This window comes from Lethenteron reissneri, chromosome 33 (assembly GCF_015708825.2).
Source record: "Lethenteron reissneri isolate LAM-NWPU_2019-01 chromosome 33, ASM1570882v1, whole genome shotgun sequence".
In the NCBI taxonomy this organism is placed as follows: domain Eukaryota; kingdom Metazoa; phylum Chordata; class Hyperoartia; order Petromyzontiformes; family Petromyzontidae; genus Lethenteron; species Lethenteron reissneri.
In genome coordinates, this window is record NC_083811.1 from 9,346,735 (window position 1) to 9,628,464 (window position 281,730).

Genomic DNA, 281,730 nt, shown 5'->3' on the forward strand with positions numbered 1-281,730 from the left:
TTGTTACAACCTATACGGAATTACTTTTGTTACACGGTAGCAATATCCACTGGTAATACCACATGCAATAACAGTAACACCTAAGCATCTTCCAGCCAGTCATTTGATTTATTTAGACCTCGTGACCAAGCTCTTCCATGAATAATGTTGTGTGTGTGCTTGATCCGTTGTGCCCAGGCAAGGAGGACAAGGGGAACTGTCTCTGCCACATCTGTCCCAAGATAGGCAATAGCCCCAAGCCCAGACCTCACGCTGACACTCTCGTCTTGGTGGCCAGAACCCAGACGAAGCCACCACAGCTTTTGCCGGTAAGCCCAGGCACAGACATTCCCACAACCACCGCACACGCTGGATCACACTCTTGCCCAAACGCTTGTACATCTACATACCGCTACCCACAACAGTGCAGTATATTGTAATAAGGCCATTCACAGAATTATCCAGAATGTGCCTGATTCCATCGGATGTCAGACAGATAAACAGGGTTGAGGTCAGATGGTGCAGGGTGAGCGCGTGCAGTAAACAAGTGTTTAAAGTTAATAAAAGTAAAATAAAAATAAAATAAAAATCAGGACGTTTCGGAGGCAACACAAGCTTCCGTCTTCAGATGGAACCGTCACAGCACGATACAGCTATAAAGTGGAACCGTCACAGCACGATACAGCTATCGTGCTGTGACGGTTCCACCTGAAGACGGAAGCTTGTGTTGCCTCCGAAACGTCGTGATTTTTATTTTTATTTTACTTTTATTAATTTAAAATTTTTACCTACGTGACTTTACCGAAAAAACCTAAGAACATGAATCCTTGCAGTCACGAAAGCTTTAAATCGAGAATTAAGTGTTTAAAGGCTGTTGTGGGTCAACGTTGTGGGAAGCAGAGGGCTTTGCAGTACAATCCATTATTGTACTGTATTTTGCTCCCATGTTTGAGCTCTCCGGCTGCACCAACCTGCACAGACCAGCGTGGTGAAGTATGATCAAATAACGCCCAAGATCCACCCTGTGTCGGAAGACCCTCATCCAGCGGTGAAATGTACATTGTGATGGGGGAGGGGTTATTCCACACTTGGGCACTATGTGAGACTAAAGCATACAATAAACTATTATTGTCGATGTTATGATAGAATTTTTAATATTGTGGGCTTATCACAAGTTGGCCTGATAAACAACGAGGGAGTCCTTTATTTGTGTGTGTTTACAAATGCATATGTGCGCGCAGTCAATCTCGGTGTAATGTAATTCCTGGCTTCGATGTACCGCACACAAATCATGCTTCTACTTCTAGAAATGGTAATGAGCACATCCGTAATGCTGTCTATCACATTGCGTACGCATTTTGCAACATACAGACTTGGCATCAGACGGTTGTATGGGTGGCAGCCAACTCAAAACATCAAAGGTGCAAGTGTGTGTTTTTTTTATCCACAAATATTATTTTCATTTGACTACTAAAAGCATCACTGCAGTGTGACATATTTTATTAATTAAGAAATTATGTTTATACACTGCATGTTTATCGTTGTGGGGGCGTTTTCACGCCTCTTCTGTTCATAATGTATTGTTAACCAATGCCCCCTGTCCATGTCCGTGAACTTAACTGAAAAATACGAAACTCAAAGAGATTCTTGTTGGATTGACTACGAGGCGACATTTATCTCCTGTTTGCAATCCTAAGCCAGATTTGGAAATTCCACATTCATTTGGTGGCAGTGAGTCTCTCCATACTGTTCACTTCCCTACAGAGTGGCACGATACTTATTTTATTGACTCCAGACAGACGAAGGGCTTAGTTGACCTCCGACTGGAATTTGAATGCTCTTACTTCTGATTGCAAACAGCACGCTTTATCCATGCGTGATTCTGCTGGACATATTGCACAAGCCAGGGCTGTAATCCTCCCTCTTACCAGTGGAATGATTGTGGTGTTCTGTAGTGCTATGAAAAATGCAATTAAGTGATGTAATACTGTGTGCATTGTGATTAATTTAGATAAATAATGTTCATTTAATGGGATATTTTTCAAAACAGCTGTACTGCATTGTTAATTTAAATGTTAGGTTTTTAAAGTGGTGTAGGGAAAAGATGCTGTCGGGTTTTTCAAATGCTATGTTTAAGTAAAAAAAGGCCTCCTCGTCCTGCAGGTAGTATTATTGTTTTACGTTTTACAAGGACGACTTTACACTACAGTACTGTATTACATATCGGTGTTTGTACATCAAGCTATGCCTTGCTGATGATTCATAACAGCATACATAATTTCCATTGACAAATATTGACATTGACGACAATATCATATTCTTGGTTCTTTCGGGAAAGTCACGAAAGCTTTAAATAAAAAAAATTGACGACAATATTATCCATCCTTTGAAATGAATACATGCTTCAATCTTGTACTGAGCTTAACATTCCATTGGGAGTACTGCATTGCGCAGCACTGTATTCATAAAACCATGATCAGCTGGCCTGTTTCAAACGCAGTGCATGTGGATAACTGTATATTCCATTTTGACGTGCTAAAGTACAGCTCCAACAGTCGTGAGCAGCGTGGCTCATTCAGGCCAGATTTATGCCGTCCATTAAAAGTCTGCATGATTGGCCTGAGCAGTTTTCAGATGATCGGTGCTGCCTTGAGGTGCCGGGCGCGTAAATCTGCTCGTGCCTTCACTGCTCGCATAAACATATGATTGTTTGTGAATAATGAAATACAAAGCCATGTGCGAGTCTATATGTATGGGGATTCTGTGCGTTTCGGTTTTATTTTGTATGTGCATACTTAACCTCGGAGTTGCAGTTTATTGCGGAGGTGGGGGTGGAGGGGAATGAATTGCATCGCTTTCAGTGTGTTGTGAAAATGTATTCATAGGAAACGGGCAAATTTAGCATGATTCTGTTGTGTCTACTGTGTTTATCACAGCATCATACAAATGTTTATTCGTGTGAATATAGTACGAGGTATACTATGATGAAATTGACACTAAAAGGGCGAATTGATATACCCAGTAAGGGATGGTGTGTGTGTTTGACCATCTTTCCTTTATGTCAGTACTGAGCCAGGCACTTAAATCAACTGGCAGACAAGCAAAAAATCTACAGTAACCCATAATATCTTCCCAACATATGCAGTACTGTAATGGAAAGCTAATGACATTGCAGGTAGCGGAGCCGTGGCACAGTGGTGAGCACACTGCCCAGTGAACTCGAGTTTGATTTCAGGGCATGGCTAACGTCAATGGCGAGGTGATTTCTAAACCAGTCCTGAGGTTCTCGCTTAACTAACTCGCACTGTGAGATATTGCCAAACAACCCCCATGACCTCATCTTCTTGGTTCTTTCGGTAAAGTCACGTAGAAGGGAAATAATAAAATAATAAAAATAAAACATAATAAAATACAATTCTCACGACGTTTCGGCCACAACGCAAGCAGTCGTCCTCAGGTGAAGAACAGGTCTGTCGGGAAGACAGCGTCTGAATATTATGCCCGTGTATTATGCAGGATTCTTTTGTCAAGGCGCTCTTCCCCCTCCAACCCAGCTTAAATATACGCTCCAAGCCTGGGGTGTTTCATTCAGACGCTGTCTTCCCGACAGACCTGTTCTTCACCTGAAGACGGCTGCTTGCGTTGTGGCCGAAACGTCGTGAGAATTATTTTATTATGTTTTATTTTTATTATTTTATTATTTCCCTTCTACGTGACTTTACCGAAAGAACCAAGAAGATGAATCCCTGCAGTCACGAAAGCTTTAAATCGAAATTTAACCCCCATGACTAACATGGTATGAGGAGGCCCTCATCCAGCAGTGGGTTGAAAAAGGGCAAAGCATATTAGATTGGAGCATTAGGTTCTTGTAGGCTTTTATAGGTTGCCCTTTAATAATTATTAACAAAGACATGTTGAATGTGCACCGTCGTAATGTGGTTGTGAATATGATATATGCATCGGATTATTTTATTTGTTATGTAATAAAAAAAATTCCGCTGCGATTTATTTAAATTTTTAGGGCATTTACATTCCACATTCCAGTATTGTGCAGAGAAGCGTGAAATTTGGGATTAACCAAAGTTTGCCCCAATTGTATAAGCTGCCAAAGCCCATTGTGCAAACTAGTAAACGTGTTTGTGTTGCTTGTGCATAGAAGAAATCCGATTTATTCGAGTCTCATGTTTTCTGCTCATTCATTGGTAGGGCATATTTGTTGTGCTTCATTGACAAATCTCAAATCAATGACATGCCCTGCATACTTAACGGTGGGCCCAACTTCATTATCACAAATATAATAGCTCTTGGAAAGTTCTTGGAAAGGAGAAAATGGGAGCATGATTATCGCTCCTGATGGTCAGAACGTCTTAGCTCCGGAATCAAGGATAATGATTGTGTTGTTGAATATGACTGCGTTATTTAACGTCTGAGGCGTGAATAATTTTAACCACTGAACGTAATTGTTTAAATCTGCCTGCGCCACAGACTAAATGTAGCACATGTTGTACATACATCTAGTAAAACCAAACCCAGAGGCTGTGTAAGCATGTCATGATTTTGTGCGGAGATTATATTGCATACGTTTATGCACATTTATGCCGACATCCTCTTCGGCTAAAAATAACTTCCCCAATATCTGGAGAAAATAAAATAATGTCGTTAAGCAGCTTTTGTCTTAGCATACATTTTGGCTTAATTACGCTATGCTGATTAATTATCAGCATACAGATGAATTTAACGAAAACATTTTCCATACCGGTGTTGTGTGAGATCTCGACACGTATATTATGTGCAAATAAATACATGAAACAATACCAAATGACGGTCAAGTCTACTCAATGCAAGACGCTCTGAGCCTTCTGCATGAACCTGGCCACCCGAGTTCGATTCCCGCTCACGGCCCACCAACACCAAGTGACGATTATCAGAACCGGTCCTGGGACCTCTTCCTCCCCTAGGTCGACTGGGCCTCAAATGAGCACCCGGTGCGATCCGTGGGAAACATCGCCACTGGGGGAGACAAAGGCGGCCGGCTGTGGTGCTGTCCTCCCCCACCCACCTCCCCCCTCTACTCCGTGTGCCGTTCCAGCCTTCACAGGTGCTGCTCACGAACAGCACTTGCCCCAAGTCTGCCGCAGGCTACACGGGCACGGGGGACACCTTTGTCTTTGTGAGCACGCCACTTGTTCATGCAGCTCAAGCAGCGGTGAGAGCCATCACGGTCAGCGCGCCGCGTTCTTCCCGCAGCAGCAGCGTTTGTTTGTCTGCGTTGGGGCTTTATGAGATCTTGGGCCCCCAATGGCACGGTTTTGACATTTGAGTCGAACAGCGGCTTCATTTCACCGGGAGGTTTCAAATAAAAGGGGGTGATTCCAGCGACGGGGAGACGGCAGAGAGAGAGAGCGACGGGAGAGAGCGACGAATCTTCCCAAAGGCGAGCGAGGTATTGCTGCGATGCCGGCCTCCTTAATTTGTAAATGTGGTTTAAAAAAAAAACCCAAATCCATTTTTTTGTGTTGTGCTGCTGCTGCTGTTGTTGTATTCCTTCCCTTTTTTGTGGGTTGTGTTCACCCACAATGGTTGTTGGGGTGTGGCTTGTGTGTGCAGTCTGGTATTTGTGTATTTGTGTGTGTGTATAAATGCGTACGCTGCCCTAACGCTGTTTAATTGTTATCGCGTTCATCGGTGCATTTTCTGCAATGCACGTTAACCCTTGCAGGTATTTTTTTGGAGTGTGTATTTATTATACAAACGTGTATTTGTTGTTTTGCGGTCTACATTAAGCGTGTCGATTTTTCGACATCTGCATACATTTTTGTGACGTAATAATGCCTATTGATCTCAGGCCATTTGTTGTGTCTGTGTATATATATTCAACGTACGGTCACTGTGTGTGTGTATATACTGTGCATGCACAACATGCTTTATATGCACCCCTTGTCATGTACTGTATAACACACAAGATTGCATTATGTCACAGAACGAATTGCATGCAAACGCGTGTACAGTCATTCCCGATGAAGACGTATCAAGGTCACACGCGGCACAGAATGCGCGAATAATTCAGGTCTCTTTCTGCCTTTTTGACGTCTGTAACAGTTTTGATTCTTTCGCCGTTCTCCACCCAATGTGTGGGGTGGGAGTGCATTGTTGCCAATCGCCCTTGTCACCTGCAAAGGGCCCTTGGTTTAAACGTTGCGCGTTCTTTCTCTATGTGTGTGTGTGCGTGCGTTTTCCATTCACCCGGGGGGTGGTGGGAGCTGAACAACGTGGCGAGGTTGTGGATGTGCACGCTGCTGTGCACACAAACCACCGGGTAGCGAGCGATCTGACCGGTCTTGAGATGAGCGGTGTTGTGCGTGAACAACAACAACATCAACAACATCGTCGGCAACAACATTCCTGGACTGTCAAGTAGTGGGAAATTCGATTTTTGAGAATTCATTTTGCAGCTGGCCAGAAGAGCGAGCCCGGTGTTTGTGTTTGCGTGATGCGTTTTGTCGCTTTTTGGTTTATATGTCTTCTAATTGTACACAGACAAAGATTCCCCCCCCCCCCCTGTATAGCCTTAACAGACTGTTGGGGCAAGTGCTGTTAGCGAGCAGCACCGAATGAAGGCCAGGAACAGCACAGGAAGGGTAGTGGGTGGCCTGCATCACGCCCAGCCACCCCAGTGGCGATGTTGACACGCCACGCCAGATACTCATTTGAGGTTGAGTCGACTTAGGGGAGGCCCAAGACCGGTTCAGATAATCGTCACTGGTGTCGACCACGGGCAGGAATTGGAACTCGGGTCTCCGGGTTCGTAGCGCAACACACTATCCCTTACGCTACCGCACCCCATGTACAAAGACACACAAACGAAAAGATCAAGACAACGTGGCCGGATTGCCACGTTCAGACTGTTTAGGTTAGCCTTGTTATTGAGCATCTAATAGGGCCGGTTCAAGAAATTAGAGTATCAGCCCTGTCTGCCTTTGTCTCCAGCAGTGTTAGGCACACACGTGTCTGTGTTTTGCTTAGAACTGCAATCACGTCCATTTGTGTTAACCTCCGAGTTCTTGACTTTTCGACATAACAGATGGACTGTGGATAGTGGAGGGAGTATACGAACACTATGAATTTACTGTGCTGCCTTCCTCCGCACTCACATTTATGACCATTCAAGACGTAATAATTGGTCTACTTTACCGTGACAGCCACCCTTTGAAACCAATGAATTGTGCCACTTACAAACTACACGCGCATGTGTTTATTGTGGTTATTAAATCAACGTGGCTTTACACGAATCTGCTTAAACGGGCAAGATTTTGATGTGGCTATCAACAAAGAAAGGATTTTAATCCCTTGTAATTTAACAACTCCGGTTTAGCAAAATACTGGAGTTGCTCGTGCTGACTGTCTCGGTCCATTGCCCAATATCCGGCGTTGCCTGTCAAGTTCATGAGATTTGCAATGAGCTGTAACGTCATTCATTCAATTAACCTTATGACCCCGCCTCGTGTGCTACCGCTGCTACAATTCTTGGATATTTATTGACATTGCTTGGTTAGGAGGCGTTGCCGGACGACATATCTGGCTTACCCCGACGTAAAATGTTGCGAGGGTTTCTGAACAATCTCGCGTAATAAGTTATGCTTGGAATTAGAAACAAGTATACTCGTCGATTGAACGAAGCAGGAAACTTAGGATTGGTAAGGTTAGATTCTCAAGACTGTGAGTTCAATTTCAGGTCAGGGTTGATGCACCGCGATATCAGTCTAGGATGGGTACGATTAGAGCAGCAGCCAGCAGAGATGATTGCCGTCCGTTGGCAAGTTGCAAAAATCGTCCATCTGCGATTTGTGTCAACCTGGTTTTCAACTAGAGTCCAAAACAACATTGAAGAGTTGAGATCTGTTTTGAAATGCACCCTCTCGAAACTTCCGTTGGTAGTAATAAAAAAAACATACACATGGATATCGCGATGGGTTTGTATATTGAAATGTATTATATTCAGTCTGTGGCTCCTGACATTTGTGGCACACAGATGTTATTGCATAACACCGATGCTTATAAATGAACAGCTATGTTTATAGAACGTATAGCTTCACATTATCTACCTAACAAAAAATACTTGCATTAACATACTGACGTCATACTGCTTTAAGTACAGATGGGGAGCCTTCATATACATTTTTTTTAAACCAAGCTTCCACACTTGCATCTAATTACCGTGTGATGCAACCTAAATGGCACTCCGTTATAGCCGTGTTCGTTTCTTGTGGTAAGTGCGCTAAATCCAAGGACATAAAGTCGATCGGCTGTAGCAGCAACCTTTGAGATGCAGAACACTGCCCTTCAAATCGTCAAGGATTGCCTAGGTAAAACATTTTTACATCGATAATATTTCATAAATGTTTCACTACCGGTATTCCTTTGGCTCTGCAGTTGCGTATCACTGAAATTGCGGTCGCGACAATGAGCTGCTCACGTGGGCCTCTATTGTGAGGTCGGCACGGCTAAATATGTATCTTTGGTCAGAGATGTTTGGGACAGATATCTCCAAAGGCACCAGTTGAATGTTTTGCCTCTCTCTATAGGTCGGCACACTTGATGTTTTTACCTTTCATATTTACTGCTGAGATTTCGCTATTTACTTCCCCACCCCATACCCTCTCTGCTCAGTGGGTGCTGACCTTTCGAGCAGTCTATATGCGTTTGGGAATCGGAAAAGAGTCCCAGAGTTATTTGAAAATGCACGCAAATAATTGCATGACATTCAGATTAAATGTGAGTCTTTAATGATTCACCCAAGTACGTCCTGTACAGGAATGCAGGGGAAGGGTGTTGTTTGGCCTTGTTAGACTCATTTGGATGTCTGCAATTTGCAGCCTGATCACCAGAGGTCAGCAGACATCAATTTGACACTTTTATTTGCCTTGGTACTGTACATTGTCTGATGTGCAGACACCCTTCCCCTGCATTCCTGTACAGGACGGACTTGGGTGAATCATTAAAGACTCACATTGAATCTGAATGTCATGCAATTATTTGCGTGCATTTTCAAATAACTCTGGGACTTTTTCCCGATTCCCAAACGCATATAGACTGCTCGAAAGGTCAGCACCCACTGAGCAGAGAGGGGGTGGGGTGGGGAAGTAAATAGCGAAATCTCAGCAGGAAATATGAAAGGTAAAAACATCAAGTGTGCCGACATATAGAGAGAGGCAAAACATTCAAATGGTGCATTTGGAGATATCTGTCCCAAACATCTCTGACCAAAGATACATATTTAGCCGTGCGACCTCACAATAGAGGCTCACGTGAGTAGCTCATTGTCGACCGCAATTTCAGTGATACGCACTGCAGAGCTAAAGGAATACCGGTAGTGAAACATTTATGAAATATGATCGATGTAAAAATGTTTCAATATACTGCTGGATGAAGGTTCCCCATGGCACGCGCCATGTCACTTGTGGGAATTGTTTGACTTTACAATGCTGCTCAGTGCTTGTTGTTGAAGGGGTGGGTTTTCCTGGACCGTCACTGATGTTAGCTGTTGCTGGCATTCGAACCCAGATTGCTGAGTTCATGGCTCAGTGTGCTAACCGCTATGCCAGTGCGCCATCCAAGGGTACGTTGCTTGGGTAAAATTGTTTAACAAGGGAACTCATTCACCAATCTGTAACCTGTATAAACAGGTGACAGGGCAGTGTGATTTGAGATTTTTTTGAGTGAAGCATTTTTTGTTAAAGGATGAGTGATACTCTAGAAGCTATCATAACGTATTGCTCACACCACTACTGGCAGAAAGGCCTCCACTACAGGAAGCTCAAGAGAGCCTCTTTAGAGCATTTTCAGCCTCCTCTTCCACGATGGTCAGACATCGAAGAAGAGTTGGGAGTACCTGCGCTTTACCACACTGCACGTGACCTGCTATTTGCCCAACTGTGCTGTACTCATTTAGACGTTGTTGTCTGATTTTCTTGCCTTTTCTATACTTTGCACACCTATTGTGTTTTTTTGTATTGTTGTAACTTTCTGACCCGCCCCTTACTGGGCATCTGTGAAAGAGAGTTTTTAAGCTCATCGGATTCCTCCGGTATAAATACAGATTCTGCTTATGGCTGCAGCAGGGTGGAAAAACGTGCGCTTTGTCGGTAAGAGCCTCGTGAAATAATGAGCGGATGCGAATACAGCGTTTTGCTAAAGTATTAAAAACCAAAACAGGGTTTTTGTTTATTTTCGTATGACAGGCACAGGATGGTGATTTTAAGTTGTGATCGTCGTTTATACAATCTCGCCATAGATGTAATCAAACATTTTAAAAATAATTTCTTACAATATTAACTTGTAACAAAAAAAAGTAGCATTTGAATCCCCTTAGCAGATTAGTAGGTGCAGGTGCCAATTAAATCAAATGGCAATCCTCACACAGGGTGAACACGTTTTCCTGTGGAGCAAGTTGAGGCGTTGGGCTGGTACACTGACTGTCATCCGACTCGCCTCGGGTTGGTTTTTAATCGGCCAAATAAGGCGAGCCACTGGCAGTGACGCACCTACTTGGCCTCCGTGACGTTTGCACAAGAAGTTATTTTTCCAAAAGTAATCGATGGCGACTTCACAAGCCTTTTTAAGTCTTCCAAAAATTACGTAACGTAGTGTAACTTTTTTTTAGTTGCGTTTTGGGAGAAAATGCTACGTGTAGTGTTTTCTCTCCTAAATTTGCGCTCGCTCCTTTGAGTCGCCTTGTTTATTTATTTGTAAATACATTATTTTTAAAAAATAAGTGTGCAGTCGAATGTTTGTAATTAGACATCGTTTGCATTGGCACACGGTAAGTAACACGTGCAGTGTGTGTCGATCATTTTTCACCTGCTCTGCCTCGTGGTTGAAAACAATAATGTTTGAGTCTTTTTTTTACTTTTTCCAAATCTTATGTTGTTTGTGCTGTCGCCTTGGTGTCGTGAGATTAAGAATTAATTCGAGACGCTCGTAAAGCAGTGCATTGCCCCTGTGTTAGAGAACGGCCCGTGGAAGGAGATAATGCAGAACCGCTTATGAAATCCCCGAAAGTAACCACCTATCCTTTGTGTTGAACAGTCCTTTAAACCCACTCTTCTATAGGAATTGTTCGTCGGATGTTCGGTAAATCAATATTTGTAATTTTCAGAACTATAAATTGGCCACATTAACAGAGAAAGCAAAGTTAATGTGGTGAGGTTGTTTGCGTAGTCATATGAAACTGGGCTGGAATCACATGTCTGTATTGACTCAGCCCTGCAGGATTGTTCGTCAAATACTTTCTCAGTGCTTGGCTGGCAATCCTTTCAATGCTAAACTTGTATTATTATACATATTCCAGATTTAATATGGTCCCTTTTTTAAATGAACTGATCATTGAAATGCAGTGTGCTGTTAAGAGTCTGGTGCTTTTCTTCTACTGTTTTTTGTTGTTTTGTTTTAAATATTTCCGTTCTTATCGTACCGCTTCGTGGACTTGGAGGACTTCAAATGTTATTGAATTCTCAACATGTTGCAGATAACACTTGGCCAAGAATGCCTTCATAACCTTGACTTGATAAGCCATTCAGTGACACTCAAGACGGATGCAGCCTTATCGCCCCCACGTGATTTCTCATCTCCGTGCTAGCAGAAGCATTACGGTTGGCGTGATAGAAAGCACCAAATGAAATGCTTCAGGACAACTGCTCATTTCAGCGGTCGTTTACTTAGTTTAAGGTTACTGGGTCACCCTGCTGGCATCTCAGCAGGGGTTGCACCAAGCCAATAAGCCACTGTAATGCTCGAAAAGAAAAGCAAAACAAATATTTAGTCATTGTGATTGTGTTTTTTTAAATAGCTAAAAAATAGCCGCAAGGAGTGGTCATCTTTTGAGAACCACAATATAGAAAAGCATCAACTTATTTGAAACATTTCCATATTCAGGTAGTTATCCAACGACACTTAAAATATAAAACAATGAAAGAAATAATAATCTCTTGTTAGTCTATTATGCTTTTCACATGGTCTATTTTTCCCCCTCTGTTCTACTAAAATAATAGGTGGAAGTAAAAAAAAGAGAAATACTGTCCAAATAACTATTTGATCAATTCTGGAATTCAATCAATGATTAATGTTTACTTTCTTCCAGTGCCTTGTGTGATGAATTCTTGGCATCCCGTTGTTGCGTTCTACCCCAGAGATGGTCTGGTCTGGGACTCTATTCGCTTGTTGAGCCCCAGGATGCCGTTTTGAAAAACGAAGCCCTCCCCGCTCGCTTTCGCAGCCAATGGGACCCAGAGCAGTGATGTCACCTGGCAGGCGAGCTGGGTCCGGCCCTCTCTTGGAAGAGACCAATTTTGGCAGGGACACGGGTGGGAGAGGGGAGGTGTCCGGTGTTCTCTTACAATGACGTGGTGCCAGCATCAACAGCAGCTGCAGGCAGCTTCTGTCTGCCCCCCTCCACACTGCTCTCGCATCTAAATAATTCACGGTGCATCACTTTTGCGTTCCCCCACCCCTCCCGTAGCCATGGGGAAAACCAATGTACGCTCTAAAACGGACACCAAAACGCACGCAGCTTCTCGCCAACACCAAAAAAAAACTACGCGGCGAGTTGCTTCGAGCGTGTAGGACGTGTTTTGTTTTTGTAGCCGCAGCGTTAAAGATTTGAGGGTGTGTGTGCGTGAGAGTTACACACACACTGTGTGTGCGTTAGAGTTACACACACACTGGGTGTGCGTGAGAGTTACACATACACTGGGTGTGCGTGAGAGTTGCACACACACTGGGTGTGCGTTAGAGTTACACACACACTGCGGGGCGAAGTTGTGTGTGGTGTGTTTTGTTGGTGAGCGCGTTTGCTTCCAAGTGGGGGGTAGGAGGTAGTAGCCCCCCCCCCCCCACGTGGTAGCCCCCCCTCCCACGTGGTACCCCCCCAACCCCTCGTGGTACCCCCCTCCCCCCTCGTGGTACCCCCCTCCCCCCTCGTGGTACCCCCCCTCCCCCCTCGTGGTACCCCCCCCCCACGTGTCACCCCCCCCCCCCCCCCACGTGTCACCCCCCCCCTTCCCTCTCCATTCCCCCCTCCCTGTAACCCCCCCCTCCCACGTGGTGCCCCCCCCCCCCCTCGTGGTACCCCCCCCCCCACGTGTCACCCCCCCCTCCCTCTCCATACCCCCCTCCCTGTAACCCCCCCTCCCACGTGGTTCCCCCCTCCCCCTAACGGACAGACGTGGGGGGGGGGAGTGGGCGTCACCAACCCCCCCACCCCCCACCACCACCCAGCGGACGGCGTCGTGAGATCCTCTCTCATTCAGTGCTGAGCGGTGGTGGTTGTCGGGTCGAGCGAGAGAGCGAGAGAGCGAGCGAGCGATGACTGCCCAAGGTTAAGAGGAGGAGGTGGGGGGCAGCCGCGCCTTGAGCACAACGACAACACGGGACGCGCCTGTACCGGGTAGGAGACGACGGCGACGACGACAAACTCTTGTTTCAAACGGGGAGCGGCTGTTACAAATTCAAATTCCATAACCCACTACTCCCTCCTCCAGCCCGGCACGCCTCTCACCACCACCACCCACCATCACCACCCACCACCACCACCGCCGTCTTCTTCTTCTTCTCGAGTTCGCTTCGTGAGTTGTCAAACTCTCTCCGTTGTTGGGAGAAGCGAGCGCCACGGGGAGTTTGTTCACTCGGGCTACCGGCGGCGGTGCGTCCCAACACGTGGAGGAGGAGGTGGTGGTGAAGGTGAAGGAGGTGGTGGAGGAGGAGGTGGTGGTGAAGGTGAAGGAGGTGGTGGAGGAGGAGGTGGTGGTGAAGTGGAGGAGGTGGTGGTGAGGAGGTGGTGGTGAAGGAGGTGGTGGAGGTGGTGGTGAAGGAGGTGGTGGTGAAGGAGGTGGTGGTGGAGGTGGTGAAGGTGGAGGTGGTGGTGAAGGTGAAGGAGGTGGTGGTGAAGGTGAAGGAGGTGGTGGTGAAGGAGGAGGTGGTGGAGGAGGAGGTGGTGGTGAAGGAGGAGGAGGTGGTGAAGGTGGTGGTGGTGGAGGTGGAGGGGTCCCCGCTTCTTCTCCTGCGGAGTTGCCTGTGAACGAGGTGAAGAGCCACTCTCTCCCCCCCCCCCCCCCCCAGTGCTTCTCTCGTGCCCAGGTGGGTTGGGGTGCTGCCGGCTTGGGGAGTTCACCTGCGGCGTGTGCGGCTACGGCACGGGGGGTGTGGTGTTCCTCGATGATGTTTCCAATGATTCGTGTGAGTGTGAGTGAGTGATTTATTCACTTAGCAGTGGGTCCGTGCACGGTGCTGTGTGGGCTGTGATGACCCCGGTGACCTGGGGTTCGTTCCTGCCCGTGATGGTGTACATTGTCACCAGTCGTTAGTGGCCCAAGTTGTCACCTTGCTTGGACTTTACCAAGTTGTTGGTCTGATCATCATCATCATCAGCCACTTGCTGAAGGTCTCAACCCCAAGCGCTTGACATCACTCAGTCTTACGATGTCACCTGGTTTCATTGCTCCATCTCCATGGTTGAACATCTTGTCGGGCACGTTCACTCATTTGGCTGTCACTGCCTTTGTTAGTCTTGAACCTTCCTTGCTCAAAGTCTTTTCATGTGATGTGTGTTCCCCTGTTGAACTTCTTTCGCATCGTACGTAGCCAACCGTGCTAACATTCCACATGATGTCTCTAATGTGTGTGTGTGTGCATCGATCTTTATCAGTAATCCCAATCACGCACCACTCCACGCTTTTATATTGTGTTCCATCTTATTTCGTCAATTATCCAGCCCTTTGATCCACAATGTCACAGCAGGTAATCGACTGTATACTCAATTAAACACATTCTTCTTTAGCCAACATTGGTACGTTGCTTTTCATGATTCGCATCTTCTCTCTATTGTGTCTGTGTGGTAATGAGCACTGGTATTAGGGAAACAAAACATTAGATGCTGGCTTCGTTAACCCTCCCCCTTCGTGTGTCTCACACACTGGCCTGAGTTGATGTTCACTGAAATAGACTTCCCTGGCTGTGTGTGGGGTTAAATGAGATGCTATTGTTTCACCGTTTGATAGCGAGTTTAACTTGGGCTGTGCTATTTGGATGACCTTTTTTCCTGTTTTGGAACCGTAGAAATTGTGAATGTTTCTCAGATGCGTGGGTTAATGCAAGGTAAAACAACTTCGGTTACATGAAGTGTTGTCAAAATGTCTCTTGTGCCTTGTAACTAACATTACATTGGTGGTGGCGTGCTATAGGATGAGTGTTCCCCCCCCCCCCCATGTTATCTCTGTCCTGCATACATGGGACGATTAGTTGTAAGCATCCATTGTTATCAGCGCCGTTAATAGATCATCCCAGTCCAATAGTCCGTTTTGACATTTTAAAGAATGTTCTACCCGACGATTTCTTTGTCTCGCTTGTTGACAAATTCATATTATGGGGATCGAGTACACAGTAATAAAGTCGTCGTAGAGTCAATGAAAGTGCACTTTCGAAGGTGCCCTTAGTGCCATTTTTATGCAAAGGAACTTCGTGACGTGCAGTATTCGTGTAAAGATTGACGTCGTTATGCGGTCAGTGGTTATGGACAGGTTTCGGCAACCAAAATAACAAGAAGAGCCATTAAAATATCGGTAAAAAAATGTCTCAAAGTCGCAATGCACGTGAATACGAGATTGGTGGTCCTTCATACAATAACGCCACGAAGCGGTGCTTAAAGAGCCACATGCGGCTCGACTCCTCGTTATGGCCAAACTTTGCTCTTCCATTGCAGAAGAAAATTTTAAAATACCCATTACCCCTTGAAGATAATCTCTAACAACACACGACAGCCATAATACCATGGTAACATCATGAGTGTGTGAGACCAAGCTCTCTGTAACAGTCTAGAATCGGGAGTGGGTGTGTTTATTTGGAGGGGGAAGACAGGCAGCAGTGGCGGTGGCATGTGTTGGGTGAGTGAGTGAGTGGTTTGTGGGATGGCCTGGTAAGTGGTGGTGTCTGCTCTTTGCCTGGCTCTTGTGAGCCGCGCAGGCAGTGAACATATGTGGCTTGAAGGCCCCCTCTGGCAGACGGAATGTTTACTTCTATCGCAGTGGGGCAGGCAGTCGTCGCACTTAATGCCTAAAAATAGCCGGGTAATTGCACGGGAGCAAAACTGTGCCCAGTGTCCACCGGGCAGTGGCTTTTGTTGATGCTGACGAGTGGCGATTTTGTTTTAATGTAACGGGCAGTTTGCACCCCAGTGTGACCGGTGGGTGCTTACACAGCTCGCTCTCTGCTTAGGGTGGGTTGTTCCACATACGTTACGCTTGTGTATGGGTGTGTTTATATACGTAATGAATTTTCCATGTCAAATAAATATATGTACTTAGGCGCCTATCCAAACATACAGTTACATACATAAGAGTCGGTCAACGTTGTGCGAGTGTGATGTTCAAAGTATACACCAACTCGTCACTTGATTGTTTGTATTTCAATGTGGACTTATAAACAATCGTTAAACTTCAAATCTTATAAATAATCCTATTGTCAGGTCGTTTTTTTTTCTCTCGTACTGTGGTCATTCGCAGACTTTTTCTGCAATCTTGTGTGTGTGTAACTATGGTGAGCATTGCAGCAGTGTTTTTGTGTTGCACCATGAACCCGGCAACCAAAGTGTGATTCTGAGCCACACATAACACGAGACAAGTGGTATCTGAACTGGCCTTGGACCAATACCCATAGAGGTGCTGTTCTAATCTTAATGCGTGGTCACTAACATCACTTCCTCCCAAAGGTCTCGAAAGCCATAGGGATACTGTACTATATATGGACGACGGTAACACCATTTATCAAACACAGCAGTGAGCTGGGGTCGTTTAGGCATCATAACAACTTGCTGCTGTGTGAGAATATATAACATTGCAAATTATGATTTGGTTCTTTCGGTAAAGTCACGTAGAAAGAAATTAAAATAAATAATAGAAGACGACGTTTCGCTTGCAACACAAGCAATCGTCATCAGGTAGAACTAAGTTTGAGAGAGAGACAAAACACAGACAGAGACACACAGACAGACACACAAGCAGAGAGAGACAACACAGACACACATACAACATAGACACACAGAGACTATGTTGTGTGTGTCTCTCTCTGTGTCTCTGTGTTGTCTCTCTCTGCTTGTGTGTCTGTCTGTGTGTCTCCGTGTCTGTGTTTTGTCTCTCTCTCAAATTTAGTTATACCTGATGACGATTGCTTGTGTTGCAATCGAAACGTCGTATTCTATTATTTATTTTCTTTCTACGTGACTTTACCGAAAGAGCCAAAGAGTAATTCCTGCAGTCACGAAAGCTTCAAATTAAAATCAAGTTTGATTGCAAATTATGTTTAGGTTACATTTTGTGATTCCAGTACGGTGTATGGTTCCGTGTGCCATGCTCTAACTCTACCATGACACTACATATGTACATGTCAAGCCATTTTTGTCAATTCACTGCTGAATGAGGGCCTCCCTCCCCATGCCGTGCGGGTTCCACAGGTTGTTTGACGATACTTCATGGCGGTCAATGCGGGTTGTTGAAAAATAAATCGCACTTCCGATTAGCACGGTTTGGTACGTAGGGTGCGAAAGAAGTTCAGCATACCTACATAGATATAAAGTACAACAATGGGTTTTATATTTCTGCACTTGCGCTGCTGCTCACAGTGTAGCCGGCATGTGTCAGCTGTTTTTGGTGATCTCTCTCACTATTCGCATCTGCGTTAATCCATGTGTGGGCCCGGCATGGTCGAGGGAATGGGACCGTGCATGCTGGGTCAGCGGAGAAAGAAGGGCACGATAGGGGTGAGTGCACTCGCTTCCCATGTGGGGATATCGGGTAGTCTTCTTTCTTTTAAAAATAGCCATGCGGCAGCACAGTGCGTCTGTCGCAATTGTCACATGCCCTTGGTGCCGGTTTGAGATAAGATGGTAGCTTTGCATGCATGGAACAATGCCTGACGTCTCGGCGCTGTTGTCAATCTAGGGGCACTTGCGGTTGCAGACACTGCAATCAACAGAGATTGCCTGGCGTTTTAATTCTTGCCTCGTCGTGCACGAGCGAGATGGATTGTTCCATCACGTGACACTGAGGGTTGGTTGATGGCATAGGGGGGGAGCCCTTCATTCAGCAGTGGATAGCTATTGGCTGATGTTCTCTAAAATGACTACTAGTGCTCTCAAGAGTAATAGTTTAACACCCCGGTCCTTCCTTAGTTCAGGAACATAGTTAAATTAAATAATATATTTTAGTTTTCCTCTAGTGGCTGCAGGGCTCACATGAATATTTTGCATTTTACATATACCTATGGAAAGCTTCCAAGGTATACAAGCGCGAATCGACACATCTAGAGTGCATTAAGAGAATCGATTATTGACGGTCTGTCAGCCATAGCACAGTGATGCATGTGTCAGAGGTGATTGCAAAACATTGTTTACATCGAGTATACTGAATAGTCTGGAGGGAGGTTCCAAGGTCCAATCTGTTTTGAGACGCGAATGACGCTAGTTATTGCCTAACATTTGTTGTTGCGTAGAGTGCAAATATACAACAGATTGTATGATATGTATGACAGATGTAGGATTTTAGCCATGAACTTCATCAAACTCCTCCATGAGTCGGTATCCGCCAATTTAATGAGCATCAGTTAGTGCTCATCACGGATGTTGGAGGATAGCATTTGTCGCTGATAAAGTGGTACTTATTTTGCTGCCACCAAAAAGATGATGGCCTGAGTTAACCTCTTATTTACATTTGAATTTCACAACCCGCTGATGTAAAAGATGGGCACCATCACTGCACCACCAGGCTATCTATCAGTCAATCTGTGAATATATAATTTAATAAATACGGTACTGCACTGTAATTGTAGAATCGAAGGTTTGCTTTGAAATTAAGCTACTGTATATGCATTGGATGAATGGCCACCATGCACGCACAGACAGGTTCTTATAGGCTTGCAGGACTGTGTTGTGTGTAACGGAGGGCAGTGCAACAAAATCCATCTCCGATTCGCATGGTTTGTTACGTACGGTGCAAAATAAGTTCAACATTCATACATACATAACATTCTCCCATGCCTATGTTCCATGCCTTCTCCAACCCGCAATGACCAGCGTGGAGAAGTATGGTCAAACACCACCAAAGAACATGCACGGTTTTTGGGGTGGTGCTCATCCAACAGTAGACTAACAAAATAATTGTTTGTGTAGATGCATTGATATTCGCTATGGTATTTATCGCGATCAAGTGTGAATTCATTAAGCTTGGAACAGCTGCTTGTATAAATGGGCATTTTAAGCGAGCGACTTGCCTCTGGTGCCCAGACGCTGCTTAATTTTGATTGCTTTTAAATGACAAACAAGGCACACACACACCCTGCTGCTTAGCGCCTGTTATTTTCACGGGCACGTTTTCAAGGGTCACCTCCCTGCACAACCCACATTCCAGGGCAGGTTTGCAATTGCGTTCTTTGGTCCCCCCCCCCGCTTTACAGGTCGAAGGAGTGCCGTGTTGGCACCTCCTGTGAGTTCTCTGACGTAGGTACGAGTACCTCAAGCCTCTGGTTGTTAGGCTGATTTTTTTTACCACATTTAGAGTTGCTAGAGAGAAGTACATCCCTAAAGGTTGGAGGGAAGGAAAGTGCACACGTAATGCTATACATGCGGTGGTTTGTGGACTGCGTTTTTTGTCTTTCGAGTTACAAGAGTTGGAGCATTTTGGCCTTCTTGAGTAGTTCATGGTAGCAGCTCTCTCCTCTGGTGTGTTTTCACATTGTGCCGCTTGCTGTATTCAGCATCACGTCTGACATTTCGGTCCAAACCACACTGGAGATCGATACAGCACAACCGTGAAAATCTGCAGTAGCTCTGGTTTGAATTGTGTTCGGAACATTTTTGAACAACGCAACCTCCACACATTGTGAGATGGAGGGGAGGGGGGCATTTTTGTCCTCCATTGAGTATGAGTATTATTCATTGTCATTAACAGAAATGCATCGGCAATTTTTTTCTTCTTCTAGTTGTTATCTCCAAATACGAGGCAAATTGTGGAACAATAGTCGCTGTCCATTACATACTGAATACATGGATGTCTGTACAGTATATATATTTTGAACACTTCGTGACGTACATGTCTTGAGTTTAGGCCATTGGATGAAACCCCTAAACTGATGAGTGCCTGGTAAGAGCCGGCAATCTGACCAGTCTCCTGTGCATTGTAAATGTGTGCTAAAAAAAAACTGGCGCTCATGTGTGGAGCTATGATGATTCACCATCCTTAGAATTTCCTGCTGCACTTATTCAAACTGCAACCCCCCCCCCCCAAAATGAGCTTAAAATAAATACCCTGTGATATACATTGCAGGTGGGACATGTGGGACGGTAGACGAGGCTTGGAGTGTTCCGTGTTTGAACCGAAGGGCAAACTTTAGATGTAAAACACATGTCTCTGTCGCCCCCCCATTGCTCCCTCTACCTAGCCACTGCTTCCAGCCTCCTCCCCTCACTTGTCCTCGCAAAACTATGAGGTCATAATACATCATTACCAATGCAAAAACAGCAGACCTATACATTTTATATTGATGTATGTTGAACTTCTTTCGCATCGTTCTGAGCCAACCGTGCAAATTGTAGATGCGATGGAAGTGAGATTTTATTGGCCCTAGACTTGAGATTCGTCATACAGAACCTAACTTGTTGCACTTCTTTGTAAAGAAATACCCTTTGTCATTAGGGATTACATAAATCCATTTCTTTGAGATGTGAGAGATTTTGCCTAAGAAATTCTACTTTTTGCCTGAACAGCTCTGCTAACCTTTTTCATTCCCCTCAACCAAGCTCAACCCCTCCTGGCTTCCATAAAAAAACCCAAGCATGCATCCACATTCCACATTCCGATTTAGAAATATTTAATCTCTGCCACACAAATGCCAAGAATGAAGTCAACTGTAATATCCACCAGGCTGCAGCGCCGCCGTTGTATTTCTGAGACTCCTGTTACACAGTCCCACAGGTTGATTTAAGGGCTTGTAACATTAAGACTCAAAGAACACGTTCCTGTGTTCACATTGTGAGCCTGTCTGGAATTTTGTTTGGACCATTTCAGGTCATGACTGCCAGGGCAAGCCTTTGTGATGGCATGTTTTGTCATGCCTGCCGGGGTCTACACACAGCGAGCTGGCACCCATGTGAATTCATCAGCGATTGCAGTTTTCTGCAATTGTCTGCTGATAAATAGTTTTGTAAATAGTAATGTGTGGCATAGCCTTTAAGGCCCTTTGCTGGCCACAACCAATGCAGGACCAGGGCAACACTCTTACGAACACCGCTTATTTGAGTCCACATGGTTTACAAGGCGGATGGCGATAGTGGAGCCAGAGGCATGGGAAGGGCTCACTATGGCTTGCTTTGGGTCAGAGTGACCTTAATCTGGATTTTTAAAAGTAAATCAGCTTGAGGCGACTGGCTCTCACGCCACTACGCACAGAGAACCCTCTCCTCTTTAACGCTGTCTGGTTATCAATTTGTCACTGGTCAGACAGAGTATACGTGGCAGGGGAAACCCACACTTTATCCCACCCGACTTGTTGTGGTCGCATTCCTATGAGGAGTGAACAGGCAAAAAAAGCTGGATTAAGAACTTTCCCCAGCCTCTGTGCACCCTTGAAAATTTAAAACCCGAGACCTATTGAAAGTGAAAGCATGCACAGTAAATTGTACACTTTACATACACCGTACGTGTTATTCTATAGTACTGTAACGTAGGCATAGGGTTATGCCGCCGTCAATCGATTGACGACCCCCATGATACACGCATCAAATTGTCTAAAACCCGATGTTTACAGTTTGTGGAGATTATAGGAGTTTCAGCACTCTCCACATCTCCCACAGATATTCGGAGTAGTGGTTCATAGGGCCATGGATAGGACTAATTCTACTGTGTGTAATGTACGCAGCATTGATCGTGAATATGCCTAGGCACCTTTTTACCCAGGGAATTTCCACCCAATAGCCTTTTGGCTATGGTGGCAATTGCTATTGCACATTGGTCATAGGATATTTTATGTTGATCGGTCAGCGGACAGGATGTGCTTCCTGAAAAAGAATGGTATGCTCGATTTGTAAAGCACTCATTTATTTTATGGATCTGTTGATTCAGTATTGTATGGTGTGTGTATGTATGCAGGGATTGCTATGAGATTTGATGCACTTGTTTAAGTTCTAACGTCGTTTATTTATAGGGTGAGGGTGGGGGGACTTGCAATTATGAATACAAATATAGTTACAGCATTTGCTCATTTTATCTTTCGATCCATTCATCTCATTTTCAGGAATGTTTCGTTTCTTAAGGGAGGCAATCCTTATTTATGGTTTGGCACTCCACGTTTCACCAAGATAATGTCCTGCGCCTTGGAAGACCCCATGGGATCTTGAATGTCTCCAAAAAGCGGAAGAAAAACAACTCCCATCACGCATATATATTTTTTCGAGAGCTGTTAAGCCACGTCATTTGAGTTGGCAAGTTTGTAGTGCACATGCTGTGCTGATATAACTATGGTACCTTTGTCCACCATTTGTAAATGTGAGTAATTTTTATGGACTCTATAAGAAAACAAACCTGGAGTACAGTATGGAGGTTTTGAGTGTTTTTTAGTGTTTAGTTATAGCTCTGGAATATTTACATGTTCTCCCTGAGCCAGAGCACCATCAGATTATTTCTTCCGACCTCTCACGCGGGCTATTGTAGACTGAATGCTGCGAATATGAAGTGGAATGGAAAAGGCAAGGCCAAAGTAGCTGGGATGAGACCTCCGGATTTGTTTTAGAGCGCGAGTAGACTCAATCGGCGGTCTCTTTTTGTTTGACTTCTTGCTAGACATTTTCACATCCTAGAACATAAAAAGTAGGACGAATGACTGAGTGACTGTTAAATGGATTGAGATTTTCACGTAAAATTTAGTGGCATTGCAATGCACCCAAAAATGCTTGCAGAGACGACACGAAGAACGGGAGTAAAAATAAGCCAGAGCAAGTCTATAAGATTCAGAAGGAAAGAGTGGTTGGACAAAAAATCAGAAGAAGATACAAAAAAATAGAGAAGTAATTGATGTATGTAAAAAAATCAATGACCTATTTTCCAACAATTAAAGACTAACCGCTGCTGACATAGTGTGGTATCTATGCCAATAGTGGTTGTTTTATGGTGTTCATCTCGAGGTTGATGCATGTTCTAACACCAGATGCTTGAAGAAGGTTTTCTTCGTCCCTTGCTCTGCTAGCCCACAGTTTGAGTTTCCGTCCCTCTGAAGTGTGCGCCTACGGTCGGTGGGGGAGTTTTAAGCACTGCCCGGTTTTATTATCACAGAGAGACGGCTGGCCAGGGGTTCATGTGACCCTTGGGATGTTGACGTTGTTACCCTCCCAGACCCATCGCTAATGTTCATTACGCTATAAAATAAATACTAAGTGACGTGTGTATGCTTACTTGCGTGTGTGTTATCGATATGAGTTACATTTGCTTTCCTCGAATTAGGAAATCTCAGAGGATGATGCTGTTCGCAGATGTTTCAGCTTTGTTCGTGTTTGTAAGCGAGTGTTACACTCACACATACAGGCATGGGGAGGCAGAGAGGGTTTGAGGCAGGAAAGACTTTGCATTGTGTCGTGCAATGGTTCCCAGACCTGTGGTCCGTGCAACCAATGGTGGTCCACAAGGCGGTAGGTCTGTGGAAGTCTTGTGGACACTCCAGTTTGGAGTAGTTTTAAGTTTGAAATATTTCGTAAGTGCATGGTGCAGCGCATTTTTCTTGTTTTTGACATCGTTCCACCGAATTAGACTATCTGAGAAGCACTGGTGAAGTGAATTGTACCTGCAGTTGTTAACCAGCATTGTTTCAATCGATGAAGCAATCCTGACTGAATGTCAAAACCACTCCAGACGTTTGCTCGTGCCAACTTTGCTGATAAGATGCACTCCGAAAATGCCATGTGGCTGTGTAAAGTAAAACATATATATTTAATGTGGAGAGACAGTGGGAAGGAGGCTTCACTTATTTTGTTATCTGCACTTGGGTTGTCCCCCCCCACCCCCCCAATTTGATGTTGACAACTAACCGTGGCCTTCCGTCATGCGGCACAAATTGCCCATGCACAGTGGCCATCGTGAGTGTGCAGCCTTGAATGCCTCTCGCACACACACACCGCAAATCTGCTGGCATTGTCCTGCACAATCCCCGAGGTCACGTGACGGGACTCAGCACACGTGCACGCTGGTGTTTTCTTTTCTCCTCTCACCCTTCTGTTTGCGGGGTGAATCTCATTGTTCACCGCTGGAGAGAGAGCTGCCTTTGCCCTCGGTGCCGGCACGCGCAGGCACGTGCGTGTGTGTGTACAGCCATTTTTGTCAATCCACTGCTGGATGAGTGTCTTTCCCCACACCGTGTGGATTACGCTGGATTAGTTCAGGTCGGTGAAGACTTGGAGCATGGACGTTGGAGCACGGTGCAGTACCGTACAACAATGGATTTTGTCGCACTGCCCCCCGCTGATGACAGAGCCCTGCAGTGGCCTATATATCAGTTGTGTGCTTGCTAGTTGTTCATCCAAGCACTTTCTACGCTTCCCATGATTAGCACTTGGAGATAATGACGAGATCGTGTGTATTTTGGGTGATATGATTATGCGCTCATGCGCATGTTGGTAAAAAATTATTCATGTACCAAACAACAATGTAATTCTGCTGAGATTTAGTTTACGGCTTTTTTTCATGGCAGTGTCGTTTTTTACGTTTATTTAAATTCCCTGGCTGTTTGCTGACGCAGCCATGCGTGTGTCACGCACAATAAAAAACAAAACGCAACCACCGAAATTAAATCTCTTGTCACATAGTTGGAAGCTTCTAAGCAGAAAAAATGTACCAGTTCCACTATTGCTGCATTTCCTAACTCTGCCTTCTCATTGAATTGACTGATGATGAATGAGAACATTTTTTTTTACCTTTAGACTACCTAGCTTCTAGCTGTGACCTTTTTCAGAGTTATTTGCTATTTGATGCCCTTTTCACCGGGTGCTGTTGTGATGGGTGGAGGAGAGGCTCCTTATAAGGAGATCTCTGGCTGCCCAGGAGCGAGCTTGGCCTGGCGGTGAAACTGAAATCCTTCCTGTCACTCATGATCTCAAGGTGGTTATGAATGTTTGTATGCGTTTGTAAAGTCAGATTCAAAATGTTTTCTCCGGATTAGCAGTTAATTCGTCTTTCTGTAATTTACTAAAATTAACCACACCTTAATATTTAAATTTGGATTAAACTTATATATTTATAAGTATTTAGCAAAATTTATTTAATTAATGTGTGCATTGCATTAGCAAAATAAATAAATCCGAATGTAATCATGTCTATTTTGGTTGCTATGTGTTGTCTTTGTGACATAATAAGGTTTACATTTCCATGGCAGTGGCCTGTGTACAGTAGCTTGTATTGCTGCTCAGGTATTTAATGGGCAAACCCATGTGACTGGGAGCTGTTTTCAATTAATAAAGATGGCATTTGCGTGAAGCATTTAGAGAGCAGTTTCCATGGAACACACTAAATAATACATTCAATTAATGAGCAGTTGTCCTTTCCCAGAACCAAAAGCACCTACAGTGTGCCCCAGAGGTGACCATGTGCTTACAGAAGCGATTATAACCACATATATATTTGAGCATTTTTAAAACATCCTTACTCTGATGTGAGGAATATAGTGCAATTCAGGTTAATATAGTCGTTTTAAGTTAGAAAAAAAATAATTTGACTGGATGAGTGTCACTGTTAACTGTTCATTAATGAAACCTAATGGCACTTGTTTAAACATTTATATTTTGCATCGGATTAAAACACATGGAAAGGTGTGCCATCGAATGTAAGATATTTTTATTTATTTCTGTCAAACAATTTGGTGAACGTCGTCTTTTGGCGAAGCATTAAAAATAATTTAATGGGGCAGCCAAGGACAATGCCTGCATTATTTTGGTGCCTGCATAAAATAGTTTTGGCTTTCCGAGAGAGCACCCTGCACAAAGAGTTACGTTCTACCCTTATTTTTACCTTAATCTCTTTTTAGAATAATTTATTTTGGTGGGCGAGCTGTGGACCAGGCATCCCTGAGATGTCTGAAAATCCTTGGATTCCCGCTGCCCCAGCCTGCTGAGATACATGTGTATCCCTGTAAAATATTTCATGCCGGACTGCTATATTTCTGCAGGCTTCCTTTGACCCAAGCGGTGGGATGAAAGTCATAATCGAATCGGAGGCTAATGACGCACAGGTGGCTTCTGCCGCCCCCAAAAATATAAAAAGCACATTTATACCATTGAACCTCATTTGCCAGAAAAAAATATGATAATTGTTTTTTACCCTTTTATCTGGCAACAAAACTGACACCTTTTTTACAAGGAGTCATGCTTGCATAGACCACAATACCTGCAGTCATAATGCAAACAAAAAACATAACTCTGATAATGTGCACTGTCCTTGAAGTTGATTGGTCCACACCTGAGACAGCTTTTCTTAGAGCCTAGTCTCACATGGTGTTGGACCAGATGATGCAAAAGGCGTCATCTGTCTTGGGTGTGGACCAATCAACTTCAAGGACAGTGCACATTATCAGAGTTATGTTTTTTGTTTGCATTATGACTGCAGGTATTGTGGTCTATGCAAGCATGACTCCTTGTAAAAAAGGTGTCAGTTTTGTTGCCAGATAGAAGGGTAAAAAACCAATTATCAAACACATTTGTGTCGGTTGGGGGGATGGATCGTCAAGCGCGTTGGAGTGCAACAACCTCTTGCTGTCCCGCAGACCTTGTTTTAAAATGGGGAGATCGTGCCTTGGGCGTGCCATGGCTGCCTGTCCTGTCTGGCCAGAAAGGTTTTTCTCAGAATCCGTACTTGCTTCAAAGAATGCAGAAATATTAATGTATTTGTCAGTGTGCTTTGCAAGTGGTATGTTATGGACTGGCATGGCTGCAGGGTTGTTCTTGGAAGTTGGCATGCATAGCTCGGAGTCTGAGTTACTAACTTAATCCACGAGTCATGAGACCTTTACAAAATATGATTTTTTATAACATATGGACCAATTGTGATTTCCTGTTAAGCAATGCCTTTGAAGTTATTGTTCCAAGTTTAAATGTGTTATTTGTTTAGTGCCTCAACCACCAAAATAAACATCTGTGTTGGAATTGTGACCAGACTTCTTATAAATATGGACTCAACTTTTCACCTTTGCTAAAAACGGATCGGTCCCAAGTTCAATATTATACATGTGGCCTTAATGTTGCCCTTCCTAGTCTGGGTATTTAATATGGTGCATTCCATTTCAGGTGGGGGTGCTGCAGGACTTGACTCAAAAGTTATGGCCAGTTTGGGACCCTTTCGGAAACTGCAATACAGTACCCTGTGTAATCATCACCTAGTGGCTTTGGTTAATAAGTTTACACGTTATCGCAATGTGGTAACAATTTCCTGTAAGGCTACCAAACTTGGGCATGACCAAAAGCAGTGGCTTTATGGCTTCAAATGATAATCCGTAGACGTTATCAGAAGTACAACACCTTAAACTACCAAACTTGGGTAAAAACTGAGCAATCACTATGCGGCGCATGTTAATGTGTTTGCGTCTTTTACGTTTACAATATGACTTGGTTCTGTAGAGTTTGCCAAACTTGGGCAGCACTGAAGTGTCTCAATATTGGGGGTTTTGATTGCCTAAATGCTAATTGGCCGATATAACTGGCACGAGTCCAGTCGTTTAGCCATCTGCATTTATTCCGTTCTGCTCTGCACATCGATCTGCTTGGTTCTCCAGCTGTCGGACACTTTGCCAACAACAGCTGGGAGTATTCACGGGGAGATCTCTTCCGTTGTTATCCAGGTATTGCTCTGTGCATTGCGACAACTTTTAATGTACTAGAAAAAAAGGCCAGTACAGAGGTGTTGAACTTTGAAAATATTCCAGAAGTGTTTTTATATAACAGCTGACTAAGAAAACTACAAGAGCCCATGAGTTTTGAATTGGTCATCGTGAGATGTATTCTATTCTAAATTAAATACACAAAAGCTCTGTTGGTTATTTACTGAGGTGGTCTTCTAATTATCGGCTGCCTGCGAAATTGCAGGCTGTGTGGCACGGGTTGCGAGTGTGGGTTGAAAGTGGACTTCAGCTCTTTTGTTTAAGCGATTTTAAAGGATGCGATTTTATAACCGAGTGCTTTAAGATTGTTAAAATGAGGGTATTGTTTGGGTATTTATTGGATTCACTTGCTTTGTTAAACTGATCGTAAAGTAAACATTTTAATTCTGAGTACCGCGTGCGTGCATATTATGACGCGGAAAAAATTCTGTCTAGACAAAACTACGCTGAGTAAAGCAGGTCGGTACGTGTGTGAGTGCCAAATGTAAATGAGGTAAGCTGGGACACGTGTCGACATGTGCGGTGGTTCAAGGTGTCTTTGCGGACGGGACGTCGAAATGGCAGCAACGCGTTGCTAGGTTTACCGCGTGAACTTGCCTTGAGCCCAGAGGTCGCAAACGGGTTTTGATTCCTTACCCGTACCCGGCCGCACCAGGGTCGCAAATAGGGTACCCGTACCCGTACCCGGCCGGGTACGGGTACCCGTTCCCTACCCGTACCCTACCCGAAATGAGTGACAAACAGTTACTCACCAGTGACTCACGGCCTACCCGTACCCGTACCCGGCCGCACCAGAGTCGCAAACGGCTACCCGTACCCGGCCGGGTATGGGTAGCCGTGTATCGGGTAGGGTACGGGTATCGGGTACCCGGTTGCGACCTCTGCTTGAGCCGATTTACCCAGGTACAGGCACACTCTGGAAATTAAACAATCTCTCGCCCATCGTTGGCGGAGTGCGGTAGCGTGCTCGTAAATGTTCACGTGATATTTTTGGTTGCCACCGAACTCCAAGGCTGGGGGGGGGGGGGGGCCGGGCAACGAAGGCCGAATTAAATAAAAACAGCTCACAGAGTTATAATTATCAGACACGCGGGTGGTGGTGATTGACGCGAGGGTGCTGGCTCTTTGAGGGTTCTCGCCGAGGTGTGATGTGGAAGTTTAGGCGCAAACGATACTCTCTGCAAGGCTGCGTATACGTTGATTTCAGGCGCTTTCACTTTACAGTCGGTTCAGAGCTTTCTATCTCTTCCAACTATATTTATTTATGCGTTTAATCGTGGCATCAAAGATGTTTCTGAACATCATAGTTTTATTCAAGTTCTGTGTTTGGGGAAAAAAAAAATTCGTATCATTGTCATGCACACATTTGCTCAGCCTTGTCTACAATTGTAAAAAGAAAATGTTTTCTTATTTTGGCATTCGTATCCGTTTTGTGGGCTTCTGCGCATGATTCTGTGTGCATCCATGATGGGTATGCTGAATGCGTACAGACATGCGTTTCCCTCCCGCTGCTCTGGTGACTATAGCTTCCCCATGTGTCCCTTAAGCATTATTGGTTATTAAGTCTGGACCCGTCCTCAGGGATGGACTAAAACAACTGAGAAAGATCCCCCGTGAGCCTACAGAGGCTGTTGGAGCAAGTGGTGTTTGCGAACACCTAATGAAGGCTGCACGGCGTATGAGGCGGTGATACGCGCAGCATGGCGATCGGCCCCTTTTTGTTTCCTCAGTGCTGATATTTACACACTGCACCAGGTACTCATTTAAGGTTGAGTTCATCTAGGGCAAGCCCAGGACCTATTCAGATATTCACAATTCAGCGTTGGCCATGAGCGGGAATCGTACTTGGGTCGGCGGGTTCGTAGCATCGTGTATTATGTATGTATGTTGAACTTGTTTTGCACTGTACGTAGCCAACCACGCTGATCGGAGGTGCGTTAACCGCAAGGCTACCACTCCCCACGTTCATCTTCAGGGACACGCACGCACCCCGCCTCTCCACTGGCAGCCACGTCCTTGCGGCGGGAACTAACCGGACGCTCGCTCCTTTTGCAGGACCGATGCTCGGGGACCCAAGCAGCCAGCCCTGGACGAGGTGATGGTTCCACCGCTCCCGTCGGCATAGCGACGCCGCAGCGGGGGTGCGGGGAGGCAGCGCTCGCGCGTCCCGGCCACACAATGGGGGACGTCGCCGGCGAGAAGAACAGCGGAGCGTGCGCGCTCTTCGACCGCTTCGTGCAGGCGGGCACCTGCAAGGGCACGCTGCGCGCCTACCAGGACCTGTGCGAGCTCGTGGACCTCAAGCCCAGTGACTTCAGGACCTTCTACCCCAAGCTCAAGTCAAAGCTCAATTACTGGAAGGCCAAGGGCCTGTGGAGCAAGATCGACAAGCGGGCCGCGCACAAGGACTACAAGAAGGGCAAGCAGTGCAGCAATGTGAAGGTACGCAGAGGGGGGGGGGTTAGATTATGCCCACGTTGGGTGATTGATTTGACATTTGCACCGCGCTCCGCGTGGCTTTCACCTTCCGTGTATTTTTTTTGAACATTTATTTTGTGCGTCTGGTAACAGTGTGTACATTTCTGTGTAGAGCTTGGTGCCCACATTTTTTGGTGGCTACATCGATTTTATACGCCCACTGTGGCGGTTCTCGACATTGTAAATGACAGTTTAGAGTGATTGTATTACTTGCATAGTGGATACATTAATCAAAGGCGAGAAGTCTACAAAACGCACGGCAAACGTTAGCCCCACTGCCCACTCTATCAATGCGGAGTTGATCTAGGGGATAAACCTGAGGCCCTGAGAGAAAACGTGGGGAGAAAACTGCCCCACATGTGACAACCTCACCCTATTGTGTCCAGCTTGTTAGTGTTTCCTTGGAGAATGTGCCTGCAACACCGGTGCATGGCAGCCGATCTGTAACTTAAGACTCGTTTTTTTGAAGGACGGCAAGTTATTATTCAAGCCACACTTTGGTTCATGTAGGTTAAACCCACTGGGTGTAGGCTACAGTACATATCAATGAATGTGAGCTTTTTTTCATTCCAAATTTCACTTCTCATTTAATAAAAAAGATTAGCCTTTTGCCATTTTGTTTCTCCACCCATGTTATTACATTTGTGCTATTGGCACAAGACAGTATCTATTCGGAGTTGAACATCACATTGTGTTCGAGATAGTCCATGGAAAGTGATATTGTATAACTACTTCTGAGATCCTTTTAGGGACCTCATATCGACACTAGGGCCACAGCGCCTTTCCCAGTACCCTGCGGTCCTGATTGGACTCTTCAGCCACCAAAGGTCGCAAAGTGCAACAAACACGACTTCCCCGAGCAGTCCTCGTGGAATACGATGCGACAGTCAACATAAAAAATGTACAGATGATGCCTCGCAAGTCAAGCCGAAGTTATTACATGTCGGTTTAGTTTTATTTTCTATCTTGATACGGTGACTAAGCTGTGACCAATAACTAGCTTGAGCTGAGAACACGGTTTCAGCAGGGGTGGCTGAAACCCAGGTTAGAACCTGCATTGTTACATTTTCTTGTTGATTTTATTCATTTTGTTATCCAGAGGATGACTAGTTAAAAAATGTGAAACCGATTATATATTTTTTCTACATGCTGTGCAAATTAGCAGCATAACTGTGTTGGCATGCAGCCCGAGGTGATATGAAGGTTTGCTTGCATATGACGTACAGCGCTCTGAGACATGAAAGCATAATTTTGGCTTCAATCCTCTTGTATCATGTGACCACAGATACGTGTGAAGCAATGTCTCATGCAGTGATGTATAAGCATTGCTTTGCAAACTGCACAAGTAAAACACCTCCTACGACAACTAACTGCGATTAATTGATGTGACAATAATCTTAAATTGTCCTACAATCGTGTACAGGATCCTGCGAATAATACTTCCAAGTTGTGCTTAATAAGGGGAAGATTTAGTGGTGTGCTATTATTTATACACCCGCATGACTAACTGTGTGTATGGATATTTTCAATATTATATAACAATTTCTTGATGTGTCAACCTAAGTTTGTTTTAACCATTACATGTATACTCTGGTTCTTTCAGGTAAAGTCACGTGGGTGAAATAAAAAAATAGAAATAACTAAATTAAATCATTACATGTAGGCTAGAGTTTGAGATGCAGATGTTCTTTTATAACCGTACAAATTGGCTCATATCTCCCATTAGACATGAAGTTAATGAAGATAATAAAAAGTAGCACTACTCAATGATTCTTCTTGGTTCTTTCGGTAAAGTCACGTAGAATGGAAATAATAAAAATTAAACATAATAAAATAATTCTCACAACGTTTCGGCCACAACGCAAGCAGCCGTCCTCAGGTGAAGACCAGGTCTGTCGGGGAGACAGCGTCTGACGCTGTCTCCCCGACTTTACCGAAAGAACCAAGAAGATGAATCCCTGCAGTCACGAAAGCTTTAAATCGAAATTTACTCAATGATTTTTACCCATTTTAAACATTCTCAGAATATTCTTCCTCCTGGACAATTTCTCACCAATGAAAATGATTGGCAAGAGAAGGGACGAGTTCACTTGATTTGTGCAGTTTTTTATGTGTTTTTGTTTCTCTAATGTCCCAGCCAATTTTGGTTAATGTAGCTTTAATTTATGACATACAACGTACTTTAAAGTAGACGACATCATCTATCTATTTGCAGCACCTGGCATTTATAAAAATAGTGAGCAGTGGACGGCACCAAAGAGCCGAGCGGAACTCGCACACATGGCTCGCTTCAAAGTATATTTATTTATATCCTCAGTGTTTTAAGCCTCCTCCCCCTAGATCTAATTAAGCGGATTGGAAATGCTGAGAGATTCATCGGCGCAGCCAACAGGGACGCGCGTAGTCAGCAGCTTAAAGCGTTACTTGGAAGACCAGAGGTGTTAATGGGAATTCTTCCCTTCAGCACTTCTGCCCCTATTTCCCAGCTTGTAAGCGTGAAATATCAAAGGTCCAGTGGTGACAGATGTTGGCAGAAGGTGACACGGCTAAATTAGTGACGGCTATTCTCGGCGTTGCCGAAAAGAGAAGAGGTAGTTTGACCTGACTTGCCCGGTCAACCCAGGAAGAGGTTCCTTCCCTGGGTCATAGCTGAATAGAGCCAGGCACTCTGGCCAGAATGATTTCCATAAAATAAATGTTAATGAGAAAATAACACCCGGTATGTTGTGAACGGGTGGAGATACTCTATTCTGTTTTTCATGAAGAAGCATTCTGTAATTTAAACGACTAATGTTACGGCCATTAGAGTTACAATTACTGGAGCAAATCGATGCCAAAAATACATGTGTAATGTAATTTACAATAATAGGGAGATATGTGACAGTGTAACAACTGCAATATACCAATTTAGCAAATGTATCTGTAATTGGGAGAGATTAACAGGTCAATAGATTTTGAGATATTTTATCAGAGTGGTTCCACACCTGTTGTTGAATGAAAGTGTTCAAACAAAAACAAATTTTAATTGCCAACACCAAACCATAATAATGAATACAAAATCGTGAATGTAACGCTATTTAAAGGGGGACAGTTCTCAATTTACAATGCGGCCGCTGCAATTCTGCACCGCGCCCGCGCTTGCGCGTCTGCTGCTCTTGCACGGGCCGTGGAAGTGTTCCAAACGTGACCGGCTCCCCCCCCCACCCCCCCTGCTGATGGGAGCTGTCACCCCAATTATTTATAGAAATGCCGTGGAATCTGTAATGACCACTGCGATTGGGAGGGGCTGGTCGGATTACGTGAAGTTGGATAATCGCCCGTAAACACAGCAGCCCATTAGTCCAGATGCTCATGGGGACCCCCCCCCCCCACTTACATCCACCTAGTTGACACGAGGAGCGTTTCAAAACACTCTTCACGACGACGCGATATCGCTGTAATTGTGGCGTTATTTGGACATTCACGCGGCGGTAACTCTGACTCGGCATGGGAGCGTGGTGCTGTAATTTGTGTTTGGCCGAAATGACACACAAGGGAGGGGGGGGCAGTGTGCGTGAGAGTGTGGCCGCTGCGGAGACGGAGCGATTGAAATCGCCTCTCGTACCGGTGTTCGGTGGATTGTTACTGTACAGGACGGCGAGGCATACAGAGGGCATAATCGGATTGATCATAGCTGATGAAATGCCGCTTGGCAAGGTTAATGCTTAATAGTCATTCTTCTGGAATGTCATGCGCGTGTGTGTGCGTGTGCTAAGTTTCAAGTTTGGTTTTCACGAACTGACACGTGATTTCGATGTCGGTCAAGCTGAATGATCGACACAGGTGTTCGCTGCAACAGAAAGGCTGACAGTTTAGCAACCAGAGGTGGTGTGCGTTTGCTGCTGTTCTATCGGATGCGTTCTTACATGTTGAAGATTGGCTTTTAGGTGCGCTCAGCTTCACCACTCTACTGCAGATATTGGCGTTTCCTTTAAAGAGCTGAATGCTTAATTGGTAAAGCATATCTCATGTGAGTCTGATTCGAGTTGTTAAGCAGGCGGCTAATTTACAGTTTAGCCTCAGGGGGTTACATTGACTGTTAATGTAAAAAATACGTGTAGATTGCTGGGTGCATGTGGCAAATGTAACCTTCATTGCAGATGTGACATTTGATTCACAGGAATGTCAAGTCACGTAATCCTCCCACTGCATGTTTGGAAATGCAACAGTTTTAATTCGACCAAAAAATGGGAGCATATACTCGCTTGCAATACTGTAAATTTGATCGTTAACCATAAGTCACTCAAATGTGTTCATTTTGAGAGGTTCCTTTCAGAAAATCTGTAAATAATATTATTTGATGGGTCTTTTAGTTTGATGTTTATTAAGTTTAGAAACCCAATAACGTTTGAACAAATAATACGTTGATAAACATGCGTGTTTTTGCATTGTTATCCTACCCATAAGCTATATGCCGCGAAACACTTCCACAAGACCGATGTTCTAGGTGAACATTTTACAGATTTAGGATGAATTTGTGTCTGCTGGAGACAACTTCCTGTTACTTAATTTAACTGCGGATCAGAGGAGGAATCTGCTGTGCCTCTCCTTTAATGTGTGTCCTTGCATGCCCGCAATAGGTTGACTTTTTAGCACCTGCTCTGACCCCTTCTGAGTGCGGAGGCGTTTATGCTCAGATTAACATGGATAAGAGGATGGATTTGCCAGACAAACTCCACTTATCGGCGGCAGAGAAAAAAAAACCCACTGGAATTTTTTTTTTCATGGCTTGGTTTGTGGCCACAAATTACAGGAATATCAGATCACAGATGAGATTCCATTTAAGGTAATCCCTTTACAAACATAATGTAATTCTTGAGTGTTGCTCTTGAGCAAGGGTGGTGTCTGTACCCAGCCCAGGGTCCCGCTGCTATGTGAAGGCGGGTTTACCATCCACGTGCACAATTAGACACCATTTTGCCTCCACTGAGAACTTCGTTCCAGTGAAATTTGTCCAAGTCGAGGTCTAACTTCACGAGGCTGCTGTTTTGTCCGGCGAACATGCTGAAATTCACAGATGTCACAGCCTAGTACACTTTGTGTTTTCCCTGATGATATTTCACTCTCATGGCTGCTAACTAGAACCTATTGGGTGAAAACATTCCATTAAACATTTCTTTAGCCGTTTGTTTACTGTCGATGCCATTAAACTACATTGTGCCCTGGGACGTAGAGGGATGAGTCGCTCTCAAATAAATATATATACTTCTCTGTATACCACTTGTGAAACACCATACCACTTGTGTTTTGGGCCCCACTCACCTCTTTCGAGATGATATCGTATTTTTAACAACAGCACAGTGAACGGCAGGATTACACACGCACCACTTGCGCACGGCTTGCGCTGTTTTAAACACTCAACAGTGTATCGGCAGCATCTCCCGTGATGCTGCCGGTAATGGGCACAAACAACGCTTGAATGAAGGCGTTTGCGGTTCCACGCCTTGAGGAGGGGGGGGGGGCGCCCTTTGAAACGTGGCCCAGCACGAGGCAGCACCACTCCTTGGTGCCCTTTTGAACGGCGCGTGCTCACCGCCCAGCCGTCAAGCGACTGGCCCTCCACCACCGGACAGGCAGAGAACCTATTGATTTTGGACAAGCTAGCATCTGAAGAATAAGATGCCAGGAGTCGCTAATGGTAACACGAGCTGTGCGGCCGCGATGAAAGCCACACTGGATGCTGCACCGGGCGAGTTTTAGGACCCTTCTATTGATTTTTCTGACGGCCACTCAGGGCGTCGCAGGGCATTTACGTATAATTGACATTGTGCTCATGGCAAGGATCACGTCATTTTGCGCAGATAATGTTGCACCTGCCAAAAGTTTATTAGATTCATCATTGGCTGAACACATCTTAATACATAGATGGACTGTAGAGCTTGGGTGATTGGTGGTGCTGGCTCACCGACCCGGCTGTCTCCTTGCTTTGTCTATGAGTTCTCAGGGAGATTGAGATGCAATTTGCATGATCCGACGCTATTTAAAATACAAATATAATTTATAGATGACGTCACATGAAGCGAGTTACCAAATGATCGGTTTGCGTTGGAACAAGAGGAATGGTAGATGGAGTTAGCCCGAGGCGAACTTGAATGATTGACTTTCTGGTTAAGCACTCTAATACTGTACCCATTGACTTATCGGGCTGTGGAGCACTCGGGTAGCGATGCCTCGTTTCATCGAGTAACACCGGTTATTACCCTCTCGATGCGTGGAATCGAATCGTGCACGTGAGAATCAGTTATTTATAATTCATGCGTTTTATGTTGTGGGTTCACGTGACCGCAGATGCTGCTCGGGACACTGCATGCACCACAATATTAGAAACAAAAAAAAAATCGATTGTTGAATCGAATCCTGAGCCTAAAATCATGGCAGTTCATGAATTCACAAGAGGGTGAAATGGTACATGTCTGGTGTATAGTAAAATTATAATTAAAAGCACAAGGTCTCTACACTTCTTGCATTGGTGAAGAACTCGTGCTGTAGATGTCCGCATTGTAATTTCGAGTAATTACAAGTCCACACAGCTCGGGGAAACCCATGTTCAGGCAAATCTATGAAGGGACTTTGTTATATTACCGGCCTGCACGCTTGCTTACCTACGTGTTCGCAAGGCCGCCCAGTTGGCAGCGTTAACCGTTTATACGAACGGGGGTGGGGAGGGGGTGGGGAGGGGGTGGGGAGGGGGTGGGGAGGGGGTGGGGCGTGTTTGATTTCTCGAAAGTTGTTGCTTGTTTTTTTTAGGTTTCATAATGTGGCTTTGTTGCGGTATTCTTTTGCTAGGAAACATCTGAGCCACAGTCGGAGTGTATGGATATTACTGGATGCCGGGGAGGAAGTCTGTGGCTTTCCCAGGGTGACAGTTTTCAATAACAAACGACGAATGGCCATTGGTGCTTTCTAGCATCCAGGCTGCCAAGATATATCAGCAGCGCTGCTTTTGTTATTTTGGGCAGTGGTATGTGTAAACGTTGTATGAAAAATAAGGCCGTATTGAGGCCCGATTGCCAGGTTAGGATGCACGTTAATAGGCAAACATTTGTGAGGGCCTTTACATTTTAAGACGCCACCAGCTGAGCTGCTGCTTTAACCAACGATATGATATGTTATGTAAACATTCTGCGTAATTCTCCTGATTCTTGCAGCCATCTAATGAAATACACCACCACTGGGAAGTACTGATTTTGACAATGGAATTCTGATTCTATGGCTTATTTAAGTAATGTAAAATTGATGCCCATCTCATAAGTAATACAATTATTAATTGCACCATATTAAGTTGAGGGTCCCATTATAATGTGTGCCGTGATTGGATATTATTTTTTTGCTTGAGAAACGTTTTTTGATAGCCCTTCCCATGACCCACTTTTACATTTTTCGCCAGATCGTCTTATTTTCATATCCTCCAGCACTTTCTTGATTTAATCACGTTGTTGATGACAATAGACCCTTTCAGAATGGTGACCCAGAATGCTTTGTGCATTTTGGCTCAATCCCTGCCGTTTTATGGGCCACCGTCACAAAAAAAGCTCTTGTCGGCTGTCTCGGCACGACGTTTTCGTCCAAATCAAGGCCACCCCATGTCGAGGAGGAGGAGACCATGCCCGATGTGTTTGTGGACTGGGGGGGGGGGGGGGGGGCACATAGACGCTGGCCGCCATCTTGCGTTCTTTGGCTAATTGATGGTGGGACGCTGGCACGTCGATGCTCCGCGTTGGCCCCAGGACACGACGGTGTCGTTGTTGGCGAGCTCCCCAGGGTGGATGGCTTTCTGTCTCCACAGGCGTCTCCTGGACTCGGTGGCACCAACTATATTTTGTCATGTGAACGTTGAAATGCCTTGAGCCTTGGCTTAAACGTTTGGTTTCGCACGTTTTGTTTACTCGTGCAATATTATTGATGCTTAATATTTAAAAAAAATTATTGTTAGCTTATGTCGTTGGCTGTTACAAGCTTTGTCTAAACAAAATCATGTACTTTGGATTTATATTGCGTCTCCTATCACAGTAGTTATACAATGGGGCAGATCTTTTTAAATCCCCCCGCCCCTCTCCCCCCACCACGTCTGTCCACCCATCAGTGTAAATGGTTACACCACAACTAGTCGATCGGCAGGCTGCGTGCGGTGGGGTAAAGTGTGGGTACTCGCACCTCTTATTCTAATACGCGGGTTTAACGACACTTTTTATTTACGTGATCTAAACAAAAAAAACTGTATTATGGATGATATTGGTCGCGAAAACCTTCGTGTTAAACTGAGTGTTTTTGAACGTGGGAAACAAAAAACGGAGAGTGCTTGGAGAAAACCCACACATACCCAAGGGATAACATCAGGGACAAACACCACGCAAATCTGTGTATAACCTTCTTGCTTTCCTGCCTCCTACAGACAGTTGACTGCCTCTTTTGGGATGGGTGTCATTTTCACACTATCTCAGCAGGAGTCACCAACCCCAACTACAAATCGCTCGACTATCGGCTTTCACCACCACACCAGGCAACCTTTACATCGATATATTCGTCACATATCTTCCCATGTGTTTTTTGTACATTTTAAGTGCTCATTCAATATGCTTCCATGTCACGATGTTCAAAACTGTATTGCTTTGAGCAGTGAAACTCGAGAGAGTAAAAGTGGATAATTTTTATTCTTAGGTTTTTTCGGTAGAGTCACGTAAAAAAACCTAAGAATATGAATCCTTGCAGTCACGAAAGCTTCAAATATAGAATCAAGTGGATAATTTTGATGAACCCACGCATTTACAGTTGGGGAACGCCTGAGTTGTAAGCAGGAAGGCATTCCTCATTAATGCACGGTCGTATGTCAACACTAATCGAAAAATGTGTTTTTTTTCTTGCGTAGCCGGGTGAAGCATTGGACTAAGCTTTGGCTGACTACTTTCCACTGGAGACGGTGTATAAATACTGATTGCTGACAATAAAGCATCGCCCTGGTCTCGTTTACTCATTGAGCAGTATTTACAGGCACTGCTTTTTTGTGTGGGTGGTGTGTGTGTGTGTATGCGGGGCATTGAGGACCGGCTGCCAAACCTTAATTCTCATGCTACGATGAGCCCTTTGTCTACTGGGTGCACTGCTCCCTCGTTCGGCTTAATCCCGGTTCTCATCACCACATCAGTGGGACGCTCACAACATTATTAATCACAGCAGTGCTGATTTTCATATTAATAGCAGACATAAAACCAATTTTTATTTCGCTGTTTTTTAATATTTTAATAAATGCTGCATTCATTTTTTACCGTAGTTACATTATTACGCCAAAGGTTTTTGTGATTGAAATAGAGGTCATCGTGTGTGCAATATAGTTTTCATAATTAAACAATACCATGGTTCGACTGAAACCATCATTTTCAGCCACTGAAAGGATTGTGTTTTTTTACCACAATTATAATCTGATATGAATCAACCAAATTCAGATTTATTTTTTAGGGTAACGTAATTATTCTACCCACAGTACTTTGCAAAACCCCTATATGGTGGCTGCTGCCTGGAAATTCTTTGTTAGGCAGCATTATGAAATTGTATATTAAATTTCGATTGGAAATTTAATTTTCCATTCCATTGTGCGCATGTTCCAGCAAAACCCCACATCCATTTGCTTCAGCAACATCTAATAATCTGTAGTTTGTGGACGTGATTGCCTGGACTGATTGATTTTACATGGTACAGTTGGAATAGTGCTTTCCGCCTACCTTTGACACCGCTAACTTTTTCCACATCTCCTCTTACGGAGCTTTACCCGAGAGCCGAGACTTCTCTTTTACGACGCATCAATTGAATACGGTGTAATCACCAATGGCGCTGAAGTAATAGTTGGCGCTTAAAAAAACGCTGCCTTCATACTCGCTCATTTTTTGCGCACTCGTGATTTTATTCGGCAGCGCTACGTGAATTGTTACGTTTTCCTAAAAGTACTGTACTAGGTAATTGCTTATTTATTTTACTTACAAAATTTATGGGGGACTTTAGCAGGTATCATTGGAGGCTGCTGTTTCCTGTTAAACCCATCTCTGGCAAGGTTCCATCGGTCTGACCGCCGAGATAGTCTCTGGAAAACAGACGTCATGTCCTACCATGGCCAAGTTGGCGCCAGGCTTGCGTGGCACGCCATGCCGCAAGCAACATCTGCTGACCTTTTCCTCCCCTGGATACAGGTCTACTTGAAAAAGAAAAAAAATATGAAAGCAGTGTAAAATAAAATAATAATACCCACACCTAAAAAACCCCTCCATCTCTTCGGTGTCCGGTTGGCCGATTGGTGCAAAAATTTAGCCCATATTTTATTGAACAACACATGGTGTAAACATAGCTTTATTTTCCCTTCATTCGCCGTTACAGTAGCTGAGGCTTGCAGATGAAAGCGGCACTTTTGCATCGTTCACGCTATTTAGGTACTGTAGATGCATTCATTTTTTTGCCAATTGCGGGTTTTTTTTCACGGCGAATAGCTCCATTAAGTTAATTGAATGTCATTAGAGGAATGCACTGGATGTTTACGCATGGCAAATTATGCCCGATTGCAGCTGTGCTGAATGGTGGACGCCATATTTGTTCTCCTTTTACAGTGAAGCTCTTACCCTTGCCATATTACCCTCGACTCCTGTTAGCTCAGATCACAGGAAACCCCAGTCATCTGGGTGTTTTCATTTCACAGATAAGACTTTTTTTTAGGCGAAGCATGCTTGAGCCTGGATTCTGCTGGGACGGATGATCACTATGCTCCCTAAGACGTGATAGGTTGCTTGCAGGCCTGCTACCAAGTGATCAGCAGAGGATCGGAGCAGCAAAATAAATAGTCGTACCGTACTTCTATACCCTAATGCTCCCCGCTTTTATCAATCCGCACTGACCAGCAAGTGCGAAGGATGGTCCCATTACCCCCCGCGACCCGTTTGACATTGGATTGACAATAGTACACACGCAAGAGGTGTTGCACGACAAATACTTTTATCTTGAGAGCAGTTGTATTACGGAGAAGGCGAGTGACCTGGAAATAGCGGAAAATGAATCCTTTCACTGCATCTCGTGGGGTCTGCGGCCACCTGGAAACACTCGGATCCTTCCGTGTTGCCTTGGAATCGAAAGCCTGCTTCGTGTCCTCAATTTTACCAGGCGCCTTTTCTGTTGACCTTGTGTGCGTGTGTGTTTTTCTCTCTCTCATCCACCGGCACACAGATGTCTATTTTTCTGAATGCTTATTTAAGAAGTATGAATAATATTTATCGAAAACCAAAGTGCAGTGCAGTCATTTCGGTTATTTCTTGTTTATTGTTTTTGAATATAACCGTGACACTAGTAACTGTAGTTTTTTTTTTAAGTCTGGGGCTGTATGTAATGCTGTTCGTGTACAGATTAAACCACAGGAGGGGAATGAATTTTGTTGAAAGAATTATTTTAGTGTGGGATTGAATCGTAATATAAATAAGTACTGTATTGCTCCGACAGCTATAACGTCAAGATAATTACTTCTGCCTTTTAGTTTGCAATGTTGCATATCACGTGCAACTTAACACTCCATGATTAATATATGTTTTGATTTTCCATCATGAATTTTACGAAGTAAATTAGATATTTTTTAAATAAATATATTTCTTCAGAAGCCATGTGATAAGTGCATTCAATTGCGTAAGAGTCAATGTTTTTCCAATTTGTATATTTTATCTAAGTGCATCAACCACTAGAGGTGCAAATGTTCACTGCAATGTTAGAAAAAAAATATTGAGTTTAATTGTGACGGTAAAATAATTCAATAACCGGGTGGATGAAGCAATCCATTTATGTATGAACTTCTTTCGCAGCATTCTTAGCCATGTGTCCTACGTTGTTCACTTTTCGATATCGAGTGTAAACGTTTGTGTGCACAAGGAAATGATGAATTCTAAATGACCTCAAGTTGACAAGGAAAGAACTGGCACGCACATTCAAAAAAATATTTCTACCCCCGGACATATTTCTCACAAAATTGTGCAAAATTCCCTTTAGGAATATTGAATTTTTGTTTTTCTCACAACCGTGGAGATATATGGTATATAATGAAATACACCATGTAATAAATATTTTCCCGCCGTTCGTTAATAGTGTGTTTGATAAAGAAGGGGGGAGGGGGTGTTGTTGTGGGGGAAGAGGGCGGGGAGTATCACTGGGTCAGATACCACTTGACATTGTTAGTCATGTACGGGACGCTAACTTGATTTGCTTGTTTTCAAAGTGCAGTGCGCTAACCACTCCGCCACCCCCTTTGAATAAATCGTGCATGTTTTTGCGTGCAACGGAGTGATCAAGCCCTTGCATCTACATCGATAGACTATGCACACCAAGTGTAGAGAAACATACTGTTTCCATAATGCACAAAGTGAGCATCTAAACACAGCCTGCATTTAACATCTCAGATATCTTTGTGACATTGGACCAATATTGGGCAACGTAGAATGAGCCACGCCGAGATGCCAGTGGTGTACATCTGTAATGCATGGTAAATAAAATACACTGCCTATTAATCTGACGTCAAGGGTAATATATAATCCCATAAGGTCGAGGTCATGTGGATTGATGACTGTGCGTGCTGTTGCCCCTTGTCACCCTCCCCTACCCGTAGTGTCTGATAATCGGCGCTGGGCCTTGTGGCCTGCGCTCGGCCATCGAGCTGGCCTTGCTGGGGGCCAAGGTGGTGGTCGTTGAGAAGCGAGATGCCTTCTCCCGCAACAACGTGCTGCATCTGTGGCCCTACACCATCCACGACCTCAAGGCTCTCGGCGCCAAGAAGTTCCACGGCAAATTTTGCGCCGGTGCCATCGATCACATCAGTAAGTGGCACACTGCGTGCGACCCAACACGCTACTTTTAACTCCACGTGATTATAGGAAGGTTGTAACCTTGGCAGGCTTCTCAGGATTTATCTGAGTTTGTTCTCACTTAAACGCCCAAACCTGCTGGGCTGTGATATGTGCGGGTTTATAACAGCACCTCAAATGGCTTCCTGACTGTGCAGCTCTGTGAGTGCTGTCCTGTCAAATGTGTGTTTTCTGAGCACTCCGGTTTCCTCCTACACGTTAAAATAATTCCTTAAAAGGCAATGACTGAACACCGATGTAAGACCCTCTGGTAAAACATTAATTTTGTCCCTATGGGACTCTCTCGGAAAAATAAATTACATCATTGTGGCATTACGGTATTTAAATTAGTGCCCCTGCTCACTAGATTGTCCGCCTGATTTTTTTGTGAAACTGATGACCATTGGAGACTACGAACCCGATGAAAAATAAATGACATTATTGTGGCATTACGGTATTTAAATTAGTGGCCCTGCTCACGAGATTGTCTGATGACCATTCGAGACGACTAACCCGATGATTCTAGTGTCTCATGTCTGTCTATAAATGCCTTGAATATCAAAATGCTGTTTAACTGACAATTATCATTCATAATGATTCCTTAAGGCAGGAGTCAAGTATGATGGTGATGGCCCATCGGCTAGTCTGCAGTGCTGAGGTTTGCCTGGTTTACTGTTATTGAAGGCACAGTGGAAGCGTAGTGCACTTTTATAATTGTCTGCAAAACCATACTCGTTTTCCCCTGGAGGCCAGTGTGCAAAGGAACAAATGTCAAGGGAGTATCGAGCGATTGTGTTAAATATGCTCCTCCAAGCCTCCTTAGAGAGCCTCTCGGTCTGAAATGCAACAAATCTTTGCCAGCGCAAATGTTTACTGTCTTTCTGTTACCACATTATAATATTAATTCCGATTTATAATGCGCATTACATTTTCGATCACAATGCACAATGCATGGAAAGCAGGAAACAAAACCGGAACCAGGGTAATCGACCAAACTAAAGAGGGAAGGCCACTTTAAAGATATGGGTTTTCAAAGCAGACTTAAATATATCTCCCGTCTGATTTCCTGATTTCAAGTGGCAAGGCGTTCCATAGCTTGGGTGCCATGCTAACAAAAGCCCGATCACCAAAAGAGCATCAGCTAGACCTGGGAGTGCTTAGCAGTTAGAGATGGGAAGATCTTAAGGACCTTGATGGAATTTATAAATGTATTACTTTATGCACGTAATGGGATATTACGCAGTTTTTTCCCACTCCCGTGCATTTTACAGTAATTTATGATGGTGAAACAATAATTTGTCTCGCGATTCGTAATCATTACAACCCATTCACTGTGCACGCATTTCGTCATGTCATATGTTGGTAGCTAAGCAGTGATGAGCCTGGCAACTATGGATGGGAGGCTGCCTGAGAATATCCAGGTATTGTAGGCTTAGGCTGCAAGGTAGCTGAAAGATGGTACGACGGCAATTAATCCTTGAATCTATCCTTAGAGGGATTTTGAGTATTTTCCCTTTGTATGAGTTGTTTCCAGGGCCTCGGGCTTCCACCCACACACAAAACTCGCATTAATGGAACTGTCCATAAATCCCAAGGCAGAGATCTTCGTGAAAGTTCTGGGAAATCAGTGCGACCTATCTGGGTAAATAAAGGGCATTGTTGTTATAGTTATAAACAATAACCCCACTGCCTTGCGCTCAAGAAAGTGTGCACACTGAGTATTTGATGTCAGTTTGGCCCATGTTAATTCTACACTCTGATGCCAACTGCCACATGGCAGCCTGTCATGTCCTCGGCAACCTTCGCCCAAATCTCTCAGCAACTGTAATTAAGACATGGTGATTACTTGATAATCAGAATGAGTTAGTATAGGCCATCAATCAGTTGCGTGCTTTTCTTTATTTTCTTTTCAATCACTTTCATATTGGCACATGACTGAGGTGTGTATTTGTGCCTGGTGTGAAAAACAACTCTGGAGTATAGGGTCATGTGGCTGTTTGTGACAAAAGCTCGCGTCTACTGCAATAATTTTTGTAGCACTGCCAGCTGGAGGACCGCGTTTATTCAATTACATTGTTGTGTTTTCACCCGCAAATGTATGATTTGCCACTAGGCAAATTCCAAAATGATGCCAAGATTCATGTGCAATGATAGTGCGACAGATAATGTTTCTCCGCAAGTACAAAAAAAATAGCCTCGCACAGAATCCCTTCATTTTTCACGCCAAGTTTTCTGCAGGAATTTGTGACACGGATGTCTGTGCTTGCGCTGCAAATTTCTGAGGCATCTTGGGACATTGGTCGGGTGATAGCGAAGCGTAGAAATGAGCTTTCAGCATTCCACCAGCTGCGGCTGACTGCCATGGTCACAAGTCCAAGGGATGACTGTAAATTATGTCTATGCGGTGGTGTTTGAACCGATTTGTATATAAAGTTGGACATTTGCAACCAATGAATGGGCCGAGTGTGCAGCCGTTGTTGTTGAGCTCTGCTGCGGAGCGATTGTTACTGAAGGGAGAAGTATTCGTCGGTCTTCTTGGGAAACGCGTGCTGATTTGTGTTGCGCTGCATTTTAACCTCCTTGGCGGAGCGACCGTTGAGCAGGAACAGTGGTGCACTGTCGTGCAGCCAAAACGGCGCACTGGAAATTCAGAAGTTGCATACACGCACGGCTCGCAAATCTGCCTTCGCCTCTGCCGAGACGAACCAGAATGCGCTAATTTACAAACTCATATATTCTTTGAGCTCCATGTGAAATTCGCATTGGTATTGAAAACTATCCATACCAAGCCTTGCTGCACATTTGAGTTAATCGCATAAGATTTTCTTTCACTCCACTGCGATGGTGCATTGAGGTGCAAGTGTCTGTTTATTCATCTTGCTATTTCATATTTACATTAGGCCTGTAATGATTGAACCCGCCCTTTATGATCTATTGTGAGGAATGTAGAGGCATCTTGTGGCAATAGGGATAACATTAACCCATCACATACAACCATTACAAATTGAAAATACAACATCCTTCCACACTCTATTTGCAGCATGTATCGTGAGCGTAATAATTAAATTACAATCACGTAATTTGTGCAACATTACACAATTGGTATTGGCATTATTTACTTGTTTTCGTAAAGACTTGCTAAATATGGTCATTGATGTATAGAAGTAACCACGGTTCGGATAATATTCTCCAAATAAAGGACACTGGTCGTCTGACGCATGAATGCTTGCAAACTGACGAGGGCAAATCCATTTCCCAGAGGGCAGAGATCGTGAGGCAAAGGGCAGGGCATGGCACAAGACCCGCGGACCTGTGGCAGAGACAGCAGCTTCTCTCACAAAGCCCAGTTGTTGAACTCTTAAAGACCGTGCACTGATGATGAAAGTTTATTGTGAATTCATCAGCATTATCTTCATAGCCGTCAATGTGACTTCATTCGACGCAGGAGGTGTACCACGACTACGTTTTATTTTGAGCCTGCTCATGCCACCTCTTGAAGAAATTAAAGGATCGATGAATAGGGCCACCCAATGCCCAGAATGCACGAATTTTATTACTTTACTGATGATGACTTGCAGAACATTTTGTGTACTATTGTAACAGACCATTGGCCGGACCAAGTAAATGTGCTTCATGGCTACGTTTAGTCATCGGTTTATTTAAGTTGTATTGCAAACTTGGCCACTTGGACTCTGTGTCCATGTGGCATTTATTGCAACCAAGCTCGTGGTGATATCATAGTTACTTCATTGTGAAATTGTGACTCTTAGGGCGTGATGCGTGGGTGGTTAAATCAAATGACCCTTATACTGAAGTGTAAGTATGTGTCAGATACATACTTGGGGTTGTGATTGGGAATACTTTGTCGAAATGATGGTGTAGGTGCTGGCGGTGCCATGAATTGCAAAACAGGGCCCTGTTTGCGCACAAATATGATTGTGAAGGTTGATTAATCCCTCGCAAATACATTAACGAATTATGGTCAATTTGACATCAGCTGATCTTGTTACATCTTCTGTTCACTATGAGATCTCTTTGTCAGTTTAGTACCAGTTTAAAAGGGTAAAAACCTACTACTATATATTGCCACTGGTAAAAGAGATATCATAGTGTAAATGCTTACCCCGAGCTCTCAATACTCTGATATTGCACTGTGTTTGAGTTGTACGCCTTCTGGTGTCATCTGGTCCAACACCAATGGGGACTAGGCTCTAAATAAAGCTGTCTCGGGTGTGGACCAATCAACTTCAAGGACAGTGCATATTATTATCATTATCAGAGTTGCTTCTTTTTGTTTGCTTTTTTGACTACTTGTGTTGTGGTTATTGCAAACATGATGCCTTGAATAAAGGTGTCAGTTTTGTACCAGTTTAAAAGGGTAAAAACCTACTACTACATCTTCTGTTCTTATTGACGCTTTTGCTTGGCACCAAGATCAGTTTATCATGAATGTTATCCAGCTTGGGAACAGCTGACCAACGTAAAATTACAAATGGGAGTGTTGATCAACAAGTTTCCCTGACACTGATCTTACTGCCTACTCTTGTTCCGCATTATAACAAGACTCACTCTTCGTCGTTTATGGTGGCACCAAACATTAATGATCTCAGGTCGTCTCAATAATGTGCAACAAAATTGATGAGACATAAACCACCTTTCGAATGCGATACATGGTATACATGGAAAAGGGTCAGATCTCGTAATTTGTTATCTTATCAGGAGATGGAACACAACCGCATCAAGACAGCATGAGATAGTTTCATTCGCAAAGGTGGTCCTGGCATCAATTGTACGCTTGATATTAAAATCATACAGGTGAAACAAATACATAAATAACACAAATCTAAACAACAACAAAACTTAAAAACTAAGGTGAAATAGCACCAAAAATTTGAAATAAATAACAATCGTAATCAACTATTTATCTGTGAGATGTGTTAAAAGGTGCTCGGAAGGTTTTGTGTGTTTCTGTAACTCGTGTTGACCGTATTGTGCTGCGTGCATGTTGCTTGTCTTGTTGTGCTGATCAGGCATCCGCCAGCTGCAGCTCATCCTGCTGAAAGTTTCCCTCCTCCTGGGTGTGGAAATTCACGTCAATGTGGAGTTCAAGGGCATTATGGAGCCACCTGAGGACCAGGAGAATGATCGTACGCCTGCCTTTACCAACCGTTCACGCACACACACACACATCAGCCAGCTTAGCCCGATTCGGACAGATTTTTGACAATCCCTATTCGCCAGAATCTGTTTTGTTTTCAACTGTGGTGAATGAGGTCTTGCAGCAGTAGTCCAGTGGTTAGTGTCTTGAAGAAGAAGCTAATAGCTTCACGGGCCTTCTTTATCTGGTAAAATAAAAATTGGGTTTATTTGTGATTTGATTACCTTTCCAATGCTTTGCAATCCTATAATGTTGTTGTATTGTTTGTTGTTGTAACTGTGATCTTCCCCCTACTGGACATCTTTTAAAAAGAGCTGGAACAGCTCATCGGATTCCTTCAGTCTAAATAAAGATTCTGATTCTGATTCATGCCCAGCTGACATCGGTAGCAAGTGATACCATCACCAGTCCAGCCGTGCCCTGCCACGCAACCCCACACCCCCTCCCTCCCTTCACCAAGCCGCAATAAAAAGCTTGGTGCATAGTGTGGGGAGGCTTTCAACCATTGAGTAATGGAATGACATCACACCTGGTTGGTTTTGCTTCTAGAAACGTTTACTCTTGATGTGGATGCATAGCTGGCGCACACACATTACGGATTCTTTTGCTGCACCTGACCTAATACCCCCCCGCCGCCAACTGCCTTGCAGGGATCGGATGGAGGGCAGAGATTGTTCCCAACACACATCCCGTCGCTGAGTACGAGTTTGACGTCATCATCGGGGCTGACGGACATCGCAATACGTTGCAAGGTGGGAACACTCAAATGTTACAATTCCGCTTGTGAGACCAGTTTTGTAAGAGCCGACTATGACTGGTAATAATGAGGTTGGCAATTCGACGCACTCGGCCACTCTTGTCTATCCAGAGCTGACATTTACAATACATCATCTGGCAGACAATTTTTAGGTTGAGCTCACTTAGGTGATGCTCTAATAAAGCATAGATAACAATTGCCTCTATTGTGTACAGCCAAGAAGGGCATCCAGGCATTTTGGTCTTGCAGCAGCTGCTCTTCCATCATTTTGTACACAAACATGCAAACACCTGGCATCCTTTGATTCTGCGGTCGCCCTTTGATTTTGCATTGGCCGTCCTCGTTAAGTTTTGGAATCCAATGCGGTTTTGCAGGTTCATCTCAGTTGTCGATGCCTCAGACTGTGCCCTGTCCTTGCCTTGACGTGACGCTCTGTTTCGGCGCAGGCTTCCGGAGGAAGGAGTTCCGGGGGAAGCTGGCAATCGCCATCACGGCAAACTTCATCAACCGCAACACGACAGCCGAGGCGAAGGTAGAGGAGCTCAGTGGCGTCGCCTTCATCTTCAACCAGAAGTTCTTCACTGACCTCAGGGCCTCCAAGGGTACGTCTGTCCCATGGAGTCTAGCGCCAGCAGACTGGCGTGGAATAGAACTCCCCGAGGGGGCCTGCTGATTGATGTGTGTTCATCTGTATGTATGTATGTTTAACTTATTTTGCACTGTACGTAGCCAACCGTGCTAATAGGAGGTTTGGGGTAAGGACAACTAGCAAAATACCAAGGGCAGTTCTAAAGAAATGGGTTTTCAACCTAGATTTAAAAGTGCATAGCTCCAGTGGCTTCGTAATATCGGAAGAGCATTCTTAGACGGCTGCAGAAGTGCATCTGAAAGCGTGCGATGGAGTGACCATCTTTGTTTGATTTTGAGCCAAAATCCACTGCAAGGATGACCGGAATTCACATGAATTCCGGTCATCCTTGCACCACTAGGTAAGGTTTCACACAGCAGGCAGCTTGGCCTGCATCTTGTGTTTTATTTTGGCTCCCTGGCTCGCGAATGTGCGTCTGAACACCTGGCCAATATCACTGGTCTGGAAATGTACATGGAAAGGGATTTGAGGGTTTGGCCTGTAAAGGTAATGACATTGTAAATTTATGAGATGCATCGTTGTTAGAATACATAGCTTGGTGTCATATAAAATGGGGGTGTATGTTATTAATTAATTACGTATTGGAATTGGAGGGTTTAATTAACTGTTCTTTCATAAAGCCGGGATAATCTTTAATTATAATCTTTAAATAGTTTGTAAAAATGTAAGTAAATAAATCGTCGGAGTTTTATTTGTTGTTACGGAGAACTTTCTAAATCTCGGTTATTTTTGGTTGCATGCACATTATGAGAAATGCGATAATCTTTAGCTTCAGATGGGAAATAGAGTGGGTCTTGGAGTCTTGTGAATCCCTGCAGAGCTGAACAGTGACAGTGAAATAATGGATTTATTTTAATGTTTGCTGGCAGAAGTGGCGGAAAGCCACGGGAGGGAGGGTAAAGTTGCGGCTTTTGGAGAAGCTGGGTCTGCACACATCTTCACAATGACCCAAATTCCTCGATTGACATTTGGGCCCCTTGGAGACGACATGGCAGATTCTTGCCATAAACATCAGAGGAGCTTCTTAAAATCCAAACAGATCCCGTAATTCTTTCGGTTATTGCGAACTGCATGTATGCAGCATTTGGTTGACATTAACTCAAAACCACAAACGTCAGGGATTCTATATTGAGCCCATTCATTCTCGCTTTCTGCATTTCAGATTTATGCGTTCCATGTGTTAACGTGCGGTAGCGATGCAGCATTTTCCCTACGTTGTTGGCAGCGACGTATCCATCTTTGAGCTTTTTCTCCCCGTTGTACAGTTAGGTGGTGGTCTCTGAATTAAACATTGGCATAACATTTTGCGGTGGATCCATGCGAACTTTGTCCTCGCGCACGTGATCGCTAAGCGATTCGTCATGCAATCCACTGGCCACATCTCGGCAACGAGAATTGTGCACCCGCGCACCGTTTACTCGGTGGTTGTTGACCGAGGTCTAGTTTCCTCACGTTGCTCTCTCCCCCTCTGTCTGCTTGACGCTGTGCGATGAGCTCGATTAATGAGGCAGTGCTGACGGCCGATGGCGGCTGGCTTGTCGTCTGTCACTACCTCGCGCTTATTTTTAACGCTGGAGAGAGATGTTGAGCGGAATGTCCGTGACTTTCGGAATTCGCCAAGGGCTGAGCCCCACCAGCGATTGCCACTTTTTGATTGATTTGCCCGTTCTGGTAACCAAGGCTGATGTTCCGTGACAATGGGCATTATGGTCTTAACCTTTGGCGGCTCACTCTTCTTTTGTATGTGATACAGCTCATGCTGAATAGGGTTTGTGTGATAACCCTTTATTCCACTTGTGCATGTAACTACAACTATATTAAATCCTGACTTAAAGCTTTCATGACTGCAGGAAATCGTATTCTTTGGGTCTTTCGGTAAAGTCAAGTAGATAGGTTCTTCCTGAAGATGAGCGCTTGTGTTGCGATCGATACGTCGTAGTTTCTATCTTGATTTGAAGCTTTCGTGACTGCAGGAATCCATACTCTTTGGTTCTTTCGGTAAAGTCACGTAGGTAGAAATGAAATAAAATAAATCGCGACGTTTCGATTGCATCAGAAGCAACCATCATCAGGTAAGAATGAAAGATAAAACACAGACACGGAAACAACATAGGCAGACACACGTGCAGAGAGAGACAAAGAGGAAGCAGCGTGGAATTCCGGACCACAGTGGCCGGAGGAGAGACACTGGTTTAGAGCAAGAAATCAAACTTTAAGAAAGCACACGTAGTAAAATTAAGAAGTGTAATGCAATGCAACACAGAGGGTCTGTTAACACACAGTTAACGCATCGCCTGGTTGATTAACGTTCTTCCAAAGATTGCAAAATTAGAAGTTAAGTGTGGAACATGTGTGTCTGCCTATGTTGTTTCCGTGTCTGTGTTTTATCATTCGTTCTTACCTGCTGATGGTTGCTTGTTGCAATCGAAACTTCGTATTCTATTATTATTATTAGATTTTATTTTCTACATGACTTTACCGAAAGAACCAAAGAGTAATTCCTGCAGTCACGAAAGCTTCAAATCTAATTTTTATATGAATACAGGGCCGGGGATGTTTTAATATTAATAAGCAAATGCCCGAGGTAATAAAGCTTTTTTGGTGGACGAAAAAAATGTGGTAATGAAAAAGAACAACATTCTTTGCCTTGATTGAAATACGAGAGAACCTGTTTTGATCCAGACGCTATATATTTTATTCCTTTAAACAAGGTATGGGAGGTATGCTCTTGTGCTGTGGACATTTTCACCTCTTGAAACCGGTACAGTAGTTTCATCATGCAGCTTGGCATAGATACTCTCATTTGTCCCAGACCAATAACATTTGATTTCATTAAAGCCAGAGTATTTATGGGCAGCAGCCATAGCTGGGAGATATCAACATTTATTTATGATGTATTCTGATTTTACTGCTGACCATTATTTAAGGTTGCTGAGGTCAGCATTTTTATGGTGATGCTGCTTACTTGCTTGGGCAATTCTTAATGTGTATTCCCCTTGCCTTATTTATACGCCCACACCGGTAGCCATTATTTATTTAATTAATAATGCAACTGCCACACAATACATTTTCGCGTAATGGAACCTCAACACAAACCGGCTGGCGAACATGTGGATTTAAGGGCGACTGCGTTGGTCCAGGCTGCCCCCAGGGGAGGTGTAGTACGGGGGAGGCGGTGGGTCGTGCTCGCAGATCTTGGCTTGCTTCGACGTGGAACGAGGACACGTGGGGTCCCGCCTGTCCACTTTTGGCCCCGCAGAGTCAGCGGTGGTCGTTGCACAAATTGACTCGACATCTCTCGGGGGCGAGCTCATGCCGTGCCCGTGCGCACAGCTGTGGGAGTTGGCGAGCTAATTTACGAGATGTTGTATTTTTACTTGTAGGAACCTCCTGGTTACACCAGCCCACATGGGATTATTGTGTCCGTCCGTTGTGCATCCAAAAATGGGAGGGTGGGGCTGGGTGGAGAGTGGAGGGTGGGGAGGGGCTGGGTGGGGAGGGTGGGGAGGGGCTGGGTGGGGGGTGGGAGGGGTGGGGCTGAGTTGTGAGGGGCTGATCACCCCGTGGTGCCCTTAGAAAACTCAACGTTTAACCTACTCACGCCAGATTGTGCCCACCCTCACAGTCGGCCATATTTGCGGAATACACCACGCCTGCCCATTAACCGAGCAACACAACGTTCCTACCAGCTCCCTCCGCAGGAATGTGTTTTCAGAGTGCACCATCGTGGTAGTCGGGTGTGGCTCCCGCGTGCGTGCAGTAGGAACTTGACTTGCGTGTTACGTTGGGAGTTGTGCCATTGCAGCGACGGCGTGTTTGAAGGCGTGTCGAGTAAACGTGTGACATCAACGAGGTTGTTTCAAATAACAAAATGTTGCGCTGCCTGTCAGATGTGCTGGGCACCCAGGGGGGATGGGGGATGCAACTCTAAACAGGATGGCTCGTTTCTCCCACTTTGCATGCCACATGAGTCCTCTCAGTTGCTCAGCTTCCTTGCATGTTTTCTTTTTTCCCATCGAAAGATAAAAACGGTTGTTCTCAAAGCTGTGTCTACTAAAACCATCAATCACAAAACAAGATCTATCCATTACTGGATGAAGGCCTCCCCAAGTCATCACCATCTCTCACTGTCTTGCAATGTCACAGATTTCAGTAGTTTTCATAATACTGAAAAACTGAAAATACATAATTTTTCAATTCTCGGCTTTTAACTTTGTCTGACATCTATTTATTTGTATTTGCGTGATCTTGCCCTTCCAGGTATTGACTTGGAGAACATTGTGTACTATAAGGATGACACGCACTACTTTGTCATGACGGCCAAGAAGCAGAGCCTCCTGGAGAAGGGAGTCATCTTACAGGTGGGGTCTCCTCCTCCTCCCTCTTGAAAGATTCCAGAAGCGGGTCTGTAAATTCATAATAAAGGTTTTTGGGTTAGATTAAATGCGTCTGTTAAGTTATCATCCGAGGCCATTCCTTGCCATAGTGTGAGGCTCTCCTTGTGCAAGGGCTTCCATCATCGTTATCTTTTGTTCCGACTCCATTAGTAATGGAATTGCAACAGAGTTTTAATACAGTCGGCAATTGTAATCAATTTATAACGCATATCAAAGGCTGCCTGATGTCTTGCGCTCCACTGTTGAATGTAGGGCCCTCTGCAATGGCACGATTCTCGGTTGCAGGACATCGTCTCCTAACTAAACTATTTCAAAGCTTTTTTTTATTTTACCATGTACGGCCCACTGAGCTATATAGCTCTTTTTCAGAAGCGATTTAGCCACAGATGATAGCTCAACGAAGTGGCTTATGTGGAAATGCATAGCAGCCAAATACTCTAAAGGCATGTTTATTCTACATGTGGAGGGAAAAACTAGAGGACTCGGAGAAAAATCCACGTGACCACGGGAAGAGAGAACACGCAAACTCCAGATATACAGGCGTCAGGGTCGGGCTCGAACCCACGACCTCCTGTATATCAAGCGGGGTAGTTTATATCTCGCCACCGTGGCACCTCCAAAGGGCTGTGGCCCATGCCTTCTGCGCGGAAAGCCAAAGCCCCAAAGCTCCCTGCTGGCTGAGATGCATCTTGCTCTGCTGGGCTTGAGGCTTTCTCTAACCCAGGCATATAGGCGACAAGGTGTGGTGGACAAGACTGTTGTTTTATAAATGTTTGTGATTTATGTCGAGCGCTCCGAAGCCCAAAACCGCATAAGCCAGCTGCTAATATCACTTACTTGCTGACCCGCCCATACTGGACACCCGTGAAAAAGAGCTTCATAGCTCATCGGATTCCTGAAGTGTAAATAAAGATTTTGATTCTATTCACAGTGAATTCTCCTATTTGTGTTAATGTATATGGCACTGTTGGCAGATCCTATCATCCTTGGCTATCAGCAAAAATTATTGCAGATATCCACGCACTTACCCGCAGATAAATACATGCGTTAGCATCGATCGATCCACTGTTGGATGAAAACCTCCCAAGGCTGTGTGGATTTTTTATTTGACTTATCACTCACCACTCTGGTTTGTGTAGATTTGTGCAGATCAGGAATGTATACATAGGAGCATAGAAGTACAGTACAACAAGTTTATTTTGATGCACTCTCCTTTCCTATCCACAATGTAGCCATCCAAGCGCTATCCAGGCTCAATTCTGCTTAGCTTGCGAGATCCGATGGACCTGGGCGCAGAGCCTCCTGGATAAGGCAGATTTGGCCTTGGGCATGAATCAGATCTTGTGTAAAATAAAAAAAACAATTCCAAGCGTGAGGACAGAGACGTCCAACAGAAGAGGAGCCGCCCGAGTCCCTGACGTGTGCCCTCTGGGTGTGTGTCGGCGTCCGCTGCAGGACTACCCCGACACGGAGATGCTGCTTTCCCGTGAGAACGTCGACCAGGAGGCACTGCAGGAGTACGCGCGCGGCGCCGCCGACTTCTCCACCAACCACCAGCTGCCCTCGCTCGACTTTGCCATCAACCACTACGGGCAGCCCGATGTCGCCATGTTCGACTTCACGTGCATGTACGCGTCGGAGAACGCGGCCCTCGTGCGCGAGCGTCACGGCCACCGGCTGCTCGTCGCCCTCGTCGGTGACAGCCTGCTGGAGGTGAGACGCTCGGCTATGCGGCACATGGCACTTTGTGGCACAGGACGGTTCCTCCGTAAGAAGATCATGATTATGATGATGTTGTTACGAGGTTATTTATAAACCTGCTTGGATAAGCCCCATTATTCAATTCACACCAAGGGAACATCGCATGCAACAGATTTCATTTTTTACACATTGCAGGAATAAGCCGAATTAAGTGAAACATTTTTTGGTGGTGTTCATTCAGACGCTGTCTTTCCGACAGCCCTGTTCTTCACCTGGGGACGGCTGCTTGCGTTGTGACCGAAACGTCGTGAGAATTGTATTTTATTATGTTTTATTTTCATTATTTTATTATTTCTCTTCTACAAGAAGAAGATTAAGTGACATTGTTTTTTTATTTGAGCAGCCATGTTGAGTCGGCCGAGACAATCCGCTTACTACATCAATATTACTTTGTGGGAACTCAAAAGTGGTTCTCCGAATATTTGAATGGAATCACTGCTATCATAGGAATTCTCACCACCTGATGAAGATTGTAAACGAGTTGAGCGCCGCCCCACACATTTAATTGCAGTGCAGTACAATGTATTTATGTGGCGGCTAAATGCGACCACATTTCAGATTGCTAAACATACATAGTGGGCTAATTTATTTTACAGAGAGACGGAGGCAGTCAATCATAGGTAGAGGGAAAGGGGAGGGTTTTGAGCCTGGACTTGGACAAGGGCAGGGAGTTGATGGATGACTGTGGAAGGGAAGGGAGTTCCAGAATGAGGGCACCGAAGTAGAGTGAGTAACCTCCCACACAGAGTGGTTGTGTTACACAAATTCTTCATGAGTTTTCTGCATTTAGTGTGGATTTCACCACTGTGCTTGCTCTATATCCGATGATTGTGTTGCATGGCTGTAATTCAACCATGTCCCTCCTGTGTGGTTGTGCTGCCAGCCTTTCTGGCCGATGGGCACAGGCTGTGCCCGAGGGTTTCTTGCTGCATTCGATTCCGCCTGGATGATCCGAAGTTGGGCCCAGGGCACCCCACCACTGGAGGTTTTAGCTGAAAGGTACGAAGATGCCTCGAACTCCGTGTTCGCGCACGTTTTTATGTTTTCTCCACATTTGTAACGATTTGGATGTACCTTGCCTGTACGTTGTAAATGTTACCGTTATTGTTTTTAAAAGATGTCTTTGTTTATCCCCGTGCAGAGAAAGTATTTATCGACTCTTGCCTCAAACAACGCCTGAGAACATAAACAAGAACTTCAGCCAGTACAGCATCGATCCCACCACGCGCTACCCCAACGTCAACCTGAACTTCCTGCGAGCCAGCCAGGTAAACGCATTGCAATGTTCTACTTAACATGTGCGGCGCTTTAAACATTAAATATAGAACACTGGATGTGAAACCAGTCTACTGAATGTGTTTTCCTCTGTTAAGCGTTACACACGACGAGTCGCGTGGGAAATGCGTGTTAACACGCATTTATTTTTGCACACGGCGCATTGAATATATGTACAGTTGGCGTGATAAAGACTTGTTTAAACAGGTCCGATTTTCTAATTCAAAATCCGTGAAGTGCAATGCAATATTAGTGATCCTCATAGCCCATGTGCAGTGTGGAACGCTCATTTAGAATGAACGAGCTTTGCTTTGGTTCCACATCCCATGAGCTGGTGGCACGTGATGTGGGCAGCGTGGACAATCGTTATGAGCCCAATACAAGCCATGTGTCGGGTTATCAAGCCGTTCCTGTTTCAAAGCCAAAAGTGTTTTTCATCAATACCTCCCAAGTTGTGGCGCTCAATGTGTATACACTGTCGACTTCGTATGTTCTCGTTCACACTTTACATGTCTTTGTTTTGTACAGGATCTTGAGGTGCATATTGTATCTATATTGTATGTAAGCCCCGTCTATTACTGCATCATATATCATACCTCTAACCAAATCACCTGGAATGCAGCCCAATATTTTCAGGTATCAGATGGTAAGAACGGTTGAGGCTAGATAGATCGTGGATGGGCTATCACCGTGCATAACAGGCATTATAGGTTGTTGTGGGGCTGCATTGTTCTCTTGACAGAAGAGGACAATGCAGCCAATACATTTTTGTTCTGTGCTTCTATGCTCCCACTTCTATACTTCTCACCTTCACCAACCTACATTAACTAGAGTGGTGAAGTATGGTCAAAGTATCCCTACTACCCGCATGGTGCGAGGAAACCGTCATCCAATCATGAATTGCTTCTGTTTGTGTTGGGTATTGATGCTTGTTAATGCAGCCTTGTTGAAGGGAATAAACCTCAAGTGCGATGGGATTGTGTTTTAGTTAAAAAAAAGTGCTTTAAATCACATTCCAGTTGTCAGAATATAATCCGCGGGGATTACCGTTCTGGGCAGGAAGTTTTGCTTTAAAAGGCCACACCGAGTGAAACAGAAGTGAGGGTTTGTGTTAAGAGACCGTTGGCTTCCTCCCCCAGGTGCGGCACCTGTACGACACGGGCGAGGCGCGGGAGACCGCTATGGACGTGGAAAGTTCGCTGGGGGCCGATTCTCGGCTCACGAGGCACGGTGAGCGAGCGGTCGAGCAAGACAACAGTTCCCTCCGGATGCTGCTGTTCTCCATTGTCAAGCAAGAGTTTTGTCGAACGCTCATTTAGAGTGAACGAGCTTTGCTTGTGTTCCACATCGCATGAGCTGGTAGTACGTGACGGAATATTGGGCCGTTTCCGTTTGAAAAATAAAAGTGTTTTTCATCAATAGCAGCCAAAGTGTGGTGCTCGATGTGTGTATTTCCCCTGCCAAGGGAAATCTATCGACTGAAATATATGCTCTGAACTGAATTTTTGAAGCAAGAATTATATTTCTTCGAATGTTGTATTTCTTCGAATGTTGTGTCAAAGATAATCGAGTCAAACTCTGTAGAAGTGCCTCTGCACTGGTTGCTAAGTTAGCAATCTGACTCACGGAGGTGGCTGTATCTCCGAGTGAAATATTTAATTTATATTTAAGCTTCATCTGCTAAGACACAATAGAATAGCTAAACTAAGGCACTACGATAAGGACGCCTTCTGGTCCAACACCGTTTGAGACGAGGCTCAAAAGAAAGTTGTCTCTGGTGTGGACCAATCAGTTTCAAGGACAATGCATATATTATCAGAGTGTTTTTTTTTGCATTCGGACCACAAGCATTGTGGTTAATGCAGACATGATTTCTTGTAAAGGGGGTTTCAGTTTGGTGTTTTAACATCTTAACACCTGTTTTTGTTACCAAAAAAAACGAGGAAACCCCTATTATCAGTACATTAATTGGCTGACCTGATAATATTAGGGGGGTGGAATTGCGTCCGTCACATCACCATTTAATAACTAAGAGCGTTTGACTCAATCGATGACTGCTTTAGTCAACAAGACCAAGAGTGACTGCATGGCCCGTTGGTCCACGTTGATTGTTCCCTGCAGACTCGATCGTGCGCTCCAGCAAGCTGCTGAACTGGTGCCAGCGGCAGACCGAGGGCTACCGCAGCGTGCGCGTCGTCGACTTCACCGGCTCGTGGAAGAGTGGCCTGGCCCTCTGCGCCATCATCCACCGCTACCGGCCCGACCTCATGTGAGGCCTCATCCGGGCACTGCACCGATGAACATCGGTCAAATTTTATCGTATTTCCATATATATGTTGTCTATATATGAGTGTTTTTTGACTGCAAGTATTGTGGTTAATGCAGACATGAATCCTTGTAAAAAGGTTTCAGTTTTGTTGCCAGAAAAAAGGGGAAAAAACCCTATTATTATGATTTGTTATTTGTTACCCAGAATGCTCTCACCTCAGCATTGGTGATGTTGTGTATTGATCGTTTTATACAGCAGATGTGACCATTAAATACGAGAGTAAGATGAGGAATATGAAGATGAGGAATATGAAATCGACATATATATTAGAAAACACTGTCCATAGAGGTGGTTGGTTTAGGGCTCTGAGCACTGAGCCGCATCCTGTGAAATGGAGGGTTCCAATTCTGTCCGCTACGCCACGATGAAGCCAGTTTCTCATGTATATTGAGTTTGTTGGTCTCAGTCCTCTAATGATTTCATAAAAAACATTGTGTTAAACTTAGGGTTTCCATTTCGATAACAAATAAATTGAAAAAAAGTAACTTAACCCAAAGTAACATGAAGACATCTTGGCAGCAGTTTTGTGATTTCTGATTCCACGAGCCATTCTGTAACACACAGGTTGGTGCACTGCTCACGAGCATTCCAAATGAATACGTTGACTCACGGCGCGAATTTGAGAACACAGTCGAAGTAAAGTTTGGGGGAAAAGATCGAACAAACAAATATCATCCACGAATCGGGAAACGGGATGTCACGGACATTGTATTTCATCCTTCGCAGTGACTTAAGAAAAACCCTTGGCACAAACCGTGGAGTGGCCGTGTGAAGGCATCGCGTGCTCTGTTCGTCCGCAGTGACTTTGACTCCCTGGATGAACGCAACGTCGCTGGGAACAACCAGCTGGCTTTCGACGTGGCGGAGCGCGAGTTCGGCATCTCCCCCATCATCACGGGGCAGGAGGTGGCGGGTGTGGCCGACCCTGACAAGCTCAGCATGGTCATGTACCTCTCGCAGTTCTACGAGATGTTCCGTGACACGCTACCCCCCGCTGGTGCGTGGTACAGTCCAACGCATCCCTGTCTCAATATGGAGTGGCGCTCTCCCTCCTAAGTGTCCCTACAGCAGCATCTGTGTGTGCATGTGAATACGCTTTTTTAATTCTTCTTTGAGCATATGGCCAGTTCTAGATATGAAGCTTTCGTGACTGCAAGGATCCATACTCGGTAAAGTCACGTAGGTTAAAAAAAGAGAAAACAAATAAATTAAATCATGACGTTTCGAAGGCAACACAAGCCTCCGTCTTCAGGTGGCACCATCATAGCAAAAATCACTGTATCAAGTGACGAGACCTCTAAGAGACACGAGATTATCTACTGGTTAAGGGGAGGGGGGAGGAGCCAAGATGGGCCGTGGGGGGGGTTATGGGCTGGTGATGAGGCACGTAGACCTGTGCTGCAGTTACGGCTACGCCTGGAGCTGCAGCTGAGGCTTTGTGATGTAGATGGCAGAAGTAGATAAGGTTGAAGTTTGTGAGCCATGTGATGGCTTGGGGAGTAGCGCGACTAACGCTGTCCAGTCCATCGAAGAGTGGCCGTAGAACGCAGTTGTTCGCGGTGTGGTCCGTTGTTTTGTTTTGGAGGCGGCAGTCTCTGCACTGTGGGTCATCTTTAATTGTTTAGTTAACAAGGAGCCAAATATCCTTCAGGTTCATTGGTAAGTGGTAGTGAAATATAATTGAAAGTGTTAATATTGTGCTAGAATAGTAAATAATATATGGCGTACTGTTGGATGTGGTTTAAAAGCGCATACAGGAAATGTGATTGGGGCCTGTTTGTTACCTCATTTCTGCTCATGCAGGCCTATTTACATATCAATTGATTCTCTAATTTGGCATTGTTTTTATGGCACCACATAGCCAAATGCTGTCTCCAACTACATGTTGGGAGTAATGATCCTCTTGCAGCTCCTCTGAAGTCGGGTCATTGTCTGAAAAATTGTCTCTTACACATTTTCACTTGTGTCAGAATGTTTGCCAATGACTGGTTTTAAACAGTTTTCATCCCATTAGAATAACATGGTTTTAGTGAAGTAGTAAAAATTTGTAGTAGAGAAATTAAATCACATTCATACCACTCTACTCCAAGGCACATTACTGTACGAATATCCTTTACAAATATTGTAAACTATACTCAGCTAGTCATAACAATATACCCAGGCACGAGTCAACCACTGCCAAGCACAAACACTTTCTTTAAACAGGGCTCGCGTCCAGATGTCCTTGCAAAAATAAAAGTTTTAAGGCTTGAACTAAAACTAAACGAGAGTGGTGCTCGACCAAAATCGCGATGGAGATTGCTCTTTAACGGCAGGGCGAGAATGATGTAAGCCCCAGCGCCGGCTGGATAACGATTAAACGCAGACGACCGTGATCGACACGTGTCTGTGACATTGTTACCATGTGACCCCCTCACTCCCGCACACATCCAGAGTACAACAAGCTCATGGGTGAGGATGACAGGTCGGCGGCACTGCTCTCCACCAAGTCTCCCATCTCCTTCCTGAGCAAGCTGGGCCAGACAATCTCCCGCAAGCGCACGCCACGGGTAACTCGCCAGCCGCCCCCCCCCCCCCCCCCCTCTCTTGTGTACCCCCGCGGCCCCCCGCTGGCGTGTGAGAGAGAGAGAGAGATCCCGCTCGGGCACGCCCGGGGATCTGAGAGCACCTGTTAAAGAATCCAGGTAATGAGAGCGAGTGAAGGCTGCCCGTGAAAGTTGTGTGCCCTGCCAGCACATTCAAGGGGTGGAGTAGTGGTGGCTTTCATTCGGATTGCCCATAAGGCAAATTACAGACGGCTTTGTCGGAAGCTCGAGGAAGTGCAGTGGCACAAGGCATTTAATAGCGGTTAACGAGGGTTTACAGTAGGTGGCAGGTAGGATTATGTATGTAATTTGACCGATATCTATTATGTTGTAGTTTTTGTATCAATTCTAATGTTGGAACAAAAGGGACGCAACTGAAAAACACAACTGAATGTGTATATGGGGAAAAAGTATTGAAAGTGGCCATTTGGCTCAATTTTTTTATTAACACACTGCTTGTGCAGATTAAAAAAATGTTTGATTTTGCTTGACATTGAACGGTAAAGTCATGAGCACGTCCAAAGTTCATGGAAGTACATTTTCTGAAATAAATTTGGACCAAATTGCTTGCATGGCATGTGGGAGATTCGTAAAGAGAAACCATCGCAGGCACTTCTGCTAACCACCGAGCTTGCGTTTACTCAAGAGGTCAGAAATTAACCTGCATCGCAAACAACGCTTGTGACGTGTTTCACAGGACAAGAAGGAGAAGGAGGTTGATGGGCTCGGCAAACGACGCAGAACGGGACAAAAGGCGTCCGATGAGGTGTGTCAAAGATAACGAGTGTGTCAAGGATGGTGGAAAAATGTACTGCGCTTTGGTTGAACAGTTATCGCGATGGATGTTTATAAGAGAGAGATGGCTTACAAGATGTTGGATATATATGTCGACATTGAATCATGACCATTTTGGTTGGATAATTAATTTCCGTTGTGTGCCTGGTTTTGAAAGCCATGCATATAGAATGAATAGTCTGAATGTCTTTACGTCATTAAATTTGTTCAATGACTTGGCAAATTACAATACATCTAATAAGTGTTTGAATTAACAATCTTCAAAGGATTAGAACATGCGCGAGGACATGGGAGGGGAAAGTCTGTGTGATGTTAGGTTTAGTCAAAGGTTGAGGAATAAAGGGATGTCTGGCGTTTGCACTTAAGAGGGGTGAGGGCATTGGCAGTGCAGAGGCCCAGGGGAAGGGAGTTCCAGGCAGCACAGGCAGCACAGACAGGAACAACCACGTGAAAACACTGAAAAACAATCGGTCACGAGTGCAAAAACTGTTGATAGCAGCTGTGGAGCTTTGAACCAATCTCAGCTGGCACAGGAGTACCGACTGCAATCTAGCACACTAGCAGGCAGGGTGGAGTCATTCGTTCTGTTTTATCCGCGCTTGCCAAGTGCGTGACTCCCCGTGGTTGGCGCGAACTCTCACAGGAGGAGATGCAGGCCAGGCGGGAGGACCGTTGGGGGGTTGGCAACGGAGAGAGACGTGCCGACGCGGTGTCCGGAAATCAGAACAAAGTCAAGTCCATGGCCAACCAGCTCCTGGCCAAGTTTGAGGAGAATGCTCCACTGCAGTCAAACCTCAAGCGACAGGTGGGTGAGACATCGGACGAGAGTCGGTCACGTGCGCAAGAGAGGACCTTGCAGGTCCGCAAGATTCTATCTTGGATGTGATTTTGTGCGAGGCCAATGTGGCCCCGCCTGTGAGCACAGCTCTAGCATGTTCATTTCCACAACACCCCCCACCCCCCCCCCCCCCAGGTCGCATGTTGTTGTCTCTCCATGTCTCGCATTCATACTTCAGTGAATGGTTTTAGATGTTCCACTTTAAAGCATGGAATGGCTTGGTATTTTTGATGGATCACTGTTCTGCCACTAGGTTGTGGCTTATTTAGTTGTATGCGACATTCAGATGATGATAAGAAGGTGGCTGATTTTAATAATTCTGTATTTGTTTACTTGAGGCATTTGTGGGGGGGAGGGGGGGAATCCACAATTGTTTTGATAGACCGACAACGCATTTAAATCTACATATTCACACACACTTGTGCCGCTTTTTTCCTGAAATCCACCCTGGGTTGTCACAGCACTGTGAGGCTTGGCAGATTAAGTAAATGGCAGCCAATAACATAGCTCTAAGCAAGTGCTGCATGCCCTAAGCCTGTGCTTCATAAGCATGCACCATGGACATATTCTCAGTGGTCGCTTGGCTGAAAGATGATCTACGGCAACTATGAGGAACGTGTGTCGCCTTTCAGTTGTATCGGAGCGATGTTTTTGTTTGACGTCCCATGTCCCTGCCGCATTGCTCTGTCGTTTGCTCGTGCCCTTTACGGTTCTGTTGCCCTGACTGTTCCTCTGGGAAGGGGACGTGCTTCTCTGCTGCTGCTACTCTGCGCTTTAATCTCCCTGGCCCGTCCTCCCTTCCTCTGCTGGTCTCTGGACTAGAGCATAATGCTGCCCTACATGGAGCGCGTAGCTCCGCCTCCTTCCACTCGGCGCAAGGAGCTATCTCGGGCAAACTCTCTGCCTGTGTGCCATCAGGTAAGGTGATTTTGATCAAACGGCCTGAAATAAAATCATTGGTTCATTCATTAACTCATTATCCATGAATGGGCTCCCCTTGGCAGTCTTGTTAGTGACTTTGTTTCTCTTTACCTTACACTTCTCTTGTGCCTTTCCAATCTTGCCATTAGTGAGGAGGCCTTTGCTGTGATGTTGAATGCTCATGAAGTCACCCCCCCCCCATCTTTTCCCATCCACCGCCTGGCCAGTTGCATGCTCATTGTCAATGTCCACATTGAATAAATACATTTGTAGTTTATTACATGAAAACAAAAAACGTGCCAACAATGTGTGTTTGCTCAAAAAGAACACTGGGATTTGTTTATCTTTAGAATTAGAAAAGTCGTGTTTTTTTGTTAGTCATGATACGATTTGCAGGAGTTTCACAATATTGGCGCTGGATTCAGTCAGCAGAGTTCTACAAGTTTGCTCGGATATAAAACAGTTTTGCCAAGAATGTTTTAACAGAACAAAATAAAAACAATAAGTTTTATGGTGCTGTGTAATGTCAATCTCATGTTGTTTAGCAATTAATGTGTGTTGAGAAGTGTTACGAGCAAAAGCTCTGGGTCTGCTGCATTCGGACCGTGTGATTGTTCACGCGGTTCTGGAGCTGTGTATTTGGAATACGGAGACATTTTGCCCTGGATGGCAACTTGGTGTTGAGTCGCGCTCGCGTGCGTGCGTGCCAATACGGGGCACCACTCACACTTGTCTCTCTCACCGCTCTCTTGCGATGTGAAGGGCATCTATGCCCGGGCTCCTCGCGTTTGTCCCAAGAAAATCATCATGCTGGGCACCTCCCCCGCCGCCACTCCTCCCGAGGCTCGGAGCCAGGTTCTGCCTGTCCAAGCATGAGTTTTGGTTCTACCCTAACGTGCTGTGGTATTAACAGAGACGTCTGCTGTCCTCTGCGTGTGTGCACGTGTGTTTGTTGAATAACATTTTTTAAATTTGTTTTGCCAAAGTTATTCCGATAGTCCCATCATCATGTCTTGAGACAAAGTGTAGTTTCGGAGTGTACACCAAGCTGTGTGTTGTTACCCTGTGTTGAAGAATGGCTTGTGGAAGGTGATATTACTGAACTACTTCTGAGATCGATTCAAGTGATGTCCTATTCGCACTGAGGGTGCTGCCCTTTCAACTTGCATGTTGCAGAGATGCTTTTCGAATGGTTGTCAAACTAAATTGTTATCAATTCTTCAAACTAGAATTTTTGCCACAATTTGCGAAAACTAATTTTTGTATAATTATTTGGGTCGTCATTGGTGATTGGCCGAAACCATTAACTTACTACACTCGAGCACCTAGTTTTGTAATGGGTAACTGCCTGTATTCAAAAAACCAGCACCTGCTCATTGCTATAATTCCTGGGCTACCCAGCCAACTCTATGTGCTCCTGTTTTGAAGAACTACCAGTGTAAAATAGTACCCCGAAATACCAGTGAACCCAGGCAAAAATAAATGTACAATGTAACTGGTATTGGACAAACATTCCAATGTTCAACAGTCGCTTGCAAATTATTCATCTAGGATTACACAGAGTAACACCGTCCCCTTCTGCAAAAACGTAGCAGGACCCTAAATAAAGCATCTTGAGACTCGGCAAGACTTGCGTAGAGAAACGAACATAATTAATTGCTCGGCAGTGCAGCCAGTATTTCCATTTGCCTGTGTTCGAGCTATATACATATCATGTCGACTGTATCAGGTGGCCTTTATGGCAATTGGCCGGCACACCTGGAACCACTATACATGACGATTCTTGTATGTCAGGTTGTCTACAACAGGTGCCCAGTAAGACCAGTAGTCTGCGTCACAGTTTACCTTGACACCTGACATTTGTGCCAGGTGAGCTGATGTACAGGTGCTCGATACACAATGCGTTCTGCCATTATCAGCTTGCAGTGAAACATCACAAGGACATAATAGTTCTGGAAATCATGTTCCTTCTCCTGCAAATCTCACATGTCTGTAATTGAATCCAGGGGAGTTTGCCAGGACAAAGAGCAATACATTCCGTGACTAATCAGGCACATGTCTGTTCCGACATGATCATCAAAAATGTGTCAGTGGCAACTGTGGAATGCTTTGTTCTTTCAAGTGGAAATTATTCGTTTTGGAAATCACTCAAAGACAAGCCGACTTTCTTGGGCTAGACGAGTTAGTTTTTAGGCAGAAGCCTGCTTGTATTAACAACACCAATTTAAGGAAGAGACTGGACAAATTCAAATTTCAGTTTTCTACTCATGAATAATCATTCGTGTCCGTCTTTAGAAGGCCGTATGGTTCCCTTGTGTGCCTGCAGCGGTGGTGTTGTTTACTGTCCCTGCTGTGCGTGAAGACCCCACAGTAACCAGTGTGACTAACAGCTGGCACTCATGTCTTATTGTTTTAAAATGTTTCTTTTTGTTCGTATCCCCTTTTGGTGACTGATAATAATTTATTATTTTTATCACTTAAAAAAAAGCGTTTTTGTGTCGGTTAAATATTGACGCTTGCAATCGTAATGTGTTTATTGTTGGAGTTGTGCACATGGTGTGTGCGTCTGCTGCACGGCTGCATGTGAATGCGCTGCTTTGAGATCCTACTTTGAGTATCGCCGTGACACTGCGTGAGATTACTGCCAACCTCTGCGTCCCGTTCCCACAAGTTCAGTTAAAGAACAGAGATGAGCGTTGTCTGACCTGTGAGCGTGATTTGGTGTTGAAGTTGTCCAAGTTGTGAATGTGCAGAGATTGTGACTTTCCCTGTCTCTTATGTATAGAGGAATAAGTAAGTGGGGCACCATCTTCCTCTCTACACATTAAACAGATTTTTCATAATATTGGCCTATTGACTTTCCAGACAGTATAATTAAGAAACTCTGCACCAGTTTCCGCCTTTTGAGTATCATCGGCACGGCCAAGGTTGTTTAAACACATGCTGCTGTGTTACCTGATGTTAATGGGAAGAGTGCTCCATCTTTAATCCATAATGCTCCACAACAATACAAAATGAGTTTGTACCTGATCTTTAGTAAATGCATGGTCATAGTCGTGTTGAGCTGTAAGTGTGCACATTAGTGTGTGTTCACAAACCTTTGCTGGGCCCGTGTGAATGATACATTTTAAATGAATTCCACAATACTGCTTTTTAAGAGCCTTGTCCTTATTTACTTTTGGTCTGTGTTTAGAAACTGAGTAAATACTTTCTCAGAAAGTGGGAAAAGGACTTCAAAAGGAGTGAGAAGACAAGGCCGGTAAATGCGTTGTTTGTGACCCGAGTTACATAATTGTGAATTCTTCAGCATTGAGATCACTTTCAGGGAATGTGTAACAGCATGCGGTTTTATTTATGCCGATGTAATGTCTTTGTGTCCATCGGGACGTCGTGAGGCTACTAATCCGTCATGCAGTATCTCTACTAATGTTAGGAGGCTAGTCTGAATTGAACATATGATTATACTTAGTGCTACTCATCTGCACTTTGTGCTGTGTGCAGGACACTGCATGTTATACACACACATGCTTGAACAAGCGCAATGTGTCGCTGTGTGTGTGTGTAGATGTACTTATAAGTATTCTGTACCTAATATATATTTTATAGTCTTATGTGTAAATTCGTCATGTTTACCTGATGGAATGCACTTCAAAACATTGTTTCCAACCTTGAAAATAGGTATTACATGAACAATTTACGTACAGTATTTAGATATTAAATTAACGCAAAGTGAAGGATACCAATGCCTGGTTGTATTTCCAGTAATTTGAAAATGTACTGGAATGTGGTCCTCACATGAATGCGAAACATTACAAAATTGGTACAGTAATAATTATACACCCCATTTAGTTACAAACACATGTAGTTTTGTGTGTTTTTCTATGGATGAGTCATCTTAGGATGCTTCCATTTTTGGATGCATTCTGTGGAGTTCATCGGCACCGTCAGTTTGTTCCAACGCCCAGGAAAAGCTGATCCAGAAATTTGAACTCACTGGCATGCCACATTTTGTCCTCTTCAATAGATAATGTATTAAAATATATCTTCATAATTCATGGTGACCAATGCTTAAATCACGGGGAGAGTGTGGCCATTCCGATTTTCCAAACATGCATTTCTCCCCGCATTACTCCTTAAAATCCCTTTGCTTCCTATAGTTCTTTGTCCTCAAATAAATGTGGCATTTTGCTTGAATCAAAGTTGATCAGTTTTCCACGGGTCCCCACACTCATCCGCCGCCCTGACCCCTTTGCTCGTTGCGTCGACCCGCCAGCACGAGCAGCTGCCTGCCGTGATTAGCCCTTACGATCAGCTGCCTGCCGAGCAGCAGCCCAGCATCAGCGAGCGCGCATCTCACCTGGCCGCCCTCTTCCAGGGGCAGTCGGACAAGTCGCAGGTGACCCGGCATGCGTGTGAAGGAAGTGTGCCGCACTGCCCCGCGCGTGGCTCCCGCCGCCAGGCAAAGTGTTCATCCCCTTCCCTTGCCGTCTCTCGCAGGAAGTGGTTAAGTCACTGAAAGGGGCAACTCAAGATCATCTTTATTTGCAGAGTACATGTACATTTATTACAAACCTCTTGTCGATCATCTGCTGGATGATGGCTTGCCGTTGCCGTGCGTTGAGGGATATTTGACCCTACTTCACCATGCTGGTCAGTGCGGGTTGGTGAAGGTGGGTAGTGGAGATGTGGCATCATAGATGTAGAGAACAATATACAGTATTTTGTATACTGCCATCTACTACCCACCATACAATATATACTGGACTGAAATAAAAGTAATCAACTAATGCCATTCCTGGATGCTTTGGTAGCAGGCCCTAATTGATACTTTGCATGCAAGTGGGGATGGCTGCGTAGCCTGCTAGGTACTCACTCGCCACTCGGTTTGCGTAAAGCCGAGGATTCGATTCTGACAGCGGCTTGGTTATTTCTCCAACAAATTGCAAAAGCAAATTTTGGGCTATCCAGGCCGACCCTGACATCGAAGGTTCCCTGACACGAGCATGCAAGACATTGTTTCTGGTGCCGTAGTTTCTTTGTCACTCTCGTAACCCCCTGTCGTTCTTGTAAAAGAGATGATGAATGTCATTCGTGGTTGTCACTGGGATAAATACAATTTGTTGAATTCCTATTGACACCAATTTTGGAAATAAAAAAATGCAGACAATTGAACAACGTTTTCAGATCAGAGTTGCCTTTTCACCAAACGTAGTGCACTGCACCCTCTGAGAGACTCCAATAACTCGCTTGTCCTTGCAGTAACAGTACTGGCTCCATCACATCGTGACTGTTTTGAAGTTGTTGTGGAACTTACTTAGTCATACATGCGTAACAGTCGTCTGCACATTTAACAGTAATTTGTGTCATGTTAGATGTCCTAAGGTAAATAATCACAGTAACATTTTGAGACATTTTGTGTTCAACACTTGTATATCTTTTTAATTTGGTTGTCGGTGGGTTGGATTATGTTTACGGGTATTTTAATAACGGATCACAAGTGACTTAGAATGAATTTGATGCGTCGTTGAATGGCTCCGAAAGCAAACGAACGTATGGGGGCGTTTGTTATTTGTTTTCTTGATGAACAGAAACGTTTCTCTCCCAATGAGAGCACGGTCGCCACTGCCGCCACCCGCAGACAGGTAGCAGTCATATTGGAAGTGCTTGCTTGGGTGTTCCGTGTTTGTTCAGGATTAATGGAATGGCCAAACTACGCGAGGAGCTCTGTAGTGATGCATTCGCCAAGTCTTCGACTTTTTCTTGACACTTTACTTTAAAGAACGTGGTATTTTCTGATTCTGCCTCGTCTGATGTCACTCAATGGAAATTGTCATTTTTGTGGATTTTTTTTTTTATTTTAGACCAATTTATTTAAAAAAATTGGTCCTGTTTCTGTTATTTATAATGTCATCTTGATATAATAGTGTATTACTCTGTTTTTGTTTAATTTAATCTCCTGAATAAATAAGTAGACAATTGCCTCAGTTAACCTTTTTCTAGTGTTACCCTGAACGTAAGTCTTGAATAGTTTGTGTCAGACACAACTGGCGTGGGCAGGGCAGACTCCTTCAGCGTGCCGCGCCGTGTACAACGTTGAGTTTCGGGTCGAGCCTTGCGGTGCTTCACATCTGCACGGTGGAGTCTTGGCTTGCAAGGGAGTGAACTGGGTTGAACTGCACCTGGCCAAGCCGAACGTGCGCACGTGAGGTTTTGCATGATGCTCAAAAATAGCAGTGGCTATTATCCTGAAAGCAACATTATCTCTGGTTTGTGTCATATTTCATTCTTTAATTTACCAAGTACTGTATGTACCGACTGTGATGTCGAGATCTCACGAGCAATTTTTACAAGCATTTGGGACTCCCAGCAAGCATTGACCATTTCTCAAATGATTTCACAGAACCGCTTATGGAGTCACTGCTGTAGGCCTCTTGCCCATACCGATTGGTGCACCTTCCCACATTCCCCGCATAGTGTACAGTAATGGAACTGATTTTTGTTCTAATTCTAAGAACTGAAAAAAGCCCAAAAAAAACTCATGAAACCTGATGATTTTAGTTTTTGCTCATTCATTAGTGACTGAGGTTAAACACATGAGAAACCAGTTTAACCATAGACGGATGAAACCCGGGTTCGATCCCAGCGCCCCAGTGTTACCGGCTCTGACGTAGTATTGTACCCCCTTGAGCCACCTGGCCACCTCCATTGTTCAGTGTTTTTGTTATTTTCTAGCCTTCCAGTCATTGTTTTAACTTTAGTTTTCCTCTTCCCTGGTAGATTTGTAATGGGGGGGGGGGGGGGGTAGGGGTGTTTCGTGAGATTCTGGAACAAAAAAAGCTCCCCATAATAGGTGGTGAATATTTGACACCTATGCTCAAGGTAGCAGCCTCTGTTGAATCGCTGATAGGCATGGGGCGAGCCTGACCTCGTAGTATTTTACAATGGCAATGAAACCATTCAGCGTGCTTTGCTCCATAAATTCCTCGGCTCATTTGCAATGTGACCTACATGCATCTGTCATAAGTCGGTGTGGTATGTACTCCGTAGGTTTTGATGGTTTGCCGTGCTGCGTGCATATACTTGGCAAGACGACACAAAAGCAATTTGACAATATCAGTCGGCCTGAAAATAATATTGAGGCATGTTCTTGTGAAAATAAATACCATGTCAGGCCACCTATCATGCAGCCAAATTTAATTTATTTTTGTGACCATGCTCATTAGTGTTTTGTGTGTATTTGTTACTTACTAATTCCCTTGGACTGCACTGAGTCTTCATTAATATCTAACCAGCATCAAGTCTGTTCCCATCACTGAATACGATATGCTTGTATTATCACATATTTCTGGTTGTGTGTAATGTCTGTGAGTTAAAAAAATATTTATTTTAAAGTTTCTGATCTTGTATCTATTTATATTTTGTCGTGTTTATCTTTGATTCAAGCATCAATAATTCTTTGTTCAGTCTGCACACCCTTTACGCTTTCCTATTGTTTGCATTGTATTTTTTCCTTTGCCTTGTTTTATCCCACTCTGCTCTGTGATGTTTTTCCCTTTTCCTGCCCCCCCCCCCCCCTTTCCTCCTGATGAACATCCTCCACCTTGGCTTTTCTTCCTTTTGGGGCTGGCGTTCGGCGAGGCCAGTCGTACATTCGGATGTACTCGACGGGCGTTAGCGAGAGGGCGGCACAGCTTGTTAGCCAGATGCAGCCCGCTGGGCCCAGGCCCCTCCTAGACAAAAGGGAGCTGAAGCACTTGGTAAGAATTGCCAGCAAAGGACGGCTGAATTGAGCTCGATTCCTCACTGCCGGCATTCCACACCACGCACGCATGCACCGGTGTGTCGGATGCCTGCATGCGCTTTGCATTGTGTGTACCGTATATCCTACTGTGGTTTTGAGCAGGCAAAGCCTCGCCACAAACTTTGACTCACGCCTAATTTATTAAAGGGTGCCCAGGAAACTTTTATGAGTGTGACACTTGGCAGGAATTTTTATTTTATTTTTTATTATTGTCTTTCAGTAATGCAATTTATCACGGCGGTGTAAAGTGCGTCTGACAGAAAGAGGCACTTTGTGAAATGTCACGCGACTCTGCTTAGGACTTGTTTGGGCTGTGTCAGCCTGATGTTACCTGGCATGATCACCAATGTCCTTCGTGAAGGTTTGTCATGCCACATTCACTTGTACCCAAACAGTGATGAAATTTACCTTTTTTTTCAAAAATAAGTTGAAATTTCATTTTTTACACAATACAACTTGTAAAACGGCACATTTAATCTCAACTCTCGGGGTTAGTATGTGGAAAATGTAACCTTCTTTTGCCAGCTTTGGTGGTGTATATCTGCAAAAACATTGGCAGAATTGGTCACAGATATTCAGCGTAATTTACGTTGTTTCCATGCAGGACAACAACAACAAGCGTAATATTTTATTTTATTTGTTTAAATTTAACCGCAGCATTACGTTATACTTCATTAAGCAAACACTGGAGTGATTACAGAGAGTGGCGACACGGAGTCCCGAGTGGATGCGGCCACAACCACTGCTGCTCTTCGGAAATGAACGTAATTCTTCCCACATGGCGGTTGGTTGGCCGACACCACTTCAAACAGGGATCTTGTCCTTTCTCCCCGGCTGGAAGCTGCAAGCTGCAGAGCTGTTTGTCTGTGTTTGTGACGGTTACCATGGTGGGAGAGTTGCTAAAGGAACATGAAAATAGGTGGATATAATCTGCCGTCAAATTTCCAAAAAAGGCCAGGACTTATGAAAGCATACATTTGAAAATACTTTTCACTGGCACGCACATCGCTCTACAGCCAAATCACTCCACAGTACTGTACTTATCTATAACCTGGCATGCCTTGACAATGTCAGGGAATAGACATATATCACCCTTTCATTTTATAAAATGGCCCCTGTTGTGCCTGCAGGTTGAAGAATTATCGTGGGTTCCCTTTAAATGGTTAATGGTTGGATACAAGACACATTTTGTCCGGTGATATTAACCAATGCTCTTAAAAAATACTGCACCAAATGAGATACTGGATACAATAACCCAGCTTTTATAAACACAACGCAGGTCACTGCAGCAACAGTTTTCGTTTTTTTAAACTGATCTCTTGTTAAAATTACAAATTTAATATATTTTTACAATAAATCATTAAAGCTAATATTTATAAGGATCACCAAAGCCATACAACAAACATATCAAAAGTGATTTTATATGCTGCCGTGAGCCCTGAAATCCTGGCATAGCTTTGGCCGATATGTCATGCTTCAACATTAATTTCATTTAATAGTGATGCATAGTTATACAATGTTAAATGGCCAATCCTTGCCTTTGTAGAAAAGAAAACAGTTTGTCAGCTATACCAGTCTTTTTGGTTCTTTTGGTAAAGTCACATAGAAGGAAAATAATACAATAAAAATAAAACATAATAAAATTATTCTCACGACGTTTCGGCCACAACACAAGCAGCCGTTGTGGCCGAAACGTGAGAATTATTTTATGTTTTATTTGTATTATTTTATTATTTCCCTTCTACATGACTTTACCGATATAACCAATAAGATGAATCCCTGCAGTCACGAAAGCTATACCAGTGGCATATATTGGCAGATCAATGAGAGCTCGAAGTGCTGATGAGTTTGATCTCCTGCTTTTGATCCCCATCTGCTTTGTTCACTTGACATGTGATGCTCTGAACTGCAGAGTAACTGTTCTTCCAGGGTTAAGCTGGTGTCATGTCCTAAGAGAGACCGTCTATAAACCACTCGGCTGATCATCTCCGCATTTATGTAAATTCTGATCCCACCATAAACTAGATATCTATTTTTATTAAATGAAAAGCTGAACTGTTGTGCACGTTACTAAAAGCTAATTTGGATACAATGAGAGCTGGCATTTGAAAATTTAGCTGTGCGTGATGTAAATAAATTCAAAGACAAGTCCATCTCTCCACATTACAAGACATGTTTTTCTTGTCCAGACAAATGGGTGTTTCTGATTAATGTTTCAAAGCAGCACTTGCATAAGCAAGCAAACTCACAACCGGTTTTGACCTTCTGCATCTGTTGAAGAGTCATTTATGTTAAAACAATGTTGTTATGTTACCACTATTGTATGCAGGAACCATCTATTTCAGCTCCGATGAGTTTGCATTTATTATATTCTACTGCATGCATCCGTACAATGCCGTCTAAATGTTTTTACGGTACTGAATTGTAAATCGCGAAAAATGTCCTGCCTAGGCATGATGAATGTTGTGGTAGTAAGTCATCGCAACGGGAATTAGTCCCATGTTGTGTTTGCATTGAGTCTCGTTTGCGTAATGCATATATTTTTCTGAAAGTTAGCTTTTAAAAAATATTAACTCGTGGTTGGAATGTTTATTAAGATGTTTTCTTTCACACAGACCGTTTGTACTGTTTGCAATCATTCCAAAGAAAAACATGAATTGTTTTATGTGGTCTAGCGATGAGTTCCTTGGCTTACATTCAGGCCTGACACTTGAGTCGCTTGGTGCCGTTTGTTTGGCCTGCTGTAAGCTGTTGAAGGCGTCTTGTTTGAGCAAGCTTCAGCACGCACTGGCAGACTTTAGTGACATGTCCTGCTCAAATAAACTAGCACAGTAAGTTGTGTTTACAGTTAACTTGGTGCTAGCGCTCGTTTCCATGGTACAGAAACGTTTTAACGGTTGAGTCGCTGGATTATTCCACAGACAATGGTTGTGAAAGGCCAGTCTTAACTTGCTGTACATCCACGTGGTAGTCTGTTCTCATGCTTAATACCACATGTTCTTTCAGGCTTGTGGTGTAAAGTGGGTTGTGTGTGACATGCTGGTTGCAAGCTCACAATGCAGTAGTTTAGTGCGGTATGTTGAGCCTTCTCCCAGATGTACATGCATTTAGCATAATCTTGATTTTGTGACCATGATGCCTTCATGTTAAGCAATGCAAAAAACAACCTGACTGCATGTTTGTGGACACACGTATGTAAGTGTATGTCAAAGCAGTTTATGCATCATCACGTTTCAATACCAGCAAGTGTGCTTTAATTCCTGCCTCATCACAACATAAGTGGCAATTGGTTTTAACCTTCTCGGGCATGTGTTGCAGATATCTATTTATTTTTCCTACACATTGGACAAAATCCCAGTACAAATCAGAAATAACTTAATGCTGGTATTGCTGTTATTTCGGTAAAGTCACGTAGGTAAAAAAATTAAATTAGTTACAAACCGCACCTCTCCATAACAAAGGCTCAGTCCTTTGTTATGCAGTCTACTCTTGGTCTTAAGCCTCATCTTACCATATTAATAAAAAAGTGTGCCGTTCCTGGCCCTTTTCCCCTCAACCATTATATATACGGGGTAGTATTTCTTGTGATCTCTCATTTACTTGATACAGCTGTCGTGGCTGTTACGATTCCACCTGAAGACGGAGGCTTGTGCTGCTTCCGAAACGTCGTGAAATTTTTTAATTAGTTTTATTTAACTTTTATTAATTTAATTGTTTTTTTACCTACGTGACTTTACCGAAAAAACCTAAGAGTATGAATCCTTGCAGTCACGAAAGCTTCAAATCTAGAATTCCTGTTATTCTTTGGAATTTTTAAGGAATACGTATGGGTACATTGATCAAGGTGGTTTTCAAGGCTTGTGGCACATGACTGGCATGATGGCCCAAAGGAATGGAGTTAACTCTATTGTATCTGGTCAGATTATCTGGGTTGCAGATTAACAGTGCCTTAGACTTTTTTTTTTGTCATAAATGTTTACACCCGTGCTGGTTTAATCATTTGGGGCCCCTCACCCATCTAAGGTCTATGACTACGTGCCCAAGTGACAGCTGAAAAGCCTGCAAGTAAAACAATTACTTTAAAGAGCAATACAGGCAACACATTCTAAGGTTTAATCTCCACCCTGTGTAGGTAAACAATAACTTGTATTTAACATGTAGACTTTCGCAGCCAAAACGAACAGTTATATGTTTTAATAGCCTAGTTAATATTTGTATTATTATTTGTGTTTTATTTTCTCCAAATTACTTGTCTGCCCTTTACCAGGGCTTCCCAGTGGCCTGGGGAACGTACCATATGAGGCCCCCTTTATTCATTAGTGGCAGTCAAAAATAGTCCTCAAGGCGCTCTTCCCCTTCCAACCCAGCTTAAATATACGCTCCAAGCGTGGTGGTGTTTCATTCAGACGCTGTCTCCCCGACAGACCTGGTCTTCACCTGAGGACGGCTGCTTGCGTTGTGGCCGAAACGTCGTGAGAATTATTTTATTATGTTTTATTTTTAATTATTATTTTATTTCCCTTTTACGTGACTTTACCGAAAGAACCAAGACGAAGAAAAATAGTCCTGTTGTGAGGCCCTCTTGTGTGAGGCCCTCTCTTGTCTGAGGCCTTTGGCAAATTACCCTTTTTGCCACCTCTTTGGGCAGCCTGGCCGCATTACCTCAGATAATCGAGAGTTAAATCTAGTTATTATTTTATGTATAAAAAGGGCAGCTTCTTTTGAATTTCTAGTATAAGAGATATGTTTGAGCAACTTTGTAATGGCTTGCAATGTTTACAGCGCTTTAGAGGTTGGCATCATTATTATGTTGAGATGAGTGGAGATTGCATTGAGAAGCAGTGATGGGGCGATGCTTCTATCTCATCTGCAACCTTTTCAGGTACATTGCTTTTCCACTATTGCTTGTACGACTGAGATTCTCAACTTTTGTAAAACAAATATAAGGACAAATGCCAACCTAAGATCTATTTGTCTCTTACCTATATAGCAAATAAGCTATGGCCTTTGTATACAGGTGCATGCAGAGGATGCTAGGAATTTCACAGCAGATGTAGATGTAATCAGGCAGCGGATTTCACGGTGGATTGGGAAGGTGTGCATGGGGAAGGTGTGCGTAACGGAGGAATGCAGATTACTGAGAGAGGCCTTAGAGAGGCACCCAGAGGTCAGCGATCAAAGTGAAAACCGACATTCAGATGGTAGGCTACTGTAAGAGAGTGTAGCAAGATGTTTCGTTCCAGGATTTGCCTTATCAGCCATCTGCTAACCCACAAACTCTGACCATCATCACGATCATCATACTGGACCTCGAGGGATCACAGATGATGATGACTGTAAGAGTGGATCTTGTTGGTGAAGTGCTTACTTTGTAAAACTACAGGATCTGGAAGAAGGGAAATGATGACGAGGTGCGGCAACATCAATAACGTTGGCTGTAATTATTCACATGTTTTCTCGTGATTTTTCCTCCCTGTTGTATGTGTGCACACGGAAGGGCTCCCTGCGGAAGGAGTTTCCCCAGAATCTGGGTGGTAGCGACACGTGCTACTTCTGCGGGCGGCGAGTCTACGTGATGGAGCGTCTGAGCGCTGAGGGGAAGTTCTTCCACCGCGGCTGCTTCAAGTGCAACTACTGCGATGTCACATTACGCCTGGGAGCATTCGCATTCGACGTGGAAGACGGTACGCCGGTCGGAATGCCTTGCTCAAATCATTGTCGTCCTAGATATTGCGTGGCCAGGTTGTGCAACGTTTTTGTCCAAAATAGAACAGGGGAGATTAATTCCATTAATTGATAAAAAAAAATTATCTACTACTTTTTTTGTGGTCAAATACTCGGGCCCTATTAAAAATATGTGGCCACTCCGGTATCCTGCCTCCTCCCTCGTCAGTCAGTGATGCTGATAACATCACCAAGCCCTGCTCATTACTCCTGTCCAGCAGCACATGTGGGAAGTGAGGTGAGACTTTAAAAAATGTTATCTTTGTGTTATCCGATTAGTCGTGTAATCGAACCAATAATTCAATGAGATGATTATTGCTTTAACAATCGGATAGCCCAGATCTGATTTAACGCCGTCAGCGTAGATTGTTTCCCATCGTCGGATTAAAAATGTATCACTGCCAGACAAGTGTCCAGAATCTCCTTATTCGTCCTGAATCGATCCGAATATATATTGTATCAAGAATGGACGTTCATTTGGCTGCCTCATGTATGCTCTGGCCGAATAAACTTGGAAAGTAGTTGTATCTCATCAGTTCCATTTCAATTTGCTTGAGGGAAGAACGTTATTTTCATTCTTAGTTCAAATGTAATGTTATTTTCATGCTCTTTGCTTGAGCTGTTGATCGCTTGGTTGTTAATCCGCGTGCCTCCCGACTTGAGTACATCAATGCCACGGATGATGTTGTTGGTTCTTTCACAAGACACAACAACATCATCATTGTTAAAGACCCAGCGCAGAAGATCTCTGGGTTTGATCTCCCACGAAGCTAATGGTCCACCCTAAACCGCATCCGTTCAAACCATGGCCGATGCAGATACCTGATGCACAAATGGAAAATTAAAAATGCTCCAATGTACTATTGAGGCCATGCAAAACAGACCATTCAACGTATAACGACGCAATACTCGATCCACAAATACGAAGGCGACATCGCAGCGACACACTCCACTGCTCCTGACGTGGTTATCTGGCTTGACCATCTGAAAGTGAAATTGTCGTTGTTGCTCTGCATCTACATCAGCCGTACGAAAGAATAAGCAGAAGAAGAAGGACGGACGATGTGATCACGCTTGTGGTGTTGAAGTGACTCGTGCGAGTTCCATTTGCTGGATTTGCATTGTCGTGTTGGTCTTTATTGTCATGTTGGTCTTTATTCATCTCTGTGTTTTGTTGTTTTTGCTTTAGGAAAATTTTACTGCAAGCCTCACTACTGCTACCGCCTGTCAGGGTTCATGCAGAGGAAGATGCAGCGCAATGAGATGGCCCTTGACGTGGAGGTAAAGCACTGCTTCTGGACACCGTCCTGCCAATTCACCAGTGACACGTCCTTTCTCCAAAGGGGAGATGACCGTTCAAATGCATTTATTCCGTTCCAAAATTTGCGTGTACATTTCCAGACATTTTGTCAATCCACCGCTTGATGAGGGCCTCTCCATGCCATGCGGGTCGCGAGGGTTATTCGACTTCACTGCATTACGAGCGCATAGACGTTGGACGATTGTACAGTGCAAACATGAATTTCGGTGCACTGCCCTCGGCTCCCCATAATGTACCCCCTCCCCCACAGCCGCCTGCTGCACATTGTATCTGTTCACTTTCATTTCACATTGACCCTGGTGGATAGGTTTTTTTTGCTTTTTTAACGCGCACTTCATTGCTCACCGGGCAGTCAGATTGGTTGGCTCCGATTATCCACTTGGGCAGGGTTGGCAAAGCAGCCTTTACTTTGGTGTTGTATGGATGATGCACGTGTCTTGATGTGTTGATAATAGTACGGTGAGTGCATCCAGACGCGGCCCCAAGTAGGCCGAGCCGAGTAACTCTGATAAGTCTAGTGATCACATGACAACATTGTGTCTTAGGAGTTGCTTAAGCTTAAATATGTGCATCCTTAGCATTTTGGTACTTTACATTGACATCAAAATGATAAATAATTATTAATATACCTTACAGAAAATGTTAATTTATGTAAGACATCATTGGCAAAACACATTAATGTCTGTTGCGAATGCTTTAGGAATATAGTGTGTGTATATAAATTTAAATAAATACACATAAATAAACACGCATACAACAGTGATTGTCTGTATAGCAACTCATCCACCAATGTTATACAAGTGTGGACCTTTCTACAACGGGCTCAGAGCTGTAAAGAGATGAGCTTTCCCCATGCATGTTTGAGCTGGAGTCCACTTTGGCTTCATCTTCTGACTTTATCTTGTGACTTAAACTCACTGAGCCTTTGAGGGCCTTGTCCAAACATGCACTGTTGTGGTGTGTGCGCTCATATTTTTCTCGGTGTCTAATGCTTTGCGACCTGCAGATAGACACTGAGAAGGTTGGTCATTGAGCTGTTAGTTCCACTGCATGAAACTTTTTTGCTCGCTTTCCGGGTCAAGCCACCCCCTCTCAAAAAACAAACTTGTAGTTTTGAAATGTGGAAATCTGGTGATTTCGGTCTAATATGAGTCAAATGATTCAGTGATGGACAAACAATCAATTTCATTCAATTGCTCCATCACTTATGTGCTAGAGGACTCCAATGGCTGGCAAAACTGTACAGAAAAACCATGAAAACAGGATGCATCCCAAAAGCATGGCGCGAGGCGATGGTCATTGCCATATCCAAACCGGGCAAGCCAACCGACAACCCAGAAAGCTATAGGCCAAAGGCCAATATCACTCCTGTCCACGACCTATAAACGCCTAGAACGCATCATCCAGAGAATCGGCTCCCTCGTCGAGTCGGTGATCCCTGAAGAACAAGCGGGATTCCGGTCTGGATGAAGCTGCTGTATCCAAGTTTTGGCCCTTGCGACACACATCGAGGCCAGATTCCAGAACAAATCCAAGACCGGCGCAGCCTTTGTCAACTTGTCATCGGCCTGTGACACAGTCTGGATTAAGGGCTTGATGTTGAAGCTCGCAAGGACCATTCCCTGCCTCGAAACAATATGCCTGATATGGACGATGCTGAGCAATAGGTGACTGCGTGTCTATATCGGCAACAAATCCAGCTCAACCCAGTTCCTCAAGAATGGATTGCAACAAGGTTCAGTACTCCCGCCAACGCTCTTCAATGTCTATGCGAGTGACATGCCCCCAACCAGGTCACGCAAATTTGTATTTGCGGATGACCTTGCCCTGGCAACGCAAGCAGGCACTTTCAACAACATTGAATCCACTCTGAATCAAGACCTAGAAACCATGGGGGATTATGTCTGGAAATGGAGGCTCAAGCCAAATCTTCCCACAAGACAACAGTCACTGCATTTCATCTCAACAATAGGAGCGCCAAGCGCACTCTGAAAGTGAACTTCTGCGGCAACACTGTGCCGGACCCTACGCTAACCTTCCACGACCACCTGAAAGAAGTAGCTGCCAAGACCAAAACAAGGTCAACCTGGTCCAGAAACTAGCAAGCACAAGCTGGGGGGCATCAGCACAAGTGCAACGGACATCAACGATGGCCCTTTTGTACTCTGTATCTGAGTACTGTGCAACAGTATGGACCAGAAGTAGTCATACTCGACTTGATGCCCAACTCAACACTGCAATGTGGTGTATCACTGAATGTCTCAAGTCGACCCCAACAACCTGGCTGGCCGTGCTTTCACACATCTCTCCCTGACCCATCCGCCACAGTGCTGCAACCCTCCAGAGTCGTGCGAATCGAGGAAAACAGTCGCCTTCCCATTCATCAGGACCTCAATAATGTCCCTCGCCATTTCTTGAAGTCATGCAAGCCCTTTTTGACCTATGCGCTTAACATTCAACAATGCAAGTTTAACCCCGATGAAGCTTGGAAAGTTGAATGTAGTTCTAAAGAACTCGCAAACAAACAACAGCATCTTGTGAAAGACCCAACGCAGAAGATCCCTCTGGGTTTGATCTTCCACGAAGCTCATGCTCCACCCTAAACTGTATCCACACAAACCAAGGCAGATTCGGATACCTGATGCACAAATGGAAACTTAAAAACTCTCCAGTAGTGTGCAACTGTGGTCACCCAGAACAAGACCGTGCAGCGTATAACGATGAATGCCCGATCTACAAAAGCGAAGGAGACATCACAGCGATGTTCCACTCCGCTACTCCTGACGCAGTTATCTGGCTTGTGACCACCTGAATGTGAAATTGTAGTTGTTGCTCTGCATCTAGATCAGCCATAAGAAAGAAGACTGTGCGATGAAAATCTGTATGATTCACACACATATCTGTCTTTGCTGCAGACCATCTTGACGTGTGTTTTACATTTCGATGCTGCGTACATTAAAATGCTCCTTGTCGATGTCTGTTTGTCAGGTTGGAGACGAGGAGGAGAAGCCTCCGACGCGTTCACCCTCCTCCTCGCAGCCAGCGCCGCGCTCGCCGCTCCGCGAACCGGTCCCCGGCTCCCCAAACCGAGACGCCCTTCTCCTCTCCGGCTCCGCCGCAGGTAGTGGCAGCAGCAGCAACAGCAGTACCGACAGGGTCCCGTGCCTTTCCCTCCTCAGGCGCGCGGCGGGAATGCCGTGGCGACGGGCACGTGAGCTGTGCGGCCGCGCGGGGGACGCGGGGCGCGCCCTGCGCCACCACGTGGCGCACCACCACCCGAGCTACACGTATGCGTGCGCGCTGCTCGGAGTAGGGCTCCCGCTGCTGTGCGCTCAGGCCGAGGTGCTGGCGCAGATGGCGGGCGAGGTCAGGGCGTCATTCCCCGAGGTTCTCGGCTGGGAGTCGCTGGCCCAGTGGCTGCGTGACCAGCGACCGTAAGAGGTGTCCCCTGCCTGCATGTCTGGAGTGCGCAGTCGGTTGCTCGCCGTGAGGAAATCGCTCGCCGCATTCTATTGGGTGAAATCACTTTATGCAGTGGGGGAGAATCACTACTTTACCATTGCAGAGGGGTTTATATAATCGTTTGATGTTTTATTGAAGTTGGATAACAAATGACTTGCACATTTTTTTTGAGCATACAAATATGAAACAACGTTGATTGTGAATGCCACTTTTAGGTAGACATTGTGAATCGTTTAAATACAATAAGGCCACTTTGAAGGAAATTAATGGCCTAATTTGTACGGTGAAAGTTTTTTCTAAGCTTGCTCATCAAATGCCACCTTTGCAAAAACCTTTGTGGCATCATTAGTGTGCTCAGACCAAACTCCTTTTTGGGGGCCAATTTAGCTTAAAAATGTATGTTGCAGACACGCGTGGCCTTAAACCTTCAAATTACCGTGTAACAATTCCTTGTTACCCGTGCCCTATTTGAAATGTTTTTTATACGCTGTTTTACATTTTAAAAGGGCTATGAGTTAAGTGCATTTGAGCAGAACATTGCTTGGTGCATCTTGCCAACATATCTGGACACGTGTAAAGACGTTTTTTTTGTTTACGTTTTACAAGAACGTTTTGTGCGCGCGGTAATTCAAAAGTTGGTATCTTTAGTTTTAACGGTTTGAATCGGCCTAAACTGTTCACATCTCTCACATGTCCAGGCATGCTTGGCTTCGTGTATGGGGCTCTCTTGTGTCAAGTCAAGTGCCATTGTTGCATCAAAAACCAAAGGGGCCTTAAGAATGTGACTGCAATGTATGAGACTTGATGATGGTGGTGGAGCCACCAGTGGTTCGTCTGTATTAGAGAAAGAATGAAAAGAGCCGAGTAATAATGGAATCGTTTTTCCTTGAGATTTTATTTTATAAGTGGCACGTTTCATACTTTGTAAACCACCGTGGTTTACATTTTGAAATTGACATTGCAAGCAGCCGCGTTGCTGCCGATTTTCTACTAATATAGTTCTTAAAAACATATCAGCAATTTATAGGCTGGTGTTTGGCTAGGAGCAACCCCACTGTTTTAACGCTCACACTTAGTTGAGCCAAACAGGTGGAAAATACAGGAATAAAGTGGAGGAACATTGTCACGGTTAAGCGAGTCTACATCCTACATTGCAAACCATTTTCTCCTTATGATATAATAATACTTGCTCGAACACTGCTAACGATTGAATGTGGACAGTGAATTGTACTACCAAAGATTTTTAGTTGACATAAAAAAAACATGTTTTTTTAAATTGCAGAATTCTGTGAAGGTTCTGGCTGAGTGTGGTTTTTGTAGGTTTTAGTATTTGAAATATTATTGACACTTGCTTATCTACATGCATGGAATAAAGAAAAATGCTTAATGTCACAGTGTAACAAAAATCCTCTGACATGACGGGGAAGCGCCGAGATTTAAAAGGCACGTTTGTTAGAAAGTTTGTTTCACGTTTGAAGTGGAAATGTGTTGTTGTTTGTTGGCGGGGACATTTTTCCCCAACCCTCAAGTTGTTTTGATTCCTTCAGGAAATTGGAATTTAAGTCATTGGGACCCCCAGACAAGGCAGTGGCGGTACAGGAGATAACGAATTCAATTTGAGAGCCATACCACAGCTTTAATCAACTCGAGTACGTAATAATTTGTCTTACTTTGCACTTGTCTGTTGAGCATTGTGGTGGGCCATTAACACCTTTTTCCACCTCATTTAATGGCGACTTTTGGGACTTGAAACGAGTGTTGCTGTGCACTATTACTTATTTGCACAAATCGGCCACGGAGTCGCAGACACAGCTTTCACTGCCGCTCCTGCGAGTCAGTATTGCACGTGAAGTGAAGTACGCAGTCGGGCAGCACTATTAGTGGAATGCTTCTTCTACACGCTTTGGTAATGTTCCTGTGTTCACGTATTTCTTTTGAAGATTATAACCTTGTTAATTGCACCAAGTTTTATATGAAGAAGGAACTTTGTTTATTAGTTTTTTTTATAATTATAGTGCTGTCGCTTTTTTTTACCCCGTTAAGATGTTAACAAGTTCCTGACGTTGGTGGGGGAACACAGTGTAAAGCGAAAGAATACCTGCGGATGTGGAATTCTTAACTTATTGCCACCACTTGAGCGAACATTTGTTACGTATTTTATATTTGGAAAGGTTTTTTTTTTTTAAAGAGATGTGTTTGGAAACTCAAATGTTCTAGTTTTTTTCTGTTTAATAAATTGCTAATTTTACATCTGATGGATTTTGTGGTTTTTTGATACAAAAAGTACTTGTTTCATATCAATAGCTCCCTAAAAATATGACAAACACCTTACTGCTGCGGAAATGATCGCAACGTTCAAGCTTGAGCAGTCCATACAAAGCTCTATCATGAGAATAATCATTGACATTTCTAAGGCCGATTTCATCCGTATATCCCAACGTGCCGTGTATAGAGAGCAGGAAATAAACATTACCAGTGTAAACGGCCAGAACTAGGGCGTGAAGGCCACTTTAAAGAGGAGGGTTTTCAAGACAGACTTAAATATAACCCACGATTCTGATTGTCTTACTGGCAGAGGCAAAGTGTTCCAAAACTCGGGAGCTTCCCTGGTGGGAAAGAGGTTAATTTTGGCCTTTATCTCCGTTGAAAGTTCAACAAATAGAACCCGGTCCTTGACGCAGTCTAGGGGCTCGTGAAACAAAATGAAATAGTTAAGACCCTTGACACTTAAAAAGAAAATTACTATAGTAATTTCATGATTATTATAATTTTGAGCCACCGTAACACATGTTTAACCGAGCAATTCAATATAATTGGACTCGGGCATGTTGACAACTTGAGGATTTTTTGTTTAGGAAAAAAATCCTTAATTAAATAAGCAAAACAAGCAAACCTTTCGGACGAAAAAATATTGCCATGTTTACGAGCATGTATAAATATTTATATGCCCATTCTATCTATATATATGCACACATACGTACATATGCGTTAGTGCGGGGGCGGTCTTAGTCTGCAGTTATAGCAGGGGGAGTTATGCGTTTGAGGTTGTCGACTGGTCGTGGTGGGAGGGGTTGGGTGGTAATCGCAGAGTGAGGTCTCACAGAAGTGTTCTCTGGGCTATTTACTTAGCGGGCGTGGGGCAAGCTCTTCCTGAGTCTCTGACGTGCACGCGCGCGTGTGTCGAGAACCAAACGTGACTCACAGATCAAAGGAAACGGTCTAGACAGTATTTTTTGGGAACGTGTTCCAAATTCCAAATCTTTACACGAAAAAAAATCCAGCCGTGAGAGACGATATAATCAGGCACCGGCTTTACTTTCACAGCTCCAAAATCTCGTGTATCTGGCCAATTGGGCGTTAATGGGAAATGTAAAAGCAATGCTTTGCACACTTTTGGAATTCTTATGAGCATTGTTTTTTGTTAAGTCAAATGTTGTAATTAAACTATACGCCGATTATTTAAAAACACATGACAGTAGCGTGTAGGCATCACGATATCTCCTGCCCTTTTAAAAAAAAAATACAAATCTTTAATGAGACAAATGGAAGCCCTATTGAGACTGAGCTTATAGAAATGCTCTTCTCACCTTACCAAACCACCCCATTGCCTGGGGACAAAAAGAAATATCATCATTCCTGCAACACAATCTCAAACAACGTTAAATAATAATAAAAATGAGTTGAGTTACACCAGCCTCCTTGTCTTGGTTTGGCATGATTACCCAGAATGCTGTGTGTCTTTAAAAAAAAGTTAGAATGGTTGGGAGGGTTTAGAGGTTTGGGCCAGCACAGGGGACAGAGGGAGGGGTGGTTGGGGGGGGTACACATGGGGATAAGAGAGAGGGGGAGGACTGGAGGCTGGTTTGACTCGGACAAGCATGCAAGGGTGGTTGCGTGAGAGGATTTGGCCAAGATCTCACTGACGGGGCTTACTGGATAGAGGCGGAACACAGCCGTGGCATCTGTGCAGTGCAGATGGGGCACTGGAAATAGGGTTTCATAATACAGGAACCATGGCTGCCCATAGAGCAGCCAACTGTGGCCGATGACACCCGATTACGAAGTTTGTTCCAAGTACGAATTGGACCAGCATGTTCTTTAAAACAAAATCAAAAATCAAATTTTCAGTACTATATATGCTTGAGCTTAGCGTTATTTATTTACTTATATGTGTGAAATACCTTTTGAAAGAAAATGTTAAGGTATTGATTTGCGGGAAGATGTAGCGTGTGTTTCCGTAATTCGTGTGGTGTTTTCTTTTACGCTTGACAGTCCTTGCTGCTGCTGATAATTATTTGTATTCTTCGCAAGCGTCTGGGGCAAAACATTTAAAAGCATTCAAGTGTGAGTTCCTCCTATCCCCAACCCCACCGTGAAAACACGCGTCTACATTATTTACCGTTCCTATATGGCCCTCTTTCCTTTAGCAGTTTGAAAGATAATCATTGTACAAAGCAGCGCGTCTTATTCACACAAGCTGTCCACACACACGGTCACGTGAGGACTCTGTCCAAGTCGGCTGATGAATAAATCCTAGCTCATTGTCTTGGGCCACGACCGTGAGAGGTGGTCTCACTCGGGAGTCAGGTGCAACCACTTCCCTGCCCTCGTGTCCCGCAGAGCGAGTGGCTGGATAGTAAGCAGGCGGCAAGACGGTCGAGGCTGTGCGTTTGCGTCATTTTGAACGAATGCGTGTGGTATGTTGCTCATTTCCGACCATATCCCCCGTAGACTTTGATGGAGGTGTGCGTGTGTTGCCGCGTGACTGACGTGTCTGCTGGCTCGATGATTTTCGAGGCTTTAAACTAGGACCCTTGACATTTGAAATGGTCATAATTTCAGGGTTGTCTCTGCATTGTCATTGTCTCAGCGTCTGTAAAAGCATCAATAACGAAAGCATATTCTTGGTTCTTTCGGTAAAGTCACGTAGAAGGGAAATAATAAAATAATATTAATATAAAAAATAAAAATTCTCCCGACGTTTCGACTGCAATTGTTTTATATCAATATTATTTTATTATTTCCCTTCTACGTGACTTTACCGAAAGAGCCAATAATATGAATCCCTGCAGTCACGAAAGCTTTAAATCAACGAAAAGCATGTTCGTGCTGCAATGAGACCCAGTGTTCACGTGGAATTATATTTCTATTACCATTTTATACGTTTCAGAGTTCATCCTTGTAAAATAAATTGCAACTCACCTATTATAATTCCAGTATTTGTATCCAAATGAAATTAAACAAAACACCCATAGTATATTTTGCCTTTTGGTGTTAAAATATAAATAAACAACACATTCCTTTCTATGCGTGAATGCACCGTGCTTCACTGACTCACGCCACCACCTTGGTCAATACGTTTCGGGCTATTGGGGTGAGAGAAATTTGTCCTTTTATAGTCACATAGGAGAGCAACGTTTGAATGTATTGGCAAGGAGGGCAGTGCTTAATACCAGTGAAATGATCTCATGTGCTTTTGTCAATGACGCCCTGCAAAGGACTCATGTTGTGAAGCTAAAGGATCAAGCAGCGTCTCAATCCAAATCAGAGATAACAATGACCCCGTGCTTGTAGTTGTTCCAACCACAAGCATACGACGCGCATTGAATGGGGACCCCCAGCTATGCCAGACCACTCATTCTGGCTTGGCCTGTATCAAACGAATGTTTGACAGATAGATAAAAAAAACTACTACCATGTATTCCCCATTTTTCAATCATGGGCCAGAGTAAGTGCGTGGGGCTTCGCGGGCATTGAGTCGGCTCTGCGTGTGTTTTCTGTGAAGTGGATAAACAAGTAAGCTCACCTTGATGTTAAACCTCTGCCTTGCTGGTTTCTCTTCTGATGAAAGCAAGCAAGCAAGCAAGGAGAGCGAGAGAGAGAGCGGGTTCTGGAGGTTGTAGGATGTGTTTGCAATTGAAGGGGAGAAATTAGAACTCGGGCATTCTGATGCAAATCGGTGTCCGCTTGCGTTCAGAAAAAACTGAAAATTGGTCTCGCGTGTCTGGATCACGTTTCCCTCTGACGCATGAATAATACAGATGTTTTTACTTCAGGCTTGTGGTGACAACGAAGTTACGCTTCTTTGTTTGAACCACAAAATCAAATTCCTAAAATATTTTCCAAGTTTAATTTCATAATTCGTATGAATGTATGTTGAACTTCCTTCGCGTCATACGCAGCCAACTGTGCTAATTCATGCCTCATGCTACAATTGTTGTTTTATTCTTCAATAATGCAAGTGTTGTGTCATGATGGGTTTGAATAACAAATGGTAAAATGCATCTCATAATGTCAAGACATTGAACAAAATTGTGTACATTGCTTTCAACCATGTATAAGAGTTGTATGTTTCCTGCACATTCGTGACATTTATTGCTGGGTGTTATAAATGTTGAATAACTAAGCCAATGACCTCTGCCTAGGTATAACTTTGTTGTGTTTACATTATCAGTTAGGCGTCTCTTCAAATGTGGGATTGTGTTCAACAACAGTGCTGTGTATCGCAATCTCATTGTGTAAATCACTTACCTGTCTTGTGTTTTTCATTATAAGAAACACGTTAATTGTTCTGTTTATTAGATTACTCTCACTTGTAACAACAGCTGTCACTTTTGATAAGTTAAGAATTGATCAGAATATTTATTTATCCGATGAGCTATAAAGCTAAAGCGGGTCAAGTTTGATGAAGTCTCTTGACGAAGTTTCTTGTACATCAACTTCTTAAAAACAATTAATAAAAGTGACAGCTGTACTTTACTGCCATCGTAACTCTTTACCCAATTTACTGGCTGTTAAAAGTGACTTCCCATTAGCTAAAGTGAGCATCACTCAACTCGATTCCACAATCACGATGCTGAGAATTCATCTCCGTCTGCGCCGTAAAACGGGTGGCTCTCTTGCCGATCTCAATCGATGCTCGTTTCTAACTCGCGCTCCGTCGCCCCTTGTCCCCCCCGTGTGTCTGCATTCCGCAGCGATGGCAGCACTCGCCAGCGTTTCCAGCGCGGGCACCGCAGGCGCATCGGCGCTCCAGCCAGCGGGCGCAGCGGCAACGGCAGCATTGGAGGAGGACGACGCCGCTGGCGGTAGTAGCAGCAGCACCGGTGGCGGTGGCAGCGTGCCCAAGCGCACGTGGGTGACGCCCGAACGCATCGAGCTGGAGAGCGGGCGACTGTCGGCACGGCTCGTGGAGCTGGTGGAGGTGCCCGAGGAGACGCTGGCACAGCACAACCTGAGCGGGACGCTGGAGCGCTACGCCGACATGGGTTTGGGTCTCGGAGACGAAGAGAGCAGGTGGGGTGGGCACGGCCGCAACCACAATGCTCGCCCCAGGAACGCCGCTATATGCTCCTTACTCACTAAGCACCCGCGCTCCTTACCTCTCCTCTACACTCACAGCCTCCAATTGCAGGAATGTTCTGAACCCGCAAAGCCAAAGATGAAAATCCCCTGTGTATCCTGCATACTATTTTTGGGACAAGTGCTGTTTGCGAGCATATATTGAGCTGACACGGCATACGAGGGGGTTGTGTGGCTGCCACTGTGCCTGCCCGCCTTTGTCTATCCTATGCTGATGTTTACACATCGCACCAGGTACTGTACTCGTTTAAGGCTGAGTCGGTCAGGGCAATAAAGCACACGTACTTCTGAAGTCTCCTCTGCAGTTGCACTGTCCAATCACACTTGATGATATGTAGGTACATACTGTTAATGCTATGCTGGTCATTGCACCAATTTAAAGTGTCACCACTATGTTTGCAAATATGCATTATGAAAATAAACGCACCGTCCACTTTAGGGCCTGAATCACATACTGAAAAATGTACATTTGCTTTTGATTATTTTTTGCAAAAATGAGCCAATGTCTCCATGACCAACAATGCGTCTATAATCGACGAGGCATGAGCGTTTTTTAGCAACTTTGTCAAAATGCGAATCGAGCTCTTTATTTGCTCAACAATACTAATAATTGTTATCCAGCACACTTGATCAAAATTCAACATATAACGCAAGCTATGGAAAGCACAGGAGCAATTGTTGCGACGTTTAATGTCACTTGATACAGGATTAAAAAGGCACAGCGAGTCTCAAATACACAAATGGTGACTGCATTAGAACAGGTTCCAGTTACCTTAATTTAGAAGTTATTCTAGAATTAAGATTTACAGAACATTTATCATCATCGGCGATCATTAGCACCATCATCAATACCAACACAACGCAATCAGTTACTTTATTTCGTTTTTAGATGAAATTTACATTGTCTTCAAATTTGGTTTATTCTAGCAATACCAAACAGAATTTCACAATTCTACTTAAATGTTTCAAAAGCACACACACATTCCTATTTTATTAGTAACAAGAAACCAGACATCACATTAATTCAAGTATTGCCACACTTTGTGTGTGTGTGTATATATAACACACTTAAGGCCAGGATCTCAAACAAATGAATCTGCTTGAAAGCCTAAGAAAATTACGTTACTTTAAGTCATCCTGACATTGCACAGTAATGCTACCTGCTGAAATACAAAAGAATCACATCCCACTTACTTGTCACAGCATGCTACCTGATGTGCCGACTCGCTTTGGGCAAACCTTTTCTCATTCAAACTCTCGTACCAAGGAGGGACTTGTAGCCAATCTGAGCACCAGATCTAGAACGGGTGTGGGAAATGGGAAGAGAAAATGATTCCACCTGGGAGTAAACAAACTATTAGTGCGTCATCTTTATCTCATCGTGCTCCAACGAATGTGCTGTCTTTCCATGACTTAATACGCATTCTTTCCTGCTTATTGTCTATATATAGCAACACCAATTAAAGTTTGTGGTGTGTGCTCGTATATGGAATGGCTTGGTGTGGGTTTGCTTTGGAGTGGTGGTGCAGTGGTTAGTGCACTGCAGTATGAAAGTAAGGAACCTGAGTTCGATTTCTGGCTAAGGCTCACATAAGTGGTGTGTGATTATCTGAACCAGTCCTGGGCCTCCCTCTCACCCAACAGACACCGATGGGCTTGGTGAAGTATGGTCAAACAACCCCCACGAGCAATGTGGAGAGACCTTTATCTAGCGGCAGTGGATTGACAGAGGGCTGCGAATGATTATTTAGAATTTTAACATGTAATTTCTTGCATAACAGGAACATTACCACAAACTCACCATAGGATTTGACCATTTTTTCACAGGAAAGTATGTATGTGTATATGTTGAACTTCTTACGCACCGTACATAACCAGCCGTGCTAATCGAAGATTAATTAGTAATATGTAAATTTCGATTTAAAGCTTTCGTGACTGCAGGGATTCATCTTCTTGGTTCTTTCGGTAAAGTCACGTAGAAGGGAAATAATAAAATAATAAAATTAAAACATCTTTTATTATGTTTTATTTTTATTATTTTATTATAAAACATAATATTTTATGTTTTATTTTTATTATTTTATTATTTCCCTTCTACGTGACTTTACCGAAAGAACCAAGAAGTAGTAATATGTAATCCATCAGAAGAATTGTGACGCAAAATGAGAGGTTGTATTACACTTTAATGCATTGGCTTATATGCTGCAGAAGTTTATGTAGGTTGCTGTTTAGAATCTCCACAAAATCATTGCCAACCATGCTTTGTATCGGGTTTTGAAATTCCTTTCCTTTCAAAGTTTAAAGGGGCTCTCTCTTAGCACTGGCTTGCCCAGCTTTTCTTAATTGCAGTTCAGTTTTAGCATTAGGTTGTTAAATTGCAGGAAGAGCTATTTTCCAATTATAATAACTTGAATGATATTTATTTTTTAGATTTTTCTAGAGTGTTAAATTAAACATTCTTGGACACATAATTGAGAAACAGTCCTTTTAAAATAAAGTTTAACCAGTATAACGTGGAATGAATGTCCATTTGGAATTACTTTTCGAATCACGTGCATATTCATGAATATTTTTGGCAATACTGCTCTGTTGACAGTGGCGTGCAAGCACAAAAAACAATAAAAACTGAACATTCGTAAATAACACTGCCCTAAAAGGATAACATATATAACAGGCGAAGTTTCAGGCATCGGCCATTTTTCATAACCATGGCAATGACCATACTGCTATGAAGAAAGTGCCATTTCTCTAAACATCAAACTATTATAAGCATTCATTCCTTTTAAGAGTTATTGAAAAGAAACGTATCTAGTTTGTATTACATTATTTAGCTTTTTTGTCAATCACACACATTGAAATCATTGTTCTTTTTTGTCGTTGCCATTAAGAGCTCTACATCACTCGAGCGGTTTTTTGTGCTCATCAAGTGTGAATTACGCCAACAGCGTTAAAAAAACACGCACTTTTATTCCTGATGAGAACCGTATGCTTGGAGGCATTCGTGTTTGGCACTGTTTTCTGTCCGAGTTCACTTGACACCGTATAAAGTTTTAACATTCTGTTCCCATGCATTACGTTGGACCTGGTGCGAAAAAAATTGGCTCTTCCAAAAAAACCCTGCAAAACACATGCTTCTTTGGCAGCAAAGCCCGCAACTTTGAAGTGATAAAACTTTGCTCCGATTGTGCCAGATATTCTGTTCAAGGGCGGTATGCTCCTGTTGCACGGGAAGAGATTTGATGGAGCACTTTTGATATTAACTGTACCGTCTGATTGCATCACAGCAACACATTTGTAGTCCCCTCAACCGTTCTTCCTTTATCCCACACACACACACACTGGGTGGTCCATTTCTAACTACCCCACTGATTTCGAATGACTCAGTTGATTCTGTGGCAGGGACAGCTCCTTATCTTACAGAGGAGAGTGTTGAATGATTGCTTGGAATTTTGAGATTGGAGGAAGATGCATAGAGGCTTTAAATAAAATGTCCCTGTAATTTTTATGTAATTTTTTGCAGAGCTTTTAGAAACGTATCACCCTTTAAGTTGCTGAGGAACTTAAGCAATATATATATTTGCAAGCATCACTATCGTCATTATTACATATGTATACACAACGTTGGCGCAATGGTTTGCACACACTGCGTTATGGATCGGGCGACCTGTGTTTGATTTATGGCCGTCAATAACGTACACCAGTGGTAGGTGGTATCTGAACCAGTCATGGGCCCTCCAGCTCCCCCCCCTCCCATCCCACACTGGCCAACCGACATGGTATGGAGCAGCCCGTCATCCAGCAGTGGATCAGGCTGTAAAGCACACACGCACACACGACGTTCGCACACATCTGATAGAGATGATTATGACCAAGCCCTTATTTAACCACACCTTTAAGGCTCACTTAGCCAGCCGTCGTTACTTTTGTCGGCTTCTGATTTTATCTTCAGTGGAAAACGTAGTTGGTAAAGATAGCATCTCGGAGCCGAAGCTGGGGCACCATAATTACCGTGGTTATATACATATTACGAATCCCAATAGTTGAATGAGTTAGGAGAGAGGAAGGCCAGGAGCTTGTGGAGGGAGTGGGTGTTTTGGGGGCTTAAGATGATGATGGAGGATCAGTGTCTCTTCCAACCTTGAGAAAATATTTGCGGCTTTCGGCGCTCGCTAGAAAATCATTGTTTATAAAATGGATTTGTTAAAAGCATGGAAGAGAGCCATCACTGATTTTTGTTGAAGATCTTCGTTGTTTTTTGGACAGAAAACATGTTTTACTGTAGCACTGCCAACACAAGCACCTGCGCTGTTATGTTCACACCTGCGCCCTGATATTAAAACTAAACCCCCTTCCTTTTTTTTTATCGCAAAGCTCGAACCGGCAGTCGGCCACCTGTTAAAACAATCCGTTTCGTCAGAAATGTGAAGTCAAAGCAAGTTTACATGCAGTATTACAGTAAAGCTGACACCTGGATTAGGTAAAACATTTCTGTATACATTTGAAAACATCTCAGAGTGCTGGCCAGGTTTTTCAAGAGTCAGATTACTGAGATGGCAATGCTGAGTTCCCAAGTTCGAACCCGGGCAGTCGCCCGTCATGAAACTGGGTTCTCACGTTGTAAGGAGTTGATGGTCTCATCTCCATCACCAGTGTTTGCTTGGGAAAAACCATCAGATTCAATATGGGTTTTCATCTTATTTGGATATTTCCTCTGAATGTTCAAAACGAAAACGTCAGCTTGACTGCCATGTGATGAACACCTCTACATCAGGGCAAGTGGGACGGTGCATCACCACAAGTGTGGATAAGAGGTCTCAGAAGTAGTTATTTATTATCTTCTTTCGCAAAACCATCTCTGATGCAGTTTAAGTAACACAAGTTGAGTAAAATTGTGAGAGAAGAAGAGGAAAACATGACATTAATACCTGAATATGAACACTAATGACTATAAACGAATGAGTGACACTGACCACTCACCATGACTTGGTGATCTCCTCTCCCCTCAGCTCCGATTCAGACCTGTCGGGGGGAGAGCCGGACTGCGACGAAGATGTCGATGACGTGCCGCTGGGAGCGTCCGCCGGCCCAGCCCGCGGCTCGGCGTGGAGTAGCCCCCCACGGCTGGACCGCACCCCCTCGCCTGAGCCCCTCGAGTGGAAGGCGAATCCCTTGGTTGACGTCCGCGTGGCGCCATCAGATGAGGCGGCCGGCCCGTGGGGTGGCGGGTTCCCGACGGCGGCCACCACCGCCGCCACCGCCGCCAGTTACACCGACGATCGATGGAGGGAGATGACAAAACAAGGCCCCACCTCCCCGACCGCCGGCGTGTGGGCCGACGCGGCACGGGAGAGAGCGGTGCCACCGGCTACCTCGGTGGAGAACGATGCCGCGAAGCCTCCCTCGGAGGCGAATGGCACAGCAGTGGCTGGGGGTTCCGCTGAACCAAAGCCCAATGGTGGAGCCTTGGAGCCCTCAAACTCGAGAGAGAGGTGTCTGCGGTTGAGTGTGGAGACGGAGGATCAGGAGGAGGAGGAGGAGGAAGAAGAGGCGGAAGAGGAGGGTTTTAGCGACGATGATTCTGGGTCGGACCTGGGCGGCATGCCGTGGAAGGAGGCTGTGAAGCGGCACGAGATCCTGCGGGGACGCACAGCGGAGGAGGCGGAGCGCGAGGCCCAGCGGCTCGCGGAGGAAGAGGCGCGAAATCTAGCCGAGGCCGGTGAGGCGATTGCGCTGGGGCTGGTGGACGGTTACGAGGACGGAGATGAGGAGTACGACGACGACGAGGAGGAGGAGGAGGAAGAAGAGGAGGGAGATGAGGAGGACGAATCGAGCGATGGTAAGGGAAACCCGGGTGGGATTTGGAGGAGTTACCGGTTAATGCTTAGAAGCACGGCGCACTCTTGGCTTACGGTCAGGTCTCACTTCATTACGTGATGTCAGTGCAATGGGGTCCCAGCTCTCACCGAGTTGTTTTGTTGGCAAGCTTTAATGTTGATGTTATGCAAAAGTTGAGCCTTGCTCAAAATGTTTAGACCGAGCTGGACAGCATAACAGGGGGCTCCAGTGGAGCATCTTTGGTGACATTTTTGTTCCCCACCTCATGACCTTATTGTGAGATGTTGCTCGTAAATCATTTTTCGTGGTCGTTAAAAAGATTTCTTCATAAATTGGAACACTTTTAAGTTGCATCAAGTGATCTACATCAAGTGAAATGTCAACATTAGAATTGAAAGACTAAATAGGAATTGTACCTGCCCAGTTCGCTGGGATGAATTATTTCCTGTCCTTGTTAAAAATGTTGCCAATTTTTTTTTATTTCTACTACTATAGGATGTATTATATGATAAAATGACAAAACATTTAACATTTCAAAAGTTTTACTTAAAAAATACATGCAACAGAAGTAGTTTTACAGTGATAAAAGGTAAAGATACAGCCCTGCATTTGCTAGTTCATGCCACTGCTGGGCAGAAGGGCCTTCACCAGTGGGAGTTCTAGAGAGTCCTTCCAGAGGGTATATTTGGCCTACTCTTCCACATAGGCCAGATGTCTTGGAAGATGGTGGGAGTTGCCACATTTCACACCACCACACGCGACCACCTGCCGATCGAATCTAACTGTTGTGTGCCCATTTGTACTGCTTTGTGGACAGACGAGAGGAAGGGCTTTAAGAAACTTGCCACATTGTTACCATGAAGCTCTGTAGCAAATACCAAAGATCGTATTTGCAGCGGCAAAGAATATCATTCGGCTTCAATAATATTTATACGAGTGAGATTAACATTGCGGATAAACAAATGTATTCGATTCCAGTTCCAACTCGAGTGGCATATCACGTGGAAAAAACGGTTCACTCTGCCAGTAGCATTCCTTGCGAGCCATGGCGGAATGTGCCGATGTATCTTGCTTGGATGGCTTTAACATGCAGACGATTGCCCACACTGCAATCTATCTCGGCCAGGTTGTAAATTCTCAAGTTATGGTGAATTAAGGCTTGCCTTGGATGCATAGTTCTCAATGACTTTTAAACATTTCACATCAGTTCGATATTTATCATTGTTATATATTTTTATTATTTTGCATCCCTCAGAGATTAAACGCGAGATCTGGTTAGAATATCTACATTTTTCTCCTTTAGATATCGTAACCAGCCATGCAGTTGTAATACAATCCTTCACATACGTGAACGTGCCTGAACAAGCAGTGCATTCTCATCCGTTGAGCTTTAATGAGTTTCATTGTTCCCAGTGAAATTTTTTTGTTTTAACGAGAAATGTTCCCAGACCGGACATTCAGTGTGACAGACTAATCGCGTATTCTTAGATCATCCGCAAGGACAGAGCCTTTATTTCAGTAATTTTCAGCTGTGATACAAGCACTTGTTCACATACAATCTTTTTAATTCCATCAGTCATTGTTCCTTCCAGACCAATATTATTGATCACTAATTAAACAATCAAACTATGGCCCAATTTTGACATTTTTGGGTCTCATCAGCAGTCAGGCTCATTCTACAAACACCTTGGTTCTTTCGGTAAAGTCACGTAGAAGGGAAGTAATAAAATAAAATAAAACATAATAAAATAATTCTCACGACGTTTCGGCCACAACGCAAGCAGCCGAAACGTCGTGAGAATTTTATTATGTTTAATTTTATTATTATTATTTCCCTTCTACGTGACTTTACCGAAAGAACCAAGAAGATGAATCCCTGCAGTCACGAAAGCTTTAAATCGAAATATACAAACACCGCTGAAAGTTTTCTTCCACATTTCATTGTGCACAATGCTCCAGAACGACGAGTCTGCATTGAACAGTTGTGCAGTTCTTTTGCTCTGTGACAAATATATGTCACTGTGGCCAAAATGGCACCTGCTGAAGGGAAAATCTTTTTGAGGAGAGAGCAGGAAATGGCCTGCGGGGGTTTATGCCATTCCCCCCCCCCCCCCCCCAGGCCGAGCGTTCTCATCAGGATACGCGCAACAAATGGGACCTAACAAGTATAACCCGTAAAAACAAAGTTTTTCACTATAAATCCTTTATATGCGTGGCGTCTAAAGTCCTCTCGTACTCTGGCTTGATATGGCTGCCACCTATGGGTCAGATGATTGCATTGCACCATTAAGCAATTGGTAATTAAATATAATATTTTTGTCCTAAAAAGTGTAAAATTTTGGGAAAATTTTTTTTCTTGAACATTCATTGTCACGCACGAGTCTGTGTGCAAAATGTCAGCTCGATTGGATCACGGGAAGTGGGTTAAAAAACGTCCGAAAATTTTGCACGGTCGTAAGCGTGCAAGCAAGCGAACTTAATATAAAGGATTTAAAAAACCTCCACCGCTGTCAGAGCGCTTCGGACGACTTTGCTCAATTGAGAAAAAAAGTGACGCGGGGATTTTTTTGCAGTTTGCGTTTGTAAATGAGTTGAATTTGTTTACTCGATTTGTGTTTTTTGCCACATGGATCATCGTCTCCACGCAGTGTTCTGCTGAAATACCTCTTGACCTGGGTTTAGTTGGAGTTCACTAAGATTCACCGTTAAGCAGGATGAGTGCCCGGCAGTATTGTGAACACACACACACACAGATCTCATTTAAGCCGCAGTGGCTCTTTAACAGTTATAGTATATATATTTACAATTGTCAGATAAGTATGAGAGAGGATCGTAACGTAGCCTGGGAAAAGTATTTTTGATCGTTAAAGGGGATTTTAATGGCATTGCTTATCTGGAGTTTTAAACGGAGGAGGACAGTAACAGTCACAAGTGCAAGGTTTTACACAATTTTTCCTCAGTTGATTCAGCCGGCTCGTCGCCCGTGTTGTTCTCCCACCGCCTTCCATGCTGAAGTTTGACGGCTCCACATTTTATTTTGTTGCGTTTCTTTTTTCAGAGATATCTCTTTTGAAGGGAAAGCGAGGATAATTTAATCTTCTTGGTTCTTTCGGTAAAGTCCCTTCTACGTGACTTTACCGAAAGAACCAAGAAGATGAATCCCTGCAGTCACGAAAGCTTTAAATCGATAATTTAATCGCTGAATTTTTTTCGTATAATTTAATTAGGCCATGTGGAGCTTTCTTCAGTGATTAAATGAAAATTAATGTTCATGGTACTTACGTATGGTGCCCATGCTAAGTTGCTAACAACATTTTAGCCACACATTGCGCATGCATGTAAAATACACGCGTGTCATATGTTCTACAAAGTTAACACCCAAATATCATGGGACCTTTCATACCCAAACATCGTAAGGAACGTGAGCATTGTTTCTGTTGTGTCGCAAGTAAATAGATAGATATATAAATGAAATGTTGAGCCAGCAGTCACAAAGCTCTCGATATGAACTGTGACCCCTAGAGCTGACCTCTACCCCAGTGCCCCCAGCTGCATGCGGTAACTGATGACGGACAATTGTGTGTGCCTGTCTGGCTGCCTGTAGCTGTCTTCCCAGCAGCCTAGTAATGACTATGGGAGGGCGGTTGTCCTGGAATGCTAAAGCCTTCTGCTAATTTATGTCCACCGATAACAGGGAAAGGAGATTAGTGGAATTGCGTCCGAGCGTAATTTACGATGCTTGCTGCGAGAAACTGGTAGCGGATACCTTCGGTGAGACCTATTTACTGTGAGAATGTCCAGAAGACGATTTGAGGAATTAATTCCCCTGGCTCAATATAGGCAATGTAATTTAAGTTTGATGAATGGAAAAGGTTTTAGTCAACTCTGTTTTGCTGAAGAAATAGTCGTTATAACAAATAACGAACATTAATGAGAGGAAATTATTGAAGAGCCTTACAAATCAATATTGTAAAAAACTCATTTACGTTACAACCAGTTTACGAATCAATATAATTGTTGGATGGATACAACTGGAATCCACAGTAAGATATATACTTAGAAGTTAAGTGAAAGAAGGTTGAGATCGAGATGATGAAATAAATTATGAAACAGGAATAGAAGGAAGAGTATCTTTGGGAACATTTAATTATAAAAGTAGCATCCCGTTGTGCCTGAGGGGAAACGTTTTTAAACATTGCACAGATCCAGCTATAATTGATGAACCAGAAGCCTGGACACTCACAAAGAACTTTATACAAAGCTGAGAAGGGTGTGGAGAAACCGCGAGAGATGTGTGCTTGGAATTATACTGAGAGACATAAATCCGGATCGGGGCAGAAAACTAAATGAGAGATGACATATCATATTGACATTGAGGAAAAGTAGGCTTGGGCAGGATGATGGCCGATGAGGGCGACTGGTGATGCCACGGCAGACAAAGGAGAAAGCATGACCCAAGGACAACCCCAGTGGAGATGGAGCGATGTGAGTTGATGTGCAGGAGCGATGTGGATTCTGGCAGGGCAGTGGATAGACAATGGTTGATGTTGAATTTTTATTTAATCCCTAAACATGGGGCTAATTGTTATATATATATATCCACCTGCATAGTTTTACAATATACTTAAGTACAGGATGTATGTGCCATATTACTGAGCGATGTATTGAACAGTCTATACGCTTTATATTGCTGAAGTCTCATCCATTTTGGGTGATGCATTGATTCGTCTGTCATTTATTTAAAAAATTAAGTAGTTACCTCATATTTATTCTACTATATAAAAGATAAATATTGATGTGTCAAAAACAAATTAATAGCCTATCTATTAATGATTTGTAATCAACTGGAACATTAGTGGTGAACACATTGTACACCCTGAGATGCATCATTAATAGCCAGACACCTTAGGGACACCCATGCACGTTGGACAAGTTAATGGATTTTCCATCTACATGCTGCTATAGAATAGGATGTGAGGAATGTGGAGATGTGTTTACGGACAATCAGCCTCATTTCCTAGGCAAACAATAGCTGCAGCCCCAAGCGCCAGTGCCAGGAAACCAACTCATTGCCTCCTGGTCCCATTGCGTGCCACGCAGGACCTTGTGCTCGCTGTGACATTGGCAAGGCCCTTTGCCGATGCAGCTTTTGTGAAGGCGTATTAGTGTAAGGCTACCAAAAGGTCCATGGTTTGCTTGAGACAGTCCCAGAAATGCTGATTCGGTGCCCCGTAGCTTTTGTAAAAATCTGAGTTTTGTTCCAGATGATCACATTTTGGCTTCATGTATGGCTCAAAGGACAGGGAATTCTGAGTAAGTGGGTATGGTTCGACAGGCTTATCCGAGGCCTATGAGCAGTCGGCAGGGCCAGTGAGGCCACTCACTGTATCGACAGGGCTCACAAGTCGGTCTCATGCATGAGTGCACGGTCTTTCCGTCCTGTCCATCCATCAGTATTTATGCCCACCCAACTGGAATTTCCATCCGTCTGTCTTTCCGTCCGTTCGTCTTTCTGTCTTGTCCTTCCATTCGTCTGTCCCTCTGCCCATCCGCCCATCAGTCAAAGCATTTTCGGCCGTGTTTTGCCCACTTTTCCCAGAGGGAGAGTATTACCCCTGGGAGAGGGAGTTGCAATCCGGCCGGTGGTGGTGTCTGCAGAGCCCTGAGCGTGACCTAACCAGTGCAGGTACCGCTGTTGGGCATGGTGTGATGGTGACACACAAAGCGTCACCAGCCCTGTGTGACGCCGGCAAGAAGCACTCCCCAATAATGACTCGACCTTCACCAACTAGTGGTGGGGATGGAGGAGTGCATAACCAAGGAGGGGGGGTGACGATTATGTTGGAGGGGAGAAAGTGGAGAGGAAGGTTGATTCAAATTTCCATCATCACTTGCATATAAAAGCAATTAAACCAAACAGTCTCCACATCCTTTCAGCCACACCAGCCAACCTAATAAGTTGTGCTCGTGTACATGCAAAGCTTAGGTAATGCCATGCACGAGCCTCACTTTCTGTACTTAAGGGAGCGAGTGGCAAATCTTTTCCGATATCTCTGTTCAACATGATCCCACCTCACACCCTCCTTCTCCTCTCCTATGGTGTTGGGCTCTGGCCTAGCTGCACCCACTGGCAGAGTTAGCGTGTGTCCGCGTGTCTCACGGTGTGCTCCCAGTCCAGCCCACGTAACCTCAGTCATAAACTGCTTAGACAACATGGCTTCATTTTGGCAGGAGGTTGCTCAGCTCGTGGTTTCTTTTTGTTCTTCTTCTTCTTCTTGGGGCCGGCTGCTGTGCTCTCAGCTGCCATTTGTTTTCAACGGGCAAATAAAAGGACCATTCAGTAGAACGCTGTGAAAATGGATTGGCTGGTGGCTTGATGTGTGCCACCTCGTAACCGAATGAGACACAGCTGACGAGCCAGGCTGGGGGGTGGGGGGTGAGCACCTTTGCCCAAAATGAAGATGCGTTGACAGCAGTATCGCACACAACACTCCCTCACACTATGACTGAGTTTAAACAAAGAAATAAATACAGGCATGAGTAATACTGACCGTAATAAAAGTTTGGATTGAGAGTTCACAGGAAACAGTTTGTTGGTGCCTTTGTATAACCATTAACGTGGCTGCCGTTCAAGGTGTTGGGTGACTAACGTTGAAGGTGTTGGGTGACTAACGTTGTAGGTGTTGGGTGACTAACATGAGTCTTTGCGAGTTGCCTTGGGAGTGTTCACGATTAAGCACGTGGGGTTGGAGTGGGGGAACACAGAATCAAGTCGGCATGCAGATGCAACTACGGCAGCTTTGATGTTTGACTTTCCACGATGAAACTGCTCGCAATCTCTTTGCCAAGCTCACTTCTATTTCTGTTAATCTTGCAGTGTCCTTTGCGAGTCTCTGATTGTCAGGCCACATTTCTGCAGTCTCTTTCTAACGCAACGGTTCATGTTGAGGGGAGTCTTATTCTAAACATTTTCTGCTGTGCTTCTCTTGATGTGAATGTTTACCGTCTCTGTCTCTCTGTCTCTCTCTCATTTCTCCCTCTCCTACCTACCCTGCCCTCCCCTTCCTTCCTCCCATACATCCCTTATTTCCCCTCTTACCATTCCTCGGTCTGGTACGTTAACCCTCTCCACCCCACGCCCCCTTTGCTGCCGAACAAAGTTTCCCGACTGAAGCTAAGGGATAAGGCGAAGCCGACACCAGTGCTAGATGTTCAGGCACCTTTGTCCGCAAAGCCGCCCATCCCGGGGTCCTTGCAGGCATCGCCTACTGCCGCCACCGTGGCAGAAGGTACTGTGGGCGTGCGCACACGCTGCGAATCCACAACGACTTAAGGCACCATAAACGCAGTCCCTGGACAAATAGAAACTCTTACACAAACACTCCACCATTATTTTTAAGTGCGGCCCGCCGTTATTTACTCAGTCGATCACCTCTCCAGGGTCTGTAACGTAAGCACCACCTGGTGAGGCCGCACTGCTTGATGGACCTCAGGACAGAAGACGGTTTCTTGATGAAGAGTGGTCCCCGTCATAGGAATGTGGACATTTTCACAGTTGGCTGAGGTCCACCACTGGAGATAAACAGGAAGTGCTCAATGCTCACTTTGACGTTTTTCAAACTTTGGAGCGGTAATTTTTAAAAATGTATATACAAGCTAAATTATTTCTTGAAAAGTTTGCCAGTTGAGTTTAAAGTGAATAAATTATATACTTTTCCATGCCAATGTGTGCATACCATCTGACAAGTAAATTCATAAATTCACAACTTGTGTAAATATCACAAAAGCTGCACAAGAAATTGTGAGGGTTTTCTTTGTTCTACTGTGGCTGCACATTGGCGTACGCCGTATGCTCGGGGTTAGCCAGAAATCACAGGTGCTGACAGCTTTAGGAACTTTTTATTCAGAGCTCCGGGCCAAGTATTCACTTTTGGAGAACAGTGAGACTTAGTTATAGGTTCGTTGCATATCCTATTTGGCTCAATTCTCACACACACACACAGATGTCCTTGGCTCATCACAGTGAAGAGGAAATGTATATGCAGCCCCTTATGGAATTATTACTGTCGGATATAAAACCACATGCCATATAGCCCCATTTCCAGAAATTCTCCACTCTTTGGACATATTATTGCATTGTGCTTTATACATTGGTTTCTGAATTCATATTTGCGCGTTTGTCATGAGGCTGAAATAATGTGGTTAGAGGTGTTGTGAATCTTGCACATTGCTGGTTGCAAATGATTGGCAGGTTCACCGTTCCACATTCGCCAGCGTGCCCACTGTGTTGACCGCATTCTTGACTCGTGATTCTGAGCCAAGGTCTACACGCCTGCTTGCCTCCCTCCCTCCCCACCCATCCCCTTTACAGCCACTGGAACGAAGATGCGCTGGGACTTTAGTTTGTGCAAGATGTTGCTCCCGTTGTACACGTGTGGCAGGTTTTCTGCTAAACCCCACACAAAATACAAACGTGCATGCATATCTGAATCTTGTGTTCTTGCACCCTTCGACCACAGAGATGACGTCTTCACGGAACCACGCGGTCATGGCATGGTTGCGGGCGACCAACGGAGGTAGCCTTCTCTGTCCGCGTCTCCCGCTGTACCTTGCCGTCCGCTTTGACGTGTGCGTGTGTGTGCGCGTGCGCGTTGAGCTCGCACGCTTGTCCGCGCACGTGCGTCGATGGCGTTCAACCGCCTCCACCCGGTGCCGTAAATGTCAGCAGCAGAAGAGCAGACTCCATTGCGTTTTAGATTTCATCTTTACAAATTCCATCGGCTAACTGCACAGTGGCCATGGGTGAATTTTTATTCACAGTGTTGAATACAATTCTTGCCTTACATTCACCGAATTGGGTAAAGCCACAAAGCAACAACGCCCTCTGCTGTGAAACTACACAGACTCTCATCGTTTGTGAATCGTATAGCGCCTTCGTGATAGCCTTTTGTGCTCTACGAATGGTCAAATACAAAATTATTAGATTTGATTCGATGTGATCACGACACCGTGTTTTGGAAGCGATGGAGTTGCTCTTGCCTCAGCTGGAGGCTGCACGCCGGGGGGGGGGGGGGGCAGGACTATGCCTGTGAGCGGTGCACACACGCGTGTGTACGCACGTGCGTTTGCATGTGCCCCCCCCCCCCCCCCCCCCCGTGGTCCTGTCTCTCCGTTCTGCCTGTCCTTTCTTGTGCGTTCATTGGTCGGCCATGGGGGCCCCTCCTATTGCATGCTGGGATGCTGTGCCGGGTGCTGCGCGGAGATAAGCGTGCGTTGCATGGGGCCGAGCTCGCGTTGCCGGGTTCCGGGTCGCTCGCTGCTGGGTGGAGGCCCATCTGTGGGCGTCGGTGTCTAACCTTCCTGAGTCCATAACCCCTTTTGTCCTTTGCCAGGTTTTTGTTTCTTATTTGAATCTTTCCTGTCGAAATGTAAAAAAAATCCATTTGTTATGTCGCCATTCATGGCTGCAAATGAATGACTTTTAAACGCAGCAGCTCCCAACAAACGGTGCTATGCATTTATTAGTAAGTTTCCATTGAGTCTCTTTTTTTCACCTAAGGCCACCTGGTTTGGTTCACTCAAATGCTGGGGTGTGTGCATCACTAAATGCTTCCCGGCTAGCTTGCTGTCCCACCGTCACTCACACTCGCCGGGCAGTGGCTTGGGGCTGAAGCCCCGTGGGGAGTCCTGCAGTTTACCTGTCTGTCACATGACCGCCACTGCTGCTGCTGGTGCTGCCACTGCTGGTGCTGCGTGTACTCATCTGTGTGTGTGTGGGGGGTGGCTGGGGTTCTCGGTTTGCAGTGGCTACGCGACTCCTGCTTGGCTGACGGCGAGCTCCGATGGCTTTCTGTGCCTCGTTCACGTCTATCAACTCGTGTTTTTCACGTCGTTTTTACTCTGATAAGCGGAACGGTCCCACTGACAGCAATGGGCATAACAATGCGTGGCTTATGAAGAGGCCCCAGCAACTTGGCTTGCCCTAACCGGCCGCGGTGCGACGTACGTGCACTAACATTGCGTGTGTGGCAGATAACACAGGCTTATTGACGAATTGGGGAAATGTCCGGTGGACGCTGTGACTGGGCAGCGTGGGCCCCAAAATCGACGCGGCACAAAATAACTCTGCATTAACAGCATTTGTTAACATTGCTTTCAACATATACCTTCATTATATATGGTCCCTGTGTACATACAAGGAGCTGTCATGAGGGTTCAAGAAAGTATTTTCTACATGTAATATATTTGTAACCTGTGACGTCAATGCATTTAATATCATTTGCTTACATCAATGCGCTTAATAATAATAATGATAAGACAGCCTTTTTTCAACCCACTGCTGCGTGAAGGCCTCCCCTTGCTGTGTTGGTTGTGATTCACCACGCGGGCAAGTGCAGGATATTGAAGGCGGTGCTCAGAACCAGGACAGATTTCGCTCACCGCTGATGTTTTCCACGGACGAGGATCGAACTCGCATTGCTACTGACGTTCGTAGGCGCACTGTGCTCGCCACTGCGCCACCGCTCCCCTGAATGCATTCATATGAAGTCAATAATACAGCAGGTACAGGCAGCACTAAATAAGCGCAAGATGATTTTGGTGAGCTTTAGTATCTCGGCTTCTACACCTCTTGACCTCTCCTTGTATGTAGACGACAACATACAAAGCGTCTGTGTTAATGCCATGTGTGTCTACAGTATATGAGGTGCATAATGTTTATATATTTTTCCCACGAGTTAAGTTATCACTTATTGTTATTTGCCGAGTGCAATACAAATGATAGCAATGCACCGAATGGGCACCTAGTGTTTGGTCACGAAGCACGGTTAACGAACGCGGCATGGCCACTGTACCAGATCGGGACACCACTCTGACCGTCGGCGGGGGCCGACGCATCTCAGGTGCCGGCCACCCTGGCCACGTTGGCGGCGGCTTCACGCCGCGTCGCCTCTCCTCGCTCGCCGCGCGGTGACGAACCTCACCTGTGTCTCGCAGCGGAAACGACGGCGACAACGGCGGCGGCAACGGCGGCGGCCACGGCGGGTGCTGCTGGTGCGTCCAACAGGAAGGCGGACGAGGAACCACGGTCCGCTTCGCCGTCGCCTGGAAGTGACCTTCGCTCCGGGGGACAGGCCGCACCCTGGACAAAACACGCGGACGCCACCGCACCTGTGAACGACTCGATGTCGCCGCCGCCCTTGCCGCAATCGCAGTCAGCAGGTGCCGTGCTCAGCCCAGATTCTAGATGTGCAAAAGTGCGCGGGCGTTTCATCTTTTTCAGAAAGCGTTCAATTTGGTTTACGGCGGTGAACCTGCTGCGGTCCGTTCGCCACGCGCCAGTTGAGTCTTTGTGACTGAGCGAGTGGAGCATGCGTCAGGAGGGGCAGCTCCGCTCGTGTTGAATGGCGATTCCGTTGAGCCGATGCGTTTACTCTCTTTGTGGAATTCGCATTTTAAGGCGGTTGTCGCTATTTAAATACTGGCCTTCATCCAGAAGCACCTGGTTACCCTAAGACCGTGACAACATTGCACATTGGCCTGCAGTGCGTGCATCTCTTCAATTCGAGGTAGACTTTGAAGCATTACGAGCCACAGTGTTACCAATGTTAATTTACATGTTTCCATTTGATTTGTCCCTTCAGCTATACTTTATTGTGCTTTGTTGATGCTTAATTGAGGCCAGGGCTAACGACACAGTAAAGTGTCATTTAACTTTAGAAGCTCAAACCACGTTTGATCAGCACCTAGCTGCTTGCAAGAAGGCGGCTGTTTGTGTGTTTTACTGGGTGTCCAAACAGTAATTGAAGTTGAGGGGAGCAGTCAAACTACAGGTCAAACATTAAGGGCAAATATTGGTTCCTGAAAGCAGTTGTGCAACACCGGGACCCCTCCCTGGGTTGGGCTTTCAACGCTTAGCCGTTATGAACTGTGAATACACAATTGTGTTTGTGTCAAGGCTAGCACTGAAGGTAGAGATAATTGAATTGGGGGTGTGTTGCCAGTGTGGATTAAATCGCTGATAACTTACCACCAGCTCATTTCCCCGTGGTCAAACGTCACCAACAAAATGTGTGCGTCAAGTTGGGAAATGTTGTGACATTTAAAATCTGCGGGTATTTTTTGTCAGGATATTTTCCACCGTGTCGTCTGCTTTACCAGTTGGTAATTGGTGAACGTTTTTCTTTTTCTGTTTCGAGCAAAATACCTGGCATTATAGATTCAGCTAAGCCAATTATCAATTATCGTTATTTCGTGATTATGGCAAGGCCGGAGAGCCAGGTTACAGTTAAACTGTATGTTTAGCTGTATGTTTTAGATCTGGTGAACAAGTGACTCATTAACACAAAAAGTAGCGTACTTTGGTACAATGCAGCAGTGAAGAGTCATTTTTATTACATCCTTAGTACAGCCTTGCCATGGCTTTCAGTTATATTCCAGCAAAAAACCCACAACCCTTATCAATATCCAAGGGAGGCAATATCATCCTGTCACCCACACATAATATGTGCTGGGGGATAAATAGTATAATGGGGTGCAGTGATGGGTGACATGGTTCATGTTACAGTACTCTGCTATGAACCTGGCCACTTAAGTTAAACTCCCAGATAGGGCTAACATCGGTGCGGAATGATATCTGAGCTGTCCTGGGCCTTGCCCCCCCCCACCCACTTCACATACCCACAATGACCAGCATGGTGAAGTATGGTCAAACAATACCCATGACGTAGGGAGTCCATCCTCTAGCAGTTGGTTGGAAAAGGGCTGCATGTTATTTGTATGCAACACATTGCACATGATGTCGTTTTACTTAAATAATGAATCAATGTGAGGAGACAGACAGGAGCATCTGGATGCCAGTCAGAAGATAATTATCCGCAGTTGGCTCTAGAATTACCCCAACACAAGCCTTTTTCGAGTGAAATAAGAAACCAGTTTACTAACTGCAGCCAGTTTGATTAAACTGTTCACGTAAAACCAAGTGAACTAAGTTCTCAAAATGTTGCTCATTGTAGTTCACCTCAAGGAGGTATAAATTTTGATTTAAAGCTTTCGTAACTGCAGGGATTCATATTCTTGGTTCTTTCGGTAAAGTCACGTAGAAGGGAAATAATAATAATAATAATTCTCACGACGTTTCGACTGCAACACAAGCAATCATCATCAGGTGTGAAATCCACAGCAAGAAAATTTGAAAAAAAAAATTCTTGCTGTGGATTTCACACCTGATGATGATTGCTTGTGTTGCAGTCGAAACGTCGTGAGAATTATTATTATTATTTGAAAAAAAAAATTCTTGCTGTGGATTTCACACCTGATGACGATTGCTTGTGTTGCAGTCGAAACGTCGTGAGAATTATTATTATTATTTCCCCTCAAGGAGGTAGTTGTTTTTAAACATTTTGAGGAAAAAAGGGTTGCAATAACCTTCCATAAATGGGAGGTTGCTTCTTCTCTGCATGTGTCCGTGTTGTCTGAAACGCCCTTCCTCTGGCAGTGGAAAATGGCGAGACTCCTGAAACCCTTCCTCTGCCTGTGACTGTCTCTCTCGCTGAATTAGTTTCAATAGCTCACATCTCTGCCATATTCCGCCTTCCGTCCTACCCTGCTTGATAGTCTCTCACGATTTAGTGCCTTCCAAAAAGGTTCCTTCAAATGAGCTGCACTCTCGCGTCACTCGATTTTCTACGACGTTTTGAGATGCGGTTGTATTTAGACACTTTATGAATCAAACCTGTGTTGTAGGTTTTGTTATTTTAACGAAGCTGTAGTATTTCCTGTAAAAGGGCGACAGTCCATTCATTATATTTATTAGCCACGTTTGTGTTCAACTTGAATTTAACATAAAAGCCACCTCCAACTTGGGCTTTTGCCAAAATACTTTTTAGGTAGCCAGAAAAGAGCATAGACCCGATTCAGCTGCAAGGTTTAGTTCCTTATTGTCTTTTTGGCACGACAAAAAAACATGCCCTTATCAACGTATCTATTACCACCATTCGAGCAAATTCACCGAGGCGCCATGCGTTTCCCCACACTCTTGTCAAGCTGCGAATCTGACCGTCGTATCTCCTAGGCCCTGTGTTTGCACAGCCGCTGGTTCAATGAGGATTGCCGGCACGGCACCTGTGCACACACACACACACTCCGACCAGCCGCTGCCCGCGCAGCGAACGTGCCGTCACGGTCACAGCTGCCCTCACCGTGTATCCACATGCAGCCCCCCCCCCCCCCCCCACACTGCTCACGGAGAACCGGGCAAAACGCGAGGGGCCCTCTCGGGACCACATGGGGTTGACTGCGCCCTTGTAGAGGGGGAGGGCCTTGGGGCATTTCAAGCAGCAGTCTCTGACTCAGCACAGCTGCACTTGTTTTTGTGCGTTTCCAACGTTCACCCGCTGCGGAGTCAAATTGTAAGGCGGTGTAATGTATCACGTTGATATTTTGGCGTGTGTTTAACCAGAGGGACAGCTGCACCTCGCTGATGAGACCCGAAATGTCAAAACACCGTCCCCTTCGTTGCTATTTTGAACAAAACACTTTGAAATGTTCAACAGTGATTTAACGTGCTACAAATGAGTATGAATTGTATTTATACGTGTGCCCACACATGGGTGCTTCTGACTAGAGGAGTAAAATATTATAAACAAATTTAATATCATCACTGCTTATAGCTCTTTCTTGGTTTTTTCGGTAAAGTCATGTAGAAGGGAAATAATAAAATAATAAAAATCAAATAATGAAAAGAAAACATAATAAAATATTATGTCCTTCTTGGTTCTTTTGGTAAAGTCACGTAGAAGGGAAATAATAAAATAATAAAAATAAAATCATGAAAAGAAAACATAATAAAATAGTATGTTTTATTTTAATTATTTTATTATTTCCCTTCTACGTGACTTTACCGAAAGAACCAAGAAGATGAATCCCTGCAGTCACGAAAGCTTTAAATCTAAACACTACTTATAGGTCGATGTTTTTTTTTTCGCCTTAGTTATTCAACTGGGACTCAACTGTAGCCAATTATCAATTCATAGTTCAAATGAACTGCCCTGTATTGCCAGGGAATTGCTAATTCTCACTGTGAAACTGAACAGTCTTCGTGCCTCTGGTGAATACAGCACAAGCAAATTGCTTGGATACTTTTTCCAGGCAGCCGTTTGGAAGTGCGTCCCAGTTGCCACCATCAGCTGAGGTTATTTAATCCCTTTCTTAGAAGCAGGCTGCTTCCAACTCCATTTAGAGGCAGATTAGTGAGCTCCTGCTGGCTTTTACCATTCTACTGCAGCAGTCACGGCCAAAATAGGTTATTTACAGTGTAACTATATACTGGTGCATTGAAAATACTCGCCACCTGGTTTTACGATACATATCTATTTTTTAAATCCGTGCGATAATATCAGATTATTCGCGAACTTCTAAACGGGGTCACAGGGCTGACCCTGGGATAACGTGAAGATCTCTTTATTGGTCGTTGAAATATTCAAAGCCCACCATCGGTGCAATGCCTTCTGGGCAAAGCGGCCCTCATTTTCATCATGTCAGTGGAGCTGTCCCTGTGGAGAACGGGGGCCTTAAAATAATGTACTGCAAGGAATGTCCATCGCCTTGGCAGTGGAGTGCTTGTCAAGCGCGGGCCACACTGCCACCCAGTGTTAGCAATGAGACAGAGGCAGGGCAACTGGATTTGGCCTATTGAAATAATTTCAACAATGCTGTAACTGCTAAGTAGTTAAATGAAAGATGGAAAACACAATTACATGATATTCCACAATGTTGGACTCACTGAATCCAAAACAAGGTATGAAACAGTCATTACAAGGTAAATCAATTCTTCCGAGTAATTCACAGTGACCGGAATTCACAGGGCCTGAGAGCCAACAGCTTTTTACATACAAGAGTGGCCTAAAAGTCAGGGTTATTAGATTTATTTTAACAAATCACGTAGAGTTTCTTTAATTTATTTGAACAAATGATCAAAATGATTGTCATTAACATGCATGCACGCATGAATGCTATTTAAAATTAACGTAGGACTTATTTTAAACATTTCAGGTGTAATCTTTAAACATTCATCAAATTTGTTCCGTCTGAATTCGTTTTCAAATGGCATCTGAAAAAGAAATAGATCAAAATAGATATTAATAATGATAATAGATAAAATATCACTGTTCACCTTGTTTTCTGGTCTGACACTGGTGAGACTAGGCCACAAATAAAGAAGGCCGTCTCTGGTGTATGCCACTCAGTTTCAAGGACAATGCATTCATTATCAGAGCATGTTTTTTGTTTGCATGTTCACCACAAGTAGTGTGTGTAGTTAATGCAGACTTGATTCCTTGCAAAAAGATATCTTAACGCTCCCTGTTTTATTCCCAGGAAGGGTAAAATCTATTCTTATTTTTTATTCTTTAATACTGGCAACAAGGTCCCATGATAAAATATGAACTTAAATAATAAACAATAAAACATTTTTAATGCCAGTGTTAAAATAAATACAAGAACCCTATGTTTCTTGACTTTTGCGCCACCCTGTACATCTGTGTAAGCGAACGCCTTATTGAGTCAGGAAGGTCATATGAAGGTGGGCTGATTGAAAGGCATAGCGATTTGTTGAAACCAGACTGAAAAGTAAATGCTTCTAATATTCCTCTAGTTTTTAAATGTATGACATCATCGTCTAGGCATATTTTTTTGTTTCAGTTAATGCTATTCCATGTTTTTACATTTAAAATTATATTCTACATTTGGCCTCATTTACAAAGGAGTCGGTGAAATCTCGTACAAGACTTACGCATGCCTGCAGCTTATTCACAAAGTGATGCTCCAGTTGAATTGAGTGCAATGATTGACATTTAACTGAAAACAATTGTCAACGTAGTTTTTGCATTAACGAGTTGCAACGGCCTTTTTGTATGAAGAATCAAGACACGTGGTCATTTAGATGACCGCATTGTTGAAACACGCATTCCAAGGCACTGACGCTTGACCCCGGACTTGAGAGGCCAAATGCAGTCTGTATTCTCCATGTCTCAATGAAGGAGGAGGCCTTATACTCTTAGGTTTTTTCGGTAAAGTCACGTAGGTAAAAAATTTTAATTAATAAAAGTAAAATAAAACAAATTAAAAAATTCACGACGTTTCGGAGGCAACACAAGCCTCTGTCTTCAAGTGGAACCATCACAGCCACGACAGCTGTATCAAGTATCAAGTAATTCACGACGAAACATCGTGAATTTTTACATTTGTTTTATTTTACTTTTATTAATTTAAATTTTTTACCTACGTGACTTTACCGAAAAAACCTAAGAGTATGAATCCTTGCAGTCACGAAAGCTTCAAATCTAGAGGAGGCCTTACTTCTGAATGCAAATGTATCCCAGCGTTGTTATGTTCTTACCCTGCCAACTTCTCAAAGCACGTCTTCCGATTAGATGTTCCCTGTCATATTTGCTCATTGGTGACTAGAGATTCTGCTTATCACTCGGTTCCAGTATGATCCTATAAGGGGTATCTCGAATATTACTTTCAACGATCCTCTATGGGGACGTTCCACAAATTAGATGACCTCATCATCCTAATAATGCATATGGGGTATTATTTTTTAAATGCTTGTCTATTCTACACTTTTCTATACTCTTTGGTTCTTTAGGTAATGCATAAGCTGGATTATTTTTAAATCCTTTATATTAAGTTCGCGTGCTTGCTTGCTTGCTTAGGACCGTACAAATCTTTCGGTCGTTTTTTAACCCACTTCCCGTGATCCAATCGAGCTGACATTTTCCACACAGACTCGTTGTGCCAGACAATTATTGTTCATGAAAAAAAATTCCCAAAATTTTACACTTTTTAGGCAAAAAAAATGTATTTTACATATATTCAAATAGAACGCATTCATGGCTTTGGCTGAACATCACAGTGCAAGAGCCCAGAGCGTAACCCCTCCACAGGCCGTGGTGGAGTAGCGCAGTTGGTAGCGCCCTCGCTTCCCATGCCAAAGGTCGCGGGATCGATCCCCGCGTCCTCCACAGGCGAATATATTTTTAAATCCTTTATATTAAGTTCGCTTGCTTGCTTAGGACCGTGTAAATCTTTCGCTCGTTTTTTAACCCACTTCCCGTGATCCAATCGAGCTGACATTTTCCACACAGACTCGTTGTGTGTGACAATTAATTTTCGTGAAATTTTTTTTCCAAAATTTTACACTGTTTAGGGAAAACTAATTAAATATTTAATTACCAATTGCTTAATGCTAGCAGACAATCATCTGACCCATAGATTGCAGCCATCTCAAGCCAGAGGACGAGAGAACTCTAGCCGCCACGTATATAAAGGATTTAGAGTGAAAACTTTGTTTTTACGGGTTTACTTGTTTCCGCCTGAGGACGACTGCTTGTGTTGCGATCGAAACGTCGTGATATATTATTTTTATTTTATTTTTCTACCTACGTGACTTTACTGAAAGAACCAAAGAGTATGGATTTGTGCAGTTATGAAAGCTTCAAATCAAGATTACTTGTCTATTGTTTAAAACAAATATGGAGTATTGCATGAATCAAAGAAATGACACACGCACATGCGAAGCTGAATACACCATCACTGTGGATGAACAAGTCCGCTCATCCAAGTACGTCCGATTCCGTGGTATTTCAGGAGATATTTTCCCTCTAAAAAAAGGTGGACATGAATTGCAGTCCTAACTGGTCGACGACATGCTGTGCCAAAGCAAAAAGCCACTTCATGATTATACCCACAATGACTCGCATCTTTCCTGTCTTTGAAATGTCTTGGGAATCGCAGACCCCCGCCGTGGCTTGAGACGTTATGTGCGTTGGCAAAACAATGCTCGCATTCAAACCTGAGCACGTGTCTTCTGCTCTCCCCGCAGAGCCCCAAGACGAAGCTGCCAAGAGTCCTCACGCCCCGGTGCCCGGTCCTCACGACGAAAAGGCGACGTTCGGGGGCAATGCCCACGGACGTCGATTCCAGGGAGATGATATCTTGGCTCGAGGAACAGGTGAGATACAGGGAGCTTGGATGCAGGGAGCAAACCTGCGTCATGTGTAATGCATTAAACAAATTAGAAGATATTTCTTTGAGTGTCCACGGGGTTATTGGATTGCTTGGGTAGCGTGCTGAAAGCCAAACCTCACAGGATTCACAGTGAATCAGGGGTGGTAATGACGAGCTGTGATTTTAATTGTAAACTTGTATTCGGACGACGGGCGAGTAGAAAAACCATTTGCAAAGAAACCAAACGGCGGACCCATAGAGTAATGTTATAGTTACATGCTAAAAGCAATGTATTCTTCCATGCATGTAATTACAACCCCCCAGTCTACATGTGTGGCAAGCAAGGGTTTACACTCTCCCACACCACACCTTCACACAGCAATCACGGTCGTGCGGTGTACGAATCAGTCTAACTTTCAGTCCCTTGCTCAGACCCCATGGTTCCTGCACCCTTACGGATAAGAAACCACACCTCGGTATTTCTTGCCAACTAAATGTGCGCTTGCGATACGCGCAGCTGCTGCGAATATCGGTGCATCCCTGACACGACCTGGTCTCCTGAAGTTTGAGCTCCCTTGAGCCATCCATGGTAGCCACACTCCAGGAGGTGGTGGCTCCCGGCTTGGCCACACCTTTGCAGTAGCCACCAGACTCTGCTCATGCAGAAACACCCAGTCGATTTAAAGCTTTCGTGACTGCAGGGATTCATCTTCTTGGTTCTTTCGGTAAAGTCACGTAGAGTCGACAGACTTGCTCTCCACCTGAGGACGGCTGCTTGCGTTGTGGCCGAAACGTCGTGAGAATTATTTTATTATGTTTTATTTTTATTATTTTATTATTTCCATTCTACATGACTTTACCGAAAGAACCAAGAAGATAAACACCCAGTCGTTACTAGCTTCACTAACCGTGCGTGATTTTCAATTTATTGTATGTGTGCACTTTAAAACTTAGTTAGAAACTCGACCCCCCCCCCCCCCCCGTTCAAACGTGTTTCTTGCCCAAACAAGCATCCGCAAGAGCGGCTCCACACTAGACATCTGCTTCACACATCCATGCTAACGCACTGAGAGCTTGTCTTTATTTAGTCAGCATATTGGGTGTTGCCAGCTCCTTCCCCCCAGTAAATTAATAATTCAATTGAGGAGCCTACGCATGCTTTCCCCTGTAGTTTGGCACATGTCAACCCAGTCAAACCATTGTGTCTCCACTGTGGCCCACTTAATTAAAAAGTTGAAAATCGCATGCACAAGTGCCTCTTCCACGAAAAACCCTGTCAATTCAGTGGCAGCCATGACAAGGACCAACTCATTCATCAAATCGATCCTGTGACATTGGGCATGGAGTGGTGGTGCCACCCAAAACTCAATAGCCAGCTGTGGCTAGCGTCAGGTACGAATGATACCTGCACTGGTCCTGGATCCAGTCACCCTTGACCAACACCCCCACTGACCAGTCTGGTGAAGTATGGTCAAACAAATTCTCATTGCTGACTCGGTGTTGGGATGTCTTCATCCAGCAGTGGATGGGCAATGATGTACACACACACACATATATATTTGGTAGTTCAAATGTTGGGGCTGACTGAAAGATTTATCAGTGGTATCGAATGGGGCCACAAAATAACTCCCATGGCTTTCTATAAAGAGTCTGAAGGTGTTATGGGGGGGAGGGGGGGGGATGAACGTGATCTTTTTTCTCCAACGTAATTAAAGGTCAGAGGTGCAGGATTCAAAGAATGGTCCCAAGACATGTGGCAGACCACCGTGCTCGCGCTCTTCATTAGGCGTTCACACGAGACTCCCAAACCAAACAGCTGATCAGCCAAGTCACTTGAGCGTTTGCCTTGTAGCAATTAGAGAGTGCATGTTATTCTGAGATTTTATTACAGTTTTGGCCTCAAAATTCCATACAATTGAATTCAACAGCTGCTCCTCGAGTGCAAGAGTACCATTCCTCATGTTTCACGACATGCATCACTGTAATAGTTCTATTTGTCCCATACCGACACTGCTTGTAAAGTTATGGTGTTTTTATAAGTTGTTGACAAAAGGTTTTGAATGGAGGCACAACAACAAACAACAACAAAGTGACTTATATGTTTCTTTTCCAGCTACGCCAGCCTTGCCACATCTGAATGGATTACCTTCCGTGTGGGCTGAGCTCCCACTGAATATTCCATCCTCTAAAACAGACCAAGCGCAGGTACCAGCATTTAAACCATGTCCATTGGTATTTGGCTTCGTGCGCTTTGGCATTTCGCCAATGTACAAACGCGTCCCTTCATTTTACAAAAGACATATTTGGTAATTGTTCAACTAACAATTCGATATTTTTTGTTTTTGCAGAGCCTCGGCAGAAAGTTACAGTGCCCAGACTTGGCGAAGGGGCCTCCGCTCACCTTGCCACTGCTGCCTGTGAGCACCCAGCCCAAAGCAGACAGCGGCTCGAACTGTCTGCCCTCCAAGCCTCTCTTCGCTCCATCCCCACCCCCTGTCTCTTCGCCAAATGCGACGTCCGCCGCAGCCTCCAAAGGCCACGAAGCGTCACCCAGAGCTTTCTTCAGCCACTCTCCACTCGGGCCTCCCCCATCAAAGTACGACTTGCTGCTCTGGGGTCTGGAGAATCCTTCTTCGGTAATCCCACCTCTTCCACCTCAGCCTCCCTCGTCTTCCTTCCAGCCATCTTGGTTGTTGGATGCCAACAAGTCTCCCTTGGTACCGGCAAAGGAGCTGGCGTCGACTGGGGTAGCGGCGCAGCCTCATTCGCCTTTGGGTTTGGCGGCTCTGCAGTCGCCGGTGACTTCTCACGCAGCTCCGACAACGCCATCGCTCTCCAAGTCTTTATTCTATCAGTCGCCACTGCTCTCGCCGCTGTCTCCGATCCCTTCCACGCAGTCTCCCAGTGTCATCCTTGGGCTGTCGCAGGTGTCCTTGATATCTCCCAAGTCTTTTGCAGACCAAGCCTCCCCACGGTCTCTGCAGTCGCCCATTGGGAATCTGGAGCAGCCTCGGATGACCGCGGCTTCACCAGCCGCTACCAAACCCCAGCTCGGCACCGTATCACCGTCGGCTTATTTTATGCCATCCTCCAGGCCAATTCCATCCCCGAGGACTCAGCTGTCTCCTGGTTTGGTGTCAGGTTTACCCCAGGTTCCCATCGTCACCCCAAGGTCATTCATGCAGAGAGCTGGTGTGTCGTGGGAGCAGCCCAGCAACACCCAGAAAACCGTGACAGCCACCGAAAAAAATGAAAAGCCAGAGTCTGAGATGACGCACGCGAAGGACATTTCGGCCGGTGATGCAGGCGGCGTTTTCCGTTCGACGGCAGCCGAGGAAAAGGACACCATCGACCGGCACCGGCTGGAAGCGGAGCTGAGCTGGGCACGGTTCGGCATTGGTGGGCAGGAGAGGCGACAGTCTCCCACCGCGTCCGACTCGAGTGGTACAATCTCCACACCCGAGTCGGCGCGTGCCCGCTCGCCCGCGCCAAGAACAGAGCCAGGCGCTGGGAGTGGCACCGTGGAGCCCAGACCAGAAAACCAGATGTCGACCCCCGCACGCCCAGTGGTCAAGTCGGCCGCGGCGAGCAAAGCCGAGTGGCTGAACACACCGAGTAGTTTACCTGCGAGCGATTCACTTTCTACCGCCTTGTCACGGAACCATGTCGCCAAAACTGTGGGCAACGGGGAGGAGCTCAACCACGTCGATATCCTGCACCCCGAGGACGTGAGCGTGTGTTTGGTGGAAGACGTCCACCCCGGGGCCGAGGGGGAAGACGACCCGAACACATCCACGTCCCTCTTGCTGACTCCGCCCTCAAGTCCTCCGCCGCCCCCGCCTCCCAACGAGGAGCCGGCGTCGCTCTTTGTGTACCGGCCTCACACGACGCCACCGCGGGCACGCCCGCTCTCCCTGGACGCACACCTCACCCCCAAGAGGTCCGCACCTTCGCGTCTCCAGGACACCCTGCGGCAGAAGTCCCTGGAGGAGAGTATCGACGAGATCCCCTTCGCGGACGAGGAGGAGGATGGCGACGACGACGACGAGGGCGGTTCCTGCGCAGACTTCCGGTCGCCGGCCTCAAGCGTGTTTTTGGACGAGTCGTTCCATACGCCGCCCACAAGCCGCCCGGCAGGCAGGACGAGGCCCGTGTTCGACCGTGACAGCAGCTCGCGCAAGACCACACCCTGCTCCAAGATCTCTCCTGAGGCCAAGGAGGTGGCAGAGAGCAGGCTGCGGGAGCGCGAGCAGGTGGTGAAGAGCAACGTGCTGCGTGACGCGATGGCGCAGCAACGTGAGAAGCTCAAGGGCCGGCTCGCAGGAGAGACCTCGTTCTTCAGCAGCCCCGCATACGCCCCCCACGGCAAGAAGCCCTCGACGTCGGCGGTGGCGGAGGCGGCGACGAAACCGCCATCCCTTTTGCCGAGCGACCGCCACGTGGACAGCGAGCCGGCGCGACGAAAGCACGAGTCGGCGAAGGGCTCCAAGTCCGTGAAGCTTGTTGACGGCGACGCTCTGAAGGAAGAGTCTCAGGTGGACGATCTGCCCCCGAGGTCCAAGAAGAAAATCCCAGCGAAGGACCTGAGCAGCGAGACGTCGCACACGTCTAGCGAGGACGTGCCGGGCAAGAGCAAGAAGCGCGCCTCGCTTTTCTCGCCGAGGAAAAACAAGAAGGACAAGGCGGCCAAGATGGAGAGCCAGCGCGCGGCGGACGCGGCCGCCCTTGCGAACGAGAGCAACGCGAGCATCGCGAAATCTCGCTCGCCGCTCTGGAAGGTGTTCTCGCACGGATACAGGAAGGAGCGCAGGAAGGAGAAGGAGCTGGAGGAGAGGACGAGGTCGAGCACCACGTCCAGCGTGGGCACGGTGGACTCAGCCACGGAGCAGCCAATCATCACAGCCACCCCCAAGCCAAGTAAGGGCGGCAGCAGCAGCATCTCCAGTGCTCATTCGTCATAGCCTCCTGTCAAATTTGTTGTGAACTGTTGCAGTGCGATGTTATCACTTTTTCAGTTATGACAGCCAGGCTTGTAATGATACGTTCATAAATTAATCAATTAACGTCGATTATTATTCTCATGATGAATGCATCGATTCGGTTGTGAATGAATTGCGATTTGTGACCATTATGCCTTCTATTTTACTGTCCTGATTTCCGTGGTGCTTTTTAAATGTCTTACCTGTGAGCGTGCCCACTTACTTAGCCTGTGTAACCTGTTTAACACGTAGGCTTCGCCTCACAAATCACTCACACACCCTTTCACCCACCCCCTCGAACTCACTCCCCACTCGCTCACTCACGCAACCTACTTACTTACTCGACCACTCACTTGGCCACAAACTCACTCACGTACCAAACTGCTCGCCCACCACGTAACCCACTCACAACTAAACGGACTCGGCAAGCGAAGACACGGCACCCGCAACCGATCCCGTAACCCGTGTGCGGTGCGCAACGTCTAGTGGCGCTGCACCCTGTGCTGGCCATGCGGAGGCAAGCCAGCCAGACAGAGGACGACTCGGAGCTGTCGAGCGAAGAGGTGCTCAACGACCCATCCTGCCAGCGTGGGCGACGGCGCGAGGTACGTCCCCACGACTACGGCGCGGCGGGCGGCGTTGCCCGCCTCCCGAGCCAAGCCCCACGGGGCCGGCGGTTTGCGTTACCGTCGCGGAGTAGGCCGCTAATTGCTGCAATTGATCCACAAAATGCGTCCGCCTGCTGAAAAATGGGCATGGGGACAATGTGACAGTGTGTGCCGGTGCGTGCCAGGTGTGTCATGTCTCGAATGTACACGCAGCCTTGCAACAAAATTACAAGTTGAGTGACTGAACTTACACGGCACGATATCCCTCGTTAAAGGATATGGTGTCTCACCCAGCTTTCACCTGGCTCTATGACTCTAAAGGATCATTAATTATTGACTTCACTCACTGCCAGCTTTAACCCCGCTTTTTGCTGACTCACACACTCATCGGGTATCTCTGAAGGATAAACGCCGGTCACCCTTAAACTCGTACATAGTCATTCTTTGCATGTGCAGACGCCAACTATTTTGCTTTTAACGCATATGCTACGCATGCTGCACTGTTAATGTATTAATTCCGGTGTCGTTTATTAATATTGTTTTGCTGACTCTAACATTTGGAAGCTGTATTTAAATGTTGTGTTTTTTGGCACGTATGCTGGATGGAGCATGCCACCGAACTTCTCGTTTTGCCTGTCGTGAACACATTGTTGGCTTTAACGCTTTGACGCGTTTAACATGTATAACAAGCATGAAGGTGGAAAGGTACTTTGACATGGGCAGTCTGTTCACTTTGACCGTGTCCCCTGACTTCAGTGCGGCTGCTTCATAGACAATCGCATTGCCGTGTGCACGAATTTTATTTAATGTGGCTGGGGCACATTACACGTTTTCTGCAATTTGTATTCAAGCCGTACAGAGCATTAAGTGGCTTTGTGGGAATATCACAAGTGGAACTACATTGGAAGAAATTGGCCATCCGTGCACGGCAAGCCACATAAATTGGGTTGAGTAATGGTTGCCTTAAAACTGTCTTCTCTCGGTAACCTTTTAAACGTGCACTAGAACCATGACTATAAGGTGTAGGCTCAGGGAATGATGCAAATATATTATAATAGTTATTATATATCTTCTTGGTTCTTTCGGTAAAGTCACGTAGAAGGGAAGTAATAAAATAATAAAAATAAAACATAATAAAATAATTCTCACGACGTTTCGGCCACAACGCAAGCAGCCGTCCTCAGGTGAAGACCAGGTCTGTCGGGGAGACAGCGTCTGAATGAAACACCACCAGGCTTGGAGCGTATATTTAAGCTGGGTTGGAAGGGGGGAAGGGCGCCTTGACAAAATAATTTCCATATCAAGAGGAATTATATAGTTTTTATATACGGTAGCATCATCATTCATGCAAAGTTAGTCTTACAATAGTGGACTATCCGCGAACACTGCGGTGTATATAGATGAGGGAGGTATCAGACGACTAGTGAGTGTTTATACGTGGGAGGAACCAGGAGAAAATCCACGCATGCCATGGGGCAACACTCTGAAACAATCTGACACCTAATCAAAATGTGCACTGTCCAATATAACAGACGTTAATGCTGTTGTCTTCATTGTCAGCATTAAAAATAAGATGGCAGGTTTTGCAATGAAAGGGCCTTTTGTGGCAGTGTTCTTTGAAGCAATAATGACATATTCTTGGTTCTTTCGGTAAAGTCACGTAGATAGAAAAGAATAGCATTACAATTTAAATAAATAGACAATAATAAAAGCAAAAAGCTAAAAAATTACTTGCTACAAGTTTTCACTTGAAACAAAGAGGACCATCTTCTGGACAAACCGTAGGCATTTGGGTAGAAACACATCTATGTTGTAATGGTGTTGATTAATAATAATTTTACAAAGCAATTGGATAGTCTACTTTCCCACTCCAATCTCAAATAATGATGCGGTAGTGCATTTTGTTATCAGCTGTTGTATCTGTCACCCATTCGTTATTAATTGCACATTCTTAGGACAGGGTTCAGAGTATCGATAGAAAACCCAATTAATTAGTGAGTTGCTATTCCTACAATCATGGTTCTTCTGCAACACCACCTCATGCTGGCTTTGTGCGGTATCCATCGCCCATCTAACATTGCACCCCTGTGTTCACCCACGACCCATGGCATGCACAGACCCGCGATATTTTTGACCGCGTTCAGCCCCTGCTAAGAGAAGGGCAGTTACAGGTAGGACCGTTGGAGACGGGATCTCTTCGTTATCCAGGCCACCTCCTGTGAAACGAGAAATGTCGACAAACACGATTGCATTTCGTTTTTTTTCTTCCTTCTTTGTGGCTTTGTTATAGCAATGCAGACATAACCATTAGAATACTTCATAATTGAACATGCATTGTTATATTTTTATTTTAGTTCTGGAAATTGATTATGCATTTGAATTCAAAATCACACCAAACTTGTTTGAGCATTTCACAATAAAAGTACACATAATGAGTGAATTGCTGCACAATAAAATGTTCGTGTCCCTTCTAGCCAGTGAAGTGATTTATGTCAGACCTATTCATGAAAGAAATCGCTTAAGAACACTTATTAACTCACTTATTCTGGTGTTATTACGGATGGCGCAATCTGCACTGACACACTCATTTTACCAGATGCGTGTCCATCCATTGCTTCCATGGTTTCCCCTCCCGTTCACCGCCTCCGTTTATTTACTGACCTCTCTCGTTCCTTGTGTTTGAAGTTCACTTATGTTCCGCATGCCTTGGCCTTCAAGAGCTCGTTTGTGCTCAAGGTAGTACTAAAGCACGCGCCCTCCCGCCAAGTTTGTGCTTCACTGCCTGTGGCCTGATGCCAGTTGTGGTCACTGCTTTCCATGTCGTGCTGTCGCGTGTGTTCACGATTGCATTCTGCAGGTTTGCTCTTAAACTGCGTGATCTCCGCAGGTGCCACACATGATGACAGCCCTCCCAGAGCTGTAGAGGACATCTCTAACACAGTGTAATGTTCATGTCCTGTCATCGATTGATTTTTACCAGATCTATTCATGAAAGTACAAATTTTACGTTAGATAAGATTTTGGGCATTCCTATTGATACAGAGTATATCACGAATAACAGACATGTTCTATATTAACGTTATATCCGATTATGTGCAGTTGGCTATCGCTTCATGACAGGACATTTTTTATTTTTGTTCTGCTGGTATCTGGGATGGCTGTCCTCAGCTTATGAATCAATGTAGGTTTAGTGTTTCAGCTTTAGATGTGTTTTAAAATGTGTGCCGGTGAGTGGGGGAAGATGTGTGCAAAGTTAATTGATGGAATAATCTCGATTTGAAGTTTTCGTGACTGCAGGGATCCATACTCTTTGGTTTATTCGGAATAATGTGCGAGTCACTTTGAATGTCGGTTTCAATTTTGTGATTAGCACCGCTATTTTCCATGTATTTACAAAACAACATGTGCGATTTTTGGGAGGGATAATGTCATTAATAAGCAAGCGCGATGAATCAACCGGGAACTCTGAAACACAACGTTTGATTTCTGAGGATCGTTTTAAATATTTGAATGCTTCATTTGTATCCGTATGCCTCTCGCTTAAGGGAGGCTTCTTGTCTGAGACCAGCAGAGGGCGACCTCTGCATTCAATTTTAAAACACCTTTCCCGTCCACAGTGTAAAAGACGCAATAAATAAATAAAAGTTAACACTAACATGCAAAGTCTAGTTACACACGATTGCATTGCAATGCTTCTTATTCCTTTCGGTCATACAAGTTTAGTTGTTATTTTTGATTGTGGACAATATAACAGTTAGTAGGCTACAGCCCCTTTGTCAAGCCACTGCTGAGTGAGGGGCAACGCCATACCATGTCACTCATGTCGGTTGTTTGACCATACTTCACCATAATGGTTAGTACAAGTTGGTCAAGGGAGGATCCCCAGGACTGGCTCGTTTTTCGCTTGGTAATTGAACTCGCGTCACTAAGTTCACAGGGCAATGCGGTAACTGCCGAGTCTGCACTCTGTCCACTGTATTTGTATTTCCTACGACGCTGGAAAAGACGAGGGTGGGAAATCCCAATACTCATGTCTTGAAAGTTCTGCTGGACCCGTAGGCATAGAGAGATATATAGGGACTTCTCATCCATCTTATATATAAACGTAATGTAGGATCCATTTAATTACGTCCATAATATAGTTTTTTTTTGGGTTAGATCGCAAATAAATAAATGTGACGTTAAACCCGCCACCACCCGACACAACCAATTAGTAAAGTTTGTCACGTAAACAAAACATGCTAATTCGTCACTAGTTCAGCACACCGATGTGTTGGAGAGTAACCCCACACCATTTCGCGATCTAATCCAAAAAACATCTATTATGGATTACATTGATCGCAAAAGCCTATGTCATTAAATTACGTTTGCACCAAGTAAATAAAACTCATTGCCCAGAGAAGAATATGTTTGGAAATCAGTAGTGTGCCGAGTGCAACCCGTTTTATACCCGGATATGACAAACGTGAAGTGGATGGCTCGCCGAGCCATCCTCTGCACCGTGCCTGCCTTCACCAGTCGCTGTGTGTGACCCCAGAAGCCGTACACGGAGGAGGAGCTGAATGAGAAGCTGACGCGCAGGGTGCAACGTGCGGCGCGCAAGCAGGCCAAGCAGGAGGAACTCAAACGGCTGCACCGTGCACAGGTGCTCGCCGCGTCACATCCGCCGCGCACGGCACAGTACGGCACAGCTCGGCACAGCACGGCACAACACGGCACATTTCGTGATTTATGTAGAGTCTGAGCACATTTTTTTTGTACCCATTCCCATTCCGATGACGTACATGTACGACATTAGTTTTTCTTACGATTCCGTTCCACAATGGAACCGGAAGAAAAACGAAAATAAAATAACTTTATCGGTACCTAGGCTCCCACAAATCCATGCGGAAGGGTGTGTCGTGCAGTTTGGCGCCATCTGTTTTAAAATGTGGTCGTGTCGCTACAGTTCTTTGCGGTGAGTACAACGTTGTTAAAATAACAGCATTATGCTTCTATAAATACATTTTTCCGTGATTTTAGTGATTTGCTTACCTTTCTTATACTTTGCAATCCTATCGTGTTCTTGTGTTGTATGTTGTTGTAACGTCGCGACCTGCCCCCGACTGGACATCTGCGAAAAAGTGCTTGCTTTATCACTCATCCGATTCCTCCAGTATAAAGATTCTGATTCAGCTGGCCATGTCGTGTATCTGCTGCAGATCATCCAGCGGCAGCTGGAGGAGGTAGAGGAGAAGCAGCGAGCCCTGGAGGAGCGAGGCGTGGCCGTGGAGAAGGCCCTGCGTGGGGAGGCAGGTAGGCACTCGCCGGAGCTGCCCACCGCCGCCACCCTCGTCGCTCCCGCCGGCGAATTATCCACGCTCGTGTGACGCTCCGCCGGCCGTCGTGCGTTTACCGATGCCCCGTTGACGCATCTAGGGGGGGGGGGGGATGGTCAGAGATTGCTGGAAACGGAACCGTGGAAACCAAAGTTTGTGTCTTAGAAAAGCGATTTGATCATGGATATTGATCCTGCCACAGCCAGGGCTCTCTGGCAAGGATCAAATCATAATTCTGAAACAGCTGCAAGTGTGAGCATTACAAAATTGATACGGGAGATGGATATTTCACCATCATTCACACTAACTGATAAAAGGAAAATCACGAACTCATGTTTTTTATGTTTTTAGTCATTATGAATGCAGACTGTGTTTATTGGCCCGTGTGTGTATCTCACTGCCAGTAAAAACCCCTTCATTTGAAATTTGTATCTTTAAATTGGTTTTCCAGCAATTACATTGACCCCCGAGAGTATCGCTCATCTCTTGTTGAGGCTGTGATGTTGAACAGCCTCACGCTACTTTTAACTGAATCTAAGAGAATACACAAGTAGCACTGTATGCCCTCATGCACTGATCTGAACTATGCCATAATGACTGCCTAATTGTTTGCCTGATGTTAATTCTTTTGAAGCCAAGTGATCTCCACGATTGTGCTCAATGCTTCTTCGTGTTGTAAAGTATTTGGTGCAGTAAATGTGTTTACTTGCTTTAATTGTAAAATAGACACTGTTATAGTCATGGCCTTGAACTGTGTAAATATATAAAGTGTAATGGACACTCGGGGCATTTGAAATCCTTTGAGAACTTGTTCCTTTTTACAATAATTCTCACCAACCTAATTTCGCATTACAGTAGAAGCCCGATATAGCACGGCTCATGACACCATAGATTCGGATATATACTGTGGGTCAACTCATGTCCCCCGAAAAAACAAATATAACTCGTTAATTGGCTGATCCATACCCCAACTCTACACCACCTGCCCTCCCCTCTCCATTGGTAGCACATGTGTAGTTGGGCAAAATAGACGCAAAAAAAGACAAAGATCTCCCATATAACCTTTAGCAGACTTTTAGGGCAAGTGCTGTTAGCGAGCACCTATGAAGGCCTATACAGCACCACACCCTGCCACCTTTGCCTTCCTTAGTTATGTTTACACACCACACCAAGTACTGTATTCATTTGAGGCTGAGTCGACCTAGGGGAATGCCAGGACCGGTTCAGATAATTGTCACTGGTGTTGGCCTTGAGCGGGAATTGATCTCGGGTCGCCGGATTCAAAGTGCAGTGCGTTAACTGCTATGCTACCACTCCGCACAACTAGACACGGAGGCACACATACAGACATGGAGACACATACAGACACAGGGACACAGAGACATGGATGCATTTTCCATTATAAAGCGGGTAGTCTATCATACCGGTGTTACTCGCGTCTCCCGCCGCCTGCATTTTTCGGGCTTTTACTGTATTAAAAAACACATCTCTATGCCCTGCTCAGGTGTCATAGACTAAATGTGCTTGACAGTGTAAAACACGTAAAGCTGCTTGATTTTTTATCATCCAGTCTCAAAACGTTTCACTGCCTCTCATACTTGATGTTGGTGTCCACTTATTTTGCTTTGTAAGGCACTTCTGATTGTCGTCCATCGTCAGTCAGCCAATTCTCTCTCGTGTGCATTTTGTTGATGTTTTTTCGTTGTTCAAGAAACTGTGATTTCTTTCTTCCGTCCACACTCAAACTGGCAGGTCCTCTCAGTAGTGACTAACAGACAGGCCTAACTTTCTGCATGAGCCAAATGGGGTTGATCGGTGTAGGACGATAATGCTTACAAATCAATCCTAAAATCAATTTAAAATCGTGCAACTACTGTATGTACAATATTGACGGAATGAAACTGTTTTTGCACTAAATAGATTGTAAAATATACGCATATACTCGTATACTCAGTAACAATAACTATGTGCCTGCTCTCTGTTGGAAAGCCAATGCACCCACGTGCGTAGCAGACGTCCGCTAAAAACAAAACGGCTGTTGTCCCATCACGCGTAATATCAGAGTTACACATCGACAGTCGTTCCTGTTTAAGTTGGCCACCGTTGAAGCTAATTCCCTCGGTGTTTAACCACAATAGTCAGAGCCAACTGCAGCCTTCAAGGCCACACGCAATCTATTTTACCCGAGATCAATTGACGTGTTTAGTGCACGTCACCCAGTTAATTTGCAAATGCAATCTGCCCTCTGCTGACGAGGGCAAGAATTGGTCTTCTTCCAATGCAGTCTGATGGCACAGACTGCTTTGTTTTTTCCCCCAGATCTCAAAATGTATTGTTTTCTCTCTCTCTCTCTATCCCCAGGCACATAATGCGTACACGTTACGTAATAATACTTAATGAAAGCTATCGCGTATTGATTGGCAGTTTGATGGTGCATCCAAATTCAATGACTTGGGCCCTGCCTTTCTGTGCTCTGTCTTCTGTGCCTCCTGCCACATTGCATGGAGCGTTTCCCGGTTGTTTCACCTGATGCCAGATGTTTTTGATAAAAACACTATTTCCGATATTTTAAAAAATGAATGCAATGATCATTTCATTGCCTGTTACCATGCAGCTTTCTTTGCCTCAAAGGTAAAGCGGTAAACTTTTTTTTAGTGTAGTGCATGATTACAAACTTTCTGATTGTTTACGATTTCTGTTTTTTTTCTCATACGTTGACGCCAAGCCAATCGATGTAGACTATTTTCTTATTTACTAAATAATATTTTAAAACACTGCGGAATAATGCCTGGCTCCTATCGCATTTCAGTAAAAACCCCATCAGCTTTTGTCTATGCTTCTGTGATCTTGCTGGTTGTCAAATGGCGGCGTTGCGTTGTGTCCGCCAAGTGCTAACTCATGTATGTCTGCAGCTTTATGTCTCCTGCGGCCTCTGCTCGTGCTTTGTGTTTGCCTGGTCGAGACCTCGGTCATTGCATTGGGAGTGCACTGTGTAATGCAGCATCACTAACTCTCTCTCTGCTCCCTCCTGTAGACTACTGGGGAGACACTAATAACACTGTAGATATCTACGGATTACAGCTGGTTGGTATGTATGCTGTGAAGGCTGCTTTCTGTCCGTGTGATAGACACTCTGTCCTGTTCAAAGTGGTGATTTGGCTTGTTTTTCTTTTCTGGTGAGCCTTGTGTTTCAGTTTAGTTGTGGGCGATTTTGTAGATGTAGCATTTAATGAACCCACTTTAATCTAATCATCATCAATCTAATGGATATTGCAACAAAGCCACTTCCTCACCCACTGGAGGCTTAAAAGTGTTACAACAAAGTCAAGGCGGCCCGTTCAAAATACAGGCAGCATCTCCTGTAATTAAAACTCGTATTGCTCCGCGTCGTTCAGTTAAATCAGAAAAATCGACAAATTGCAATACGTTAATTATTGGAATGTTCAAAATATCACTAGTTGCACATTTGTGCAATCGGGGATCAATGTTTTTAACCAAATATTTCTGGCAATGTATTGCACGTAAGTTAAATAATAGCCTCTAGTATGAATGAAGTGTCTTTGACTACATCCATTATTGGGTTGATGGTGGCTGCAAGTCTCACACTGTCTGAAGGTGGTGATAATGGGGCATGAACTAGACTGAGTTTTTCAATCCCTCGACTGAATGGGCCTTGCGCATTTAATAACATTTCATTTAATGTATAAGGGATTCATTTTTGAGTTCTGCGTTATAAGCATTCACCTCATTGCCACATCAGTCTGGTTAGAGGCTTGCATGTTTAATCTCATGAAAAGCATCTGGAAAAGACTGCGCTTATGTCTGTGTTTAACTTGCACCACATTCCCTTAAACTGGACGTAACCGCAGTTGTAGTCCAGTTGTTTTCAAGTGGGTTGCCTCACTTTGTTTCCTTTCTCATGAGTTGCATAAAAAGAACAATCAAACAATGCATGTAAAGCAAATGGAAATTCCTATCAGCATTTATGCAATCACTGCCACTGTCTGGTTGATTGTTTTTTTTTCTCTCACCCATTTTCCTCTTCCACTTTTCTATGAATTTGTTTCTGTACTGAAAAGTGGGGGTCGTTATTATTTCCGGTAACTGCAATGCTGACTGCTTCACATTTCAGGATTGTCACAGCTGGCCAGATATTCTCAAGGATGACACTTTGCATTTCTGTACTGTTAGTAAAACATCATCATCGAATTGTGTCATTTTAATTACCAGTCAGTAATTTTTCCTTGTCGGCAACTTGTTTTGTCAATAGATATATGCATAATTGGAATTGAAGACACCAATTTTCAATGTCCTGAATGTGTTCTGTCACACAATTTTACTAAAAGAAAATTCATGAAAAAGCATTAATACAGTCTAATTGTAATTACCCTGATTTTAAAACACCCTGAATATGCTTCATGTAGTTGTGAATTACTTCTAAGTGTTTAATTTTGATTAAATGCGCTTGTTATTTAAAATGTCAACCACAGAAAAATGGACAAAGGGTAATTTTTCTTGACATTCATCGCCACCGAATACAAAATAAGGCCACGTTGTCGATTATGAACTTGAGCCTCGCTCACCTAAACACATTTCAACGCGGACCGTGGAGCGGGTTTTCAGGTGCTCGTGTCATACGCAATCGCCGCCTTCACCTCGCGTGGCGTGGCGCCTGGTTCTGTAGCCAATTGCGTCGTGCGTGGAATCTGCTTCGTGCCGCCGTCACCAGTAGAGTTGTGGCACGACGTTCACAGTGCCTCTTCCCCATTCGAGGTGCCTCCGTTGATTTCTCCAACAGCGTAGCCCCTGAAGCGTTAAGCGGTTCGCTTTGATTCGCATCAACGTGAACAAAAATGGCGTATGGTTACAATGTAATAGCTCGTTCATGACCACTAGTCAGTCTGGTATGTATGTATGTTCAATTTCTTTCACACCATACGTAGTCAGCCGTACTAATCGGAGGTGCAGGGGAAGGTCAACAAGCTAAACACAAAAGGCAGTTATAAAGAAATTCGTTTTCAATCTAGATTTAAAAGTACATAGCTCCAATGTCTTCCTAATGTTAGAAGGAAAAGTGTTCCAGACGGCCGCAGAAGTGCATCGGAAAGTGCGCGATGCAGTGACCGTCTTTGTTTGATGATTAGCCAAAAGCCGGTGCAGGGATGAGACGGAGTTTGTGTGATGGGTTAGTACATTGGTTATGACGTCGCAGAAGCTTATCACAATGAAAACTTCAAAAATCTTGGTTACGCTCTGATTGAGATGAATTACGTTTTCGTAAACTTCCTTGTTTATAACGGTTACATATTTGGTGGAATCCAAACTGCTCTCTTAATGTTGTTTTTGTTTTGTGTCATTACGTTTGTTATGAATTTTTTTTGTCTCTCCAAAATGTCCGGTCACTACATATGCATACATACTACATGTATGTTACATAGTGTGGTGTGTATGTATATTTATACGAGTATGTATGAGTGCGTGTCTATTTATATATGTTATCATTTCCTTCCCTGCGTGACTGCATAACGGAATATGAAATAAATTAAGATGCAAAAAGAAAGGAAAACGCCAGACGAAAGTCTTTCCGTGTTCTGATCTTAAACTCACTCTCCGAGCCTCGAGTTCTGTGCGGTTGCATCGGACACAAGTGGGCCCCGTGCACCCGGTGTGCAGTAAACGTGCAGCAGTAGCATTCCTTGTGGGGGTCTCTAAGCTTCGTGGCTGTGGGCTTCATGCCGGCGCATGCTTTTAAGCCCATCTCCACCAGAGCTGAATCGTTCGCTGGGAATCCACTGTTTTAGCTTGAGGTCCCTACGATTCAGAAGCACTGCCACTGCACCCATAAATTAACTTGCGCGTCGTATTTTTCTCCACCTGATTTCTTATTACGTATATTGTTTTCTCACTTTATTTCCTCGCCTGTTTTTTTGTACGAGTTAAAAAAAAAATCCAATCAATTTTTGCGTTGGTCACATTCTTCATGCGGCTGTCACCTGTACCTTCCTGTTGGCATTGATTGCCCGCACCCCTCAGCCGTCATTGCTCTTGAGCCACCACGGGCTTGCCTCTGCTCACACCTCCACCTTGCCCACCACCCCCAACCCCTCCGGACCTCCTATCCCCCCCCCCCCCGCTGTCCTCCTCCCCTTGCCCGTGCCACCCCTTGCCCCCCACTACCTCCTTACACACGGCTCCCACCACCTCCTCCCCGACTCCCCCCCCCCCCCACACGCCTCGACCACTCTCCTGCTCTCTGTGTCCTCTGCTCCTCAAGTCGAGTCAATAGCTGGACCCCCACAACGGCGCGCTCTTTCCTTCTGTCCTTGCTGTTCTCCGAAACGAGGAGGTAAAGTATCTTGCTGACGGCGCAGGCAGTGGGCCTACAGCCCCAAGGTGCTTTTACCGGGGTGAGGGGTTGGGGGTGGGGGGCTGGGGTTAGGTCCCGCACCCAGAGCGGCGGAGAGAGGTTTTACATTTTTCAGTTGCCACCTTGTTTGACTTTGTTCGAGGAAAGGTGTCTTTTGCTTGTTTTTGAGCTGCTTGGTTCAAATCTTAAGCCGACGGGATAGGTAGGCATGAGAGAACACGACATTCCGTATCAATATTTACCCATTAACAATTTGAAATCTTCTTGTAAGCCTCAAGTCACATTATTACCACAAATAAAAGATCAGAATTTGGTACTTGAATAAATCCTACAAGACAACTCTAACTGTAAAGCAGTGTTTTGTAAAAAAATATCCTCAGCATGCCTTAATTCTTCCCGTGACTTGATGATTCACATCATGTAGCATTAACCACAATCCTTTTTAAAAACACATAAATTACATAACACTGGTTCTTCCAGATGCAAAGCCAAATTTGTTATGATTTCCTGGAGGGCATTACCGTAACTCCTATAATTTGACATTTCCTTAACGAACCTAAAAAAAAATCTCGTAAAATATTTATCAGGCGTCTCACTAATTCAGGGTAGGGTGTGGGGACACAGTGGTTGTATGTATGATGTATGGTTGAAGTTCTAGTGCATAGCGCTGTGAATATGCCAACCTGAGTCCAAAACCCACCTATGGCTAGTGTCAGTGGTGAGTATCGAACTAGTCCGGGCCCCTTCACAAACCCGCACTGATGGTGAAGTATGGTTAAACAACCCACAATGCTGACACGACGTGGGGAGGCCTCCATTGAACGGTGTCTTGAGTGAAGGGGTTTCAATTGTTACATTTTTTCGGGCTTTTAGTTTTTTCTGTGCCGCTTCCTAACGACACATCCACCGGTACAGCCTTCACGTCCTTCCCAAGGCCTTGGCTTAACCATTGATTTCGGGTCAAGACTGGCTGCAATGGTCTGCCGTGTATTTTAACCGCCGCATGTGAGCGTCTAAACTATTACCATCCAGAATGCTGATGGCAATGTGCTCGCGTTGTCTCTAAACCCCCATCTGAAGACTTGTCTGCCACCCATGTGTTTTGTGCCCATGGAACGTTTAAAAAAACAACATATTTTTCATCATTTAACAGCATGTGTATTTTCCGTTGGAGTGTATTTTAATACGACTGTCTTGTTTTTGCATCATTTTCTCGAGTACTGTGTGTGTCTGCTATTTAAAACGTGCTTCTGTCTATCTCACTTAAGAATTGCCTTATGCTGAGTCTCGTCTCGGATGGAAGTCCGTGGAAGTCATTCCTGTTTACTATAAACATCATTACAATAATGCGATCATGAAAAGCTATTAACACAGTCCATAATTGCTTCTGCTACATCTCTGCATCCAAATCTTTGTGCTGCCACATTTTTGCAATATAAATGCAAAATGTTAAGCAGTACCAAAGTGGTGCCTTCCACACATTTCCCTTTTTCATGCGAATCTGATTGCGAACGTTAAATACGCTTGTACCATGTTAATGTGCTTGTTGAGCCTTCATCAGTCGCCGGTTCTGAAGACCTCTGCTCTCAGCAGCTCCCGTTGCATTGTGTAAACATTTCATGCGAATGGCGCACGTGGTCATTGCTAATGCAGTCGGCGCGACTGCTTCTGTGGAGCCTTTGAGCCTTTCTTGTTCCCGTTTGAGCGTAGGTTTCTAGTCCCATGTAAATCGCACTAGAACCATCACATCTATAGATAAGGGTTAGACTCGGGTTAAAGAGTCTTCTCATTTTTAAAAAATCCTTCACTTACAGCTGTTTTGTAACAGAGGACCTGTTACTCCCCGAGTCATAAATGATCAAATTGCGATTCATATTTCCATATTCCCCGGATTATATCGACACTCCAGAAAGTAAGACGCACCCCCAATCTTTGCAGTGGGTGTTCATGTTAAATAAATCTGGTCACATGTGCACACACATCGACTGGATTATAAAGGTGCACCCCAAACCTTTATTGTAAAATATAGGAAGACGTCACGTCATAGTCCCGGAGAATACGGTAATTGTTACATCTCTGTCCACTCCAGCAATGTCTATATTTGGGCAGTTGCCGTTATCCGTAATTTTTCATTGTATCATCACAAGGTCATGTGAAATGTTCCGGGGGGGGGGGGGGGGGGGGGGTAACAATGTGTCTTATTTGCGTGTTTGCTTGTTTTATAAAATAACTTATCTTACTTTTGATAACAAACATCGCACCAGCAATTTGAAGTAAAAAATACTTAAATGCATCACAAGCTATAGCAATATCAAGTTGTAATAACCTATTTAAAGTATTTTTAATTTTTTATACACACCACACTTTGGTAACAAAAAAGGTCCTGCATTTATGAACAAGCAAACAATGCAGATCATTTCAAGTGGTGGCGTAACCCATGTTTCTGGATGATTTAATGCAATCATTTACCAATCACTTCTTAACAATCGTTCTAAAACCCTTCCGCAGCAGGCATTATAAATTACCTGCAACATGTGACTCTCATTCATTTCCTGTACAGAACACATCACTGCTTGTCACGTCGGTCGGCATGCGTTTCGCGCAGTGGAGCCCGCTTGCACACGACATGATGGCCACTGTTGCCGAGAACGCACACAGCTTGGAGGGGTGGTTGCATCCGGGGTGGGGGGCACTGCTCTCTTTCTCTGCTCGAACAATTGAAGCGGCAGAATCAGGAGCACATTTCCCACTGAGTCAAGCTCATTTGAGCTCTAAGAAGCTTTCTTTCACGGGCGACTCAGCTGGCGGCAGACAATTTCAGTCTAAATACACTCCCCCTCGCTGCCCCCCCCCCCCCCGCCAAGTTTTAAAGTTGTGAAAGAAAAATTTAAGCGATAAATAATGTTGAAAACAACACTGTCGTGTTTAATGATTCATAAAATAAGATGATACAATTTGGGTGCTGAAAACCACACTTTGCGATCCAGATGAGCATCATTGCCCACCACATCCAAGTTGCGTGTGCTTTGATTGTTTTTACACCACATCGTGTCCTGGACTGTGGTGATTGCCAAGTGGGTTCCACTGTGATGTCATTTGCATTCAATGTGCCACCAGGATGAGTAGTGATGCGATGTTTAATCCAAGGTACAGGTTGCATGAGCTGTGCATTTCATTCATGCATGTTTGCCTGCATGCCAGGAGCGTGCGTTTTAAAATCTTCATGCGATGTTCAAACCGGACTTCCTTCACCGCCAGGGATTTAATGCTGGGTTGACTCTCACCTTGCGCAGCTATAGAGCATGAGCACCATCCAGTCTCTGCACCACCAGGAATGGTGACAGATCACGGGATTGGACCATCAGGCCCCTAAGGGTAAGGGAAGGAAAGGGAGTGACTCATAACATTGGGATGAATGTGAACTGTGAGGAAATGTGTGTTTTGTTCCAACACTCAGAGGTGTGATTCCAATAATAGTAGTTTTAATCATTTGACAAATGGTAGCACTTGGAGTCATACCTGTTGAGAACATTTACACTTTGCTCACATTCCGCTCCACTTTGAGTTACGTTACCCCAAAGCAAATTGGTACAGGACATTTCAATAGAGAATGCCATCCCTGGAAATTTGACATTTAAATAACCATTCCACTTGTTCAGATGTATTGGTGGGGGGGTCGTGGGGGGGGGGTAATGTTTAATTCCCATTTTCACTGCGGCGAGGAGAAAAGTGATGACCAAGCACAGTGAGAGGGGATGGAGGCGGCAGGGTGGCTCTCCCGGCGGTGAGGCGTGGTCCGGTTTGGCGCGCTGTGGCCACGGCTGCCCGGCTGCTGAACGCGTGCTGCACTCTGCCGTGTGTCGCAGGACTCGGGAAGAAAGACGACCCGCGCCTCATGCAGGAGTGGTTCAAGCTGGTGCAGGAGAAGAACACCATGGTTCGCTACGAGTCCGAGCTCATGATCTTGTGAGTGGCCACGTATATATCTGTACCCATACATGTTTCTGGTCCGTGGCATAACTTTGATTTTCTTGGATGTTAAATTCACTGTCAGTTGTCAGCTCATTGCTTGGATCTTAATTATTGTAACTGGTTAATGTGTTCATCTGGTGGAGCGGTGGCACAGTAGTTGGCACACTATGCTATACATTTCCAGTCGCTCACAAGAAGATAAGTGGCGACTGATATCTAAACCTTTCCCAGTAATCTCCCCCCCCCCCCCCCTGCACTCAACAGCACTGATCAGCACAGTGAAATATGGTAACAGAACTTCCAAGACCTACATGGTGTGGGCAGGCTTCCATCCACCAGTTAATTTCTGAAGAGCCATCTAATATATATATAATTAATCAACTGGCATGTAGTATCAGAGTAAAAATATCCTTGGAGGACAAAGGCATTGAGTGTGGTACTACCTCTACAGCTTTCTCACGTCACAGTAGGTTGGTGTTCTCCGATCAAACTATGTTGAAGGGAGTGGTGTTTGTGTGTGTGGTGTTTTGTGTGTTTTACTGGACATCTGAAAAAGAGCTGTATAGCTTATCGGACCCCTCCAGTCTAAATACATGTTCTGATTCTCTGATTCTGTGTGCACGCATGGTTGCATTACAGTGCCAGAGAGCTGGAGCTTGAGGATCGACAGAGTCGCTTGCAGCAGGACCTGCGTGAACGGATGGCTGTCGACGGTACTGACACCACTGGTCCCCACTACATCCCTCCACACACAAGTCCCCCCTTCTCCATCCTTCAGACCCTCCACAAACCGAATGGGAACCTTCATAGTTCAGGACTGGGGCTACAAATGTCTAAGTAAATTATTTGGAGATTACCTTAAAAATTAGCAATTTGAGTAGTCCTGGCCAGTCCACAGTGGCTCCATGGTTTTGAATATTGTTTTTGTCTGAAGACATTTTTACAGCCGCGATCAAAATTTCAGAGAAGCCCTTTGCTGAGCACGGTTTCTGTATTTATGAATGTGGATTTGCAGACCCCGAATGATGCTTGCGGTCCAAAGGGTCGGGACCCCAATTTGATAACTTGTACAATGTCTTGCAGATTCACTGAGTATCGGGCGTTTTTAGAAGGGTCCTGCATTGAATTGTTTGGCGGGTTTATATTTTAAATGGGTGTCTTGTTTTATGTGGGGAAACCAGATTACTCAGAGAAAAGCCACACATACGGCTGGTTAACACTCAAAGATCAGCATAGATCCACCAACCCTTGCCTCAGGCTGCTATGGAGCTATGTCGTGGGCAGCAGAGGGCAGTGCATAAAAATCTATTATTATTATTGTGCTGTACACCGCTTCCACGTCTGTACTCCTCGCCTCCACAAATCCTCGTGGACCGACGGTGGCGAGGTTCAGTCAAACAATCCGCTACGGCCGCACGTCGCGGGCGGGGACCCTCTTCCCGCGGTGGATTGGCAACAGGGCCATGCGCGTGCGTCGCGGGCGACCGCATCCCTGACGCTTCCGCTTTTCGCTCCCTGACTCCGGCGCGGACTCGCGAGCAGACGCGCAGAAGAGCGAGGCGGAGCTGTCGGAGGAGAAGCGGATCCTGAGCGAGATGCTGGACGTGGTGGAGCAGCGCGACTCGCTCGTGGCGCTGCTGGAGGAGCAACGACTGCGCGAGCGCGAGGAGGACCGTGACATCGAGGCCATCATGCTGTCACGTGGCTACACCTTCAACTGGACGTGAGCGCCGCTGGCCCCCTCCGCTCCCGGCCGCTGCATTGAGGGTGGTTCTTTGCCGGCTGAATGTCGAGTGCGGGCCTCGCCGCAGCGCTTGAGGAAAGAAGGAGGGGGAGTGTAGCTCGTAGGCTGCTGGCCCAACGGCCTAACAGTGCCAGCCCTCCTGCACTACAGTACGTCTTCCCGTCTCCTTCCTCTCTTGTTTATTTAACAAATTCTTAAATTTCCTCCTGTCTTGATTTTTGCGGTCATCTTTTTTGTTATCGTGCAGGGTAGCTTCACTGAGCTGTGAGCAGCTCGTTTTGTAAGTAGGCCCATGCTTCCTTTCAACTGGGCACTCGTGCTAAAGAAGCTTTTCCACGGTAATACCGGCACGCGACGATGGGCCTGCTCCTCCGAACAATGTCACAGGGGTCAGCAAAATGGAAACAGGCATGGGGGCATGCCCCCGCATTCGGCACACCGGCGTTTTTTTCGCCGAGGTGAACCTCCTGCCTCTTGCCGTCCACCAGTGACGCCTGCTGCCATATTAAATGCGGCACCCCAAATTCCTGAATTGCTGCAGACGTCGCTCAACGACGGCGTGATCCTGCGAAGTGAACATCTCATCGCTGCAATGTACGCTTCGTGCTCGGAATTCGTCGGAGCTGAACGTTCGAGAAAAAAAGGCGCCCTCCCCAAGCTTTTGGCTGTCTTAACGCATCATTCCCACTTGGTTGTCTGAAAAAGCCATAACACCGCATCCGCGACTGCTTTGCGGTCATCAGCGCCGGTTGCAGCTTTGATAGCCCCAGGTGGCACAGGGTGGACTAAGTGTTGTGGAGTGCGCTCTCTCACTTTTTAATAGAGTGGGAATTTGTACATTCTTTGGGAGATTTTTTTTTTGTTCCAGCCAACTACAGGCTGATGTTAGGTTTTTAAGGCAGGTCACTTTCATCATCATCATCATCGAAACTTCAAAAGGGTGTATGTAATGTTTTTGTTACGTGTTTCATGTTTAGATTTTATAAACTGAGTTATGCATATTTCACCCACTGCCATTTTCTTGTTGATTTTTCTCTCACTAAATTTGTATGAACTTTTCAAAAAGTATTATTTAAAAATTCACTGAAACCCAACACCTCTGTTTAAGAATCAGAAGGAAACCATTACATCTCAAGACCCCAAGCCATCATATGAGCACATAAATTCTGACACCAGCTTCTGATGACTCCTATTTGTTGATCATTTACACTGGCATCATTGACTTGTGTTTAACGCAGTTATGCTCATCAGATATTTCTCCAGGACGTAACTCTTGTCGGGTCTGTGACCCATCGATCCCAGCATTGCTTCAAACCACATGGTTCTGAGTCTGACTTACCCTTGACAGCACTTAAGAATTCGGTGGATTTATTTGCCTTGCCTGGAGGAATGTCCGTACGCAGTTCATAGGTCACATCTCACTCCTCCACTCCACCTGCGCGCCGAACAAATGTATCCTTCGTGGAAACACCTGAACACTTTCCGCATTCACTCCGTGCACGATCAACACGTGTGAGTGGTAACTGGAAGAGCTCAAAAGGAAACATTCTGCACTGGGAGGATCTGCCGTAAAGATACTGTTCGTCAGATTCTCAAATGTGTAAGGATCGTCATGTTCTGTTGACAACGAACACGGCCAAGGTTACCTAGAGGCGGCGTTGTCCATGCAAGAAAGCGTGTGTATCCATATATACACTATATAATGACACCGTTGTATATATATTTACACAAACTATATGTTCACTTTATGTTGTTAATAAATATAAACTGTGTGTGTGTGCGCGCGAGTGCGAGGTGGAGTGTACATACTAAACACAGTTGGCAAGTTGTCCCACAAGTATGCATGTGTAGGCTTCACGTGTGTGTATTTTAACAGGGCTTTTAATGAGCCGTGTGCGTTAATAAGGATCAAGGACTGAACTAAAAAAGTAAAAATGTGCATTCCCTGCTTCCTGCGCATTAACTTATCAAAATGCTGCAATGCTGTATGCAATACTTTATAATGTACGTCGATTTTAGCTGTGAGGAAGGTCAATTTTACAACCTTATCTTTTTTTCTTAAAATGATGTAACTTATCATTTTGATACACTGTTACCCACCGGTTTACATAACTGAAAAGAAAAAAATAACTTTTCTTAAAAAAAAATCACAAAGTACCATCACTGATTTATGTGCATTTACCATAACATAAAATACAGCACATACAAAATACCCTGAGAGTGAATGGTTAATTGCACAGAGGTTGAATGTGCAGTTGCAATCTTAGTCTTTTTCTGTCACACAAACTGACATTGATGTGTTGCTACAGGTCAAGTGATGCAGCAGTCTCTCCGTGTTGAAGTTAGCTTTGGTAATTCAGCACCAACCATTTGATTATCACAATTGCTACATTCTCATTCACCCACCTCGGTTAACACTAATGCTCTCCCGATGTTTAAAATTCAACAGTTCGCATTCACAACGCTTTACCTGCTATTATCTGCTAATCGCAATGTTAATACATTGCGAAGTTGACGTACGCAGTTAAAGTTGCATTTGATATTGTTATTCATACTCTCTTGTTATTGTTGCACTGTTGTAGGATAAGCCACGCGTGCGTGTCGCTGTTGTATACAAGGTCGTATGTTTTGACTCGTGTGAATGTAAATGACGCTCACTCTGACCGGACACGGCACACCGTGACGGTGAGGTGTAGCCCGGTGCTGGGGTCTTGGTGGCCCTCGGTGCGACACTGGGCCGTGACGACACAGTGGCGGTCGGGGGTTATTTATTTGTTGCACATTGCGTGGCGTCAGGAATCTTAAGTGGGGTCCATTTTGCCATTGAACCCTATGGGGTTTCCCATTTGTTCGCTCATAAGTGTTCTTACTGCAAGCTCACACACCTGTTTAAAATTAGGCTTTTTTTTTGTTAAAGTCACTCCAATAAAACTGGTAGTTAATGTATGTTGTGAACGTGCAATACTTTTTGTCATTATGGGAAAGCTTTCAACTGAACAAAGTGCTGTTTTTGTGCTTCTGCGGACGTCTGGAATGCTCTCTCCTTCCGATATTAGGAAGCCATTGTAGCTATAAACTTTTCAATCACATAGCTTGAAAAGCTATTTAGAACTGAATTTTGTGTTTAGTTTGTTGTCCTTCCCCCACACCTCCGATGAGCATGGTTGGCTACGTACGGTGCGAAAAAAGTTCAACATACACACGTTTAGTCGTCGGTGTTTTATGTTCTGGACAGTTGAACATCATTACACCTCAGTTAAAAGGTATATATGGATCGCTAACATTCAGCAGTACTGCGTTTAGAGTGAACAGAAAATGCATGGGATCGGATAGTGAGCTAACCTCAATGCAGCTTATTTGATTTTAAAGAAGAAGCTTAACATTGAATCGTAGCCATAGATATACAAAACAAAATTGTAAAATAGATACTGTATTAACATATGCCACAATGGCTAATTACACAAAAGTTAATTCGGTATTTAATGAGGGATATGTAAAAAAAGAGGTTAGAAATGAGTTACTGCGCAGAGAAACTAAACCAGCAGGAGTATTTAACGCAAAATATAGAGATGAAACTGCACACACTGAAATGCTACATCTGGTCAATTTTGCTGTACGGAGTAGAGACGTGGACACTGACAACAACAGCAACAAAAAGGCTCGAAGCTTTCGAAATGTGGCTGTATCGAAGGATGCTGAAAATCCCATGGACAGCCAAAACCACCAATACACAAGTTATGCAAGATATGGGCACTGACAGGCAACTGCTGAAGACCATCATTAGCAGGAAGTGTTACTACCTAGGCCACATTGCCCGAAACGACCACAAATACCAGCTATTAAAGCAAATCCTGGAAGGAAAAATAGAAGGGAAAAAACGACCAGGACGGCCAAAAACGACATGGCTCAGTAACATCAAAACATGGCTACAATTAACAACAGCACAAACTCTACACGCCGTGCTAGACCGGGACCAATATCATCGTGAAGTCGCACACGCCGTTAGGCAGCACTAAAGAAGAAGAAGATAGAGATGTAGGCGTATCTGGTTTGGGTGCGTCAACAGAATGGAGAACAAAGAATGACCGTCAGTGACCTCGTCCTGCTGTGTGGAAGGAGCAGGAAGGAGAGGTCATCCACACGGGGTGTGATTTGACGACTTTAAAAAAAAGGTGGATGACTATAAAACTCCACGGGAAGCGATCGCCACGATCAAAGAAAACCGTCAGAGGAAGATGATCGTCCATCGTCATCGTCAGCCTTGCATGCGACTGCTGATGGAAAAGCAACGATGAATTGGCATCGCAATCATACGGTCAGATGGGTTAGAAGTGTCGTATGTGAGGCTGGCTTGTACATTCTGATGAGCTCGGTTATACATAATTCCATTGCAGGATGCATGCCTATCGCCGAGACAGCTGGTGAAACATTGGAAAATTGATGTACGCTTGAGTCACAGCCACAAGAGGGCAGTGATTATCTGTATAATGCTCATTGTAAGGGGTGGTGCAGCTGTTTGGCATTGTGCTGACAACCTGGCCACCAGCAAAAGCCAAAATCAGAGGCGAGTACCCCCCCCCCCCTCTTCACCAACCTGCAGTGGTTAGTGGTCAAGTATGGTCATGCAGCCCTTATTGACTGCCGTGTGGAAGGCCTTCATTCAGAAGTGGGCTGACAATGGCTGAATGAATTTCGATTTAAAGCTTTCGTGACTGCAGGGATTCATCTTCTTGGTTCTTTCGGTAAAGTCACGTAGAATGGAAATAATAAAATAATAAAAAGAAAACAATACAATTTTATTATGTTTTATTTTTATTGGTTCTTTCGGTAAAGTCACGTAGAATGGAAATAATAAAATAATAAAAATAAAACAATACAATTTTATTTTATTATGTTTTTTTTATTATTTTAAAACAATAATATTTTCTTTTATTATTTCCATTCTACGTGACTTTACCGAAAGAACCAAGAAAATGGCTGAATGATATATATTTATTACAAAATAAAAAAGTTACATGGGAGCATTAGCAATCTTTAAGTGTATGAAAAGTAATGCTGGCCAATTCGCATGATCCCTTGTGTGACGGTCGAAATGGACCAACCCTCACACCCGGCTGAGAACTGATGTGATTCTTGGAATAAAATATTATTACTAACTAATGAGGTCTATGGGATCTCCATTACAGAACCCCTCCTATCTGTCACCCATTTATATGTAGGAGTTACAGGGTTTGTCAAAGTACTTGCCAGCAAAGCTGCACTTGGTCTAGGGTGTCGATTAGAAATCCAAATACAGTATCATTCAAATATAATATTCATTCTCAGTATAAGCCGTTTCAACAGCAGTATTACTCCAAACATATCCTCAATTACCAGAGGCCGAGTGAAGAAAAATACTGCAGAGGACGAGTGTTTTATAGACGGCGAACGGCATGATTGCGACGTAACATTAGTCCTTTCATAATACTTTGCATGTCACGTGATGTAACCATAGATTATATTAATGCACACAAACTAATCAACTGGAAAATTGTGGCCCTTTTGGACAGCAGCAGGACAATGCGATAACTATTTACAGTTTTCACTTTTGTCGGAATTCTCACCAAAGTATATCCACTAACGCTTAGTGCTGCCTTGTACCTCATGGTCCTTAAATTGACAAGGTGTTCTCCCCATCACTTTGGAGGACAGTTTGGACACTGCTTAAGGGTGACTAAATTCTAGCACTTTCTGGAAATTACTTACAGAAATTAAATTGGATTGGTTTACTTGTGTAATGATCTTATTGCGATGGAGTCCCTTAGCTATCTGATGAAGGCCTTACAACCCCAGTAATGGATGACATCAGTGGACCTATCTGCTCGTTCCCATCCATCAAGAGCATCAACATTCCCTCACTTTCCATTCAAGACGAGCATTATCGGTATACCGAGCTTCCATTCAGCCTTGAATAGGTGGAATGTGTAATTAAAACATACTTTAATTGAGCCAGAGAAGGTCATGTGTGCATGTTTATCCTCATGTGGACAACAAACCAATCAGGTAATCTAAGGAAACACGACAAAACCCCATTATACGAAAGCATTCAACTCTTCAACATATAAATGCAATCTTATCGCCAGCAGATTCATATCCACCTCGAGGCGGACATTCAATCAATTGTTGGGAGATTGTACCTCACCCGTCACAAAGGCCATGGATTGCAGATCTCCTATCTCTCTCGGAAGTCACAGGTCAAGGTCACGGATGTGCTATTTCTGCTGGGTCGACAGCGTTCCACTGGGGACATGCTACAGATAGGTCACCAGGCTACACATGTGTCCACTGCAGTTGATGCTTGAATCCCAGTTGACTGGACATAGCATCCATTCCTACTCCAGGAGTCCGCATGAGTGGACCTCCATCTGATGGTGCACTGATGGCAACATCGTCAAACACGACACTCCATGGGCCTCCAGCCGTTACAACAATAGATACCGGACAATGGACCTGGAGCGCCCACCTGATTGGTCAACCGGCGCAGGATGACAGCAGTCGACGTGCTGAACACGCAAGGGCTCCCTGAAGTAACAGACCTCTGATGCCTGAGATGCTGCCATTGTGTTGAGAGGACAATGGGACTCGTTCGTTCGCAGTCCACCTGTGGGTAAGGACCGTGGCAGGGCTGACCGTTTCAGCAGTTCCTGGTGGGATTCAACTTAGCCCAAGAATTGCTTTCATTAAAAGCACTGCATTCTCTTCATGCGACAACCAATGGCAGGAGGAAGTGGGAAGCAGATGACGGATGCTTGTGTTGCGCCCGAAATGTCGTGATTTATTTTATTTTCTATCTACGTGACTTTACCGAAAGAACCAAAGAGTATGGATTCCTGCAGTCACGAAAGCTTCAAATCAAGATTGGGAAGCAGATATTTTATATAAGGACAACATTGTGTTGTGCTAAACGCTGCAGTGGTACCTTTATATTCTTAGGTTTTTGAAGAGTGTTAATGTGCTTCATTGGGTAGGTTAAAGAGCTAGCCGCTGCGTCTTGCGGTTACCCTGTTGATAGTTTCAGCGAAAGGAAGTCCACACGACTGGTCCTGGTAAGGGAACTTTATTGTTCTAAGCAACGCCAACGCCAATTAAAGGTTGGGCACGCACACGGATCCTTACGGTGAGACATCTTCTCTCGGACCTCCTCTGCTCCGTTGTCTCCCCCTTTGTTCTCTACCCTATTCTTTTTTCCCTACCACTGGGGTTTCCCCCACAATCCCCGTGTCCTACCTTTCTTGCCCCCCCCCTCTCCTTATTTCTATCGGCGTGGTCTCCTGTCCCCGATGTGACCCCTACACTCGGCCCCAACGCTCCTCCGCGAACTCGCCGCACGCCACGAGCTGGACTTGTCACGGCTTTCTCTGCCGTTAAAATTGGCACGAGTCCCATCACCCTTAAAAGAGGTGCATCTATAACAATCACAGAATACGTGAGTGTCATTGTCATCGCCTTAAAAAAAAAAACCCCCGATAATTATTTTGCGCCTTTGAAGCGCTGCTTTTATATTTACCAGAGGTGATGATGGGAACATGTAATCGCGATGGGCTGGCCTTCTGTGTTCGTCTCGGGTGGCATTTCAAAATTGGTGACATTTTAAGAATTTTCAGCAACCTCGGCACCTGTCAACTTTTTTTTATCTTATTTCGCAGCAGCAACAGCAAGAGCCTGAAAGTCACACATCAAGATAACAGCATAAATGACGCTCTCTGCAGGTCCTCTATCAATGCGGTTGGCATAAAGCAGTTCCAATGAGCGTACATTTTCTGGCGCTACAATGGCTGTGAATTGAATGGCAATTTTAAAAAAACGTTTCATCTTAATAAAAAAAGATTCGGCTTTTGCTGAGGTGTACACCTTCAAAGCAGTAGCCAAAGAACTTTGTATAGGATAGAGCGGACTTCTGGAACGAGTCAGAGGTCCATTATTTTGGCAAAAATGGCAAGATGAGCACAAAAAGGACACACAAAGGAGGGGAAATTGAATTATAATGCTGCGCAGTGTCACAGACATCCATTTTTGTGACTTTTTCATCAGCGACACGCTGAAAAAAGTTACCTCTGAATTGAATTTTCCACATCAAGAAACCATGAAATGCATTAGTCATACTACTGTGTTTTGGTATGAGCATATCTGTAGAATGTCAACAGATAAGTAGCAAAACAAGCCTGTTGGAACATCAGCCAAATATATCCTGCACATGCATTTCTAAGGTCGTACCGCACCAATGACAACCTATTATGAGAATAGGTTTTACCCTTTCTAGCAATAAAACAGGTGTTAAGGTGTTAAAACACCAAACAAGAAACATTTTGCAATGCATCGTGTCTGCATTAACCACATATACTTGTGGTGAACATGCAAACCAAAAAACTATTCTGGTAGTATATGCATTGTCTTTTAAACTGATTGGTCTAAACCAGAGACAGCTTTCTTTAGAGCCTCGTCGAACAAAGTGTTAGACCATGAAGACGCATGTTCACCACAAGTATATGTGGTTAATGCAGATATTATTCATTGCAAAAGGTTTCTGTTTGGTGTTTTAACACCTTAACACCTGTTTTTTTGCCGGATAGGGTAACATCTATTCCTGTATTTTGATACTGGCAAGGGAAGTCCCATAAATAGCTTTCTTAATTTGCTCTCTCACCCTTGTGGCGAAAAGGGGCTCTACCAGAGGGAGCACTCGTGAGCCCCTCCACAGGGTAGCTTGGCCTACTCCTCCACGATGGTTCAGGCATCTTGAAAGAATTGCGAGTACTTATATTTTACCCCACTATACGCTACTGACAGGTGTACACATTTACACTGTTAAGGTGGACAGAGGATGGGCCAAACATAGTAATGCAGTTAAAACAATAAAAATAGCTCTATGTACACGTGAGATGCAGAACTATGATTGGTCTAAACCAGGGGTCGGCAACCGCAATAACAAGAGGAGAACGTTTTTCGAATTTGGTAAAAAAATAAAAACCCATCAATATGTCAAGAGCCGCAATGCATTGTGGATACGCGACGGTGGGTCCTTCATGGACAACGGTCACGAAGCAGAGCCGCACGTGGCCCAGTAGCCGCAGGTTGCTGACCCGTGGTCTAAAACATCACCGTGTCACAGCTGCAGCACTTGACATCTCTAGGCAACAGGGTTTATTTAGTCGGTTCAGTACTACCATTATGTTATTTGTGAATGGCTGATTATAACCCATTATTATTTACAGTTAATATTACACAGCTGTCCTTGTCGCTGTCTCCGTTAGCAGATGTCCGCAATCAGAGCTGTCTGTTGCGAAATCATGTTTTTGTTAAGCTACGTTTTGGAACTGTACGAATTTCTTATCACTTAACAAAAAATCCGCCCGAGTGGTGGATAGGATAAGAACACATGTCGCGCAGTTTATGAGCTTGAAAACTCGAATCGTGGTCGAGGGTCGTCACTTCAGCCCTAATTCTGAAGCTAATAAATTGATTTCATTTTGTGGGAAGTCAACAGTGGCTGTCCTTGTAAGATTACTGTTTTTTTTCCATGGGAATGTGTAATTTACATTACAGGATCACGTGAAACCCCCCGCCCACCTCCTACGCATTCCACAAGTAGTGAATAATCCCATATCTGCATTTCCCATAAATATGCTAAATTCCTCTTGATATGCAAATTACTTTGTCAAGGCGCCCTTCCCCCTCCAACCCAGCTTAAATATACGCTGCCAAGCCTGGTGGTGTTCATTCAGACGCTGTCTTTCCGACAGACCTGTTCTTCGCCTGAGGACGGCTGCTTGCGCTGTGGCCGAAACCTCGTGAGAATTATTTTATTATGTAATATTTTTATTATTTTATTATTTCCCTTCTACGTGACTTTACCGAAAGAACCAAGAAGAAGGATCACGTGAGTTAGTGGCAGCTTGGAGAGGCCTTAATCCCATCATGGATTGGCCATGGCTGATGTTTAGGGCTGCTAAAATTACACCCTCTCAACAGTTGTTTGAGGGGACATCATCTTTAATAGTAATGATGTATACGCCGAAATATAAAGGCATTTCAATATGCAATGCTGATTAACCACACAATTATAACAGAAAACAACACAATTGATGACATGCTACATCTGCATATGAAGACATTTCATGTAATCAGTCTCGAGCCTGGACTTGAACAGGAGTGTGGAAGGAGGACCTTGCAGACAGTGATGATGACTGAACATGATGACGATTGACAATGATGAGTTATGATATTGACGATGGTGGATAATTATGATGAAAGATTGATGATGATGATGATGATGTGAAAGCCACTGCGGTCACATATCCCATGGGTATTGGGGCCCGGGGAGCTCTCGCTTACCACGGTGGGTTTTCTCCACCTCCGGCTCGGGGCTGAACGATTAATCGATTTCAAATCGAAATCGCAATTTGAAACAATGCGATTAGCAAATGACAAAGGCTGCGATTTTTGGCGATTTGAAAAGTCCTTTTTCTTCTTGGAATTGTTTTATTATTTTATTATTACAACAGTGCTTATTTATTTAACTTAACAATTATTCTATGTTTGATTGTTCTGTTTCAATTAAAACATTTTAATAAATACATGTTGGAAGCAATTCATATCTTTTAAGTTCTCATCCTTGCATTAGAATATTACGAGCAGTTCATATTTTGATGGTATCATGTGGTAATGCTCCATCACATGTTTTAAATCTATTACACAGTGAATATTGAACTGAAGCTTGACTTCCAAAAAAAGTAATCGCAAATCAAATCGGAATCGCAATATCTGTCAGAAAAATCGCAATTCGATATTTTCCCCAAATCGTTCGGCCCTACCTCGTGCAGGGCGCGTGGAATGACGCACGGGACGCCACGTGGAGTTTGGGGCAGAGGTCGCAAACCGGTTTTGATTCCTTACCCGTACCCGGCCGCACCAGGGTCGCAAACGGGTACCCGTACCCGGCCGTACCCGTATCCTACCCGTACACGGCCGGGTACGGGTAGGGTACGGGTATCGGGTACCTGATTGCGACCTCTGGGATGAAGCCATGTTGCAGGCGCGGGTGGGTTGATTCTAGCAACTTGAATTGTGAGAAGAAACAAGACGTTGGGAAATGAGTGACAAACAGTTACTCACCAGTGACTCACGGTCCACCCGTACCCGTACCTGGCCGGGTACGGGTAGCCGGGTATCGGGTAGGGTACGGGTATCGGGTACCCGGTTGCGACCTCTGGTTTGGGGTGGCCTGGAGCTGTTCGGTGGCAGCTGCTGAGTCGAGCCCCATGTCCCCCACCTCCCCTCCCCTCCGAGCTTGCCCCCCAGCTGCAAGTGCGGCTGACCCGCCAGGTGGCCGCACAATCCTCGCCGGGCACACAACGAGCGGTCAGCACGAGGGAGGAGGAGGAGGAGGGGCAGAGAGCAAGAGATGCGGCAGCGATGAAGAACGCCGTCGCTCTCCACGACGCCCGATGTCTTCAGGAGCTTCGTTTCTGTTGTAATTGTTTTTAGTTAGATTCGTTTTATTTATGCATATTTCGTGATTTGCTTAACTTTCCTATACTTTGCACTTTTATCGTGTTATTTGTATTGTTTTTGGTGTAATGTCCCCGTGTGGACATCTGTGAAAAAGAGCTTGATAGCTCATCTGATTCCTCCAGTGTACATTAATATTCGGATTCTAACTGAAAAAGCTCCCAGCACGTGTAACGAAACGTCGGACATCATGCCGAACAACCCCAAAGCACATCTGGAGAGCAAACACAGGACGAGCTTTAAACGTTGAGTTTTATAAGGGCACCACGTGGTGATCAGCCCCTCCCCACCCAGCCCCACCCCTCCCACCCCCCACCCAGCCCCACCCTCCCCACCCAGCCCCACCCTCCTCACCCAGCCTCACCCTCCCCACCCAGCCCCTCCCCACCCTCCCCACCCAGCCCCTCCCTGCACGACGGACACAATAATCCCATGTGGGCTGGTGTAACTAGGAGGTTCCTACCAGTAACAACGTCACGAAGCAGTTTTCAAGGAGTGGCATGCGGCTTCGAAGCTGCAGGTTTCCGAACCCCCAGTGCTAGCTGGACAGGGCCTTTCAGCGGGTCATACTGGACTTCCTTTGAATGAACAATGATGACATGTTCTTGGTTCTTTCGGTAAAGTCACGTAAAAGGGAAATAAAAAAATATATAATAAAATAATAACATTCTCACGACGTTTCGGCCACAACGCAAGCAGCCGTCCTTAGGTGAAGAACAGGGCTGTCAGAAAGACAGCGTCCAGCCCGGTTCTTCACCTGAGGACGGCTGCTTGCGTTGTGGCCGAAACGTCGTGAGAATTTAATTTTATTATGTTTTAATTTATTATTTTATTATTTCCCTTCTACGTGACTTTACTGAAAGAACCAAGAAAATGAATCCCTGCAGTCACGAAAGCTTTAAATCGAAAAAAAAAATGATGACATGCTATCATCAGCCATGAGCAATCCACTGTTGGATGAAAGTCTCCCCAAGCTCTTGCTGCCTCACGCTGTCCCACGATTAAATGATCCACCTGGCAACTGCACGCGAGCTGACTTCATCGCACTCCATCTCCGTGGCGGATGTCCTCTATTGCATTTTCCATCTTCAACCGCCCAGCCATTATCCCTTCTAGTAACCTGTTTTGCCAAGGTCCACTTTATTTTAACAGTCAATATTGCGCCCGACGTGCATAGAGTATGTTCTGTGATCCACTTGATCCTCTTTCTGTTTCTCAGTGGAATTTCAAGCATTTCATCTCTCCATGCTTTGTGCGCTTTTCAAGTGTTCTTCCATTGTCGTTGTCTATGTCTATTTTTCTAATCCATACATCAACGTAGAAAAACTGCAATGTATAACGATGCAAAGCTTTCTTCATTAAGCACATTGTTGGCTTATTGTGGTTACATTTTTTTTCACTTTAAAAAAGTAACACCTTCCCTCAAGGTAGTGTTCTCCCTTCTAAACAAACATTGTTGATTGCCTCTTGGTACCGTTGCAATCTTAGCACGATGGCTTTTTATAATAACATAGAAATTAACAATCTTGCATCTCCAAATATATTTGTATTTACATTTCAGAAATCCAGGGTACTAAATTATTGATTTAAATGAACATTCATTGTACGAGTGAAGTTTGGGGAGGCAAGTTATGGTCAAACCTCTTGATTCACAAAAAACTTATTGTAAAATACTTGGAGTTGCTACCGACAAAAGTGGAAACTGTAGCAGTCTTTGTGAATAAAAACAGGTGTGTGATAACAATATTTCAGTGTGGGAACAATGAGCCCAGAATGTGAGTTCTGGTGGTGTACAGCGCATAGTTTCATGAGCACGTGATTATTACAGTATATTCACTCGTGACTTTTTAAAATTAAATTGATAGCTTATCCATCTGTGATGAAGCACACACGTCACACAAATTCTACTTCAGTAACCATCAGGGATGAGGAACGACATGTACATTTACTCTGACGCAACAACGAAACATTTTTGTTCCACTTATATGACACTCGATTCATGGAATAAGAGTGGCATTCCGCGCACATCTTGAACTTGGATTCAGGGTATGAGAGATATACAGACCATCAAAATGGGTGTGCCATCGACTCACTATGACACTGCGTGTCTGTGTGGCATTCGGGCAGCACCTGGCAGAAGATAGCATTGCTGAGGTCCTGACGTCAGCATGAGCAGCAGGGCACCTCCATACGAGGTGGCTCAGAAGTCAGAGTACTGAGCTACCACCACTGAAATCCTAGCTTCTAATCCCGACAGCAACGAATGTTGGCGGACATGAAATTGGCCCATTCACAAAATTAAGGGCATAGTGGTTTATCAAGGCCACGCTGGTCAGATAGTCAGTGGCAGCGTGGGCCACATATCAGTCCCTTTACTATGCCTTCCTTAGACCTTTGCATGCCACTTGCATCATCATCATCATAATTATTCGGCATGATCAGTCAACTTCTTGGTGGATATGTCCCCAAGCCCTTGCCACCTCTCACGGTTTTGCGACGTAATCATCCACATTGCACCTGCACAATGTCTGATGGAGTCGCTCTTCTCTTCACGGTGGATGACTGTGCATGTATTCTCAGATGTGTTCCCTCCCTTGGCTGTCCATCAGCATTCACGACCACCGGCCATTACCTCTTCCAGCCAAGTGTCCTGCCCAACCCCACTCACTATTATTGAAAGGCAATATAAGGTACAAAAAAGAGGAATGCACCGATTATAGAATGCATAATATATAATGCAGTACTTGCATTTATAGAATATCGCATCCTTAATGTAATGAAACATCTGAGAGTGCAGTATTTTAGCCCCAGAGACCCCCTAATAGCAGCTTGTTAAAGACCTAATTATGTTTATGCACAACAGAGGACATCAACAGAATGACGATAGCAGTACATGAACACGCTTGTAAAACATTACGTAGATACATACACGTGTATAACTATATATTTGTTCAAAAAGGCTTTTGCAGAAATATTTTCCAGATAATTACGAGTTTAGAAAAAACTGACCACCAGACAATAAAAAAAATTGGTTATGCAATTGCTTGCAGGTGCAGTGTTAATTGTATTTGAAATGTTAAAACTCTTTTTATTTAGCTTTTTTATTACCATTGTAACAATCCAAATGTTAACAAAGTTTTCTTTTTAAATCATTAAACATAATAAAGGGAAATGTTTTTTTGTATAACAATGTCGACACGTTTCGGTATTACATTTAAGCGGAATAACCTTACGTAACTTCATTAGTTTTGGATAGCATAAATACTCATTGTAAGATTTTTTTTATAAGTTATTTTTTTGATTACTGAGAGTGCATCAATTATCTGTGAGCTTTGGGTTACGCATTATAGTTAATGTCCTAGTCCACAATGTCATTTAAATCTTACTTTCTTAAAAAAAAAACTGAATTGCACGGCATTAGCGCGCAAGCCAGCATATGTGCTCTAAAATAAAAAGCCCGAGCCAATTTAATCTCCCAATTGCGCAGATTTGTGTGCGTTGTCCATTTAAACAATTATCCTAATTTGTTTAATTATGCCTTCCTGCAACGTCGCTGCGCTCTGCTGATACAATATGTTATGGCCTTTCCTGTTGTATTTGTTTTAATGGTTGCAATTTGGCACATATAGATAAATGGCCACGCGGCCCATACCGCCCTGTGCTGCCACGTCCGTGCGGCCGTGGCGCAGAGCTGACGTGGGGGTGACACGGCCGCCTCAACATAAAGAGCCTCGACGTTGCATACGCAAAGCACAAGAGAGTCTCATTGTACTGAATCCCTAAGTGAAGTTTCCTCTCAGCCACTGACTGCCATTGTTGCCACAACGTGGATTGTTGGTAATGGGTTGTACTTACATTTCTCCAAGTATAATGTAGGTCCCTATTCTGGTTCATCTATCTATCGTCTCTCTTGAATGTATCTTTAAGCAATACACCGTCATAGCAATCCCATTTGAATAAAGTAGCACGCTTGAAAATATGTTAGTCTATGCAAGCAACATGTAACTATGATGGACAATGCAGCCACCCTATGTGAGCACAAGTTATGATATCTCCACTGGCTCTGCTGTTGGGGATGGGAACAGTGCAATAAAAGCTACGAGGCTGTTGTTGGCTGGCTTGAAATACTGCACACTATCGTTTGATTATTCAAGTGCCTAAGGCAATTCACAAATGTCCCCTGAGATACATTTTATCAAAGAGAAATCCGCGAAACTGAATGGCATAAAGTAGCTATTGCATCATATATCTTATATTGTTGCCAACAAAAAATAGTTTGAATATGAGATTGCTTATTTCATTGATGTGCAAAGAATGTCCTCTGTCCACATTTCCCAGTCAGGATCAATGTAATGCCCTCTTACCTACCACATTCAATAAATGCATTGCAAACTGAGCTTGGTGCTGTAACCTGTGCGCTTTCTTAAAGGCCTGTTAGACTTTAAATATTGTGAGAGATGGCATTGTGTAGTCTGTGTCCTTTAAATGTACATCACCAAAATCATTTCTGTCTAAGAATGCTGGTAAGTGAAGACTGTCATCATCATCATCATCATCCAATGTACAGGCACTGCTGGATGAAGGCCTCCCCATGCTAATACCATCTCTCATGATCCTGCAATGCCACAATCCACCTCACGCCTGCATACAAGCTGATGTCATATCATCATGTCCGTGGCGGGCATCATCTTGGGTGCACGCTCTCGTGTGGTTACCGTTCGATCAGCCATCTCATCCATCACGCAATATGATGCCCCTTCCCTGTATGATTAGGCAATGTCTTTGTTCACTCGTACACGTGTGTGTTCTTCTTTCTGCCTCAGTGTAATTTGAAGCTTGCATCTCTCCATACATATTTGTATACTTTTCAACTTTCTTCCATTGTTTTTGTCCATATGTATAATTCTAGATTTGATGCTTTCGTGACTGCAAGGATTCATATTCTTAGGTTTTTTCGGTAAAGTCACGTAGGTAAAAAATGCAAATTTAAATTAATAAAAGTAAAATACAAATAAAAAATCACACTGATTTTTTATTTGTATTCATTTTTATTTTTATTTTACTTTTATTAATTTTAATTTTTTACCTACGTGACTTTATCTAAAAAACCTAAGAATACATATGTATAATCTATATACTGTATATTAGAGTTGGTAATATACACTGATCCGCACTTTCTTCAATTGCATTTGCGTGAATCTTTGACGAGCTATCAAACAGATTTTCAAAGGTATTCAACTCTGCTCTTGTTATCCGCTATGCCATCATTTTGATCCGGAACCACGTTCAGTAACTACCAGGGTATACGCTTTCTGCTGTGTTTTCTAGTTGTGCCCCTCAAACAATTGTTTGGTTAAACAATGTTGTACACACGTTGTTTTTTCTTAATACAACATTTATATTGAGGCCAATTTTGCAGCCTTCGTTGAGTTATTGAATCTTTCCCTGAAGTTTATTTTCATTGGTTGTTTTTATGGCGACTATTTTCATGCATTTATTTCTATTATATTTTTTTCCTTCTAGAAATGGCCTGGGAATTTCCGTGAATAATCCTCTTTACTCGATTCTTCTGATGTTTTTTGTCGCTCTCTTTATGCAATCCCATCGCCAGCTTACAACCACGTCAGAAGGCTGTGCATCTTATTATGAAGGTAAATCACCTACATCAAGTCTGGAATGTGTATCCAGCAAACAGATGTTGATGATGGGTAGGTCTATTCATCAGCATGAAAATCCCTACTCAATTATCTGACTATTGTACAATGAGCAGGATTTCTTTTGTCGCAGTGAACATTCCTATGCAGCGTGCACGACACGAAAGAGAATTTTATAGTGGTATCCGAAGTGCCACAACCATGTTTGTGTCAAAAATCGAATTGGGAATGTACGTGGCATTTTAGCCACTTAGTCAATTGGCTGGAACCATGCAAATTGTCACCAGTTGGCAAGCGCCACTTAATGAATATGACAGAATTCCATACGTCACGATCATCTACCTTGTAATGTGAATAGGAATGTATGAAATAAGTTACGCGTGTTTGGACTACAGCAGACTTTACAAATATCAAATTGCCTTTGCACAAACGTGTAGACAACGCCACACGCGTACCTACACAGCGCTTTTGTCAATTCACCGCCGGATGAGGGCCTTCCACCCTCGTGCGGGTCGTGGGGGTCAGTGTGGGACGATGATGTCAGGTGCTATAGACACAGGAGCACGGAAGTGTAATAAACCAATGGATTTTGCTGTGATTACAAACAGCCCACCACGAATCTGGATCGCAATGACAACCTAATCGTGCATGGCGGTCACCCGTCTAGGCACCACGCAGGCTCGACCCTGCTTAGCGTGTGAGGTCTGACGAGATGCAGCACCCTGCGTGTGATTTGGTCACGACCGTCAAGGAAATGAGATCGCGGTGTCGCGCATCCACATCACACCCCACGGAACGAGGCACGGCCTGAGGTTCCTCCTGCGTCGAGAGACGCCCAAAGGTCGCACACCTGAGCGTCTCGTGACGTGGAGGGAAATGACTAGAGAGACGGTGATTCATGGATAAGTAGCCTCGTTACACACACACACACACTGAGAATCGTTCTCCTTCTGACGTGCGCGCAGTTTGCATGCAAGCAGATGTCAAGGGTTGCTAAGTGCTAGACAATTACGTTGCTTTTGTTCTGGTAATTTATGATGTACTTGTTTACTTTTTTAATAACAGAAAGATGTTGGAAATTGAATGGCTTTTATCAATTGAATTTCCAACATGCCTTAACAATTCCTTTCACGCGAACAAAAAAGAGATAATTTGGAGGACATATTAGGCCATTGTATGTTTCAGCCACATGTGTGCATTACCCAGAACACTGCAATTGTCCACTCTTATTTTCCCAGTGTCAACAGCAAGTTTAAAAAGCCGCCAGTTGATAGCGCTAAACACATAGAGGATCTGCTTGTAAACCATAAATAGGTATTTGGGCAAGACTAAAATAAATAGATGTCAAAATTTGAAGTTAAATTATTGACGGTTATGATGGTAACTAATATTAACTGATATGCATTCACTCGCTATGTTGTCGCTAATGATGATCGTGTTTTATTTGTAGCAAATATCTTCGAGAGCAGGATACAAACTTAATCGCCTTGTCTACTTCACGCGATTATTATTCCAGTGCCAATCATTACATACTAATGAAAATATTAATATACATGGCATGCTGCTTAAAATGTTGTTTAATTATGTGCTCAATTGCTCGTTCAATATAAAATAAAATGGCTTTAATTCTTTTTACACCACAATAATGATGTCCTAATTTCAAAGCCTGCCCTGTAATTTTGTAACTATATGCGCATCTCCAGCTGAAATGTCACGTACTGCATCAGGCAGTGTCAATAATATGACTGGAGTCAATTATTTTGAAAGTACTGGCAACCAGAATCACGGAGCTGGTGTTGAAAGTGCCGTTTCTTGGCATTGCTTGAAGCGATGAGCTAGATGCCAGCTGAAAAGGTTACCTTTGGTCATGAGCACGTCTCGGTCATCGCACGTGGATCTGAATCTTGGTAGCAGGAAGGAAGTCGCAGAAGGTCCGCACCATCCTCACAGCTCTGCCTCATGCCCACCCCAAGCTGAGGGCCAACTGCTTGGAAGCGTAACCTGTGCCCCCACTAATCATAGTTTGATTAAATTCCCTTCCAACTTCAAAATGGTTTACCGACAAACATGGCAACAATTTGAACCGATGTGAGTTTGTCATTTATCATGTGTCTGATTTTAAAGTTAACAAAGCATTTAAAATAATGTTTTTTTTTAAATATATGTTTTGTTTATTCTATCCTCCAATAGGCATTGTGCTCATGCCTGCAGTTGTAAAGCTCAGCTCCGAGACTGTCCGTCCTACACCCTGCAATGCTAAGCAATGTTTGACCCGGCACTTTTGTAAATGTGATGTCATGTTTACAATGTATTACATTTTGAGATTAAATCATAATGTGGATGTTTGATCTCAGGCACACATTGACAAAGCGAGACAACAATTCCCAAGATTAAATTATTAAGTAGGTCTCGCAACCAAGTTAAGCATTCCGTGATCGGCATGTTGGCATGCAAAATATCAAGCAAGCAAGGACTAATTTTAAATACACCATTTATAGGTAAGATGGAGCTGTATCATAATGGTATACAGTAGCAACCACAGTTACAATTAGTCATCAATAAAGCATCGTGTGAAAATTGATTACATGTTATGTAATGCATTTTGTTCTCCAATATTAGATTCATAAAAAAAGTAAACGTCTTAATAATTGTGCATTAATACCACGATGTATTAATTACTTGGGATTTGTACTCTGCGTTGGATATCAAAGGGTTTTTTGAAGTTTTTCAAAGGCGTGCGCGTGTCCTTTCATTTCGCCTTCACACATTTCAGTTTGTTTTACAAAAGGAAGCGTGTCAAGAGATCATCTACGCTGCTCAGAGGTCCAGACGGGCATTTATCCACACGCTTCATCAGATCGCATCACAGCGCAGCTGCGAGCATTAAACAACAACCCCAAGGAACCTTCAAAGCAGGTCAGTGTTTATTCCACTTTGAATGAAACTGCTCCAAACAATTTAACTGATGTTTTGAAAAGTATACGGGCTATGCGTAGTCACACCACATATTTTCTTGAATTGTAATTTTTAAACCACCACATAAAATATGCAGTTCAAATTGTATTGTCAGGGACACTTGGATACTGGACCCACAACTTTATTAGCAATCTAACCAAAATGGCAGTCTTCTTCAAGATGGCACACTGTGTAGAAATCCATTGCAAATGATGAATTGCAAAACCATCGGGCCACTTGAAAATGTCAACTCTAAGAAGGTCTACGACAGCATTACTACAGTCAGTACTGAAGTACCAGAAGGCCAAATAGAACCTGTTGGATGGCAACTGCCACGGCGAGATGTTAACTACCTCACCTGGTATGCAGGTGGTATGCAGGAGGTCGTTGGTTCAAATCCGACCCTGACGCCTGCTGTATATTTTGAGTTTGCATGTTCTCCCCGTGGTCGCGTGGATTTGCCTCCGGGTCCTCTGGTTTTTCCCATCACATTGAGCAACATGTGTTGAGAATATTTGGCTGATATCCATTTTCACGTGATAAGCCACTTTGTTGAGCTATCATTTTTTTGTTTCATTTCCAGTCAGTGCAAACAACAGCTCACCAAATGTATATACTGTACATTCAAACAACAATGTACAGCCTTGTATCAATCAATTTCTTCATGAAGGCCACCTCGTGCCATGTTGGTCATGGAATTATGTTTGACCATACTTCACCACACTGGTCAGTGTGGGTTGGTGAAAGGTGGGCCCCGGATCAGTTTCAGAGAGTGCTTGCCACGGATGTTAGCCAGGGATGAGACGCAAACTCAGGTCTCCGGGTGCAAAGGTGCACTCCATTAGATCTCTTCTGCGTGTGTGAATGTATAAACGAGGTGCATGTGCTCTCTCTCATGAGATCTATTGCACAACTGCATTTACATTCTCCCAAGTGTCTTGTTGTGTGTGTTGGCACGGCAGAGAGAAGTTCAGAGAGAAGTGGGACATGCTTGAAGCGTGGTTCCGAGCAATAAATGGGGAAGCAATCCTCCCACATTGGAGACTCGCGGACACAACGGCACCATGACACTTACTCTGAGACTCACCGCTTAAATATTTTTTTAGAGAGACAGTACTGTCCGTTTTGTAACGCCTATATGCCTCGGATTGTAATCGTGCCCAAGTGGGATACAATAGAATGCTACATTCAGATGTCTGTATGACCAGCATAGACCATGTGATTTCCTAGCTAAGTCTATAATTTGTCATCGGTTAGCCAAAAAACTAATCGAGAAAAACAGAGACTGAACATGATTTGCTCATAAAGGGTCTATGAGGAATAGCAATTTGATTCTAGAATTTCTCCAGCACTCATCTACACACCATTTTGTACAAGAAGGGCTTTGAATAACCCTGTTAAATTCAGCAAAGAAGGTACATTTGTGAACTCAAACAGTTCTTTACGTACTATACATTTATGTGAACGATATTTCAGAAATGCCAATGAGCCTGCACACATGTTTTGTTTACACATGTATTTTCTGAGGAGAATGTTATGTTTTTCAGAGTTGCTTTATCGAGATTTGATCCACGATACCACAGTTAAATCTTGGGTTGCCATCCAGATTGTGCCATTTATACAGGGTGTTTAAAAAGATGGACCCGATTTGAAATCGCTATATCTCTGCACCCACGAACCGCCCATGAATGGAACTCTTACCACTTGAAAGGGCGGGGCATAGAGAGGGCGGTGTTGTATACTAACCCTTCTTCCATAATTGAGATTAATAATATTTGATGATTTTTATATATTATCTTTTTACTTGTTTTTTTTAATGAGTGAAACACACCAAGCGCAGCAAACTGCAAAACACCAGGTGTTGTTAAGTAATGAACCGGAGGAGGGCTAGGATGGCAGAATTTACAACGTTGCTTCAAGGGAAGATAAGGCCTGATGAACGGGCACATGTCACCCGTGCAGGCGGCAGAGACAGTGGGAGTGTCAGCCAGACATAGTTAAGGCAAAAGCCCAATCATCCTGCATGGTTTTAAAGTAACGTCAAAATTCGAAATTCAACAACAGAGTAGGCTAAATTATCGATCCTCGCGCTCGCTCAAACTGGAGACCAGGCTGCGAGCTACATCAATGAACCAGTGCCCATTTGCTAATCCAATACTGAATGTTAATATTACTGAAGTCAAAACGAATTCTATGACCTCAGCACATGGGCAAATAATAGGGCAGTGTCGACTCAAAGGCAATGGAAGAAAACAGAGGCGCCTTTGTCTAAATCACAACCACAGAAAGCCAGGAATCATCACTGATTGTGTGTTCAGGAATTCCGAGCTAGTTAGAACACGTGCACAGGGGGGGAGCTGATGTAAACAACCCTGCGCGTCTGGATGTGAGGGGGCCTTTGACCTGAAAGTAAGAATAACACTCCCAGAGCAGAAGGTTGGATGACCACAGTGAGACGAGAATAAGAGTGGTGTATATCTCTCAAGGAGGCAGACCCAGCTGAACAACAAGGCTGCGGGGTCACCAGAAGTTCGCATTCGCCTAGTTAAGACAAAAAGCTCAATTATTCTGTATTGCTATTTAAGTAACGTTAAAGTCGGAATTTAACAACAGGGTAGGCTAAAGTTTGATATTCACACCCACTCCAATTAAACCAGGTCACAGTTACGCCTACTGAACCATCACCATTATTAAGTCAATATGAAATGTTATTTCCATACTTCAATACTTTCTATACAATTCGACCCGAAGCATATGACAATCAGAACCTTCCTAAGTCAAAATTGAATCGCACCCAGACAGGAGCGAATAGTCAATATAAGGTTGAAGAGGGAAGGAAATCAAGAGCACGGCGAACTGCAAACGTAAGCAAAAAGCCGGGAACAACACCAGCCCAGCAACAGCGAGTGGGGCTTCGACAGGCCATAAAGTAGAATAATAACTCCCGGGGTCAGGGGACACAAGAAGAAGCAGGCAGACAAAAACCAGAACTGACTCCAAGGTTCAACCGCCCTCACCTACTCAGGGGTGACGGAAATTAATGAGGCCTTGAATTAACGGCAGGCAACAACAACGGCGAGCAGAGATAGGGTGGGGCAAAGACTGCGGGCTATGGAATGCAACTTCGTGTCAGTAAAGCCCTGACAAACAAGTTAAGTTAAAGACATCACAATACATAATATCGCACATAACATCAATGTTAACGCTATTCACCGTAAACTATATTCCGCTTATATAACCATCCAGGCACCAAGGAATACGAATTCCTAGGATCAAGAAACTTACCCCTTAACCTAAGATATCGGGAATAAATTAATAGTAATAAGTATATGCATGAAAAGACAAAGTAAAACTTATGAAAAGCCAGGATAACGGGATGAATCACAACCAGGTCGAATATAATACATAATAAAAAAAAACGATGTTAAACCCAGGGTCGGAGAGAAAGGGAGATCCCGGCCGTCTTTGTATCCCCGCAGCGCGGGATAGGAGTGTGTATACGCTCGGGGAAACCTACACTTGAGTCAAGCACCACGATGGGAAACGACAGACCTTAGGTTACATACAGAATCATAACTGTGAAATAGTAAGGGACAAATGTTAACTTAAAACTTTTAACCATTTCTTTGTGCGCCGGGTCGGAGAGAGTGTTGCCCCCCTCCAGGTTGTGCAACACGAACAAAGACGCCTATGCGACGATTTGTAACGTCTGTGTTTTGGGTTCATGAAGAAGGCCAGACAAGAGATAAATTGCACCCAGACAGAGAGACGACTTCGAGACAATTTGTAACATCTGGTTGTTTGCTCGTGGGTTTTATGGAGGGAGTTGACAACGGAATATACCGTCAGTGATGCACACAAGGACATACGGACACACACATGGACACACCTGCCTACGGACAGATCCTGACACAGCAAAAATCGGAAGCCCCGCCTTGTGGGCGGGATCCAGGGGGATTTTTCAGCATAAAGGAACGGATCCTGAACATTGGAAACCAGTGCGACGGGAGGGTCCACTCAGAAGCTCGACCGGGAGGGTCGACTCAGCAGGAGTGCGACGGGAGGGTCCACTCAGAAGCTCGACCGGGAGGGTCGACTCAGGAACGAGTGCGACCAGAGCGGGTCCACTCAGGAGTGCGACCAGAGAGTCGACTCAGGAGCGAGGGCGACCAGCGGGTCGACCCAGGAGCGAGCTCGACCGGGAGGGTCGACTCAGGAGCGAGCTGCGACCAGCGGGTCGGCTCGACTCATCTTCAGCTCGTCAATCTCTGCTGCCGCCGGAGATCTCCGCTGCCGCCGGTGGTGAGCGTCGCGACTTGGCGACGATCCAGCGCTGCACGCTACGAGCGAGTTGTGGGCGCCACCTACCGACCGGGTTCCGAACTGCGACAGCGTATCAACAGCCATCCGACAGGGGAGCGATGGATACGTATGACGCGCACCGCCCCCTCACCACACGACCACCAGGCGTCTGTTTGACATAAAGAATCGACTCCGAACACTGACTATTCAAGACAACTCTTACCACTCAAACACACTCGAACCCATAAGTCATCCGTGGCTGGGAAGGCATCACAACGAGACCGAGTGGTGGCCTCCGTCGTATAAGAGTATTCTTAAATTTTATCTTTAATATTTAGTGGGCTGTACTCTTAATCGCATAAATTCCCAACAGATCCATCAATACGAACTGATTCTTGGCACCTCCTTCCGCCGAGCCACGCTCACGTGGGGAGTGGTGGCCCACCGGATCCTTATCAGGTGATCTGGTCCCCAATTAGTAAACTTGGTATAAGATAACGATCTTCGGAAAAGGAGCACCGTCGCAGGCCCTTACTCCGAGCCGTTCTGCTGTCAGATAACCTGCCGATGTATCTGTTGAGATTGGTGCCTTTAAGAATAGTAACTGTTTTGATTGTGTTTTTTTTTTATCGCCGTATAATCTTTCAAGTATCCTTCAGTCATAATCGCCGCACGTACTCGCATCCTCTACAGAATATTCAACTGTCCCGTGACCCAAGGTGTTAACAACGTGATAAGGGTTGCGTATGATCAATAAGGAGTGCGGTACTGCGTGAACAATATTGAGTATAATCATTCATTAACGTTAAGGTTTTCTTAGCATAGTATTTGCATGTTTTAACGACTCTCTCTCTCACTAACAACCATCGCGTTATGCGGGATCCATGTGCAGTTGTCAAAGTGAAATCAGACAATCGTTGATGATACTGTATTGATGCCGTATTGACGTTCCGGGATTGAGAGTTCGCATACTATATCATAGTTAAGGTTGAATTAGTAATAAATTGATCAATACAGAAGTGGTTGTGTGATTCTTTCCTGAAATCTATGCATAAGATCTGCTTCTGCGTTGAGATTTGAACTTGGTGACCTTAATAAACACACTAATACATACTCAGTAAATGTTAAAGCGTCACCGAGGCGGGGTCTGGTTATCATAACGACTTGCATTATCATAATTACACCCACTCGCATAATTAATACGATTACCTCTCGAATTGGCATAATTAAAATGTGCGTAATTACATAAATCAACATATTTCCGGATAATTACACATTTGGCCAAATTTCATTTAATTATTATTATTTCCACTGAATATTCATAACCCACATATACAACATAATAATTTCACCCACGCACGCATACAACATAACAAATTTTCATACCCAACATATACAACATAATGGGGGCTCGTCTTCCGGGATCTCTCGCAGACAGGTTATGCATGAATTCAGGAACGAATCATTGATGTGTTAATCAAAGTGTTGTGAACTAACGTTGCCTTGTGATTGTAAACGGGGGTATACAAACAAAACGCGCTCTGAAGGGAAATACCAGAGTAGCAGAGTATAACAAGACAGCTGGGCTGAGATTATTTGCTCGAGTTGAACTGACGCATCCTGTGATACAATTGTTTATATGCACTCTGAAAAGAAATATTAAGGTAACTCTTGCCATACTTAAGATGCTAGGATTAAGAATAATATTTGAATGGGTTATGGGATACGGGGAGCTCGTATTTAAACGTACCGACCAATCTGTTACAAAGCAGTACAGTCAGAGAGACATATGGGAAGGGAGCTGTATCGATAACACGAACACACCTTGGGGGAAACTAATTGACTGGATAAAAAGTAACGAAGGCAAACACGATGCAAAAACTGCAGAGAAGGCAGGACAGGACTCATACCTTCTCACACAGGCATACAGACAGGGATTGTGGAATGAAGGAAATTTTGGAAATGAAACGGGAGAGAAATCGTCTCTAATAAACGACGAGAAATGTCCTCACACCCTCGAGAGGGAGGAGAAATCAAAGCTCGCGACACCAGCGAAACTCACAGACGTTGAGCCACAGAATAAATATGGAAGTAACATCAAATCACTCTCTTGGGTACGTGGACAGAGTCCAGGGATTGATCGCACAAAAGTTAAAGTAAAATCGCCAGGACATGGTACACTAAGGGCAGAGGCAAAAACTGAAGGGAAATGGCAACACGAGCGACACGGCCCTGGGCGCGCACACAGAAAATGCACACCACTTAAACACAAGAGACACAGCACAGACCAAAGTGACAGATTGCCTGATGATAACTTGTTTGATGATGACGCTGTCAGCAATCAACTTTCGGAATACCTGTTCACCAGTAAAACCCTTAAGTTGATGGACAAGGCTCTAGTCAGAATTCCCGATTTTGACCCCCACAATAAGACTATGGATATCCACACACATATCGCGACAGTGGAAGAGGAGGCAATGATTAGAGGGCTGAGGAGACGGGATGAAAAAGCGAGTTTGTTGAAACGGACCTTACATAAAGAATCTATTCCATGGGTAAAGTCACTACCACACAAGGTTAGAAATGATTTTAAACAATTGAGCCTGGCAGTGATTCGGAAGTTTGGAGAATATTCGACACTCACTGAGGGGTTTTATGCTGTAAAATCGATGACCCAGGGCATGGACCAAGATCCACGTGACTACCTCGTCCAATTTAAAAGAGCGTATTACGCAGGCGATGTGAATCAATACCACGAAGGGGATAAAATGTTCAAAATTATGTTTTTTGAATCCTTGAGCCCAGAGATTACAGAAAGGGTGAGAATGGTTTTGAATCCAGAAACCGCATCCTTACGCCGCATAGAGAGCAAGGCGTACATGGCATGGTTATACAGAGCTAAGAATCATAATTCGGATCCAGAACACAGGGAGAGGGATGAGGAACCCAGCCTCTCAGAGAGGAATAAAAATCACCGAGCAGTCCCACCATGCAGAGAGCAGCAGAAACGCACGCACACATGGCAAAATAACCCAGAGAGAGGTTGGCACGAGAATGAGAGCGGCACAAAGCCGAACATTCAGGAGAATCGCAGGAGGGGGAGGTTCAGAATAGAACCATACCAACACCCCATGCCCCGACATGCGCAAGGTCAAGATTACCCACAGGGATGGCGAAGTAACAATCCAGGAAAAATTTGGCACCCAAATGGGAAAAACACTGGGCCAAGGGTGCAGGAGAATCGTAGGAGGGGGAGGTTCAGAACAGAACCATATCAACACCCCATCCCACGACACACGCAAGGTTCAAATTACGCACAGAGATGGGAAGATAACCACCTAGCGGGAAGGTGTTACACATACCGCGGAGGTATGGATGCGAACATTCACGAGAATCGCAGGATGGGAGGTCAAACACAATCGATACAATTCCGACCAATTCCTCCACCGGCTATACCAGGAGGGAATAGAGGAATAACACAGAATACGGTCCAAATACGTGATGAACCATCCACAGTGATTGAGAGCGGGCAGCCCATACGCGCCACACCCGCCGAGGTGTTAAACCCGGCGCTCAATGTGAAATACAGGCAGGCTGCAAGTGACAGGGCGGGCAAAAACGTGGACAGTGCTCCCGTAAATGACGCGCGGATCGAATACAAGGACAGGGTTGCATTGAAGCGTGATCGGACAGTACAAAAACAGACAGCAGGGACACGCCCTGAGGAGCGCAGGCATGAGCCTTTGAATGGAAAATATCCAAGGGAAACCAAAAATTATGTGGATCGGAGTGCTAAAATGGAGACGAATGTCCATGACGTATCGGGAATGGTGTTGAAATCCAACACACTAGTAAAAACAAAGAGGGCAACATTACGAGGGACAGAATTAAATCGACACACGGACTCGGCAAATGTGCATGTAATCGCAGAGAGAGCGAATGCCTCGAACCAAGGGTCAAAGTGGGTCGGGTGCGCGAATTCTGGTTATGTGCAGCACAATTTTTCACCACACACTCCCACGACACAGAGAGTGAGAGAAGAAACTACAAAAACGAACCCCGAAAACCGTGATCGAATTATCGAAGTGATAAGTGGTGAACGAGGCAACATGAGGAAAGTAACGCATAAATGCGTTCGAAACCGCTACCTAGCGTTTCCCAGGATTTAACAAAAACAAAAATGAATATTCGTCGGAGTCATGATGTATCAGAACCGATGTAACGCAATATCGATGTTTAACGCTTGTTTAATTTTCTTTGCTCAATTCAAAATAACCATGTTAAGTTGTGACACGTACGCGCGCGTTGTAAGGAATAGCAGCAAAACTTGAGGACAATCGATGGTTCATGATGGAAGAAGGGTATACATTTTTTTAAAAATAACCCGTGGCCATTTGACCACTGGTCATTTTTAAAAGGGCGGAATGTTGTATACTAACCCTTCTTCCATAATTGAGATTAATAATATTTGATGATTTTTATATATTATCTTTTTACTTGTTTTTTTAATGAGTGAAACACACCAAGCGCAGCAAACTGCAAAACACCAGGTGTTGTTAAGTAATGAACCGGAGGAGGGCTAGGATGGCAGAATTTACAACGTTGCTTCAAGGGAAGATAAGGCCTGATGAACGGGCACATGTCACCCGTGCAGGCGGCAGAGACAGTGGGAGTGTCAGCCAGACATAGTTAAGGCAAAAGCCCAATCATCCTGCATGGTTTTAAAGTAACGTCAAAATTCGAAATTCAACAACAGAGTAGGCTAAATTATCGATCCTCGCGCTCGCTCAAACTGGAGACCAGGCTGCGAGCTACATCAATGAACCAGTGCCCATTTGCTAATCCAATACTGAATGTTAATATTACTGAAGTCAAAACGAATTCTATGACCTCAGCACATGGGCAAATAATAGGGCAGTGTCGACTCAAAGGCAATGGAAGAAAACAGAGGCGCCTTTGTCTAAATCACAACCACAGAAAGCCAGGAATCATCACTGATTGTGTGTTCAGGAATTCCGAGCTAGTTAGAACACGTGCACAGGGGGGGAGCTGATGTAAACAACCCTGCGCGTCTGGATGTGAGGGGGCCTTTGACCTGAAAGTAAGAATAACACTCCCAGAGCAGAAGGTTGGATGACCACAGTGAGACGAGAATAAGAGTGGTGTATATCTCTCAAGGAGGCAGACCCAGCTGAACAACAAGGCTGCGGGGTCACCAGAAGTTCGCATTCGCCTAGTTAAGACAAAAAGCTCAATTATTCTGTATTGCTATTTAAGTAACGTTAAAGTCGGAATTTAACAACAGGGTAGGCTAAAGTTTGATATTCACACCCACTCCAATTAAACCAGGTCACAGTTACGCCTACTGAACCATCACCATTATTAAGTCAATATGAAATGTTATTTCCATACTTCAATACTTTCTATACAATTCGACCCGAAGCATATGACAATCAGAACCTTCCTAAGTCAAAATTGAATCGCACCCAGACAGGAGCGAATAGTCAATATAAGGTTGAAGAGGGAAGGAAATCAAGAGCACGGCGAACTGCAAACGTAAGCAAAAAGCCGGGAACAACACCAGCCCAGCAACAGCGAGTGGGGCTTCGACAGGCCATAAAGTAGAATAATAACTCCCGGGGTCAGGGGACACAAGAAGAAGCAGGCAGACAAAAACCAGAACTGACTCCAAGGTTCAACCGCCCTCACCTACTCAGGGGTGACGGAAATTAATGAGGCCTTGAATTAACGGCAGGCAACAACAACGGCGAGCAGAGATAGGGTGGGGCAAAGACTGCGGGCTATGGAATGCAACTTCGTGTCAGTAAAGCCCTGACAAACAAGTTAAGTTAAAGACATCACAATACATAATATCGCACATAACATCAATGTTAACGCTATTCACCGTAAACTATATTCCGCTTATATAACCATCCAGGCACCAAGGAATACGAATTCCTAGGATCAAGAAACTTACCCCTTAACCTAAGATATCGGGAATAAATTAATAGTAATAAGTATATGCATGAAAAGACAAAGTAAAACTTATGAAAAGCCAGGATAACGGGATGAATCACAACCAGGTCGAATATAATACATAATAAAAAAAAACGATGTTAAACCCAGGGTCGGAGAGAAAGGGAGATCCCGGCCGTCTTTGTATCCCCGCAGCGCGGGATAGGAGTGTGTATACGCTCGGGGAAACCTACACTTGAGTCAAGCACCACGATGGGAAACGACAGACCTTAGGTTACATACAGAATCATAACTGTGAAATAGTAAGGGACAAATGTTAACTTAAAACTTTTAACCATTTCTTTGTGCGCCGGGTCGGAGAGAGTGTTGCCCCCCTCCAGGTTGTGCAACACGAACAAAGACGCCTATGCGACGATTTGTAACGTCTGTGTTTTGGGTTCATGAAGAAGGCCAGACAAGAGATAAATTGCACCCAGACAGAGAGACGACTTCGAGACAATTTGTAACATCTGGTTGTTTGCTCGTGGGTTTTATGGAGGGAGTTGACAACGGAATATACCGTCAGTGATGCACACAAGGACATACGGACACACACATGGACACACCTGCCTACGGACAGATCCTGACACAGCAAAAATCGGAAGCCCCGCCTTGTGGGCGGGATCCAGGGGGATTTTTCAGCATAAAGGAACGGATCCTGAACATTGGAAACCAGTGCGACGGGAGGGTCCACTCAGAAGCTCGACCGGGAGGGTCGACTCAGCAGGAGTGCGACGGGAGGGTCCACTCAGAAGCTCGACCGGGAGGGTCGACTCAGGAACGAGTGCGACCAGAGCGGGTCCACTCAGGAGTGCGACCAGAGAGTCGACTCAGGAGCGAGGGCGACCAGCGGGTCGACCCAGGAGCGAGCTCGACCGGGAGGGTCGACTCAGGAGCGAGCTGCGACCAGCGGGTCGGCTCGACTCATCTTCAGCTCGTCAATCTCTGCTGCCGCCGGAGATCTCCGCTGCCGCCGGTGGTGAGCGTCGCGACTTGGCGACGATCCAGCGCTGCACGCTACGAGCGAGTTGTGGGCGCCACCTACCGACCGGGTTCCGAACTGCGACAGCGTATCAACAGCCATCCGACAGGGGAGCGATGGATACGTATGACGCGCACCGCCCCCTCACCACACGACCACCAGGCGTCTGTTTGACATAAAGAATCGACTCCGAACACTGACTATTCAAGACAACTCTTACCACTCAAACACACTCGAACCCATAAGTCATCCGTGGCTGGGAAGGCATCACAACGAGACCGAGTGGTGGCCTCCGTCGTATAAGAGTATTCTTAAATTTTATCTTTAATATTTAGTGGGCTGTACTCTTAATCGCATAAATTCCCAACAGATCCATCAATACGAACTGATTCTTGGCACCTCCTTCCGCCGAGCCACGCTCACGTGGGGAGTGGTGGCCCACCGGATCCTTATCAGGTGATCTGGTCCCCAATTAGTAAACTTGGTATAAGATAACGATCTTCGGAAAAGGAGCACCGTCGCAGGCCCTTACTCCGAGCCGTTCTGCTGTCAGATAACCTGCCGATGTATCTGTTGAGATTGGTGCCTTTAAGAATAGTAACTGTTTTGATTGTGTTTTTTTTTTATCGCCGTATAATCTTTCAAGTATCCTTCAGTCATAATCGCCGCACGTACTCGCATCCTCTACAGAATATTCAACTGTCCCGTGACCCAAGGTGTTAACAACGTGATAAGGGTTGCGTATGATCAATAAGGAGTGCGGTACTGCGTGAACAATATTGAGTATAATCATTCATTAACGTTAAGGTTTTCTTAGCATAGTATTTGCATGTTTTAACGACTCTCTCTCTCACTAACAACCATCGCGTTATGCGGGATCCATGTGCAGTTGTCAAAGTGAAATCAGACAATCGTTGATGATACTGTATTGATGCCGTATTGACGTTCCGGGATTGAGAGTTCGCATACTATATCATAGTTAAGGTTGAATTAGTAATAAATTGATCAATACAGAAGTGGTTGTGTGATTCTTTCCTGAAATCTATGCATAAGATCTGCTTCTGCGTTGAGATTTGAACTTGGTGACCTTAATAAACACACTAATACATACTCAGTAAATGTTAAAGCGTCACCGAGGCGGGGTCTGGTTATCATAACGACTTGCATTATCATAATTACACCCACTCGCATAATTAATACGATTACCTCTCGAATTGGCATAATTAAAATGTGCGTAATTACATAAATCAACATATTTCCGGATAATTACACATTTGGCCAAATTTCATTTAATTATTATTATTTCCACTGAATATTCATAACCCACATATACAACATAATAATTTCACCCACGCACGCATACAACATAACAAATTTTCATACCCAACATATACAACAGCTTAGAGTTTCAAATGATTACCACAAAAAGCCTCTCCCAGCGCACAAACAGCCCCTAGCCTCAGTCATTCGCAAGATGGTGACCCCGCAACACAAGGGGCGTTTCGCGTTCTGCAGTTGAGCAAGACTGAATCCGTAATTGCGGTGCAGCGTGCGTTTCAACGGCGTGTTGGTATTGATCCGCCAATGTCAAAGAGCATTCGTCGTTGGTACCGACAATTTGAGGAAACAGGCTGTTTATGTAAGGGGAAGAGCACAGGGCGACCACGCACCTAAGAGGAAAACGTGAGAAGAGAGGCGTTTGGGAAGAATTCAACTATCGTCCCGATGTCGTCCGTACAGCAAGTGGAAGGCACATAGAGCATTTATAAAATGGTTAGTAAAACTTGATAACTCATTAAACCGTTTGTAACTTTTTGTGTAATTGTAACATGTTGCCATTGTGAAATATACTGCTTTGAAATTTGGTCAATCTTTTTAAACACTCTGTATTAAATTTGAATGGCTTATGATTATTATATTTGTTTACCCTGGAAAGCCTCACTGATTCTCAAGACTTTTTCAGGAGGGTCCTGCTAAGTTTTCGCAGTTGTGGGTGGTATTGCTATGTGTAACCCAAATTGAGTATTTTTTTTTGCATTGCGATTTCCCAAACCTCCGATTTCCCACACATCCAATTAACATTATTGGCTCCGTACGGTGCAAAAGAAGGTCAACATACATACGTTTGGCTAAATACCAGTTATATTATATGTTTATTTTCACTATGGGAAAAACCCCACGTGGAACACGGGAAGACAATATATACTCCATACAGAAATGCACCCAAGCAAGGAATCTAACCCGGGACCTTCTCGCTGTGAGGCACAAGAGTTATCACTGCACGTCCCTGCCACCCAAAATGGCTACATTTTATAACCAAGCTGTTTTACATTCCTACCCCAATGGTAGGATAGGGGACAACCTCTATAACCCCGAGCCTTATCATCCACATCCCCTATCATCCGTGGGACCTGAATGGTCCGTGTAAAATTATATTCTACGTGCCACTGTTACTGGTAGGAACCTCCTGGTTACACCAGGGGAGGGAGAGGCTGGGTGGGGAGGGGAGGGTGGGGAGGGGCTGGGTGGGGAGGGTGGGGGGTGGGAGGGGTGGGGCTGGGTGGAGAGGAGCTGGTCACCCCGTGGTGCCCTTATAAAATTCAACGTTTAACCTACTCACGCCGGCTTGTGCCCGCCCTCACAGTCGGGTATATTTGCGGAATACACCACGCCGCCGTTAACCCTGGCCATTGACCGAGCAACCCAACGTTTCTACCAGCTCCCTCCGTAGGAATGTGTTTATCCTGTTGTAGTGGCCTCAAACGGAGACTCAGGCTTAACGTTGGAGGCAACACATTTATTAACACAACACTGTAACACAAAGGGGTAACTGCCCCTCTACCAGATAACCTATGGTGGTAGACCACCAGGCTAGCTACTCTAACACTCAGAGTAAGCTACCACGGACCTTGAGTTGGAGATTCTCTTCCGGCATAGAACGTAGGTTTCTTCATGAAGACAACAGCAGCCAGTCCCACTGGGGACCCGGCTTTTTATTCTGTGTGGCGGGGCTCGCTCAACCCCTAGCCACGACCCCCTTCTCGAACTCTCGAGGAGGTTCTCCACCGGACACGTGGTCCCCCCAGCCCCCTCTTTGGGGGTCCCCAGGTAGACACCTCCGGTCACGTGTCCACCGGCTTCAACCAGAGTGCCATGGCCCCCCGCAACCCCGTTCCGAGGCCCGCACTCTCGCCCTCTATCCTGTAGGGGTTGGCACTGCGCGTAGAGCGTGGTGCACATTACCTGCTTGTCGGGCAGGGCCGGTGCTGCATCCCTAAGCAGCGGTGTCAGTAGCGGCTGGCCACACACAGCCACGTGCAGCGATGTCGCTACACTATTATCTGCAATTATCTGCGATCTTTACCTTGTCCTTCATTGCCAAATTGCGTATTGTCTGTGAGTATTTCACAGTATAAGTGGAGTTAATTGGCACAGGGACATGGAGTAAATTCACAGGTATCCCTGCGGATAAATGTATCCACGATGTTTGTCCCCGACATTAGAGAGCCTCTCCTGTAATACCGTGTCGCTTTGAAACGTAAAAAAGGCACTCAATGGCATTACTTAAATAATATAATTGGTTTCACCCCGAATTACTATGTGCCTACCCCGATGGTAAGATGCCAATGACTTGTTAGTCTGAAATTTTATGAAACAGTGGTCACAAACTGAAAGCAAACCAATGTGTTCCAGGTTAAACTTTTCCTCACAGATATATGATCATTAAATGTACAATAAGTATTTTATTTAACTGAGGTTTGACATTTGGTAAGTAAAATAGCTGCGTGGTGTCTTAACAAATGTATGTGTACTGAAACGCCTAAGCCGACAAATCTCGTTTTTCTGTCAACATCTTTTCATCTTTACTCCACACTCTTGCTATTGCCTATCATTTATAAAATGAGATTCTTTACATCACTCATGTCCTGTGCATAATGTTTCGATACGACAGGTGGTCGGGTTACGTGGTCCTAATAATGTTACATTATCTGCGTAACTTCAGTATGTGAGGTCTGCCCACTTGCCCAGACATTGTTACTTATGCGATATACACACACACACACTTCAGCCCGCATTAAAGAGTGGCCATCTTTTTCAAATAGAAAGTTAGGATTGACAATTTTACAAAGGTTCAAGACATTGAGCGACTGGTGGGGTTTTTTCCCTTCGATAAAGGACTATTACGGTGTGGTGAAGAAGCGGTCGGTACCGATAAAGAGTTAATTTGGTATTTGTTGCGATGATATTATAACCACGCAAATTTTTTTTTGCAAACGTACAATGAAAACTTTACCGAAACATGCTAAAAGCTTGTTTCACGTTCAACAGACAAGTGTGATGACTTAATGGGACCTGATAATAGAGCAATCCACCTCCTTGTGGAAGTGCATTAAACTATGTCACCTGTGTCATTAACTCATTTTCTCAACAGCCTTCTCCGCTAAAAGCTTTGAACATTTTACAAATCCATTTGGTGTTTTCTTTTCATCAGTTACTGACAGTGACCGGGCATGACGTCCACTGCACTGTAACCATCAGGGCACGAAAAATGTAGAGCTGGGAGATAAAAGCAAGTCCAGATCCAGCTTGCCAGAGGTTGTTTCACATTCTCATATAACAAAATCGTGCAAAGGCAGAACGACTGAATTATTTTGATTCCTTTATGTTTTTTATTTGAGTGGAAGCACTTTTCTGCGCAATAAAAAAAAATGCCAGATGACCAGTGCTTGAAATACGATTTATAGATTATGTTTGTTTATATAGTTATTTGCCACGCGTAATCGAATTGTCCTTTGCACCGATGAAAATGTGCATTTCGTTTTCATTTATATGGGTACATATGTTAGAGGATGTTATATCAATATAACAAAAATGTGCACAACGACACGTGGAGAGATAAATGCTTGGAATAACACTAAATTATAGAAGCACGTGCAGTTAAATTGCATGATGCAAACTGTGAAGAAAAGTAAGCTGGCTTGGGCAGGACACGTCGCTCAAATGAATGAGGGCTGAGGTCAAGAATAGAAACGGAATGGCAGCTAAGGAATGTAACGCGTCAGAGAGGAGGTAGATGTGGTGGTTAATCCCCCCCCCTCCCCCCACTTTGCGCAAGAGCGCAGAAGTGTGGTCACCACATCCTCTATATAAGGAACGAAACAGGTGGAAGACTTCTCCACAAATCTGGCTGTCGCCTGATGAAGCTAATTGTAATTACTGGCGAAACGTCGTACTCGGATTGTAAATGTTTACACCATTGAAACCTCATTTGCCAGTAAAAATATGATAATTGTTTTTTTACCCTTCTATCTGTCAACAAAACTGACACCTTTTTTTACAAAGAGTCATGTTTGCATAGACCACAATACCTGCAGCCATAATGCTGCAGGTATTGTGGTCTATGCAAACATGACTCCTTGTAACAAAGGCGTCAGTTTTGTTGCCAGATAGAAGGGTAAAAAACCAATTATCATTGTAAATGTTGTTCATATATTTACACGATCTAACCCAAAAAAAACCTTTATTATGGATGAAATTGGTCGCGAAAGCCTACATGTTAAACATGATCTTATATATATATAAAATACAATTTCACACTATGGTAGAAAAATAACACTCTTGCACCGTTACCTTTCTAAACGAATTCAAACCTGCACTTCACTTTGTTTGAGCAATGAGTCACATTGCTGGGCAATATGTGCCCAAAGAAATGAAATAGGCAGTTAGAATGTCTCAAATTATTTATCAACTGGTTCTTGACAAGGAGATGGAACATAGAAAAAACAAACAAAACCCCATAACAATTAGAATATTATTGCATTTGATTGTTTTACATGTTTAAGTGAGCAGCGAGTCATTCTGACCTGTACAGGCAATGACCTGACTGCCTGTCTCGACATCATCGGGGTATTTTTATTGTTTTCTTGTTATTAGTGGTGGTGGGAAGGTTCTCCAGTAATGCATTGTTATAATCTGTTTAACACGTAGACTTTCGCGGACCAACATTATCCATAATATATGTTTTTGGGTTAGATCGCGTAAATATAAGTGTGTCGTTAAACCCGCTGCCACCCCATGGCTGTCCGTGTGATGATGCTAGTTGTAATTACTGGCACGTCGTAGTCGAAGTTTAAGTGTTGTGGGTTTTAATTCTAGATTTGAAGCTTTCGTGATTGCAAGGATTCATATTCTTAGGTTTTTTCGGTAAAGTCACGTAGGTAAAAAAATTAATAAAAGTAAAATAAAATAAAAATCACGACGTTTCAGAGGCAACACAAGCTTCCGTCTTCAGGTGGGCTGTGACGGTTCCACCTGAAGACAGAAGCTTGTGTTGCCTCCGAAACGTCGTGATTTTTATTTTATTTTACTTTTATACAATTTTTTTACCTACGTGACTTTACCGAAAAAACCTAAGAATATGTTGTGGGTTTACTCTCCAACACACCGGTGTGCTGAACTAGTCACGAATTGCCATGTTTTGTTAACGTTACAAACTTTAATAATGGCTGTGGTGGGGTTAACGGCATATTTATGCGATCCAAGCCAAACACCTCAATTATGAATTGTTATAATCTCTCATCACATGTCAAGCTTGGCGCAGGGCAGACACGTGAAGAATGCGGCTGTTATTTGTTAATTATATAATGGCGAATTTGCGCTTGTTTTATTTAGACATATATAATTGCAAAAAAACGATATGTGGCTTTATTTGTAGGTAATTTTACATATATCTGTGCTCAATTTATATTGTTAATTTGATTTGTGTTTGTGAATTTCAAATGATGCAGGTAAATTAACTTGTTCTTATGGTGATTTTAAAATAATTGTCTGGTTATTGTGGCTCATGTGCGAGCTGTGAAGAATGCCCCCATTATTATCAGAGTTTTGAAAATATCGATAACCTAAATCATGATATCTTTGCCATAAAACATTATGATATGTTTGTCATTGATGTAGTAGTATATAAAATATGCCATTATTATCACTGATTCTATCTGCTTAAGCTGAAGCTCTGATACATTTTTGCCTCGTACGATCATAAAGGTTTTGCATCCATCTCATGTTCAAGTCAAAGCACCCAAGGTTTTAAATGAAAGTTTTTTAACTAAAACCCTAAATATGGGATGCTTATAAGCTGGCATGGCTAAGGTTGTGATGTCCTGTTCCACTTTGGCTGTAAAGAATACCATTGTGAATGATTATCTTGTCTCCATTCAGCAACAGACTATGGATAACAGATTGCACATTGTACTTGAAGAGAGAGCCGTTATTAGGAATCATAATGATGGGAGGACAAAGACTAAATCCCGTACGTTCAGTATACTTATATAAGCATTCACCATCCCTATCCAGATCTATGAATTTCCCAACATAAAATGTGTTTATGAGCTCATTGGAATACACTGTTTTTAATCCAATGCCTACATGACAGGTTAAATGTAATAAATACAGCTTTGTGGCTATACAGTTTAGCACTTTACATGCAAAACACAAAGACCTATTTGAATCAGCATCGTGCTTCGAATCCCACAGCCTTCAAGTGACTGTGTGAGTGTGGCATTATTCTCAAGCTGGGTCATTGTTGATGTCAAGGTGGAAATGTTGGTACTTAAAACACCCACATGTACATTCTAATGGCGATACTGTTCGTATTGAGCAGACAGACATCTCTGTGTGAATATGATGTGGCTATAGCCGGCCGAAAGAGTTTACTATATTCTTAGGTGTTTTCGGTAAAGTCACGTAGGTAAAACATCAAAATTAATAAAAATAATAAAATTAAAATAAAGATCACGACGTTTTGGAGGCAACACAAGTCTCCGTCATCAGGTGGGAACGTCACAGCCAGATCAGCTGCATCAAGTGAGGCAATGATTCAAGATGTAATCCCTTAAAAGCGAGTTGAGGGGGGGAGGAGAGGGGGGGAGGGGCTCATCAGAATGTGGTAGCCAATGAATGGAAAGTATCGGGAGAGAAGGGCCAACAAAAAGGTGGGCGACGGCGTGGAAGCTATTGTGCGCAAGCGACACACTGCTGCCCACGCCAACGCATTGGGCAGAGAGGGGGGAGGGGGGAGGTCTGATACACATGATAGAAAAGAAAAGAAAATGCGTATGTTTATACCAATGCTGGCTAAACAATGAAGAGATTACTGTTAAACACTGGGGAAGTTAACACTCGGTAAAGTAAAGTAAACTAGTGTCTGTCAGATAAGATGGTCAAAAAAGTGTAATTAAGTCTTTTTTGCGTGGTTAATAACATCTTTCCAATGATTACTAAGTTTGTACCCATCATCACGGTTGAAATTATGTCTGTGTTTCTATATTTGTATGGCTTCGTGTACAAACCTTTGATGGTAGCCAGGAGGTTTGCAGAGAACCTTGGTCTCGGAAAAGACAATTTCATGAGAGCCCACTGAGTTGTAGCAATGATCGGCAACGGCCGAAGAATTAGTTCTGCCGTGTTTCAGATCTGACTTGTGCTCGCGGACACGATCAGCAACATGGCGTTTCGTTTCTCCAATGTAGCAATCACCACAAATGCAACTCAATTTGTAGACTCCAGGATACTGTAAGTCAGGAACAGCATCCTTCACAGATGGAATCAGATCACGGATTTTGTGCACTGTAGTGAATCGGACTTGGATCTTATGTTTGTTTAGAATTTTGGAGATCTTTTTGGTCACGCCTGCTATGTATGGTAACGTGATAGTTTTGGTCGGAGTTTCATGTGGCTGCTTCTGTGTGGTGGGAGAGACAGCTTGGCGGATAGTACGGTCAGAGTATCCGTTCATCCTGAGGGCCCGATGTACATGTCTTAATTCACCGGTCAGGTGGTGTTGGTCAGAAATGCCATGGGCTCTGTGGTATAGCGTTTTGATGAGAGAATTCTTTTGAGATGGGTGGTGGTGGGAATCCGGTTTCAAGTAGGAATCTGTGTGGGTGGCTTTCCTGTAGACAGAATGTCCCAAGGATCCGTCAGGCCTCCTCTCAAACAGAATATCCAAGAATGGTAGTTTACCGTCTTTCTCCACTTCCATGGTGAATCTGATGGATGGGTGTCTAGAATTGATGTGGTCCAAGAAGTGGTTCAGTGCTGGGAGGCCATGTGGCCAGATGACGAAAGTGTCGTCCACATACCTCTTCCACAAGGAAGGACGCAGGGTGGATGTCTGGATGGCGTCTGATTCAAACTTTTCCATGAACATGTTGGCTATAACTGGTGACAAGGGGGAGCCCATAGGGGTACCCTCATTCTGTTTGTAGAAGGTGCCATTCCAGGTAAAATAGGTGTTGGTGAGACAATGCCTAACCAGAGCAGGTACATCAGAATTCAATCCATGTTGGAATAAGTCCTCAATTATTGTTAGGGTGTCCGGTACTGGGACTTTGGTAAACAAATATACTACATCAAAGCTGACGAGGATGTCATCAGGAGATAGTACCATGTCCTTAACCATAGAGACTAATTGGGTTGAGTTGAGTACTGCCGAAGAGGTCTTGCCTCGTCAGCTTTGATGTAGTATCTTTGTTTACCAAAGTCCCAGTACCGGACACCCTAACAATAATTGAGGACTTAGTCCAACATGGATTGAATTCTGATGTACCTGCTCTGGTTAGGCATTGTCTCACCAACACCTATTTTACCTGGAATGGCACCTTCTACAAACAGAATGAGGGTACCCCTATGGGCTCCCCCTTGTCACCAGTTATAGCCAACATGTTCATGGAAAAGTTTGAATCAGACGCCATCCAGACATCCACCCTGCGTCCTTCCTTGTGGAAGAGGTATGTGGACGACACTTTCGTCATCTGGCCACATGGCCTCCCAGCACTGAACCACTTCTTGGACCACATCAATTCTAGACACCCATCCATCAGATTCACCATGGAAGTGGAGAAAGACGGTAAACTACCATTCTTGGATATTCTGTTTGAGAGGAGGCCTGACGGATCCTTGGGACATTCTGTCTACAGGAAAGCCACCCACACAGATTCCTACTTGAAACCGGATTCCCACCACCACCCATCTCAAAAGAATTCTCTCATCAAAACGCTATACCACAGAGCCCATGGCATTTCTGACCAACACCACCTGACCAGTGAATTAAGACATGTACATCGGGCCCTCAGGATGAACAGATACTCTGACCGTACTATCCACCAAGCTGTCTCTCCCACCACACAGAAGCAGCCACATGAAACTCCGACCAAAACTATCACGTTACCATACATAGCAGGCGTGACCAAAAAGATCTCCAAAATTCTAAACAAACATAAGATCCAAGTCCGATTCACTACAGTGCACAAAATCCGTGATCTGATTCCATCTGTGAAGGATGCTGTTCCTGACTTACAGTATCCTGGAGTCTACAAATTGAGTTGCATTTGTGGTGATTGCTACATTGGAGAAACGAAACGCCATGTTGCTGATCGTGTCCGCGAGCACAAGTCAGATCTGAAACACGGCAGAACTAATTCTTCGGCCGTTGCCGATCATTGCTACAACTCAGTGGGCTCTCATGAAATTGTCTTTTCCGAGACCAAGGTTCTCTGCAAACCTCCTGGCTACCATCAAAGGTTTGTACACGAAGCCATACAAATATACAAACACAGACATAATTTCAACCGTGATGATGGGTACAAACTTAGTAATCATTGGAAAGATGTTATTAACCACGCAAAAAAGACTTAATTACACTTTTTTGACCATCTTATCTGACAGACACTAGTTTACTTTACTTTACCGAGTGTTAACTTCCCCAGTGTTTAACAGTAATCTCTTCATTGTTTAGCCAGCATTGGTATAAACATACGCATTTTCTTTTCTTTTCTATCATGTGTATCAGACCTCCCCCCTCCCCCCTCTCTGCCCAATGCGTTGGCGTGGGCAGCAGTGTGTCGCTTGCGCACAATAGCTTCCACGCCGTCGCCCACCTTTTTGTTGGCCCTTCTCTCCCGATACTTTCCATTCATTGGCTACCACATTCTGATGAGCCCCTCCCCCCCCCTCTCCTCCCCCCCTCAACTCGCTTTTAAGGGATTACATCTTGAATCATTGCCTCACTTAATGCAGCTGATCTGGCTGTGACGTTCCCACCTGATGACGGAGACTTGTGTTGCCTCCGAAACGTCGTGATCTTTATTTTTATTTTATTATTTTTATTAATTTTGATGTTTTACCTACGTGACTTTACCGAAAACACCTAAGAATATGATTCCTTGCAGTCACGAAAGCTTCAAGTCTAGAGTTTACTATCTAAAAACTATTTTACAAAGTGGAGTAATTTTTCAAATGAGTGTTAATACGTTTGCAATTATATATTATGCAAACCAGGGTCCCAAGGAGATTTGATAACCGTGTTGCAGTTCTATGCCTTACGTAATTGCCAACCAAAATAGCAAATAATAGGGTGCAAAATTTATGAAACAATTAAATTCCTGAGCAGGATTTAGCTTTGGTGAAAAGTAACATTTCTAAAAGCCCATTATAAGTTGAGGTCGCCGTGTCTGTAAGTCACTTACGCAATTCATGTCAAAGACAAATTGACTACGTTACTTTACGAGCCTACTTTGATGAGGACATTTTCTCCAACATGACATTTAAGTGTGCATACTACAATTTAAAAAAAATATTTTTGAATTAAAATAATTGCGGGGATTTATTTAAAGTTAAGAAATTATTGGTCCCCCGTTTATAAAAAGAGCCAATTTGTATAAAGCCACAAAACTAATGCAAACCAGTTGAGCAAGTTGTATACGTACATTCTACTTACATGGTTTATTGCTTATCTTATAAAGTGATAGAAAAAAGTTATCAACTCCAAGATATAATCTTGTGGTCAAGGTATTATAAATTACTGAAATGATTTGAATAAGCAATTAATACAATTGATATACATATTGCCTTTTCATTTCAAGACTAGTTCTCGGAATACTTTTTGCTTTGAATGTTCGGTGAGAAAGTTTCTGAGTATGTTGTGTTGTGCAAGTGGGAGGAACGCACTCGAACAGATTCTGGTAGATATGCAAACGGCCTTGCTGCCCTTGCAGATAGGACACGTCACGGACATGATTCGAGTGGAACCGACTCGCCCCGCCTCGAGTAACCAAATCACACACGTGGCGCATGAATACCCAAGATAGTTTTGAGTTCTGCTTGCTGATTAAATGGCTGTGGAGTCGTGGCAAGGCGGTCGTGCAGATCCCTGACGAGGATGTGTGTGTGTGTGTGTGAAGTGGTCGATGTTAGAAGGAGTAGAGTGTCGCCGGGGGTGGGTGGAGAATAACGGCAGGACACAATGAGTTGGATGGGTCAAGAGGTTGAGCTGCTGAGGTAGAGGCTGCTGAAGAGGTGTCACTACGGTTGGATAGTCCGGGGAGCGGGAAGAAGAAATGAGCGCTGCAATTACGCGCCGTGTGGGACGCGAAATGGACCGCAGCTGCGCTGAACTACGGGCGGGCGTTGGCACGGGAGGGGGGGTCTTCTATTCAACCTGTAGATTGTGAATGGATAATGATCGTGATGATGACAGTGATGGCAGGGTTGAGAGGAAGAGGGTCAAAGGTGCCACGCGTACGCTACGAGGGTTGGGAGGTGCGATCGTGAAAGAGGAAACACATGACGGCATGAAAGGCTTTGATCAGCTGGTGATTTGCTTGACGTGCGAAACGGAAGGCGAGAAACGGCCGGTCAATTGAACATGCTGAGTGATTCAGCAGACGGACAATTGGCCCGCTCCGCTCATTGAGCCACATTTTACTTTAGCAGTGACGGTCACCAGTGATTTCATGTTCGCTATGGGTGGTGATTGCCACTCCACCGTGTCCACGTGGACAGCCCCTGATACGATTGAACTTGGAGCAGGCAGCCCTACATGCGGCACTCTGTTTTTTTTACGGTTCGAATCAAATGGCCGCCATGATTACTGCCGCGAATGGAATGAGCCTATAGATGTGCGCCATCTGCTTATGTTGTCACCCGCAGAAGGAGTGGGCCGGCGTCAGTGTCCAAATTTGCCAAATTCATAGCTGTCAACCCATACGGTGTATCGGTGTAGAGGAGTAAAATGGAGACGTGACGTCAGGTGTGCCGTTCAGTGCGATGACGTCACGTCTCCTAGGGTACTTAAGGAATACCCCGTGACGTAAGCGGGGTCACTGTGGGAACGGGTGGAGTAAGCAGGGTGAAGAGGGAACCAGTGGGTAGAGAGAGAGGGATCGAATAGTGAGTCTGGGGAGAAGCCGGTGGTAGTAGCCGTAGAGGTGCTTCTCTCTCCGGTCGGTGGAGTCGGCAGAGTCCACGATCCGACACGAGAGACCGGAGCTAGCCGGCAGGGACCCGCACTCAGAGTAGGACCCCTAGCCCCTGGGAGTTGTGTACCCTGTGTAATATTGTAACAGCTTTAATAAACCCTGGCGGAAGCCCTTAACTTACCTTCGTCTCCGAGTGCGTCCGTGGGAACTTCTCTACATGTGTATTCTTGTACAGGGAAATTGAGTTTTCAGGTCCATACGGCGTCCAGTTGTTTCGATCCGGGCTTTGTAGGATGAACGTTGAGATGTATAAGGGGCACGGGGTGACCAATAAGGTCTGAATTGTCTCTGTAATAAGACAGGCACTGATAAGGGGTTGACAGGTATGATAATTAAAGAAAAATCGCACGCGAATTCCTCAGTTTGCGGACTACTTTCAGACGAATGCCGCAGGTCACTCTTGCACGCGAGACGACACGCGTCTCTCGAGATCTCATCAAGTTCAACTAAATAAACTTGCAGCTAGAACTTTACCCCTCTGCACGAGACCAGCTTGAGAATGAGATCGCAGTGTGAAGGTTTCAACGTCCGTTTACTCGCTGGGACAATCGACTGCGAGTAGAGCATCCGTCGAGGAATCTTGAGACACGAGGATAGTCAGGTGAAGGTGGTTGGGGGCACGTTTCGTCATCAATAAAGTGGACCCTTTGATCCGTGTTGACTTGTGGGTCAAATTTGGCCAAATAAAAAGCAATAGGCTAATAACATCTCTGCCAAGCCGTTTGTGCGCTTTCAGATGCGCTTCTGCGGCCGTCTGCAATGCTCTTCCTACCGATATTAGGAAGCCACTGGAGCTATGCACTTTTAAGTCTCGTTTCTTGAGAACTTCTTTTAATGTTTAGTTGGTTGTCCTTCCCCCACACATCCGATTAGCGCGGTTGGCTACGTACGGCGCGAAAGAAGTTCAACATACATACAGTGGGGAAAAGCAGGTATTTAATGCCTCATTGCCACAACAACATTCCGTGCCTCCAGACATTGCTTGATAAGGTCCACAAATGAAAGCACATTTCTGTCGCAAGACTCCTCCGTCAAGGCTGTGCAAATAAATGTCTGCAGATCACATTTGTGCATTAACTAATTTCATCCCACCAACGGCATTACTGAAACCTAATGTAAAAAAAATGGCTTGCCAGAGCTTTTCAATGAAAGTAACAAAGTGTTGTATCAAAAAAGTGTGTTCGGTAATTAATGACAATCATTGTTTTGCAGCGTGTGGGCTCCGTAGTTACATGACGCAGCAGCTGGAGGTCAGTGGGGTGAGTACCTGGGCTGTTGCTTTGGTAGGCGCTACACTGCTGTGCTCTTTGGGGCCGTCCATAAATGACGTCACGCACCTAGGGGGGGGGGGTGTCAGACATTTGTGACGATATGTGACGAGGGGGGGGGGGGAGGGTTTGAGAAATGTGACGTCACATCAAAATGCGCAACTTTAAATAAATATAGACAACACGTTCTACTTAATTAAATATACTTTTTAATAAAAATTTTATCCTACATCAGAGTGCAGCGCCACATTGAATACGCACTACAATGACAATAGTTTAAAGCGATTTGAAGCATGTTTTATTTTTGGGGGGGGGGGGGGGCAGAGATTTGTGACGTCACATTTGAGGGGGGGGGGTCTGACTTTTTGTGACGCCGTGTGACGAGCGGGGGGGGGGGGTCAAAAATCGTCCAAAATCGCGTGACGTCATTTATGGACGGCCCCTTTGCTATTCATTGCCTCGCTCCGTCCTGTAACTATGTATTTGGTTGTTGTATGCCCGTGGCGCACGACTCTCTGCTTTCTGTATTCGTCACCTCCTGTCCTCGATGTAAACGGTGACAAACACGCGTGAAAGTGTTCATACCGTGCTACTCTATGGATTGCCATGCCAGCCGTATGAGCGGCATGACTTTAGGACCAATGTTTGAAATGGAGCTGCAAAGCACGATCGTAGCCGTGTGTGTTATTACGAGAGGGCATTTTCAGGCCATAGAAACTTCACCAACCCGCCCGTGTCTGTGTAATTCGCAACATGACAATAAGCCCCGCATTTATGGCAATTTCGCATGCCTAATTTGACACCATTAAAATATGAATCTATATACAGCAGTGTATAGGTTATATTTAACTAAAATTGGATTGTTTGACAATGGTCAACGATTTTTTTTTGACAGAAGGATTTTTTTTTAGCTTTTGAAAACCCTGAGACACGTTATCTGTCAAACTACCATAAGTAGCTAAAGAGCAAAGCCATTGTTGGTAAGTAGCCGAGCCCATTACGGGTTATCACACAGCGGCTGTAAAACTGGCTGCAGGTCGGAGTTACTTGCAAGTGTTGTTTTTTTAAACGATTGCTCAAAATAACTCCACGGAGACAGGAGGTGCGAGTGAATGTAGTTCATACTCTTTGGTTCTTTCGGTAAAGTCACGTAGGTGAAAAAAATATATATGATATAAAACTATATATATATATAAAAATTTAAATAACTAAATTAAATCACGACGTTTCGGAAGCAACACAAGCCTCCGTCATCAGGTAGGACAGCCACAGCAAGAAAACTCCAGCAAAATCTTATTTTATCAGGTACATTTTTGGTAATTTGTTTATTTTCCTCGACCTCGCACTCCTATCGTGTTTTTGTATTGTTTGTTGTTGTCTAGTTCTGAACGCCCCTATTAGACATCTGTGAAAAAGAGCGTTAAAGCAAATCAGATTCCTCCAGCAAGAATAAACATTCTGATTCTGTTCAGAGTCAATCGACTGCAGGACACATGGTTGCTGTGTTACTGCTGCTGCAGCATTTACCCACAGCGCTCCCACATTTGCTCCACCTTCTGCCACAGCTGATCACACACAGAGATCGTGCAGATCATTTGCGTCAGAGGCCTCAAATATAATTTGGAGACATATACAATGGCACTACACCATAGGGCCCGTTACATCTCCGACCAGCACCACCTAGCCAGTGAGTTGGAGCACGTACATCAAGCCCTCAGGATGAACGGATGCTCTGCTCTCATTAACACTGCTGTTGTGCGCATATGCGGGGATGATACTCTTATGTGGCGAAGGAAGCTCATTTCATGCTAATCAAGTTAACTCCCTAATCTTGTGGTGAACATGTAAAAAAAGACATGCTCTAACAGTGCATCCATTGTCTTTGTCAGAGCATGTTTTTTTTTGCATGTTCATCACAAGTATATGTGGTTAATGCAGACATGATTCCTTGCAAAGGTTTCAGTTTGGTGTTTTAACATCTTAACAACTATTCTTGGTTCTTTCAGTAAAGTCAAGTAGAAGGGAAATAATACAATAATAAAATATTTTATTATTGTGAGGATTTTTATTGTCTTAAATTTGTATTATTTTATTATTGTGAGAATTAGTATTGTTTAATATTTTATTATTTTATTATTTCCCTTCTACGTGACTTTACCGAAAGAACCAAGAATATGAATCCCTGCAGTCACGAAAGCTTTAAATCAAAATCTTAACAACTGTTTTATTGCCAAAAAGGGGAAAACCTATTATCTCAATGGGTGTAATGTTATTATTGTCCGATTGAAAACGGACATGATCATTTATCTCACAGTGTCGACATTCACACTGAGAGGAGGGATGAACAGTATTTTTGTAAAACGTTGCCGTCAATTTTTACCAGCCTGTTCTATCGGTGGTGACCGCGATCGTACGGTCAGCAACGAGGTGGAAGACTTCTGAGGCAGTGTTGGTGACCATACTGGCGACACACTCAAGACCATCGGTGGTCAGTCTTCTGCACGGGGAGAGACAAAACAACTTCTATCAACAACGTCGCGGTGTTAAGCAAATGTTGAAAACTTCCATCTCCTGCGGTTTGTGCAATCTTTCATCGATAAAAAAAGCATAAGCTACTCTGCCTCACCACAGATTCGCACAATGAATTTAAATTTCCGCGTACGTGACACTGGGTAGTGCGCATAATCTGAGTGACGGCAGGAAGGTCTGTGGGTTTATAATGGGATAATGAGTTTTTGTCTTTCCGAAATTTGAAGCAATTACGCCCACAGCTCAAAATATATATATATATTTTAAAGCAGATTTACTCCCAAGTCCTTCATATTCAAGGAAAACTATTTAATCGTGGTACTTATTTTTGAGATTCAATCGCAAAATGATTTTCCAACATAAATTTAACAGCACACTGATAACAAAGTCATTGCACGACTATACATCTGGTCAATTTGTGATCTCAGAGTTGCTCCTGTTCTGTGTTTCTGGACAGACAAGGGGGCCTTGCTTCTCGATTGCTACATTGTATCACATAAATTCGAGCTGATGCTGTTGCGTAGGTCTCCGCGATGGTGCCATACGGCTCTCCGATGTTGTCGGATTGTGCCGCGTGTTGTCCGACACGATGTCCGACGTTTCGCTCCACGTGCCGGGAGCTTCTTCAGTTCTTTCACGTCATCCTGCCGAATAGCACGTGGGCCAGTACCCGAAAACGCATCAGAAGCGTCCAAGTGATTTTCCACTCGTGCACGTGGAGTAGCACACATCTCCTGCCCGTGGCCCTGAGTCAGTGGTGGACATTCCACATTGCTATGCCTGGAGTCAGTATGTCCATAGAACAACCACTGTTCACTTCATAAGTGGTACTAATTTAATGGATACCAGAGACATGGAGGGCTGGGTTGACCTCTGATCGGAATTTTTAACTCACACCCTTCTGATTGTAAGCCTAACACTCTACCACTGCACCACCCAACTGGGTCAATGTGTATACCGTGCATATACAGTGTACAATATAAGTGGCTAATCTGTACGTGTATCCGGAAAATTCATCCTAGACTGCTGAACCTGTGTATGATATGTAGTTCATCTCAACAGGGGCAAAATTATGGATACTTTTTACCTTTGACGTGACCTTTTGGCTTATTGCCATGGTGCTGCTTATGGTCGATAACATTTAAAATAGTCCAGCATATCATGCGAGCTCTATTTCAAATTCATAAAATGTATATATATGTGCCGTTAAGGTGGCAGTGGGAGGGATAGGTGTCAGGGTGTCAAGATACCTGCATTTGCATGCGATTAATCATTTAATTATCTTGAGGTAATAATTACCCCAATGTAATTTATTCCGGTTGAATCTCAATGGATTTCCAACAAGCATGGTTATAAGAAAGGAAATTATATAGGTTTTGAGAATGATACAAAAAAGTAACCTAGATTCTTATGAATAGCCATTTTCATGCAAAGATTACATCAAAGTGCATTGCTGTTAACAATGACGACTCCAATGGAAAAGCAAAGTATCAAATAATACATTCTGAAATGAAATATTCACACCAAAAGTCAGTCACGTCACAATAAAACAGCAATACCTCACATTGTCTCACCATCATGATGAAACATTATTTATGCTGCATCTCCTTGATGTATATGTGCAGAGTGACCTGGTTTTAGGCACAGCCTGAAAACAATGTAATATATGAAGTCATAGCTAAAGTAATTATACAACAACCTCCTGCTTGGTCTTCTTAATTGTCTTATTTTCCTAAAGGGTCACAGATGCAAATATAGTGCATTGTCAATCTTAATCATTTTAATTCGCTAAGAATGATATACACACCTCACTGCAATATCAGCAGCCTATCAACACACGTGTTCCCATCTTCTAACACATGATACTGCAATGCAATTGATTCAAATTTACAGTAAGCTATAGAGGAACGGTAGCTTGCAAACTCAACTTTTTGGCACGTGGATATATACTTATTTTGTGTAGCGTTAGTGTGAAGTTTTCACCTGGGAGAGTTATGGCAGGCTGGTAACATGTATAATAGTGACAACTTCTATTGTGCTGTAACACGTATGTATGTTGAACTTGTTTCGTAACGTATGGAGCCAACCGTGCAAATCCGAGGTGCTGGCAGAAGTACAACAAACTACACACAAAAAAAATGGTTAAACCGTGTGCAAGTGTCGTGACCTACAACAAATTTAGCCACGACCAAAGATTCACACACAGCCTTTCCTGGTCTAATGTCGTAACCCCGTTTTCCGTATTTTGGTCATCCATCACACTCGGGCCAGTGATCGACGTGGAAGCACCATCGATCTGAGACGAGCGCTAGAGCATCACGATTATTCTTTATCACTTCCACTCTCTTCAATTCCTTTCACTTGAAAAATGTATCAGCTGGTTAATATTGAGCTACATGGCACGGCTATTTTGTGTGCTAATTATTGTAACAATGGATAACGAGTGTGTAATTACGAGGTAATTGATGACATGTCTGTTCAGTCAGTTGTTGGGTAAGACCTCTCACATTAATTCAGCTGGATTCCTTTAAAATAACAGGTAACGACACAGTAATTGTGTAATTACTGCTTTAAATATCTAACATAATGGGTATTGAACTAATTATTGTGAAACCATACCATGTTGCAAGATTGATATTTACACAATGACTTTAGAGATAACGTAGCTTAAATAATTTAACTTTGTGGAGATAACATTTGGAAATTGTATATTTAGATATGTTCTTATTACCCGGGAGACGACGCTGGGTCATGGGACTCTTTTTTCAGGAGGTTCCGACATTGGGTTTATATACTTTTTAAATATGTTTTCAGCCAATTTATATAAGGTGTAAGGAAACCAGAGCACCGGGAGAAAACCCACACACGTGAGGGGACAATGCTCTATCCCCTGTACAGATGGAAACAGGTGGCACATTGTTCTGCCTCACGGCAGGTATGGGGGTGTGGGTACACAGGAATTTCCTGATATGGAGTTGAGTTTGGTCACGTGACTATTTAAGATTCTGTAAACCATGAGGCAGGGTATCAGCCATTACACAGAGTACAAAATGAAGGCTCAAAAAAGCGTCTCAGTGAAGACAGGTGCATCTGTTCATTGTGGGACTTTAAGAAGCATTGTCTGTAAGGTCGTTTATGTTCTTATAATACTGGAAATGCTGTTATAATGTTAGGATTACCGTTACAATGCTGTAAAAGCCTTTATAATGCTGTTAAATTGTTATGTTTAATATGAGGCCTAGTTGACAACGAAGCCTGCTACTTGCACTATTGTGAATGTTACTTGTAATTGAATAAATCGAGTCAGATTTGTACCCATGTAACTTTTATGCAATCTTTAGAGCAAGGATGAAGAAGTATCTCATCCACAGTTCAGTCTTATGTGCAGCGCTGTACATTTAGGTTGCAGTATGGTGATTACACGAAGTGACCGTATTTAACACAGTAGCTTATTCTCTTGTGTCGCTATTCAGTGCTAATGTAGGTGCCTGGTCCATCCAGGACCTATTGTTGAGTTTCATGTTATCTAAAACAATATTATGATGCTCCTTGTGTTCATTCATTGTATCGATATTGCAAGTATTAACAGATGCTGTATTTTGTGCAGTGTTTTCCCATCAGTTTTACCTCGTTCAATTAATTAAATACGTCGCAGTCGGATGTTCACCCTGGCTCTGAAAGTTTAACGAATGCGAGGTTAACTCCTCGGATAATGGTGCAACGCAGCGCACAGCGAGGCCGAGACACACATAGTCCACTTTGCTGTACTGGCCACTCCATTGCTCTACTGCCTTCTCCTCACCTCGACGCCCATGGTAAGGGAGTTACACAATAAAGTTTTAGCGATCCACCGATCCTTCGCTGCCTCCAGAGTGCTAGATTACAGGCCATGTGCATGTCCAACAACAGGCTTCCTTTAAATGTCTGCTTTGAAAACTGCATGGCTGTACGCTTCTCTAAGGATCTGCCCTCTAGAATTAAATATAATTACGAATATCAAACAAAATACAGGGTTGCTTGGCACATCACATTAACTCACGATAAAAATCTTGTTCAGCCTCACCCACGTGTATTTTTTCATCTCTGGCTGCACGCGTTTCACAATTGGGCTACACTCTTTAAGTGCTTAGAGTGGCACCCAGAGAAGCCAGCGAACAATGTGAGGACCTCAAGTCAGATGATAGGATACTATAAGAGTGAACATTGGAGGTCAAGTGTCAAACTTTATAAAAACTCTGGGATCTAACAGAAGTAAGGGTCTGATGGTAAGGTTTGGTGGCATTAACTGGCCGTGAAGATCTTGACTGGAGGCACCTTCATGTGAAGGGCTTTAATTGAACACCACTTAGCGACCGTTGACATCTGTTTGCATGCAAACTGCGCGCACGTCAGAATGAGAATGATTCTCAGGATGTGTGACGAGGCCACTTATCCATGAATCACCGTTTCTGTAGTCATTTCCTTCAACGTCACAAGACGCTCAGGTGTGCGACCTTTGGGCGTCTATCGACGCGGGAGGAACCGCAAGCCGGGCCTCGCTCCCTGGGGTGCGATGTGGATGCGCGATGACGCGATCTGATTTCCTTGACTGTCATGAGAGCTGCCACCTGTGACCAAATCACCCGCAGTGGACTGCATCTTCTTGTCAGATCTCACATGCTCAGCAGGGTCGAGCCTGTATAGTGCTTGGACGCGTGACCACCAAGAGATTGTCATAGGGGAGTTGAATGCAGAGGAGCCACATTTATGGCTATGCACCGCACCTTCACACATCGCCACTGATCAGCGTGCTGAGGTATGGGCGAACAACCCCTATGGTAATCATGCCTAAATTAGGCCTTCTATTCCCCAGGATGCCGAGATCCACCTGCCACGGTGTTGGCTAGGAAGTTGAAGGGGCATATGCTAACAATCTGTAGGTACATACAGGATGCTTTCTGAATTGTTGTCTTTCCCCCGCACCTCCACTTAGCACAGTTGGCTACGTATGGTGCGAAAGAAGTTCAGCATACATACATATATACATTTGGACAATGCTGGATTAAAAATTGCCATTTCAATATTTCACTTGGATAATCCCTTGAGCAAGGGTGTTGTTAGTATCTTGTTAGTAAGGGTGTTATATGAAACATTTAACTGGAATACAGCTTCGGTAGAAATTCATTGGAACAGTGGGATAAAGTCATATGAGACATGGAGAGGACTGCGTAATTTAAAAAGTGGCAAACTTTTCTGTCACAGAGAGGTATTACACATATCATGGAGGCATGGGATTTTGAGCTTTCACGTCCGGATTTTCGGGTTCAAGAGTAAATCGGATACATTTACCCAGGTAAGATAAAGGCTCTGAATCCACAAAAATGTAAGGGAAGTCCAAAAAAATGTCCCAACAACAATCCAGGAAGATGTAGACGTGGACTAAATTCACGACAAGATTAACAAACAGGTTTGGTCTGACTTGGTAAACTTTCAGTGACCTATTGTTGATGATGATTGATGTTGCTGCTAATGGTTCTAATGGTGTCTGACGCACATTGCACTCAATATAGGCATACAAGTAAAAGTCAACCTTTAAGTTTGTGAACATCAAGAGTGGAAAATCCACTCGAGAAAATTTAAGTACTGTGTGCATTGAACATTGATGCAGTGCTATAGAAATTGTAAAAATGTCACACAATTATTGAGCAGGACAAAACATTGCAAGGAGTTGGTTCTCCAATTGATTTTATGCACTCAGTTCTCCAGGCTTCTATTTGAGGCAAGAGGAATGCTCTTCACCTGTACGTTTGTTGAACTACTTTCACACCATATGCAGCAATCCGTTTTAATCGGGCGGTGCGTGGGAAGGACAACAAACAAAACGCAAAAATCAGTTGCAAGGAAATTAGTTTTCAATCTAGATTGAAAAGGACAAATGGCTTCCTAATTTTGGAAAGCAGAGCGTTTCATACGGCAGCAGAAGCGCATCTGAAGGCACGCGATGCAGTGACCGTCTTTGTTCGATGGCGAGCCAAAAAAAATTAACCTGTAAAAACAAAGTTTTTCACTATAAATCCTTTATATGCGTGGCATCGGTTTTATTTTATTATTCATTTCTGTTTTTCTTGAGTAAGAGTTTCATTTTTATCACATTGGTATTTTAAATTAAATACTAGCAGAAGTACCCGGCGTTGCCCGGGTGAAAAATATATTTCTTAATAACCTTACATATATACACAGATGGGCTGCTACCCCTGCCCCCCCCCCCCCAGCCACGATCTCCTCGGCCGCTGTGCAGTAATATGTACGGCCTATAGTGTGGTGGGGTGTCGAGGCCTAGTACCGTGCAGAGCCTCCGGCCTCGCCTAAATTGCCCACCCGGCTGAGGCTGGGTACTGGGGCCGTTACCCCCCCCCCCCCCGCGCTACAATAATATTGTCTAATCGCTATAATTTTATTATCTACCGACCCTATAATAGTAATTGCACACATTGGGGTGGGGGGGGGGGAGTGAAGAGGACGTGAAACTTTGATGAATTTACCTCAGAGTCGCGTGTTAATGCGTGCGCATATTTTTAACGGGAATTAAAAATGGCGTCCACCCCGCAGCGAATGCGTCGCTACCCGTTGCCAGGGGCAACCGCCGTGGAAAACCAAACGGACCAATCGTGTCTCGCAAATCCCTCACATTTCGTCCAATTAAACTGCGTATGGTCCGGCGACACACAGACAGACAGACACACACACAGACAGACAGACAGATTTTAGATTTTATATATATAGATGAAATTTTTTTTTTCCTAAAAAGTGGAAAATTTTGGAAACAAATTTTCACGAAAATAAATTGTCACGCACAACGAGTCTGTGTGCAAAATGTCAGCTCGATTGGATCACGGGAAGTGGGTTAAAAAACGACCGAAAGATTTGCACGGTCGTAAGCACGCAAGCAAGCAAGTGAACTTAATATAAAGGATTTAAAAAAAGGAACCTGCCAGTGAGTCTGGACGGCACAAGCTATCGGCGCACTCTCTTCCGACTGACACCTCCTTCATGGCGCTGCATGGGTTACTTGCGTGCATCAGATGACTAATTACTAAGTAAAATGTTACAGCTGTGGATTGTTTGAGCACATTGAAAACGCAGATGGGATACTCGCGGGTTTATTTTTTTATGTTAAGTAAACTCATGGTGAAATCGCATCCATGTGTAATGTTAATACAGCAGAACTGAAAATTGACGAGTTCACAGCCGAGGTAACTCACCGCTAGCTAGGTATCCAGACCGGCAGTTGGATAGGTAGGTAGGCAGGATGGCCGACCACTAGACAGATTGACGTGTGTGACTGCCACCTCACCGTGCGATAGCCACCTCCACTTACCAGGCCCGGCTCTAGCTTCTCTTGAATGGGGAGGGGGGGGCAGGAGAGCTGTGAGCACTCCCATACCAGTGAACCTGGGGGAACCAAAGGGACATGCGATAAAGGACCCACCCAGGACCACCACAGTGCCAGTCCTGCCCTACACCTGAGATAAAGTTGACAATGTTCAAAAACTGCCCAATGGCATGACTCCCAATGCCAGGCTATTCAACTGGCACAACGTAAGGCCAGCGCACGTAGACATCCACAACCTCAATCATTACAATTATTGTTATGGAACCTCTGGATTTGTTCCTTTCAGATGCAGTTAGTGCCGCTATGTACAACAATGCCACGTCTCTGAATCTGTGAGTAAGCTTCCGAGGATAAAAGGGCAAACTTGCCAGCTGCAACGAGCGGTGCTTATTTGAGTATCAGTGAGTGACTTAACCAAATTGCAGCTCTAAGACATGACACCACGAGACCGGCAGCAGCTGTTGGTAGGCGTATGCTGCGAGTATATTTCGCACTGGCTTATGGCAGACTTCTTCGTCATATTAACAATCAGTTGTGTATAACATATCCAGGTTTCAGATTTCAGACGAATCATGGAGCCTGCCAAGTCTAAATTGCCTTCGCTATTTAAGTGGAAATGCACAATTCCCTCATGTGTAAATTAGATAATCATTTGCAACCGGTTGAAAATCAGGCATTCATTATGATCCAATTTACGAGACTTAAATGACATGAAAGCTATCCGGTGGCCATACACGTGCTGAAGGGCAAAGTATCGCAGCTATAGCTCATTAGCTATAGATGACCACACGACGTTCCAACGTTACACACGTGGTAGCGAAATGAATAATTGCCCGTTGAGTTTCCACCCTCGCCGTTCACTCACCAATGCAGAATGCAGCGGTGGGTGTTTGGCGTGGCCTCGCGATGGGCTTTTGGTGAGGGCCCCGTTGAAGAAGTGCAACAGCCAAAAATTGGTCGCCTTGGCGATGGAGATCCCCGCAGATGAACACGCCGGAAGCCTCGGAGGCGACGTGGATGATCAGGGAGAGAGACTGCAAAAGCAGCACGGCCGGTCAGCTCGGCCTCATGCGCCGGCGATTCACTTATTGTGGAGGCATGGGAGCCACAATCCACTCGGAATACAAAAAAGGCGTCTTGCTTGCGGGCTGTGCACCAGGAACACGTGATAATCGTGGGTAATTTCCCTGGGCAAATTTGGCCATGGCAACGGCACACAGTGGCCTGCCATTGTGAGTTAATATCACGGACCCGTTGATGCAAGCGAGGAAGTCATGTGGAAGGGGTCGTGAAGGTATAGGTGCAATACTTACATTGCTTTGCTCATGCGATTGCTGATGGAAGGGCATTGACGAATGGCAATTCTATGGAGCCCCTTTAGAGAGTATTTGGCCTACTATTTCACTCTGGCCAGACATCCATGAAAGAGGTGGGAGCACACACACACTTTACCCGATGACACGTGACCTACCAATCAACCAAATGTGCTTCACCATTGTATACTTCTGGGTGGTTATGTGCAGGGAGAATTTCAGGAACTTGCCCATTGTGTTGGCTGTCGTGCTGGGAGATGAGGATAAAACCAGCGATCTCTGTATCGCGTATCGAGGTGTGATAACCGCTGGGGTGACTGAACATTGTCACTCGGGTGCCACGGTGGCGAGATGCCAACTACCTCGTCCTAGAATACAGGTGGTCGTGGGTTCGATCCCGACCCTGACGCTTGTATATCTGGAGTTTCCATGTCTATCTCCCTGTGGAATTTTCTCTGGGTTCTTCGATTATTTTCTCCTCCACATTTAGAATGGACATGCGTTTAGAGTATTTGGCTGCGATAAATGTCCGCATGGTCAGCCACTTCAGTTGAGCAATAATTTGTGGCCAGGTCGCTTCTGAAAAATAGCTAAATAGCTCAGTGGGCCTTAGCTGGTAAAATGAAAATAAAATAAAAAGTTTACTTTAGTTTGGCACTGGGCTGTGCTTGCACTACTAGTAAGCCACAAGAGATATGCACTTTTAAATATAGATTGAAAACATTTATTTATAACAGCTTTTTCTGTTTAGTTTGTTGTCCTTCCCCGCACTTCCAATTATCACGGTTAGCTACGTACGGTGCGAAAGAAGTTCAACACATACAAACGTCCATTAGACTGGAACCCAAACCAAGGCACGGCCTTTGCAATCAACGTTGCAGGCTGCGAACGCCGTCGAAGATGCCTGAGCGAGTAATCCCTCCAAATAACAACAAAACCAATTACCCACAACGAGCATTCGACTTTACTGTGTATTATGGCCCAGATCGTGCAGTCGTGTGAATATTAGCAGATGGCGCAGCTGTGTTGAACTTTCATGCAGAAGTAATTAAACATTTTATTTTGGTTTCCTTTTACTGCTCCTTTTGTGAATTAATTTCAATTCAACCAATGTAAGGATTTACCAAGAGTGTGTTGTTATGAATGGACCAGTATTCGTAAATATTAGTTAATGGGGAGGGGGTGGGTTGAGTTTCATTTGCAATTAATTTAACATTTTAATATATTGGAAAATAACTGAGAAAAATAATTAATGTAATTATTAATTTACGTCCTCGTGTGAGTTGATTAGTTTCTTCTTGCTTACAGATAGTTAATAAAGTGACAACGAAACGAAGTGTTTGCCGAGCAAGGCGTTGTGTTCATTGCCTGAACGGAGTCGATTGGTTCCAATCACTGTGCATGGCAAAACATCTTACCCCAGTGGGACGTGCTGCCAATTGTTTACCAAGTACACCTCGAATATCTCATCGCGAAAGCAGGTGTTCAAATGACTGTGATTATATGAATATATACATTTTTTGACGGCTCCATTACTTTCTAATGAGTAAAGCTTACTCACCATCCGCTCAGCTTGCCATCGTTTTTCGTGGATATTTTGAAGGGGGCGCCTGAACTTCGCTACAATTAAAATTTCACGCGGCACCTGGTGGCACAATCGGCGAACGTGCGCCGTCGTACGCAAGAGCTCCCGCAGCCACGGCCATTTACCTTCAATGTTTCGTAGGCAAAATAATCAGCTCCTTGAAAATCTCAAAAAAGTGTAATTTCCATCCTTTCCCCGCGAACAAAGATGCTCATTCCATTGTCAAACCCAATCTGCCTCACAGGTGCTGGAAATTAAATGGACCACTTCATTAGTCGTTGCAAAAGAAGAGGAAGAAAAAAAAACTCGTCATTTAAATAAATTGCCCAAGTCACAAAGCAGCCTGAATGAGTGCCGGTGCAGATGAGCACTTAATGATGGCTGCGTCCAATTTGAGCCGTGCTTTCAATACAACTGTTTAACGTAACTCCATTCGGCGGTGGGTAATTGTTCACGTGCGGAGAGGGAGGGTGATCTAATGTATGCGGAGCTCACAAAAGTGGGCACATTCCTCATTTAACCGGTGGCGTAGCAGCAGCACCTGCTGAAAGAGCGCGTAGACCCCGAGTAATTGTTTTTTTTTACATTCCAAAGTGGACATGGGGCAATCACCCGTTATAATTGTTTCAGCTGCACGTGTCATAGCGCGCTTTTGATAACGGGTATCAGTGTGCTGGGAAACATTGGCGACATAAATTCACAATGTATTCGTGCATAACGCATGCCCACCCTGTTAAATGATGGAGGTACTGTATTCTCAGCTAATCGCACTTCCGATTAGCACGGTTGGCGACGTACGGTAAGAAAGAAGTTCAACATGCATACACTTATGCCTGAGTTTGAATTTGATTAATGTTTTTACACTCAAAAGCACCAAAAAACATGGATAATGGTGGCATTACCGCAGATCTAAGATGTTGTTGATTAAAAATGACCGTGTCTGCTTTCATACTTACCACGCTTATCTATTGTATCCTCAATTGTCTTGTTTGTTACTGAGCACTTGTCATTTTTGCATCTTTGGATCTGTGGTCAGCAACTATGATAAAAATATATATATTATTCTATCACTCTATTAGCCTCCCAGACTAATAATACCCAGATGAAATCGTTTACACGCACTCCTTGTGGACTGGTTTTGCTCCGCTGAAGCTCACCAATAGAGTGGTGTTTTTACTTCGGTGAAGTCACGTGGGGGACGTCACGTAGGTGACTTTACCGAAAGAACCAAGAGTTTGGATTCCTGCAGTCACGAAAGCTTCAAATCAAAATTCGATACGAGTTCAGCACACCGGTGTGTTGGAGAGTAAACCCGCAACATTTACATTTGCATACCTTACATATGTTTGTTACATTTCTTTAAATCTCCCGTTTTTCTCAGAGCTCCATCGTGTGAAGTATGATCTCCAAGTTAGAGTCAGTCACTGTCCCCATTCTCTGTCCCGAGAATGGGCCATTGCCTGAAAGGTCACCAGACCGTCTTGTGCGGGCCATTGTTAATGATTAATATGGTGAGTTTTTTTTTACGGGAGTTGTACTTTAAATTGTATCTTACTTTATGCTTAATTTAAGTATAAATCATGTTTAATTATTATTATAATTTTTATTTTTCATCTACGTGACTTTACCGAAAGAACCAAAGAGTATGGATCCTTGCAGTCACGAAAACTTCAAATCTAGAATCATGTTTCATTGTTCATGGTTCTTTTATTTGTTGTGATCCCTTGTTACTTGTGTAAGTTGTACTTTTTAGTGACCCTGAATAAGAGACTCTTAGCCTCAATGGGCGCACCTGTTTTAAATAACTTTCAATTATCTACCCAATGACTGTTTTGATCCACAGTAATGTAAAGAAGCAGAGGAAGCTGACATCTATTTGAGCGTCCAATTACAATCTCAAAGAAATGTGTTGGAGCACTCGTGTAACATTTCCATTGAACAGCAAGATATGTTTTGGATAGACGAACAAAATGTGATGGAATACTTTTTAAAAATTCACCTTGGCTAAAATCAGGTGTTGCCACTCATTGGTAGAAGTGCATACCATTAATGTAGCTGCTGCATCATGAGTTAGACACAACACGAGATAATGAAGCTACTTTTCACTCAAATAATGTCGTTCAGCCATTACCATGAAAATGGCAAAACTCCCGCTTTTTTGTTATTTATCCAAACATACCACATATTGCAAACTTTCGAGCACCTCTTTCACACAACAGCGTGGAACTTTGCAAGATGAAGTCTCTTGCCTAAACGAGACGTATTATGTGCATAATGGTGGCATTAGCTTCTGAACCACACGTGTCTGCGTTGGGTCACCGAGAAAATGTTTCATTGCCGTGATAGTTGTTTAAAAAGAAAATGCAGCAGATAAGAACGCAGGGTAGAGTTCGACAAGGCTGTGAGTTGCAATCTGAGTTGATGGTCAACGCCTGTTACCATCTCTCTGAGATCAATAAGGCAAGTACCTCTTTGTGAGCAGTCAACAGGAGTTACTCTTTAGGGAGATTGACCCCTTTGTCATCGTAGTGTGGAATTTCCACAATTGGGTCCGGTTTCTCAAGAGAAACGAGCTGGCGCCTCATTGACACTTTGACTCCATCTGCAGCGAGGCCTACTGTTGACAGGACTCCTGTCACTGCTGTGGCTTGTGTTGTTGCTCTGGAGACCGGGAGATCGATGATCAAAGTTCACTCGCCCCATTGATGTCTTGGCTTCACCACCCGAATGTGAAATTGTAGTTGTTGCACATAAGCCGTAGGAAAAAAAGACTGCTGTGGTAGAGTGTGGGCCTTGCCAGCCACGGAGCTTTAGCTTTAGCATGGGAGAGCAATCGGGAGAGGGCCACCCACCCAGGCAGAGGGACAGCAGCGAGGTATCAGGCGGAGGCTGTCTGCGCAGGGCCGCGCACGCCACAGCCGCAGCGAGAGGCAGAGGTTCATTCGCCGACGGCCGCTTTGCAGCGCCGTCACCCGCTGTGGGTGCGCGCGAATTTGGTATTGGAGAAACCCACATTAGCTCTCTGTCGCAGCTCACATTGAATGGAAGGTCATCTTCGCTGCTGCTGACTCTTTGCATGGCCTTTGGCCAAAGGTATCATCTCGCGTCCAGAATGTGGCCGTTTGTCCGACAGTGGACTACATATTCAGAGTTCGGGAGCTTTTATCTGCATCCGACGGGCGTGTGGGGCACATCTGTTTGGGAAAATACATATTGTATTTTGTAGCCCCATGTTTGTTAATCCACTTGTCGTTTGGGATTGAGGAAAGATGTATCCTTGCCTGCCTTTAGAACCAAGCTGAAAAAAAAACATTTACAAAGGTTGTTCACCAAATCCTACCTCTTTTGCTTTTGTTCTAAGTGAAATAGAATTGTTACCCACGTTCCGATTTTTTCTGGTTTTCTTTTGTTTGTTTCTAATATATATGCACATATATATCCTCTCACTTTAAAACTCGGTTGTGTTCATTTGATATGCCCTGATTTCAGTGGGTTTTACAAATCAATTCTCTCTTCTCTTTTAAAGCACATCAATGCTTTATAATGTAATACAGAACTGCACATATTGCGACCTGTTTTGTAATTTTGCTCAAAACTCTTATGCTGATGTTGGCATTATTTAGCAAAATTATTGCCAATGAATGCGTGTAATTATAATCCTGCAAACTACGAGTACAAAAACTGTCGCTGCTCATTGTGGTAACAGTTGTACGATGCACAAACAAGCAACACCAGGCGTTTGAGTCATGGGTTGGCAGAAAGGTGATTTCTTGCAATTTTCAATCCCTGACTAAAAATAGAAGTTTGGTCGGTATTTTGTTGTTGTTGCTCAATACGTGTATCTTTGTGCCAACGTATGAACTTAGTTGCAATGTCTGGCCTTGTGGGTTTTGCACGCGTTAACATACAAAGGTAGAAATCACTGCGTCGACAGTAGCACGGATACATTGTGTGTTCTTTACGATACACTTTGGAGATACGTGTAATTGTACAGGCAGTTTTACCTTGTGATTATTTGATGGTAGGACCAGCAGTCGTCTCTGACCTGCATTGCGCTCACGGTCCCCACACAATCGTGAGCAGTCATTGGTGAGATAAATGCGAGGTGTTCCAATTTAGGGGGGGGGTGTCAATGTTTGTCCTAATCTATAGTATGGAATAAACTTGTCAAAACAAATGTATTGATTACATATGTTTTATGTTTTTTTTTCTTGGTCAAAACACGTGATTTGTTTAAGTTTCCAATATCCTTTCATATGAATAACACAATTGAGGCTTCTTACTAAAGTCATTATTCGTTCGCCATGTTTTATCGTCATATATGTCGGGGATAGGAGTACAATTCACAACACAACTTCATTTAATATAGAGCTTTTCATGCAGAGAACATCTTCGAGCGCTTAACAACAGAGCTCAAAAAGCCTTTGGCTATCAATCCAACTCAAGAATAGGCTAAGTTGAAGCGGTATATGTTTATATATTTGATGTCAAAGATTCAGTTTGGGCAAAATTGCTGATGTGACTTGGAATAAAGTTGCAGGGAGCATGACAGCTTAGTGCCCATGCCCCACCTGAATTGAGGTCACTTCGTAGGAGCCACTAAAATTTCAGCCTTTGCTGATCTTAATGTGCGACTGGGAGCATAATGGATGGATTTACGTTGAACTTCTTTCGCACCGTACGTAGCCAACCGTGCTAATCGAAGATGCAGGGGAATGGCAACAAACTGAACACAAGAAATTCGTTTTCAATCTGGATTTAAAAGTGCATAGCTCTATTGGCTTCCTAATATCAGAAGGAAGAGCATTCCAGATGGTCGCAGAAAGCACACGATGCAGTGACCGTGTTTGTTTGATGGCGAGCCAAAAGCTGGTGCGAGGATGACCGGAATGTGTCAGCAGTTCCTCTCATATAAGGGTCCGGAGACCATAAAAGGCATTATAAACAGTCAGAAGAATGTTGAAATAAATCCCAAATTTAACAGGAAACCATTATTGCGGTAATTTAAGAACTGGGATTACATGTCGTGAACGATGCGTGTACATTATTTTTATTGTGTAGCTACAGAATATACAGAAACGTGGTGTGGGTGTACCTGTTCGCCGGGTCTTCACATTGGCATTTCGTTGAGGTGGCGTGTGCATTTAAACATCCGCTGCTGCTCTACTTTATGATTTTACTTGTGTTATCCATAAATCCTCCTGGACGAATGAGTGTTCAGCAATTGTTGGCTTAAAATTTTCTCAATTGCATCTTTAGGCAAATATGTGCATTACCTTTGTTTGCATGAATACCATTGTTTCCTATATCTTTATAATATGCAGTTCCCTGCCTGGTGTGCCTTCCATGTGCAGTCTATATGGCTAACCCCGATATAAAATCAAGTCGCATTGTGTCGCCTTAAAGGCACTAGCCCTCGCATTCAATCACCGAGAGCGAGAGTAAAACCCTGCAATCTGGGCTGTGATTGTGTCTGTGGATTGTGAGTCCTCAAAGTGGCAGCGTTTAGATAATATGCGGCATTGTATTTCATAGGTCAGACACACTGAACACACTTTTAAAAGTCAGAGACGTCATATTCAAGCTAGCGTGGATTGGTGCTCATTTACTGTTTATAACCCTGAGTCAGCTGTGGAAATTCCACATTGCTATGACTGGGGTGTGTATTTACATAATGATAACTGCACATGACGACCGACTCAGTGGTACTGATGTCATGATCCCAGAGTGATGATGTGCTGATTTGACTTTCGACCTTAATCCGAGTACAGTCACAGGACCATGTAACATTTAGTATTATACTATTTTATTTATTTGTATTTTACCAGGTAAGGCCCACTGAGCTATACAGCATGGGGAGAACACGCAAACTACAAACATACAGGCGTCAGGGTCGGGATCGAACCCACGCCCTCCTGTATACCAGGCGAAGTAGTTAACATCTCACCACCATGGTGCCCTATAACAATCAGGAAACATGTGTTAAATATGTCAGGCTTAATTCTATAGTATAGACTAAAGTTTTTTAACTGTGAAAACAACACCTACGTCATCGGTGTGCTTGAAAGTAATCGTTGTATTATATTCTTCTTTGAGTTGTAAAAATGTAGACGCTGGCATCATTCTGTCGCCTGATGAAGCTAGTTGTAATTACTGGCGAAACGTCGTACTCAGATTGTAAATGCTGTCCCTTGCCTCTCCAACACATCGGTGTGCTGTACTAGTGACGAATTGGCATGTTATGTTTACGTGATAACCCTTACTAGTTGGCTGTGTCGGGTGGTGGCGGGTTTAACGACACATTTATATAATTACGTGATCTAAATTGTTATTATGGTAAATATAAAATAAAAAAAATGTGGGGAGTAGAATGGTGGAGCAGTGATGAACTCACTGCGCCATGAATCTACCAACCTGAGATCGGAGAGGGCTTCATCCTGCACTGGATTGATTGTGATGATGATGATGACAATGGCCTTGTTTTATTGCAGTAATATTTCGATGGGCCACTGCCTTTTTACAGCAAATAAGTTCGAAGGCCCCATGGACCTGTTGAGCTGTATTGAATAGGGTCACCCATACCAGTCAGGCACTCAACGACAGATGTGACAAGATCTGCTACCTTCATCAATCCGCACTGACCAGGGCGGTGAAGCATATGACACCAAAAAAAACGAATAAGATATTATTTCATTATCTCATACAGAGCACGTTTAACCATTGTGTGTGTGTGTAACAAACATCAATGTCAGTGGTATCGCTATCGAGTGCGCAAGCAGTGCATCTGCACCAGGCTGCACGGTCCGGAGAAGTTCTAGTGGCGGGCTGTTAAGAAGGGGGGAGATTTGACATGGGGCCTATTTCATTGCATCGCACCAGGGCACGTGCCAATCATTCTAAGCTCCTAGAATTGTGTGCTCCGCGGGTTTTGTAAAACGCTCCGACGATATACATGTGCACGTTTATGCCGCACTTCATGACGCGAACTAGCCGTGGAGTTGATGGAACGCAATTGCATTAAGCACTTATTTATTCCTCTGAAGATACATTTACACTCGAGTTGTGTTATGACACTGCTTACTGGTCTCCGTTGCAAATTTTTTTTTTTTAACAAAAGTTTGTTAATTCAGTCCACCAGTTCTGCAAGTATATCTTATTGATATGGTTCTGACCGTGATAATTTTGGCTCTGGCCTATATTTTCAACAACTTTTGGAATACTGTGACCCCGCTGATATTTCCTGAAAGTATAACTCGGGTCTAAGTGTGACTCTTCTTGTTAAGTTCTGCCTCCGTAGTAAATAAGTTCCATCTCTATACTGCTCAGGTGCGCGCTTCCACAGCAGGATGTGGGCTCCCAAAAGTACAGGTGTGACGGTGGTGCAACGCGACCAGGTATCCAAAGAGCATATAAGGACCGCCCTGTTATGAATCCAAAAAAATGAAACTCCGAAACCAGGTTCGAGATTGCGAGTCCTCAAAACGCGACGTTCCTGTAACCATGGTGCTAAATGGTGCGTTAATCAAAAGTAATTACGAGGCAAATTACATCTGCATTCACTTCGGAATTACGGACGAGTGCACACGCAGTTTAGTCATCACAATTTGACGCCGAGCAACGCGCCTTTTGTCCCCGCTGTAGGGAGCGCAATTTGGGTGAGGATTGGTGTGGGGGGGGGGGGACAAAAATTGAACGAGGGGATGGTGGGAGGGAGCTGGGGGTGGGTTGTGGATGGTGAAGGTTAAGGGAAGGGAGGGTGCAATTTTCCGCCTAAATCGCCAAACGGAAAATTGCGCGGTATTCATATTTGGGTGGATGTGCACGTATTGAGTATATATTGGGCGACCCGGCTGGTTGCCTCGTGCAGTTTTGTGGCGGTGGTGTTGTTTGCACAGGGAGAGAGCGAGTGCGCTATGGGTAGGACTGGCTCTTGGGCTAGAGCACAGAAAAGTTAACAACAAGTTATAGAGGCTCGCTCAAGTCTGCAGATCTCGCGAAAAACAGTCTCGACGTCTTTCTATCTTCACTACCCAGTACATTTTCAAGGTACCAACGTTACAGTGTTACAAATGTTTTTTTTTATTCTTGTGTTTTTAATGTGTATGCTTATACGAATGTGTTTGGGAAGCTGCATTTGTTGTAAGAATAGTCTACATTTATCACTTACATTTTTTATAGAAATTACATTATATTTACTTTAAATTCATGCACTAAGTTTAAAACATAAAACACTAACTACTATATATATTAGATGTTTTAAACTTTAACTTTGGCACTTTCCAAAATATTACATCTCCTTATTTCTTTAAGATGTTAATGCTGCGATATGCGATTATGATAGAAAATGTCAGCAAAACGCAACCCTCTCGTTTGGAACTAAATGTGTTGAAAACGGATTGCATGATATATGTGCCGATGCTCCAAACCCATATCAGAGATATGTATTTGAAATGTCTTCACATTGTAATTGTATTTGTCAGAGTATGATAAAAAAAAGAATATTTTTTTCCGTAAATTCCATAATGTGTATGGTAACAGGTGAGATGCTACGCTCTACCGGACAAATCACCTAAAATAGCTATTAAACTCACTTTTTATTTTATTTTAACAGTTAAGGCCCACTGAGCTATATAACTCTTTTTCAGAAGCGACGTGGTCACATGATACCTCATTGAAGTGGCTGATCATATGTAAATGTACAGCGGCCAAATAATCTAAACGTATGTTTCTAAATGTGGAAGGAAAACCCTGAGGACCCGGAGAAAACCCATACAACCACGGGGAGAACAAGCAAACTTCAAATATACAGGCGTCAGGGTCGAAATCGAACCCACGACCTCCTGTATACCAGGCGAGGTAGTTAACATCTCACCACCTTGGCGCCTATGAGCCATTTAGGGATGTCTCATAATTCAGGTACACTGCCTGAAAAGACTAAAATAAAATGCGGACTGCCTGAAAATTCAAGACATCTGCATTATATTTTCAGTGGTCAAATTTACCAAGATTATTCATTTTTGTTATTACCAGGCAAGGGTGTGCATAGCATTAACGGTTACAGGTGCATGAGATTGGCTATGAAAACAATCCTTGTTTCTGGACTATAAAACTATTCTAATATGCGTGTATTAACATATGAAGGCAGTTCATACAATTTGTTCAAGTGGATTTACCGTTGTGTATAATTTTGAATGCCAATTTTCATTTGTAACCATTTGCCAGAAAGTTATGCATTTGCATTAACGGTACAGTTCAGTGGCTACGATATATTGGCTGCAATAATGTTGTATTGCATCTCATCGTAACGTCATTGACTACAGAGTTTGCAATTTAGTAGGATGGCAGGGTGGCGCAGTAATAGGTAACACTTGTGTCTTGTAGCAAGAAGGACCTGGGTTCGATTCCTGACTCGGGCATGATTCTGTGTGGATGTTTGTATGTTCTCCTTTTTCTTCTTGATTCTTTCGGTAAAGTCACGTAGAATGGAAATAATACAATAATAAAAATAAAACATAATAAAATAATAGTGAGAATTATTTTATTATGTTTTTTTTTTAATTTCCATTCTACGCGACTTTACTGAAAAAACCAAGAAGATGAATCCTTGCAGTCACGAAAGCTTTAAATCGAAATTTTCTCCTTCTGTTTTGCATGGGTTTCCTCTGGGTTGTCCAGTTTCCTCCCATAGCTAAAAATGCTTACAATGTAAATAGCATTGGTCAAACACCACAATGCAGAAAAAGGTGCCTGAAAATTACTTGCTTTGGGTTGCACATAGCAGAAGCATCACCCGTAGTGCGAAAACTTGGCAGAAACCTCTTGAAAAGAGGATTGAGACTCTGTGAGGCTTCCTTGGGTAAATTAAGGGCGTTATTAATATTCTGGTAGTGAGTTATCAGTTTTTTTTTTTTAATGAACATTACAGTAATAACATGAGATGAATACTATAGGTTACATAACAACGTTTAGAAATGAATTGCTCACAATTTCATCCACTAAATTGTGGCATTCGCATACTAATTTCAAATGTACGTTAAATAAAGACGACAATCTGTTTACATTTCATGAATTCCCAGGTGTATTGTTAGAATTTGGATGTCTGCTGTTTAATCAACATATACAACTTGTTTGCAGATGCAGTGCAGTCCGAGACTATTAATTTGCCTCGCTCTCCTGCTGTTGGCGGCAATCGCGGAATCTCACGGAATGGTTCTGACGGTAAATTGAGAACCCTCGTTCTCCACACTACACAGAGACGCAGATACAAGGTCGCACTAGTACACGTAGCGAAAAAGCTGGCTTTGGATCGCTTCGACCACTGCTTCTCTCCATACGTGCAGAAACATTTTGAAGTCTGACACTTGAGATCAGCATTGCTAATGGCTATGTGTCATAATCGCTGATTGGCAGCGGTTGAAGTGGGCTGGTATACGACGGTACACCCTACCGCCACTGCTCAGAACACCAAACGTATAATGCCACTTTCACAACGTTTCATATTCCTATGCTGTGGTGTTTCTGCAGGATAAATAGGTTTTATACTGGGATATACACATTTCCATTTCGAACGCTGCTGATTCTCACCCCTGGTTTGCTAACAGCGCTTGCTGACAATGCTTGTGCCAAATGTCCATAAACATAGCCTTGCAAGGAATATGAATGGACAGTTTTAGCAAATGTTTCACCTGCTCTCTCTGTCACTTTTGAAGTTGTACATGTTTTTTTCCCATCAGGAAAAGGAGAAAAGAGGATGGACACTGAACAGTGCAGGATATCTGCTGGGTCCCAGTGAGTAGCATACGTTCGTTCAACCGACGAGTTCTCCTTTTTAAAAAGATTAAGAAATGTAACAAATTAAGTAGAAGTCATGCATACATATGTACGTATGTTTAACTTCTTTCGCACTGTACGTAGCCAATTGTGCTAATTGTAGTTGCGGTTTACACCTTAATCACCAATTAACACAGTGTCCTCAACAGCCAACGACAAGCAAGCTAGATGATCGTGGGTCATTATCACCATCCATATTTTACAAATGTGACAATACATACAGGGGCTGAATATTACTGAAAGAGTGAAATCGCAGACGTTACAATCTCGCGCACATTTCAATGTTTCGAGTTCATATCGTTAAGAGGAGGATCCTCTGCTCCAACGGCACGTGAGGATGCCATGTTAATGCCACCATGAGATACGTTTTCTTCCCGTGATGGTGCACAGCCTAAGCACGGCACTATCCTTGTGATGAGATGGAACACAAAGCATGCGTGTATCTGCAGCAGCTATGGATCAGCATCGAACTCTCAACGGTTTGGCTGGCAAGCGTGCGGCCTTTGAGGAAACCTTCAATACATTCGGTAAACGCGCATCAATCACAGCTGCATCAAATAAATTTGCAAGTGCGATTTTGCTTTTTGAGTCAATGTCAAATAAACAAACTAAATATTCACGGAAGCTGGTTCGTAAGTGCGGGTGTTCGTAAGTCGGGTGTTTTGCACGTCGAGGACTGCCTGCAGAGAAAGATGGCACAAGAGGCCAGGTCCATTCATTGGGCACTAACGGTATGTTTCTATATCTATAGGAAATCGGACCCAAGGCGAGCTGGGAGATTCCATGTATGGCCAGCACGGCTCCATGGGCTCGAGCCCCGCCCCTCAGTCCCACTCACCCATTCGCTTCCCTCCGTGGTCGTCGGAGGGAACTGATCTTTACCTTGTTTGGTCTTTAATATCAACATATTACTACAATCGGGCCGTGTAACTATTTGACTTGCCCCTTCTTGGTTCTTTCGGTAAAGTCACGTAGAAGGGAAGTAATAAAATAATAAAAATAAAACATAATAAAATAATTCTCACGACGTTTCGGCCACAACGCAAGCAGCCGTCCTCAGGTGATTATTATTTTATTACTTCCCTTCTACGTGACTTTACCGAAAGAACCAAGAAGATGAATCCCTGCAGTCACGAAAGCTTTAAATCGAAATATTTGACTTGCGTCACAATTAACCGATCCGGTCCTCTATATTGTGCTCTGATATGTCCTTGATAATATGGAGTTAATTTAGAAAGTACGAAAATAATCTCGGCAAGGTTGTCACAAGGCAAGAACCAAATATTGAAATGATTGAGTTTTGTGCAGTCATTGGCGATTGGGCTGAGACTGTGACATGTCCTAGATTCGTGAATTCGCTTCTCAGCAATTGAGGTATCGCTCGCACGCCACTGATGTGAGCCGTGGCCGGGAATCTGACTCGGATCCCTTTGTGGATTGCGCAGTGTGTTAACCACTGCACCATCAATCCACTCAATGGAGAGTGGATTTATGGTGCTGAATACAGCCATGGAAATACCAACAATTGTTTGTTAGAGCCCACTGGTGTGCATATGTAAGCCTGCAGACTGCTTATTAAATAAAAAAGTACAATTTTTTGCAACACTTGAATGGCCATCAGATGATAGTTTTACCATTATTGGTGTTCGTTAGAGGAGTAAATTATATTTGCTTACATTTTTGCAATGTTTTATAAATCAAACTTTGCAATTACAATATTCGTATAACTTTTTTTATATATATAACTTTCGCAAAAAATGTGGGCATGGTTATATGGCTGTAGACGTTGTATAGCACCACTAATCATCACTCGTGACTGCTGCTTCGTGTGATTTGTATTTATGGATTACGTTTTATTGCGTCAATGCACTGGATACATTTTATCTGCAATCACTTAAAAAGTGTTTTATCAATACATCGCGTAATAATAATTAAAGTAAACATTTCATATAGGTGTTTTTTTTTGCCACAAGCCATTGAACTGCCCATAAGGTAATAATAATAAGAAGAATGTATTGCCTTCTTGTCAATCCACTGCCGAATAAAGCCCTTCCCACGCCACATCTGTCGTGGGCCTGTTTGACCACACTTCGCCGTGCTGCGCAGTGCAGGCTGCTGAAGCAGTCGGGGCCCCAGGACCAGTTCAGATGTCACTTTCCACTTGACCTTAGGCATGGCCAGGAAACTAACTCGGCCCGCTTGGTTCAGAGCACGTTGTAATGACCACTTCACCGCTCTTCCAACGCTTACATTTCAACCCCATGTGGATTCATACAGTAATAATGTTTTGAAATAATAAAAGATAATAACTTGCTGAAAACTGCCACAGAATAAGTCACGCATGTATTATATTTGCAAATCAAGATAAAGGTGCATCCCTGCAATTGCTTGGTCACGTCACACTTTAACCGACAACATGCGAACAACCGTTACGAACCCATTTACACTGCTGCGTCGACAGAGGCGCGAGGGGATTTAATAAATGTGCGCACAACTGATTCGACTGCACGAGCCCGGAGAACGAATCGGCGACTCCTGGATCGCAAGTCCAGTGCGCAAAACCATTGCACCGCTGTGGCAGCGTTGTTGCATGCAGGTATGGTTGGTAATATTTGCCTGTGTGCCCCTGGCAGGACAAAAGCCATTGCGGGTGTCAACAGAAGATGTGCTGCGTGCCATCATCGACTACCTTAATTACATGCACATGAAAGGTAAGTGCAATCCATGCTCACCTTTCAGCTATGGCTTTTTATCTTTAATTAAAGCCTTGTGTCACCAATGTAATTTTTCCCAATAGAATGTTCTGTTCGTGTCTGCTTTGGCTGCCATTCGAATTTTGTATCATCCCCGATTGTGATGCTTAGCAAATGCCTACATTACTTTACACGAATGCTAAATGTGAAAGTTTATAAGCCCGTTCAAACAAATGTACCACCCCAGCGTTGAGCGTGTATTTGTAAATGGTCAGAAACGTATCTGGTGGTTTTGCGATGGCTTAGAGGTCAGAGTGCTGGTCCGGCACTGCTGAGATCCTGGGCTTGAATCCGGGTTTCAGCCACCCACGATTAAACCGGGTTCTCGAGTTGAGCCAGGCGATGGCCTCAGCCTGTTTACCAATAACCTTCTTCCTGCTTTGTGAATGTAAAATGTTGGTTTGAATGTTATGTTGCAAATAACATCATAGTAGAGTCTGTGTGAAAGTAAAACCTCATTTTAACATAGTGGTTTTTGCGACCAATACTATGGCTCGTAATTTGTGTGTGGGTCACATCGCGTAAGTATGAAGCCAAAGGTTGCCATATAATCCTAACACAGCCAAACAAATGACGTTATCACACGAACACACATGCCAATTGATATGGTTGTCAACATATCCATATTTTGAAAAGCAATTCACACAAAGATGTACCAATTAGATACGGTACAACGTTTCGCCCGAGATATCTCCCAGCATCATCAGATAACCACCAACCTACTCGGGGAGTGAGTGTGTGTCTCCTGGCGCAGGCCTGAGGTGTTTTGACTTCATTGGCCCAGCCAACCAGTTGCTTGTGAAGTGTAAAAAAGATATATGATGGATTTTTTAGGCAAAGTCTTGTGAATAATTTTCCAAAGCCATTCCCTGACACATGTGACATGCACTGCTCTTAAGATTTTAAAATGAACTGTGCATCCCATGATGATGCCAAATGGTGTAATTGGAATATATTGGGGGGAAAATACCGAAACTTTTATTCATATCCAGTCTAAAGAACGATTCTGATCCTGTTGAATGCAGTCAGGGATGTAAGATACATTAAGGGGGGTCACTCACTCACATGTATTAAATTATTGTGCTTGTCAGTTATTCCCAAACTACTACAGTGCTGACAGCCACCTTGTGAGCACACCCCTCTGTCAGTAACCTGGCCCAGAAGTCGAAGTTGATGCAACGGTTGCATATTCAATACATGCAGGTGACCTGGTCCACACAGGGTCACGTGTAAATGGCAATGTGACGATAGTTACAACTTCAGCACTTTCAAAGTGACCAAAAATGCACAGGCGTTTTCCCCCACCCCTCCCCCATGTCCGCCACTGCTTGGATCATTCGAGTGTTGTTGTTGCTGTTGTTGTTGTTGTCCGTCTACATTCTTTAGAAGCAAGAGGACTGAGCACGATGCCAGAAGACTTCTTCGAAGATCTCCCGCGGCAGCCCTGATCCCAAAACGCCGCCTGTGTTCGTCCCATCTAAGCACCGAGTGTATAATAAGCTAAGACTTATATATGGTTCCAGCGTATTAATAAGTGTCTCATTACCCTAGCTGCCGTTTGTGCTCTCAAAAAAAATGCATACTTCTTACCATTCGTCTGTGTGTCGTGTACCAGATGTATTCAGTCGGACGCTGGTGTCTGTGTCGCTGAGCACGATATTGTTACGCTTAGCTCGCCACGATCCCGTGTAAGAATGCACGTCCAAGTAAACATGTAGTTGTGGAGTTTAACCGCGGTGCTGTCAGTCGTGATTTATTGTGTCACTTGCGTTGCGTTTGTGGTCGGTTACCCTGTAAGAACCGGTGCATTCTGAAGTGCCGAGGTGGTGAGATGTTAACTACCTCGCCCGGTATGCAGGAGGTCGTGGGTTCAATCCTCAACCCTGACACCTGCGGTATATTTGGAGTTTTAATGTTCTCCCCGTGGTCGTGTGGATTTTTCCGGCTCCTCCGGTTTTTCTCTCCACATTTATAAACATACGTTTTAGAGTATTTGCTGATATACATTTCCACGTGATAAGCCACTTCGTTGAGCTATCATTTGTGGCCAGGTCGCTTCTGAAAAAGAGCGGCATAGCTCAGTGGGCTTTTCCTGGTAAAATAAGAAAAAAAATGATTTTAATTTAGTCTTAAGTGGGCAGTTGAAATGTGTTGAAGTGAGAGATATACACACGCACACACACTCACGGTTACTGCTGCCACAGTGGTGCCATGGTCAGCACACCGGACTTGCAATCCAGGTGCCGCCGGCTCGTTCTCCCGGCGCGGCAGTTGATACAATGGTCAAGTTTATTACATCGCCCTCCCCCCGCCCGTTACCTCTGCCCGCCCAGCAGCATGAATGGGTACCCCGCAGTTCGTTGTGTTTGGCCGGGGTAAATCGTGGGTGCTCCTCTTCCTGCGAGACGTCTGATCGGTGGTGAAGAAAAGGCCAAACACCCTCCCGTGGGGCTCTAGAGGAGGCCCTTCCTGCAGCAGTGGCCTGAGCAAGCAATTTCAGAGCTGTACCTTTTGCCTCCTCACCGTGCACGTACATATTGGCTAGGTACGGTGCGAAAGAAGTTCAACAAACATATTAGCCTAGATTTGAAGCTTTCGTGACTGCAAGGATTCATACTCTTAGTTCTTTCGGTAAAGTCACGTAGGTAAAAAATGAAATTAAAATGAATAAAAATAAAACAATAAAATCACGACGTTTCGGAGGCAACACAAGGAGACTTGTGTTGCCTCCGAAACGTCGTGAAATAAAACAATAAAAGCACGACGTTTCGGAGGCACACAAGTCTCCTTGTGTTGCCTCTGAAACGTGATTTTATTGTTTAATTTTTATTAATCCTAATTTTATTTTTTACCTACGTGACTTTACCGAAAGAACTAAGAGTATACATATTAGCCATCGAACAAACGCCTGCAATGCACCCGATCTGGTCAGATCTGGGAAGCTAATGAAGATTTTGAGGCCGAGTCATGTTTGGACGTGTGCCTGTCATGTGTAACAGTGTTCTAGGTGGAGGGGCTATGTTGTGAGCAGCACGGGGCGGCAGTGCAGCAGCATCCGTCGTTGTACCGTTCCTGAACGTTCCTTACGTCTATGGTCCCAGTGATGTTCAGTGTGGTGAAGTATGGTCTAATAATCCCACCACTCACATGGCATGGGAGGAGGCCCTCATCCAGGAGTAGATTGACAGGTTTGTGCGTGTATTCCCATCAGGCTTTTGTTCAGCATAGTCGCTCCCAACATGAATATGCTGTAATATACTGTATCATTGGTATTTGGAGGAGCTTAAAAATTAGTTTAACATTTAAAAATTAGTTGAGAAAATACACACTTTTCAAAATTATTTGGATGTTTCCACCTACAAGCAAAGCATCTGGTAAATGTGTTCCATTCACCCTAGCTGACTTTTAACAAATGTATATAGTGAGTTTGGAATGTATATAGAATGCACATTCGCCGAGGTCAGGACTGCATTAAAGAGAGGTCTTGAATTGTAGTTCCTACGATTATCTGTGGCCTTCAGTCGTGTGAAAAAGCCATTGTCGCCTTTGAAATGTAAGCACGGTTGAACGAACCTCAAGTTCTGCTGGGCAACATCCACGACACATCTGTGTGAGCACAGAGATAAGTGACCCTGGCAACTCCATGGATTGATCGTTGAGCCAAAGGAGAAATTATATATATTTATATATATATTTATATATTAAACAGAGTGTTTATATAAATATATATGCACACGTTTACTAATTAATGGTAGTAATGTGATGATCACACTACATGAGCAAAGAACAGAATCGGAATTTGTATTTACACTGGAGGAATCTGATGATCTATGAAGCTCTTTTCACAGATGTCCAGTAACAGCTGATGGTTGAATGATCTGAGGGTAAAGAAAAAACTATGTGTTGCGTCGTGAGAGGCGACAGTTGTCAAAGTTTGGGAATGATAATTATTTTCTTTGAAAGATATATTTTCGGTATATTCATTCTTTGTTACTCAATGAGCAAAATGCGTCATTGTTAATGCCAATATTGTTCACGCAGTGTCGGTAAGAGTTACACAAATATCGGTCTGTATTGCACATTGATCTGAGCTTGAGATTTCACATTTCAATCAGGTGTGCAGCATATAGCTCTGAAACTAAGGAAATGAGATGAAGTCTTGAGCCAATACTATTTACCGGGAATTAATGTACAAGGAGACGATGTTAAAGGACACATTTCACCAAAATAATTAAGTATTAAAATGTGCAGATATTGATTCACGTAGAAAGTTGATTTCAAAATAATATACAAAAATATGAATTTGAAATGTTTACTTTTGATATTGCCACTTGCCCTATGGCGCATTTTTAATCTGTATACATATGACTTGCAAGGATGTGTTGGTTACTTGTCTGCTAAATGACTACGGTTCATATCTCAATTCAAGTCTCCTTTCTTTAATCCGGTGTTCTTCAGCCTCCACGATGTAAACGTTTGTCTTCAACAATAATGTGGTCACTATGTCTGCCTTCTCTCTTGGCTTTGCAGACAAAAAACGTTGCCTCAAATGATTTGGCCTCCAATATATTCTTCTTTGTCAAGCATTTTTTTCCCGGCTAGGCAACACAGTAGTCGAGTATGTTGCTTACAATTGTGATGAGTGTGAGTTCAAATCCCTGTGGTGTGGTCAACTCTGGGGTGCATACAGCCAGAACTACTCTGTGGGCGAGTCAACAGTGGTTCACATGGACATACTCCTAGATTTGAAGTTTTTGTGACTGCAAAGATCCATACTCTTAGGTTTTTTCGGTAAAGTCACGTAGTTAAAAAATGTAACAAATAAATAATATCTGAGTAATTTTGCTGGAGCAGTCAACACCTGATGACGATTGCTTATGTTGCTTCCGAAACGTCGTGATTTCATTTATTTGTTTTCTTTTTTACCTACGTGACTTTACCGAAAAAAAACAAAGAATATGGACATACTCGTCCCCACCATAGGAATGTGGAATTAAAAACTGGTTCTGGACTGTATACGGTAGATGACTACCATCCTCCGCTTAACTGAGCGAGAAACCGTTTTGACTTTAACTTTTTTTTAAAGTGATATTAGTATAATGAATACGTATGTGTGTGCGCGCACGCGCGCGAGCACTCTGGGCAAATCCACTGAAATGTCAACTTGAACTTTACAACAAACAGAACACGGCACATCGAGTCCCACCGAGCGTGGCACGGTAGCCCCACGCGAGACATATTTATTACTGAGATTGTACCGCAAGTAGTCTGCATCGCACACGGTGCTGACACATTTAGAGCAGTGGGACCTCGTGCGGACAGACAGCTTCGCGACACGTGCATGCAGTCGCTTTGGTGCGTTGGCCTACGGGTTACAGTGACAACACGCTACACAACATCTACATTCGCACGCCGTATTGGCACAAACCGAGCGATTTAAGCGTCGAGTTTTAAACCTCTTTTACCACTTTTTTTTACCACTTACAGATCTTCAACGGTGATCACGCTGTTTTACAAACATTTAGAAGAAAATATCATTTTTGATTTTTTTTTACACCTTGAAATGGATTATGCAGAAACACAAGTTAAAACTCAACGACCTACCACGCAAATTGGCAGGTGTCGCACAGCTGTTAACTGCGAGGACAATGGAAAATGTGAACCGATTGCAATGGACGATATCTACATGGAGTATTTATCTTCTTGGTTCTTTCGGTAAAGTCGCGTAGAAGGGAAGTAATAAAATAATAAAAATATTATTATTTTATTTTATTACTTCCCTTCTACGTGACTTTACCGAAAGAACCAAGAAGATGAATCCCTGCAGTCACGAAAGCTTTAAATCAAAATGGAGTATTTACACGCGCGTATGCCCATGAGATATTCCTTTGGAGCATCTACCGGTGTATACTAGGAGGATTTTGCTTTGCATTCTTATTTTGTCACATTAGTCATCATACAAGCATGTCCATACTTATCAGATTATTCCGTACAACCAACGTAGCCAATGTGAATCTAATAAAACAGTTTGGTATGAATGCATTCGAATGGTAGGGTGTTGACTGTTATGTTATCCGACTCTGTTGTATTACATTACATTTCTAAGTATACTAGATTTGTGTTTCTATTTAATATATACCTGATGATGATTGCTTGTGTTGCAATCGAAACGTCGTATGCTACTATTTAATTTATTATTTTCTATTTATACGTGACTTTACCGAAAGAACCAAAGAGTAATGCATTCGATTCTCAACCTTTTTTCTTGATACTCCGAGCTTCAGCTCTCAAATTATAAGTTTCCCCAAACACTCGTTGATTTTATTGTTAATCATTACAATAGTTTTTTTCCAGGAAAGCCTCACTATCAGCTCAAAACTATAGACAGTGTTTGCAAATGTTTTTTTTTAAACCTAACTTACATATCAACATACATACATATTAACTTCAGCCAGAAGAGACCATAATATTGTTCCAGGAATTATTTTGCCACTCCACTTTCTTATCATTGCTTGTCCTCATTATGCTTATACAACTTTCCATAAAATGCTAAGAATATAGGGGACAAAAGTGCAGGATTATGATGAATATACCTACTTTATACTCTAGTGGTTCCAGAAAACATCGAGTGAGGTTTTTTTGTACGTTATTGGTAATTTTATTTTTAATAATGACAATTATTTTCAAAGGAAACCATGACACTCGGTTCGATAACGATTTCAGGAGGACCTTGTGCTGGGATGTTTGGCCAATTTATTTTAGAGATAATTTTGCATGGACGAGGACTTCAGAGTACTCACGAAAACCAATGGACACATGGGGATAACACTCAAAGGTCCACACAGATGGGGTCTTGAAGCCATTTGGTATACTGATATCTCCTGGCCCGCCAGAAAGTCATCATATTTGATAACTTCGCTAAACATACATGAGCATGGCAGTGGTAGCTATGCACGCCTGTAATCCATCACGGTGGAATCAAGCATTGGTGAATCACAAACCCCGGGGTGACACACTCTGGCTTGCCAGACGACAGTCCAGAACAAGTGTGGACTCTAACTGTTCAGTCTGTTTGAGACGGAGTGTATCCCCCTCACACGTGCGGGTTTGCTCTGCTTGCGCTGGTTTCCTCCCGCATGTCAGCACTCATTCATTGGCCGATAACGCCTGAATATAGAGAGGACCGCAGAGTTTGGACAATTGTCTGTGGGTCCTCACGCCTCTGAGTCGTTCTCTCTCGCTTCTAGGGTGACCAAATACTGTGCGGCAGCACGTTACAAACATACATTCTAATTAACCATCAAAGTACCAAACTGCAGGTGTGTGCCACCACGCACGTAACAAACACATGACTAACATTCCGAAATTGGCACTGTACGGCGGGGATCATGAGGATCAAGGCTGAGAACTCCTCGGGGTTCTGTACAGCTGGCAAAACATGAGAAGCGACTGGTCCCCGTCGTCGACTGGAGCTGTCCACGACCCAAACAGCCAACGTCGTACTCAGGGGCTTCTCTCAACAAGCCACGAACCTCAAACGTGGCACAGCGCGCCAAGACACCCAAAGACCATCGCATTCGGACTGAAAGGAGGTGGGAGTTGTGAGTGCGGTCCCTTGTGCATCGTGTCCATAGCCGCCGCCGCCGCCGCCACCACCACAACCACCATCACAACCGTAGCTTGTATTTGGAGATGACGAGCCGACAGCAGCGCTTGCCTGGCGCGCACGCCGACTCGGCACGGCTCCGCGTGGCCGCCGCCGCCGCCGTCAACGACTGCGCACCGCTTCGCCGGCCGAAGCGCAAGCCGAAGGGGTTGTAGTTGAACTCGGTGACGTCTTTGTCGGCGCTACGGGGCAGCGCCTCGCCGTCGGTGAGGGCGCCGTCGAGGTCGTGGACCTCGTGCAGCGCACGCAGCAGCCTCGGCGTCTCCGCCGCGCGCCGGCACACGGCGCCGAAGAGGCGCAATGGAGAGGGGCGCAAACGCCCCGTGACGACCTCCTCCGAGGGGCTGTTCGCTCGGCGCGCGCGGCTGGAATCTGGCGGCACGAGTCGAGAAGACGCCACGCGCGCACACACACACACCCATTGGTCTGTGCAAGCTCAGAGGCCGATGGTACGGCGAGAAAATGTTTTTATTTTTGTACGTGGCCGGGCACAGAATTGAGGTCTGTTTTTGTATACGTTATTGCTCATCGTATGTTGTATGTTGGACTTTTGTTCGCACCGTACGTAGCCGACCGCGCTAATCGGAGGTGCGGGGAAAGGAAAATAAACTAAACACAAAAGCAGCACTTAAGAATTGAGTTTTCAGCCGAGACATCTGAAATGTGCATCGGTCCAGTGGCTTCCTAATATCGAAAGGAAGAGCGTTCCAGACGGCCGCAGAAGCTCATCTGAAAGCACGCGATACGGTGCCCATCAATCAGATGGCCTGCTCTTGCCAATAACATTTAACAACTGAGCAGCGCTTGTTTAACAAGCCTGACTGCTGATGAAACCCAGAAGGTCAAAACTGATCCAGAGTTTCCTTGTGTAAATAAATACTGGTGGATACCTGGGAAGTCAATGGGGAATAGGCTTAAATTCTAGATTTGAAGCTTTCGTGACTGCAAGGATTCATATTCTTAGGTTTTTTCGGTAAAGTCACGTGGGTCAAAAAAAAAAATTAATGAAAGTAAAATAAAATAAAAATAAACGTCGTGATTTTTATTTTATTTTACTTTCATTTATTTTAATAGGCTTAACGTGTTTAAATGTGGAGACAGATTCAGGGAGTCATGAAGACCTAGTAAGTTAATACCGAGTACGTGTTTGACTGTCCTCAACGCTAAATATGAATCAGTAATCAGGCATGAGTTGGTGCATCCTCTGTTGATGGCCCTGAGCCACTTATGGGAATTCCGCATTCAGATGATGGGACACAGTCGTTCTCGAGGTTAACCAAAATGTGGTCCTGAAGCATTCAACCTGACGTTCAGCCTTTGCATGCGATGGGGAACAGGAGCAGTGGAGACAGAGACATGCAGCCACAAAACACAAAGATAGATCCGGAGACATGTAGAGATCAATAGAAACTGAGATGGGTATCACCATGGGGGCACAGGGATGGAGATACAAATACGCAGGGAGATACGGGTGCGTTCTGGGGGAAGTTGGTTGCCTGTGCATATCACACAAAAACTGTACACGTGTGAAGTCAACACTGCTCGTAAGTCAGACGAGCTGGCTGGAGGTACCTCATTGAACAAGACGATTAGGTGAGCCGATATTTCTTTAAACACTGGCACGTGATCCCTGCAGTGTGTGGGACATTACAGCCACTTAACGACCCAGAGCGAGAATGAAAAAATTAACCCGTAAAAACAAAGTTTTTCACTATAAATCCTTAATATGCGTGGCATCGGTTTTATTTTATTATTCATTTCTGTTTTTCTTGAGTAAGAGTTTCATTTTTATCACATTGGTATTTTAAATTAAATATAAGGAAAGTCGTATATAAGGATTATAAGGTTTTCAGTTTTTATATGATTGTTTATATTGTACATTTTTGTTGTTTTCTTGAATAATTTTCTGTGTTTAGGAAAAATATATGATTGTGTTAGTGAAATTTTTTTTTTCCTAAAAAGTGGAAAATTTTGGAAATTATTTTTCACGAAAATAAATTGTCACGCACAACGAGTCTGTGTGCAAAATGTCAGCTCGATTGGATCACGGGAAGTGGGTTAAAAAACGACCGAAAGATTTGCACGGTCGTAAGCGCGCAAGCAAGCAAGCAAGTGAACTTAATAAAAATGATTTAAAAATAGATGCTCGCTGCTGACTACACCTGCTTCTTGTTATCGTGCGTCTGTGAAGCCATCCACGCGTTATTAATATCGATAGCTGCACCTGCTCTACAAGCAGCCCGTGCGTACGATGAACGAGCTTGCACAGGTGTAATCACCGAGTGATAGTTGAACCTCTCCTGGGTCACCTCGCATTAAGCCGTCGTCAACCAGCGTGGTGAAGTATGGTCAAACGACTCCCAAGACTGACACGCAGTTGGGAAGGTCATCGTCCAGTGGTGGGTTGACAAAGGTCAGTGAATGGATGATTTACATGACCAACTTGACAGTTATATTTATTGTCATTCTAGTTAAAGCTGCATCAATTATCTTATAGAATAAATGACTGGAAATAATAATTGGCGTTGTTGTGGAGAATGTCAATAAAACAAGCAGACAATGCCTTCTTCACAGACACGTATCTCCACTCTGGATGTCGTAACCGGTCTAAAGTTTGCTGGTCTTGAATCAATGCTGCTAAAATTGTGTGCTATCAGAAGGCCGTGCCGCTGATGGACTGCGTGAGAGAAATACGTTTATATTTTGTTTGTAGAGATGGATATATATATGTGATGAAGACAAACTGCGTGTTTTGTCAATGAATGACAGGGTTTACATTTTTCTTCTTGGTTCTTTCGGTAAAGTCACGTAGAAGGAAAATAATAAAATAATAAAAATAAAACATAAAATAATTCTCACGACATTTCGGCCACAACGCAAGCAGCCGTCTTCAGGTGGAGAACAGGTCTGTCGAGAAGGCAGAGTCTGAAGACGGCTGCTTGCGTTGTGGCCGAAACGTCGTGAGAATTATTTTATTATGTTTTGTTTTTATTATTTTATTATTTTCCTTCTACGTGACTTTACCGAAAGAACCAAGAAGATGAATCCCTGCAGTCACGAAAGCTTTAAATCGAAATTTAGGGTTTACATTGACGATACATTTCAGTCTAAATAGACTGCTTTTAATTTTCCTTACCATCTCGTGTTGTCTCTGATTGCAACAATCCCAACGCTTATTACTTATTTTATTATTTTATTTCCCCGAATTATAAGTTCGCTGATATTGGCGTCATGCAATGAGACAAATCAGTTTCAAAACGGGGCCCTCGCAGTGAGCAGGGAACCACCCTGTGCCAGAGAGAAACCGCTGGCGACGACTCCACTTAACTATTTATGAAGTCGCTTCAATAAACCTCTTTATTAATGCGCTCTGCAAAGAATTTCGCTCATCGCATGGCAATGAAATCGAAAATTTGAATTATTAATAATCATTTTAACTTGTAACAGGCACAGTAAATTACTCGCTCACAATCGTAGAGAGAAAACGACTCAGAGACGCGAGGAAGGAACCACAGATGAGCGGGAAGGCAAGGCAGCCACGCGGTGAGCCGGTGCTATCAACAATTTCCCAAGCTCTGCAGTCCTCAATATATTAAGGTGTCGCCTGATGAAGCTAGTTGTAATTACTGGCGAAACGTTGTACTCAGATTGTAAATGTTGTAGCTTGGCTTTCCAACACACCGGTGTGCTGTACTAGTACACTACACTATACACTACTACAGTATACACTAGTGCTGTACTAGTGACGAATTGGCCACGTTCTGTTTACGTGACAACCCTTACTAGTTGGCTGTGTCGGGTGGTGGCGGGTTTTAACGACACATTTATATATTTACGCGCTTCAACCCAAAAAAAACTTGTATTATGGATATTAAGGTGTTATTCGACAATTTTTGTTTACATGTCAGAGGAAATCGGAGCACCAGGAGAAACCCCACGCGTGGCAGGGTGAAACGCTTTCCCATACAGACGGAACAGGCGGAGTCCACTTGCTTGCTGTACCGCCTTCTCATGGCAAGCCAGGCTATGGCCCACGGGAAGGGAGCTTCACAAAATGTGTGCGATCCGTCGGTTCCGAATAATGGTATTCGGAACAATCTGATTCGGAAGAATCCGCATTGAGTGAAAACTCAAACGTGACATAACGATACCATCGACTCTCTTCACAGGAGAAGCCGGTTTAATTCACAGGTGACTGGGACCCGGCCTCTAACCCGTACGAAGTCGTCTGAGCCACGCAGCCGCCTCCACAAGGTGAGTGCAATGTGCGCGACACAACAATACAGCGCCTGCCGCGCTGTTCATGAGCCTTCTCTGCCGCGTAATGCCACGGAGACAGTCACATTGACTTGCAGTGGAAGTGAACGGCGCTTGGCTATTACCGATTTCTATTGCACTCAAAGACGTTCAATTCCCTCTCTCCCTGCAGATCCCACCGCTCAAAGGCAGATCCACGGCTCACCAAGCTTCCTCCATCTGCTGCGATCCATAACACCGCACGCCACACGCTAATTGATGAGCCATTACCCAGGGAAAGCACTGCTGAGGTGGGGGACACCTCTCGGCTCATCCAAGTTTTGTTTAGGTGACACCATCACCGGATTCAGTTTTTACGTCACACCCAGTACGTGTGTACAATACATGTTTATATTTAACTGGCCTTTGTCAATCCACTGCTGGGTGAAGGCCTCCATTACGCCGTGTCGGCCACGGGGGTTGTTTGACCATAGTTCACCGTGCTGGCCGGTGCGGGTTCGGTGAAATGCTGTAGAGCCCTGGACTGGTTAAAGTATTGCCACTTTTTTTTATTAATTAAAATATTTCATACGGAAATAAATCCCTCTAGATGGAACATCCCGTTCGGGGTGTCAAACGATGTTAACCGTGGCTGGAAATCGACCTCAGGGCGCCGCCGGGTTCATGGCGAAATGCGCTCAAAACTGCGCCGCAGCCCCACCCCCCCCCCCGCCTGTGAAGCCCTGGTCAGGACACAGACGTTGCCAAACCTCTGGGCACGTCGCCTGTAACATCGCTGGAAGGTTTCACCTGGGCTCGCGCCGTAACGATCCGTCCGGGCGGCTACGGCTCCTCCTCCGAGCACGCAGACGGCGAGCAGCGCGGCGAGGGAGCACGCGGAAGTCATGGCCACCCTGGAATGGGACACGGACGCACAGAATAACCTCGGTTGAGACGACCGCCCAACTCAATCGATCAAACGCAACGGGGTCACAGTCTGAGGAAGCACAAGGTGAGGGCAATATTAAACAACGCAGGTAAAGAATGCGCACCGCGCTATGAACCCAGACACGCTGAGTTCGATTCCCTGCCATGGGCAACATTCGTCGAGAGCGATATGTGAATCGGTCCCACGCTCCGCTTTCACTCGCGCCCGCACTGACCGGCGTGGTGAAGAATGGTCAAACAACCCCCAAGCGTAGGGAGGGGGAGGCTTTCACCCAGCAGTGGATTGCAAATACAACAGCTGTACACAGAGCCGGCCCTAGACCTTTGGGGGCCCTAAGCAAAATTTGTTTGGAGGCCCATTTCTTTTTATTTATTTATTTTATGTTACTTTTGATGTATGATTTTTTTCACCCACTAGCTAGCAGTGACTCTAGGGGGCCGTTATCCGTTGTCTACGCGGTGAATGTCTCAGTCGGGCTGAACTTTGCGTTTTTTCTGCGATTGCCCTCACTATGTTCCCTTTGGCGTGGCGCTTTAGTGAGGGCTCATCGTATAGCTGTGCATACTTGACATTCTTGCATTGACTTGCATTTTATATAAAACATAGACACGTTTTTACAAGTGAACGTGTAGTTGTGTCTTAACGGAAGGGATCGCCCAAGCGTGTAAAATAAAGCAAACAGTGACACTGCATTGGTCGTGGTGCACAAGCACAAATAACACTCAAACTCAAAACATTCGTCCAAAAACTGCCCTAAAGATGAAATAATGGGTCATGCAGTTACTCTTTGCTATGGAGAAGAGCCATTGCCTGAAGCATCTTCTATCATGGATATTTTTGTGTCTTCTTTAGGGCAGTGTCAGTGACGAATGTTGTGGCGTTGTAAAAACGAAACGCTTTCGTTTGTCTTGGAATGTATTCCCTGTAACAAGGCGACAGACACAGATGCGGGGCCACCGTAATTGTTCATTAGGAGGGCATAAATGCCGGTTTCTCACAAGGCATAATTCACAGCGTCAAAACTCACAATTTAATTCAGCATTCGATTTGTATTTATGTATTTATTGCTGTGGTTTTCCCACCTGATGATGATTGCTTGTGTTGCAATCAAAACGTCGTGATTTATTTTTATTTATTTCTACCTACGTGACTTTACCGAAAGAACCACAGAGTATGGATTCCTGCAGTCACAAAAATTTCAAATCAAGATTCGATATTTGGTTTAACAATTGCAGCATTATACTAACTCAAAATAAAACCTCAACCTTTTGGTGTTTGACACAAGAATGAAACGAACAGCAAAACATGAAATTGAACCTTAACAGACAATCATAATGACGTGACGGACTGGGACAAATACTATGTAACGAATAATAGAGTAATTAAACCAAATTACATATACCCACAACTCATTGTCTGTGTCAAAGCCCGTTTTTAGGAAACAGTGCTGTTTGCCGACGGGTTTACTTCTTATCCACAGCAAAGCGTGTGTGGATATTGGAATTGTGTCGGTGAAAAACATGGCTTTGCATTCTCCCTTGGGCTAAAGTAAACTGGATCGACGTCTCCACAAAGCGCGTGTGTGTGAATTCATTTCTAAGCAGACAACAATGCTATCCCAAACGAAACTCATCATCAACACCAGCAATATTGGCAGCAATATCATCGTCAATCAGCAGCAGCAACAGCAGGAGCATCAATAGCATCATCATCATCGTTATCAGCAGTAACAGCAGAAGCACCATCATCATTTTCATCAGCAGAACAATAACATCATCATTATTAATATCATCAGCCGCAGCATCATCAACATCAGATTCGGCATCATCGTTATCACCGGCAGCAGCAACAATGGACGCATCATCATTGTTTGCGACTCACGAAAGAACTCCAAGCAACAACAGTTACGAAGACTTGTCCAGTGCCATTGCTTTAGAAGTTTCCACTACTTACCAACTTTTCCTTTTTTAAAAAATTGTTAATCGTCGACGCGCCTGAGCGCGTGTCGGTGTGGCACCTTCAGCGAGCACCCTGCCTCACTCGCGCACCATCGCCGCCACCGGACCGGGCCCCTCGTGTGCCCTTCACGCGTCAGAGTAGACTCGATGAGAGACGACGTTGGGTCCCCATCAGAGGCGGTTATAGTCACGGGACGACTGCTGGGGCATGCGTCGCCGCTTGTTATATACGCACTCCATATCGATATAGCGCATAACGTCGGGGTCTCGTGAGTCACACACTTGTGGCGATGATTCCATTTGGAGGCCAACAAAGACATCCACGGGGCCACATTTCGTGGCAGGTGGTGTAGTGTCACGTTAACATAAAAGCTATTTTATTCTGGAAATGGTAAGGAAGGATTTCCATTAGAAAATCAATCTGGGCCCGCGCGTCTTATTGAAACGTGCAAAATCCTGCACATGTTCTCGGTGTCGCCTGCTATTGATTAAATTCCACCATCGACGTCTGTTTTACGCATCTCCTACTGACGTCTCTTGGCCTTTTTCTTTCTTCTATCTTCAATTTGGGACGTGGCTCTTCAATTATGGACGTATAAGCATCGCTCCGGTGTGTTCCCATAAACTTACAAAGAGTTGTCTTTGATTCAATAGGCTCATCTCAGAAGTGACCGTAAAGGATTTGATTGTGGGGAATTTTATCTATTAGCTGCCCTCATACTTGGCACTTAGTAACAATTAATCACTGTTAGTGCTTTGTAGCTCTTTGGCCTGAATAGCTGCCACATAACCACCACCATACATTGTTCAGTACTCGAGATTTCAACACCAAACTGAAATACAGTTTGTTAATAGTTGGTAAAGTGTCTGCCCAGTCATTTTGTCTAATGCTATATCAGGGTGTAAATCTTCAAAGTTTTATTGGAAATGCTGTCTGAATGAGTGTCTCGTGTGAATTGTGAAGTTTCAGAACAGCTGAAAATTTAAAACATGACACAATATATTCTGAAAGCTGAAAAGTTAAAACATGACACAATATATTCAAGTCTATGCTCATAGTCCCAGAAATATGAACAAATAAAAGATCACATTTTTTTAAAAAGTGGCAGAGCAGCATTTGGTTGAATTAGGTGGATTGGTTTCACTCATAGCAGGTTTAGCCCAAAATTTTCCATTGTGTTTAAGGGTCTCGTGCTAAACGCGTACCAATATACCAACATCATCATCATCAGTGAACTGCCCATAGAGTGTGACCTCGAGCCGAAATAAATTGAGTGAAGCCCAATATTGCTTACCAACAATGCTTCATTGATCATCGTGTAAAGAGTGGGTGTTTAGAAATCTTTTCTTGCACACACTGTTTTCACATGTATGTTTAAAAACATGCTTTGTTTATCATAACAACGTTAGAAAAACATCATATTGGTGACAATTATATTTATGCAAGAACTGAATAATAGATGGTGGAGATGACGGGGGGTGGTTTGGAAGTCTAATACGGTCATTCGAATTCTAGGCTGCACACCCACTCGGCTCTTAATGGAATTGAGTTCCAGATCTTGGCACAGGTGGTAATGCAACCCAATGCTGCTCTGTGACTCTTTGGCATTTGCATCTGACTCCACGTTACCTCCTATATCTTTAAATAATTTGAGGATGCTCGTCGGCATTTGGTGGCCTTGAGTCAATGGAGGAAACTCCACGTTTATAAGGCAGGGGGCCACCATTTGAATGGAACAAGTTGCTCTTGACTGCAATGCGTGGGGAAGCCATCTGAACGGGTGGTATTTATTTTGGAAACACGAGGGAAAGCAATGGCTGAGTTGACCCAGACAAGGAATTGAACTCAAATAATCATGAACACACGGCCTGTCCGTCCTTGAGTTGTGCAAGATGATGCCTTTATTGGAATCTCAGCAAATTGTTGTATCACACGAAATTCAAATAGTTTGACTTATTAAGCTTGGATTTTCTAAAATTGTGTATCCCCCATAGACTTTGACCACATCGCCTAGAATGTGCCAATCTTGCTGGATACAAAGCGCTAAACCGAGTTGAGCCTGGAGAGTGCTTGGATGGGTGACCCCGATGCATAAACAGCATGCCTGTGTTGTGGGCAGCAGAGGGCAGTGCGGCAACGATCAATTGGTTTGCTGCACTGTGGCCCACGCCTTTATTCAATCCGAACTGACCAGCGAGGCGAAGTATGGTTAGATATATCTGATGACCTGCAACAGTGTGGGGAGGCAGCGCCATGCGTGTTTGTCACTGCGTCGTGTCGCGGTCGTGTGGCGGTTAGTGCGCAGCGCCTACGAACCCGGCGACTCGAGATTGATTCTTGCTCACGGCCAACACCAGTGACGATTGTCTGAACTGGTACTGGGCCTCCCCGAGGTCGACTTTGTCTCAAATGAGTACCTGGTGCAGTGCGGTGTGTGAAACATTGCCACTGGGGAGACAAATGTGACCGGGCGTGGTGCTGGACACCCATACCATCGTGTGCCGTGCTAAGCGTTCATAGGCAGTCGCTAACAGCATTTGCCCCAAAAGTCTGTCAAGGCTATCCGGGGGATTTTTTTGTCTTTGTGAATACATTTTAGATATTCCACTGCTCACATGTATCTGACCGCTGTTTTCGTAATCCTCCCCAAGTTGATTCACCCCCTTCCACCTCTCTTCTAGCCACATATTCTCCCCAATACTAGAGTCCGTCGACACATAAATTACGTCTTTAAAAAAATATATAAAGGTTAGAATTGATCAGCTGGCAAAATAGCTACGTGTAATTACATGTTTACGCCTAGGCGTGCAGATGCATGCATATACACCGGTGATGTGCGGCAGTCACGGAATCACTCCACTCCACGGGGGAGATGAGCAGCGAGTGGAGTTGTTCATGGAGAGGGGAGTGTGTGGAGTGTCTGTGCCCCTGCGTGTCGCAGCAGACGTTAATTCCCCCCCCGCCCCCTTGCATGGAGTGTGGGTGCTGGTAACGCGAAGTGGTTGTGGATGGGTATCGTTCTCCAGCGGAAGTGCAGCGGTGAACGTGCTGCGCTACGAACGCGGCGACCCACGAGTTCCATTCCCGTTCACGGCCATCACCAGTGACGGTAATCTGAACCGGTCCGTGGCCTCCCCTAGGTCGACTCAGCCTCAAATGAGTATCTGGTGCGTTATGTAAAACATCGCTACTGGGGGGACAAAAGCGGCCGGGGGTGGTGCTGGCCACCCACCGCCTCGTGTTCCGTGCCAGCCTTCACAGTTGCTGGCTAACAGCACTTGCCCCAAGAGTCTGTTAAGGCTATATGGGAAGTCTTTGTCTTTTTGTGTTCATGAGCATCATCATCAGCAGCAGCATTTCCACGAGTGAATCGAATCAATCAAGTTGTAATACGTGCGTGTTCTGTTTAATGTAAGGGCATCTTATGTTTGGCTCTTTGATTCTGAGACATTTCCGATGTAGCGTTGTAGACTGGTGTAATAATGCACGGATTGTTTTCAATTCCACTGCTGGATGAAGGAAGGCCTCGTCGCGTCGTCTCGGTTAAGTGGGGACTTTTTGACCATACTTCACCACGCTGGTCAGTGCGAGTCGGTGAAGCTGGGATAGATGCAGGACCGGTTCACATATCCCGTGCAACTCTTGCTAGCTGTGGTCGGGAGTGGAATTCGGGCTGCTGATATTTTAGCGCAGTTCTTCCCAGTCATATTGGCAACTGTGGTTTTAACAATAACATTCGAAAAGTGAGATTTGTTTTCATTTGCTTCATTGTTAGCCAAAAGAAATAGACAAAGCTAGAAAAGCACGCATCAGGTTTGTATTACAAGAAAATATAATACTGTCACTAAGCACATACATTGCATGTATGTGAAAATTATGTTACATAGTTGCTGCTTTGGCGATCTTGCACATATGTTTCTGTTTATGTTTAACATACATATATATACAATCCTGCATTGCAAGTGTGTCTTCGTTAGCCTTGTCCACATTTAATTTGAAACACACACACTCACACATTTCGGTGTTAGGGGTTGATTATCTGTGCGCAAGCTTTCGTGGCGGTTTTGTTGAGGGTTTTTGTTGTTGTTGTAGTTTTCGTGACCACGCGTGAAATGTCCTCGGACTTTTCCATTTAAAGCTTTCGTGACTGCAGGGATTCATCTTCTTGGTTCTTTCGGTAAAGTCACGTAGAATGGAAATAATAAAATAATAAAATAAAAATAATAAACTAATTCTCACGACGTTTCGGCCACAACGCAAGCAGCCGTCCTCAGGTGAAGACCAGGTCTGTCGGGGAGAGAGCGTCTGAATGGCAGACCTGGTCTTCACCTGAGGACGGCTGCTTGCATTGTGGCCGAAACGTCGTGAGAATAATTTTATTATGTTTTATTTTATTATTTCCATTCTACGTGACTTTACCGAAAGAACCCAGAAGATGTCCTCGGACGTAACAATGCGTCGGGCATAGAAGTAAATAAATAGCCTCGATCGGGGGTGGGCATGAGGTGGGGGGGGGGGGGCTGTTACGGCTATGGCTGAGATGGTCAATGTAGTGTGGTCAATAAATTACATTTACCAAAAGTAATCAGTTAAACTGCGAATCGATAATATTAACACTTGGACACGGCGTTAGCTTTACATATATACTGAAAAATACCAGCTTGTTTTGTAAACACTGTCAATAAAACGCGCACATTAGACTTTAATAGCGCTTATATTGCAATGACCTGTTTATCTAATGTTGTTTTAAAGGGACGACACTTGATCTATTTACTATAAACTATTTACATTTCAATTTTATAAACGTTCATTTTTTGTTGGCTAAACCTAATTTTAAATCACGTGTAGGCTCCAACTACAGTCGATGCACTTGTTTACGCGAGACGTAGGCCTACATTCGTATGTGCTACAAAGAAGGGCCATTGCCTGAAACGTCGCCTTTTTTCATTTTTACTTTTAAAGGCCACATAGTGTTATTGATTAAATGTGTTTCGTTTTTTTGTATATGTTTGTGCACGCAGCAACATCACTAAATACTCTGTTTCCTTGTATTGTGTTTGTTTCAAGCAGTGCGACTGACAGTAAATTGCCAAATGCATTAACAGATTTCAAATTGCAGTGTTTATTCATGGTATAATCCGAAGCAGGAAAGAATCATTGTATAAGACACGACAGCATACTTTAACGACAATAATACAAACAAATAACATACATTGACGCAATAAAACTGATTACTGGACACTATTGCACACAAAAGTCTGATTGAAACCGCACCGAGTCTTATAAATGTATACCCCAAATCACCGTTGGTATAACATTGAATATGTAGGAACGTAAACATGGAAAATTCGTGGTGTTGGAAATCGAGTCACGTTATGTCGACAGCAGAGGGCCGTGTTGCTATGCATTCATCTGTCTTGCTACGGTCTTCTCTCCTGTATCCAATTAACACGTGCGATGTGGATGACACAAGCAAGCACGACTCCCCATGTTTGCTTGTGGCAACTATATGATGAATTGCACTGGCTTAGAAGTAGTACTTATGCTCAAACAACTTTGTTGAACTGTGAGCTAATCCACACAGTATAGAATTACATACATGGCATCTGTATAACATCTGGGGATGTTGTATTTAGATGCTTCAATAATATATGCTCAATTTAGATGCTTTATAAGCTGAAACTGTATTGTAATATAATTAAGGGGAGAAATGCTTATTCAATGAGAATCGTATAAATCGTAAAATCTAATTGTGCCCATATCTACCCAAATATTGAGCTATAACTTACTCGTTGGCTCAGATTTTTTTTATCGAATAGGAGTATAAACATGTTTGTCTACAACCATCAATCATCCAACACTTAACCCATCTTTAACCCTAACAACTCGTCAACCTCTGAATGAAAGAAGAAAAAAAGACTCAACCTCAGCTTATAAATCTCACCGATGTGCCACATAAACTCAACTCACCCCTCCCGTACGAATCCGTGACAATAAATCTGGTCGAACGCCCATTAGAGCAAGGCCTAAGGGCGGGTAGCGGCAAGGCCCCTTCACGAGGAAAGCTTACGCACAATAGCATTGATCCAGGACTGCCGGTGAACATCGGCTAGGTACTTGCTCTTCTGCCTGATCAGCCCATCCTCCGCCACGGTCGCCCTGCGTCGCGACTCCTCGACACCACCGTCACCAACGCCGCGACCAAGACCACCACCACCACCACCAACACCGCCGCCATTCAGCACCACGGACAGCGGCTCAGAGGAACCGAGGGCACGCTGGGTGCGCGCCCCCACGGAGCCCACGTCCTGCAGCAGCGCGCTGAGCCAGTTCTGCCGAGCCAGCTCCTGCAGCAGGCGGCCACGCTTCTGCATCACGGCGTGATCCGCCACGCTGCTCACGGAGCGATCAACGCGCTGGCTGACCAGCTGATTGGGACCGGGATCAGAACTCAACCACAGCTCCTCCAAGAAGTCGGAGCCCTTCGGAAAGCCCTGGCTCTCGGAGGACCAGGTAGCTTCACCTGGCTCCATGAGCTGCAGCTGCTCTTGCTGCAGCTGATCCTCGTCCGCCCAGATCCAGCCTGGGTCTCCCCCCGCGTTTGCGTCGTTCTCGGAGCTCCGTGACTCCTGGCTGTTGTGAACAGAGAGAGATTTCGTTTTTATCTTTTTGTTTTCAAAACATTTTCATTTGACTCCCCCTCCCACCACCTCCGCCGCCGCCCCCCTTAAAAGATGTATTCACATTTTCGCTATAGGCGACGTGTCATGAAACGATTACATTTAAACTTGGAACTTTTGCAGCGAACAGTGCACTACCTTGTGACAGAGAACGGCCCCAGAAGTCGACGCCACATTACTGCTAAAGCCACTGCGCAATTGCGGATTCATCTCCGCTCGCGACAAACCATGACTATCGCGAGTCAATGAACACTGCCTTTGAAAAAATATTTTCAGATGTGGAATATTCAGAATTAAGTGAATATCCAATTAAATATTACGGTGTTTGTGTGTGTGCAGCCATTGTACTATGTATGTTGAACTTATTTCGAATGGTACGTAGCCAACCGCGCTAATTGGAGGTGCAGTTCTATCTCGGCAGTGCCTCATCCGTTCTCCGTCCCATGAGTCACCCAGCCCTATTGATGTGATTTGCGTGTTTGATATCTCCTAGCCACGTGAGGACCCATTCCTTTAATGCATCATCAATCATGAAAGGGAGAACTGATGTGCCGTAATTACATCTGATGCGGCTATTTAGTGTATATAATGCAGTTGCTGGTAATTTGCATATTTCGCATTTTCTGGTATTTAAACGAAACTTAATTCTTAACTCTTGCAAGAAAGGTCACCGCGCCTTTAACGTCACTGTGCGGCACATGGCGGGCTTGGGTAATAAAGCAATGCAAATGGCATTAGTAGTATTCGTGCTGCCTACCAGTGAATGGTACTTTCTGCCACGACACTTTAGCAAGGGACAAATTAAAGGTAAACACTCGCGGCGAACCAACTTGTGCTACCTGGACGATTTGCTGGTGCTTTGCTCCAACAGAGGTCGCATAACTGGGGAGACTAGAGGTAGTCTTCAAGAGGTTTCAAGAGAGTTCGATTGCCGGTCACGGCTAACATCTTCTAGCGAGTGATATCTGAATCAGTTTCCTCTTCAAAAACAACCTCCCTTGACCGACACGGCGGGATGAAGGCCTTCATACATCTGTGGGCTGACCTAACGCGGTTGGTAATTAAGTTATAAAAAAAAATATGCACTCATTAAGCTGGAGTTTTACAGCACAAGCATGCGCTCAGCTCTTACCACGGACGTCTCACGAGCTATTGAGGCCTCACGAGTGAGCGTCACGAATTGAGGACCCAGATATTCAACTTTCATCAATTTCCACGCGCGCGCCATGTATATGCAATTGCATGCGCTGAACATACGCATTAGAACAAAGTTGTTCTCGCTGGCTTACTGGCTGGCTGGCTGGCTGTCTGGGGTGCGCGGGCCGTTTCCCAGTTGGACTTTTAACGCCGCAACAACAACAAAAACAACGACAACTTGTACACACGTGTAAAATAGCGGCGCTAGGCGGACTGGCAAAAAAACGCGTGAACATCGACTTCAGTTGCGCACAAGAGCTTCGCCGCCTGGGCTATGTGGAGCGACTTTGGTGTGCCCATAGATAGCCGATTCTAATTTAGACTGAGATCTCGGCGTGCGTGTACACGCGTTCCACGTGTGCGTGTACACGCGTTCCAGATGATGCAGACAGCGTTAATCGCTGAGTGCGTCACGTGGGACGTGGTTAACAATCATCAGGCGCGTGCAGCGTGGAAGGAGTAAATGTACTCGAATGGGGAGTGACGTGGTGGGTGGCGAGGAGTGGAGTTTGGGAAACCCCACTTTAGAGTGTATGTAGATCTACATTGTTTAGTAAATCTGTGGGAGCATAGAATGACCATACAACGTCGCACGCTTTTGCACTACCCTCTGCTGCCCAACAACGAGGCATAGTCTTGAAGTAGTGTATTTAAATCACCCTCTGCCTTAACAGTAGCCCTTTACAGGCATCGGTGAGTGTAGACGTTGATTGAACACGACTACCAGTAGCGAGGTGCCTGCTGCAGGCAGCACAGCATGTAGTTTGCTGTTCTATCTATGCGGAATATGCCTGCCCTGGTACTTGTTTTGTTAGAAGGACGGCGTTGGAGACATGTTAACTCCCTCGCCTGGTATACACGAGGTTGTGGGTTTGATTCCGACCCTGATGCCTGCTGTATATTTGGAGTTTGCATGTTCTCCCCGTGGATTTTTCTCCTGGTCCTCTGGTTTTCCCCTCCACATTTAGAAACACGCGTTGCGAGTATTTGGCTGCTATAAATTTCCACGCGATAAGCCACTTCGCTATCATTTGTGGTGAGGTCACTTCTGAAAAAGAGCCCAAAAGGGCTCAGTGGCCCCTTACCTGGTAATATACAAAATAGTTCGTAATAGTAGCAACTCAGAGGGGGGAGTGACTCGTGAAACACACAAGGAATGGGGGTGCGCAGAGGTTGCACGGAGCCGCATTTACCTTTGAGGTGACGCGAGCCTGGGGAGGAGGAGAAAGGCAGCCACTCCGCCGGTGGACAGGTAACCCACGAGCACGAGCTTGATGAGGAGCGTCTCGTGCGCCATCCCTGAACAGGTGAGAGACGTGGGGGCGCAGGGTCAACGTTAGACACACACCCCCCCCCCCCCTTTAGCCTTTCATAGACTCGGTCAGTGATATTAGGGAGTGGGCACACCCCCCCACCCCCCCCCCCCCCCCCCACCAGCGTGGTGCATGATTTCTGACCGAAATTGTCCACCCAGTGCTGCTGTTGTTTACACGTCGCACCAGATTTAATGGCTGAGTCGACTTAGGGGAGGCCCGGAATTGGCTCGTATGTCAGCCACTGTGGTCGGGAACAGAACTCAAGTCGCCAACTTTCGTAGCGCAATGCTAACCGCTATGCTACGACAACATTTTTCGCACACATTGCGAGCCAATGCATTTAATAATGCGTGTAAAGAGACGACATTGTGACGTGTTGAAGAACGATTCAACTTGTGTAAACAATGTAAAAGTGTGGGCTCTATAGTAATATAGCCCATCTCAAAGGAACATCACTAACCTTAGAGTGTTGGTGCACAGTTATTTATTTAAATATCAAAGCGCAATGCAGTAATATCGTGATAGCAATAGTTCGTTATCCGCCCAGTAATCTATCTGCAAATCCGGATATGCGCTTCCCACTATCAAACCAGAGATGTGTGATCAGACACCGGCGCGCTTCCCTCTATATATCCGGGCTGGCGTGGTGCTGCTTTTGCTAATCTGTGTGCGTTTAGCCAGAGAGAACGTGCGTGTGTGGGGGGGGGGGGCTTTACGGGACCATCTCCGGCTGTTATTAAAGATTTATCAAAGCCCGAATAAACAACGAAAAGCGGACTGTCGACGGTGTTTATATAATAGATGGGCCCACGCCTGAGTCATACAACTTTAATGATGCTGCCGCACATTGAGTGCGGAGTGTGGGGTGGGGAGAGAACTGAATCCGGCTCTAAGTCGTCAATTAGCGACCGTCTCTTCTGCGACACGGCCAGTCGGGGCATTACTTGTGAAAACACCGAAAGGTTACGAGCAGGGTTTCCTCTACCTCCCCCGAGTCATCCGATCAAGCCTCGAGCACCCTTGAATCTGAGCTTTTGTCCATTTGACGCGCGGCTCTCCCATGGCAATTAACACCATTCACCTGCCATTTGTGCCACACAGAGAGGCAGAGAGAGATTCAGAGATGGAGAGAGAGAAAATGAAATGTTAAACATAAAGCAGCCGGGTCGTGTTTGTTTTGTACATTTAAACGCGTGCTTCGTGTTCCCGAGAAATTGGTAATTGACTTGGCAATTGATATGCATCGTCCCGAAGTGCCTCTGCTGCAACCTCACGGTTAATCGTCTGCAGAAATGGCACACATTTAGCGGGGAAAAGTGCAGTTTAGTTCTGATAATGGATTTTTAGATGCATATATCCATGGCTTTTTTTTATTCCTGTAATTCAATTGAGAACCAGCACGACCGTGCAGGTATATTACTCATGGCAGTTATTGATGAAAGTAAATCATTGAATAAAGGTGGACGACAGTGGCTTGGGGTAGTTTATTTGGGAAAACTCAACTTGGTAATGAAAATCAGCCGACCAATCTGCCAAGAGAAGAGTGCTTTTCTTAATTCAGAGTATAGTTCCTGCTGTGACACATGGATCACAAACATGGACATTGACAAAAAAATTTGAACAAAAGCTTAAACATGAGCAAAGAAAGCATGGGGATACACGTGCCTGGAATTGTACACGAAGAGCCAGAAAAATGAACACGTAAATTAAAAGTACAAGAGATACAATTTGCCTGCATACGCAGCGGATATCGGTGGTGTTCATAATGCGACGCGAAGTTGTGGCACCGTGATTTGCGCATTGCGTCATAAACCCTGGCACCTGAATTCGATTGCCGGTCACAGATAACATCAGTGGGGACTTCGAGCTGATCCGGTTCCTGGAACACCCCTCGGGTCCGCCCCCCCTCCTCCCTTCGTCCCACCCTTCACCAACCATCGTGGTGAAGTATGGCCAAACAACCGCCATCCGTCATCCAGCAGTGGATTGACAAATGACCCAACACCGTCTCACACTGAAGGCACACCTGGTACAGAGACGGCGTCATATGAACAATGATGAACATACGTGTTGGCAAAAAAAATACTTGTTACTCTGCTGATAATACATTTGGAAGACACGAGCTTGCTTTGATCAGAAATAACGCAGACAAAAGTCTATAAAAAAAACACCCCGGCCATTTGTACAATTACGATCAGCCTTACTAACACGCAACAGCGTCGGCTCATTCAATCAACCCAATGCGTGCGTTGAAAACATGTAATGTTGTCACGTTGCCAACACGAGAAACGGGGAAGAGCTAATCCCCTCGGCGGTTCTGAGTCAACGGTGGTGGAAATTCCACGGTCACGTGGCAGGAGGCAGGCAGTCTTTTTTAAAATTGTGCAAAGACCACCGAATAGTAAACGCGTGCACAGCTTTAAGTTTTGTTCCGCGTTGTAACGATCGAACGAGAGGTGGAGTGACAAAAGTGGAGATCCCTTTTTGAAGAACGGCGTGGGCTCCGTAAGGAATGCGAGTTGATCCGTCACGCGTAATAAAGGGCGGTTATAATCCAGCAGCAGATAGAGAACGGGCTGCGAGGTGAGCTTGATTCTTGAATCAATCTGTGCGGACCTGTGAGTGTTGCCCCTCTCCGTGTGCGTGGGTGTCTCTGCTGACTCGGCTCCTGTGCCACATGGAGCCAAACGCAAATGGATGGGCTTGGACATGCATCTCGGTGCGTCGGGACCCTCGTGAAAGAGAGTCGTGAGACTCGGTGAGACTTTCCAGGAGGGATAAAGAACACTGCTGTGTATCCTGCTGTTGCTGCGCTTTGATTGGTTTTCGACGATGCCATTGATGACTTAACGTGACGATTTGTGGTGGTGATTTATAAACATGGCAGTGTTTACAATGTTATTGCATTACAGCAGTGTCGATGATTAAAATGTTGATGACAATTTACAATTACGATAATTTACTATGATTATTTACCATGTTGATGATGATAATTAAATGATGGTTTTATGATGTTGATAATTATTAATGATATTGATTATTTTCATTAATGATATTATTAATAACATGTATTCACATAACGGTGATTATGTATGATGATTTATGTTGATGGAAATTATCATTACTAAAATAAAATTTAAATAAGAGCTAAAAATAGAAATAAATCAATAAAAGTTCATTAAATCACAACGTTTCGATTGCAACACAAGCAATCATCATCAGGTGTGAAAATCAAAGCTCGAAATTTTTGCCTCGGCATTTCTCCCACTTAAAAAAATACATTCTAGCTGTGATTTTCTCACCTGATGATGATTGCTTGTATTGCAATCGAAACGTCGTGATTTAATTAGCTTTTTATTTATTTTTTATCTCTTATTTTTATTTTATTTTTTACCTACGTGACTTTACCGAAAGAACCAAAGAGTATGGATCCTTGCGGTCACGAAAACTTCAAATCTAGAATGATAATTACGTTGATGATGGTGATTGATAGTGGTGAAACAGGGTAGCTGGAAATGGAGTCAAATTTATCAGTATCTGCACAGAAGACGTTAGCGCTTTGTTTGCGTGTAATTATTTAATCCCCCCCCTCCTCCTCCCTCCATCTCTTTATTACAGCAGGAGGCATGCGACACTCCACACACTAGTGCTAGCACTCATTACGGAGGGACCTACATCTCGCATTGGACAAAACTTCGCACCACTTCACGCCACACTAAAGAGAGAAGCCATGTGTTCAGCCACTGATGAATATTGATGTGTATTTATTTCAAGTTGTGACTTTATCCCCCGCCACCCCCCCCCCTTTATTCAAATCCCAAAGTAACACAACTCACCGTCGCGTTTATTAGTAATTGCGCAGTGAGCGAGGCGCGCACTGAAGAAGACATCTGCCCAGGGTGACGAGATGTAAGGCGCAGGAAGTTTGCATTACAACTTGAAAGCAAATCACTCGCTCACTCCAGCGTCACCGATCGCGTGCGTTGTCAGCTGAGTGTGTAGACGGCGAGGCGAGCTAATTAAACCCAGTCTCACAATAGCACTCGCGTGGGCTTCGCACATGAATGCCCTTCAGATTATTCCTTAGCGGAGCTAAAATATGCATGACCGGCTTAAAAAAAAAAAGAATCGGTAATTAAAAAGTCTGTGCACACCCAACCCGACTATTGATTTCATTTCTCCATCATGCGCCGTTGTACCTCTGCGAGCGAGCGGTGGTCATACGATATTTGTAAAGATAAAAGTATTATTTTACACAAGTAAAAAAAAAGTCTAAAATGTGGTTTAGGTGAAATTTTTTTTTTGAAAGCACCCGTTAAAAAACACTTGTTTATGGATTCGTATGAGTCTTAAACACGCAGTATATGTAAGAGTGCACATGCTTATATCCCGATTACTTTGTGGGAGCGGTGGCGCAGCGGATAGCGCGCTGCGCTCAGAACCCGGCGACCCGGATTAGATTCCCGCTCACGGCCAACACCAAGTGACGATTATCTGAACCGGTCCTGGGCCTCCACTAGGTCGACTCAGCCTCAAATGAGTACCTGGTGCGGCGTGTAAATATCGCCACTGGGGAGCCAAAGGCGGTCGGGCGTGCTGTTAGCCAGCCACCCCGTTGCGTACCATTCCGGCCTTCATAGGTGCTCGCCAACAGCACTTTCCGCAACATATTCTTAGGTTTTTTCGGTAAAGTCACGTAGGTAAAAAAAAAATCAAAATTTATAAAAGTAAAATAAAAAATAAAATACCGAAAAAACCTAAGAATATGAATACTTGCAGTCACGAAAGCTTCAAATCTAGAACTTTCCGCAACTGTCTGGTAAGGCTACGCGGGGGATCTTTCTCTTTGATGCCATTGTGCTCAATAACGCAGTCGCGCACGCACGCACGTGTTCGTCCAACGACGGGCGTCATCGCACACGTGCGCACGCGGCGCAGGTGTGAATCACGGGCACGCAGCGTCACCAGACGACGCAACTCGCGCGGCGAGTCACGACCTCGCGATGATCGTCGTCGGTGGCGGCACATTGCAAGGCTGGAGTTGATTAATGACTTCGTGTTTGTGTGTGTGTGTGCGCGCGGCAATGTTTCATCATCACCACCACCACCGCCAGCCAACCAACCACTATGCCACTGGCCCACCCTGTTGGTTATTGGTCCAGGGCCGGCTAAAGCAGACTGCGAACCGCAGAACACACCGCCCCTGAGCCCGATGCGATGCACCGCAGCCACTCGGCTCTCAGACCACGTCAACTCCACGCGCTCGCGTGCATTTTCGGGTCGCAGGAAAGTTGTGATATATTTATTATTTTACGAGTCTTTTTTTTTAGTTTTGCTCAGCCGGTTGAGAGCAACTTCGGCGCTGCTGCTCGAAGTCAATGTTGCCGCTCTTGTAAGTTGTTGCGGTTTCAGCTTTTCTTCGAATACATAATCGTTATTAGAATTTTATTCCGCATCCAAGGGGGACTCATTGCGCACACCATGCCATTGTCTCGCTCCATCTCGGTGACGTCGGTGGGCGAGTGGAGTCTGGAGCAGAGACCTCACGAAGGCGCCGTGCTCTTTGAAGTCGCGTGGGAAGTCGCGAACAAAGGTACCTGCTGCGCGCGTGCCACGTGATGACACCCGCACGGCGAGTCGCCCTCATGACGAGAGGGCTTGCGGCGCGGCGCAAGAATTCACGAGGCTTTGTTTCTGTCCGCCGACCCAAACCAACCCAACGCCACGTGGTGGACTTGTGGGCTATACCGATACGGTGCCGTAGCTACCAAGACGGTGCAATTGCATTCACGTCCCACGGGAGACTGGAGGGACCGAGGCACCGGGCTACGAAGAAGGGAGGAATTGGAACCGGGAAGGGCCAATTATCTTCACGCCACACCACTGGGGGGATCAAAGCAGTTGCAGGCAATCGGTAAGATATTCTTAGGTTTTTTCGGTAAAGTCACGTAGGTAAAAAATTGAAATTAATAAAAGTAAAATAAAAATAAAAATCACGACGTTTCGGAGGCAACACAAGCCTCCGTCCTCAGGTGGAACCGATGGAAGCTTGTGTTGCCTCCGAAACGTCGTGATTTTTATTTTTATTTTACTAATTTTAATTTTTTACCTACGTGACTTTACCGAAAAAACCTAAGAATATGAATCCTTGCAGTCACGAAAGCTTCAAATCTAGAATCGGTAAGATTCAAGCCAGCAGCAACGCCCTGGTTCGTGTTCGGGGCAGCAACTGCTCTGCTGCAGTCGGAACCAGGGTAACTTTATCTTTGCTGGTAGATGTATCTTGATTGCAATTCTGATCTCTATGTTATTCGGAGAAGATTAATGTAGACTTTATTTTTTTTTGTTCAGCCCCAGTCGCGTATTTGTTTCAACTCGCCTTGTCGCACCGTAGAAAGTTCTGGAAACTGTTTGACGGTCTGGCATAGCATAGCCGTATTGCCCGCTGTTGGTATTGTAAATTGGCAACCCTTTTATGTCAATAAGATATTTATTCCAGCTGCATGCGGGTGAGACGAATTCCTTACACAATGGAAAGGTTGACAAGCAATACTACTACACTTGTTTAAGAGTGGGGGTTGAATCCTTATGACAAATGGCTGCAGTCATTAGTGCCCATTCACGAACACGGTGCTGTATATATCTCCATATTTATCCAAAGAGCAGGCATATATTTGAAGGGTGTTGTGAAATTCGTTTGGAGCACGCGACCGAGATGCTTTGTGTGAGAATGGAGGTTGAACTCTTCTGGAGAGTGAGAGTGGTTTCTAAATGCCCCATGACTGTGAATGCCTGAGTGGTGGTGGTGGTGCGGATAGCACACTCGTCTATGTGCCCGGATATCTTGAGTTGCATTCCCAACTGTCTCCTGATGAGTTGTGACTCAGGTTGTTGCTTGACAAGGCTAATTGTAATTACCGGCGAAACGTCGTTGTTAATGTTGTGGGTTTCAAAACTGGCAAAAGGGCCCCATTTTGTAGCTGCTCACCGCAAACTATGAATGCTCTGATAGTGGCATTGTCTTTGTGCTGTTCGCCTTTTGACATCATCTGTTCTGACACTGATGAGACCAGGCCCTAAAGAAGGCGGTCTCTGGTGTAGGCCAATCGGTTTCAAAGATTATCCATATATCAGAGCATGTTCTCACCACTGGTGCGTGTGGTTAATGCAGACTTTATTCTTTGCAAAACGTTTCTAGTTGGTGTTTGAATAAGGAAACACCTGTTTTTTTGCCAGAAAGGGTAAAACCTATAATTTGTTTCATGTTGTCGGTTTCCTCTCCAATATACCGGTGAGCTGAACTAGTAACGCATTGATTGGAATGTTTTGTTCTGATCATGTGACGAACCTTACTACTTGGCTGTGTCGGGTGGTGGCGGGTTTAACGACGCATTTACACTCCTGCCAAACCCTTATCAGTGCCTACCTTATTACAGACCAATTCAGACCTTATTGGTCACTCGTCTCCTTATAAATTTCAACGTTCATCCTACAAAGTCCCATCATAAGGGAGAAACACAAATAGGCAACCTTTTTTGCCCGCATTGAAACGGCTGTACGCCTTATAGACCTGAACTCAATTCCCCTTTATATTAGTAGTACTACTACTCAATTTCCCTGTGCACGAATATGGGTAAACCGTAGAGTTTTACGGATATGTATTTCTATTTACCCGATCTAACCTACAAACCTCTGGATAATTTAAAGTAGGTTTTTTTTCAGAGAAAGGTTCAAGTTGCACATTTTAAAACGAATGCCTTTTGTAAGAGCTGTGCAGCCCAGCAGGCCTCACCTGGTAAAATAAAAACGTTTAGTTTGGTCTGCGAACCTGCAGCGTGCATTTGCACAAAAAAACATGTTTTCACGGCCGACGAGCGGGGGGAGGGAAGGGGGTGTAACGTAATTCTCTCTCTCTCGATACCGATATTACTGAAATGCACACGCGTGCGCTTGCCTGGTGTGTGAACAGATTTGTGCGCTGAATTTGCTTATGCAAGAGCCGAACTTGCTTGCTTGCGTGGGGGTACAGCGTGGCTCTTGCCAAGATGCGCGCGTTGTGACCCAGTCTCGGCGCTATTTATAGGCCGGCCTGGGCCGTTGAATGGAGCGCTTATTCTCGGCACAGATTCGGCGTTTGTGTCGTGACCTGCGCGTCCGTCCGGCGACACGGCACCGCGCCCGCCTCTCTGTCTCTCCCCGGTGCGGTCTCTAACTCGCCCCAGCTTTGGCCACGGTCTGTCTACACAATCCGCGCGCGTGGCCGTGCCCAGTAATCAAAGCGGCATGCTGCCACAAACTGCGCCCAGAACAAAAGGAGAGCATTGCCGATTGCGACGCAGTTGGGGGGTTGGGGTGGGGGGGGATATTTGCACCAACGGCATCGATCGTGTGGCACTTTGCCTTCCAAAGCTGAAGTACATCTCAACTTTTTCGATTTAAAGCTTTCGTGACTGCAGGGATTCATCTTCTTGGTTCTTTCGGTAAAGTCATGTAGAAGGGAAGTAATAAAATAATGAAAATAAAACATAATAAAATAATTCTCACGACGTTTCGGCCACAATGCAAGCAGCCGTCCTCATGTTGCTTGCGTTGTGGCCGAAACGTCGTGAGAATTATCTTATTATGTTTTATTTTTATTATTTTATTACTTCCCTTCTACGTGACTTTACCGAAAGAACCAAGAAGATACATCTCAACTGTCGCACGAAATGCTTCTTTGCGCGGTGCAAAGTTAATTTCTCTCGATGCTTTTCACCTGTCGTGTGGTGGTGTGCAAGCGTGCGATGTTGAAAAAATAAAAATCCCAAATGAGAATAAAGGGATGAGCAGGGCAACCATGTTTCACCAGATTAATAGATCGCTGCTTCTTGCAAATTTTCTGCAACTATTTCGCCTCGTTGGCTACCTAAAGTGGCAATGGCTCCATTTAAAACACACAACTCCTTCAACGCTACCTGTGGATTGTGTCGCTGCACGGGCATAATAATCACAGCAAGAACGTACAGCCTTTTGTCAATCCATGGCTGAATTAAGGCCTCCCCACGTCAAGTCAATATTAGGAGTTGTTTTTTACCATACTTCACCATGCTGGTCAGAGGAGGTTAGTGAAGGTATGCCTCGGGCATGTTCCCTTATCACTGGTCGCTGATGTTAGCCGTGACCAGGAATGTTACTCTTTCGTATGGAAATTGACTAACAAGAATTCAATCCGTGTCTAGGTTGCTTGCAGATCCTCAGTGCTGGTTCCATGGCACGGTTCGCCGTGGCCCTGAGAAGGACCATTTGAATGACTTTGATTCTTGCGACTCGTACTGGGAGGTCGTTGAAACTATCGGTTGGACCGCGAGAACGCTGTCCTCACGCACCCCAGGAATTGAACCCGGGTCAACTCTGCTCACTGAATTCACAGCTCACTGCGCTAATCACTTCACCACTGCTCCACCCGGCAGGGATATGAGGGGGGGGGACATTTACAGTGTTACTGTGTGTAGAAAATGTATGAAAAATAAAATAAAGTATTTCACCAACCACGGCCAAAGTGGCGAAGAAGGTGAATGTTGATTCCCGAATCTGGGACAATAATTGGTTTCAGTGCATTGCATAAATGCCTGCCTTGTTTAAGCTATCCACATTTGAAATAATGAAAGGGACATATCTTTAAAATACACTGCCAATGCTTGGCTTGGAGTTGCCAATGTATTTGTATTGTGAAGGTAATACATTTACATAGTATCCAATTTTCAGTTATTGTTGCGATGTACAATATGTGCATTGGTAAACTATTGAGGTCTCGGTTGTTCCAGTGTTTTTCATTAGCGAACAACTATTGAATATTACATGAACATATCCAGTGTCGGTTAAGCTCCCAGTCATGGGTTTTCTTCATATCACCAAATAAAAAATCGTGATCATTTATCTTCTTTTAATGTGTAGCATTTCATTTATTTATCTATCGCCAATGCCACATGCATATGAATGGTAACACAAACAAATTGTCGGGTGATTTTGAGGTCAAGTGGAAAGTGTGCCATTCCAAATTGCAATCGAGTCGATGTTGTTTGAATGTTTTGAGGCCAGCTGACCACTGGTGGAAAGTTCAAACCCGGTTTATGTGACGCCTACATTGTACAGAAAGCCTTCTCTTGTGTGATTAGATTTTTTTTCTTGAGGTTTCAATTTGGGCACAAGTAACAACCCATTGGAAAATAAATATGCAAATCGATGGGGACCTGGTTACACGCAAAAAAAAGAGTTACAGCAACAAGAACAAGAAAAACCACACCAACAAAAAAAATCCAAAAAGGTTCTGCACCAGACATGGTTATGACCAGCATGAAAAAATGACAAGGCTGATAGAACACATCGCATACAAAAAACACACATTCATGGCTTGAGTTGGCTACACACGCCCATCAGCACCGGACATTCTCAGAAATGTCCTTACTCGACATTTTAAAGGTCAAGTTGGTTGCCTAACACACAGATACTGTGCCTGTGCGAGGCTCGTGCATTTGATCACTTAAGAGGCAATCTGACGGGATTTATAGAAATGTTGCTATTGCTGCATTTTTTAAAATCTTTAAAACGTTAAGAGCTCCAGACATTTACCCCCCCCCCCAACCACGTCACTTTTAATACCGCGGGATAAATATTTCTCCAATAAAGCTGCTTTTATTTTCCATAAATTTTTTGCTTTCGTTAGAATTTCACTCGTAAATCTCGCATTTGATTTCCATCAATTGTACAAAAGAAAACCTTACAGATAAATATTTTAAGATTTTATGTTCAAATATTGTTCATCTTATCTATGTATACACACCCAGGGCTGTGAACATGTGCATATGGTCAGGGCGTCTCACTTCTTTAGGATGCCCCCAACATTTCATTTTTAGGAGCCAGAAGTTATACTTCTGGATAAAGGATCCACAGCCTCATTTCCCCGATTTCCCCCCCCCCCCCCCCATCTGAACAGAGAGCCCCTTTTGTGTTGAGACACCTAGGTGTATTACAGAGATGGGCAGTAATAATCTACGTTACTTGTAGTTGCAATTTGCACTTCCATTTACGTATTTACTTGGGCTCCCGCAGTTAGAATGTCGTGCGCTTGTTTGTCTCCCCGTGGCCGTGGAGGCCTCTGGCTTGAAGACCAGGCTCTGCGATAGCTCCACCTCTCAGATGTTTCTAGATTTGAAGCTTTCGTGACTGCAAGGATTCATATTCTTAGGTTTTTTCGGTAAAGTCACGTAGGTAAAAAATTGAAATTAAAATAAATAAAAGTTAAATGAAATTAATAAAAGTAAAACAAGATGTTTGTCGCACATTCCCTCCACCCCAACCCCCATCCCTCCCTCATTGCAGTCGGCGGCATCTACACGGTGATCCAGAGCAAAGTGAGGCAGACGAGCGTGGAGTGGGGCGACAATTATTTCCTCATCGGCCCATACTTCGAGCACAATGTGCGCACCGAGGTGGAGCTGGGCGAGCCGACGAACCCTGCCGTGCGCCGAGCCATGGAGGCCCTCGACAACCGCGGGTGCAAGGTGCCGGCAACCACACACTCGCGCGTCCTCCACAGGGGCCCGTTGGATGACGACACCCAGTGGCGTAGCTAGGATATTTTGCACCCGAACTATAAAATTGGCGCCCCCCCCCCCCCCCCCCGTTTAATCACATACCAAATGTAATTACATGACATGTAGGCTGTGTGTGGAGGGTTTTACAAACTTTTAGGTTGAGGTGTAGATTTGTGCAGTAGTTTCATGCTGCCGCGCCCGCCGCAATAAATTATAATGTAACGTTGTAAGCCTCGTTTTGGCGCCCCCTTTACCTTGGTGCCCGGGGACACATGTGTACCCCCCTGCCCCCCCCCCCCCCTAGCTATGCCTCTGACGACACCGCCACCTCTGCCACTGCGGCCACCACCTTGCGTTCAGGTGGAGGGCGGTTTGGGCTGCGAAGCATTTTGCAAAACCCTTCGATAAAGAGGGTGGTGGGGTCGTGGGCGGCCATAACGTAGTGATGTGATGAAGGCGAAGTAATGGTAACGACATTTTGAACAATTGTTGAGAGCTGAACAAGAAAACATTTTAAGAAAAAACGGCACTCGTATAAAATATGCTAATCGACATTTTTTTTCTTGACTATAAGAATTTAGAGACGACCTCTGGACTTGGAATCTTGCAATCCAGAGGTCGTGCCCCCCTTACCCTCCCCCCCATTGGTGCCATGGGGCAATGGGAAATGCCCATGTCTCGGATGCAAGGTCCACCAACACGCTGCGCAGGCAAATTCTGCTTGTACCTGAATCCAATGATCTATGCTCTGCTTAATCAATAACCTTTCAGCTCCCCAGTTGTGTCCAGTCAATTCCAGTTATGTTTGCATTAAATGCATAATATAGCAAAAGGTCAAAGCATTCAACCAGCTAAATTGAACCAAGCGACACCATTCCTAACTCGAGCTTAGACATGGCCCTCTGTCTCTGCTAAGTTCTTGACCACTGACTGTTTCGACCTTGGAGCTACAGATACTGTTGGGATCCCGACCCAGATTGTTGCAGCGTTAACACGCCATGATTACGGTGGCCACCTGTCTGGGTTTGACCCGGACAGTCTGGGAAATAGAATTTGTGATCTGGTGGCAGGGATTGATTTTGAGGTCTGGTACCGGCGTTGTGTTGAACGTTATTGCAGTATACGGCACCGTTTTGATTATAGACCTGGTGCTGACTGGGAGCTGTATCCTGGATTGATCTCGAAGGGGGTGTAAGGTGTGGTGACCCGAGGCCATGATGTTTTATTACATTGTTGCACAGAACACTGCATTTCACTGTTATGGTTGTTTTTATTCATTAATGTAACGAATTACATTCATATGCAAGGGAGTGCAATGACATTTGTGTGATCCATCAACCCTGGCCTCCTCCTCCATGGTCCTGGATTACAGGCGCGTGCATAGCCACCACTGCAGCCCGGTAACTTAACGGCAACTTGTTTCATATTCCAGCAGACGATGGGGTGAAACGTGGCCAGACAGCATTGTCTTTAATTGCATTCGTTGTTTCCACCGTGTCTGTAAATGCTACCCTAGTGGCTGAGTTAAAAAAACAAAAACTTTCGTTTGACCCTGAATACGCGGATCATATTAAGTGAAAAGAATTTTAACCCTGGGGGCAGAGCATGGCTCGCTCACTCAGTTGGAACTTACTGAAGTGCGCTTTATTAGCCATTACGCATTCTTTCACCTTGGCATTTAGAAGAAAGAGAAACAACGCGTGGCAGTGTGTAGATTCGGACAAATGCTCTTTGCCCAGTGTGAATTAAGCCAAACTGCTATGTAACTTTAAGACCGAAACAGGGGGATTTCTACACAACTCTGGCTGTCGCCTGATGGGGCTGATTGTAATTGCTGGCTGAACGTCGTACTCAAATTGTAAATGTTGTGGGTTTACTCTCCAACACACCGGTGTGCTGTACTAGTAACGAATTGGCATGTTCTGTTTACGTGACAAACCTTACTAATTGGCTGTCGGGTGGTGGCGGGTATAAGGACACGTGTATATTTACGCGATCTAACCCAAAAAAAGCTCTTATGGATGCTATGTCACAGCGACACACGGACAACTGGTGCTCTACACAACATAACTGTTTCTTGTTTTGTCCAATTTGGAGGAGTTGAAACAGCTTGCTTCTATTAGTGGCGTTAGGAGTGGACCATCCAGTTATTTCCTAATCTGGCAGCTAAATTCCACGAGCTGCTGTTGAGTTGTGGTGCATGAAGTCAGTAGGGGAGAGATGAGACGGTGGCCACTCGTGGCATGATGACGATGATGGTGTCCGGTGAATTAGGGTCACACAAACAGGCTCTCTACTACCATATGCTCTTTCTGTTGAGATCAGCAGGGTGTATTCCAATGCACGCGTTTGGCCAAGAAAAGTGGAGTTATCAGCTGATAATGCATTTCTGCACACACAGGTAAAATAAATAAAGCCAATTACCAGCCATTCCCAAAACACGAAGATGAAGGCATCTTTTTCCAATGGAGACCTGAAAGAATTACAAATACTGCTTCCTGATTTATGATCGTTAAGCAGTTCATGGTCCAGTTGTAGGCGGTGACACTGTGGTCTCGCTCCAGTCGGCGTTTTTCAGCGGAATACGGTGGGTGAAGGCAGCCTGGTCGATGATCCCAGCAGTCCAAACTATTCGCATGAATTGTTCGATTTGAAACGAACATTTTTCTACTTGTGAAGTTTTCCAAAATAATTAAAATTTCACGGCATCCGTGCTTGGTTTGTAGCGACGCGGCCGAGCAGTAAAGCGTTTGCTGCTTCTGGTGGTGGCTCTCGGTGTGAGCCCAATAGTCACCTCCATTTTTATACTCGGTGTATTGAACAAAAATGCATGCCGACTGCTTCTCATTGGACATTAATCACGTGCATCGGCGTCACGGTAAAAATTTGAACATTTCTCGAATGAGGTTAAGCCACGTGGCAGCATTGCCGCACCCCCCCCCCCCCACTGCAAAAGTACTGCAGACTAAGCTAATTTGTGCGTCATAGCACCATCCAGGTTAACCTATTGCTAATAGGAATGGAGCGAATACGAGACAGTACTCATGATTTGCTTTGTGGTGACGAGAGGGCCCGGTTGTGGATATTTCATCGTGTGGTGCCAGGTGTACTTTGGCCGCTGGCTGACGGAAGGGGGCCCCTCTGTGGTGCTGTTCGACATCGAGAGTGCCCGGCACCACCTGGATCAGTGGAAGGGCGAGCTGTGGGAGGCGTCGAACATCGGCGTGCCGTGCGATGACCGGGAGACCACAGAAGCCGTCCTCTTTGGTTTCCTCACAGAGGCGTTTCTCAAAGAGGTAGGTGCCTAGGCCCTGTGGTCTATTTTATGCTTGCCCCGGTCACCCACCGCCCCCCTGTAAACTGTTCCCCCCTCCCCCCACTCTTTCCCCGACAATGATTCGTCTACCGTCAAGCGTTTCCAGATTCCAGCCCCAGCCAGCTCTGGCTGAAATTAAGGCATACATAAATTGGTATAAAGATATTCTTGGTTCTTTCGGTAAAGTCACGTAGCAATAAAACAAAAATCTAAATTAAAAGCAAAAAGCCCACGACGTTTCGATCGCAACACAAGCGGTCTTCTTCAGGTGGAGAGTAAAGAGGGAGCAAGCTTCCAAATGCAGCTGCTGATAAGGGCTCCAGAGTGAGTGGGCAGGGTAAAGGGCTGCGCGAGCAGACAATGGGGGGGGGGGAAGAAATGGGGATATAAGAGCTGCGAGAGAGACGGGGGGTGGGGGAGAGAGGGGGTGGGGCAGAGATGGGGGGGGGGGCAGGAGAGCAGAGATAGGGGGGAGGGGTAGAGATGGGAGGGGGGAGAATTGCACTTCGCTATGCCCATCCACACTGCTGACGGTAGAGGTTGACAAGGAAACACAAATTCAAATCATGACCCAAAGTGGTTGATGACATCTTTCCAATGATTGCTGAGTTTATAACCATCGTCTCGGTTGAAATTGTGTTTGTCTGTATATATGGATGGCTTCCTGAACGAATCCCTGTTGATAGCCAGTCGGTTTGCAAAGTACCATCGTTTTAGAGAAATCAATTTCACTGAGCCAGCCGCATTAAAGTAATGGTCAGCTACGGCAGAAGTATTGGTCCTGCCGTGTTTCAGATCTGCCTTGTGTTCACGAACACGGTCCGAGACATGTCGCTTAGTTTACCCAATGTAACTGCTGCCGCAGGTACAGCTTGGTTTGTAGACGCCGGGATATTGCATGTCGGGGATCTTGTCCTGTGTTAAATCGGACCTGGATCTTGTGTTTGATCAAGATTTTTTAAAAATATTTATGGTTATCCCTTCCATGTAAGTTAAGGTGACGGTTATGATTGGATCTTCAAGATGGCTCCTTCCTCACGGTTGGGTTGATGGCTTTGCGGATTGTATAATCAGGGTATCCATTCGCCTTGAGAGCCCGGTGTTTGAGTTCACTGATCAGGTGTTCATAGTCGGAGATACATTGAGCTCTATGGTGTAGCGTTTTGATGAGGGAATTCTTCTGGGATGGATGGTGTTGGGAATCAGGTTTTAGGTAGGCGTCAGTATGGGTTACTTTCTTGTAGACAGAGTGGCTCATTGAGCCACCTGGTCTCCTTTTGATTACAATATCCAAGAAGGGTAGCATGCCATCCTTTCCTACCTCCATGGTGAATTTGATTGCTGGGTGAATGGAATTGATGCGGTTGAGTAATTGTTTCAGAGCCGGTCGGCCATGTGTCCAAATGACAAACATGTCATCCACATACCTCTTCCACAAGGATGGACGTAGAGTGGATGCCTGGATGGCGTCTGTCTCAAATTTTTCCATGAAAATGTTAGCCACAACCGGAGATAAGGGAGAACTCATTGGAGTGCCCTCAGTTTGTTTGTAGAATGTTTCATTCCAAGTGCAGTATGTATTGGTGAGGCAGTGTCTCACCAGGGCTGATACATCAGCATTCAGTCCTTGTTGGACCAAATCTTCAATTATTGCAATGGTATCGGGCACAGGAACCTTGGTGAACAGATAAATACATCAAAAGTAACGAGCAAATCACCTGCAGACAGTAAGATGTCTTTAATTGACGCTGCCAGGTGAGCCGAGTTAAGAACAGAAGAGGTGGTCTTACCAGTGAAAGGTTGCAAGGTCTCAGATATCAGGCCAGTTTGTAGGTGGGGTCAGCAAATGGTGGAGACGATGGGACGAAGGGGTGTACCTTCTTTATGGATTTTTGGTAAGTCCATATAGTCTGGGTGGTCTAGCAGCAGAAGGTTTGAGGGAAAACCTTTTGGTCTGTTAAATTAATGAAGCTGAATCAGTGATGATACTGTTCGTTTTTGTAACGAGGCAGTTGGTAGGATCTCTTTTAATCTTTGTGTAGCTACCATCATTAAGTAGGTCCTGAATTTTGTTATTGTACACGTTTTTGTCCATGATGACTGTGGCATTACCCTTGTCGGCTGAGAGGATGACGATATCTTCCCTCTTTTATTGAAATAACTCAAAGCGCTCCTCCTCACTGATGTTGCTGACTGGTATCTTAGTGCTTTTGAGGGTTGCAGTGATTTCAGATCTTGTCACATCTGCAGCGATGTGTCCCAAACCCTTAAGGGCGACATCGACCTGAGCAATAATGCCATCAACTGGTATGTGTTTGGGGGTGACTGCAAAGTTCCATCCTTTAGCCAAAACCAATTTCAGACCATCAGAGATTGGGCTATTACTCAGATTGATAACGATCTTGTCAAGGTCTAACTTTTTAACATGTGGATCTGGTTTCTTCTTGGAAAGGAGGTTGAATTTGTAAATCAGATTATCTTTACATTTAGCTCACATTGTAGCGGCCGATGAAGCGATCATGTTATCTACATGTTCCCAATCAGATGTAGACATTTTTTGTGTCAATGTTAAGTGTAAATTCAAGAGTCTTGTCTGCATGATCCAGTTCAGTGTGGAGCAGTCTAATTCTCTCAGATCAGGACCAAGCTAGCTCTAAACAAAATTCGTTTGGCATTGGAAGATGTGACAGCAACATAGGTCAGTGGTGTGAATGAAGTCGGTATTACCTTAGAGTCACGGCATCTATTCAGAAATGTGAGTGACTCGATCAGATGAGCTTTCTTGTCTCGGAGTGTGTTAAAAGATCTTATGGTTATGTGGAAACTCTTCCCGTAGAGGCGGTTAAATTTAGACTTAAAACTTTAGTGACTGCAGGAATTCATATCCTTGGTTATTTCGGTAAAGTCACGTAGATAGAAAACAAAACAAATTCAAAGCAAAAAACCCATGACGTTTCGATCGCAACACAAGCGGTCTTCTTCAGGTGGAGAGAAAAAAAAAGTAAGCATGTAACAAGCCATTGATTGGAAATCTATAATGCCTATCATACTGTACATGTGTAGTGTCGTTGATGTGGGTACCACTGTGTAGAGACCGTACCGCGTGGGTGGTACTGTAGGGGCGGAGCCTCTCCCTAACAGTGGAAGGGCATACCAGGGGAGGCTGGGTAAACGGGAAGGGGCACATGACCGGATGTGGTGTGGACGGGGGGGGGGACCAGGGTTGAGGAACACGTGAGGTGGGTCTTGAACCCTCAAGAAGGATCGAGAAAAGAGGCGTGGCCAAGGGCGGGGCCTGGCCACGCCGTAAGCTGAGCCCCGGGGTGACTGGGGTTCGTCCTGGCTGGGAAGAAACCTTCGTCGTCGGCGGGTCTCCGGGCATCGCGCACGTGGACCAGGCAGCATGTTGGCTGACCTGGGTCCAATTTGTAGTTTCCCCATCCAGAATGTAAAGAGCCAATCTCCAGTGTACATAGATAAGTGTGGGAATGGTGGGTTACCACCTTGTGGTGTTATTCCGTTAAGCGTTATGTGGTGTTGGTTAATAAAACGTGTTGCCTCCAAGTTATAGTGTCTGCCCTGATTGAACGCATTACACATGCATTGAACCATGTGTCTAAGAAGTGATTTTCTACTGTTTCTGCAAGTTATAATATACCTTTGACTTCAGAACAAACAAGACAGAACAAATAATACATTTTACAATACAGGGCCATACAAATTAACAACAGATGTTTCTTGAATTGTATCCCCAAATTGTATAAATTCTTAGAACTTCTGTGAGGTGAATTATTATGCACCTCATGGGAGTGGCACAATGGGCATAGGTAGATAGATGCAGATACAAATTTAATGACCTATTCGGACACGGCAAAAGGTATGTGGTAAAATAAAGCCAATAGTAATTTTGTAGAAGTGTTGATAGTGGTAGTGGTGCATGCCTTGTAATCGATAACTTTGGATGCAGCAGTTAGTGGATTATACAAATATCATCGTCTGTGTGAGATTCCCATTTTCCTGGGCTGCAAGGTGGCCAGTGAATGTACAGGACCTGTGAGATTACCAACATGGAAACGTTGATCTGCAATTGAAGGGTAGCATGAGCCAAAAGCGAAATGTTTTGGACCTTGAGCAGATGTCACAACATGCAACCTGAATCGTGGTCTGGTTATGTTTCTGGTTCATGATTATGCAGCTGAAAGTTGCGTATGGTATGGGCAAGTTATGTCACACACTGTCGCAGGGTGTATGGCCTAGCAGGAGTGAGTAGTGGTGGTGACGACTTGGCCCAGTAGTTTCAGTTTAATTTCATTTGAGGTATAACCCTGTGAGCCATGCGGCTCTTAACTCGGGTGCAACCGCAACAAAACAAAATATGAACAAGAAACATCTTAAAGTGACTCCACGCAACAGAAAAATCCAGGAAAAACCGGCAAAGTCTTCCAGAAAAAATACCGTATTTCAACGCTGTGTACAAAAATCCCAGTGGGATGCAAGTCAAACAATAACAACCATAAGACAATGTAGAATAAAGTTATCAGGCTAACTCTGTACTACAACAAACAAACATGGCTAAACCAAAACGTTTTCAAAATCACCAAAATAAAGCTATAAAAACAATGTAACAGTGATCATAGGAACGGTGATTCAAATTTAACAATAAACGATATACATAACATTTACATATACATAACATATATAACAAGTAGTGTTCCTGAAGTTCATCGGACAAATCCAGTGGCCGCCCTGTTTCTATGTGGGTGCAATAACCATAAGAATACCACGTGCCGTCTGCTTTACATTGGACATTACAGATCACCTAAAGAGTAGGCCATTGTGTACAAGCATAAGGGTCCAAATTTACCAAAACCTACAATTAGCCGCAAATTACTCTTTTTAGACTATGCGCAGCAATAATCGCCCCCTCCTAGCAGACATGCCTCCCGTCACTTGAGTTCTCAACTGGTTATACTAAATGTACGTTAAACTTGTATGCACTGGCAGCAGCTGATTGGATTGACATGGTTTACATTTTTGTTGTAATGTTCAAGCATGTGAAATAAATGGCACTGGAATACCATAGAATGGTACCTGAAAACGAAACATTGAAATACATTGAAAATGGCACTATCTGAAAACCCGAATAATGACATAATGATTACAATTGAATAAATACAGCTTTAAACGTAGGTCGGGCTACATAAATCATTTGGCCCTGGTGGAAACATTAATTACCACTCGTTGTTACAGCAGTAGTAATGAGCCGTGAATTTCCTGTAATAAGACTGTACAATGAATGAGTAATTACACGTGTGGGTGACCACGCTGCTCATTTAACTGGTGTAATAATTCAGTAACCTACGACCACATCACCCAGAATGTCCCTCGATCTTAACAGGGCTGAGCAAGGATGGTGCTTGAATGGGGGCATCCGCAACGTATACGTTTTGTTGTAAGCTCCCATTGCGCTATGTTGTGAGCAGTGGGCAGTGCCACAAAATCCATTGTTGTCCTGTACTATGCTTAAACATCTATGCTCCCTGCCTGACCAGCATGACGAAGTTATGGTCAAATGACCGCTGTGAACCCGTGCAGTGTAGGGGGATGCCCTCATCCAGCATGGGTTTGACATGAGGGCTGTACATGCACAATAAGGATTCTGCTGTGCTCGCCGCTTCAGGGTGGGCAGAAAGATGCCTCGTCCTCCCCTAATCGGCACGTGATTAGTCGTCTTGTATTGGCGTCACATTTGGAGCCGGCAGTTGACCCGTCGATGGGGCCATCTGCCGAGAACTCGCAAGGGGACGAGAAATATTTCCTGCCGCTGTTAATTTTTGCGAGTAGCCGCAGGGGACTCCAGACTTGCAGTGCTATTTTGGGACGTGTGAGATTATAATTTTTTTTTCACGTATATTATGAATAGTGGGGCGAGTAGTTTGCAGTGGTATGGAGATCCGAGCTCGATCCCTGTTTCGCAGTTGACGTGAATGGCGAGTGATAGTCGAGCCGGACATGGCCCGACCCCCTGGGGACACAACGGGAGAGAGATACGCACGGGGGTGGGGGGGGGAGAGACCCGTGGGGGGAGACGGAGACTTTTAACACATTCCTAGCGGAGGGAGCTCATAGGAACGTTGGGTTGCTCGGTCAATGGCCAGGGTCAACGGCGGCGTGGTGTATTCCGCAAATATGCCCGACTGAGGGCGGGCACAAGCCTGCGTGAGTAGGTTAAACGTTGAGTTTTATAAGGGCACCACGGGTTGACCAGCCCCTCCCCTCCCAGCCCCACCTCCCCACCCAGCCCCTCCCCACCCAGCCCCTCCCTGCACGACGGACGGACACAATAATCCCCTGTAAGGTGGTGTAACCAGGAGGTTCCTACCAGTACAACTTTTATTACCGCCAGCAGCAACAGCACTGAAGGCGATTCCAATATGAAATACACAGTCACCAGCAAACAAATGAAACACGCTATAAATCCACGCGCTATGGCGCTAATGCACCACGCACATCACGAAAGAAAAGTCACGTGGTGGTGTTCATCGCGCACGCCACGGTGATGAGCGAGCGCTTCAGAAGGTGAACATGAGGGTGCCGTCCACGCTGGTACAGAGGGCTTTTCTGGCTCCCCCCCCCCCCCCCCCCAGCTTTCGAAGAAGACCTGCACATCACCGAGATGTGTGTGGTATGTGTGCTCCAGCCGGAGCTGCGCCTTAAGCAGGCCCCTGAACATTGGAAGCACAGAGCAGCCGTCGGGGAGATGGAGAGAGATGTGGACACACGGAGAGAGACACGGGGACACACGGAGAGAGACACGGGGACACACAGAGAGAACCCGTTAGAGACATGGGAAGGGACACGGGGATCATGATGAAATGCGTAGCGAGGCCTTCATCCAGCAGTAGATTCACAAAAAGGCTTATTCAAATGTAGAAAACGAATAGACAGGAAATCCCTTTCTCCACATAAAAGCAAGTTGATGTTTTTGTTCCATTTACTTTTGGGCCTTCCAGAGCAGTGTTTTCCAGCAGCATCTGTTTAAGCAGGCCAGCTCTGGACGGGTTTTGACTTTCTGTCTATTCATTATATACATGTTGCAAACAATACTGTACTCTACTATAGTACAGTATTATCCACAGGTTGCCAAAAGGGAACATGTTTAAAAATAATATTAATCGGAGGAGGTGGGAAAGGGCAATCCAGTACATTGAAGCTCTGCCAAATCATTAATGAATTGCTGAAATAAATGTTTTATTCATATCATGGTTTATCTTAGTCCATTGGAAAGTATACCTGCCAAAATGAATTGCAAGTCAAATTAAGTTCCACACTTTAATCAGCATTGGTTGGTACTCGTCTAAACTGGAAGTCAGTGATGGACATTCCATGTGGCGTATACTCCACCTCTTGCCACAACTTTTCCACGCTGCTGGTTTTTCACAACGTGGTACGAATTTTATTGACCGTGGAGAGATGATCGGTCTATTTTACTATTTACCCCTGACTTTCGTTTTGACCTGCAAACATTTTTAATATAAAATAAGAATAGGGTTTACTTTTTCTGGTAATAAAACAGGAGGTGTTAAGATGTTAAAACACCAAATAGAAGCCTTTGCAAGGAATCAAGTAGGCATTAACCACACGTACTTGTGGTGAACATGCACACAAAACATGCGCTGCTAATATATATGGTGAGACTAGGCCATAAAGAATGCTGTTTTTGGTGTAGGCCAATTAGTTTCAAAGACAATAGCATATATATTATCATCAGAGCATGTTTGTGTGCATGTTCACCACAAGTACGTGTGGTTAATGCAGTGACTTGATTCCCTGCAAAAGGTTTCCATTTGGTGTTTGAACATCTTAACACCTGTTTTATTGCCAGGAAAGGGTAAACCCTATTCATAGTTTTCATACATTGATACTGGAAGAAAAACCTTGTGATTTGTATATTGAGAGCTCTGCCAAACAGCACCACCCGGCTGGGTACAGAGAAACTCTCCTCATCCGCTCGTGAGAAACGGCAGCGGCCAAAATTCGACTGGGGTGGGGGCACGCACACCAGGAGCAGCAGACATTATGGCTGCGGATGAAAGTCGTTTCGCTGCACCTTGTCAGCGCTTCGAAATGACGATGCTTGATACGGCGTGTCGTCGCCATCGGCGAGTAACGCTCGTCGGTCTGATGACCTCGCGCGTCTCTGTCTGCGCGCGTGCGTCAGTTTGCAGCGCAGAGCGAGGAGCACCTGCCGATCGTGGCTCACTTCCACGAGTGGCTGTCGGGCGTGGGGCTGCTGTTGTGCCGCCTACGACAGCTGCCCGTGGCCACGGTGTTCACGACGCACGCCACGCTGCTCGGGCGCTATCTGTGTGCCGGCAACACCGACTTCTACAACAACATGCAGCACGTGAGTGCACGCGGGCGGCAACGCTACGGTGGGGGACGGCGGCACTCCGCACGGCTGTAGCCAGTCGCGGTGGCGACCGCCTGCAATGTGACCAAATAGTTTGATGCTGCTGCTGCTGCGTTGGCAGCGGTGCACAAGTAACAAAAACTCGACACATTCGTCAATAACACTGCTTTTTTAAAAAGAAACAATATTAATCGTGAGTGATGGTTCGGGCAATGGCTCTTCTTCATGGCACATAGGGAGGCTACCTCTCTGCCCTCTCTGTCCTGGAAAGAAGGACCTCTGCCCAAAAGAGACCACCTATTTATTTATTATTTACTTTTTCGATTGGCGAATGTTGAACTTATTTTGCACCGTATGTAGCCAACCGTACTAATCGGAGATGAACGTTGTCGCGTTTTTGTCTGTAATGTGGCACATTAGAGGAATGCTCTGTGGTTCGTGCAGGTATAATAAAAGTAAACATAAAATGTAAAGGTGCAGCCCTGGAATGCCTTGTTCAAGCTGCTGATGGCAGAAGGGCCTACACTAAAAGAGGGAATTGATAAAATAAGATTTGGCCATGTTTACACAAACAGGTGGGAGGTACCCACAATTCACCGCACCATACACGCGACCTGCCGATTGACTGTGTATCAACATTTACTGCTGGGTGGATGGGGTGGGATCTAATTCAGATTCCAAAGAACACAGGATGAGATGTTACTATCCTTCGTGCAAGCACTTCCAAGAGTTCATGAACAGTGAGCCTGGTGAAATTTGGGGAGCGCATCGTCAGTAGTGACCCTTTGGTTCCTAGGGTGTTTCGGCCTTTCATACTATACACCCTCCCCAAAGGCGGCCAGCGATAGGGTGATCAATCCTACGCTTGCGTCCCATTCCCAATTAGTCATAGGAGTTGCCTTGTTGTTGATGGCCAACAAGAAACTTGGCAATTGTTTCAAATGCCATGCCAGGAGATCGAATTGGTGACGACCTGAAGTGTGCGCTACCCCATGATCACCGCAGCGTCCCATTATAATCATGAACGTACACAGCCGTTGTCTGCCCACGGCTTCTTGAGGGCCTCCCTCCTGCCGGTGCAGGTCGTGGGGTTTGTTTGACCATACTTCACCATGCTGGTCAGTGTAGGTTGGTAATGTCGAGGAGCATAGATGTGCCATACAACTTGGATAACCTTTTTATCAATTATATTTCTCACTTATGTGTATTATTTGGAACTATTGTACCACTAAAACACATCTTTTTGGCAAGTACAGTATCGTTGTCCTCGCACTGATTCAAACAAATCCAACTTTGAAAAACAAAGTTGGCGAAGGGCTGGGAAAGGCTTCTAGTGGATTCGTCTTGGTCCTCCCGATGAATATTGGCCATGCGGTAACTGCTGCTCATCACGCAGAAATCCGCAGGCTGAAGTGGACTCGTCGGCGACTGTTGGCTTGATCGTCAGCAACGCACCGTCCCATGATGCCCAGCTTCCTTGTTTTAACATGGCAATTACGCCCACGCTAGCACACAAGAGTGTGCGCTTGCGTCTGTACTGGCGACAGATGGCGGTAATTGCGCTGGGCATTTAGAGGGTGAGTAGAAGGTGAAACCTCTGTCAGAGAATTTGGAAACCACTCCCCAGATTCTAGGAATTCACTCGATCTAAACAGTCGGCGTGTAACAATTCGCCCAATACAATTTCGTGAATCATACATTTTTGGTCGTGGTTTAATTCAAGATCATTCATTACTTTATACAATTTTAGCAGTCTTGTTTTGTGGTGTTTGTTGTTCTGTCTTGTACTGCATTGCTTATTTAGCCTAACCATAACATCAGCATCAAATTTGCGAATATTGAAAGTAATTTACATGATCAGATGTACCTTGAGTGAAAGTCGGATTTGAATCGATGAATTTGTGCATGGCATGTCCTCAAACATAGCAAGTTTCCGGTATCCATGTCATCAGTAATTGTTTGGTTTTCAAATGAATGCACCTTAACCCTGATCTGGGTGCGGACAGGTAATGCTTCGGTTTATGCATCGCGCTATGCACCAGACGACCTGAGGTGAAATGTCAGAAGTAGTTGGTAATATCTGAACCGATCCTAGGCTCCCCTTCACCAACCAAGTATGGTCGAACAACTCCTCTGACCGACAGTGTGTGGTGAGGCCTTCATTTGGCAGTGGATTGACAAAGGTGGAAAAAAATGTTTTTTTTGTGAAATCCCCCTGAAAGTTTGGTAGGCAATCTAACAAGCGGCTTGCAATTAAACATTCTTTATTTTCGATCAGACAGTGTCATCTCTTGAATGAGAAATACCTGTGGAATAGAAAAGACAACTCCGGCAGTAGTTAATTATATTACCATCGGGTCCACACTTTAACATCAAATTACGGAATTGTTTGATGACCCTATGGCATGACCGATCACAGTTAGGATCAGAATCTCTATTCTTGTGGAATCCGATGAGCTATGAAGCTCTTTTTCACAGATATATGGTAGGTGTGGGTCAGCAGGTTACAAGAGATGGTGATACAATCCAGAAATACACTATTAAAAGACGTGGATTGAGACACTAAAATAAAAATAATTCGGCCATCAGAAACCTTGCACCAGTCTTGAGTTTTGTTACTTTGCAAAGCTGAACAGTAACAGTATAGTTGTGTTTTTGTACGTTTAGAAGTGCCAGTGATTTGACCTTTATTCTTCGTTTGTGTGCGAGGTGGGACGGGGAGTACGGGAACGCTGCCGTGTCATTACTCGTTGACTCGTTCATTTGAGACGCTCTAAGGACGTGCAGACGGAAGTGCAACGTGCAGCCCGTGGCAGGAAGGGCTCGCGCTGAATGACATTGCCAAAACCTCACCACCGTCATGTGTCTAATGATGACACGTTTCCCGTTAACCCTGTCATGAGACGTGCAAAGAGGATGCTGCTGGCTGTCCTGCGCGCACCGTTGACTGACACATTTTTACAAGGTCGTGCTCATTACACACAAAGTCCTTGCCACAAATGAACGACATTACCTTGCCGATCTCGTCAAGGAGCATAAACCATCAAGCAAACTCCAGTCATCCTCGCAGCGGCTTTTGGCTAGCTATCGAACAAAGACGCCCGCCACATCGCGTGCTTTCAGATGCGCTTTTGCGGCCATCTGGAATGCTCTTCCTTGTGATATTAAGAAGCCGCTTGAGGTATGCACTGTTAAATCTAGATTGAAAACTTCTTGCAATATAACTGCTTTTCGTGTTTAGTTTGTCCTTCCCCCGCACCTCTGATTAGCACGGTTAGCTATGTACGGTGCGAAAGAAGTTCTACACGCATCCAAATTTCAGAATACATTAGGAAAGGTTACAAGGTAATGGAAGGCACGATGACGCTTGTTTATCCAGGAAAGCCTTGCAGGATTTCGTGACTCGCTTGTCAAGGAGGGTCTTGCCAAGTTTTGTTTTTCTCAGTAGGGAGTGATACTACTATGTGTAATGCCAATTGAGTCATCTGTTGGTACAAACTTGATTTGAAGCTTTCGTGACTGCAGGAATTACTCTTTGGTTCTTTTGGTAAAGTCACGTAGAAAGAAAATAAATTAAATAATAGAATACGACGTTTCGATTGCAACACAAGCAATCGTCATCAGGTAGAACTAAATTTGAGAGAGAGACAAAACACAGACACGGAGACACACAGACAGACACACAAGCAGAGAGAGACACAATGCCTCTGTGTCGAGGCCTTAAATAAAGAGAGAGAGGTGGGTCTGCTGGAGCAGAGAAATTAGCATGTTACTGAAAGACCCAACAAGACTGGTACATTTTAGAGAGAGTTGTGTGGAAATCGACCCCGAAGCGACCAAGGGAGAGAAAGATCGAATAGACCTGTGAGAGCCTGGTAAATTTTATAGAGAGAAATAAGCTGTTTGATAGAACCAAATAGTAATCTGTTGGTACTCTATCGAATGACAAATTCAATAACACCCATGCATTTCTCATCCAGTTAAACAAGGCGGCTCTCGTCTAATCATATTGTCACGAGTTCGCTGGTATGCCCGTGTCCTCGCTTCAGCCGTAATGTCCCTCCCATGTCGCAGGACAAAGACAAATGATCCTCCGCATAGCCTGTTGGGGCAAGTGCTGTTAGCGAGCACCTAGGAAGGTTGCAAAAAGCACACGGAGGGAGCAGGTGGTCAACACTACGCCCGGGGGCCGCCTTTGTGTCCCCACTGGTGATGTTTACACCACTGGAGGCCAAGTCGACCTAGGAGTAACCCAGCACCAGTTCAAATAATTGTCGCCTGGTCTTGGCCATGAGTGGGATTCGAACTGGGGGTGCCCTTGGGTTCGTACCGCAGCACGAGCCCCCCCGACTCTCCCAGGCCCCCACCCACTTCCCACAAGGAGCCCTCCAGGGGGTGGTGATCAGCCGCGTTGCTGCTCGTTTATTATTCACTGACGCTGGGTCACGACTCGGCCCGGAAGATCCAGCACTCCTCCAAGCCTCGCTCCTTCCCTTCTCTCTCAATGCCTCCCAATATGTAGAACGAAATTAACACAACGGCTAGCAAGTATATAAAAAAATACTCACCATTGATATATCCCCATATTATCAATATACTCACTCGATTAAAGTTTATAACTATACATTTTATGGTCGAATAGCAACCCCCCCCCCCCCCCCCCATAACCGACATGGTGTGCGCGGGAAGCCCTCATCCAGCGGTGGATTGACAAAATGGCCATGCGTGTACGTGCCATTGCCTTGGTGAAGAATGATTGCGTCTGTCAACACAGTTCGACCCCGACAAGGAGGCTGGCGAGCGTCGAATCTACCACCGCTACTGCATCGAGCGCGCGGCGTCGTACTGCGCCCACGCCTTCACCACCGTGTCTCGCATCACGGCCTACGAGGCTGAGCATCTGCTCAAGCGCCGGCCAGGCGAGCCGCCCCCGCAGGGCCAGCGTCAACGTCCCCTTCTCTTCGTGGTCGCAAAGTCCTCGCCGTCATCCCATTCTTCGTTTATTTTCCGGTCCTTCATTTAATTCTAATGCATTGCCTCCATCCCATCGGGCATAGTTGGGCGGTTGCCTCCGTTGGTCACCATCGATGGACATACCTACCCATACATCTATTGATCAATCGTCCAATTGTTATTCATAACTGTCTTAATGATCACCATCACCACCATCACTCGGTCCCATGACTACGATCACCACTACCTGCACTGACACTGATTATCACCACCATCACCGATTATAACCTTCAACACCATCACCACCGTCGCAACCAACACTACTTCCATTATAAACACCACTGAACCACAACAGCTACCACCACCTCTGTAACCAGCCTATAATTATCACAACTTTAAGTCCTTTGCCACAATCACTACTATTATCGGCTTTGTCACCACCAACACTTCCATTATGGTACCACCATCATCACCATCAGCATACAACCATTATCACCACCTGCCCTCTGTAAATGACCTGGATAATGTCCTCGTGCATTATCTCGCAGATTTCATCACCCCCAACGGCTTGAGTCTCAAGAAGTTTTCGGCGACGCACGAGTTCCAGAACCTGCATGTGCTCAGCAAACTGCGCATCCAGGAGTTCATTCGGGGGCACTTTTACGGGTGCGCCACAGAGTTGAATGTGACGCGGTGGCGAGATGTTAACTGCCTCGCCTGGTATGCAGGAGGTTGTGGGTTCGATTCCGACCATGAAACTTGTTTGGACCCACTTTGCACGATGGCGAGATGTTAACTCCCTCGCCTGGTATGCAGGAGGTCATGGGTTCGATTCCGACCCTGACACCTGTTTGGAACCACTTTGCACGATCGTGAGATGTTAACTGCCTCGCCTGGTATGCAGGAGGTTGTGGGTTAGATTCTGACCCTGATGCCTCTATACTTGGAGGTTGCATGTTTCTCTCTCCGTGGTCGCTTGGATATGTCTCCATGTCCTCCAGTTTTTCCCTCCCCATTTATAAAAACGTGTTTCGAGCTTTTGGCTGATATAAATTTCCACAAAATAATCCACTTCGTTGAGCTATCATTTGTGGCCAGGTCGCTTCTGAAAAAGAGCTGTATAGCTCATTGGGCATTACCTGGTAAAAGAAAAAATGTGTTTAGTTTAGTGCCCATGGGGGGGGGGGATCTTTTATGACTATCAGTCGTTTAAAAAACCGTTTGTCAAACTTCTCTCATCCGTGACCCTCCAAGTAATCATCCCTGCTGTGTGCTCGACTGTGGCGGTGTGTAGGCACATTGACTTCGACTTTGAGAAAACACTGTTTTTGTTCACGGCCGGGCGATACGAGTTCACCAACAAAGGGACGGACTTATTCCTGGAGGCACTCACTCGGCTCAACTACCGCCTGCAGGTGAGCAACGTGTGGCCGCAGAGCTCACTGATGGTTAACACACGAAGGAGCGTAAACTATCAAGCCAACTCCGGTCATCCTCGCAGCGGATTTTGTGGCTAGCCATTGAACAAAGACGGTCACTGCATCGCGCGCTCTCAGATGCGCTTCTGCGGCCGTCTGGAACACACTCTGCCTTCCGATATTAGGAAGCCACTGCAGCTATACACTTTTAAAGCTAGAATTGAAAACTAATTTCTATAGAACCGTTTTTGATGTTTAGTTTGTCCTTCCCCCGCACCTTCGATTGATTATGGTTGGCTACATACGGTGCGAAACAAGTTCATACATACAAAACCTTTTTCCCAATGCCACATCCGAGCCAACCGTACACCGGCAAAACGACGCGGCACCCTCTGTGCCGTGCCATGCTGACTTGGTATGGGCGTGGGGCTCTGTAATACAGGGAAAGAGGGTGGTATAAGTGGCTGGGTGGCTCAGCACTGAGCCGCCAGTGATCAGACTGGGTTCTCAAGCGCAACGAGTTGATGGTCTCAGCCCAGTCACGAATGATACCAAAAAAATTAACCCGTAAAAACAAAGTTTTTCACTATAAATCCTTTATATGCGTGGCGGCTAGACCCTCTCTCGTCCTCTGGCTTGAGATGGCTGCCACCTATGGGTCAGATGATTACCTGCCACCATTAAGCAATTGGTAATTAAATATAATTTTTTTCCCCTAAAAAATGTAACATTTTGGAAAAAAAAATTCACGAAAATAAAATTTCACGCACAACGAGTCTGTGTGCAAAATATCAGCTCGATTGGATCACGGGAAGTGGGTTAAAAAACGACCGAAAGATTTGCACGGTCGTAAGCTCGCAAGCAAGCAAGTGAACTTAATATAAAAGATTTAAAAATACTCGGCTCTCTTCACCATAACTACAGTGTTCAGTGTTGACATTTTAAGTCTGTGCATTCACAGATACCAGACATGCCAGTAGAGGGCCTCCCTTGCAACCATGGACCCATGCAGGGCATGTTCACCAACCACACAGCTGTTAATCCAGCTCTGGGCTGCTGGAAATTTGCCTTTTAAAGCGCAGCAGCTTATCAAAGAGCGAGCTGTACATGCACTTTCATTACAGCTCAAGAATTCTAACTTTTAGCGTTGAAAAAAGTGAAGATGTTGCCTTTCAATTGTAGAACATGTAGGATTTAAAATGTTTAAAGAAAACAATTATTGTTCTTACACTATCTAAATAAATGGCTTAACAGTTAACATGTGGCTTGTGCTTTTGTTGTTGTTCATTGCTGTATATTTTGTCTGACCAATGCTTATTCCTCGACTGCCAACATAATTGTTAAAACATTGAATTGGTCTCGTTCCTCCCAAGACGTCCCTCAGCGATGTGACTGTGGTGGCTTTCCTCATCATGCCGGCACAAACCAACAACTTCAACGTGGAGACGCTGAAGGGGCAGGCGGTGCGAAAGCAGCTCTGGTAAGCTGCCCTCGGAGAGGTTGCACCGGTGGTGGAAGAGGAGGGCTGTCACATGACGGCTGTCCGTGCGCGCGCAGAGCGACACGGTGTGTTGGATGTGGTTAAGACGGTGATATTCTCTCTGCTCGTGCTTCCCAAAATAATATCCAGAGATTCTCGCTGCCTCTCTCTCTCTCTGTGTGTCTGTCTTTGTGGCTCTTCGTCTCTCTGTCTCTGTGACTCCGATACCATTCTCTCTGTATGTCCATGTGTCTGCCTCTGTGTTGCTCTTCCCTTGCCGCCCCCCCCCCCCTCTCAGTGTGGATTCGGTGAAATGGGGAGCATCGACGTAGGAGCATAGTACATTACAATAATAGTTTTTTTTTGTTTATTATGGGGTGGGGGGACAAGGCCCAGCAGTAGCACGTTCCTGCTCGTTGCAGAGGCTCTCTGTTCGAATCCAGCAGGCAGCCCTGCATCTGTGTTTGAGAAATGGTGACACAAATATGCATAATAACACTGTCTTTCTGTCTTTTTATGTCTGTTTCTTCTAGGTTTGCCACTAATTTTTCATGATGCGGTATTAGGTTTCACGATGTATCATTTTCCCTTAACCTTGTAAATGTATTTAGAATTTTTATCATCTCGTTTTTGTGCTATTATGCACATGAAGTATGAATAAACATTGCTTAAAAGCACACTGGTTTATGCAATATTTGCTAGAATGATATAAGATCCGCGATAATGGTATTGTTGATTTTGCAACATACAGTATGTTGGTTATGGAATTATTTTTGCTCTCTTTCAAAAATATATATTTTTTCCTCAACTTACAACCCTCACTACAAAGGCAGAACCCTCACGTCACGCGATTTCCGTAATGCTATTGAGACATAGAAGTAAAAAGGACGTCATTATGAACAAGGGATTATAACCTTTAAATGAAATAAGTCTGTGTCACCGCGGCCTTACAAATTGTACATGAATGGATGCAATGAATATCACGTCACGGTCTGATTTTCGCTTACAAGTTTCAGATTTACTGCAATACACCCGTCCATGGACGGGCAAAAGGCTAGTAGTACCATAATCACCATACGTTGCGAAATCAATGAAACTATTTTTGCGGATCTTACATAGTACGATATATTGTAGTACTGCCATTTTGTGGAAACCAGTCTCGACTCATCTGCCCAGAGCCTCATTCAGTTTCGAGATGGTTCAGCCTGAGAGATGCCCATACAATTACAAACCCCTAAACTTTGCCATTTCCCCCACCAGAATACCACCACTACTATAATCGCCTCTACCCCCCAACACCACTGAACCACTGTTGTGAATGCACAATCTGGTGATTGCGCAATCTGAATGCCACATGGTTACACCATGTGGTATTATAACATGACCAGCTTTTGACCTTCCTTCCCACCCCTCTCCGATTTAATGCTGGATCTGTGTCATGAGCTTCCAGCACAGTGATACCCCATGTAAGGAAATCTTTAAATTGAAACCAGTTAAGCAAATGATAGTTCTCAATGACAATCGAATCGTTGTTTGAGGCAAGTCTTAATCGTCTTGATGTTCTGCACGTGGGATGGCACCCGAATGCACCAATGAAACCCACGCACGCGAGAGTAACATTCAAACCTATGGATAAGTCAGTGGCCTACTTGCTGTACTACCATGTGCTGGCCACATAATTTCTCTGCACGTTAACACTGTCGCGATCCAACAATGCTTGCCGATCAAGTGGAGTTTGTCTGTAATCCAACATTCAAACCTGGAAATGCGTGCATCACCACGCGGCATTGCCTTGCTCAATGTGGCGTAATCCTGGGGAATGTGCAAGCACGGATGGTAAGTGGGCCCCACACCTATGTGGCCTTCAAATAACCTTGTGCTCTTTCTCTACAGGGACACGGCTAACACGATCAAAGAAAAATTTGCAAAGAAGCTTTACGAGTCACTCTTGATGTGAGTTCACGGTCTATCAGCCACTGTGGAATCCTCCGTTAAATGATAGCCCCCTTCCCCAAGGCGCCATCGTCTCCCGCGATCCAGCGATGCTACAATCCACACAGCACCTGAACACAAGCTGCTTTCAACACACTATCTCTTTGCCGGTTCCTCCTTGGTCAGTTTTCTACTCTGGCTGCCAATGACCAAATATTCTTGGCCAATCGTCAATATTCTTGGCAATCATCCCTTCAAGCAAAGGGTTCTGCCCAAGCGCACTTACTTTTCTGAACAGTTTGAGTTAACTTCATGAAAGATTTTAATAGTTTATTTTGAATTGTGCATTTTGAAGTAATTTCATGATATTGCAGCATAGCATCCAATTATTTGGTTATGAATAAAACATGCAATTCCAAAATAAATCTACCTCCTAAGTGAATTTTAGATATTAATGCAAATTTTATATAAAACATAGTGTGGGGAGTTGCAAAACTCTATGGTGCAGCCCCTTTAAGTATTGCAAACTTTAAAATATGCAAATGCGACCAGAATTGAGAGTTCACAACATTAATCAAAACAAGTTGAGCAGAGTTTTATACATTTCTCATTGCAGCAGTTTTACTGTGTGTGCAGGAGTGAGATTCCAGACATCAGTCACTGTCTGGATGGGGAGGATGTTACGCATCTGAAGAGAGCAATATTTTCTGCACAGGTATTGTACTGGTCCAGATCTATTCATATATCAATAAATACATGTCTAATCAGTCAGTCTGTCAGTTACATCGCTTGAGTCATAAAGTGTTCAGCAAGAGCTCGCTCTTGACTGGCAGGAACTGGACCTATTGGATTAAATATGGTCTGTGTACACTTTCTGACAGTCACAAGAACCCTTCCCCAAAAAAATGCAACGGCATTTTAGTCTCATGGAGTGGTGTCACCTGGTGGACAACTCGAAGTAGCACACGTTGTGTAATGACACGATACATTGTACCGTATATGCATGGTGAAGTATGATCATATAATTTCCATGACCGACACTGCGAGGGGAGGCCTTACATGTTTACAACTGTCGTCTTGGCTGGTTAAAATGGCTCTTTTTTTTCAATCCACTGTTGGATGATGGTCTCCCCCACGCTGTTGTGGGTCATGATGATATTTTGACCACACTTCATCTGAGTAGACATGGAAGGTTGGGTCAACGTTGCACGTTAACTGGAATGTTTGTCAGTGTGGATTTCGTGAAATGGGAAGCATCGAAGTAGGAGCAAAGTACATTACAATCATGGATTTTTGTACTGTTGTCTATTATGGAGCGGGGGGACATGGCCTAGCGGAGGCATGTTCCCGTTTGTTGCAGAAGCCCGCGGTTCGAGTCCGGCAGGCAGCCCCGGATACTACTACAGATTGATTAACCATAAAATACAAGTCTGCTTGACAGCACATTTTAAAGATTGCGTTATTCCATTTCATAATAGTAGGCCGTTATGTTCCGGTATCATGGACCAATTTTTTTTTTTTTTGAAATATTACTTGCAAATTAAGCAATTGGGATAACACGTAGACAAATGTGCTCCCTACTATGAAACTACTACAGAGACTTCCTTCGAAACATAATTTTTCCATTATAACCTTGCACTATGTAAAAAAAGTACGAATACCGAATTAGTTTTAATATAGTTTATATGTACGGTGCTGTCTGATATTGGGATCCTTGGATTGAATGCACATTACACATTTTAATTATTGTTACGTAGCTACATTAATGCATACATCGCACTAAATTTAGTCTAAGCTTTCCACATTGTGAGCTGGCCAAGCCCTGACGATTGTTGGCAGTGTTACCTTGGGGGTTTAGCTGTGCCCTGGATGCATTTCCACTGCATCACGGTGCTGTCCCTGTGGCTCCCACAGAGACACCTGCTGCCACCCGTGTGTACTCACAACATGCAGGACGACAACAGCGATCCCATCCTCAACACGGTGCGCCGCATCGGCCTCTTCAACAACCGCAGCGACCGCGTCAAGGTGACGAGCCCCGTGCACTCGCGACGTCTCGGTTCCCGCGTGACCACCTCCCCCTCGCCGTCTCCGTCGCCTCTCATTCTCCACTGCTGCCCAGCATCCTTTTTCCTTTTCACTGGCCCTTTATTTAATCCGCTGCTGAACGACGGACTCCCCACGTTGCATGATAATACAAATGAGAGCAAGCATTTAGCAAGAGGGTGTATTTTATCCACGATGCATATTAGCATTAAAAGTACTCATTATATTTAGATTTAAAGCTTTCGTGACTGCAGGGATTCATCTTCTTGGTTCTTTCGGTAAAGTCGCGTAGAATGGAAATAATAAAATAATAAAAATAGAACATAATAAAATAATTCTCACAACGTTTTGGCCACAACGCAAGCAGCCGTCCTCAGGTGGATTCAGACTCTGTCTTCTCGACAGACCTGTTCTCCACCTGAGGACGGCTGCTTGCGTTGTGGCCGAAACGTCGTGAGAATTATTTTATTATGTTTTATTTTTATTATTTTATTATTTCCATTCTACGTGACTTTACCGAAAGAACCAAGAAGAGTACTCATTATAATTTATAGCATATTTATCACTGAAATGTTGCATGAAGGCCTCCCTCACATAAAAAATGGATGGATGGTTCACTTACTCTACTTCACCATGGTGGTTAGAGGAGTTTTGGTGAAGTATCCCAGAGCTGGTTCAGATATCATTCGCCACTGATGTTAGCCATAGCCAGGAGTCGAACTCGGTCACTGATTACTAGCAGAGCGCTAACCACGGACCTGCAACTCCACTCTCAAATTGCTTTAACCAAGCCCACTTGACCTTTGAACCATTTTATCATCACTCATGCTTGCTACTGATGCACCCTCTCTGCTAGGAATAAAATGACTCCTTGTCACAATTGGAGGTCACCGTTTGTTTTGCAAAAAAAAAGTATTGTTTGCACCGTGGTTCATGTATTGTAGTAGTGGCAGGATTTCTGTGAACCAATGACAATTTGACAATTATGGCCAATCTTCTTGTGGATATTGCAAAAGTCTTCACCTCAGCTATTCCTGCTGGCGTTCTAGGTTTGTACAAGTGATACTTTAGGTGCTTGTCAATTTCTACAAGAATAATTGGTTTAATGATGAAGACCTTTTAGGTAAAGTGGTACATTTGTGCCACTATAGGGCAACAGTATTTTAAACGGAAATGTCCACACATGACGACACAAAATTCTCCTGAATATCACGAATCGTCTCAAGAAAAATCATGGTTCCTGAACAAAGATCCATTGTAACAATATTTCAACTGTCGCTGGATGTATGACATTAACTCACTGGTCTAGTATACAGGAGGTTGTATGTTCGACTTCGATCCTGATGATGCCTGTTGTATATGGAGTTCGCATGTTCTCCCCGTGGTCGTGTGGATTTTCTCCCAGGCCCTTCGGTTTTTTTCCTTCACATTTAGGATCGGCATGCATTTAGAGTACTTGCTGCTGCTATGAATTTCCACACGATAAGCCACTAATTTGAGCCATCAATTGTGACCAGGTCTCTTCTGAAAAGAGCTGTATGGCTCAGTGGGCCTTACCTGGTAAAATAAAAATGGTTGGTAATAATTCGTCTCTTTCGCAGTGTACGTAGTCAACCGTGCTAATAGGAGGCGCTTAATTTGTGCCTCTGGGATTGCACCCAAACAGGTCGTCTTCCACCCGGAATTCCTCTCCTCCGCCTCTCCACTGCTTCCCATGGACTATGACGAGTTCGTCAGGGGCTGCCACCTTGGGGTCTTCCCCTCTTACTACGAGCCCTGGGGCTACACGCCTGGTGAGACGTGTGGCAGTCCTAGCTTTCCAATGTGTTTTCCGATTGTGTTTACTGCATGTTGTTGTGAACTACATTTGGTTGCTGAAGATGCTCCCAGCATGTCAAGCCAAACCTTGGACATTGAGCCTGACAACGTGCGGTTCAACCCGAAAACACATCTGAGAGTTGTACAGCAACAACCGTGAATCCCTATGCGACGGGGGGGGGCACAATTGGCTGTGTGGTTGCATATATGGTTATTAGCAGTCTTCATTTAGTCAAAGTATTAGTCTAAACTAAACTCTTAAAAACGTTTTATTTTACCAGGTAAGGCCCACTGAGCTATATCGCTCTTTTTCAGAAGTGACCTGGCCACAAATAATGGCACAATGAAGTGGCTTATCGTGTGGAAATCTATAACAGCCAAATACTTAATGCACGTTTCTAAATATGGAGGGGATAAAAACTGGAGGACCCAGAGAAAAATCCACACGACCAGAGAGATCATACTAATTAGATTTATACAACAGGTGCCAGGGTCGGGATAGTACTCACAACCTTCTGCATTCCAGGCGAGGTATTTAACATCTCGCTACCGTGGTGCTTAATCTCATCGACACCATCCCGTGGAAGTTTTGTCAAAGAAGTTAACATCAAAACTCCTTACAACTGTGAACTTGCATTGACCATATAATTTTAGATCACCATATAATTTCAAAATTCTAACAGTCTATGTGGCTCTTTGCTAACCGCGATACCATCAGTGTTCAGAAGGCAGTGTGTGTGTGTGCGTTTGCCATTGTGGGGAGCGGTAGTGTAGCGGTTAGCACGCTGCGCTATGAACCTGGCAACCCGGGTTCGATTCCCGCTCACGGCTAACACCAGTGACGATTATCTGAACCGGTCCTGGGCCTCCCCTAGGTCGACTCAGCCTTAAATGAGTACCTGGTGCGGTGTGTAAACATCGCCACTAGGGAGACAAAGGCGGTCGGGCGTGGTGCTGGCCACCCACCCCCTCGTGTAACCGTTCCGGCCTTCATAGGTGCTCGCTAACAGCACTTGCCCCTACAGTCTGTTCAGGCTATACGGGGGATCTTTGTCTTTGTCTTTGTTTGCCATTATAACCGGTGTCGAGGTGGATGTCTCTTCTCTCTCATGTCAGCCGAGTGCACAGTGATGGGTATCCCCAGTGTGACCACCAACCTGTCTGGGTTCGGCTCCTTTATGGCGGAACACATCGCCGATCCCACATCCTACGGTAGGGCGCCAACAACGCTTGCACCCACATCTCCGAATCTTTGAACTCTTGTAATCTCTGAACTCCTATCACCTCTGACGTCGTTTTTTTCTTTTGCTGCTTTGCTCGTTGAACTATAATTAAATTGTCACGGGAATAGTGGCGCGATGCTTAGCCTAATGCATTAAGAACCTCGCTTACCTGCGTTTGATTCTTGACCACGGGTGACGCAAGTGGCGAGTGATATCCGACACCGGTCATGCGGCACCTCCTTCAGCAGCTTGCACTTACCAATGGAGTGAAGTAGGGTCAAAAAGCCCTCCGTGACAGTACAAGTTAAGCCACCTTTGTATCTCCTCAGCTACAGCGCCTCCCCGCAGAAGACCCGGCTTTAATAGTACTCGTTGTCCACGGCGTCGTTTAGCTCCCGTTTGCTCGTAAAATGGTGGTGCCGCTTGCGAGCTGTGCCATGTGCTCTCGCTGTCCAAGTGCTGTTGTACGCTACACTACTACCCCAACTACCATCGCGTCCACTGCTGCCGCCGTGACTGCTGCGACAGGCATTTACATCGTGGACCGGCGCTTCAAGTCACCCGAGGAGTCGTGCGAGCAGCTCACGCGCTTCCTGTTCAGCTTCTGCCGGCAGTCGCGGCGCGAGCGCGTGGTGCAGCGCAATCGCACCGAGCGCCTATCGGACCTGCTCGACTGGAGGTATCTGAACAAGGTAAAACCGGCCGTTGATTTATTAACTCCTTGTCATGTTCGAGCAGGGCAGATGAAACGGTGGGGAACATTTCTTAAACCCTCTCGCGTCTGTCCACCTGGCGATTTATAAATGAACGCGCGCCACTCTCGATCGAGCAGATCGTGTGTGGTGGGGGAAAAGTATGGGTCCCCCTCGCTTACTTTTTTAAGATGTCTCTGGCCATCTTGGAAAAGCACGCCAAAATACGTTCTCGGAGCTCCTGAGAAGCCCCCTCAAGCGGAGGGCCTTCCGCCAGTAGTGGTGTCTTAAGACTGCGCTTCAGGAGAGCCCTGCATTGAATTGAAAACACCATGGATGTCGGAAAGTAAGAATGCACATCTGCACAGATAGCCTTTTGGAAAACTGCCTTTTTATACTGCGTCCTAATAAGCAGTACTGCCCCTTTGAACGAATTCCAACTAAGTTTGAAAACATAAATGCATTGGCTTTGTCTGTCTGTTACACGGGAGCATGAGGTCTCTCGTGAAGGTTATCCAACGTGGACACAATTTAAAGTTCCATCGTGTATAAAGCCGTTCTGCTTTTAGGCACTTACCCTTGAGAAAAGCAACCATATTTGTGGAAGGGTGGTCAAAACCTTGGAGACAAAAAACGGCACTTAAAAGGTTTTTGCTCTAGCAGATGGGGGCGGCAGCGGCACATGTGCGCCTCCCCTCCCAGCGATGTCAATGTCTGTGGCGACGTCTATCCGTGCGGCTTGAAACGCGACATCGTTACTCATAATTAGCCAAATAATTCTGAGGCCTGCGGAAAATGTTACTGATCCATGCATGTGCATGATTTTTCTTGTGTTTATAACTAGTTAACGGTGAAAAACGAGGCGGCTTAATAAAGTTTAAACAATAATAATATACTATACAACCATTTTTCATTCCACTGCCGGGTGAAAGCCTTCCCAGGCTGTCTGTTATGGCGGGGTTGTTTGGTCATGCTTCTTTACCTGGAAATATTAATAGTTTTTTAGTTTTTACTTAACGTTGGTTGGTGCAGGTTGAAGGAGGTGTTTTTTTTTTTGGGGGGGGGGGGGGGGTTATGACTTGCCATTGTTTACTATTGGCCGATAATATAATCAAAGGTCACTGGGTTCATAGCGCAGTACACTAACCACAGTGCCACCACATTTGTATGAAAAACAAGTATTGAATAACTATTCCTGTCTGTCTTTGTTTTTAGTTTTATGCACAGGCCAGACACATGGCACTGGCCAAGAAGTTTCCGGAAAGTTTCACTTATGATGCTGAGGAAACTGAACTGGTGAGGACATCGAGTTTGGGTCCCTTGCATTAAAGCTCTGTAAATCGGTGAAATTCTCAAACGCATGAAGGCCCATTTAAAGACACTGCTAAGGGATACATTTTTACCACATGCTGCCATTATCAGCCATGGTCAATCTACTGCTGGATGAAGGCCTTCCCAAAGATGCCCACTATCTATATTGTTCTTGCGGTGTCCTATACCACATGTGCACGAGATGATTTATCGTTCCATCTTCTCGTTGTGCGTCCTCTTGTAAGAATGTCAACCCTTGACTGCCACTTCATTATTGTTCTTTACCATTGTCCGACATCCATTTTAGCGATGTCTTGCCCAAAACTACAATTTCAATGATGTTGCTAACCTGCATATGTTCTCAAATCCATTTGTTCCTTTGTCTTTCCAAGCAATTCCATTTATGCCAAACATATATCTTCAATCCTGCCATATTAATTCAACTAATGTAGAATGAATCCCAATGTTTAACCCTTTGTACAACTTACCTGACATTATTTGATTCTCTTTTACGAGACTTGGTAAATAAAGATATGCAAGCAATACACTCAGTCTGCAATTTAGTCGTACAATATAATTGGACCAGGTGCAATACAAACCAATGATTGTGTGCATTTGAAAGGCAATTATAGTTTAGCTATGTTCCTGTTATACAGTGGCAGCATTATGCATAATCAAACTAAGCAAAAGCCTCGGGTCCCAAGCAATTTAGATTATTTCATTCATCCTGAAGAAATCTGATGAGCTATGAAGGTCTCTTTCACAGATGTCCAGTAGGGATGGGCCAGACAGTTACAACAACAAACACTACAAAAACACAATAGGAGTGCAAAGTGCAACCCTTAAGACACTCAAATGCCAATCCTCAGCATTTACTACCACGATGCTCAATCAAATCCTCATAAACATAAATTAATTAGCCTAAATATCCAACTTCTCCCATTTCTGTCTTGTCTGGACCTCTCCTTATCTAGCTTTATCTACAGTCTTTTTATCTCACCAAATCGATATCTTCTGTCATCTCATTAGGATAGTATCAATTGAAAGGGCTCAAAACTAATTTCTGTTTGGGGCACCCAATGGGTTTGCACCACTGCTGTTGTACGTACCTGTGACCGTAGCGTGTGGTAGCCATGACAGCAGTCGTCAGCTTGGCCTCTTGTCGTGCTGTGCTGCCTGTAGGAGGAGGCTGGATTCCGCTATCCTCGCCCGGCCTCCGTGCCGACCTCCCCGTCGGCCTCTCTGCGCTCAAACTCCTTCCTGAGTGAGAGTGAGAATGGCGGCGGTGAAGATGATGAGGAGCGCTACGACGAGGAACAGGAGGCGGAGATTGACCGCATCAACATTCGGCCGCCCCAAATGCTGCTGGAGAGACCACCCCGCGAACGGCGCAAGGCTCGTAAAACCGGCGTGCGGCCCAAGGCGAATGCAGCGGCGGCACGGCAGGAGAGCTGACGTACTGGCTTGTTCCAATGACCTGGGCAAGATTGGCAATTGTTGGCATTGTTGACGTCTCGTGCTCGTGGTTGGCAACTCCTAGACCTTTCATGCCAGGTGTGGTTCGGCTTTAAAATGTAATTTTACGGATCATCGCTCGCGGTGTGAATGGTTTGTTGATGCCATCGTTTTGTTGGGGAGTCTGGCATGTGATGGCTTTTGCGTTACCCATTCCCGCTGTGTGTGATGTGCGAATCTGAAAACGTAGTCACCCCGATGGAAAGACTGATTTATTTGTAACTTTTGTTTTGATTCTATCGACATTTACATTAAGAGCCTATATGTTGGTAAATGAGATGTCCTGCAGCGTGTTTTTTTGTAGTGAAAATTCTATTTTCTGGTCCACTTTGTGATGATTTATTTGAAATTTAAATTTGGAGCTGTGTGGAGGAGGCATCAATGTTCACAATGCTAAACGATCAACCTAACTCAATCCTGAGGACTACCCCGAATCGTATAGATTTGTCAGCCATCCACTTTTGCACTTTGCATGAGTTACATATGGATAAACAGGCAGTCATGTGAAGCACCACCTGCTCATTTGGAAAACCCAAGTGGCTCAATATCCCATTCACAGGATTATAGGATGCTCCGGAAATTAATATGAAGAGACACTACGAACGTATGCTCGGTGTCAATAAAGTTATACAAATCTGGTCATACATACCCCGACTGAAATTATAAGAAGCACCCCATAACGCTTCTAAAAGAGGGGGAGAAGGTGCGTCTTTTCAATCAGTAGCATATGGTTGCTTCATGGTCTTTGTCAGAACTCTGAGGTTTACACTTTAGTAATCTAATCCACAAATCTCACAGAATTTCAGTTACAAGTTAAGTTGCAGTGTTTTAGAATTGGAATTTAATATATCCTAACATGTGCTAAAAATGTTCACGGTAAAAAGAGCAAATTTTTTTTATGTGAACAAGGCAGGCTGGGGTACATATCGTAAAACAAATGCATATGTTTCTATCTTTGCCAAGACATTTCACTTTTGCATGGTGTTTTGCACTTGGATGAAATAAAACAAATCCCATATTTTTGTTTTGCTGGTGTACTCTTACATTTAAACAGTTGTGTGTGTGTGTATATATATTCAAGATACAACCGCATTACAAAACTACAAAATGTAAGCTTCATTATCTTGTATACAAAATCTTGGTAGCAAATCGAGGAAGCAGTGGAGAAGCGGTGTACAACAGCCTCTGTGGGTCCATAGAACACGGAACTCGTCCACTGGCCACGGGCCCTTTGTCACAGATGTGAGGATCTGGATGCAAACGGATCCAGAACTGATGGAACTTAACTTGGAACAGATTTGTTGGGAGTTCCTCCGAATGCAAGGCCCCACTCGCCAGGGTTGATCCGTCCTCTGCTGCAGGAGTACACACAGACTGGCGTGCGCTTTCAGACCAAAATATGTTTAAGTTTATCATCATGTATGTTTATTTTGTTCAATCGAGTCCTATGGGGCCGTCCATAAATGACGTCACGTATTTAGGGGGGGGTGGTCAGACATTTGTGACGACGTGTGACGAGGGGGGGGGGGGGTGAGAAATGTGACGTCACATCAAAATGCGCAACTTTAAATAAATATAGACAACATGTTCTACTTAATTTAATAGACTTTTAATAAATGTTTTCTCCTACAATATCAGAGTGCAGCGCCACATTAAATACGCACTACAATGACAATAGTTTAAAACGATTTGAAGCATGCTTTATTTTTTGGGGGGGGCGGGGGGCAGAGCTTTGTGACGTCATATTTGAGGAGGGGGGGTCTGACTTTTTGTGACGCCGTGTGACGAAGGGGGGGGGAGGGTAAAAAATAGTCCAAACTCGCGTGACGTCATTTATGGACGGCCCCTATAGGGCAACTAGAGGCGCGCAGGTCCATCTGGTGGTGGGACTGATTCTGTGTACCTAGGTTCCGATGAACGCTGCGGTACGCATCACGATGACTACTGCTGTCAATCAATGTCTCCTGGCAACTTGGCTCCTGGAGCAACATAACAACCGCTCACTCACATTAACTTCATGATTTAAGATTTTCCCACGTTTATTCTTGGCTTCTCTACGCTCACGTTGACCGTCGGGAGGCGCTCGTGTTTCTGGATGCGCAGTTTTTGTCGCTTGGGTTGGAGCCGTTCTGTCAAGATCACGGGAGCGCTGCTCACTTTGCCAGAAAATGATACCCACTTTATCGACCACGGAAAGATGATACAGTATGTCAATTCAGGGTGTTTGCTGTTACGTTTCCTTTGTGTTGCGGTATAGATCTTGCAAGTAGGATAAGTGTTTTTGGAAGGACGTATCGTTTGTATCCGTCCTATTAGCTTTACAAGTGCCTTTTCATTCGCGTAAATGGAAATTACTCTAATTAAAAGTTAGATTGAAAGCGAGTTGCAGGTGACTTATTGCAGATGCCAGCAAGGCTGGCTTGTGAAGGGGAGGTGTTTGAGCAATAAACGTCTGCAATTAATTCGTGTGAAATGTATATTTGCGAAGTTTTATTTCGTGTTAAAATTTTAGTTTTTTGTTATACGTAATTTTCACTGTGTATATATTTTTGGGGGCAGTGCTGGACAGATGTGATATCTAAACCGTTCTTGCCCTCTAAGTAATCTGCAAATTCTGGTGAAGTATGGTATATCAACCCCCATGCTGGACATTGAGGCATTCATTCAACAGTGAATTTACAAAGGCAGTATTGTACGTGAAATAATTCATACTCTTTGGTTCTTTCGATAAAGTCACGTAGGTATAAAATAAAATAAATTAAATCACGACGTTTCTGGCGCAACACAAGCGTCCTGTCATCAGGTGAGACAACCACAGCCAGAATTCACTTTTTTTTTCAGGCAAAGTTAAAAATGGATAGGAGGCAGTGGGAAACGGGGCTAATGAAGCCCTGTGACTACAGAGCCGGCAAGGCAGTCAAGATCCTAAAGGAGCTCTAAACCGTGATGGAAACAATCCCTTTCTCAAGTGAAGGAACGATTTTAGCTTGCAGCCATATGCAATTATTTGAATGCGTGAAAATATTTTAACGAATTGCTCCCCTTTTTGGAAATTGTTACACCTCACCATCACGAGACTCCTCATGCCATCGGCATGCCTTGGGATTGTTTGATGCCACAGTCCATCACCGCACATGAACTGTTCTGATCACGCCATCTCGGCAGTGGTACTTTATTGCGTGTTGTCTCATTTCCCTTTGGCTGCTATTTCATCAGTCACCTACCGGCCATCATCACTTTTCGTAGTCTCCTTCCCAAACCCACTTTTCTTCGGATTTGCGTTTGTAATAACACTTTATTATTGTAGTGACATCCCGAGATGTCACTACAATAGTGCCGGCCATAGAGAGGCACGGCGTGCGATGTAGCGACATCGCGGAGACCACAACAATGTGGGTGTAATACCGGCCCTGAACGGGCCCGGTGAGCGCTGATTAATAGCGCTGGATGGCACCGCGCTTGCCGTGCAGTGCAGGCCCCTACAGGACAGGGTGTGGGAGTGCCGGTCATAGAAACGGGGTTATTGAGGGCCATGGCACTCTGGTTGACCCGAGAGGGCACGTGGCCGGTTAAGTCTACACAGGGGCCCCAAGTGGGGGCTAGGGGTGGTCACATGGTCGGGGTTCAGATCCTGCTCGAGGATTTTGGAAGGTGGTCGTGGCTAAGAGCTAAGCCAGCCACGCCGCAGAAGATATAAGCCGGGTCCCCCAGAGGGACCGGCGTTGTTGTTCATCTTGAAGAAGCCTTGTCCACGTCCTACCAAGTCTCTAACACATGGACCTGGACCCGAACTGTGGTCCGGTCCGTTGTAGCTCGTTACGGTGTAATTACTAATTAGTGTAGTTAGCCTGGTGGTCACCACCACAGTTTGTTCTTCTGTTAAGGGGCAGTTACCCCGTGTGTTGGTGCTAAATAAATGTGTTGCCTCCAAGAGTACGTCTGCGACTCAGTTGAACTCACGACATTATGACAATTTTTAAAATCTATTAATGAAAATGAAACGCTTCCTTGCCAGGCTTTCCATGGCTGACTGCCGACTTCCTCCACCAGGCCAAGTGAGACTTCAACAAGACCCAGGGTGTGATGCTCCCACTCACTGGGATGGCAACGCGTCCGGCACGCATTGTTTCATAAACGCATCTGCCAGTCACACACCCCACCAGACCTGGGCTCAATTATAAAAACGAACCTTAATACCTTCGATTACTTCATTAATTTTATTTCACGTGATTTACAGTATTTTTATGTAAACATTGCGTTGTAGGCATGCAACGATTTACTGACATCACATCGCGAGCCGTACACAAGCGTCGTGAAATATATCGATGTGGTGGTTGCTGCTGCTGCTGCCGCACATCGTTTCCTTAGAGGTCCGAGTGATTTTTTCCTTTGAGGTGAGTCGGGTTGAGTGTTTGTTGCCTCCGCTACGTTGCGCGTGCGTGGAACCAACCCGCACATCAACTCTGAGCCGTGGCTTCGAATGGATGGGGTGGATGGGTTTTGCCACCCACGTGTTCTCACTCTCGACGAAGTTCATGATGTCCACTTCTCCCCCGTGATCTCCGTGACATCCATGTCTCTTTCTTGACCCCTCCGCCCCGCTGTCTATCTGAGGTTGGAGATATCGTGTTTTACTGAAATGCCACGTAGCGGAAAACACGGCTTCAAGGTGTGACATCACATGACTTCGCAGCAGAACATGGCACTTGACATTGCACCACACCATGTACAATGTACCATGTCAAGGAATATGTACCACAACGTGTGCGTTGTGCAGCACCACGGACATTGCACCTCGCCACTGATATTATAACTCGACATAGTGATTGTAACTTCTCCATGAGTGTGATGTGCCAGGTCAGATACCAACACTGGATCTGAAACGTACCAATTTCTATCTGAAATTTTCCCAATCACCATTCCCCCCCTCTTCCACAGATGGGGGCTTTCCACAGTGTCAGTACCATTTTTACTGGGTACAAAACTTGCTGCTCACTGATCATTAATATATAAGTGCTATTGTATGGTCTCATTCACAAACTTAACCGTGGTAATAGCTAATTATGAGTAAGCTGTTGGTGTAGTAAAGACTGAGAGACGAATGCCAGTTAATAAGTTGTACACAAATTAAATACTGCACCCATATTTGACTTGTATTATTTTACTTTCTATTATTAAATCAGTGCATGTAAAAGATTAATGCCTTAATGTGATTTAACACGTGTTTTCTGGCTATCCTAACGCGTAGCCCCATTTGCAAATGAAGTATGCTGTATTTAAATATTCCCCTCTAGTTCCCCATTAGTGCCGTTAATTTATTGGCGGTGATAAACATACGGTACTTCGTTTCCTGCC

The 281,730-nt window shown here is 44.6% G+C and overlaps 4 protein-coding genes across 22 annotated transcripts; 3 read left to right on the forward strand and 1 right to left on the reverse strand.

The window, feature by feature from the left end:
* Positions 1-5,191: 5,191 nt before the first annotated feature.
* On the forward strand, positions 5,192-141,207 carry MICAL3 (microtubule associated monooxygenase, calponin and LIM domain containing 3). Of its 18 annotated transcripts, none has more exons than XM_061564540.1 (43): positions 5,192-5,422; positions 29,980-30,366; positions 43,061-43,268; positions 48,326-48,442; positions 49,104-49,205; positions 49,657-49,812; positions 54,120-54,220; positions 55,712-55,969; positions 56,901-57,016; positions 57,159-57,285; positions 58,432-58,522; positions 59,414-59,561; positions 60,422-60,618; positions 62,055-62,170; positions 62,904-62,972; positions 63,645-63,806; positions 64,662-64,757; positions 65,523-65,615; positions 67,954-68,019; positions 69,034-69,156; positions 72,404-72,517; positions 78,059-78,245; positions 79,475-79,566; positions 82,595-82,727; positions 90,046-90,364; positions 95,437-96,266; positions 101,865-101,951; positions 103,426-103,554; positions 104,785-104,841; positions 107,261-107,485; positions 115,149-115,277; positions 117,387-117,478; positions 117,622-120,190; positions 120,739-120,857; positions 122,978-123,031; positions 123,546-123,596; positions 125,398-125,505; positions 126,062-126,155; positions 129,213-129,266; positions 132,453-132,524; positions 136,412-136,511; positions 137,157-137,230; positions 138,060-141,207. In XM_061564540.1, exons 2-43 carry the CDS (start codon positions 30,103-30,105, stop codon positions 138,242-138,244), a joined length of 8,484 nt encoding a protein of 2,827 aa, XP_061420524.1. In that variant the 5' UTR covers positions 5,192-5,422; positions 29,980-30,102; the 3' UTR covers positions 138,245-141,207. The 18 variants fall into 18 exon arrangements, with proteins under 18 accessions (XP_061420524.1, XP_061420525.1, XP_061420523.1 ...); XM_061564541.1 differs by lacking the exon at positions 5,192-5,422 and adding an exon at positions 13,266-13,598; XM_061564539.1 differs by lacking the exon at positions 5,192-5,422 and adding an exon at positions 13,266-13,420.
* A 63,722-nt stretch (positions 141,208-204,929) lies between these two features.
* GAL (galanin and GMAP prepropeptide) lies at positions 204,930-212,413 on the forward strand. 2 transcript variants are annotated; one of them, XM_061564741.1, is made up of 6 exons: positions 204,930-205,145; positions 207,234-207,317; positions 207,833-207,887; positions 208,382-208,456; positions 210,563-210,640; positions 212,069-212,413. In XM_061564741.1, the coding sequence occupies exons 2-6, from the start codon at positions 207,234-207,236 to the stop codon at positions 212,128-212,130; spliced, it is 354 nt and encodes a 117-aa protein (XP_061420725.1). In that variant the 5' UTR covers positions 204,930-205,145; the 3' UTR covers positions 212,131-212,413. The 2 variants fall into 2 exon arrangements, with proteins under 2 accessions (XP_061420725.1, XP_061420724.1); XM_061564740.1 differs by having other exon boundaries at positions 204,931-205,145; positions 208,379-208,456.
* Positions 212,414-230,598: 18,185 nt separating this feature from the next.
* On the reverse strand, positions 230,599-235,279 carry LOC133350406 (uncharacterized). Its single transcript, XM_061564742.1, has 3 exons — positions 235,146-235,279; positions 234,563-234,668; positions 230,599-232,125 (listed from the first exon to the last, which is right to left on the reverse strand). The coding sequence occupies exons 2-3, from the start codon at positions 234,664-234,666 to the stop codon at positions 231,546-231,548; spliced, it is 684 nt and encodes a 227-aa protein (XP_061420726.1). The 5' UTR covers positions 234,667-234,668; positions 235,146-235,279; the 3' UTR covers positions 230,599-231,545.
* A 4,507-nt stretch (positions 235,280-239,786) lies between these two features.
* On the forward strand, positions 239,787-277,393 carry LOC133350326 (glycogen [starch] synthase, liver-like). Its single transcript, XM_061564559.1, has 16 exons — positions 239,787-240,278; positions 246,044-246,225; positions 249,363-249,554; positions 257,796-257,981; positions 262,762-262,906; positions 263,489-263,606; positions 264,235-264,355; positions 265,732-265,838; positions 267,732-267,791; positions 268,407-268,485; positions 269,685-269,798; positions 271,483-271,609; positions 272,751-272,846; positions 273,386-273,549; positions 274,765-274,845; positions 276,043-277,393. Exons 1-16 carry the CDS (start codon positions 239,903-239,905, stop codon positions 276,313-276,315), a joined length of 2,421 nt encoding a protein of 806 aa, XP_061420543.1. The 5' UTR covers positions 239,787-239,902; the 3' UTR covers positions 276,316-277,393.
* Positions 277,394-281,730: the final 4,337 nt, after the last annotated feature.

What these genes read in the sequence shown, in the direction of transcription:
- MICAL3 (XM_061564540.1), top strand. Translation starts at nt 30,103, where the DNA reads ATGGGGGACGTCGCCGGCGAGAAGAACAGCGGAGCGTGCGCGCTCTTC. An exon ending in CACAGCCACCCCCAAGCCAA is followed by an intron (nt 120,191 to 120,738) that starts GTAAGGGCGGCA and finishes CGCAACGTCTAG; the next exon opens with TGGCGCTGCACCCTGTGCTG. An exon ending in GGCCCTGCGTGGGGAGGCAG is followed by an intron (nt 126,156 to 129,212) that starts GTAGGCACTCGC and finishes TCCCTCCTGTAG; the next exon opens with ACTACTGGGGAGACACTAAT.
- GAL (XM_061564740.1), top strand. Translation starts at nt 207,234, where the DNA reads ATGCAGTGCAGTCCGAGACTATTAATTTGCCTCGCTCTCCTGCTGTTG. An exon ending in CTCACGGAATGGTTCTGACG is followed by an intron (nt 207,318 to 207,832) that starts GTAAATTGAGAA and finishes TTTTCCCATCAG; the next exon opens with GAAAAGGAGAAAAGAGGATG. An exon ending in AGGATATCTGCTGGGTCCCA is followed by an intron (nt 207,888 to 208,378) that starts GTGAGTAGCATA and finishes GTGTATCTGCAG; the next exon opens with CAGCTATGGATCAGCATCGA.
- LOC133350406 (XM_061564742.1), bottom strand. Translation starts at nt 234,666, where the DNA reads ATGGCGCACGAGACGCTCCTCATCAAGCTCGTGCTCGTGGGTTACCTG. An exon ending in AGGCTCGCGTCACCTCAAAG is followed by an intron (nt 232,126 to 234,562) that starts GTAAATGCGGCT and finishes TGTTCACAACAG; the next exon opens with CCAGGAGTCACGGAGCTCCG.
- LOC133350326 (XM_061564559.1), top strand. Translation starts at nt 239,903, where the DNA reads ATGCACCGCAGCCACTCGGCTCTCAGACCACGTCAACTCCACGCGCTC. An exon ending in TCTACAACAACATGCAGCAC is followed by an intron (nt 257,982 to 262,761) that starts GTGAGTGCACGC and finishes CTGTCAACACAG; the next exon opens with TTCGACCCCGACAAGGAGGC. An exon ending in ATTCGGGGGCACTTTTACGG is followed by an intron (nt 263,607 to 264,234) that starts GTGCGCCACAGA and finishes GGCGGTGTGTAG; the next exon opens with GCACATTGACTTCGACTTTG.